We start from the raw sequence: 227,742 nt of genomic DNA on the forward strand, positions 1-227,742 counted from the left end.
ATATGCCTTGAGATTCCAGCCAGTTAACACACACCTCAGTTTGTCAGACATGCTAATGTTGACATGCGCCCTCCCCATTCTTCCATATCCAATTACAATCACAACTTCCTAACTTTTCGCACTACAGCAAGGTGAAAACTATAAAAAAAAAGTTGGTGAAAACAACTCCAAACGAATCTCATTCACCCAATGAAGATATTATGAGCTGCTTGTTGCTTTAAAGACGTTCCACCGATGATTAATCTCGTATATTTAGCATGGGACCCTACATACACGTATACCTGTATTCAAAACTAACCCCCATTCACCTAAATGTAAATGCAGAAGGAATAAAATGGAAATACATACGAATTTACAGCCAGTTACACAGCTATTATTTACTGCTTACTCCTTCTTACACGCGTTTGTTTAACGCAAGGAAATACGCTCTACACTTGTGTGTGACAGTAGTATTAGCCTCTGAGGAACGCAGCGAAAGATGCTGTCAGCTTGTATGTGCCAAGTACTTGAGTGTGACACTAGTACAAGCTTCTGCTTGACGCAACCACATAGGTGATGAGATTGGTTGTGACACCAGTACAAGCCTTTCTTTTTCAAGAGGAAAACTTCGCGTACTTGGATGTGACACCAGTCCAAGCCTTTCTTTTCCAAGAGGAAAACTTCGTTTACTTGGATGTGACACCAGTCCAAGCGTTTCTTTTCCAAGAGGAAAACTTCGTTTACTTGGATGTGACACCAGTCCAAGCCTTTCTTTATCAAGAGGAAAACTTCGTGTACTTGGATGTGACACCAGTCCAAGCGTTTCTTTTCCAAGAGGAAAACTTCGTTTACTTGGATGTGACACCAGTCCAAGCGTTTCTTTTCCAAGAGGAAAACTTCGTTTACTTGGATGTGACACCAGTCCAAGCCTTTCTTTTCCAAGAGGAAAACTTCGTTTACTTGGATGTGACACCAGTCCAAGCCTTTCTTTATCAAGAGGAAAACTTCGTTTACTTGGATGTGACAGCATTACAAGCCTTTCTTCTTTAAGAGAAAAACTTCGTGTACTTGGATGTGACACTAGTACAAGGGTTTACTTCATGCAAGCAAACATTCCACGTATTTTGGATGTGACATGTGTTCAAGCCTACGTTAAACGAAAAGGAATGGCCGCGTGGCTGGATGTGACATGTGTAGCTTACAATCATCTACTTTATCGGAAGAGTATAAGCGAAGTAGTAAAATGTGACAGGGGTAACTTGCACGAATATGCTTGACGGAAGCTGTTCGATATGACACAAGTCTGCTTAACCCATTGGAATATGTAACGTGCTTAGATGTGAAACTAGAACAAGCATTTGCCTAACACATGGAAGGGCGATAAAGTGTTGGCTTCCTGCAATTGACTGTTTTGAGAACGCGGGTTCGAATCCACCTCTAGCCTGACCCGGTTGTGGCTTTAGGTTAGGAGGTTTGTTAGGTACATAGCGAACAGCGATGGTTACATGTTTACTTCGGGTACTGCGGTTTCCTCCACCCATAAATTTGAGCGCTGTCATCTTTAACTACGTGATAAATTAAAATAAATAAATTAACACGAGGAAATAAGTATGTAACCATGGTAACCACGGAAGCAGAGACGCATGACAGATATGTTATCCTTCACGCATCCATGCAAAACCTCTGAAGCGTACAAAACGTTTTTAGCTGATTTGTTTACATCCAGAACGACTGGAGCTATATATGAAGCGTTTTAGAGGATTCATTGTACAATCATAGACATATATACGGCACTTACCTTTAAGTAATCACCCATAGGCTATGCATCCCATCTGTCGCTTTGTCGTCGAGTTGGTACTTATCAGAGATATCTCGTTACTAGTGTCGAACAGATACCCAAGAGGCAGTTGATTTGGAATTTTCAAATCATTTTTTTTGTCTATTAAGTTGCATATGGATCGATCCCTTACCACGACTTACAAGTTCTGCACGTAGCGTATTGACCCCGCGTCTGCTGCAGGTAATGTACCTGACCAGTGCAGACTAAACCTGCCCTCAAAGTTACATGCCTTTACAGGCTGTAAACCTGCCATTCGTATACATCATCATTTGTACAGGTATACAGCGGCGGTCCGGCAGATCTAACCAGCATACCACGTGCTTAGAATAGATAGGATAAATGCTTGTGCATACACCCATGTGTATTAACATAAATGTAGGTATATATAAGTTCTATCCATAGTATAATGTTATGCAGAGGCTTATTCATTGAGCCGAGCAATCCGCATATATATAGAAAGTTACTCAACACGGTATGAAAAAGCTTTTAAAAAAGTGAAAAGGATTGAAGTAATTAAACAAATTATATACAACTTTCATTTCTTTTTTTTTTTTTTTTTGAACTGGGCAGAGGTGAGATGAGGAGGGGTGTTTTTTGTAGCCTTCATTTCTGTTCAAGTTTGCAAAGTCTACAAGCACGAAAGTTCGCTGGATTTCCCCGATGTGTGCGACCATATAGCCAGCTACCTGTATGTTGTACATGTTGTCACGTGATATCGACATACCATACTTGTAGGCTACCACTGGTAAATAAATATACATGTTAATGTCAACGACCTGCAAGTTTTGCGTTCACCACGAATGGCATAAGGATGTGAGACGATGTCAAGCAGGTCACGCGTAAACAGCGCATTAACGGCTTGGCTTTGGGGAAAACTAACATTGCAAGCTTGGCGATCTTACAGCGATGGGCGTACCTCTTACAGTATATGACGCCAGCGCTACAATGGCAAGTTACAACACTACCGTTTGTGTTTGCGGTTTATATTCAGGGCACACCGAATTCTTCATATAATGGAAAGTGGGAATAATGGAAAGAATAACTTTTTGTACCTTTTGCCCGGCAAACTTTTCGCCCGGAAGATTCGCCACTGGGTTTGGATACCTTAGTGTTGGAAGCGAATTCTTAATAAGTTATTCTTTAATCTTAATTTAACGTCATACATTAATTGGTTAATGTCACGACACAATGCCTACCTGTCCCAATGCCAATTAACTGACCCATATTTTGCTGTCTCATTGGAGCGCACATGTACATGTATACCGGTAGGCCCTACATTCCGACGACGTATAAAAATTTCGACTATACGCATAGTGGAAGTATACGAAAATGTGAACCGTGGATAAAGACATTAAATAGGCATTAAAAAATTCGAATTGCGTATGGATAGTCACTATGAAAAAAATTCAAATATTCAGACAAAATACTTTGCAGGCTTATGGGCCTATGAATACACTAGTCGTTTTATATATTACATAGGCGCCGGAGCCAGGGGTGGGGCTTAGAAGAGGTGCTGAGGCGGCTTAGCGGTCTGAATAAAAATGCTTAATAAAGGACAACATGCGGTTCACAACTGATTTATCACAATTCATTTCACCAGAAATCGCCAAAATTGCGTCTCCAGCGATATATATGGCTAGAGCTTTCGGGGCCTAGGCAACCCCTGAACCCTCGCCTGATGAGCTGGGATACTACTTCCACTGCCTCTCAGCCTCCACCCCGCACGCCCACCCGGCCCCTCTGTAAATTTTATAACATTCCACCGCTCCTGTATTAATTTACTCTTTCGAATGTTAATAACATATGATATGTAAGGAAAACATACATGTGCATTTCACATTACAACGCTGCAATTATCTTATCACATCAGAGGTGACACGACGTGGATGAATTCCGTATGTTTTTGCTCCCAGTTTAACTAGTTTTTCCTCCAAATTCACATTTACGTCTATTCCTTCAAGCTGAAAAAAACATGAAGACGCTTGATTTTATTCGCAGCCTGATCCAGCTTTCAGACCTGATATGCTATCTAAGACGTTATGATTGTCTTCATCTCTTAGGCGATTCAGATTGTAGTGCCATACAAACTAACATGGTTTGTGATCCTGGTTCCTTTCATGTCGAAATCGTTCCTCATCTATAGCTTTGACCACGCGTCCTAGTCGACACTGAAGCGGAATATGGGCGGTAATTCAGTCTAACGAATTCTATTTTAACGTCATGAGTTCCTTCCCTTTGCAGTTATTCTCTAACACACTCTATAACATAATTATCATTATAATTTCATTATTTTTGCCAAAATTGCGCTATTAAGAACAGATCGGCGCCTTGGAGATTGTAGATGTAGATGTAGATATACAGTTGGCTTCACGATCTATTAAGCCTTTTCCGTGCTCCTTGGCCTGAATAGTAGGCTGATGTTGTGTTAGTGATGTGTCTATCTGTATGTCTACCAACATGAACACCCACATACCGTCATAATAGCTACTGACATCCGAAGACTACTCATCCTTTCCCACAGCGATGACGCCGATAAAAATATTATCAATCTGTACTATCCTATACCACTCAATAAGACATATCATGTAAACACCGCTTCGAAGTCTACCCATGCATCCAACCACATAATTCTGAAACCTATCCAAGGCTACCCAATCCAGGCGCCATATTGTGATACCGGTCCACAAGCCATCCGGTTATATCACATCCAGTTATAGCCTCACATCGACCTGAGGACACCACGTCCAGACAGCCGCAATATGCTGTCACCGATCCGCACACGGTCATCCAGCCACAATATACTGTCAACGATCCGCACACGCCCATCCAGCCACAATATGCTGTCAACGATCCGCACACGCCCATCCAGACATATTAGGCTGACACCGAACCGCACACTACCCATCCAGCCATATTACGCTGACACCGATCAGCACCTTACCCATCCAGCCATATTACCCTGGCACCGATCTGCACCCTACCGTCCAGAAATATTAGGCTGACACCGAACCGCACACTACCCATCCAGCCATATTACGCTGACACCGATCAGCACTTTACCCATCCAGCCACATTAGGCTGACACCGATCAGCACTTTACCCATCCAGCCATATTAGGCTGACACCGATCAGCACCTTACCCATCCAGCCATATTACCCTGATACCGATCTGCACCCTACCATCCAGACATATTAGGCTGACACCGAACCGCACACTACCCATCCAGCCATATTACGCTGACACCGATCAGCACTTTACCCATCCAGCCATATTAGGCTGACACCGATCAGCACTTTACCCATCCAGCCATATTAGGCTGACACCGATCAGCACCTTACCCATCCAGCCATATTACCCTGGCACCGATCTGCACCCTACCATCCAGACATATTAGGCTGACACCGAACCGCACACTACCCATCCAGCCATATTACGCTGACACCGATCAGCACTTTACCCATCCAGCCATATTAGGCTGACACCGATCAGCACTTTACCCATCCAGCCATATTAGGCTGACACCGATCAGCACCTTACCCATCCAGCCATATTACCCTGGCACCGATCTGCACCCTACCATCCAGACATATTAGGCTGACACCGAACCGCACACTACCCATCCAGCCATATTACGCTGACACCGATCAGCACTTTACCCATCCAGCCACATTAGGCTGACACCGATCAGCACTTTACCCATCCAGCCATATTACGCTGACACCGATCAGCACCTTACCCATCCAGCCATATTACCCTGGCACCGATCTGCACCCTACCATCCAGACATATTAGGCTGACACCGAACCGCACACTACCCATCCAGACATATTACGCTGACACCGATCAGCACTTTACCCATCCAGCCACATTAGGCTGACACCGATCAGCACTTTACCCATCCAGCCATATTAGGCTGACACCGATCAGCACCTTACCCATCCAGCCATATTACCCTGGCACCGATCTGCACCCTACCATCCAGACATATTAGGCTGACACCGAACCGCACACTACCCATCCAGCCATATTACCCTGGCACCGATCTGCACCCTACCATCCAGACATATTAGGCTGACACCGATCCGCACACTACCCATCCAGCCATATTAGGCTGACACCGATCAGCACCTTACCCATCCAGCCATATTACCCTGGCACCGATCTGCACCCTACCATCCAGACATATTAGGCTGACGCCGAACCGCACACTACCCATCCAGACATATTACGCTGACACCGATCAGCACTTTACCCATCCAGCCATATTAGGCTGACACCGATCAGCACTTTACCCATCCAGCCATATTAGGCTGACACCGATCAGCACCTTACCCATCCAGCCATATTACCCTGGCACCGATCTGCACCCTACCATCCAGACATATTAGGCTGACACCGAACCGCACACTACCCATCCAGCCATATTACGCTGACACCGATCTGCACCCTACCATCTAGCTATATTAGGCTGACACCGATCCGCACACTACCCATCCAGCCATATTAGGCTGACACCGACTCAAGATTACCCGTTCCATCCAGTAGTATTATACCGACAAGCGGAGCCTTTTGCTATATTATGCCAATACCTGAAGGTCCAAAGATATCCGATGTCTCTATGCTGTAGCCTTCTGTACATTATGATGACACCGATTCTCGATCTACCCATTCAGCGACACTGTCTTGACACAGGCTCGAAGAAAGATCACGCCGCAGGGCCCGATTCCACATGTGTCAATCCTGACTTAAGCCACAGTGCTTAATTTGGGGTATTGGAACCTAACATTAAAGCAGTGTTGCACCTGGATAACATTTATATATGAGGTGAAAATGGTAATATATATCAGCCAAAAGAATGCTCTAAAATGGTGTATTACATTTTGACATGAGAAATGGCTTGGTGGAATCGGCCTAGGGCATGTTTATATCACCACAAGCCTTAGGTTAGTCATCTCTAAGCCTTTGTTTATTCAAGGCGTCGTGTATCTGAACCCAAAGGCTAATATCTTAGATGATACCAGCCAAACCGGTAGTGCGAATGAATTATATGATCAAACAGACAACAAAAATCGATCAGATATTTGATTGCAACCCGGATATAATTTACCTTGCTGCCGCTGCCATTATAGTACAAAAGGGCCAATGCATGTGTATACACGCGAATGTCAGCCTTGCACTGCCCCTTCTAGTGCAAACACTACTCCAATCATCCATTTAGAATTTTTTGTGTATGAAGCCCGAGAAAATTATTCATCATGGCTGTATTAGCAGCAAACAACGAGCCGTTAGTAGAGGGTTCCTGTAAATTAAAAAGAGATTGGATTCTACTGTGACCAGCTAACCAAGTATCACGCTGTCCCCACTGTTCTGGCGTTGCTCTCCATGATGTAGACCTGTGTTTCTGTATAGCAGGAACACCATCTGCTGTTGGACTAAGCATCCCCTAGGCCTGGTTTGTTTGCATTAGCTGTTTTGTTCATTAAATATAATGGCCATAGGATAACTGTAGAAAAATGATATGAATTAAATTGTCATTAACATCACCGCACTTGTTTTTTACCTGATCCTGGATAAACCTTGATGCTTTAGTTGTTACTATTTAAGCGTTTACGTGATCAATTCGAGTAAAACCCTAACAAGGGTATGCTGACAAGATGATGAATTTCTAAGCAACATAGCTTGAGTAGAATTAAGTAAAATAAATGCAGTGATTTTAAATGTAATTTATTAGATATCACTGGTCTAGACTTATAGTCTAGGAATATTGTGTCGCCATCACATTTAATAAAAATTTACGTGAAAACAATGCAAAGGAACTAAAAGTCCACATTTATGATTTACGAGTGGTATACAAATGCCGGACTTGATGCTTACATTTAGAGTTGCATGTAGGTATAGGGACCCTTTTCGGGAGGAAGTGGAAAAGTCTGTCAGCAACCTGCGGATGGTCATGGGTTTCCTCCCACCATAATGCTGGCCGCAGTCGTATAAGCGAAATATTCTTGAGTGCGGCGTAAAACACCAATCAAATAAAATAGATAAATAAACAGAATGTAATTCTGTGTCTTTGAATGTATAGTATCTAAATTTTGGTTAGGTATGAGTTTTAATGATGAAAGTTTGACTTCTTCGAAAGAGGGTATGCAAGGTGTCAGATAGTGATGAGGCTGAGGGTGAGGTTCCCCTGACGTTGTTACGGATAACGTCATAAAGAATGATCCAGATTTTGACGACCTGTTTTTTCATAGGATGGGCTAGGTATCAGTGCTTATTGACCACGCCATAGTGGAGCTGGGTTACAGCATTTAACGATAATATTGCCTCTTATGGAAAATTGATAAGGGCTGCTTTACTGTATTGCTGCTCGTAGCATGCGTGCTGTTCAGTTTCTGTAGCGTGTATGACTGATCTCCAACTTTTACCTAGCGGCCAGGTAACTGCCTACCTTTGCGCGCGTTAGTATTAGACGGAAGTTGATTATCGATCCGTAAGTGAAGGAATGCCATGAAGTGACATGATTGCAACACAGGCTACCGTTTCACTCAGTATGTGTGCGAGTTCGCGAAGACAATGGGGGGAAAATATTATTGCGACTGCCATATAGCCTTATATCAACTGTACAGTATGTCCACAACAAAGGAGTGGCGCATGCAGATATACCTATACACATGTAGGTTAGAACAGAGTTCCGTGGCGTGAGTTTAACAGCTGTTCTACCTCAACCATTTTAAGTTGATGTTGATCAATATAGTCGAGTAAAGATCGTGTAGTTCACCGTGCACGTATATACGTGGATGTTTGGTATAGCTGCCGGAACAGCTGTTTGTTCAGCAGATACATGAAATTATTTGTGAAGAACACGGTCGACATTAAGACTGTGACAACGGCGTAATTCTAGAGCAAAGACGTCACAAGTGATGGTTTGGTGCAAGCTCCACGAACGGTCCATACTGCGACTGTAAGAACAAGAAACGGCTCTCAGCACACACATGTCGTGCCACTCCTGACGGAATCTTACCAAGATGTCCAGAGAGGAGAAATTGTCCTCTAAGAGACAGGCGATTGTTGCCGGGATCTTTGGCGTCGTGACAGTGATATCAGGTACATTCAATGTCGTATTATTTATACGTGTATATGCTTATATATTATATAGCGAATTTCTTGTTATAGGTACAGACCACACATCGGGTGTTCTCTTTCGTGTGAATGTTCATCATGACGTCAATTCCATGCAGTTTATACTTACATTATTATATTATCCATGCTAGTCACAGGTAAACCATAACGGGTATCTCATGTCATATAAACGTAAACCATAACGGGTATTCAAATACACGTAGACCATAAAAAATATTTCATGCAATATGACGATATTCTCTACCATATACACGTGCGCGTTAAGGCACATTTCATGTTTGGATACGTGCAGCATAACGGGTATTTCGTGTGATACACACCATTTAATGAATATTGCATGTCATATACATGTATAATGGGTATTTCATACAATAGCGATACTTTATATCATTAACACGCACACCGCAACATGTTTTCATGCCATGCAACCATAGGGTGCATTTCATAGTATTCGTATACACGTATTCCGTGAGGGATATTCAATGTCACACGTATCCAGTAATAGTGTTACATGTACATGTGCACTACGTATGCGCTTACAAAATAACACTTGGCAAATCCCATGCCATGCTCACAAAAAACGGGTATTTCCACAGAATGGTCACCTTTATGCATGTAAGACCGCGTGTAATATGTGCTTATATGATAACGGTTGTTTCGTATAAGTGTCTCATACTAGGGTTATTTTTCACCTCCACATAGATCCTACCTTATTGCGGGTTGTTTATACATGATGTAGATATGTATACCATAGCGATCATTCCATGCAAAATTCACGTACATAACATTAGCCACAGCATGCAAGTGTCGTAATTACATGTATAAGCTATTTGTCTGACACGTCTGGCACTTATTGTACATAATATTCTCACTTTTGGACGAAAACAAGAAGTCGACATCATATTCCCCACACGAACCATTGAAAGGCTGCATTTGCTCACGAGTAAAAAAAAGCGACTGCTTATGGTCACTGCCGTGCTTGGTGGACAAATCTCTGTCCGCCAAGTTACTGGTGTTATTTGTGACTACGAGAGAAACAAACCACATCTCTCTTTGTGTGACTGATTGATTGATTGGTGTTTATCGGTTAATAATTTTTCATTTATATGGTGGAGCAACTGGACTCCTTGTGTGATTCTCGCTCTCTGGGCAACAGCTTTTATATATAGGCCGCCTCTAAAGAGGTACAATTGGGTCAGTCGATCCACATGCCAATTAATGCTCCATCAGTGAAGCATATACTTGCCCATAAAGAAGAACGGTTTCTAAATAATACCTCATATATTCATGAAAACCTTTTGGTTTAATTCAAAACAGAATACTGTCATTCTTGTTGAAATGTCATTTTCAAGGTCCTGACCCAATTGAAAATGTTTCCACTAACTTGCCATAGTCGCATTGTATGTATGACATTAGCATTGTTCGCGAGTCAGACTAAATCCGCAACCACGCGCATGCGTCACCATAGACTACTGTATAGCAGCTCAAGCGTTTTTATTACTTGTGTGCAATACGACCGGCATAATAACCGGTCAATTTTGTAAAGAAAATAATTAGGTGGCCGGTGGTGTTTCAGGTATAGGGGAATGAGAGGAATCTAAGGTTAAGATATTGCTCTATAGTATATTGCCAGGATAACGATCAATAGGCTTGTTGTACCTGGTGTGTTACCTGGGTGGCATCAAATGAACGCCGGCGTCTGGGAGCTATACAGCCTACATTATTAACACCTGTCACCATGGCGCACATAGATGATCAAGGTATTTCACCAGCGCCATCGAGCACCGTATTGACGTGTATGAACAACTTAGGCAGCTATAAAAATGGCGGTCATAAATTCACGTTATGTTTGTATAGTGGGTTAGAAAGCGACACGGTTAAGTAGGGCAGTTATATAGCCATTATTTTATATACTTAGATCGAAACTTTATATACACATATAGGAGTGCGTGAGTGAGAGCTTGGGGTTTAATGTCGTGCTCAACAATTTTTCAGTCATATGACCACGAAGGTGCATGTAATGTACTTCCTTGTTGCAGTACGGATTTCAACCCCTCTTTAATCTAGTGCTGCTTCATTAAGACGACTTACCGAAGGCAAGTAAACCGCCCCGCCCGAGCCATTACACTGATACGGGTCAACCAATCGTTGCACTATCCCCTTCATGCTGAACGCCAAGCAAGGAAGTTACAGCTTCCTCTTTTAAAGTCTTAGGTGTGACTGGACCCAGGATTGATCCTGGATCTACCGCTCCCGAAGCGAACGCTCTACCAACTGTGCTATCCGGACCGGTACACATATAGGAAAACCTTCAATTCTGCGCAGCTTTCATCGTATTTAGTATTCGTAATTTACGAGTTTTTAACATCAAAAGGTGTGTTTTTAATATAGCATTAAACAAATACACAACCAAGTAAAAAAATAAAAAATAAATACTCCTCTGTCATTTCCCTCTCAGGTATCGTCTCGACAGTGCTGTATTATTATTTCCTGAAGAACTTCTACGAGAACACCCTTATGCATGATGCACCCCAGTTTGATTTCTGGTGGACTCCTGTTCCGGTAAGTGCAATTAAATAAGATAATAAGAAATTGTTCTCCAAATTTGACAGTGTGTACCACAGTCAAGTCTCGTTCAGATTAAATACATATCTTTTAATAGTCCGCGAGATAATTGTATTCATTCAACTGGTATCCACATAACATAACTGGTACCCTCATAACACAATTCATATCCCCATAATACAATTGGTATCCTCATAACACAACTGCTACCCTCATAACACAATTGGTATCCTCATAACACAATTGGTATTCTCATAACACAATTGTTATCATCATAACACAATCGGTATCCTCATAACAATTGGTATCTTCATAATACACCTGGTATCCTCATAACACAATTGGTATCATCATAATATAGCTGGTATCCTCATAACACAACTGGTATCCTCATAACACAACTGACATCCTCAATACAATTGGTATCCTCATAACACAATTTTTATGTATCCCCATAACACAGCTGGTATCATCATAACACAACTGTTATGCTCATAACACAATTGGTATCCTCATAACACAGTTGTTATCCTCATAACACCATCGGTATCCTTATAACACAACTGGTATACTCATAACACAATTGGTATCCTCATAACACAATTGGTAACCTCATAACACAATTGTTACTTTCACAATATAGCTGGTATCCTCATAATACAGTTGGTATCATCACAGTACATTTGGTATCATCATAAAACATCTGGTGTCATCATAACGCAATCATAAAAACACAGTTGGTAGCATAGTAATACAGTTAGTATCGTCATTATACTAAGGCTTACTGCACTTTCACTCCGATGGATTTTTCAACTTACAGTAGTTTTGGGACATCCATACATAAGAAATAGTTGAATGCTAGTATATCAGCAAATTGTGAACTCTCTATTGTGAACGTGTCAACATTTTATGAATTTTTTCGTTGTCTTACTAAAGCCTGGTGGTCATACCCATTTGCAGCATTAAGGATTTACTATTCTGAACCATTTGGATACGTTAATCTGTTACTTAAAGAGGCTATACCTGAGATTTTTGACAAATAATCTATATTCGCCTATCAAATTAAACATTCTGTATTTACGAAGACTTGTTCACATTATTAGTATCAGACTTACACCTGTACTGTTTATGCGATTAAAATGTGTTAATATCATTCTAAAGTTATAATGAGACCCGATTTATAAAGTTTAGGAACATTATTGCCGATTTTGAATGGTAACACCTATATAGACGAGAATGATACTTTGTGCTATTCTAAAATAATAGTATAACTCGAATGGATTTGAAATGATCGATTTGTTGCGAAAATCTCCGGTATAGCATCTTTAATATTTCATTTATACTTTGATCTGTTAATTTCTTAATCCTAAGGAGATCAAACATTTTTGTTCACTTTCCCTGTGTTTACATATATATTTATATAAAATGCACGAAATAATTTCTCCATACCAGAGGGAATAAACCTCCGTGTCCTCCGTTTCTTGTACAATTTGCTTTCATCCTTAACGAAATCGCACAATTACAGCGTGAATGATGTTTGCTTTTCTGCTCTCTACAGTTCATTGTACCAGGGATTCTTGGTATAGTTGCCGCTGTCCAAAGAAACAAACCTTTGGTAAGTGTGTGTTGTTATATTAACTGACAGTGGTAAGTAACTTATCAATGCCATTTTTTATTATTTATATGCAAGGAAGCGTACTGATTTTTGTATTTTTTTTGTATTTTTTTAAATATACCGCTGTTACTCATTTTTATGTTTTCTTGTTTAACAAATATCAAATATATAAATAAACAGATATATACATTTGGTTGTTTCTTCAAAGCAGATGGTTTGCGTTATTATGGTAAGAGTATCCTTAAGATGATGCCGCAGATGTCAAACTGTTAGCTAAGGGTTTATAGGACTGTATGAAGCATAAAATTGATAATTATAGTAAAAAAGGTATAAGAAAGTCTGTCTCGGCACCTGAATGGCTCTAATATTACCAACAATTTCTTATTTAAATACCGCTACCTTACCTTTGTTGATATTATTATTATGCTCTTCGTGATTTTTTAAAGAAATCGTGGGTAGATAAACTTTATTTTTGAATAAATACATTTTGTAAACATTCTTTCTTGTATTATGGAATGTCTTCATTAAGACCGCTTCGGTGGCCTGGTGGCTGAAGTGTCAGTTTCGAAGAGGGGAGAGGTGGGATCAAAAAGAGGTCAGGTCATACCAAAGACTTTAAAATGGTACTTTTTGCAACCTCGCCTGGTGCTCAGCACTGAGAGATTAGAGTAAGCAAACACGTCTGGTTGGCCCAGTGTCAGTATATTGTGACTTGGTGGGGTCTTATGTCTGGTGTCTTCGGCATGATACTCCAATGACGGCAGCACTTTGGCGGAATATCACAAGAAGGCACAGTATATGTAAACATTATGACCTCATGACTTCTCGTCGTCATATGACGTAAAATCCCAAGCATACATATATGTATACTTAGATAATTGATAAAATGTTCTTTAAAATGTTTGACGTACATTTAATTTTCTTTGAAGTTTGCCCTTTACCTGGCCATGGCGATAATGACCCTGTTAGTGACCGGAATATTCTTCGTCATCATCGTTATGTTTGTAGTCAAAATTCCCTCCGAGTATTCCAGAGCAGAGTGCAGAGACAGCGGCTTGGAGTGCCACTGTATGAGGTACGTCCTCTGAGTTGTCTGGGTGTAAATGTAGAGAAAACGGTTTGGAGTGTCACTGTATGAGGTACGTACTCTGAGTTGTGTTGGTGCGAATGAAGAGAGAACGATTTGGAGTGCCACTGTATGAGGTATGTCCTCTGAGTTGTCTGGGTGTGAATGTAGGGAAAACGGTTTGGAGTGCCATTGTATGAGGTATGTCCTCTGAGTTGTGTTGGTGTGAATGTAGAGAAAACGATTTGGAGTGCCATTGTATGAGGTACGTCCTCTGAGTTGTCTGGGTGTGAATGTAAAGAAAACGATTTGGAGTGCCATTGTATGAGGTACGTCCTCTGAGTTGTCTGGGTGTGAATGTAGAGAAAACGGTTTGGAGTGCCATTGTATGAGGTATGTCCTCTGAATTCTGTTGTTGTGAATGTAGAGAAAACGGTTTGGAGTGCCACTGTATGAGGTACGTCCTCTGAGTGGTCTGGGTGTGAATGTAGAGAGAACGATTTGGAGTGCCATTGTATGAGGTATGTCCTCTGAGTTGTACTGTTGTGAATTTAGAGAAAACGGTTTGGAGTGTCACTGTATGAGGTATGTCCTCTGAGTTGTGTTGGTGTGAATGTAGAGAAAACGGTTTGGAGTGCCATTGTATGAGGTAGGTCCTCTGAGTTGTGTTGGTGTGAATGTAGAGAAAACGGTTTGGAGTGCCATTGTATGAGGTATGTCCTCTGAATTCTGTTGTTGTGAATGTAGAGAAAACGGTTTGGAGTGCCACTGTATGAGGTACGTCCTCTGAGTTGTCTGGGTGTGAATGTAGAGAAATCGATTTGGAGTGCCATTGTATGAGGTACGTCCTCTGAGTTGTCTGGGTGTGAATGTAGAGAAAACGGTTTGGAGTGTCACTGTATGAGGTATGTCCTCTGAGTTGTGTTGTTGTGAATGTGGAGAAAACGGTTTGGAGTGCCATTGTATGAGGTATGTCCTCTGAGTTGTGTTGGTGTGAATATAGAGAAAACGGTTTGGAGTGTCACTGTATGAGGTACGTCCTCTGAGTTGTGTTGGTGTGAATGTAGAGAAAACGGTTTGGAGTGCCATTGTATGAGGTACGTCCTCTGAGTTGTGTTGGTGTGAATGTAGAGAAAACGATTTGGAGTGCCATTGTATGACGTACGTCCTCTGAGTTGTGCTGTTGTGAATGTAGAGAAAACGGTTTGGAGTGTCACTGTATGAGGTACGTCCTCTGAGTTGTGTTGGTGTGAATGTAGAGAAAACGGTTTGGAGTGTCACTGTATGAGGTACGTCCTCTGAGTTATGTTGTTGTGAATGTAGAAAAAACGGTTTGGAGTGCCATTGTATGAGGTACGTCCTCTGAGTTGTGTTGGTGTGAATGTAGAGAAAACGATTTGGAGTGCCATTGTATGAGGTACGTCCTCTGAGTTGTGTTGGTGTGAATGTAGAGAAAACGGTTTGGAGTGTCACTGTATGAGGTACGTCCTCTGAGTTGTGTTGTTGCGAATGTAGAGAGAACGATTTGGAGCGTCACTCTATGAGGTACGTCCTCTGAGTTGTGTTGGCGCGAATGTAGGGAGAACGATTTGGATTGTCACTGGATAAGACACGCCCTCTGGGTTTATTTATTTGATGGTGTTTTACGCCGTACTCAAGAATATTTCACTTATACGACGGCGGCCATCATTATGGTGGGTGGAAACCGGGCAGAGCCCGGGCGAAACCCTCAACCATCTGCAGGTTGCTGTCAGACCTTCCTACGTACCGCCCAGGGTTGTCTAGGTCGGAATGTAGAGAGAACGGTTTGGAAAGTGGCTGTATAAGGTACGTCCTCTGAGTTGTGTTGGTGTGAATGTAGAGAAAGCGGTTTGTAGTGTGACTTTATGAGGTACGTCCTCTGTGGAGTAAGTCCCCTTACAGGCGACTTAGCGTATATGTCATTATGCGAGGTTAATCGCTCACACGCTTTTGGAATGTTTGGCGCTGAGTAACTTAACACATTTTAAGACATTTGGAAAAAAGAAAAGCGTTGAGCGTACAACTAAGTATGGAGCAGTGACTACAGCGTGCTAGCTGCGAAGTGATCAGTTTACCACAGTTAGTGCAGCAACCTGACGATGGTCGTCGGTTTCTACCGGGCTCTACCCGATTTCCTCCCTCCACAATGCTAGCAGCCGTTGTCTAAAAGAAATATAATTTATGTACCGCGTAAAGACAGCAATCAAAGAAAAAAATAAATCGGGCTGATTGATACGACCGGGGTGGAAGCCAGCATGGGTTGAACTTGAACTCACAGAGACAGCAGTGGTCATTTTAATCAGTCAGAATCCTGATGTACTGTACAATATACTTAAAGAACATGAACTGATATTGATTTCACTTCTTATCCTCAGAGACATGACAGACGTGTTCAGTAAAGCCATGGGGTACAGGAATTGTGATAAGATGATGGACATGGCCGTATACGGTCACGTGGCCACAGGAATCTATACGTTAGCCTGGGTGCTGTGTTTTGCCGGCGCCATGCTCAGCTCCTTTACCTGTTGTTATATAGAGGTTAGTTGCTTTGCTCTTTATAATTATAATTTAATATACTGAGTATCATATATCTGATTAGTGACACAGCGTTGTGTTTTGCGAAATTCTTAACAGTTGTCCAGAGACGTTTTCCCAAAATGCATTATTTTAAGGAATGTGTCATGCAAGGCTCGTCCTGTGAATTACTAAACAGCTGACCAAGTAAAGATTTGTGGATTTATTAGACACATTGACGAGTACGTGGTCGGCTAAATTGGCCGAGAACAATATGTTTTAGTTATACAAAACCAGTTAATGCTTAAATCGTCCAAAACTTTGTTGAAGTGAAGTTATTTGGACCATGTAATGCAAAACACATATATCTCATTCCAGTTTTATGAGATAGTATTTATTTATATATTTAATTATTTGCTATTACAGAAGCAACGAGCCAGAGCCATCGTGGCCTTTAAGGATCGTCACTGTCCATCTTTCCGGGTGTCCAACGTGCAGCCCGGGCGGACCGAAAACAGACGGACTGATAACAGGCGGACAGGGGCAGATAACCTAGCCTATGTATACTTCTGAAGCTTGTTCACTGAGTGGATCCGATCTCAGAACCAAAGAGGACAAAAATTTAAACCAACTGTGGTTCACCTGATGCATTAATCCCACAAATATATATGTACATATAGTATTTTCAACAAACTTGGTGCAATTCTATTGAAAGTGTTTTACTGAAATTCGTTTATATATATATGTAATTTTTGAAGAGATGAGTGCGTAATTTATCTTTAATAAATATTTGAATATATTCTTTTACACTTAATCACGCCAACAGTTTAACCCGCCATGGTATATGGGTGTAGCGTTGTATTGCTTGTGACGTGTTAGAAGGAGTTCTTGTTTGTTATTTTACAACATATCGGGTAAAGTAAAATGCAACTTGAAGAAAGTGTTTAACACTTTAACAAGCATAGCAGGTTATTTTGTTTTATTTATTTGTGGCTACTGACTAACCTGAAAGATAAAGTGATGTTGTTTATTTGTTTGTTTAGTTGGTGTGCAACGCCTGACTCAAAATTTTTGCATTCATTTGTCGGCGGGCATATCTATGGGTGGGGTAAGTTGGGCATCAGCAACCCTGTGAAACTCGGTGTGCCTGGGCTAGATTCGAACCCACGATACGCCTGATTGATGAAGGGCTAGGAAACTTTCGGCAGACGTCATTTTTTCCCTCGGTGAGCTACGTTCCGGGCATAGACCTAGTCCAGGAAGTATTTTAGAGACAATCAGTTAAAATGTTGTATACGTATTTTTATTTTGCCTGCACCATTTCCACGGTTTTCAATTAAAGTGATGACAGTACAAGTGTCTTTGACGCAAAAGGGGTATGATGGTCGTTTATTTGTTTATTAAACTGTGGTACATGACAAATTGCTCATATTTTTGTATATAATCAGTGCCTGTCTGTGGTGGAAATATGACACATCTGTCCATTATATATATATATATATATATATATATATATATATATATATATATATATATATATATATATATATATATATATATATATATATATATATATATATATATATATATATATCTATACCGTTTACGGACGAAGTAACTCAAATGAACGTCCGTATGTGCAGTTGCATGCATTTTTTACATTAAATACAGGTAGGCTTACATGTATGTATGTGTACACATGTATACACATATGAAATATATTATGTAATAAATAAAGCTATACATTTTGTAGTAGTTTGTTGCGCTAGCGGTTGTTTTAAATCTCTCGCCTAACAAGTATTTAGTGATAGGTATACTATTTTAATCCTTTATAGGCCATCGCTGGTCTAGGGTTGAAATCCAGATCCCGGCTTTTGTCTACGGCTTTAAGTCCTTTATCTCAACAAAGGGCGGTTGCTTTCTCCGAGGTCTTCCCGATTTCCTCGTGAAAAAGTCAAATCGCATAATCAAATCTTGGAGAAACTCCAAGGGCATAAATTAGGGCGTAAATTGTACGTTTTATATGACAATGTTCTGTGTAGCCTTCATAGGTCATAGGCCTATATGTAGCTCAAAGGTGTTCAGAAGTCAAGGTATAATCCTGTAGGCCTGTGTAAAATGTATTTTGGGTCATTGGATGGAATATGGGCTTATTCTTATATCCAAATACTTTGGATGACCCGATGTAATAGGCCTAATTGACTGAGCCTAGTAAGCATGGCACTTGACCAAGCAGTCTTGGGCCGGTCTTTTCATGAAACTGGATGAAAGTTCCGACGTTTGCTGAAGGCTAAAGTACATAAAACATCAAACATTTAGAATTCCACAGGTATCCTAGACAAGCTATATAAAATACAAGTCTTCAACTACCCATACGGCGGGGATTTAACAATTTACCAAAAAAAAACACAACAGAAATTATTTAAATTAAAGTTAATTTAATTAATTTTGTCGCTCTAATAGCGCATGGGACGCCTAATTGGAATGCAATATTTGTGACAATTCGGAATGATTGGGGTTTACGTCGTATTTATTAATTTTCTAATCGCATGACGACGGGGAGTCATTAGGTGTGGGCATATTAGGTGTCTTCTTGTGGCAAAAATGCTGCTGCCACTGATGTATCATGCCGAAGACACCAGACATGACACCCCACCCATGCAGTTACATTATACTGACACCGCGAGCCAACAAGTCCTGTTTCCTTGCTCTATCCTTTTAGTGCTGAGGCAGAAACAGGTGACAGTCTTTGGTATGACCCGACCCTCTAATCTTAGTCCACCGAAATACTGCATGTCAAAGTAAAACAGGCCGAGTCTAATTCAGACAGTACAATGTTCATTTTGTCTGAAGAATGGTTGTGCCCTTAAAAATATTCTGAAGAAAACATTTTACCAACTGGTCTATCTGACAATTTCTTATAAGGGACACTAAATTAAAGAATTGGGTATAGCTATTCTATGGGCTCTATTTTAGCCCATCTAAGTTACGTTCCAGATCCTAACCCGCTTACCTCCCCTGTCGACCAATCTTTCGTGTCAGGAGGTGTATTTAGACAGTAGCATATGAAAACTGTCAAAGAGGTGGATGAGTTGGTTAATTTGGCTTTCGATTATCGGCGACTTTTGCTGTTGGATAATTTGGTCGACACAACCTTTCAGAGCCGTGACGACTATTTCAGTAATTAGGACGTTTGCATGCCGTGACATCAGCGTCAAATATTTCATTTTGGATGCCAAAAGTTTCCGTATGTTAGGCGTGTTCGGGTCAGTCGCCCATCCATGTCAGTTGATAACAGATGTCGAAAGTAATTCTATGGGCTCTTCTTTTTGTTACTATATTTATGAAATAGACCCAACTAAGATTTTTCTTATTTACAGCGTTGGTGAAGATAATTGTCTATTAAAAAATAAAATAAAATAAAAAACCTGCGTAACACGCATCCACTGGGCTGTGTGTGGTGATAAAAGCATAACGTTATGGCCGAAGATCGAGAAATTTTGCGGGAGATTTGGGAGGGAAGGATCCCTATGTGCTTTGTCCTGGCACCCGAGGAAGTGTTGACAATGGAACAGCCGGAACCTTTTTATGTACGTATGGTGAATTCTGTCTACAAAGGTCGGGTTTTGAAATCACTAGTATTTTGAAAAGGCACATTACGTGTGTTTCACCTTGGATGCATGCCATATCCCAGGTTATATCTGCATGTAATAACTTACGGTGCATTCACACTAGCTAAAATCTTATCAATGAAATGATGGAAAGTACAGCTATTTGTGCAACACCATTTCGGATATGACACTCAGTGCAGCAGAAAGTGAAGTGTGGCTTTTATGTTGTCTGCAATATGCAGTGACATCTTAATGGCGGTAGAAATTAATATTTGGCCTACCCCAGGTCAATAGTCAGACTTAAAAGTGTAAGGGCTTGCACAAAGGCTAGGGAAACAGAAACGTTTAGATTCCAGAAACCCAGGCAGAAATCAAGCCACATGCATAACCACACCCTCTTCCCCCACTTCCTCCAACTATAGGCCAGTCTTGATTACCTTCACAAACTTGAAGAAGTTTCATCACAGTCCAGCCTTCTAGTGAGTGTGATGAATATTGTTGAAATATTATGCCACTCCTCTCAGATAAATGGCAAGTCTCGCTCGGGACATACACAAAGTTAATCTATTTGACTGACAAAGCCTCTCCAACCACTTGATGATTTTAAGAAATTCTAAAATCTGAAGAATTTCTGGAAAGAACACATTTGTTACTTGCAATATACTTTCAAATGAAGGAGGACTCACTAAGAAAAGTATCTTGCTGCGAAAAGATTTGTATGTGACGTAAAGTGATACACATGGTTGACAAGGGTGACAACCAGTTACGATGTCAACAACCAATGTGCTGTGTTGCTTATAATAGTCTTCGGGGATTCCATGGTCAAGATGGCTAGCATGTCAGCGCAGCGCATTGACCCTACAGCCTCTCACCAATGCAGTTACTGTGAGTCCAGCTCATGATGCTTTCCCCTCCAACCATACATGGGAAGGTCTGTCAGCTTCCTGCAGATGGTCGCAGCTTCCCCTTGGGATCTGCCAGGTTTCCTGCCACCGTAATTCTGGGCGCCGTCACATAAGTGAAATATTTTTGACTATGACGTTAAACACCAATCAAATAAATAAATATAAAGAAATAAATATAGTAGTGTTAGTACCAAATGACATGTTTTCATAAAGGACAACCTGTGCAGAGCAGGGTATCTGAGATCTGGTCCATTCTTCCCAACACAAATATTTACCCTTGCAGAAAGCAGATAATATTGTTATGGATGGGACAGGCTCCGATGTACTCATCCATTTGGATTTTGGTGTTGAATTCAAATTGTCATAAATGTCTTTGGAATTTTGTTCATAGATGCACAAAAAGATGTTTCTTATTACACAGGCTGTGACATCATGCTGCGGTTTCTGGAAACTTCTTAAGTTATTTTGCTTAAGCTAAAGTGTTTTGCTCAAGCTAAAGTGTTTTGCTCAAGCAACATAATACTATACCTAGGAAGGGTTTGACTTAAGTTTTGTGGAGAAACACTCCATCCTGAACTTGGGCAAAAAACTCTGACTCTGACTTAAGAAGTTTCGTGAATCCTTGCCCTGGGGTAGGTGTTTTGTATGTCTTCACCATATATTATGATGGACGTATTGACAGGCGTAAGTTACATATGGAGAGACAAAGCTTGATTGTAGGCTTGTGATTCAGTGATTCATCGTTTGAATTACTTTCTGTTTAACAGCTTCTTGTGCCCAGGCAGAGTTACTTCCCTCTAGTCACAGACAAAGTTCGCAGACATTTTAGTAAGTACATTGACACAGAAAATGAGGGAGAATTCTGGCTGGAGTGTGAAGGTCAACCAATCAAATGGTAAGTGACTTGTTCTTGTTTCTTTTTTTGACAGGGATGGAAATATGAGAATGTTGATGTTTTTGCATAATGACATACTGTGCTTTAACAGTGCCTCTCCCAAATTAAGCAAACTGGTAATGCATTTTGCACCTCAAAGAAGAAAAGAAATATCTCTCCTTCACTGCCAAGTCTAAAATGCTTTTTTCATTCATGGACCATTTCAGCCTTAACCTATGACATCGTCAAATCCAGCTGGTTTGATTTTAAAAGCTAGCATATATGAATTATCAGTATATTTATTTATATGCATTTGATTATAGGTTGCCAAGGTTGTTCAGTTATGTGGCAGATAGTGGTGATTTAATGACTACCATTGTAAAAATGAAAAATTTATGAGTACAGCATCCATTGTCAATCCATTATATATATATCAAAGTTTGAACTGTGATTCTTGCCTGCATCTTTTAAACTTCTTTTTGAAAGAGAAAATGTGCACATGAACCTATCAGTTTCATCAGAGGCCTCCGTGGCTGAGGGAGTTTGTACGCCAGTACTGGGCAATGACCCAGGAGCCTCCCACCTATGCAGTCGCTGTGAGTTCAAGTCCCACTCATGTTGGTTTCCTCTCCGGCTGTATGAGAGACGGTCTGGCCGCCACCTGCGGATGGTTATGTGTTTCCTCTGGGCTCTGCCCAGTTTCCTCCCACGATAATGCTGGCCGCTGTCATATAAGTGAAATATCTTTGAGTATGGCATAAAACACCAATGAAATAAATACATATCCGTTTCATCTAGCATCACATTTGTACATAATAATTTCATGAACAGTTTAAATGGGCATTGATGCACAGTTATAAAATTCATTTAAAGTATATCTTTTACATCTTTTCCAGGCATTATCCGGTGGGTTTGCTGTTTGACCTGTATGGGTGTGAAGACAATTTACCTTGGTCTCTTACGGTACATTGTCAGGTAAGGAAATAACTTGCCATAGGTAGATTTAATTCAAGGGCAATAACTCTCTTAAACATAACTGTGTAAAAAGATAAGAGTTGCTATTCTTTGCATCATCAAGTGATCTGCCCGTGCAAAAAGATATAGACAAAGTTTTTCTTATTTTGCAAGACCGGCCCGGATAGCACAGTTGGTAGAGCGTCCGCTTCGGGACCGGTAGATCCAGGATCAATCCTTGGTCGAGTCACACCTAAGACTTTAAAAGAGGAAGTTGTAACTTCCTCGCTTGGCGTTCAGCATGAAGGGGATAGTGCAACGACTGGTTGACCCGTATCAGTATAATGGCTCGGGCGGGGCGGCTTACTTGCCTTCGGTAAGTCGTCTCAGTGATGCAGCACTAAATAAAAGAGCGGTGGAAATCCGTTCTGCAACAAGGAGGCACATTACACGTGCATGCACCCTTATGATTCCTTCGTCGTCATATGACTGAAAAATTGTTGAGTACGACGTTAAACCCAAAGCACGCACTCACTCTTATTTTGCAGCACTTTCCCGATGAAGACCTGTTACATTGTCCAAGTAAGGAAGCTGTCGAGTCTCACTTCATGTCAACCGTGAAAGAGGCAGATTCGTTAAAACACCGAGGACAGGTAATAAACAGTATGCAGAAGAAAGATCACAAACAGTTGTGGATGGGTATTCAGAATGGTAAGTTCACTGAAATCTGTATCCATCTGATTTCTGGTCCATTTGTCTTCAGTGATAACTTCTATGTTCTGTGAAAACCACTTGCCTCTCTCTACTGTGGCATGCAGATCTGTACTTCACACATGGGGAATTTCGTCAGTGATCGTGGTTTACCTCAGGTTCTCGGTTTCCTTCACCTATAAAAATCATATGCCATTGTACAAATAAAAAAAAAACAAATTCTTAATTCTTGCTTTAAACAACCACAAATTAGTCTTTAAAGCTGAAATATGTGTTCTCAGAACTGTTTATTTCAGTGTTAAACATGCATACTAATTATATTGTGTGGAGTGACAATTCACTGACAAGTACTCTTTTATGTATGTGCCATGTTACGCTATTATAATTGTGGTGACAAATATTACAGGACGAGTTGATCTGACCGCAGCTCTGTTAAATATTGCTTTCAGACAAGTTTGAGCAGTTCTGGTCCATTAACAGACGCCTGATGGAATCTTCAGGGGAGGAGATGTTTAAACACATACCCTACAGACTATACCAGGTGAGAGAACATGTTATAGACACACCCTACATGCTGTATCAGGCGAGAGAACATGTTATAGATACACCCTACATGATGTGTGAGGTGAGAGAACATGTTATGGACACACCCTACAGACTTTACCAGGTGAGAGAACATGTTATCGACACACCCTACATGCTGTATCAGGTGAGAGAACATGTTCTAGACATACCCTACAGACTTTACCAGGTGAGAGAACATGTTACAGACACACCCTACATGCTGTATCAGGTGAGAGAACATGTTATAGACATACCCTACAGATTGTATCAGGGGAGAGAACATGTTATAGATACACCCTACATGATGTGTGAGGTGAGAGAACATGTTATAGACATACCCTACTGGATGTATCAGGTGAGACAACATGTTATAGACATATCCTACATGATGTATGAGGTGAGAGAACATGGTATGGACACACCCTACAGATTGTATCAGGTGAGAGAACATGTTATAGACACACCCTACATGATGTGTGAGGTGAGAGAACATGTTATAGACATACCCTACATGATGTGTGAGGTGAGAGAACATGTTATAGATACACCCTACATGATGTATGAGATGAGAGAACATGTTATAGACACACCCTACATGAGGTGAAGTGAGGTGAGAGAACATGTTATAGACATACCCTACAGATTGTATCAGGTGAGAGAACATGTTATAGATACACCCTACATGATGTGTGAGGTGAGAGGACATGTTATAGACATACCCTACTGGATGTATCAGGTGAGAGAACATGTTATAGATACACCCCACATACTGTATGAGGCGAGAGAAGATGTAGACACACTATACGTGTTGTATCAGGTGTGAGAACATGTTATAGACATACCCTACAGATTGTATAAGGTGAGAGAACATGTTATAGTCACGCCCCACATACTATATGAGGCGAGAGAAGATGTTGTATACACACCATACATGTTGTATCTGGTGTGAGAACATGTTATAGACATACCCTACAGATTGTATAAGGTGAGAGAACATGGTATAGTCACACCCTACATGCTATATCAGGTGAGAAAACATGTTATAGACATACCCTACAGATTGTATAAGGTGAGAGAACATGTTATAGTCACACCCTACATGCTATATCAGGTGAGAAAACATGTTATAAACATACCCTACAGATTGTATAAGGTGAGAGAACATGTTATAGTCACACCCCACATACTATATGAGGCGAGAGAAGATGTTGTATACACACCATACATGTTGTATCTGGTGTGAGAACATGTTATAGACACAACTTACGGACTGTATTAGATAAGATCGCTCAGTCCATTGAGAAGTTTTTGTGTTGTTGAGAATGTGACTGGTCCAGATGCCTAAGACTGATGTATTTATTTTCTTTCATTATGCCTCCGTTAAAAGACCTAAACCATTTTTCTTGTGTAATTTAAAGTAAAAGAAAGCTAAAATAGGTAAGGTTCATCAGATAACTGAAAACAATGTGTAAGAATGCTTTCATTTATTTTTTCATATTTTTTTGAGAGTGTTGAAAGGCATTAAAATATTTGAAAAGTATGGTGGGCTTTATGAGCCATACTGACGGTAACTCAGTATGGTAACAGGTGGTACATAATTATGTAGAAGTCTGTAGTAAAGCATTCACGGGACCTCCTTGGCTGAGGTGGTTAGCGTGCCAGCACGTTGCAGTGACCCAGGAGCCTCTCACCAATACGGGTCACCACGAGTTCTGGTTCAGCTCATGCTGGCTCCCTCTGCGGCCATACATGGAAAGCTCTGCCAGCAGCCTGCGGATGGTCAGGGCTTCCCTTGTACTCTGCTCGGTTTCTTTCCACCATAATGCTGGGTGCTATCCTATAAGTGAAACATTCTTGAGTACAGCATAAAATGCCAATCAAATAAATAGGTCATTCATGGTTGTCTTGCAGCCGGATCAACTTGTCATACAGAAACTATTTCGACCCATGGGAGAAAACGGAGAGAAGCATACCCTGAAAGATTTACTGGACTCAGCGTTACCAGAAGTGTTTGAGAAAGAAGGTCAGCAGCAATGAAGTTGTTCATCGTCTCTTCACTGTATTGGTGTATTGTCTTGCAGGTTATGCCTACACATTTGTAGTGCTTTCGTTTATGTTATTCAGAGTTTGCTGTCTAAAACGAATTTTTTTTTAAAGAAACTAAAATAATATATACATGTATATGTATTCATGCTAGCTTGACAGCAGTGCTACATCATGAGATTTGAAGTGACCTCTCTAATATTTGCTTCCTGAGGATTTGCCTACATGCATGCCCAAAAAGGAGGAAGTGAAAAATTTTGACAATTGAATAAAAATATTTTTACATTTCAAAGGGTTCTTTGCTAAAATGGAGAACAAAAGAACACATAAATGAAGGATGTGAATACTTTTTTGCGTTACAGATTGCTTGGAGAAGAAGAAGGTTTTGATTCAGGGGATAGAGGTCCCTGTGTGCACCCCTACTTTGTGGTTAAGTGAACATTTCAGCTACCCAGACAACTTCCTTCATATAGCAGTAACGGACAGGGACAACGGAGAGGAATAAGGCAGGTTGTGGATTAGGATGGGAAGAATAGGGAGAGAAATTTGGTTTGGAATATATGTTAGGAATGGGAGCTGCCAGCAAAAGAAAATAGTTTTAGAAAAAATAGTGCTGATACATATAGGAAATAGTTTTGGAAAGAAATAGGATTGGGAAGAACATGATTAGTATGGATAAAGTGTTTTGAAAAGAAATTGGATAGGGGAAAACAGGGCTGATTGGAAATAGATTTGAAGAGAAGTTGGATGGACGATGAAGTATGTATTCTTACCACCTGGTGACAGCTTGTGTCCTGACTGGAATGTGGATTGGTCTTCATTCTCTATATGCTTCCAGTTACTACAGTTAACTATAGCAGCACTGCGTGAACCTGAGCTATTGCACAGGGGACCCCAGCTATTACTGAATGAATGTTTTGGTGTAATTATGGTTGAAGAAAAGCTGGTTATAGAATGATGAGTGGTGTATAAGATCATTGAAATGGAGATGGACTCAGCTTCACAGAACACAGTAACGTAGTTCCACTGTTTTTTGGGGGGGGGTTTTGTTTGGTTGTTTTTTCCGTAATTACTGAATATCGTCTGTTGAAATAAATGATGAAATAAAAACATATTCTGGAAAGTATCAACTGAAACACATAACTTGATGAATTTAACAGATGATCTTGATTTTCGAACGAAGCGTAAGGCAGTGCTGTTTTTACTACACTTGTTTCCAGCTTTGCTCTTGGACAGAATGACTGAACTATGGATATATTGAATACCAGAACGTGTATTTCGATCCACTTCGTTAAATGTACAATGATAAAGTATCCGAATGATGTAAATATGGTTGGTCGCTGTGTATTCATTCTGGTATTTACATCGTACATTACAAAGTATCTTCCATTGTAACTGAGTATATTGCTCAATAAGAGAAACAGTTTTACAGTTGTATTATATGAATGAACAACATTGTCAGTGTTAGGAAAGCCTCAGGCCGTTAATAGACATGTTACGTATTATTTATCGTACCTTTATATTTGTATATATGTATATATAATGATGATATATACTCGTATATTATGATATATACGTATATTATAATCCAAGTCATTCTTACATATTCACAGAATTGTGTTGTATTACTACTACGTTATGCGGTTTGGCAAATGCGTGTTAGGGCTCATTGACTCTTCCTGGTTTCACCCTGGGACTCTCGCTGTCTCACTAGTCAAAATAGTCGATTTCACAGCAGTCGATCGTTTCTTCACGTCGCATGTTCGAATTGAGCTCGGGCTGGTTTGACTCTAGGCTTAATTCAAGTTGTTTATGTGGAACCTCGAGAAAGGCAATGAATTCTTCGGGAACAGTTAGTTACCTGTACAGTTTCCCGTGCATGTGAACGTTACCACCGTCGAAATTTCCTTGAGTGCGGCGTGAAACCTCAAACGTGTATATGAACAGTTGGTTTCTCTCAGTTTTACAACTGAGCTTTATCACATCAATCAAGTCTCCTTGAGTGCGGCGTAAGGCAACAGCTGAATTTAGCTTCGTTATGTTACTTTTTTCTTTACTGTAATTATACGTTCCATTTCACCTAACAGTAAAATATTAATTAAACTACTTCTCAGAGTATGTATACTATTCATGCATTGTATAGAATGAATTTAACTTCCAGTAATAAATACGAGGAGATTTCTATTCCTTTATACATACGTTATCCATCGTTGCAACAAAGATTCTGTGTCTTCCTGATATGAAAACTTTACTGGCTTAGTCGTTTAAGGTGTCCTCGCCGACAGGCGTCGCCATGTCGGCTATGTACGGTTTTCACGTATATGTATGTAAATGTGGACCCTGCTACCGGATACATATGTATCAGATACAAGTCATAAAGGTGGATATGTACATTGACAATAGCGGTACGTTGGGCAGATCTGTCAGCTACCTGCGGATCGTCGTGGGTTTCCCCCGGACTCTGTCCGTTTCCACCCACCATAACGCTGACCGCCGTCGTATCAGTGAAATATTCTTGAGTACGGCGTAAAACACCAATCAAATAAATAAACACATGGACAATAGTACATACAAATCTTCAATTAAAGTTTGAAAACTGGCTTGTTCGTATAAAGTACAAATTTGACTGGTGTGTCGTGTTGTAAGAACCGTTTTCAGTGATGTCAGAAAGACGCGTCCGATTTCACAGTTCAACGTACATGTATTTATGGTGTATTGATATGTTTTAAATGCAAAATACAAAAATATTAACTTGCACCTAAGGGGCCATCACGTGACCCTCAAAAGGTTCACTAGTGCAATTACGACGAGGTACTCGAGGTGCGGCACTCTTACATGTTACAGAATTTCGTAGACGATCACTGGCCTTCCATCACCTATTATTACATTTGTATACTGCGCATGTGGTAAAGCTTTTTTGACGTCAGTAGATTTCTTAACAACTTACCAAAGGCGGATGGTTTACACCGGCTCTCTGGTGCAGTCATGCGTGAAACAGAAATAAATTATTTCGCTTCTCTGTGAAAGCTTTAAGGTTTTTGGATTGATCAAACCGGACAGAAACATGCGAGAGTAAACCACCGCCTTTATTCACGTACCTGAGAAAGCTCCTGACGCAAAACCACAGCCTTTATCCACTCGCCTGAGGAACCTCCCGACGCAAAACCACAGTCTTTATCCACGTACCCGAGAAACTTCCTTGCGCAAAACCGCAGCCTTTATCCACACACCAGAGAAACCTGACGACGCAAAAGCCACCGCCATTATCCACGCAACTCAGAAACCTCTGGCGCGAAACCACAGTCTTTATCCACATATCTGAGAAACTTCCTTTCGCAAAACCACAGCCTTCATCCACGCACCTGAGAAACCCTCTCGACGCAAAACCACAGCCTCTATCCACGTACCCGAGAAACTTTCTTACGCAAAAGCGCAGCCTTTATCCACATACCTGAGAAACCTGACGCAAAACCACCGCCATTATCCACGCACCTCAGAAACCTCCCGACGCAAAACCACAGCCTTTGTCCACGTACCCGAGAAACTTCAGGACACAAAACCACAGCCGACATGAACAGGATTCGAACACACTACCTTATAGGTCAAGGGACAAAAAAAATTCAGGCAGAAGCGGTGGGCAACTGAACTCTGTTAATAATTTCTGTGCATGCGGTGCGATGTTTTCTCTCCAGCTCTATCAAGTTCCCTTTACTATTTTATGTTTCCTTTTAACTTCCCGGTCTCTCTGCTCTTTCAGTTTTCATTTACTTCCGAGTCGTCGCGATGATTATGTCGATGTATAGCTTGAGAGGGGCAACAAGCAACAGTCAAACAATGCACAAACCAAGTGTTTTGCTTTGATTTATTTATTATTTATTTGATTGGTGTTTTATATATATATATATATATATATATATATATATATATATATATATATATATATATATATATATATATATGCTTGACTTCAAATTACTGTTTTTTTTCGGGGGGGGGGGGTACATAGTATAGGCTTGATTACAAATTACGTTATAGAATTGATTAGAAATTAAGATATATAGATGGTTACAAAGTATACTGCACAGGTGTATGATATGCCTAAATCATGTCAGATGGACGTTAATCTCTATAGTAGTCTGTCTGTTGTCAAGTTATTAACTGAGTGTAACTAACTGGCTTCTAGTATCTGTTCTGTAGAATATACTTTTTAAATAAAAACATGGGTAATCGAAAATGCAAACTCATCCTTTCAGTGTTCAATCAGCCGGACCCTTATAAGACTTAAAGCAATAACTGGGAGACTCAACCGTCGGAACACATCAAAGGTTTTCTGTTTAGCATGGCCTTTGTGCTGTTAGAAGTGTGTGCTGTCAAAATTAATTGCATAGGACCACGAGTGAGTAGCAACAGTTTAATGCTCGGATGAAATTCAGATTGTTGATCTTAGTCCGCGACAGTGTACGATGACCAGATCATCTCTGAAGACTAACCCGCAAGTGTGGGAGCGTTGATTAGAGGCTCACCCCCGGGGATCTTGTAGGCCCCTTCCCCAAAAGACAGGTGTTCCCGGCCCTGGTCACTCGTTCGCTCACCTGACAGGAAATGTGACCTGTAGACAGTTGGAGAACCTTTGGTCTATTAATCACTAATTCAGGTAAGTTAATTTTAACTGTGACCGTATGAATATATGCAGTGACTATGTATGGTTGTAATTAATTCCTGTCCTCAGTTGCTGGTATTACAGTATAAGGTTACGTCGTATATTTTAAAGCTAGTCAATGTACAATATGATATGACGGAGGTGAAATCATAACATCACGGACCATGTTTATATCTATTGAGTGCCACTCTTGTGCGTTGTGTACAAGGACATCCATCCATGCAGGCATCTATGATTCGTTGGTGACGTTAGCCAGACTAGATCTCATCATGGTCTCAACTGTCTATTGAACTATTTCTTGCTTCCCCGCCCCCCCCCCCCCCCCCCCTCAATCCAGCGACACCCTGTAGATACCATGCCAAATTAGAGATCAGTTTCACGACAGACCACGTCGGGAACCTTGCTGTCCTATGTGCGTCCTGTGTATAGTCTGAATTCTTAGCCTACACTAAAAAAAAAATATTCTCTTTAATTTAACAGGAAGTCTGTTATCTGCGTGATGGTAGAATGTATTCCGCTAATAAAGCAGATTATTCTGTTAAATATAACACACATATTCTGTTAATCCAACATAAAGATTCTAGACTAACAGAATATTATGTTGAATATGACAGAATATTGTGTTAGAACGAAATACATCCTAGCATCACTCAAAAAAACTTTCTGTTAAAATTAAGATTAATTGTCTGAGTGTATTTTTCTGCGTATTTGCTACTATTGTACTCTGTCGTAAAATTTCATGTGTATGGGACAATGATTTGTCTTCTCCTGGGTCGTGGAAAATATCCTTTCTGGAAAGTCTTTTTTTTAGTTTTGTATATTGTGTCAGAGGCCCGCATTTTATACATGCGTGATGAGCCAACTTGACACACTTGTATACGTAAATGTATGTATAATTTAAGAAAACAAATGCTAATTGTGAAACATTTATTACGATACAAGTGTTTTGTTGAGTATTTTGTCAAGGTTATATGCCGCATTCGCGCCTTTGAAGCTGTTAATACTTAAATGCTAGAGAGCTGCATGTACTTTACACATATACCTATAAGCGTCTTTACCTGGATATAATCCGGAAGGGCTCGTTGAGGGAATAGCGCTAATCAGTGCATGAGTTGTATTCTTAATACATTTATCGTACAGCTCAATCCATCAGTTCGCCTGTCATAGTCGTGCCACAGAGCGTGTACAAAATACGCTCCCCTTTATAAGAAGGTTTAGCTTTTTACCGGAGTTTGAAGTAACCGGCCAGGTGAAGATCAAAGGCGCCGACAACAATACGTAGAGCGCTTTCTAAGTCTCGCTTGATTGTCTACAACGCCACTACAACAGCTCAAAAGGAATTATTGTTCAGCTAAAGCTTTGGTCTTTTTCCTCAAACATGAAAAATGGACTCACTTAGTACACAGAAATATATTCTTCATCTTAGCCAGGGCCATGCATGTGCTTGACTGTATTTGTAGAGCGTTTGGACAGAAGCTTGAACGTTCTAGCTCGTGTTTTTGATTTGAATCTTGATTGACTATCGGTTACCTGGGGCTCCCTTTGATCCACACCTGTTGGCTTTACCTTCTCCCAAACTTGTTGTGCTGTCGGTCTGAGGACAGAACCAAGTTCTCCGCTCACCTGACTCGCTTGATATAGCGGTCAGATCAAAGGGCCGCGGGAGACCATCTCCAACACCCGTTATCCTACACCTCTGATCTTAACCCGTCAATCTGACGCTTGATTTAAAAATAATAAACCCGATCAGAACATAAACTTTTACCGGAGCCTCATATTGACGCACCTGGGAGCCAGCAGAAACCTCATTCCCAGGTAAGATATTCATGATTAATAATACTCATGATAGCCGACCTCAGACACGGTATACCTGTCCGGACGAATCTGCCTTCAGTATTCCCATGTCTTGCAGGAGAGTCTGCACAACTGGTTGTGGAGTGGAGTAACTGTTATCCAGCAACGCAGTTGCGAGAGATAAGGAGAAAATGTGTCGGACTGACGATAAGGAACATCTATCCTAACTCTCGCAACTGCGTTGCTCCATGAGAGTTACCCCACTCCGCAACTATCTGGTCAACGTAATACATGTAGTTACAGGGCTGTAGTTACCATGTCGTGGTTACACGTTGTACACTGTTGTGCATACACGTATCCTGAATTGTTCTCACGAAAAACCCTTGTAACTGCGAATAATCCGGAGATAGGCATGGTATATACGTATATATCAACAAGTATGGTCGGTATCTGGGCCTTCCATCTATTTGTATACTACCATATCGCCATTGAATATCTGAAATAGTTTTTAAGTGATGTAGGCGTTAAGTATTTATCAAACAAAAATATCAATGTAAATACCAATTCTCTTAAGATTTTAGAAACGTATGAGCGATAACGGTGGTGGTGCTGGTAACAGAATTATTGGCATTCTCTAATTCAGTCTTGAACTGAAATACGCCAAAACATGTATGTATCTGTGCACACAATAAGTTCACCAAAGAAGCACCTGAACCGTATTTAGTGGTAAATTTATAGCTAATTTCACATGCACAATTTTATGTAAGTATTTGAGAAGCTTAACTACGATACCCCTATGTGTGGTGTTCAGTCGCAGACTTAAAGTGTATTTTTGTGCCGGTCGATTGGATACATTTAAGAGGTCATCAAATCGGGATATTCAGTGCATAGAGGGCTGGCCAATAACAAAACACACTTATCGTGAATAGCATAATTTTGCACTTACAGCAATGAATACAAATATTGCTATTATTTGGTTATATGGTGCTCTCTTAATCACATTTTATGTAGCAGTTGCATTGCCCGATTAAGCTCTTGCCCCTGAGGTGCTACAGTCTGAGCCAGTGGATGGCGGTTTAACGCCCATGTATTTTCTCGTCAGGTCAGCCAGTAGCGATCCTATCTCTCCTTGTAGACAGCGTTCATGGTTTTTACAGTAGCATGACGATATAATCCGTCAATTTGTCCGCAATAAAGATGTTTATACGACCAAATCATATCCTCTTTGTTAACATCACAAGTGCCTTCATTAAAGAGGCTGTTGAGCAAAGTTAAATTCAGCCCCAGTGACCCGTTAAATCGTGCCAATCGTAGCGAGCCTGTTTATTGTGGCTTGAATGGAAGCGCTGAGTCTTCATCAGCGCACTAAAACAGGCGTAAACATTAAGGATTAAAGCGGGTCGCCTTGTCCGACGCCACCAAGATGTTTAAGTGTACACTTCTGACGAGACACTTAGCATATAAGTCAACGTCGGCAACTAAAAAATTTATGGCATATGAAAAAGCACCCTACTATCGATTTTTGGAGTTAACATTTAAATAATACATGTGTCCATTAACAGACCAAATTATTAATTGTTAATTCTTCGTTACATTCATGTTTGAACTGACTTTGATTCAAGCGAAATGTGGAAAGGTGTATCGCAGTTAAAAACATCTACGCGTCTTGTATACTATACATACCCTCATGATCCCTTCCTTGCATGTATGAATATATCCTGAACACGGCGTAATTCTATATGTGTAAACTCTTCGTTTGCTAGTATCCCCGGTTTGACAGGTATATTTTTTCCTGTGAACAACACATCACGTTATGAAATCCAGAAGACAATGTGCATGAATAGAAATAATGAAGCTATTATTAAACCATTTAAATAAAGGAACCTGATGTTTGTAAACGTCGCTAAAACCAACCATTACAAATACGTATAGCACACACGTAATAACGCATTTACAATAAATCACAAGAAAATACTGGTTTATTTTGTCACTCAACATAAATTACAGTTAAGCTTACGTCAATAACGCGGGCCTGTCGCTATCCGTTAACGTGCCCATAAACTAGTTCATTAACAGGATTGAGCACTGTAGGAGATCCGATGAACCGAATCCAAGTGTTTGTATATAGCGCCTAATTATCTCTCAAACGCCCCATCAAAGGCTTGTTGAGTGAAGAGCAGTTAATTACAACGGCACTTCAAAGGGCGGATTATCCGTTGCTGGCAGAATGCGTGCCGACCGAGTTCACCTCAATAGTGTATCGGCTAATTGACGCCGGGAAGGCCCGAGCGAGAGGTCATCAGATCACATCACCTCTGCGAGATCGATATCGAAACTGATTTATCGTTAAACCTAAAAGGGAATTACGTAATGTGCCGGTGTAGAATTTCTTTTGAATTGTTTTGTGTTAAATGAGCGCATGTCTTAAAATATGTCCAGTGGATTTGTAAGCCTTTGATCGGAAGAGACAGGTACATCTGGAGTGTGTTATTTTTTTGTAGTTCTAGACAACAAACTCATAACTGTGTTTGACACCGTGGATTGATCATAGCACTTCTTCGGGTTCATATTTGAAAAACCGACTCCAGATTGGTCGACAGACCTCGAAATGTTTCAATTAAGAGATATTTGCATGAAACACCATATCTTCCTTCATATACCACAAAATGCGTCTTAAAATTCACGGTCGGCTCCGTGGCCGCTGGTTAGTGTGCTAGTTCGGCGCAATGACTCTGGAGTCACTCCTTTAACGCGGTCGCTGTGAGTTCAAGTTCAGCTCGTGCTGGCTTCCTCTCCCGAGTGGCAGCAAATTGCGGATTGTCGTGGGTTTCTTCTGGGCCCTGTCTGGTTTCCTCAAACCACAATGCTGACCTTCCTCGTATATGTGAAATATTCTTCACTACGGCGTATTAAATAACACCAATTAAATAAATAAAATCTAGAGTGAAACTATAATTCTCTTGTGAGCTTCTGCTAAATGTGCGTAAGTCCGCTTAATTCGGGACTAAAGGGGCAATATATTCATCGTGCTGGAAAACAAAATCGCCACTTTGCACATGAATATATGAACTGTTCCAATCAAAGCGCAAACGAGATTCATATTTTGATAAATGGCAACTTATAAACCAGCGTGTATAGCACACGGTTAGGATAATGGTTAAAGTTACGTCCCAACAACATTACTTGTGTTTTTCTAGCGCCAATGAAAACTGATAACTCGCCGCTTCTCCTAAGGTGGCTCCAACGTCCTAATTTCTTACTTCATGTATACTTCTTAGTTCTTTGGTGGTTTGAGGTAAATGTTGTTTGGGGAAATTGGTTTTGTGGTTGCTAACTTTAAGTGCCCATGCACTGTGGTTTCCCATGGCTTATAGATTTAAGAATAGGAAGATCATTTCCATGGACTGGGTATATATATGGCCGATGAAAGAAACTCATGAATATAGGACTGTTGGAGTAGCGTTTTAAGACGTCTTTCTCTACACCATGCTTTTTTAAATTTAGATCAAGATCGACACGTTACCTCTAGCTTTAATACCTTTATATATCTCTGCCCATCAGTTATATTAAAGAAATATTCTTGATTGCACGAAGCTAAAACCATCAATCAAGTAAAAATAAAACTGCTTTTTGCACAGAATGGCGCAAAAAGCCATTCCCTCGTGAAAAGCGAAAAGATGTATACAGGTGATAAAACTGCTTGGTCACACCATTTCATGTGCACAAGACATGGCATTTAACATTGTGTGAAATCATGAGGAATCACAGTCTAAAGGGTTATGGATTTGAAGCAATTGTTAGGTATTTTGTACAGCGTGATGATTTCGTTCAACTTCATAAGATATTAAATAACAGTTTCCTAAATTTTACAGTGCGTATAATTTCTTCTTTGTAAACATGGACAGTGACGAGAATCTCTGACACTGTGTTACATCGTGAAGTGTGTCTAATTCTGGGCTAGAGGCTGTCCATGTATCGTGTTGAAAAAACATCTACCCATTATTGGATATATAAACATTTGGAATTAAAGCTGAACTGAAACACATTACATTTAAGTGCCGATAAGTTCTGTGCTTATTTCAGGCATCGTTGAAAACGATGCATAACGATAGATTCCGCTCATATGTCTTACTTTACAAACTTTCCAATGGTTCATTGGTGGTTTATGTTAAACCTTGTCTTGGTCATGTGATGAAGTAGGCTTCCAAACTTCACTTGGAAGACTATTGTTCTTGCTCAGATTATTTTCCTTCTTCTCTGACAACTTTTTTTTCGTTTTGCAAGAAAACTGCGTGTCACAGATGTTGACTTTCTACACATGTTCATGACCAAATCACTTGGGTTACCTGCTGGAGTATAAAACTTTACCCACCTGTAACCCACTTTTCGGCCATATTGCAGCCGTATGGAAATGTTAAAAAACATTCTTCCCAGAGCCGCTGATCCGATTGCGTTTAAAATTGTTATGCGTGTACAAGACTGCTTGGGGTACCGGGATCGAAAATTTATGCAGATCAGTTCTGAAACGTGGAAGCTCGCTATTGGTCGTTTTAGTCACGTGATGACCTGTGGATGAATTTTGAAAACACAAGATAGCAGTTATATGGAGTTTGGCCTGCTGAATACACCCGTGGTTTTAGCTTTTTCCTACGACGTATAGTTTTTTTTTTTTAAAATTACAGTTATAGCTCATTTCAGTGTCATTTTTCAAATGTCACGTGAGCGGACACCGTAATAGCTATGAAGCTGAAAACTGGTCCGTAGACAGACCGATCACAGATCTTCATTTCTGACTGTAGGACCGCACAGCTACGACCGATAGTTTTGCCATTTAAATGCGTTTAAAAACTTGTTATTTTTATTCATAGTCAGCTCGTAAAATTGCGATATCTCCAAAACCGGTAAAGGTAAAAAAAAAAAAAAAAAAATTGATATTTTTAATAGCCAACATATTAAGCAGCTTTTGACGTTTTGTGCTGTTTGACCAGTCACCAGTCGGCTAATGATCTTTGGATGGATTTTCACTTGCAGGTTTTAGGTGGATCGCCGCACCTAAATTGTACAAAAATTTTTTGTTTGGTATATATGCAAGTTGTGTTGTAACTGACCAATGAAATTAGCTTAAAAGTAGGTCAAGTCTAAAAATTGCTTAAAATACTTAAACACACTGTCTAATACTGCTTGACGTCCGGATTACAAATCTGTAAGAATTTTTGTCTTGGTATAGTTTTCAGGTATGTCACAAAACATCAAAAATAGGAAGTATGACGTAAAATCCCCCAGCGTACATACATCAAACATTGACAAGATCGTCCATTTAAATAACATGGGAGCTTCGTGCTAGACTGCAGGAAACCCGTTAACTGTAGAGTGTCGCTACTGGACCGTGCATTCCAATTCTATCTGGCGACAGGAGCAGTAGATCAAAGGAACAATCTCTCTATACGTGTGGCCCACCACTGCTATTGGAGAGCAATGCTCTTTTTTCTTTTCACTGACTTTCACCATGGCCCCCAACAAACATTGCCTCTAGCAGTCACCGTTTCAAATCCAGTTGATTCCTGCCAGTCTTTGTTCTCTTTTTTTTCTTCAATTACCATGAAATTATTAGGCACCAGATTACCAGTTCTAGCAGCCTGGGGTTCAAATCTAGTGTACTCCTTACCATTCTTACCAAATTCATTTCTGATTTAACTACGGACGCTATGGTTCATTTGTGGGAGACCGTGAATCCGGATATTGCTGAAATAGCTTTGTTTTCTTTGAAAATAGATATGTGGTTTCCACAAGGTACATGCAATTCACTTCCTCGGAGATTTTATTGTTTATATGGAGCACGTTTATTTCTTGGATCGTATTAGACAAACCTGGGGTCTTTTCAGAAAAGCATAGAACTAATAGATTTGAACGGTCTGTGGTTCTCAAGTGGAAAGTTGGAAGTTAAAAGCTGTGTGTAGAGACCGCCTGGAAGCTGTATAACTGCATGCAGGTCTAGTTGGTCATGTGATCGTTATAGTTAATGGTTTGGTATTCTACTATCTGTTATGACGCTTTCTTGCAAGGCCTTTCTGCATGTCGAGGACTTACCCTCATGTGAACGAGGCTGCCATTTATCAAGTAGCCAATCAGACAATCCCAAGCGGCTTGGATTGATAGAACCCCAAAGTAACTTCAGCTTAAATGATTCTCGAGACTGGTCAACATTTTACTTACTCTCTCGCGGTATACTTCATCTTGTGCAGCCCAAGCAAGATTGAGCAAGTAGTCAGTAAAAAGAAGTAGGCCTAATGTGATTTGAACGTGATTTCGGACTCGCAAACAGCCTATATAACCTCAAATGCATAACAAAACTCTGAGAGAAACCGTGGAAAAACATAAATACATATTTGATAAAAGAATGGATGTGCTATTCTTTATAGGAAGCTTTATTGATGTTTTTGAAAAACACAGGTGGCAATTGTTGGGTCGGCCACTTAAGATAGACGTCTCGTGGAGCGGAGTGCATTAAGATGCCGTTAGTCCGCAAATCGCACTCGTGATTGTGAACTGAATGACCGCGCGTTGAGATGCGAGTTGGCCGGGGTCAGTGAGAGCACACTTGTTCCCCAGTACACCGTACTTACTACGGCTGGATTCTCTACAAATACACGTATAAGCTCAACAGTACATACATACTTATAGCTGATACATACTAGAAAAACCGGAAGATTTGCATGGAAAACAGAATGCCCCAAGCATGTATGTATTTGGTCGTATAGAACAGGCTTACAAAACATAAAATAGGTGTATAATTTCGTCTTGTTACGACTACTTCCTTAAGTTAAGAAAGCGTGATTGGATAATTCGTTCTTTATTTACATTTTTCTTGGAAATAACAAAATACTAAAAACTCACGGACAGGAAATGACACGCCTTCAACACAGGGATATAGCCATATACTGAGTAAAGTGAGTGGGAAACTATTTGTAATGTTCTATATACATGCCAAATTAATGGGAACATAGATTTTACTTCACGGTATATACCGGTACCTGAAGTCGGGCAGAACCCAAGAGAACCCAAACATTCAGTCGTTGTACGGACTTGCTATTCTGAACATTTATGACAATGGTGAAAAGATACCATATGAAAAAGAAGTAATTATTGTTCACGTCCTGTTATTGCCGTCTTTTATAAACTTATAACGAGAAATGACACTATTGATGGAACGTAAATAGTGTTACCCCCAATCCTCGTTTAAACGACAGGTAACGACAGGTGCATCGGAATCACACCCCGAGGGTAGTTATAAGGGAGCCAGGTGGCAAATTATTCCAATTATGTAATTAATAATATTTCGTAGTTTAATTAATGTCCTCTCGAAAGTCTTCTGAAATATGTGATCCAGTCTTCTTTTCATTATATGAAGTATGACGTATATATCTATGAGAACTCCAAAGACTGTTAGGAGCATGAATGACATTCTGACTACATTACCGGTCCTTGCGTATTTCGGTATTAATATTTATAGAGCACGCCCACACAAAGCGCAACTTTCTGAATGTGTCTACGATAATCGTCAAATCTCCATTCGTGTTATTGACCGTGCGTGTGTCAGACAACGGTGTTGTAACTAGACGGCTTTCATTCATAAATCCTAAGCCAAGAAAAAAAGGATCCAGCTAACAAACATGTTTAGGGCTGTTATACACCTAGAATACTTAAAACTGAAATTAAAACTCCAGGGAAAAGTTTGGGAAACATTTTGTCTGCCCTGTATAAAATAAATATAAATCTTAATTTTAAAAATTTAAAATCCTGTGGTGGTCGGGAATATATCAAGCATACTTAGTTTATTTAGTTGATTGGCGTTTTACGCCGTACCAAGTTATATTACAGCCGTCCTGTTTATGTGTGAAACAATCCGAGGCATCCAGTGTAAATCACCGCACCTTGCCATGAATCTTTCAAGTCTCCTAACATAAGGCAACAGCCGAACCAACGAGAGATGGATTCGAACCTACAATCTCGATAAATGAAGGGTTAGGTAGTCCCGATAGCTGGCCAAGCATTGGTTCCCACTGTATATTATAAACTACTTCCATTTACCATGTACTATTTCATCCAATTTTTTTTTTAAAGAAATCTCGTGAGAAAATCTTTACACATTTCTGCTAGACCTTGAGCTCTAGTTTCTTTCGTACTCATCAAGGCGGCGCAGTATAGAGCTCCCATTGTGTTTTGAATGTGGGAAGCTAATTTGGGTAAATCTGAAGAGGCGGTCCAACTGGTCTAATTTGGCAAAAGGGCGCAATTTTCCAGAGGCACAAGTCAACAGCTAAGCCCGAAATTACATTGCAGTGTTTTCCCGCTAAAATTCCTGGTCGGTCTCTTTGCGATTCTGTGATGAGCGGCAAGTCAGGAATGCCGGCAGTCTGAATGGCGTGTTGTAGTGCCTGGCCACTGGACCCACCTGTAGCTCCGCGCACTGTTGCAATGTGTTAAACATTCGTGTGGTTTAGACCAAATATATAGAGTGGCCGTGATGGCGAGGAGCTGCTCTCTGTCTGCCTCCCAACAGGCCCATGTCAATAAGGCCAGGCTGTAAATAATAAATGTCAATAATTTGTATTTCGTGTAAAAGAATGCTTTGAGTTTAAAATCTTTGAGAGAACCATTCTCATATAGAGCTTCTTTTACAATGTGTCATCGCCATGCGAGCTATGCCTAACACAAAGAGCCAGTAGCGGCCAGCCCCGTCGTGTGTGATACAATGGTACGTGGCTCACGGCTTTGTTCTTTTGCGGTAAACCTCATTGTTACGGATTGTCTAGATTTCTGCCAGAAACCTTATTGCACACTTCAAAATATAAAGTACATGGATATAGGGGAACCTCGCTCAAGGGGCCTGTATCCCAAGAGAGGTTCTGATCCAAACCTTTAAATCTTGTGTCAATTACGGTAGCTGCTGGAAAAACTAAGGCAACTTCAAAGACTCCTAACAGTATTTGTAGCAGGCATGACAACCTGTGAAGTGCTGCGAGAAATATCATGCCGAATTGCTCTGTTTGCCAGACGGACAGCTTAGAGAAAAACGGCACGCTCTCTATAGATCCGGTTCGCCGCGATTCCTCCTTGTCTTAAACCGTTTGTACTTTCCGGAAGCGACACGGTTTGTTTGGCTGGTGTTTCTAGGCTGTCCATTCCTCAGAAGAAAAGATGGAAATCTGAATAGGCATAATTGTGATCATGTTATATTATAGGACCGTGTGAGGCTAAAAATCGAAACTTATTTATCAAGAAGTTTTTTTTTTCTTTTTCATAATATTGAAAGCCTTTTTTTTTACTTGAGCCTGAAAGAAAGTGATTGCTGCCTGCATTACTTTGAACGTCTCCAGCCTGTCAGCACCCTGACTGAGTATAGTCAGTCTTCATACGCCATCAATGACTTCAAAGTGGTTTGTTCGTTTGTAACTTCAAGAGAGTGCAAACGTGAGGTACGAGGGGAGTGTCCCTGTCCGCTTACTCCCCATTCTTCACCTGTCTCACCCGTGGCCCAGCCCCAGAATCCGCCTGGGAAGCGAACCCTGGGAAAATGATCCACCTTCAAGTCGGCATTACCATGGTTCCTCCTTACTAATTCTTACTCTGTATAGCTATCGGGATGTGTATCTAAGCGAATGCGAGACTATTTAACTCTCGCTTTAACACCCCCCTCCCCTGCCCATTTAAAAAGGCGGCCTGTGGGAGAGGGCGTCCCGTAAGCCTGTTTACACGGACCGCTGGTCCCTAGCGCGCTACCGCGGCGACTCCGTCAGGGAGCGCGTGTGCACATGTACATATCTGAGGGCGATGACTGACAGATGGCTGTACACGTGGGTAGGGACTGCGGCTCGCGGTATTGGTCCAGCACAAACCAGTAATCACCACAGTTTATAACCTACAAGCCCAAACATTGCTCCATGATAAAACGGGCCATCCATGCTGGCCGAAGGAGAGGGTTCAATCCACTGGATTACCTGGTCCGATAGCAAACTTTGTCACACATCACAGTCACGTACCACTAAGTGGACCACAGCTTTACTCTTGGAAGTGTGTATCGCAATGTTCGTAAATCTAGACTAATACCTCTGCTCTCTTCCTTATTTTAACTCATCAGCGTTTTGGAGGTTTTTTTTATGATTTCTTCAATTCTCACCTTGGTCGGACTGATCGAAGTTGCGCTGGGTTATACAGAGATTGTAATTAGTTTTGTGATTTCCTTTTTTTGTTGCGACTTTCCAGAACATGCTGATGTGTTATAGCTTGTGCTTCTTGTGGATTTTACTGCTGAAAACTGGAGGATGTAACAGCAGCACAACAAACAATGGAGGAGGCGCTGATATCATGCTAGACATCGCTAAGATGTCCCCACTTGGGGACCCCGAGGAAATCTTAGCAGCTCTCCGTCAGGTCGCCAAAGCAGTTCACAGATGTGGAATTAAAGAATATCCTAATTTGAAACGGGTCTTTTTAACCAACAAAACTGTTACCTGCAACGACGGCACCTCAGCCGGTAAGACCAGTTCCCCTTTTTCTGAATTTCTTTGTTTTGTTTTGTTTGTTTGTTTGTTTTTTTTTTTTCGTTTTTTTTTTTTTTGTTTTTTTTCACATGTTATTTTGTCTGATGGTGTTGTGTGTGCGATAATGCACACTGGTATGAGACGGTGATGACATTTGGGTTTCCCTCCATCATCTATTCATGTCTGTTACTCTTATTCTATCTTTTTAAGCAAACAAGGAAAACTTGGCCCGCACAATTGCGGTTTTCTCTTTATAGATGGTTTATCACCTCTGCTGTGTAATTTAGAAACAATGCCCAGGTAAATACTTTTGATGTGGATACGAGCAAACGAAACATGCTGTTGAGAACGTAAGACAATTAGATAAAGAACAAACATCCCTAAGATAAATGACAACCCGTGTTATCTTTTCAAACTACATGTCGACAACTTAGCAGTAATCTATCCAGCAGCTAAGTAAACCCAACCAGTAGATCTCTTCTCATCTCGACACTCGTGAATTACCAGTTAGTATTTACGTCTGTGGCCAGGACACGCGCCAGGCATTCAACCACCCCTCCCCTCTCTCCTCACTTCAAACTGATCGCCCGCGCCAAACCGACCCTTGCGCTCCATAGTGGCGAACTCTTCCGGGGAGGTTAAGGAATGATCGACTCGCATCTTCGTCCACTTAGGATTCAATCGCATCTTCGCATCGCTTTACTCAAGATATCTTAAGATATGCACTCGCATTTTTCGTTAAGTCGACCCAGCATTAGCGCATTAGCAGTTCTTTCACTTTTGTTGTCGCTGGTATAACACTATACGTCTGGGACAAACAGATGCGTATATTATCCGCGAGGCACATCAAACGAAAAGCTTTTGTTTCATGATCCCTTTAGTCTCTGGCATTACAAATGTCAACATGCAAGGTAAGAGGGTTTAAACGGCCGATCATTCCGCTAAACAGTTTTATATAGAGCCAATGACAGACGATTGGGAATTGGCGGGAAGTACTCTGGTGAAATATGACTGTGTCGCTCTATGTATTTAAACATATAGTTGCTCCTATGTGACGTTTTTTTCTCTTCAAAGAAACAACACAAGCAGATTTATCTGTAAAGAAGGTAGTTATTCTTTAGTGTAGCGCTTACTGCCAAATACCGGCTAATATGGGTCAGAAGAGCTTAGCTAGGGATCACAGAGAGCCGTTTGAAGTGATGCTGTACTAATGACATTAAACGTCTAGGATGCTTCACTACACGTTATATTCATGAAACAAACACTCAGCACTCGCGCTCAAGTCTGACAAAACCCATTTGGCCTGCCCCGGAACTTGAACGATATAGCTTTCAGCCGAGTCTCGACTCCGCGTTTCTCCTGTAGTCAGGAGCGCCGTTTGCTATTCAACCCGATCTGTCTACCCAGGAAGACTAGGCTGGGATGGAGCTATTCCCTGCATGCGCGGAACGCGGCGATTCCTGGCTCTCGAATAATATACACCTGTAGACAATTCTGATGTGAAACCTGAACGGGGATTAAAAATGTCAGATTTCACGCCGATATTGTTAATGTGTAATTGAAAACGGAGAAACCGTCTTCAGAGTTATTTTGCACAATTTGGGCGGGACAGTTCTGCTGCTCGGCTTACTTCTCATCAGATGGCGGCCACACGGCACTCGCTGTTATTTGCTGCTATGCCTTGAAACAAGCAATTCACATGCACGCTTTTTATACACTGATACAGATGCCGAGTCGGTGTTCACGTTTGTACATCCCTGTAAACATTAGAAAAACTCAGCCTGCAAAACATGCGCATAATTGGGATGTTAATTTAAGTGTCTCCCCAAAACTTTGATGTCTGCCTTGAGAATAGTTGCAATAGCTTTGTTGACGGCGCGAAGGAAAGCCAGGTTTTGCCTCTCACCAGAGAAGCTGCCGGTTTCTTCCCTCCTTGATACAAATAGTTAACACTGGTATAAAACCACATCCTTCGCGCTCCACGTATTTACATTTCTCGCCGGAAAACTTGTTTCACTTTATTTATAATGTATATTTTGACAGCATACTTTCCTTGCAATACTTTTGCTATAGCATATGGCTTTACTTAAAACATAAATAAAAGTTTATAAAGTGAATGTATAAGGTGGTTTGGCTGAGGGCAAAAAGTCCTTTCGATTCATTAATGATCTCGTGTAAGTGTGTGTATGTACAAATGTGTTTTTGAGGGAAGTCATGGCTGTGCAGAAAGATTCAACTGGACATAATTTTGGACACACATTACACCTAAAAAGAACTCGTATATAACTGTCGATTTCATGGGACATCTTGTCAGTATTTTATGAACATGCTAACGTTATCAACCTAAATCAACGATATAAAGGTACACTCCAAACTCACCATGATTCAGGAGGTACACGTGCAATATATACCCTAAACGCTCTCAATATAAAATTACATTCAGAATTATGAAAAGAGACACGAATGTATTACGAAGAAAAGGAGCCTAAACGGAAATTCCGAATCAGTTTATGACAAAAACTTTTAAGTTACTACTATGTGCAAGATGCGTTACCTAGGTTTGCGTGGCATGCTGGAGGATAGCAAGTACAGAGTTGAATTTGGGCCGAGTGAATCCTGGAGACTACATACACTAGCTACCCGGTTCAGAAGACTGGCCAGTTTATGACCTCTATCCGTATTCCAGCATTCTGTTAAACCCTGCGACGCTAGTGGATCTACATTGCATCGCTGTTCCCTGAAATCGGTTACACTCCGGCGGTAGTGACTGTATATGCATCGCTGTTCCCATACACTCCAGCGCTTGTGGATGTAGTTGCATCGCTGTTCCTTAGAATCCGTTTCATTCCGACGGTTGTGGATGTATTTGCACCACTGTACCCTAAATTACTCCCTTTTCGGCGATTTCGGATGTATATACACCACTGTACCCCGAGATCCGTTACACCCCGGTGGTTGTGGAAATATATGCCCCATTGTACCCTTACATCCCTGAGATTGTGAAATTATATGCACCACTCTACCCTGAAATCCTTTACATCCTACTTGTTGTGAGTGTGTATGCATCGCTGTTCCCTGAAATCTGTTACACCCCGGCGCTTATGAAGGTATATGCACCACTGACCTCTGAAATCCGTTACACCTTGGCGGTTGTGAGTGTGTATGCATCGTTCTTCCCTGAAATCTGTTACACCTTGTCGGTTGTGGTTTTATATGCACCACCATTCCGGACATTCTGTTAAACCCTGGTCATTGTAGATGTATATATGCATCAATACCCACAGCATTCTGACAAACTCCTGCATTTTTGACTATAAATGAACCATTGTTCTCCACTTTCTGCTTAACTCCCGCGCTGTTAAATATCAGTAATTGTGGAAGTATATGACAATGTACAAGTTACTGTCTACTCTGACACAATCTACATTTTGAAAAAAAAAACACATCCACCCAGGTTCCTTGAACTTTATTGAGATCTATATATTAGAGACCAGCATATAGGGTGAAACCAAAGCAGCTTCAACAGTGTGATAACTGACAAATGGTCACACGTAACCGGTGTTATTCGGCCTATCACCAATTTACCTCAGGGTTTTATTCTAACAGTTCGAATAAGTGCCTTAATAGTAAACAACTTATATGGCATCTGTCACATTGCCTTCATGAACAAACAAACAGACTTGAATGCATATATAACGGTATATGTAACAATGCCAGAGTGGTTCTTACGTCTCTACAGAAGGTTTTTAGGTTATACCAAGGGTGCCTCTTTGTATAGCAGGCGACCCAAATGCCAATATATTTGAAAGTGCTGCCTCACTGGACCGTCATCTAGAAGACACCAGATATGACGCCTCACTCAGTCACAATATACTGTATCATCTGATCGTTTCTCATCTTCCTTTATACTGAGTTTCAGGAGAGGCAGTACCAAGATCGCCTGTTTAAAAGTTTTAGACTTGACCCCCACACGGATTTGAACCTGGATATCCCCTAAAGAGACGCCATATTAGCAATATCTCAGCTACATCGTGAAGAAAACATGCTAATATGTAGAGTAACTATGAGTTTCGATTTTGTAATCGACAACAAAGAGCAACTTTCAGTCTCTACAGCTTAAACGCCCGTATATAAGCAAATGTTTTGAATACAGCATTCGTCAATCAGTTTTATATATGCTGTTAATGAAAATCTTCCCAGAAAACATCTCAAAGTTTTCCAAATGAATACAACGTTTTGGAAATTTAAAATAGCTGTGTTAAATTTGTGTGCAAAGTGATGAGTATACTGGGTATCAGGTGTAAAATATACACAGATATTGATGATTACCCAGGCTTATACTGATCTGTTTTATCTGGATGTAGGCGGAGCATATTACCGCATGGAACCAAATTACCGAGTTGTATATTCGAATAGTTGCAATCAGCAACTGAAATCATACATATTTTGATTATTGCCAACTTATAAACTGGCAATGAGGCCGATTAAGACAATGAACGTAAACGTCTTAATTCGTAAACGAATCGGTCTTAATTTCTCACTTTATATTCACTTTATTAGTTCTTTTATAGTGTGTATTGGACATTGTTTTGTAAAGCGATTACTCTCATACATTTATTAGTATCATTCGGAATGAATAATAGAAAGTTGGAAACATTTATGAAAGCACTTCCTCCTGTACATTAAGCCATCTAAGAAATTGAACATTTTCAAAATATCATTCATTTGTTCATCCTGACTGCATTTTTTCTCTCTCAAGCATCACAAACACTCATGCACAGTAACGTTGACGTCACTAAGCAATGATATAAAATCAACCGTTTACAGTTTATTAACCCCCCACCCCCACCCCCATCCTATGTGTTCTGTGCAAGATGCCGGCAAAACCGTTTACAGTAATGTGTTTGAAGGCTGTGTCCATTGCCTTGTTCTTATACATTCTCTCCCAGGGAAACAAAAGATAATCATTTTCCACAGCGTCGTGCAGAATAGCATGTGTTTCTTTTTCGCTCTTGTTAGCTTATCAAGGCGAACAATTTCGCTACGCTTTGAATGCCTTTTATCAAAAGCAAAGCCAGTCGTTTGTTCGGCAACCCCCGTCAACACCGGCATACTTGCGTTCGTAGCGCCTCCCTGTAACGTGGCGAGTATTTGTTCACATTTGTCTTCTTCAACCGTTAGCCGAGTTGTTGGGTCTATTACACCGGCTTCTTTGGGAGCCTGCCCGCCCCTCAAACAAACCGTTATGTTTGAAGAATAGATCAAATGTACGACAGAAGTGGAGTGAGTGGTGAACTGGGGACGATCCCAGACCTGCACGATTAACCCCGGAACTATAGGATCGTCTGGAGAAGAACAACTTCACTGTGATGTATGACGTGTAGTCTAGCTTAGCACAGTTTCCTAATCACCATGGTAACCGTATTATACATTGTCGCTCTGTAACGTTGTTCTCACTATCGTTACGCGCATCAAAACAATCTGCAACCGCTCAGCTGAATAGCCATGAATACTTGTGGATGGTATATTATGAATTTTGCAGATACACATATGACCTTTGGCTATTTTTACAAATGAACAACACATGGCTATAACGGGATGTTGAAGTACATAGCCGTAACGTGTAAGGCGTCTAAGCGTCACATATGACATTCGTATACCACGTGTATTCTGCAGAAGGGGGCGTTCGGAAAAGATTATCATGACATGAAAGACTTGCAGCATATAGAAAACACACATGTAAAACCAGAACAGCGGCGACAGGTGGCAAATGGTCATACGTAAATGGTGAAATATGACCTCTTCACCTGTAATTCTGACATAATTACACAAATTCTCATGCGCAAAAATATACGTATAAAATAAGACTGGTAATTTTCAAAACAGAAGCAGTTAAAAGTTTTCCTGGTTGCGATGAAGAATCAGCAGAACGATTCCAAACAGAAACAAAACCAAGTTGAAGATGTTGAAATCTGGCGCAAATACACCCGTCAACGTAAACGCATCGATGCTGTACATGTATCACAAAGGATGCTCGTGAAAAGGGTAACCGCTGAAGCCTGCACCTGCTTAACCTTTGGAGCATATATACAGCTTCTTATACATCTATGCGTCGAAGCATACATTCGTATACCAGCGGTCAACCAATAAGGACGTTCTAGGTCAATAATCGCAAGGCCAATTCCCAAACCTATAAACCTCGAAAGCATATTTTCTTAAGCCTAGAATCATTTACACGCTCCTAACCCCGGACACATATATTTCTCAACAGCGAAAGCATTTACTAACCCCCGGATGCATACATTCCTCAACCGTGTAAACATGCAGATACTCGCTACTAACCCCAGATGCATACATTCCTCAACCGCTTAACCATGCATTTAAACGCTACTAAACCCGGGTGCATACATTTCTCAACCGCTTAAACACCCATATACACGCAACTAACCCCGGATTCATACATTCGTCAACCGTGTAAACATCCACATACACGCAACTAACCCCGGATTCATACATTCGTCAACCGCGTAAACATCCATGTACACGCTACTAAGCCCGGATGCATACATTCCTTCAACGGCGTAAACATCCATATACACCCTATTAAACCCGGATGCATACATTCCTCAACCGCGTAAACATATGCACTCTTCTAATCGCGGATATAGATCAGTCACCTCTAACCTTGAAAATATACCTACACAGTCCTCAATCCAATCTTTTTTCATTTATCTATGGACATCAATTTCGGCAGCTGGGTCAGCGTGACATGCACACAGTGAGATATATAAACCAAATAATTAGAAAACAATGTGTTAGCTGATCGACTGGTAAGACATAAACAGTGAAGTATTAAGACGAGGCATTCCTCCCTTAAAACATTTCGAATCATGAGTATCAGTTTTGGAGTGTTCGAAAGCAATGTCAGGCAACACCACGTAAATTGGCGTGAGTGATTACGTTCATGTTCCGCATATATCGCAGATTCAGGGAACAAGCGCATCATTCAGGTATGCATTTGTATTCTTTTAGAATTTGATTGTAGTGGGAAACACTACACTCCTATATTGCATATACGCCTAAAAGAAACGAAAGTTATAAACGGTGTACAGCCGATTTTGCAGGCGTCTGTTGAAATGTGTGGGAAGATGCATGGCCCGTCTTAACAGTGGACAAATTCAAAATTTTAAACAAAATGAAGCTATTAAAGACCCACCGCAGAGTCTGTAATTTTGTGAAAAAGACCAGCCTTTCCAGTTATGACGTTAGTGAACAGAAGATCTAAGGAAAAAGCCTGCGCGTGGGCTGCTTCTAAAACCTAACCAGTAAAAATACCGGAAAGATAAAAGATATCGGCAATTTTATACCGCTTAAAATAGAGTGGAATGTAATTATGTGAGTGTGGGCAAAGGGCGACCACACGCGACTGTAACAAGGGACATTTGTACGCCTCGCCAGAATTAACTGATGAGGGATTAACTGGGGTAATCACCTGTAAATCGTTGAGGGCACTTACAGGTGTGGTGTACATAGCTTTTATTACCTCTGAATACATCTGATTATACTCGGTGTGTTTTGTAAGGGCTGCAAACAAAGCACACCTAGAAACATCAAAGCTCGTTCCCTTCGCCCGCCCATCGATCAAATGTTCCTGGAATTTACAAAATTGGGCGTCCAAGATCACAGACTTCGGCACTAACGGCATCTGATGGAGCTTTGATTTTTTTAAATCAACAATCAAGTCTCGCTCACATATATCTGTTGTTTCGTTACAAAAGCACGAGCCAAACCACAGACAGTAATCAAAGAAGTTTATGTCTCATTTGTTATCTGTAACTTGAAATGACAAAGTATGAAGTCACTAAATTAAACTCTAAAAAACGCTTTGTTGCACATATACATACATAGATACAAGATTTCATTGTATCGAAAGGGTATCGTTAAATGCTTGTCACTAGGAGAATCTAAATGACTCTTAATCAAACCAGATTTTAACAAATTGACAATTCCCTGGCGATTTTATTAACTGCAGTGTACCCGCAACTTTTATTTCTGAGATACTTGTCCCTATCTTTTAGAAGCTCCAGTGGTTTGCGAAAATTACCGACAGCTGCCGAATGAGTCTCCGAGAGCTCACGAAGCAGCTGTAAACACCCGCATGAGGGGCTCTATAGCCTGGATGTACATAGGGCTTGTCAGATCACGAATGTATAACTCTTTGAGATAAACGATATATCGAATGAAAGAATGCCATATGTTGAGATAAATGCTTCTGTAGCTATATAAAAGCCATCGAGGGCCCTTGAACTAGTGTAAATACTGACACCACAAAGCCGTACCTTTGACTGATGTTCCGATGAACACATGCGACTAAGGTAGAGAGGGCAAATCTACAGTGATATAAAGTTACTGGGGTCAATCTTTAAGGCAAACCTTGGGCTCAGAGGCCGCCAGAAGTTGTAACTTGTCACTAATATACACATCAAATACTCCAGTCTCCAAAACACTCTAAGGTTTCAAATGATCCATGCTGGCTGGCTAGCATCAAAGCGACCTCCCTAAAACTGCATAGCGTTCTTCTTACAGAGCTATGACCGGGCTTTTTCTTGACAAGTTGGGAGGAATCAAAGGCTCTCGGAACTAATTGCTCTTACTAGTCCTTCGCGGAGCTTGTTCATTTTTAGACACAAAGAGAGGACTGAAACGAAGTGAAAAAAAAAAACTCTGAGAGTCAACTTTTGGATAGACGTAAAAGAAAATGCAGAAATACACCTCCAACTGTTTGAGATGAGAATATGACCTACTTTTTATACGTTGAACTCAATATTAAAACTGTGTAATAATGATTTACTTTAGGAATAAACCATCTAAATGTACTTTCACTTTTAAGCTCATTTTTAATTGTTGAGAGTGAATTAGTCAGCTGCATTTTTTGTGCCTTAATTGGCAGTAAGACGGGAAACAAAGTTGCCTAAACTTGTTTTAAAGCTAATGTTTTTACACACATCTATTTTGTGCCAAAATTTTCCTTGTGTTTAAAGGAAAACAATGACATTTGTTAAGTCTCCTGTTTTTTTTTATTGTTTTAGATACTATATTCGTAAAGCTTTTGGGAGTTCAAAATGGATTATCTTTTTGGAAGGTAAGCATGATATTTTCTAAGTCATTTCATTTCTGTTCTATAGATGTTGAGCTCAAGTAACGAGGCCGCGTGTCTTCCAACAGACATCAACATTTCAAATTACATTTTTATTTTTTCAAGAAACGTTTGCTAGAAATTAATAATGTGATAAAAATACGCTACCAGACTATCTAGTTCAAAAGTAAGTTTTCTTCTAGTTCCTTTAAATCAAAATTCGTCTCCAGATGTGAGCATTAAAGATGGACGAAGGAGATAATAGAAAGTTATCATTTTATTGACACGGATGTCAATGCCTTGTTCTTATTTCAATCATCAGGAGGCTGGTTCTGTTTTGACCAAACGAGCTGTCGAGAACGATGGTTGAACATGAAGTCCTATATGACGTCACGAATGTGGCCCGAAGTTAAGAAAGGTAAGAAGAACGGCTAAAAGAACAATGTCACGTTAAACACATATATCAGTGTGCATAGTTACTGATGTTTCATTATCCATAATATGTGGCCAAGGTTGTCCTCCAGCTTTATGTGCGCCGACTGATTGGGTCACCAGACGAACTGATTGGGTCACCAAAGCATCATTTCTTGGTCAAAGCCCTCTGTACATAGAATGTTGGATGAATGCAGCTTATGAACTAGCCGCTTTTGTAGTTCTCTTTGCGTCTTAGCTAAGACTTTACCACAATCCGCTTTCCTGTGGAATGTTTCAAAATAAGACACATCAGGTTCCACAGAACTGATTTGTGTGTCATGACAGTACTTTAGTATTGATCTCTCAACACCGTTAGATCGAGCACATCGTCAACATATCGAGCGAACAGTTTCAGTCATGCTTAAGATCCCGAATTTAACCGTTCCCCCCAGCGGCGCTGACCCCTGGAATTCCTACCCACTTGAAGGGTTGGACTTATCAGATCAGGGTTAAGTATCTATGTCCAGTTCCAAGAGACCAAAGTCTTCAAAAGCGTGATAGCGAGATGCCAAAAAAACAGATCAACGGCCTACTAAGGGGCTGACTTGTTTTCATCCGCTTTTCTTCAAAGAGCCAGTGTTAAATATCAAACAGATCTGGACGTATGTATATTCGTTGGAGAGGATGTCATTTTCGATAAGATCACAAATACCCCTGTCTTTGTATTCATTGATTTTCTTAATCCTGAAAGCTGGCGCGCTTGTGGAACTGGCTTAGAGATAGATGGCGCCACTAAGCCTCGGTCAATTACTCAAACAGCCGCCAGGGGGCAGCTTACGCCTTGAAGTGGCAGTGTATCACTTTGTAGCTCTTGATAGTGGAGCTGACGGCAAAGGGTAAAGCATTTAACGAACTAATTCACAGTAGATTAAACAAACGAGATTTGATCGAAAAAGACAATGATAGCATTTCCCATATGACCCACTTCATAACGTTGAAAAGGTATTCATAAACGTTTGTAAAGACATCCTGTCTCTTTGCCAGCTCACGAAGTGGTTCAGTGTAAGACTGTTGTCCTCACCCAGATAATACCCTTTTCGTGGCAACTAACAGATACGTCTTCCAGCGGTGTTACATATAGCAACGTGTGTATGGCCTACATGTGTGTACGTTTGGAACATCTCTGATGAAAGAAACAGCTTGAAAAGCATTCCATTAATTCTTTGTTTTAACATCGACCTTAATGTCACTATTAAAGACATGCTGGGGATTTCTATAAATATTAATCTTGGGTTTCCCCCGGGCTCTGCCTGGTTTCCACCCATCATAATGCTGTCCGCCGTCGTATAAGTGAAATATTCTTGAGTACGGCATAAAACACCAATCAAATAAATAAATAAATACAAATGTTAATCATTGGATTTACTGCTGTAATATATTGTTTTTTCTGAGACAGTTTTTGCTATTAACCTTTCGGACTTAATTATCGGCTTTCGCTGGCCAAGCGCTTTAACGTATTCATTTTTGAGACCACCACGCCTTAATCAGTGCTCGAATCACATTCTCGCAGCCTTGGTTGTAGATATATGTTACAAAGTTTGTCAGGTTCTTGGTAGTTTTCGTGTCTCTTCCATTTATCTGGCCAATGTTATACATATATATATATATATATATATATATATATATATATATATATATATATATATATATATTTTACAGTACGGTGTAAAATTTCAAATATATAAATACTGAGATGGATAAACATATTTAACTTCATTAAACATGCCCATTTGCGTGTACAAACTTTTTATATTCCATTGAAGGAAAGGGGATACTATCATGGGATCCAGAAGAAAATCCGTATTACTTTTACTCAAACATGGTGTAAGTATGATATCAGTGGGAAGTAGTATCTGCGTGCATATACCTATAAACCCGTATATATTCATATGACAGTGTATCAGTATTATGCTAATATGATATACTATTTGATAATTTCACATTCAATGTATGGAATCAAGACATTCAAAAATGTATGACTTAATATAAAGATTTAAAAGAAGTATGGGGTAATATCATTTTAATGCCAGCACAAAACGGTTACGATGTCATTAGCTTATTTCAAGCCTTTGTCCATTTTCGTTCCAGCTATATCCCGTATTGTTCCAGTGACTCCTGGACTGGATCAATAAAGAACCCCAAAGGTAAGACACCCTAAGACTCATTCCATTGGAGAGAATGGAAATGAAAGCTAATGAATTTACATTAAAATTAAAGTTAATTTAACATTACACATTATATGACATTGCTCCATTTCTTAATTGGGGTGCAACGTTAAGACATCGTCCAGTTTTAATGAACGGTTCCTTCACTCTTTAATCTGACAACCGTACAGCCAGCGAAATAATCTTGAGTATTGGGTTGAAAGCCAACCAAATTTTACAAATAAATAAAGTTAATAAAACGTCCTCTCTGATCCGTTGATGGTATGTTGATTGTTCACTCACATTTATGTGTAATGTAGAACATTCATATTCTTGCGCTGGAATATAATATGTAAAGATATACATAAGTTTATTGTTTTCCTGATTTCAGATTCGTTTTCCTTTATGGGATCTCTTATCATTGAGGAGGTCATCAAGGATTTAATTCCTCAGGGTCTAGTCATAGCATCCAAGTTAATATTAGCCGGAAGTAGGTAAGAAACCTGGTTGGCATACTTTCACTTTCGTTTTCCCCAAAAGATGGACACCTTGGAGTTTAGACCTCCTTGTTGTACATTTTATATATAGACCACATTTTTTCCAATGCACAAGGTAGAAAACTTCAATATCTGGGTTTATGTTATTTCGTTGCTTTGGAAATTGACATCGTATTTTCTTACCTAATATATCCCGTTCGCGCTTGACAATTTGTAAGCAACGACTGATTGGAGGCAATAAAGATTTACTGCTTTCTTTCCCTACCAAGATGAATCATTATCATCGGATAGCTGAGTAATGGCGGCTGTTGTTGTTGTTTCAGCGCAGGCGGCACGGGCGTGCTGATGAATCTGGACCGTGTGTCCGACCTTATGGCAAGGTTAGCCCCCTCCGTCAAGGTTCGGGGGCTAGCAGATTCGGGGTGGTTCCTGGACAATGAGCAGTACGAACCCGTACCCTGTGTGAAGGCACATTCCTGTGCTCCTACTGAGGGAATCAGGCGGGGTATCGAGTAAGTAGAAGTTACATTATCCAAGGCTTGTAGCAATCTTGCAGAAAGTATTAAGTTTAGATCACAGTTACTATTCACCTGGCATTTCAGCGCATAGTATGGTATTAGGTATGTCGTCATTGTAGCTAGAGAAAGTCTTTAGCAATGGAGACTATTTGTGAAAGTTGAAACAACTCTGCTTCCATGTAGATGTCTGTACTCACTTAACTGTGGTACGTGATCTTGTTATTATAATTCAGCCCAGTTTTATAAGCCGTATGCATATACCGTTTTGTGTTCAAGTAGCTACAAAGACGGTGATGTGGATATTGCGTTGCACAGATGATGTCGTTGATATTACATTGTAAAAGTGGTGATGTAGGTGCAAATGTGGTATTGCAGGTGCGAAGATGGTGATGTAGATATTATGTAACAAAGATGGTGATGTAGGCATTACGTTGCAAACATGGTAATGTAGGTATTGCGTTGCAAACATGGTATTGTAGGTATTACGTTGCAAACATGGTATTGTAGGTATTACGTTGCAAACATGGTATTGTAGGTATTACGTTGCAAACATGGTATTGTAGGTATTACGTTGCAAAGATGGTAATGTAGGAATGACGTTGCAGACAAGGCAGTGTAGTTATTACGTTGCACGCATGGTGTTATAAGTATTACTTTGCAAGAATGGTTCTGTGGGTATTAAGCTGCAAAGACAGTGTTGTAGGTTTTACGCTGCAAAGATAGTGTTGTAGGTTTTGCGTTGCAAAGATGGTATTGTGGGTATTACGTTGAAAGATGGTGTCCGGCCGCCCGGGGGAAGGCCTTGCAGCAACATGCGGATGGTCGTGGATTCCCCCGCGCTGTGCCCGGTTTCCTCCCACCATAATGCTGGCCACCGTCGTATAAGTGAAATATTCTTGAGTACGGCGTAAATCACCAATGAAGTAAATAAATAAAATAAATAAATATATGAAAGATGGTGTTGCACGTATTACCTTACAAAGATGGTGTTGTAGGTGTTACGTTACAAAGATAGGGTTGTGTGTAATTACGTTGTAAACATGGGGCGGTAGTTATTACGTTGCAAACATGTTGTTGTGAGTATTACGTTTGGTGTCGTATATATTACGTTGCAAAGGTTGTTGTACGTAGTACGTGACAGTGTTGTAGGTATTGCGTTAATAGCCAAGGTCATCACCTGCACATACCTTGTATAGCCAGTACGTATACAGTGGTCTCCAAAAGCCGAGAATTTGTACAGATTGTTAGATACATTATGTTCTTTTAATCTCTCACATATATGGTAGGTTTTAGCAATACAGGTAGAAGGACATTCTCCGCGAGTTATTTTGTGTGCACAATTGCTCCTTATTGACTCATCCCCTTTATCCTTATACGGGGAAATGACGCTATATTACTGCGTAGATTGGAATTAAATAAAGCAATATAACATACTCATATCATGCTGCATGGATCATCCAAGATCCCATCCTATATGCACGTCACCCTTTCTCGTGCACAGCCTGTGGCAGGGACAAGTGCCTGAAGATTGCAGACGCCAGTATAGGGACGAGCCCTGGCGATGTTACTTCGGGTATCGAATGTACCCGACGTTGAGAAGTAAGTATAGATGTCCAGATAACGCAGTAAAAATTACAACGGGATGTTTATGTCCTATAGCTGTTTTTAGTCATGTTTACTTACGCAAAAGAATAAAGAGACAAGAATTCGAGCAAACTGTTCTCACAGGATGGGATTATGCATTTTTTGATGGAGTCAGATTTTTGTATAGCCTCTGATTTAGACCAGATCCAAGAAACGGCCGTTTCAAGATTGCGAATGCTCGTTTTCAGCAGAGGATGAACATGAAGACTGATTAATATTAGAAGTCAACATAAATCAGTATTGATTTAAAGTAGAATATTTTTTGAATGCTTAACATATTTGGTGCGCGAGTTTCATTCGGGCATTCGAGTGTCTCGGTTCGTTCTTCTTCACTTCAGGCTCACTCACAGTATGAACATAACCGCTAACATTATTCCTTCTGATAATTGCTACAGCTCCAGTTTACATTGTCCAATACCTATTCGATGAAGCCCAGATTACTGCCAACAATGTTGGACCTCCTGTGAAGAAAGAACAGTGGCGCTTCATCCATGAAGTAGGCAATGAAATGAAGAAAACTTTGCAAAATGTCTCGTGAGTATTAAAAGTATTCAGTATATAATGCGCTTAGCGAATTGCCCAAAAAATTGCCAGCGTTGAACACTTACGTACACTGTTTCAGTTCGTTTTGTTCACATTTAAGCCCTAAAATCAAATTTCAAATTTGACCGGAGTCAAGGTGAGCTTTGTGTATTCTACACCTTAAACCTGCTAACGTAAGACTGATTAGAACACGGACCCCCTTGGTCAAAGGCCGGCTCGTCTCTCGTACTTTGATGAACTTCCGCTCATTTGAATTGCTCAAAACTATAAGAGTATATCTGTCCATACCTATCCAGTCCATTACTGGGGCTAATACATGAACATAGGTTGGACTGAGTCTTAACCTTATATATGCATGGAGTTTTTTTGCGCTGTGATTTCTTTGTTTCTTTTTCACAGAGCAGTGTTTGCACCAGCCTGTCTCTCCCATATACTGTTAACGAAAAGGTAAGCTATAAAAATCTGTTTCTGTTCATCGATTGCTATTGAATTCTTTTGCTTTATACGACGCGTGATGTTAATCTTTTTACTGGAATGTTTTTAATTGGAGAATTATCACTTCCCAAAGCAGTTTTGAAAGGTTCCAAAACAACAGCAAGAAAAATACATAAGAAGAAGCGATTGTGCTGCTACCATTTATCTCTAACTGAGCTTTAGTTATGGCATTCGATGTTGATCGGTTTGTAATAATCATATATATTAAGGTATTCCAACTTCTCTACTAAATATTTGGCTTCGTGCTAAAAGTAATGAAATCAATATTGGAGGAACGACTCACACATTTGGCTCTCGGTGGTCATATGTATGGATCATTATTAAGGTAAAAACTGCTGCCCTATTGAATGAGCGGCAAATCTAAGTGAGGTGTAACCATCCTTTGGTATCCTCCTATTGAGTGATTGGCAGACCTAATTGAGGTGTAACCATATTTTCATATCCTCCTATTGAGTGAGTAGCAAACTTAAGTGAGGTGTAACCATCTTTTGATATCCTATTGAGTTAGCGGCAAACTTAAGTGAGGTGTAACCATATTTTGATATCCTCCTATTGAGTTAGTGGCAAACTTAAGTGAGGTGTAACCATATTTTGATATCCTCCTAATGAGTGAGTGGCAAACTTTGGTGAGGTGTAGCCATATTTTGATATCTTCCTATTGAGTTAGCGGCAAACTTAAGTGAGGTGTAACCATCTTTTGATATCCTCCTATTGAGTTAGTGGCAAACTTAAGTGAGGTGTAACCATATTTTGATATTCTCCTAATGAGTGAGTGGCAAACTTAAGTGAGCTGTAACCATCTTTTGATGTCCTCCTATTGAGTGAGTGGCAAACTTTCGTGAGACGTAACCATCTTTTGATATCCTCATATTGAGTGAGTGGCAAACTTAAGTGAGGTGTAACTATCTTTTGATATCCTCCTATTGAGTGAGTGGCAAACTTAAGTGAGGTGTAACCATATTTTGATTCACTACTATTGAGTGAGTGGCAAACTTAAGTGAGGTGTAGCCATATTTTGATATCCTCCTATTGAGTTAGTGGCAAACTTAAGTGAGGTGTAACCATATTTTGATATCCTCCTATTGAGTGAGTGGCAGACTAAAGTGAGGCGTAACCATCTTTTGATATCCTGCGGTTGAGTGAGTGGCAAAGTTAAGTGACACCAGTGTAAGGTGTCTCCTCCTGCAGACATCTAAGTGAGATGTAACCATGCATTTTGTGGTTTCCTAATGAATGAGTGATGCAACTAAATGAGGCGTAATAATATATTGGTGTTTTCTTGTTCAGTGAGTGGCAGTCGGCCAAACTACTCAGTGGTTTTGACGATTTTCTGTAAAGTGAGTTACACAACTAAGTGAATTGCAACCATATATTTAGGTTCTCTTGTTCAGTGAGATGCAATGATATTTTGATGACCTTCTATAGAGTGAGTGGTATAATTAATTGGGATGTAACTATATATAGATATTTTCCTGTTTAGTGAGTGGCAGAAGACTGCCGTGAATGGCGTCACTTTGGCGCAGTCAATCTACTGCTGGGAGCGCGGCTCGGACGAGGAACTCCAGTGTCCGCTCGTCCGTCAACGTCTAAAGAAAATTTCTAAAGCTGTAAGGAAATCATCCGGGTGAGTGTCCATGTCAGCTTTATCTCATTCTAGCAGTAAATGAACTGAGCAGTAAATCAGATAAACAGTGTGCCAGTTTAGCAGTATTTAAATTGAGCCGTATATCAACGAGCAGTATACCTGTTTAGTAGTAGTGCGTGAATCGAACAGTATATCACCAAAGCAATATTCCACCTTAGCAATACCCGTATGTGAATATATCACCCGAGCAGTATTCATGTTCTTGCAGTATGTGAGTGGACTAGTATATCAGCTGAGCAGTGTGTCAGTTTATGTGAATGGACTAGTATGTCAGCTGAGCAGTGTGTCAGTTTATGTGAATGGACTAGTATGTCAGCTGAGCAGTGTGTCAGTTTATGTGAATGGACTAGTATATCAGCTGAGCAGTGTGTCAGTTTATGTGAATGGACTAGTATGTCAGCTGAGCAGTGTGTCAGTTTATGTGAGTGGACTAGTATATCAGCTGAGCAGTGTGTCAGTTCATGTGAATGGACTAGTATGTCAGCTGAGCAGTGTGTCAGTTTATGTGAATGGACTAGTATGTCAGCTGAGCAGTGTGTCAGTTTATGTGAATGGACTAGTATGTCAGCTGAGTAGTGTGTCAGTTTATGTGTGAATGGACTAGTATGTCAGCTGAGCAGTGTGTCTGTTTATGTGAATGGACTAGTATGTCAGCTGAGTAGTGTGTCAGTTTATGTGAATGGACTAGTATGTCAGCTGAGCAGTGTGTCAGTTTATGTGAATGGACTAGTATGTCAGCTGAGCAGTGTGTCAGTTTATGTGAATGGACTAGTATGTCAGCTGAGTAGTATGTCAGTTTATGTGTGAATGGACTAGTATGTCAGCTGAGCAGTGTGTCAGTTTATGTGAATGGACCAGTATGTCAGCTGAGCAGTGTGTCAGTTTATGTGAATGGACTAGTATGTCAGCTGAGCAGTGTGTCAGTTTATGTGAATTGACCAGTATATCAGCTGAGTAGTAGGCCCCTATGTCACTTTAGTAATGTGAGAATTGACCAGTATATCATCCAAACAGTATTCCGGTTTATCATGATTGGACGTGTGACTGGATTAGCGTGTATCAGCTGAGCAGCATGTCAGTTTAGCAGTTCGTGAATTGAGCAGTATATCACCTGAGCAGTATGTCAGTTTAGCAGTACGTCAATTGAGCAGTTTATCAGCTGAATAGTATGTCAGTTTAGCAGTACGTGAATTGAACAATATATCAGCTGAGCAGTATGTCAGTTTAGCAGTACGTGAATTGAACAATATATCAGCTGAGCAGTATGTCAGTTTAGCAGTACGTGAATTGAGCAGTTTATCAGCTGAATAGTATGTCAGTTTAGCAGTACGTGAATTGAACAATATATCAGCTGAGCAGTATGTCAGTTTAGCAGTACGTGAATTGAACAATATATCACCTGAGCAGTATGTCAGTTTAGCAGTACGTGAATTGAGCAGCTTATCAGCTGAATAGTATGTCAGTTTAGCAGTACGTGAATTGAGCAGTTTATCAGCTGAGCAGTATGTCAGTTTAGCAGTACGTGAATTGAGCAGCTTATCAGCTGAATAGTATGTCAGTTTAGCTGTACGTGAATTGAGCAGTTTACCAGCTGAGCAGTATGTCAGTTTAGCAGTACGTGAATTGAGCAGTTTATCACCTGAGCAGTATGTCAGTTTAGCTGTACATGAATTGAGCAGTTTATCACCTGAGCAGTATGTCAGTTTAGCAGTACGTGAATTGAGCAGTTTATCAGCTGAGCAGTATGTCAGTTTAGCAGTACGTGAATTGAGCAGCTTATCAGCTGAATAGTATGTCAGTTTAGCTGTACGTGAATTGAGCAGTTTATCAGCTGAGCAGTATGTCAGTTTAGCAGTACGTGAATTGAGCAGTTTATCACCTGAGCAGTATGTCAGTTTAGCAGTACATGAATTGAGCAGTTTATCACCTGAGCAGTATGTCAGTTTAGCTGTACGTGAATTGAGCAGTTTATCAGCTGAGCAGTATGTCAGTTTAGCTGTACGTGAATTGAGCAGTTTATCAGCTGAGCAGTATGCCAGTTTAGCAGTATGTGAATGGGTCATTATATCACCTGAGCAATATGTCAGTTTAGCAGTACGTGAATTGAGCAGTATATCACCTAAGAAGTATATCAGTTTGGCAATACGTCAATTGAGCAGTATATCAGCTGAGCAGTATGTCAGTTTAGCAATACGTCAGTTGAGCAGTATATCACCTGAGCAGTATGTCAGTCTAGCAGTACGTGAATTGAGCAGTGTATGAGCTGAGCAGTATGTCAGTTTAGCAGTACGTGAATTGAGCAGTATATAAGCTGAGCAGTGTGTCAGTTTAGCAGTATTTGAATGGATCATTATATCAGCTGAGCAGTATGTCAGTTTGGCAATACGTGAATTGAGCAGTATATGAGCTGAGCAGTGTGTCAGTTTAGCTGTACGTGAATTGAACAGTATATCAGCTGAGCAGTATGTCTGTTTAGCAGTATTTGAATTGACCAGTAGACCGATCACCTTATCAGTATGCTAGATTATCAGTATGTGAATAGACCAGGATATCAGCTGAGCCTTATGTCAGTTAAGCAGAGTATAAATTGAGCAGTATATCAGCTAAGCCGCATGTCAGTTTAGCTGTATTTCAGTACTTAACTGTATGTGAGGTTTACATTGTGTCAGCTGTTTGTTGGCTGAGAGGTATATCAGCTCAGGGGTATTTCAGCTTTGTGGTATGTCAACTTTCCATTTAAATCAACTAAGTCGTATGTCAGATTAGCAGTAGCAGAACAATATATCATTTTAGCACCAAAATTGTATATGCAGTTTCCACCTTTAATCTTTATAATCTCAACAGTTAAGTGTGGCTGACTTCAGTTTAGTGTGGCACAAGAAGCGTCATAAGAACCCATATACTTTTATCATAAGATAATATTTACAGACCCGCGCTGCTTCCTAATTTCCCCCAAAAGTTCTGCGAAAAATGCATTTGCTTCTTCTTCTCACATATAAGGAATGTGGCAGGAAAAGTGGAAATGCCCCTGGGAGATGATCCAGTGGGAACAAAGGCAGCTAAACGTCTGAAGAATAAAAAACGAAGACGGAGAAAGAAAAACAAAAGAAGACGGAGGCGCAAAAATAAAGGTGTGTAGGGAAAGTTTTGAATGGGTAAGGTAACACATTATTGCTGAACTCTTATTCGGCGGTCAGATTTAAGTTTGGAGAAAACCGCAGACCCAACAAAGCACAGCCTCTCGCCAGTTAACTGAACCAGCCAGCTCTGGATTCGAACTACGGCCGTGCAGTACTGGAAGCTGACTTTACCTCATGTGACTATTTTCAAAGGATTACATATGATAAGGAAAATTTGTAACAGTATTTCAACCAGTCTGAATTACTGTATTTACTATAGAGCGTTGTGTAGCGTTATACTGAGTTTAGTTTGAAAATCAACAAAATTCATCCTAAACATTTGCAGTACGCTTCCACGTGGTCTGTAACTGGGTTCATGGCTGCTATATTGGTACACGTGTAAGATAGCCTACTTTTCCTTGCTTTGAAATAGCTGAAAGAAAAATTGGTTATCCTTCACAAATAGACAGGTGAAAAAAAAAATTCCCAAAGTAAGCTGCGCGAGTTTTGATGTGCAAAACGTCCAGACTCCTGTGGACTGAGAAAAACAGGTAAGCGTAAGGGAGTACCTCATCTGGTTTGACGGTGATGGAAATTGCGTTAGTTGATGTGGTTAGAGGGGCGAGTGTGGTTATCTGGTTATGGTTTGCAGGAGTACTACCACCTGCTGATTACCCCAACCATCTGGTCTACGGCCATCTGGTGCCAGGGAATCCAGCAGTAGCCTCCCTGGAGGGACAACACTGCTGGTTCAAACCGAAGAGCTTTCCTTCCCACTTTGCCTCCAGCCGGTGTTTATTTTCTTGGGCCGCTAAGGGACGCCCACACGAGTAACGATACACTCAGCAGCTATCTGAAATCAGGCCTCTCCATTGAAATCTCATCGCTGGTAATAACCTCCGTTGCCTTTGTGCTTTGGTAAAGGTTTCTTTTTGTCTACGTTACAGGGAAGAGAGGTAAACGTTCCCTTGGGAAGAACTCGAAACGTTTGTGCAAACATCATCTGATAGACAGCTGCGCATGGCCGCAGTGTAACTTCTCCTGTCCAAAGCTGAGGAACCCGTTCACCGATGAAGAGATGGACTTCATCGACTTGTTGATGCAGTTCGGCTTGGACGTCTCCAGCATTGCCAACGCTTTGGGTATGGATATGGAGACTCTGCAATCAATGGACCACGACGTTCTGATGCAAATGCTGACTCAGCAAACATAGTGACGGCGCTAGCAAAAGCACCGTTAGTTATAATTGCACAAGGGGTATATCAGGGTACGCGCTTCTTGGGATATAAGGGATAGGGCCGTTGTGAGACTACCGTACTTCATCTCTGTCTCCTTTGTTTCCCCTAAGACAAACTGTGGATCCATACTGTGAGACACGAGATTTCAAAAGAATGACAGTTGGTGTTTTTGTTTAAATCTTTATGTAATACAGGTCGAATTTTCACTTTTCTCGGAATATGATTTCAAGACAAGCTGTAATAATAATAGAAGAAAAATAATATGGTTCCTTATTCTGAAATAAAGAAACAAAGAATATGCATGTGCATATTCCAGCAATTTGTCCCCCGCTTTACATGAGGACTTCACGAGCCAATCTCTAAGAGCTTGAAAAACAAAACTGCATCGGAACATTTGAGCATATTCTTGATGAACAACTTACCTATAGATACAAACTTTCAAGAGAGCTTTTATCAGCAGGTAATCCCAATCGTACTTCTTAAGATTTGAGAAATTATTGATGATTATGTATGATCTTAAAATGTCATGTGTGAAAACATCGCCTGGGATTTGATCGACTCTTGGTGGTAGACTGCGAAAATAAGTTCATATCATCCCTTATCGTGCATAAAGTTTTGAACTAGAAAAGTAAGGATTTCCTTTAAGTGGAAAAAAATCGGCCAGAACACTCAACCTTAAGCTTTTTACAGAGTATAACAGTGACACGAGTTCTTGAATTACTCACAGACCGGTTTGATACCACGGGTGCTATACGAATGCCAATCCAATAGAGGCAGCGAATGTCCTGAAGTGTAAGGGCATTCTGTACCACAGGGATACTTATGTTTTAAGACAGCATCACTTGCATGTGTGTCATATGTCACGTGATTGCTGACGATCCGCTACGTTAACCAGGGTAAAACAATGTAACTTCTTCATTGTCTTTATGGTATTATGGTGTTGTTACTATGTTTGACAAAATGTGCTAAATATTTCTCCACGGAAACGGGTCAAATGTTTTTTATGTCTTTGATTGTTGTGCTACATTGTTATATAAGTTATTAAATCGTTTAGTTTAGAATGTTGTAGAGTCGACATGGTTGTTCTTGTTTTGGGCATAATATGTTGACCTTTTGTGTGAATAGGACTGATGCTGACGAATGACAAACTCTATTAGATGATATGAATATCATGTCATAACACAGGTCAAAGAACTGTTGGGGGTCAATTTGTATATAAGATTGTATGAAGTCTTACTCTCAGCAGTCAGTCCATGGTGTCTGTTAACATTTGTGTAAGGAAAATCATGTCAGAAAAGGCTTGAAATCAATCTTGTTGGCAGAACAATAAGCAACAGATCACTAGCAGTGGGAAAGAATTATTCTAAAACTGTTCAGGTAACATTTAAGTAGTGTTTTCATTCACTGTTGTACGGTCTCAGTTTATAGTTTATTTTATTCACGAAAACTTGCTTGCGACTTTTTTTGGTTATCATATCGGATATGTACAATACGGATTATCCAGGGATTGCTTATTGCGAAGGACAAGCTTAAAATGTTAAGTGTGAAAAATGTGACTGGGTTTTCAGTTGAATATGGAACATTTGCGACTGGATGGATTGAATTGAGTCCTTGTCTTTTTAATCTTTATAAATCGCACTATTTACAGAAAACAAGATATACCTCAAACCCTTCAGCAAGTGGTTAAATAATAATTATATCATCATACAAAATGTCATCCTAGTTTTTGTACAGGTTGTTTGATACTCACGTGGCGCCTTTGAGGAGTTTACCTGTTTCGTATGTTTATACTGTTGTATAGCGGTATTAAAATCGTTTCACGACAGTTATTTACTACCTCTTTGGTGAGGTTTGTAGTGCGGCGATGATTGTACGTATGCCAGTCGGTAGACGGACACAGGGGTAATTTGGCAAAAACAGCCGCCTTGTTTTGGTACATCAAGGTAACGGATACGACGATGTACTGTTAAGAAAACAACCGATGCGGCATCAAACAAGCCTGGTCTTCAGAACCCGAGACGAGCGATTCGGACCAGAACTTGTCTGTTTTCGTCCAAAGAGGCAAGGGTGAAAAGGATTCCATGGGTCTTAGCAAGGATATAAGATCACGCTTTACCCCTCAAAGTTGTTTCCTTTCCGATATACATTGTCAAGACCTTTAAGCTTTTGGGCTATGCCTTTCATTTAGCAAAGGGGAGCAGACGAGGAATCCTTTTCCCTAACACCGTGTTTCTTGTGCCAAGTGTTTATGTCTCCAGCTGGGGGAAATGGCTTGCTATAGTGGAAGACTGGCTAGTCACTTAGCAACATATGCCCTGGACGTCAGCTTTCTTAAGCATGCCATGTCATTTACTCACACTACAAAGAGTGAGAAAAATGCCAACAGAGTCTAAAATAAGCATAGACTTGTTTCATATTCCATATGTACATATATTCTCTGGGTAAATATAATAGAGTACCAAACAAATGATGAAATCAAGGCCTTTGCGTTTGTTCTTTAATGCTGTTGTTGTTTATTGTACATGAATGTAAACAGGTCGTCTGTGATCACTACGGCGTGCATTTGATCCATCTGCTAGCTCATTGTCAACGGTTCTTGCTATCTATAAGGCAAATCTGGTCGACTCTCTGTCATCTGGCAGCAGGCCGTCAATTCCAGGCGTACCTCGGGAAGACAGCTCACAATGTTTATCTAGTTATTTGAGCAGCGTCCTTTGTGAAAAAATCAAATGGTAAATAAAACAAGTGATTATAAGTGGAGATGAATGCTGAAAAAAGAAAGAAACAATAGGAAAAGGAGTTACACAAAAGCATCGATACTGACTATTAAAAGTGTGTTTGCGCAGAAAGCCATGTTCACACAAAGTGATACGTTGTATCAATTTGTCGAATGCGACTATAACGGAATGAAACAAAGGCGATGCTGTTAAATTTATTTATTTATCTGATTGGTGTTTTTACGCCATATAGAAGAATGTTTCACTTATACAACGACGGCCAGCATTATGGTGGGAGGAAACCGGGCGCCGCCCGGGGGAAACCCACGCCCATCCGCAGGTTGCCACCAGACCTTCTTACGACCGAAGAAGAGGCCAACTTGAGCTGGACTTGAACTCACAGCAACCGCATTGGTGAGAGGCTCCTTTGTCATTGCGCCGTGATGGCGTGCTAGTCCCCTCGGTTACGGAGGACCCCGGAATAGTTGATTGGTTTGTGTCTCTCACTTAAGAAAGCCATATTCCACATCGAGTTGGTACAGGTGTGCATAGTATGTGATTTTGATGTATACATCATTGCTTGATGCTCCGTCTACAGGCGAATATGACATATGCTGGTGTCTTCAGCATGGCGTTCCAGTGACAGCTCGCTATAAAACATTCGAAAGAAATCCTAAATTAAACAAAGCAACAAATTTACACAGTGCACAGTCATCACAGATTGCTGACACGAACCCGTTGATTGCAAAGGCTTGCCTTTGCTGAAGTCAAGTTGAGAAATGTATTGTTCTATATATATACTGCTGTCATTCTGCCGGGGCTAACTTGCATCCATGTATAGTCAAGGTTACAAAAATTGGGAACAATAACTTCAGAAGTCACGCATGTCAAATCAGGGCTATATTAATTAGATCTGGGGTGTGCTCTTTACTAACCACACGGACAACCATTGATAGAATGATTTTTTTATAGTAACGTCAACGCGGAATTATCTTTTTCTTGTCCAGTTTAGGAGACAGTAAAATAGCTCATAAATCGCTAGGCTCTGCAACAGTTATATCCCCTGGGGCTTTAGGGGTTGTCTAAACATTGTGTAAAATCGCCCTAATGGATAAGTGAAAAGTTGCAATTAAACATATTTTATTACATTTTAATGGTATAGTATACACTACTTGAATACTGGTAACATTTATGCGCCAAGAACATCTGGCAGATGAAACTCTGCCCTGGCTAATACTTATATGCTGAAACTCCATGAATGGCTCTACCTACAGGTCTTAATAAAGCTTGTTTAACGTAGAAAGGTAAGACCTCAAGTAGGGTCCTATACAGAATTGCCTTGAAAGGCAAAACAGAGATTTCAGACTCCCACTGATGTTTGTACAATCGCGATGGCTTTCTCACAAATAATTCAGTTGAATGGGATCGGGGCTATAATCTCAGCAACCCACCTATAACTGCACACAGGTGTAATATATATACACTGTTTGAGTAACAAATATGGAAAGGCTTGACCCCAAACGCCTTTTAAACAAACTTCATGATTCTGATAATCCTCGCTGTATTTGAGAATGTCGTCAGGATGCAGAAGAAAAAAAGTTATCGCATTTATACTAATTCATTTATCAGTTAAGACGCCTTAGGTGGAGCCGAACACGTGTTCTATAATTCTTCAGGTAAGGTATTGAAACTCTGTCTTCTTAAACTCTGGATTCTGTGATTTTTTGTAGTTAAGGTGTGAGTAATCTATTTTGAGCTGGGATTCCAACAACTTTACCTACGTCTATTTACGTCTCACTTGTGTGCTAATTCCTCAAGCCTTAAAATAGCTTGCATCTGGAAAACGTCTTACTATATATGTGTGAAATACGACTTGAAAATCTGAAGAAAGATTATATGGTTGGTTTGTGATGGCTAGGCTTCAGGTCGTCAACTGACAGCATTTCGCACGGATATCAACTAATGAAACAAGTGGGGAATTAACCAATATGGAGATGGTGCGCCTTGATATGTATATATGTGTGTGTGTGTGTGTGTGTGTGTGTGTGTGTCTGTCTGTCTGTCTGTCTGTCTGTCCCAAACTTCTGTCTTTTCAACTTTGTACGTGATGGATATGGAAATGTGGCCAAAAATTGCAGTTAATGAAGCCTGGGCAGGTGTAAGGAAAAGAAAAGAGAAAAGAAAAAATTGCCAAGACAAAGTTTACACAAAATGGAAAGCATAGGCGTATTACCAATGAACATGCCATCTGAATAATATAAGCCTTCGAGCTGATGTGTACCATGTATTCAACAGTAGTGTAGCAATTCATGAATTGTAAGAGATTTATCGCCGAATTAACCCAGATAAATTGAGTAGACTGATATAATAAAGACACAAATCGAGTTTATTCCATGACATACCAATGATTGAAGTTTCTGCGTTCAACCAAAAGAGCAGAGATTTTTGGGGAAAATTCCACATTCGCTAATGAAATCACGTTTGTTTTATTTATATTCCAAGAATAGCCCAAATCATTGCGCTTTAGTAAATATTGCACTCGTATATCTGTGTTATTAATTTGTTGAAATGATATTAAAGTTTGAAATAAGTTACAATGCGACCTGTTTTATAACGGTAACACGTACCCAGACGAGGGTGATATTTTGTGAAAGGTAATTTTTGGGCTGTTCTGAAATAATAGCAAATATTCGATTGGATTTGCGCTCATCGATTTTTATCTCAAAAATCTTCGTTAGCAGACAACATTGAATTTGAAATTTCAATGAATTCTACAAAACTATTTCGTACTCATTTACATAAGACTCGATTTCTGTAGTCTTAGTGTTAAATGGTCCACTGTATACTTAGGAGATGTCTTAGATGAAACTTCAATATCGCCTAACTCTTATCAAAGTGCGGTCGCCAGAACGGCATTTCCCGGCATTTCTTAGTCCACTTTTGCAAACAGTCCGTACATCGGGCCAAATTTTTGGGTGACTAATAGACATGAAATTACTGTCACACATTTATTTACGTAACATCAAAATGTGAACACATTTGAAACAGTGCGGAGAGATTCTCATCAGGCCTTACTTCCTGAATATGAAAACAGTGCTAAGCGTTGTTTGATTCCACGAGACAGTTAATGAAAGTTACATGAGGTGGACGTCGTGACAGTTCTGCTGGAATAGTTGTACAGACTCTGTGGTTACACGATTGCATTTTCAGGTAAATTAGGTAGTATGCACAGTTGTTGTGACAAGTTGCGGTTTGTTCTTTTGGCTGCCAAGTGCCATGGTATTTTATAACAAAATGGCGCCCAGACGAGCACATGCTGTTTACAAAAAAGTCTAATGCTTTCACTCAAGAGGCCTAAATTAGAAAAGTAGCTCGCCTATGATTTTTTAATAGCTAACTGTTGAGAGGGTGGTTGTGTGGTGGATGGCGATTCTATATCTACATGGTAAGTAATCGCAATGATACTTTTTCGGCCCAGTGTTGATATATTTTATATTCATAGTGGATGAGGCAGCGAGAGGTATAGGTAAGTGTGATCTGGTTCCTTTTATTTTTCTGTTTCAGACCCCTCTCGAAAGGGGAGGGCTGGACGATTGATGCACTTTACCATATCCGTAAGTCTTGAGGTATTTGCACTTTTGATGATTTATTGATTGATTGACCAATTGATTGATTTACTTCAATTGGTTTTAACACCGTAGGCCTACTCGAGAATATCTCACTTATATATGACAGCGATAAATATATGTGAGGAGTTGAAAACACCGGAGTGCCTGAGGCGAACCTTAGTTATAAATAAGTGCAACGAACTTCGAAACAGAGGCAAATTATTCGCCGAGTGAGATCAAATTCAATACCATATGGTGAAAGGCAAGAGATTTCTAACGATTTAATGCTAGATGCCTGCTAATTACCTTCAAGGCACCAGTAGCACAGTATATTCGCGGCAATTTGGAGCGTCTTCGGTGCAATGTTAATTTATTTATGACATTGGTGTTTAACGCCCTACTCAGCCATTTTTCATACGTATATACAAACGATTGTGGTTAGTTTTATGGGTGGAGGAAACCGGAGTTCCGGTGGAAAACCACCAACCAATAACGTGTGATATTTTGGTCTTATCGGTGGAAGGCGAGGGATCTCCAGCGACCGTCATGTAAGCCCACATAGAAGAGCACATAGGTTATATACATGTTTAACTAACAAAGGTTGATACCGACTTACTGGCTCCAGTATCGCACAACTCACTAATTTATTTTGTTTGTTTGATTGGTGCTTTACATCGGAATCAAGAATATTTCGCTTTTAAACGACGGCAGCCAGCATCATGGTGGGAGGAAACAGGACAGAGCCTGGGGGAAACCCACGATCATCCACAAGTTGCTGGAGGAACCATGATGTGGGCTTAAACTGTCTTAGACTTAAGTTAGACTTAGTTCCAGGTGCAAAACAGTTTACTGCATTAAAATTGTGACTTACCTCATATGAAATATTATTTTAATAGGAGGAGTTGCCTTGTATTTTCATAACAAAATTGAAATAAAAGCGTTTAAGATCAGAAATAATATCTCACGTTAAGACTAAATGTGACCAACGGAAGCTTCGTGATCTTGGGGTCATGAACAACACCCAGCGATAGCCGGATCCGGATTCAGGGAAATATATGTAGGCTTATACACGACGACAATTGCTTGCCGTTCTCTAGAACTCGTTATATCTCCCGTCCAGCGAGTGTCGAATCCAAAAATGACTCAAGAATGTCTACTGTACTATCGACAATTGCTATAAACGACAGAAGTCTTTGACGATGCCTTGCACTACAGAGGAATGGACAGATATGTTAAGCCTCAAACGACTTGCGCCTTGCCGTACTTTTGTCATGTAGGCGAGCCGCGATATGACAATAAGCATGTCTGGGATAGCAACATCAAGAGCCTGGCTTCTGCTCAACTGTAAAATATGGAATGTTATAGAAGTCTGCTTGGGTCTGAGTGATACCACATCCTCTACTATACACACAACTGGACCGCTACCATCAACAAAAAACTTGCTAACTAAAGCCATAGGGCGCTGATTGCTAGTTATTGCCACCTGCACGCCTTTGATCTCGCCGCGCCTGCATGGTTATTATTGAGAACAATGAAAAAGCTGCAATTTATACCATCCTCTTCTAAAGTAAAACCAACTTAGTGTTCTGCGAGGTCTGCACTAGGCGAACCTCCAGTTTATTACAACGAATATTAGTAAAGGACTTATGTTTTCCATACAACGGTCCATCTTGAAGATGAAAGCAATCCAACCAGACATAAATATAACTCATGTTGAACTATTTGTACTCGAGCGCCAAATTATACACAGTATATGGAAACCAGACAGCTGTGAGACAGCCAACATTATGATTAACATTATAAACCTGTTTATTGTTTTAGCGTCTATTGTTTAGCAATATAACGTACATAAATGACAATAAGACATATGGTACAAGAGAAAAGTCGTGAGAGCAGGTAACTGTATCTCGGAAGATTTAAACTCTTGTGACCGCACAGGATACAAATTTAAAATTTTCACAAACACATTTCCTAACACATTCTGGCATCTCTTAAGGTATTTCTTTAAGATTCTGTCCTATTTTCGTATACTTTCAGACACTTTCTTGGTTCTTTTGTCGTTTTGGGAATTGGTCTTGTGATTATTGCCCTGGAACATCCTTATTGGTTGATGGCTGGTATACAGACGTCTGTTTCGACGCATAGATTTACACATCTACATTACATATGAGATATTTACGACATATGAGATGATACATTGCCCTGTATATTGTATGATGACTCGGATTAGTGATTTTATAACGGTGACAACTTGTACATATAAGAGATCGGAAACGATGTTAAGTCACACTTAACCGCACAATGTATATTTGGTGCTCCAGGAGAAGACGGCGTGTAGTCAGCCCACGTGAAATTTGCCTATATTTGGACACTAAAATGAAATATTCTTGTTATAAATATTAACGTATTGGACGATATATTGTATAAAGCGAACTTTTGACATGTCTGTGGAGTAAAAAAAGTGGTTACGTAAATAAATTTGTCTGTACTATATTATACTCCGCTATGTACTTGTTACTTACTGTAAACGCTTCACTTGACCTATATATGTGATATCACTACGCGGTTAGACGTTGGCGCAGTTTCCGAAAAGTTTAAATCGTAAAGATTTTTTCCGCTATTTTTACATAAGGCATTTATGGGATAAATATGATATGAAATTCGTGATAGGATAGGATATGAAACTCGAGTAGTAGTTTTCATTTCTTCCTCACCAGACGCTCGGAACAAATGAAAACTACTACTCTCGTTTAATAAATTTGATATCTTCGGGTCACTCATTACATATCCTCTGTTTTGTATATTAACAAAACTCACTCTTTACGCTTGTATATTTAACATTACTCACTGTTTACGTTTGTATCTTTTGCTGTTAATATTATTTTGTTTACGCCTGTAAAACAATTTGTAACCAGACATGTATAAAAAAAATGTGTATATATTTAGAAGGGCGTGTAAGCTGCAAGGACTTGTCTATCCCTACTGACGACTATCAGTTAATATAAGCGTAAAACAAACAAAACAAAAGTTTCAAGAAAGATGTCTAATAGTCATCAAACTCTTCTGTTTTGCACATTTAGAATAATCGTGTGCTTATGAATCTTGTGTTCTTTTCTGGCTCACCGGACGTACATTTGCTCGGTTTTTTTTTTAATATATTATTTAATCACCGCTTACGGATCCGGGTCCAAATCTCATCATGCGCTTGGCTTTGTCTAAACTTAACGAGGAAACAATGACGGTGGGCAAGAGGCAAAATCCAACTATGGCAAGTCATAATTAAACCAAACGCCATTTTTTTTAGTAACAAAGTAAGTAAAAGAAAATGTGGTTTTATTATCGGAACATGGATGTGGGAGGAATGTGAACATGCTGAAAGCATCAGTCGATTTCGGGGAAAATGGCATATAAATGAAGCGACCTATATGCTAATATTGATTCCATATTTATTAGTCGTGGATTTTCCTATACGTGAAAGATTCTTGAGTACTGCGAAAACACCAATCAAACAAATAATGATATATCACTTAATATTTATCATTTTATTTAAAGTTCTTGTTAATTCATCGTCAGACACAGGCCTATAAATTCTCTAAAATAACCCGGAAACGATTCTGGTTGGGTACAGTCCGAAGATGTTTACTTAATAGACTCAAGTCGTTAAGACGCCATCTCCCATCATTGGCCACTTTGCGCTACAGAGAATTTGGTTTTAATTTGTGTTTGCTCCGTTGCGTAATAAATCAAGTCGTAATAAATTGAATTAAACCGGAGACCTGAAAAATTACGCTATTTCGAGACTGCCTTTTTGAGATGTGAAGATGCCAGGAATGCCGCAGAGAGTTTTGTGGTTATCGCACAAGATGTAATCGGCAAGGCGCTCTGTGGTCGCTCGGGTCGTTTAGATTAAATCATCTGTCTAACAAGACGAGGATGAAACTCTAGTGGCGATGAGCGCAGAGGGCTTTGATAGTTCGATTCACTTCTCTTTGATATAAACAGGTTCAAACGGATGACCCTACTGTCAAGACAAATAAGCTTGGAGGACTTCGCTAATTGATGGATTGTTTAGACGGATAAATAATGTTATTTTAAAGACGCTCGCGCCGGGTTAGCGCTGAGGGGATGGGTCGCCAGGGTATCGCGTTCCCGTCTCTACACACACGCCCCTAGTAAACCCAGGGGTTGACGGCAGGTTGAAATTCTTGTTTAAGCTTTTGGGAACCCTATCAACTACTCCTCCACCCACGCTCTATTGCCTTTAGTTTGCGTTTGAGTGCCCTTTCATGTTGTAAATACCGCGCCGTTAGCTTGATGCTAAATCCAGTTAGACCGAGAACATCACGGTTTTTGGCTGTCATGGATACCGTTGTGGGCTGGACGCTAATTTATCTTATGGGCTAAGTAATTCATGAAAAGATCGAAATTTTCTATCAAGGGTATACGCTATTCCCATATTGCTATATCTGTTAAATTGCATTTGCTGTGAATTTTTCGGCCCGATATCATTTAAGTCAAAGTGCAGTGTATAAGTTTCGCTGATTAAAGGGCGCCTATGTATATGGCATTTTACATTGCTCTGTCAATCTTACTTTTAAGAAGAACTCTCCTTAGCAAAATTAGCTTAGACATTCTCGCCTGACCGATTTGGGGCCTGACCACTGAGGCCCCAGGATCGAATCCAGCTCACAACTGCACCATGAAGTGAGGAGGTTTGTCAGGTTCCTGGCAGAATGCGAATAAATAAATAAATAAATAAATAAATTTAAGTTGTTAATCTGTACTATGGAAATTTTTTCCATCTCTCTTCAGACTCGTGGCGTGTTTTTGCGATATATGCATATACACTACCCATCTTTTCCACTTCACGTTGCACGTACTCTCTCGTAGATTCCTTTTCCAGACTGCACCTGTATAAGGTCCGGGTCCACTAACCACCCTTTGACTCATACGTACATAGAACTCTTATGCATGCAAGCTTTTATCTGCTTTACCGAGTCATGGTCTCCCCTCTCCGCTGTGCGAACTTTCATATTTGTTTTCCTTATTTTCCGTGTCATCTTAACTCCGGCTTTTTAATCCCTTTTATCGCCTATCTTCCATTTTCGCTTCAATGAAGCTGAACCTCGTACCTCATCCTCCTTTTCTATAGCTTGATTGTACTTTATGATCATTTTCCACTTCACTAAGTCTATGGTACCTCATACTCCTTTTCCTCTTCACGGTATACCTTATGTACCCCTTTTTCAGCTTCACGGTACTGTAAACTCCTTTCACGCTTCACGGTACCTCACGCTCCTTTTCCAGCTTTATGGTACCGGTACATGTACCTTATGTTCATTATTCGCTTCACCCTACCTAAGGCTCCTCCCCCTCTTCGCGCTACCTCATGATGCTTTTCCGTTCAGTATACCTGGTACCTTAGTGTCTTATTTCGCATCCAGTATATGTTAAGCTCCTTTGGCGCTTCACGGTTCACCTCATGCTCCTTTTCAACATCACGGCACATCTTAGGTTACCTTTGTTATCTGACGGTGCGTCTAGGGTTATCTTTCACCTCACAATATCCTGTTGTCTTTTTAATCTATGAAAGTAAAAAGTTTTCAGTTTAGTGTTACCCAGTGAATAGGTAAATTGAGAACAACTGCATAAGGTGCATAATACCTATAGGCCTATATATTGAGTATACTTATAATTAGCCTGTATATACACACATTTCATGCTTCAGTGTCGTCGTAAGACTGAAAAAATATTAAGCACGACGTAAAACCCCAACTAGACATACATACATACATGGATACATATAATTTGAAAGCAGATGTATAGAGGACTTTGACACATGGTGGAATCTGGACCCCCAATAGGGTACTAGGCACATGATTATGCATGCGGGGATAAATATTTATGTACGACAGATCTAATTTCCTTGCCTTCGTTTTTCTAATACGTTCAAACATTTCCGTTATTGTTGGTTTCTTTCTACTCTTGTTAACTAAGTATGCCTTTAAAAAAAGAATAGCATGATTGTAACATTGATGCCTTGGCTGTTTTAAATACCCACATGCCACATGCCGGATTTGAGGGAATGGTTAACATCAGTTATTTGGCTCAGAGACAAGCCACAAAAAAAACTTGCACGTGGATCACTTTTTGATAGAAATAATTAGCTCTCACAGTTTGATATCTCAGATCTTGAGCCGATGTGTGAACATATGTACCTCTCATATTAAACCCAGCGGTATCCCTGTCTAAACTGATTTTATCCTTTGAGACGAGTGTGTATTATCCAAGTCTTGAGGAAATGCCTGTCATTCAAGGGACGTAACTCTATAGTTGATTACACAATCAGCTGATATCAGATACTCAGGATGAATGCCTTTCGATGAGAGTTGTGTCACTCAAAGAGTTAGATATAAGGGCTATATTGTCAGAGAGGAATGTATATGATATCCTGCCGTTTCTCATTTTCTGTGGACATATATCACTGTTAATTGTTGTACATGTAAGACATTCCATTATCGTCTGAAGTAGGCCTAGGCCTAAAGATAAGGCCCTACTCAGTATATAACATTTGTTTGAGGTACAGGTACATTGAATTGTTATTGATTACTTTATTAAACTTTGATTTTATTTCATTGCTGTTTTTGCTTCTTTTATTTATTTATTTGATTGGTGTTTTACGCCGTACTCAAGAATATTTCACTTATACGACGGCCAACGTTATGGTGAGAGGAAACCGGACAGACCTCTGGTAAAATCCACGACCATATTTCTTATAGACAACGATGGCCGGTTTTGTAGATGCCAAAAAGGAACAGAGCCATGGAGAACCCACCAGACTTCGCCAGTTTTTTTTACACACTTCCTAACGTAAACCTAAACGTGAAGAGTTTTGTGTCTTCGGGACGTCTTATACCCCTGAACCATCCAGAACATACAATTACTTTCAGCAATATACTTATCATTTGTGACCCATTGTACATATATGCCTATAAACAATGCATGTACTTGTATACGTGACAGCATATGTTTTTCTTTTATATTTGCAATTGAGTTATGTTATAGGCCTACACTAAGCGCACATTTTCATATCTGTTTATTCTAGAACGCAATTTACTATGCATTCATCGCTTAGGGGTGCATGTTGATTTCTGACAGAATTTAAAATCTTTCCTAAACCCTCAATTTTTGGTACTGAAAGTTGAAATTTGGATACATTTGGCTAAAGATAATACTTATGAGGTAGACAAAATTTCAAACTTAAAAAAAAAGCTTCAATATCGTATTTCAAATTTTGACTTAAGTCAGAAATGTCTTTATGGAATCAGTGCTATGCAGGGAGCTTCCTATGATGCTTTCCGCCGTGACACGCTTTATAAACGTAAACGAAGTTACAAAATTTTCGAGCCCCATTTATCATGTAAACTACGAGAAGTTTTCACTTTTTAGTATTTAAAGGTACCGAATCACGGTCCCTCGGACTAGTGCAATTTATGAAGCCCACTTGGGTGTTTTCTTGCCGACTCAAGACATTACCAAAAGCGGGATATTGGTGATCTGGCGTTTCGCCGAATTTTGACACTAAGCCTTAACGGAGTATGGAAACCGATAGAGGACATCTCGCTACTTCGCTACCTCGGCCTTTCTTAAAGAGGGCGAGGTAGCGAGGCAACGAGGTAACGAATCGAGGTATCGAGGTAACGAGATGGCGAGGTGGCAAGCCAACGAAGCCAGGTAGCGAAGTGAAACAGTGAGGTAACCAAGGGAAGTGGCGAAGTGAGGTAGCGAGATGTGGTAACACTGTGCCAAAAGTGAACGGAATTGAACATCAATGTTTTTAAGTTATAGTGCCGGCTTGTAAATGTTGCGTGCTGTCTGTGGAATTACAGGATATTTTAGTTCTGAGATATGCCGACGTAATTGAATATTTTACCGGTGGTCTACAATGGGCTGACTGACCAGCCGTGCCATATGGTACTGAAAGCAACATATATTCAGGTGGAGCGAAACTGAAGGCATCATATTCAGGAGGACTGGTACAAAGACTGCCAATATATGCTATATGTTCCTGTAGGCAGTGCAATTTTATTTCAGTTATTTCATTTTTTAATTACATTGTTTACATGGAAGCATCTGATTTGGTTTGATCAATTGTTCAAAATTCACCCGACTTAGCCATTGATTTAATGAAAAAACAAATCAGCATCTGAGAATCGTTTATATATTTATTTAATGCTTATTACGGCGTCGCACGTAATAAGGAGTATATACATGTACGCACGTGTGTTTCTGCGTATGTACCACATACCTGTAATCTGGCTGTAAATTTATGTGTGTATATGTGTCAAAATGCAGACGTGTGTGCGTATGTACGTATGTATAGCATGGTACAGACACGCTTCAAAAACTCGCTCAGCAATATCGTAAAACACATGTTAACTACGAGCATTCCACGCCAGCTTCAAATCTCTGCGCTTTTCTTTGTGCATTGCAGTCTGTCTTTTCCAATCAGTATTTTAATACATCTCGCTATAGGTGGCCACATTTACAGAAGCGTAAAGAGGGCCTGTCCGAACTTCAAAGGTTCTGTCATATAGGCAGGCCCCAGCACTCAAAACTCTCCAAATATCTCTTGGAATGTCGACCCTCCGTAAACCATTAGTTAAAGGTTGTCGATGTTTTTGTATGATTCTGCGATGCATGGGTACTATCAATCGGCGGCTGCTGTGTTTTACGGCGTAGAGGGTTTAAATGCGCATCACTAGTCCATACAGCCATTGTCAACATAATGGTCAAAACTGATCAGTTTTATATTCTCCACAGAAATTATCAACATTTTGATCCACAATGATGATCTGCATTAGCGTCATAAAAATGTATATTAACATTGTACTCCACGCTACTCTACATGTACTTGATCAACACTGTATATACTCCCAACAAAACATCATATTGTAATCCACAAAGAAGTTGATCAACATTATTGTAATCCACAAAGAGTTGGTCAGCATTATAATAATCAACAAATAATGTATCAACATTATAATGCACACAATGTTGATCAACATCATAATGGACGATTAATGGTCTAATTTATGTTCCTCTTGGAATAATGTTTCACGTGATTTCTTCTTGATGATTTTTGATGAAATTTTTGCAGTATTTCTCCTGCATTAATCTTAAAAGTCAAAATTTACTCCCTCATGAAAATTCAGTTGCTGTGGGCCAAGGAGTCCAATGTTCTACAAAGTGGTAGATAGGCAAACATTTTTGTCGACTAATACATAAAAATCCTGGAAAATCCTGGAGTTCTGGAAAAGTGATCAAAACTATTACGATGACCAAAGTGATCAAACTCTGTTTTCGAAAAGTGATTAGCATTGTTGAAAAGTATGTGTGAAGATGCAGTTAAAAATGACCAATATCGATATAAGGTGTATATGAACATTACGAAACCGAGTAACTATGGAAAAAAGAGGGGCGATTAATTTGGGGATCCGAGTGAAATTGTTAGAGCAACACATTCATTTGTAAATATGTGATCTATATATTGGTGTTTTATTCAGTACTCAAGAACATTTCACTTATATTTATTTATCTGATTGGTGTTTAATGCCGTACTCAAGAATATTTCACTTTTAGGATGGCGGTGCAGATATATGCATTGATCTGTAAAATACGTGTATATAAATCACTATCTTTGAATAAATAAGTATATACATAAGGTTTATATTTATTTCCAGGACAGTCTTTAGTTTCGAGTCGCCGTTCGATCTCCGAGAATCTTGACATACCGCCAGTTGTCATCCACGATTACTGATTTATTCGCTGTCACTTAGAGTCTATAACAGTTTACTGAGCGCCTGTTTAACCAGGCAAAGGTGTGTATGAAAACAACTTTGCCATCGTAAAACGGGATCTGTGTGTGCTGTGTGCTTTTAGTTAGAATTAATGAAGGCAGAATGAGCTCTGGGTGGGAGGAGTATGGGGGGGGGGGGGCGGAGAGAAGGGGATAAACAGATCGGAGCTTCCATCACTCATGGCCTGGTTATTTCAGCAGCTCAGCGTTTGAAGGCTGCCCAGACCCAGTGTCATTCAGGTGGCCAGCGCTTTGAACTTCTCGGCTCGCTGTAGTGCATCACATCGCTCAAAACTAAATCATCCTCAGTACACTACAGCCATCAACCGGGGGGGATAAGCGACACGTGTCACGGTCAATTAAGATAGAATTACCACATGAAAGGGGCTTATTTACCATGAATGACAAATCTGTTATTCTATAGTATTGCTACGAAAACTTCAAATTCTCTTTGACGTATAGCGATGCCGGTCTATAAGGATGGATAGAAAACACATTGCGGTTTTTCAGTTTCCAGGCCTTGTGATTTTTTCCCCGAACACTAATTGGTTCCCGTAGTGAAACAACAACATCGCTTGTATTATCATTTCATTCCTTCTTCTCTGTCCTGGCTGATTATTTGGACCTCTAAGTAATCAAACAGCACCTTGATTCCCAGGAAAGCGCCCCAGAAAGTTCGCATTACACTTCAAAGGAATTTCGAGTGCTGAGACTGGTGCAAATCCATCAGCCTTTATAATGGGTTCCGTTTACAGCGCTGATCGAGTCAGCAAATCCGTTATTTGTGCATCCTCCCAAACCATCTATATATCGAGGTGGCGAGGTCCCAGACACAGTTCAAAACAAGTGTATAACGAAAACACCCGGTTTAATCCCAAGTCAAGTCTTGTCTAAAACTTCAAAACAGGTAATCTTGGCCCTACCTGACGAGGTCAAGACAAGCATATGTCAAGTGTATACGGCCTACATGTGCTTGGCAGGCATGGAGTCCATGTCTTTGTACACTCTTGAGTGCATTTCTGTGCCGTATTTTCACATCAAGTTGTCAGGCAATGTTAATGTTGTTTGACTGTAATTTAACGTCGTTTTCTACAGTTTTTCAAGGTTATGTTATAGGAGGGTGTTTTTTTTTCCCCAATCAGGCCGAACATATACAGGTCTATTTATAGTGCTGCCTAACTGAAACGCCAAGCAAAGGACACTGGACACGACGCCTAACCCAGTCATATCATTCTGACACCATGCAATACGACCAGTAGACTCACTTTGCATAGCTTATGTTATGACACAAGCAAGTGGCGGGTTTCATGAAGCGCACTTAATTACGTAAGCACTTAACTACTATGACAACTTATGTCGTAGAGGTATAAAGTGCATGTACACTTAGCTAAGGGCTACTTAACACTAAATACGGTTCATGAAACCGACTCCAGGTAACAATAATACCAACGTTACAGATTTTTAAGTCTCAGTTTTAAATGGACTCGGGAATGAGCCCCGCATCTACTGAATTTCGCTCTGTACACAATGCTTCTGTACACTAAACCGTTATACCGTGGCATTGAGACTGTTCTCGGTTAAGCAGACCTCGTGGTATAATCGATACAATGTAGAAAGCGATTGCCAACACGGAAGTAAGCAGATAACCAAACAAACTAATATCTATAGCCTATTATTAGTGAGCAACAAATTTATGGCCGTAGAGAAACAAACAGTATAACTATATACAGCTGCATTATTTATTTATTTATTTCATCGGTATTTTACGCCGTACTCAAGAATATTTCATACGACGGCGGTCAGCATTATGGTGGGAGTAAACCTTCAACAAGGTGCAATGGAAAATCTTTGAAAATATACTTTATTCACAGTAAAAACTTACAAAATGTACACTACGAGCTTACATTATCAAGCGACCATGCAATAGCTGAAATAAACGTGAAATATTCGTCTCTATTTAATTGACTACGGGGTTTAATTCCATACTTGAGATTTTGTTCACTCACATAGCGACGATCCAATAGTAGTGGAATCAGTGTCGAGTCTGTGGCCTTACTGATTAGTAGGCGGTCTGCTACAGGCGAGAGTAACACTTACGCGAATGAGCCATCCAACCCTTTTTCCAAGCCCTGACCATAAAGAGAGCGCAATGTATTTACACATATAACCAGATTATTTCAACTGCAAAACAGATTATAATATATTTCATTATAAGCATTACCGGTAATGAAATGATCAGAAAAGTAAGCGTTTCATTCATGCTCCCAAAAGTTTGGCACCTAGCCCATGATTGATGAATATCTTTAAATGGCGTCAACCTCTGCCGCTAAAAACTTGGAAAAAATCTTCCCAAGAAATGTACTGGTAATGAAAAAACATCCAAACGCAGAGTTATAGAGGACAGAACAAATATGGCTTGGGTTGATTAACTCAGTTAAAAAACAATGTGAACTTTCCATAAATACAACAAAAATGGAAAAAAGCACATCCTAGATTTCATCTTGTGGCCATTCCTAAATTTAATTGATCGGCTTTTTGTGCGTATCGTTCATATATATCATTTGACTGGTTTCGTTTAGGAGTGGACAGCTGACACAGTATAGTAGAAACCACAGCACGTCGTCCGGTATGCCTGACAAACCTCCTGATGTAAGCCCGCTACCGAGCCAGCCGATGACGGAATAAAACAAGAGTACCTAAGGGATATCTAGGTCTCTTGACAGTTTCCAACAGTCTGTCTATAGACTTCGTGGACAGCCACAAAACTTTTATCTTTAACCACGTGATCATGAGGCTATACAGTTTTTAACTACCATCATATCATAGTAATAAGGGGGAAATCAGAGACCATTAAACAAAAAGCAATCATGACACTTAAAATTTTTGTAAAAACGTATTTTTATATTGATTGTGTCATATGTCATGCTGAGACCATGGTGAGATTTTGATGACTGCATGTGGTCAACACACAAAAGTTATTTAAGAAGGAAACGACCTCCTATAAATGCATACCCTCGTGCCAACAATTTATAAAAAAGGTAAAAAAAGGTTTATTTTATTTGTAATTTCACATCAATAGGTAATTGAAAACTTAACATCCTAGCAACCAAAACAATCTTGCACTACATACAGCCATCAATTTATTTTCAGATATTATAATTTTGAGTACTACTTCATCCACTTCATTAATTAATACCCCAAACAACAATATTTGATTTTAAGCATGATTACTAAGACCATGTTAACCAGTTCCCAGTTAAATTACAAAAATATAACAAAACAAAATTTAACAAATACAAATAACAAAAATATATTTCTAACACCATTATGGTTAATACAGTATTATTATCAGTACAGCATGAACAACAACATTTTTCTAAACAAAGTGGAATATATATGTGTTAGTCGTAACATAAAGTTGTCACTTTGATTGTCTTACCACTTCACAGTACATGTTTAACTGTCAAAACATTCTCAGTCTAAATCTGTAAGAAGGGTGGGAAGTTGGGGTCACGTGACCATCCTATTGCATCTAAAAAAAAAAATGGCCGCCCAATGCCAAAGCATTCTGTAAGACGGATCCAAAGTTAGAGACCACGTGATCTCCTTAGTGACAAACGGCGTGGGTGAAGAAAACGGTTCTTCCAACGTTATTGCATAGGAAAATGCCTATTTTTGAACCGCTGTCAGCAACCTTGAATCCGTTGGATTTGTATAATTTTCAGCTTTAACACTTTGCCAGCGACCAGTAAGGCCTAGGTGTACGTCAAAATAACGTCACGAAAGCTCTACAGAAATACCGGTACTCAGACTAGCTGGAAAGTTATATAAATCCAACGGATACATGATCGCTGACAGCGATTCAAAAGTAAGCATTTGCCAATGCAATAACGTTGGGACGACCGTTTTCTTCACTCACGCCGTTTGTTACTAAGGAGGTCACGTGGTCTCTAGCTTCCGATCCATCTTACAGGAATATGCAATATGGACACAGAGCCCCATTACAACTACCGTTTTCCGAATAAAGCCTTTTTTTGCTTGCCAGCCTGCCGTTTTTGGTCAACAGGTTTATGCTTAGTATCAAAATGATGGAAATTGTTTAAGCTTTGGGCACGTATGGGATTTAATGATGAAAGTTTGTAATTCTGGGCGAAAGGACACAAGGAGACAGGTGGTAAGGAGACAGGTGGTGATGAGGCTGCGAGTGACGTCCGCTTGGCTTTGCTAGGTACCTCTCCCTGCTTGCCGGCATAGAAATGTCCAGATTTTGACAGTCAACCTACGTCAAGATTTTTATGGCTTCTTTTTCATAGGCTGGGCCAGGTATGCACCAAAGCTTATTAGCCAAGGAATCTTTGAGGCTGAACTACAGCGTTTAAACGTTAACACTGTCGCTTATGGAAAGTTAAAGAGGGTATGTGGCCATCTGTGACTCTGGCACAGAAGAGGGGAGGGCTACTTTTGTATCACAGGGGAAATAAACCTAACAGCATCAACCAGAACGCCTGTTTACACACTGACCCCCCCCCCCCCCGCGATGTATTTTATCTTTGAAGAATGTTTACAAACTATAGCATGTGTCTATAAAACTTTTAATTTGCATCTCTCTTCTTACCTAATCTGCAGCAATCACCATAATATATTTCTGCCAAGATCAATCGCATAATTTTAATTTTAAAAAAATGAAATATAAAAAACACTTTCAAAAAAAAGACAAATTTTACGTTACGACACATGAATAATCACAAAATTCTAAATAACAAAACTATTTATCTGAATGAAACAATTCATAGGTTTCTCATAAAAAGCCACAAAAAACGTCACTGTGACAAGCAGTATAGAGATCTATTCACTCAGACAACAACAACTGAAAACGTCTAGTTATTCTGCATTAGCCTTAGGTTAAATCATAGCGATATCGTACAAGATATCTTGTATTTACAAGAAATCGTTCTACTATTCACAATAACAGATCACTTGTGTAGAAAATTTAAGCAGCAAGTGTACAATTCCATTACAAGTAAGAGTTGACAAACATACTTCAAAAGATTATGAAAGAGGAAATAATTCAGATTTCATGTAAATACTCCGGGTCAAATTTTTAGGGGTATGTCAATGGTTCAAGGTAATTTCTTGATCCCACATATTGTAAATAATATCTTGACTATGAAAGACATAATGCCTCGTAGCTTCAATTACCATAAAAACCCCCTAAAATCTCCCCAATTCTGAGAGAAAGTAGTACTCCTAAAATGAAAATGACTGGATGATCTTGTCAGTGTCATGATGCCATGTCATATCTGGTGTCACACCCAGTCCCGGGGGTTTTTCAGGACATCCACCATGGCAGCCTCTCTAGATCCACGAGGTGGGTTGTGACAGTATTCCCATCTCTGTGAAAGAAATGAAACAAATCTACATGTGAACAATCTAAGTATGAAATGTCCTACAGTGTTATAGTTTTCCATTTGACAAGAACTTACTTAATAATAATGAAGTCAAGGCATCACCATGTAAATGTAAAAGGTTGTACAAACTTTCGATCCACATGCCGGGATTATTATCAAGTGAGTAACCACTTGATAATGACTAGTCGCTTGATAATGACCCTGGCACGTGGATCGAAAGCTTGTGAAATCTTCTACATTTACGTTGTGATGCCTAGATTTCATTACTATTACTGAACCCATATATAACTATTAGCTTTAGTATATAAGAACTTACATGCTCTTCAAAATATAAAACAATGAAAAGTAATGCTCCAAAATGCTTTGCATGTCTGTATAAAAATTTTAACATAGCTTCAAGTTTGATGTCATAAAACAAAATGAATCTTTTTTTTTGACACCATGGCATCTGGGTGTGAAATATCAAAATGTAATAACTAAAAGTGATATCTAACTGACTGAAGTATCACTTTTATCTGTGAAGGAACGGAAGGACACTTCACCTTTATATAAATAATGAGCTGATTTATTTAATTATACACGAAAAGCTTGTTTTATGTTTCCTAATATACAGTCTAGGATGTGTTTGAATGTATGAAATTGGAAAAGATGGTTAGTGTGCCAGTGCGATGCAGTGAGCCAGGAGCCTCTCACCAACGTTGCTGGTGTGAGTTCAAGTATAGGTCATGTTGGCTTCCTCTGCTGCCAAACGTGGGAAGGTCTGTCAGCAAAATGCGAATGGTTGTGAGTTTGAAGGACCCTGCCCGGTTTCCTCCCACAATAATGCTGGATGCCATAGGCTTTGCCAGTGGGGTGTCTCAGTGTCTTTGAGATGCCCCATTCCGACAAAATTAACATAGGAGAGATAGGGGAAATCGGAAATGAGACAGCCTGATCTCAAATTCACCATCTTATAAGTCTTAAAACCACAGTTTTCCTAAGGCCCAAGTGGTCAGACTAGTTCATTAAGTAACCAGCAGTTGTGACTCCAACAGTGATAGCTGTGAAAACAGCTTTGTTTCATTTGAAAAAGAGGCCGAATGGGGAAAGGGAGATAGAGGTGAGGGAGTTAATATGAGATACAAAATATGCCTCAAAAATGATTTCCGTTTTTTTATCCAACTTTTTTAATTGGTCTTAAAACCATACTCTGCATTTTACAATCCCTTTTTGATTCATCCCTTAATGTTTTACATCCTAAAGCTGAATATTTTACCCATCCACAAGCTGTTAAGTTTATTAGAAAAGGAAACCAAAAAAGCATGAAGGAAACAAAGACATCTTGACAATAGTAATGTCCCGACATAAAGACTTACAGCAGTGAGAGGCAATGACATCAGTATACTTTCATATCTAGCTCCTGGAGTCTGTAACCCGAATTTGGTCCCTCTGTCGTAGATCAGGTTAAACTCTACATAGCGTCCACGCCGTAATAATTGCCACTGTCTGAATACAAATCAGCAACATGTTAGATTAAAACTGAAACAGAAAAAAAAAAAAGATAATATTTGGTACCTTGACCTTGAAGTGTCACTGAATTTGCCAGGCAATAATCAAATTTGACTAACAAGCTGAACCTTAAAGCCTTCTTATTGAATAAAATAAAAACTGAAGGAAAAACTGGGAAAACTGCGACATTCTAGAACACTGGCTAACCATACACAGGGCACAATCAACAAATTTGGGGAGAGGATTTGTGGGATCACAATCAGCGCAGTTTTAATCCAAAAGCGCATATTTTGGGACAAAAGTGTACCAGGGAGCAATGGCTTTTAATTAGTGTAAATTGTCACCCTTTCAAACCACTAAAACACTTTCTTCAGTGCAATTTAAGCACACAATTATGATCAAAATGATGCTAAATTGATTTGTTTGTGTCACTAAAGATGCAAGCTTCATGAGACTGTGCAAATTAGTTCTCTACACCCTATAGCTCCCAATGAATGTTTCAAAATATTGGCTACGGAGGCAGATGAAGGATGAAAAATTGGAGTGTGGTGTAACAGTTAAAAAAAATTTCACCTTATTATTGTAACATTATTACCAAAATACCGGTATACAAACCATCGCTTCTCATAATATTTTCTCCACTCACTCTTCAATCAATAGAAAATGAAGTGTGTATATTTGAAAGGTGTACATTGTGGGAAATCATTCCCCAATAGGGGTATTTGTGTCTACAAATTGGCAAACTGATGATTGGGAATGGGGCCAAATATAGCCTTTGAAGCATAGGTAGACTATGTCTTTGGAACATAGGTAGATTACGTCCTTAGTTATATAATACAGATGAAATAATAATAAATAGCACAGGAATATGAAATGCTACAGGAGAATGGTGCATTTAATGAGGATGTGATATATATTCCCTTCATGTATCAATGACGGCATAAGAAATACTACTGTAGAAGACTGGCTTGTAACTACAGTGCAGGACTGATTACCTGTCAGCATAGGAATATGGATCATTTTTGTGTTTTCGCACAATAGGCACATAGGAAGGCACCACTGATTCAGCACAGGTCTGAAAAATAAGTAGGAAAATTACAGTACTACTGGCTATGTCAAGTGTACAAACAATAGTTTATTTTGATCATTGGAGGCTCAAATTCAGCTCTGGTCAGCATGAACAACAACCAAGTAAATAAATATTGCTGAGTTTTAAGTTCTTGTGTGCATAAACAGTATTTTATTTTGTTTATTTGGGGCCTCCATGGCTCAGTTGGTTAGCGCGCTAGCACAGCGTAATGACCCAGAAGCCTCTCACCAATGTGGTCGCTGTGAGTTCAAGTCCAGCTCATGCTGGCTTCCTCTCCGGCCATACGTGGGAAGGTCTATCAGCAATCTGCAGATTGTCGTGGGTTTCTCCCGGGCTCTGCCCTGTTTCCACCCACCATAATGCTAGCCGCCATTGTATAAGTGAAATATTCTTGAGCACGGCGTAAAACACCAATCAAATAAATAAATTTTGTTCATTTTAGGTTCAAATTCAGCTCCGTCTAGCATAAAAAACAACCAAGTAAATAAATAAATCTTGTTGAGTTTTCAGTTTGAATATTACATGCGGTACAGAAAACAGTGCAATTCTAAGCAGGTTTCTGGCTCAGCAGTTTGTGTGTACATCAACATTTTGAGCACAATCACTAGAGCTGATATACTGACTGATTCCTGAGCTAAAAGAAGCCTGATAAAAGTCTGAAAAATTCCTGAGTATTTACTGCACAAATTGAATCCAGTATCAATGCAAAAGAAATGTTTACCTTGACAAATTTGAAGACCTCTTCTTGATTTGGACTATCTAAGTCATCAAAGAAAATACCTCCTACACCTCTTCTCTCACCTGAAATGAAGTATAACACTAGACTAAAAAAACATATTTTTCATGAAAGGATTTACAACAATAATTAATGGACATAGAAACCTCAAAAGCTGAAAATATTGCATTTCCATAATCTTTCTATCCAATCATGACAGCATACATTTGCAAGAGGTGATATATTGAGATTAGATCAGAAAAATTCCAGAAAAGAGTAAAAATCGGCGAAGTGGTATATTAAAATGTTGGGGCCAGTTAAAATGACTGTATTTCCCCTAAAGTCTGGCATGTATCACCGCACTGGCATGTATCACTGCACTTTCACAAGAACACAAAGGCCTTAAAATGACACTCTTGATGCCACAACTTAAGTTTTTCAGATTAAAAAAAAATAAATAAATCTGACTTCTTAAACCATAGGGTTGCTTATAGGATAATAGGATAATTTTCCCCCCAAAATTTACAAAAACGTCTAATGAAAATAAAAACCTTGAAAATGGAAAATATTCCTTTTTCATAATCTTATTACCATCCAAATGTTATAGCATATATTCACAAACGGTGAAAAATACCAGAAAACGGCAAAAAATATGCAAAGTAGTGCATGTATTAAAATGTTGGGACTAGTAAGGATTATTGTAATGTATTTCACCTAAAGGCTGGCCTGTTAGAAAAGTACTTCCAGAAGCACGTAAAGGCATTTAAATGGCACTCTACATGTCAACACTCAATTGTTTTTAAAAAATTAATCAAACTTAAAAAAGGTGAATGAATCCATCAGAATAAAGCAAATTGTGTCACATGAAAAAACCCAAACTTTAGGTGGAATACTGTAATTCTGTCACAGTAATTCCATAGCCATCTACAAATAGATTTACTCAAAGTTGATGGTCATAACCAGATGATAGACAGGGCCTAACAAAGCTGGCTGCCATCCCAGGAAACAGCACTGAAAACTCATCAAGTCCAGCTCATGCTGGCTTCCTCTGATCCGGTAATAAGTGCAAAGGTCTGCCAGCACCCTGCACATGGTCATAGGCTTCTAGTTCCCACCATAATGCTAGGTGGCATCATATAAGAGAAATATTCTTGAGTACAGTGTAAAACACAAATCAAACAAATGAATAAATGAGAACTCATCAATATGGCGTGTCTTACCTCTGTGCTCTACTGTGAAGTAATTGTCACACCATTTCTTGAAGTCTGGATAGTAAGATTTACTGTGCTTGTCACAGGCTGTCTTCAGTGTCTTGTGAAAGTGTTTCACATCCTGAAGACAGAAAATATTGATACAGGTATTACTAAATATAAGTAAATGGAGAACATTAACACAAGCATCCGTGAAGTACATTAACTTTGTCCTTGTGGCCACAGTTCACTGCTTGTCTTATAGTCACAGATGTTATGGCGGGAAATTTAGCAGTCAGAGTTAGCACTGCAGATTACAGTAGGATGCTTCATCTATCCATGGCTTTATACAGGGAAATTTGATATGTTTAAGCTTGTAAATGGTTACAATATTTACAAAGCTAGATATAATCATATAGTGCCATGCAACTGTATAATAAATATTAATAATTTGGATTTCAAAACAAAAGTCAAGGAAGGAACAGCAATCAGTTTGAAATGTACGTGTATAAAAATAGCAGTTTACAAATTAGTTTCCAACAACACACACACATGTTGAAATGCATGTATTTAGCAATCTGAACACCGTTATGGGCTGGATGTCAAATACCCTATGAATAACATAGATTGCGACTCCCCCAATGAGGTAATACTATCAAAAGCAGCTTTATTCTAAACATTTAAATTTGACTGAAATATGCGACTGAACTTGGAAACTTACATCGAGGAAAACAATAATCACTATTAAAATAAGCACACCTGCACAGCTATTAAAGCAAATTTCTGTCAGTCGAGTCTACATGTAACTGAATCCTATTTTAAAGTTGTATGTACTAAACTGACATATAATATACAGAACTTACAATGGTTTAGTTAATTTCAGGGTTTTTGTTATTTGACTATACCTCTTCTACCAGAAATGTTGGTGTTAAGTCTGTACCCCCTCCAAACCACCAGTGAGTGGTTCCATCGCTTTCTTGCACTTCAAAATATCGGTAATTAAAATGTGCTGTTGGGCAGTTGGGGTTTCTCTGAAAAAAGGAAAAAAACACCACCAATATACATAAATTGAAGTACCTTGTGATTCATATTCATTGAGTTAGACATTCCCACATGTAGAAAAAGCAGCAGGCAACCAGGTGAGACAACTAGCCAGTGGATTATAAAATCTCAAACTCTTACTGTACAATCTGAGCAAGTTTAAAGACTAACGTGTAATTTTTCTCAGTTGAGCATAATGTTAAATACCAGCACAGGAGTAAAATATAAATGCTTACAGGATGTATTACAGAACTGATCCCAGCTGCAAAAAATGGCAGTTTACCATCTGTCTTGAAGTCTTTGCCTCTGTAAGATAAAAGGGAAAACTACAACTACACATGAAATCAGATAAAATATCATGTGCTGCTGATGGACATCATAGACAATTTTGCATAAAATTTCCAACGTTAAAGCTAAAACATAGTTGACAGAAGCAAGTCTGGCAAAGAGATCACTTGCTTTGCTTTCCCTGTTATATTTATTTCTTTATTTCACTGGTGTTTTACGCCGTACTCAAAAATATATCACTTATCTGAAGGCAGCCAGCATTATAGTGGGAGGAAACTGGACAGGGCCTAGAAAAAATTTCCTTGTTTTAGGACACTGACTTTGTTCTATGTAATCTTATTTCTTACAATGTAAGACATTTACTTTTGCTATTAGCTACAAGACATTGTAGTCACAAATTTTTATCGATGTGTCTGCTATGTGTGAACAACTTGCGTAGCTCACCTTGCTCTCATCTGCTTGACAGCTGCAGGACTAAGTTCTCCGTGAACCACTGAGATGTTCACCCCAGCCTTCTCAAACACAGAGCCGTCCTGTATCACACAGGTTACACCTCCACCTCCCTGGGGACCATATCATATCTAGTTATTCATTTCACTGGTGTTTAATGCTGAGACCTTAACACGCTTTTATTTTATTCATTTAATTTTTTGGACAGATATTAGTCATTCTGAAGGCCAAAAATTATATTTAAACATACATGTTGTCCATTTATAGATGAACTAACCATGTGAGGAAAGAGAAAATCTGTATTCCTGTTACAGCATTTAAAGTAGGCATAAAGGGCAGACCAGATGTCCCAAACATTAGAAGAATTAGAATATACAACGACTTTAAGGGTGTAGGAACGCAGAGTGCTCATTCAATTCAATAAGTACATTGTACATAGTCATGTTTTGCCAGAACTGGTCAAACCCCTCCTGACACAAAACCACAGCTGAAGTAGAGAGATTGGGTTGACGACGGTTAATCCACTGGTCAAGGCCTGAATGCCAGCAGTGAGTATAACACCATTAAAATGAGAGCCTCAAGGACGAGCCACACAAAAGGTCCACATCATGATAGAACACATCGTTTTCTCTGTGACATTGCAGTATGTGTGTACTTTTTTTGCATAATAAATAATAAAGCAAAGAACAAATGAGTTCACAGCTTTGGATCGTCTTGATACAGGAGGGAAGGAGTTGTGCCAGTGTTGTTACAACATACAGAATGACTGTTACACAACTGCATGTAGGGCTCAAGCAGGTTATCATTGCCACCTTTCACAAGAAAACTATTTACACTATTCAGTCTTTAGTGAACAATATCATGTTTATTATTTATGTTTTGACAATATGTTTCTTTTTATGAACAAGTCAGGCAAAGTTTTTAGCTGTAGGTCTTCACAGACTTAATTGAACATATAGCTTAATGTCATAGATGATGTTTCCAGTGACATTGTTTCTTCCTACTTGATGTGCAAATGTTAGACTAAACTTGTGAGCTTGGAGTGGAATGTTATGAAACAAATTTGTTTTTTTGTTTTTTTGACACCATGGTGTCTGGGTGTGAAATATCAAAATGTAACACAAAAGTGATATCTGAGACAGTGAAATCCTGCCATTTCACCTTTATATAAATGATAAATGATTTCATTCTCCTTTACAAACAGGAGTTCAGAATAACCCTCACCTCTTTTCTTAGCCATCTGTCCACTTGGAACTTCTGTCCATCTTCAAGCTCTTCAAGGGACTTCACCACAGTTGCCTGACAAACACATAGGCATGAAAGGCTGTATAACTAGGCAAATGTATCAAGGGGGAAAAACTCTTACACATGCAAAAGTTGTCTCCCTTAATTTATGTAGCAACAACTGAGAAACCAGGCCTCCATTCACTTCTTCAGTGAGAAGAATGCCAAAAAAGAGAAGAAAAAAAAGACACAGGAAAATGATATATTCCTATTAAATATGAATAAATGTAATACAACAGCAGAGGAATATAGAATTTACCTGTATTCCCATGATCATCATCTCCATCCTGCTCTTCATATCATTGGCATTCTGAAGCAAAAGTTAATATACAGATCACAGGAAAAGTAGAGCGGTAGAAAGTGCTTGTTTCCACAAGACCTGATGCTTGCCTTTTAAACACAACATGAGCCATTAAAACAAATCTAACCCACTGATGTACCTCTTGTTTGATTGTCATTTTTTAAAAATATTGGTACATTATTATATGTTATTATTTGCCCATTACAAAGTAAATTTACTCTTGAATTCATATAAATGAAAAACAACTCCCCATAAAAGTTTCCAGAAAAATTAAAATGTAAATCGCATTGTATAAAAGACAACTATTCTGAAAATTTATTCCAACTTGGATCATTACACCCATATATGAGCACATGCAAATTGTAGCTATATTTAGCCGACGAAAACTATTACCTCTTCAAGTTGTTTGACATCTGTTATAGGCTCTGCCAACCAAGATCCTTTGGAGATCTTTGATTTGGTAGCCATTAGGGCCTGTAAACAAAAATTACACTGATTTGACAAAAATCTTCAAATATGCAAGCCAACCTTTTCATTATATATCAGACTGTTCTTTCTTGAAGTTTATCAAACACATACACTTTCTAATTCAAAGGCCTGCTAACACTAATTATATGCATTTAACTTGTAAATAGAGTACAAGTACATGTAACATGTATAACAGAAGCTGAACTTCATTTACATGCATGTATGCCTTTGAATATTTAATATTCGTCAATAACTAATGCTGCATTCCCTGCAGAGCTTAAGATTACACCTTTCCCACAACAGTTTATGGCATTACACCTTTCCAATGATGGTAAAGGGCATTACACCTTTCCCATGACGGTAAAAGGAATTACACCTTTCCCATGACGGTAAAGGGCATTACACCTTTCCCATGACGGTAAAGGGCATTACACCTTTCCCATGACGGTTAAGGAAATTACACCTTTCCCATGACGATAAAGAGCATTACACCTTTCCCATGACAGTTAACGGCATTACACCTTTCCCATAACCATTAAGGGCATTATACCTTTCCCATGACGGTAAGAGCATTACATCTTCCCCATGATGGTTAAGGGCATTGCGCCTTTCCCATAACCATTAAGGGCATTAAACCTTTCCCATGATGGTTAAGGGCATTATACCTTTCCCATGACCGTAAGGGCATTACATCTTTCCCATGATGGTTAAAAGCATTGCACCCAAAACGTGAAGCACTCAAAATATGAAGTGCCCAAAATACGCACCTCAAAGACGTAACATTTTACCCTAATGCAGTGGTGGCATAATGGCAAAATCAGCACAACCTAGTGTTTAATAACCTCTAAATTATCAGAAATGTGTTTGCAACTTATAAACTCATACAAATTAAAACCACATTAGTGTGGTCTAAAGCCCCACCTTAACTCATTTACATATTTCATTAAGTTATCTATGTATTTACAGGCAGATAGCACCATATAATTATACCACAGTCACATGTATGACTACAAAACAAATTTCAGTCTATGCGAAAGTCAGGGTACAATCTGAAATGTTGACAACTAATTTTAAATAATTCAACACCAGGAGCAAAGTCTATTTTACACACATGCCAAATTGCTTGTAAATAAATGTCACCCCATACCTTATGTTTACCACTGAGAGAGTACAAGGCCAAACCAGTACCAAGTCCAAAGGCTACAACTCTGTAAAACCATGTCAATAATCAAAAAAAAAAAGAATATTTATGTGCACATTAATATTTGCAAAAGATCATGTTTTAAACCTCCTTTTTAGAACATTATAAAATGAAAACAAAGCTACAGACACAATTTCCTGCAAAATTTTCTCTCTTTAGAAAAATATATGAATCTGTTTTCTGACATTTGCAATAATTCATGTTATTTCTACACACCTGATACACAACAAAACAATGCAGCACTTGTGTCATAAATTTTACTTTCAAACATGTATAGACTTTATCCCAGAAAATTCAAGTCTCCTGGCCCCCTCTGTTGCTAACAAGATCAGAAGAAATTGTAACTGGCTAAGAGATTACACCTTATTGTTCACTCAAAGGGGGTATCTTCATTTCCCAAAAGACAGTAGGCCTTCTGTTTATTTATTTATTTATTTATTTTTCAAGTGATAGAGAGCAAGTGACGGGTCAATAGAGAGAGATCAGCAGAGTTCTACTAGATCTAACTTTTGTGAGACTGAACCTCACCTGCCATACCTGCCATGAAATCCTTTTGATTTCATCAGTGTTCTGTTGGCAGCCACTGTACTCATAGTGCGACAAGTCAGAAGAAAGTGACGCACCAGGCTCATTTTGAAGTTTGGAAGCTGTACAATCAAACTCTGAAAGTTTCAAAAATGTCTGTGTTTATATGGCGTACCTGCAGTAGTTTACTGTATTCAAAGTTTCATTTGTCTTTTTCAGTATAAAGTTTTACACAATATACAGGAAAAAAATGTTAAAATTTTAAGTCATACGTGACAAAAAAGGGTCAAGTTACATAATGAATGAACTTGTGATCATTATACTGACATGACTGATACTTGTGGAAACACTATCTACTTACTAGCTGGAATGTCCCACACGTGCAGACCAAAATATATACTTTTATCTCTGGAGGAATGCCTAGTTATTACCATACAACGTCATTGAGACGGCCTATTAACCCGGATTCGTGATGTCCAGTCATATACGTGTGTCGTCTGTTCGACTATTTGTGGTCAAAATCTCTGCCACACACGAAAACGTGAAAGCTGTCACGTCCTACATATCTCTCTCGGGTAGGCCTACACTACAGACCGAAACTTTGTAACTTTCAGTATAAAGTAAGGTATATAATGTCCAAATTTAAGAGAAAATGAGGCACACTGTAACACAGATATTTAAACATATTTAAAGCGAAAAACAAGAATAAATACGTCTGAAGACTACATCTCATTCTTTTCCGCAGCAAGAGTTGCTACTAACCGGACTCGAGGCGTGAAGTTTGGTCTCAATTACATGCTTCATGCCGTTCGCTTAGTGAGTACCAATCGTACTGTTTTCGTCGATCACCATCAACACAATGAATCTGAGATAATCAGACATTAACAATATCACCATTAGAGCGTTACGAAGCAAACACTTACGTTAAACTCGCTCACTATCGGCGCTGTTGAAATCTACAACCGCAGCCTGACATGCCGGCTGAACGACCTTGATGTCCCCGGTGACCCCAAGGTCAAGGTCACGATTACGGGCTTATGGGATTATATCCGGGCTCTTGCCTCGGCCAGTAGTACTATTTTTTGCAGCCAGTGGCTAAGGGAGGTTGACTTGACGGTGGAAATATGGATAAATTACGCGCGATGGTTGTTAATGGTTGTAGGAGATAACAGTGAAAATGAAGAAATTTAGGACAGTGCTGGACGGTTTACGATCGTCCGTCGCAGCACCGACGAAATCGGAGATGGAGATCGAGGAAACGTTGCGGACGGAGCATTTCCAAGTGTGTAAGGTAAGATGTCAAATGACGGCTTGTTGCGAAGCTGGCGCTTAGGCTTGCGAATTATCGTTTAGCTCGTTGCTATCCTCATTCGTTTAATCGTGCATAACTGCATAAGAATTGTTTTTGGTTTGCAGACTGTTCGACATGGGTTTCCATATCAACCAACGTCTGTTGCCTTCGATCCAGTTCAACGCATTCTAGCTATTGGTACCAAATCGGGCTCACTGCGGATGTATCCTTTCGTTCTCGCGCATACTACCACTGCTGATCTGCATAATTTTTGATATGCCTGACAGATACAGCTTACTGTACTTCATTGTTTATTATTTGTCATTCTCAGAAGTAAAAAAAATTAAGTGTGATACGTTCCAGATTTTATGATTGATTTATATATGTATTTGTAAAGATTGCACGCAACACATAAACCCACATGTTTATTTATTAATTGTTTTTTTCCCTCATGATTGAAAAAAAGAAACATATCATGTCAGTGTCACTCAAAAATACAGGCATCACATGGATTGCAGCTCAATCTTACCTGTGAAATGCTTTTAAATTTTGATGTGATTAGCTAGAAATAATTGCAGTTATAGGTGTTTCAGACTTTAGCTTCAATATAAAAACAAGAGCTTGTTGAAAAGTTTTATGTGATATTTATATGCATAATTTTAACACACTCCATTTTGATGTGACTGATTTGTGAGCTGCAGTAGTTGACAACATGCACACTACTTAGAAATGGAAATGAATGACAGCACTATAGTGAACCAAAATGTATTGTGGATACTGAGCCTAGTCTGTACTTCAGGTCACATGACTAGCGGAGCCCTGTCACAAGCAGAGTACTATTTGGCCTCATTTGACAGATGACTTCCTCTTCATCTCCATTAGCCTGTCCAGTGTCCATGCATGTTAATAAGGTTTATGGTGGACATAAATGCAAAGGGTATTATGGACATATTTGCATAAACATGTACTTACAGTTACCTTTGTTTATTTTCTCTGTATCTTGATATCTTTTCCACCTCCCTACGTGTTCATTTTCATTACTGTTATATACTGACATATTCCAGTCTCTCAATGGTGTCAGCCTAGATCAAAAATTGGGGTTAAAAAATTGGCATAATCACTTTAGGAGCAAAAGGATTTTTTCCCCTATGATTTGTAAGCTTTCAGAACTGAGTGGCCTCAAATGTATTTCAAACTCAAATACACCAAGTAAGGAGAGAAGTCATAGAAAATTGTTTTGTCCCCCAGGATTTGCACAAATATTTCTACCCTTGCTGCTACAGTAACATAAGGAGACATGCTTCTATGTGAGTGTGAAAAATTCTGGCAGTTTTCACAGATATACACTGTAACACTTGTTCATGTACATTATGCACATGAATTAGGTCTGGATTCATGTAGCCTCATTCCTGACAGGCTAGTGGCCAAGTATACATTTATATGACATAACCATGTGAGGATACCCAGCAGCATATGCCTTTTCTTAATTATAGCCATTCACTGAATGAATTCCCAGTGCCCATTCTCGACTACCAATCAGAATTTTGTTAACAGTCATAATTACCTCATATACTCTGGGGCTGCTTGGTCACTTGCCAAATGAATGCTCAGGAGAGGTGATAAAGTGCAAGAACATTGGAATCAACCAGAATTATATAGGAAAATAAATTGCTGGAAGGTAATCACATGGCTGATGTTAGAGCTAGGGAATTAAGCATGTGTATGTAGGCAGGTGGCATCCTGAGGCTTGAATACCTCTGTTTATATCTGTACTTCTACATTTCGATATTTAACTTTACACGTAAGGGTGTGTTGAAAGGATGACACCAGTACTGCTCTTTTCATCATTAGTTCGTGGTTCCAGAGGGTGTAGGTATATGAACTTATGCATTACATTCGCTTCGGGAGCGGTACATCCAGGTCAATCCTGGGTCGGGTCACACATAAGACTTTAAAAGAGGAAGTTATAGCTTCCTCGCGTGGCAATCAGCATTAAGGGGATAGTGCAAGGACTGATTGACCCATATCAGTGTAATGGCGGGGCGACTTACTTGCCTTCAGTAAGTTGTCTCAGTGAAGCAGCACTAGATGAAGGAGCGGAAATCTGTCCTCTGACAAGGAGGCACATTACCCGTACATGCACTCTAAGGACTCATTCGTCGTCATATGACTGAAAAATTATTAAGTACGACGTTGAACTCCAAGCACTCACTCACTTTGCATTATATAATATCAGTAGTGATCAGAAAAATTAGGTTAAGTTGATTCTGACTACCTTGAAGACACATGTTAACAACATGTGTTGCCATAGTAGTCACAGTCAACTATGATCTCTTTGTGCAAGTGGCCCCTGACGCATGCGAGAAATGTATTTCATAATTAACATCACAGTAAGTGATTTCCGTGGCACGTGAATTATCATACCTTTTGAATTCTTGGATCTGCGTTTAATAATGTTTATCTGGTGTACATGAAGAGTTTGTATGTGGCATGATAAGCGTGGTAGAGCAATAGGTTATCTGCCATGTTGGTGATCTACATGTGTTAACTTGGGATTGGAACATTACTCCAGCATGGCTGATAAAAGTAGGTCAGACAAACCCTGGGACATTTGCTGGGTAGAGTTGTTGTTGACATTGCTGTCAACACTGTCTGTGTGAGAAGGGACGGCTCAGTTAGTCTCTAGCCATAAGGGACACGAAATGCCAATTCAGTCTGATTCTTAAACAACGAATTTGTAAATTCAGGTGCTGTCATTGTTTGTCAAGGCCTTGGTGACATTAAGTGGTCAATGGCACTCACTGTTCCTTTTTGAAAACTTGCGTTCGGTGAACACCACTTTTTTCACCAATACGTCTTTCATGTAGCCAAGTTTATCAGCCACTTTCCAGAGGTCGATGGATTACCCTGAAAACTGCAGTTTCCTCCCTGTTAAAGTGATCAACATCATATGAGTGTATAATTCGTCGTCGTGACGTTAACAACAATGACTCTTTCTGATTACTATGGGCTTACACATAGATGCACGTCTGTACTTGTACATGTATGTGGGAAAGTTTGTCAGTAACTTCCCAAAGGCAGGTTGGCTTGGATGACATTAAAACAATGATCAAATAAACTAAATTAGACAACGATCAAATCAAATCAACACTGCCAGCGTAATAACATGTCAGCACTGACAAGTTTTCTCAGTAGTTTATGAATTAAACTACATGTACATGTAACATGTTAATTTGAACTGTTCAATGTGATATTAAATTTAGTAGAGTGGAACCATGTTCCCATCGACACACTGAATATTAAAGCGCACAAAATAGAATCAAATGGAATTTTTGAAACCACATATATACACATTTGGATTTCAGTTTGTGGATTCTGTTTGGTGTGTCGACGGTATAATATTTATAAAAGGTGTACTATTTTCGCACCATCTTGAAAACTACATGTATTATGCTGCTTTCATGACACAAGACTGCTACACTTCTTTTGATATTATTATGAGATGAAGAACAGATAATTATGTCAATTATACCTTCAAAGTGTCCCTCAAAATGTGTTCACTGCTCATGTTGAATGATGGACATGTGTAAAGCTGTCTTGATAGACGGTCAGTACATGAATTTTGGCCTGATATGAACTACTGTACTTCAGGTTGTTTACCCTGTGTATGGCAATATATTATCAGATATGACGGGATGCAAACCGCATTCTGATGGGCGAGCAGTGTCTCTAACTAATGATGCATGTACACAGCAGAGCAGAATCACTGGCTTATTTGTTAAATTACTCAAGTCACATGTATGTGTGTGTGTTTTGTGATGACACAGATGGACACTTTGATACCATTGTCTGACATGGACACGCCCACTTTGCTTGTCCCTTAGGATGTATATCTGCATCTGATAGTCCCCATGTCTGGACCCCTAGTCTGCCTGCCACTGTGCTTCCAGCAACTTGCTTACTGTACATGTGTGTACTTGTAAGTGTCCTGACCAGCTTATAGCAGCCTAATTAGCTCTCCCCAGGGCTTAATTGTCCAGTTGAAGGGTTAATTGATATGGAAAAATGCTGTTCTGGTTGTCATTAATGTTTGGTCATGTCCTTTAACTGTTGTATGGACATAGAGAAGTATGCACAATACTGGCTACATAAACTGAAAATTTGTTTCCATTTGATCACGGTGGAATATTTTGGCGTGTCATTAGGCCGTCTTTTGTGGATATGTTGGAAAACTTACTTGACATTTAAGACATTTCAGTAATAAGTGTCACTGGGTGTTATCTGTCTGCATGTACATGTACATATTATATGTATGTGTAGTTTGTAATTTTTGCATAAGCATGTTCTCTGTTGACACACACTCTGTTATCCACCAAAATAAGTGGGTCACATACTTCAATTAAATGTGATTTATGTGCTCTTTGTTTTGTGGAAATGAGGCGTGACTTTATTTGACATGTACCTGTACATCTCTGAATCTGTCCAGGATTTGTGTGATACATGTATTTAATATGTATTGTTATTAGAGAACATTAATATATTATATATACATATACTTCTACATCTGAGGTTTTAAAACATATCTACACTTACCTGTTGTGCATATACATGTACATGTAATTCTACATATACAGTAACTAGATAATATTTAAGTCTACATGCACCTTAAGACGTTGGTGGATGATACATATGCTTGTATGCAAGTATATGTATCTACCTGTAGGTACCAGTATGCTAGTATATATAGTCGAATCATTTTGCTCCGACCTGCTGTCACATACATGCATATAGATTTGCCAGAATACTGATTTTCTGTGCAACATCTTGAAAGGAGATCATGAATCCAATAATAATCCACTCAGTCTGTAGGTATATAGCTATCGAGCTTCTCTGTCAGTAGGAGGGGATTTTAGGATACATGCTGGTGTCTTCATTGATGATTGGGTCTGTCAGATGTGCAATGTCTACAGCACGTAGCCCCAAGATTTCATTATTATTTTTTTTTTTAAGGGGGCCATGTTCTCACGAGGAAACTTGACAGTAGTTGCAATATTGGTTTTGATCAGATATCATATCTCGTAGTGCATTTTGTGTATATAGCATATGCTGATTAATGGCACGTTTTAATCTGTGTGTAACAGATGTAAGTGTAGATATGTTTGATAAGTCATGCCCTTAACAGTGGAGTTGAATAGAGTCCACCTTGCTTAAACACTGAGGCTGCCCATCTTGCTCATATGATACTAAAGATGTTTTAGAAACACTGAAACGCCCGCTTTGCAGTTTGGTGTGAGAAATATACACTTTTTATATTTTGGTAGGTATAACATGTAGATTGTTTTAGTCTCTGATATTGCGGTACAGCCTGAGCATCTTCATAGTGTACATGTGTCATAATATAAAGGATGTACTTGTATGAAATCAGAATTCATATCTGCGGCCATAAATGAATGTGAAAGAGTTGGAATTGAAAGTCAGCAGCTCATCCATCATCACTTTACGAATAAATAGGACTTGATCTGCTGGAGATTATAATTTTTTCATAGAGACCGGCTTCTAATATGTATGTGGCTAACACTTGAATTTGCGACCAATGTGTTTTTATCTTGGGCAGATTGTCAAGTGTTGCCTTCATTAGGCTTTATTGCCACCTGGTCCTATCTCTGACAGGGAAACTCAGGGGGGCAGTCTGCAGTCAGACCCATGTGTAAGCAATCAGGGTGTTGATGTAGGTGTTGTGGTGCTTTGCCCACTGAGCATGTCAATATTGGGTTGTTATGCAGACTTAGCTGGACAAACACTGCCCCTCTGTTCATATTGATTAGGCAGAGGTGTGTATGGCGGGTCCGGGCTTCAACGGTTTAACAAACCTATTAAGACGGCTGGTGTTTTGAATGACTTTTTTCCTAGCTTGACTTCATTAATTCCCTGTTTGGATTAGCGTGTTACATAATCGAAGGCAAACTAGGTGTATAGGGTGCTGGGCTGAAGGTAATGACAGAAAGAAATGGGATGGATTGACATTTTCTGCTAGTGTGATGGATATCAACAAAATGCATATACAATGTATGTACAAATCCAGAAATATACATATAGTACATGTACATGCTTACATACATGTAAATGTATTTTTACTCATCTGGAACCAAATATGCACATGTGTACTTGTTTAATAGTTGTGTATTTATTTTATCCTATCTAAATGTAGAACATGCACATATGTTATCAACATGTATATGATGACTCCTAATGAATAAAACAAAAGTGACATTAATTTGGTGGTGCATTCAGGTGGGCTTATTTGTTACCATGTACTGGTTGACACTGTTGATTGCATACATGTACACATACCAGGATGGATTAGCTTAGTTTATACATGGTATGAGCTGCACTTATTGTGCTATTATGTGCCAGTACAGGTACATATGCACTTGATAGTGGCATGGGAGTGGGACATGCATGTATGGCTTTAATTGTGGTGATGTGTGCTACTCCCAAACACAAAGCAAGAGCTTCATGTTCAGATCCAAGCCAGTCGGACAGGGCTTTGCCTCGCTCTTGTTCATTTAGTATTGGTGTAGTGTGAAGTGGGCAGTGATACTTGTGGAACAACTTGCACAGTCTTAATAAATAGATAAAAGAAATGCACAAGAGACATTTGTCATAGTTCTAATTCTGAAATCCTCTGAACTACTGGTGTTCCTAATGAGGAGTTTATTGGTTCAAAAATGATTTTTGGTGTCTTCTACATGCTGTACATGGCCATATCTTTTCTCTTTCACATACACATTCGCCCATGGATAATGTGATTATGATTGTTGTACTAGATTGGGAAGTAATGAAATTCCAACCAGTCTTACACATTTACATCAACGTGATGGTTAAATTGACATATCCATGGAGTGACTGTACATTGTTTACATGTACACCTGCCTAAGCACCGGTGAAACTTAGGTGTTAACTGATGAGCTAACAGATGGATAAAATCTGTTTAGTTGATAGATCGTCAGATTGCTATATTTATTAGTGACATCGTTGAGTTCCACTGTACAAAGGTACACATTTTTAAGCCCTTCATGTTATTGTCAATAGAGTATCTCAGATTTAGATGTTAATTCGTGTTTCTCTCATACATGCTGGCATTCATGTGAATTGTAGTCTGCGTGAAATAATACCAGATGGTTAAATCAGTACTGTATTAAAGTGTTTTTGACTTACTTGTATTTTGTTTGTATCACCGTGGAGGTGATTTACCTTTAGCAATAGGCTGCAGTCAGCTTGTATTGATACATGCCTTGACATCGTTCAGATGAGATGCAAAGCATGTAAGGTGCTACCTTATTCACGTACATGTACATGTATATTTTTGTGTTTCAAAAAATGTGTGTTGATATATCCCTTCTGTAAGATTTCTGAAGGCACACATTTTTGTGATGATAGACTAGAGAGCTGAAAGCATATTAACATACAGTCCATTTTAATTACTCCATATTTGGAGATACATTTAAGTTATTTTGCTTTAACTATTTTGCTTTCCTTGGAACAGTATGTATTGTAATTTTTTTTTTCTGAAGGTATTATTCTTTGTAGACAGATGAAAAAATACTTTCCAGCCAGCCCAGGTAATGTAGATACTGTCTCCAAAATCAAATTTGAAAGATGCATAAACGGCCCTGAAATTTAATCTTTCATACAGTATATGTGTATATATATATATGTGAAAAGCTGGAAGAATCATGGGACATACATGTACATTGGATACGTGCATGTACAGTGTATTTATTACCTGTAAAGCCGAGGACAATGCTCTGTGCTGGTAATGATTATTGCCTGATGATTGTGACCTTGTTTATCCTGAAGTTGTTAGATACAGTGTAGTTGGCATCCTTTTGCAGTGATCATTGGATGATGATTGGACACCAAGCTTGTTGATGTATATTTAAACACAACACACATGTCTGCATGGTTTGCCTGGCCTGTCACGCTTGAATGAAGCCTGCCCAATGCATAGATTGTCTTTGATGAATATTGGAGGAGACATTTATATATGTACAGTAGTTATTGATTAACATTCATTTAGATGGTGTTTTTCATCATAGCTTTGCAATAAGCATTGCTTACGGATTACTTAACAACCTGTGTCATTAATTGAGTTCATGCTGCGTAGGAGCGGTGCATAGTATTAGTTATAAAGACATGGTCTGTTGCTGGAGGATGTTCTTGGAGATATGCCATATCTTGTGCTGATATGTACAGTAGTCGTACATAATACATATTTAATGTATATATAGCCAGCTAACCTCCATGTGATATAACCCTGATTTAAAAAGATACTACCAGAGGTATTTTGCTGGAACCTCTGACCCACTGTGGTAATTTTAAAAGTATTCTTTTTCTTGAATGAAGATTACATGTATATTATTGCATGAGGTTATGCAAATGTAATCCAAACCCAGTTTAGACTTCAAAGAATTACACCATGTAGATTGCCATTCATTGTACAAAAATACACAGACCTACCAGCACGATTCTTTAGGTTTAAATGTATGTAAATATATAATTTTTCGTCAGTCGTTGGTGATGTTGCGAAAGAGACCTTTTTAATCCTGTCAGTCAAGATTAGTGGTGTGACAAATCGTAAACAGTCCTCCTGCAGATAGATCCACCAAATATCCACACAGGATGACATACATGCACACATGTGTGAAATTTCTCTCATCCTGGTACATGTATTTGAAATGCCCGCAAGAAGAGTTGATGAAATTCTGACATTGGACATACAAGTAAGTGGTTGGAAACTGTCATGCCGTTGTGCTGAATAGGACATTTGCATATACATGTACACTGTATAATGTATGTATGCCAGATGTGTGCATGTACATGTACCATTGCTGTATCTGCCTGAATATGTAATATGGCTAACCTGGCTTCCACAGCTTGTAATTATGTTCCCCAGCAACAGACAGGATTCTAATCATGGACAGGTGCAACATCCTGGTTTTAACTGGCCATTAAACATTGCGTTTGATTTGTCTTCATAACCATTATGAGAATGGCCTGTTCTCCAGCCCATGTACACGTACATTTATTGTTCCCGATGATAAACTGGCATCACTACTGTTACACTGAAAATTCATTCATGACTTTGATTTCCAAACCTTCTGCTGCGTGAACTATGGAGCTGTTCGGTACATATATTTCGTTAGGTCATGAATATGCATGAGCTAAACAGCTGTACCCACAGGTCTATAGGCATGATGATAATGACACTAGCTCCTCTTGCTATATATGTAGTAAAAGAATGTACAGGTTGCCCAGTGACAAGAGCATCTCCATTTTGGTGTTATTGTAGATATACATGAACAGTGTATATATATATATACATGCATGTACAATGTACGTTCAAATGTACTGTGGGGCCTCCGTGGCCGAGGGGGTTAGCCATGAGCCAGGAGACTCCGACCAATGCGGTGCAATGCAGTTGTAGTAGTACTGCAAAACATTACAAAGCATAATATGAGCAAAACTTGTGCCTTCATGCAATATTTTTTGTTATAGGCTAGAGGTATGGAGTAATGTCCCTTTGTGATTCTTACATGTACGATGTCATGACAGTTATGTCATGCTATTGACATTATCAGATAATGAGAAGGTTTTCGCGTCATTTCTTTCTGTTCACAGAAATAACAATTACATGATGGTTTTATGATTTTGTTTCGTCACATGACAAAAGGAAGATTACTCTGTTGTTGTAAGATCATAACTGTTTATCTATTTATTCCTTTCCTTGTATTTGTAATCATAGCAGTCCATTGTGTATATTGCTGTCGTTGCCGTTTGCTCTTTTAAGTGTACGTAACATAATTCATCTGCTGGACTGATGTATTCTGTTGCCTGATCTTGCCACATGGTCATACTGTTGTCAACAATGCTAAATACCAGGGCTCTTTGTGAATTCTGGAACTTGGTGAAACAAAGCTAAGCTACATGGAATGTATGCACACTGTTCAAAGAGGTGGTCTGTCAGTTCTCTGGTTATGTTCCAGGAAAAAGTGTGTCTGACTTACGTCCAAATTCAGTATAAGAGCTTGGAAACATTTTTCTGTAAGATGTACGCAGTAAAGTACTGGCTACAGTTCAGTGAGTAATGGTGCTCTGGGCATGTCTGTCTACGGGTGGGTGCCAGTCTGATCAGTTCTGAGATGTGTTGAAGTGGAATGTGCTTGTCGCCTATATGCCGCCTCAAAGACCTTTGTCCGTCTGACCATTACCTGACCAGTGTGCTGAATATGCGCACCACGACCACGACTAAAACACAGGGCCTGCCATATGGTTGAAATACCACGTTAAACATCATTCCGCCAACCAATCATCAAAGTGCCGATGATCGATGAGGGCCTTAGCCATGTCTTTGGCACAATCTCAGCCTTATTGTGAATATTTAATTGAGCAGGTATTAGGAGAGTGGTTTGCTGTATACTGTTGAATGGTCACAATTTAAATCTGCACAGAATCCTTCTGGGCCAAGTTCTGTCTCTTTAAAATCATCTAACCCTTTACCTGTCAAACTTAGTTTTTGCAATTGCAATGAAGTCAGAAGATCAGCCATAGCGATACATAGTCTTGTGTACATGTCGATGTTTTGCAAGCATGTGGTATTCCTTGTGTCTTGGTACTTTTGTTTCTTCCTGAATACTTTATGCTTTAACCGTTGCATTGTACTTGTCATGGAATTTATGACCTGGGGGTATGGGTTTGTTATACATGTACCTGTACATGTAGAACACCACGGTTGAGGACTTCTTCTCTTGGACTACATCAACCTAATACATATTTTCACATGTACATATGTGGTATAGGTACCTGTAAGTGCTTGTATGTTTGTAGGTAAATGTACAAGTGATTGATATATGCAACTTGGTGATACACTTTACAGTTTTAACTGCTTATATGCACATGCTGTTAAATTTCAAAAGAGTACATATTGTACAAGCAGTGATGCTTGCATCACAATACATTAAGAGGCAGATCACATGCTATATGTAATTCTCAATTCCCAACCCTCAAATGTACATTCATTAAATGGAAAGAAAGAATATGTGTGTGTACATGTCTACTTTACAAAGCTTTCGTAAGCTCTGTGGTGTGTGCAGTGTACATTTATATGTAGATATAATCAAAATATCGTACATACACCTTAATACCGTGTCTACATACACTGTATACATTTAGTATACAGTTTACATACATACATGTATGCTTTATTTGTAGCTTGTAGGTAAAGTTTAGTGTGTTCAGAAATTTGTTGAGCTATGATCATGTTGGTCTTGTGCTGCTCTAAATGATGATTGGGTGCATGTGCGTCTGTAGTCTGGTATAAATTGAAAGATTTAAAAAGTGAAGTAAACGTTAATTGATATACATGCACCAGTGGAAACAACTGACAAAACTGCTTTGAGTTTCATCTGTATACCTAGAGTTTTTCATCTGTGTAATTGCATTCAGATGTTTGAATTATATGATGGGCTTTTTTCCTTAAGCACATTTATGGTCAAATATGTCACTACATTATTATAAGTGTGTAAAAGTTCAAGCATTTAAGTTAACTGCATTTTATTCTGTTCAAATATATATATATATATATATATATATATATATATATAAAGTAAATCAAGGTGCATACAAGGTGTGAATCAGTAATATATCTGTATATGTAGTTTCCAGTGGTATTTTCCCAAGATGCTTGTATGCATGAACATGCATATGAATTTGTTTCTTTGGGGTTTTTTTTCTTTCACTTGAATTGAATTAACAAAAAACAGGAACGTTGACATTGAGTGGCTAAAGAAAAAGGCAGAAGTGGTGAGGAGGTCATTGACCATCTATTGGACACAATACCAGTTCACACAACTACACACAGTGGTACATGGTGTGATGGAGATAGGCTCCTGATAAAGCTGCTGTAGTCCAAATCAATCAACAAATCAATACCATCATGCTTTCTCATGTCTCTCTGTGTTGCAGGGATGCGATTTTGTATGGCAGCAAGATGCAGGAGGGTGCTTATCTGATCATGTCATTTACACAAATGCTGACACTGATATCATGATTATGTACTTGTATGTATATATTATACATGTAGATAGCTGTGTACTTGTTAGTGTCACTTTGTGTGTACATGATGTACATGTACATTATGATGCCTTAAACAGCACAATACAATATGTGAATATCCCTGATTCTGTCCAGTGCTTGGAAAGACTACGCATACACATACCTGTAGTGTCAACATGTAAGCTCTCAGTGTTTCTAAGACATCACCTGGACAGGTCATGTTTATGGGCTTTATGATGCTTTAGTTGGGCAGCATTGTGGATCTGACTGGCATGCAGTCATTTTGCATCAAATCATTCTGTGACCAATAAACAATGGAGTTGTCCGGATCAAATAACCGGAATATCTATAATGCTGCATAGATACATACGCTTGAGGTAAATTTTTTTTTAAACAAGTGTTAATTTATTCTTCCCAATGGAGAGGTTTAAGCTAATGGTTAGTTCAATTAGGTCGCAACTTATCAACTTAGCAGGTGACACTGAGGTCTTGAAGACATCATAAAGTAAATATTGTGCTTGTGAGAAATCCTGCTAAATCATAATTTGCAGAAGATCACACTGCCTAGCTCTTTTCCAATAACGTGACAAGAAACTTGTGTGGTATGATAATGTCTTATCAGGCACATTGTTGGCATTTCTCCAGCATCATGCAGTTGAACATGTACCTTGGAACTTGTGGTTGCAGGTGCATAACTTGCACAATACGTACATGTACATGTATATTATTAGTACATGTACATGCACTTGAATGTACAAAGGAATCCAGGTTCCAGAAACCTTGCTTAGCTGTGCTGAAGATAATGCCAGTTAGATAGATTGCATCATGCAGATTGCAGACATAAATTGTTTTGTTACGTGACATTTAAAATAAATGCAAACATTGGCTCTGAGTTTGAGATGTACATGTATGCAGATTGACCAGGGCTGGTTTTGTCCTTAGGTTGGGTGAATCTGTGCCTTGAGCAAGGCAGCAAACTGGAGCCCTGCCCAGACAATGTGCCTTGTTTTCCCTAGGTGGTGGCCTTTTTAGTTAAGGTTTTAGCTGGATATTGATTTTGTGCTTTGGAGTACAAAGGCAGAGTTGGAGCACAGAATTGCTGTACGGGACATTTGGATGGTTGGGTACATGTTGTTAAAACGGTATAGCACTAGTTGTTTGTCGGTACTATCAAGCTGAAAGTGCTCTGGCCTTGCTCCATGGTATATGTGAACCGTGCATGTTGTCAACATGGCAGATTATATTGAACTAACATAATTAGTTTTGGGCAGGCAAATGAACATTAAATACAACATGCACACAGTAGCTAGCTAGGGTACCATTCAGGAAGATGTTGAAGAGTATACACATGTACATGTAAGGCCTGAAAAGAAAGCTTGCCTCAGCTGGACGGTGTGAGAGCGGAACTTTGGGGGTGTGATCGTGGTGATTGATCACACTAGCTTAATGCCAGGTGGCACAAGCCCTGTGTCGGAAGCATTGAGAGATAAGTTCAATAAGACTAAACAGTCAAACCTTAAAAGCTGCTGCGTGTGAGTAGATCTAGAAAAGATGCACACGGCTACTGAGTGCTTTGGCCCAGCCTTGAAATGGCTCCTGATAGGATGAATCCACATGTGCCTTGTATTGATTGGCCATACTGAACTTGTTAAATGATTAAGCTATAGCTTTATCTCTTGTCTACATTCCCTCCCACGCCTACTGTACATGTATACATGTATATGCATATATACGTCTGTGGAATAGGGTGGAAGGGGACTGAAAACCATTTGCTCATTTGATTGCACTTGCATTTGTTGCCTAATTGATGAATGCAAATAGGTTATTTTTGGCAGTTCAGGCAATTATACATAATCGTTCAGTTGGCCCTCCTATACATGATGATGTTGATGACTATAATGGGTACAGACTGTTGATCAGTGTTCAGAAACATTAACATCTGTATGATTATAAAACCAGTGCTTTGCAAGGTTGTCGCCTTATGGACAAGTTCTTAATTTTGAAGAAGGTTCCCATGCAGAAGAAAGGCAAACTTCACAGAGAAAATGTTACTGAATTAAGATAACTGAATATGTCCATGAGTATAGTGTTGTCTACAATCTGCAATATGATCGTCTGACATTCTATTGGGAACTGTTTCAGATAAAACAAGAAGACTTCTCTCCAAGTTGGCACATATTCAGCTTCTTTGAGTCACAGTTTTGTTTCCTTAGAAGAGATGACTAGATATTTTCAGTTTCCGTCTGGAAAGGCTGACAAGTCTCATTTACATCAAAGTCTTACTTCACCTTGCTAAAACCTTAAATAAGTAGAGGAGAACAAAGCACAAGAAGAAGACAATGATTTCTAAATGCAATAAGAAACAATGACCAAAACTTGAAATGAATCATCATTATGAATACTTTAAAATGGTTTGACACATCTGATACAATAAACAGACTTTTCAACATTCGAATCACAGTCTCTGGCATTAGGATGATTTGAGGCTTTCACAAGTGTCTTGTGAGTCAACTACGCCAAATGTAATAGCCGCCCACTTTTGTTGAAGTCAACCTGTAAATACAGAGGTCTTAACACGTAAATAATGTCTACACGGATAAACATGGATGATTAGAATTATTAGGAAAGCGGGTACTCATATTATCTTTGGGTATATCTGAGTGTTGCTTGCAGTTCAGCGTACTTACTTTCACATGTTGAAATTGATCTTGCATTGATTCCTAAAATTATTGTGTTGAGCCAAAAAGAGACAGAAATTTCACACCTAAATACCTAGCTAGGATTTTTGGTTCTGTGCACTGGCTCTGTACTATAGTGATGCTACATTTTAGTACTTGTATACATGTAAGTCTTAAATCTTATATGTTATAATCTGGCTAAGGGAGTTAGCACACAGTACGGCAGAATGACACAGGAGCCTCCCTCCAAAACGGTCACTGTGCATTCAAGTCCATCTCATTGTGGCTTCCTCTTTGGCTATACATTTCCTCTGCCCAGTTTCCTCCCACCATAATGCTGGCCTCTGTCATACAAGTAAAATACTCTTGAGTACGGCGTAGAACACCAATCAAATAAATAAATGTTATAGACAAATGTATGGAATTTATACTTCACATCTAAGTTTATAGCATTAATGATGTCTAAATGTCCTTTATTTGGAAATACAGTTAACACCCACCCTGACATGTACATGTATGGTTATAATGCTTGTGTTTGTAGAACTTCGTGAATTCTGGGCATACATGTCGATATTTGTGTTTGTAAATTATTAGGAAAGCACATGTACTTGTACTGTGTGTAATGCCAGTTTGTTCACATGTATGTAAGGCACTTTCTTTCTCAGATTAATCGTATTATTCTCATGGTTGCAAATGGAATTCGTCTTTTGAAACCATCTATATTGTACGTATGTGTATATAGATATACCTATGGGCTAAAGAAACCTCTGAAGTTAAAACAGTGTTCGTGTACATATAAATCTCGCCAAAACTTGATAACTTGCTTGATCTGTGGAATTACTTTTTCTGAATACTGTCCAATGAAAACACTAACACTAAAAGTAAGTGTTAGTGGTTCAGGCCAGGTCTGAACTTAAAATTTTTGAGGAGGCAGCTGTGTTTTTTTGAAATCTTGAGTGAAATTCATACATTCAAGTGCACCTGAGTTAATGAAGCAGATGATTATATGACATTGAATCTTGGATGTTTGATGGATAGGCTTCATAGTTCGAAGCACATTCTCCATAATTTGTAAGTTTTGCCTCGAAGCTGGATTGCAGAAGTAATTTCCTAAGATTTAATTTAGCTGTTATTGGATGGGGGAAAGGGGACGAAAGGAACACTTACGCAATCCCATCCTAATATGTGGAGACTGTTGGCAAGTGTCCTGAATGGAATTGAAAAAGACGGCCACTGTAAGATGAGCATAAATTGACCAGTTATAGAGTTTGATCAAAGTCTGTACGGAATTGGAGAAGGACTGAACTTTGGTGAAGTGTGATGGGGAGCAGGAATGTTATAAAGAAGATAGGCACGTAAAGAGGCACCATTGCCAGCTATTACTGTATTGATTTCCCCGTTATTAGTATGGGAGTGTTGGGATGAGCCATGGCTTCACAACAGCCCAGGTTAATAAGCACACCAGCACAGTCCATGCAACATGCAGTCAGTTTTCAGATGAAGTAAAGACACAGCAAACCATGACCTTGTTCCATCTCCAAGAGACTGGTCTAAAGTTGGCATCATTTCCTTCTGGTCATGGTTTCTCTGGTGCGAAATCCGTCATGTGGAAGTGACAGGGCCAGCGGGTGCTTGCCTTATCTTATGGCCATTATTTTTTTTTCCCTTCCTAGCTACATGTAACCCTGGCCCAGTCCTAAGAACAGTGCATGTATGGCATAGTTACTACTTCAAATCTCATTCTACAGATGTACATGTGTTTTTAATTTCAACCATGTGCTCCCGAGTACAAACTTTTTGTTTAGGCAACTTTTTTTTGTTCTTTTTATGTTTTCCAATAATGTTTAAAATGCAGTAGATTGTATAGCACAGATTACATGATCATGGACATATAGCATTATTCATGATGGTTATTGTGGCATTATTGGCACTACTGCTAGTGTACATAAGTGTACATGTATGTTAATGTATTTAAAAAGTTTCTGTTTTTTGAAACATCCAGTTTAACAGGGTTATACAATGGAAGTTTCAAAGGATTTTTTGTTTCTGTCGAAACATCTGACAAAAATAGAAGAGTACACATGAAAACAGAATCAGCTTATTTATTTTGTGTCCAACTGAAATTCCTCAACAAATATCTATACAAATATTTATTATGGCTCATACAACAAAAGGCATGTATATATGATCTGAAACAGTGGTGTACATGCATTGTACATGTATGTACATGTATGGATTTTCCTGTGGCACTTATGAAGTAAATCTGCAATTTCTATATACCTGAAGGCACATTTGTATGTTTATTGGAGAAGTTAACTCCGTCAGGAGAAATAATGGGCACACAAATGATGAACATTGCTAACTCTCAATACATACAGGGATGTGTGCATACATGTAGTACATGTACATGCATGACAGATATGGCAGCCTTAGTACAATACATACATGTATGTAATTAGATCATGTACACGCATGACAGATATGGCAGCCTTAGTACAATACATACATGTATGGAATTAGATCATGTACATGCATGACAGATATGGCAGGCTTAGTACAGTACATACATGTAGTACATGTACATTCATGACAGATATGGCAGGCTTAGTACAATACATACATGTATGTAATTAGATCGTGTACACGCATGACAGATATGGCAGCCTTAGTACAGTACATACATGTAGTACATGTACATTCATGACAGATATGGCAGGCTTAGTACAATACATACATATATCTAATTAGATCATGTACATGCATGACAGATATGGCAGGCTTAGTACAATACATACATGTATGCAATTAGATCATGTACACGCATGACAGATATGGCAGCCTTAGTACAGTACATACATATAGTACATGTACATTCATGACAGATATGGCAGGCTTAGTACAATACATACATGTATGTAATTAGATCATGTACATGCATGACAGATATGGCAGGCTTAATACAGTACATACATGTAGTACATGTACATTCATGACAGATATGGCAGGCTTAGTACAATACATACATGTAAGTAGTTAGATCATGTGCATGCATGACAGATATGGCAGGCTTAGTACAATACATACATGTAATACATGTACATTCATGACAGATATGGCAGGCTTAGTACAATACATACATGTAAGAAGTTAGATCATGTGCATGCATGACAGATATGGCAGGCTTAGTACAGTACATACATGTAGTACATGTACATTCATGACAGATATGGCAGGCTTAGTACAATACATGTAGTATGTGGACATGCACGACAGATATGGCAGGCTTAGTACAATACATGTAGTATGTGGACATGCACGGCAGATATGGCAGGCTTAGTACAATACATGTAGTATGTGGACATGCACGACAGATATGGCAGGCTTAGTACAATACATGTAGTATGTGGACATGCACGACAGATATGGCAGGCTTAGTACAATACATGTAGTATGTGGACATGCACGACAGATATGGCAGGCCTAATACAATACATACATGTAGATAGTTAGATCATGTACATGCATACTTGGTGTTAATTGCTGCAGTCACTACAAATATATATATATATATATATATATATATATATATATATATATATATATATATATATATATATATATATATATATTTATATATATACACACACACACACTGGGTCTGTGTTTGCATACAGTACATAGCAGTCTGGAAGGTCAACCTGGGAAATTGTTATTATTACTTGAATGTCAACAAGAAATTTTGTCAATACCTAGGCATTTATTCATTCTGAAACCTTCAGATTGTGATGTTCATAGTTCCATAATCAAAGGCTTTTAACAACAAAGGATGTGTGTAGGCAGTTTGTGTCGATCGTACATCTATTTAATTCATAGATGTACATATTATGCACATTTGCATATATTATCATATTCACATGCATGGACAGTGTACATTAATACATGTATTGCAACCCATTCTGTGTAAACATGATCTAACCTGGTGATAAACAAAAATTTTTTGATATGAGTTTGTTGACAGGTCAAGCATTTCTGCAAGAATGAAAAGGCTATTGAAATTTCTGCATGAAAGCTATATGTGTATATATCATGGTAACTCAATGTTCAGTGAAGTGTTTGTTTAGTACAGTGTTTTTGTTTGCAGTGACCCATGCAAGGTATAACAATTACATGTACATGCAGTATATTATGGCAGATTATCATTGTGATATACATTTGTGTACATGTAACATATGTTTGTTTGACTGCCATAAGCAAACATGAATTATTGCAGCTGCATTTAAATTTAGATTTCATGTCACTTTATTAATTTGTGACTCATATTTGACTCCTGGTAACGTAAACTTGGTCATTTAATTTCCACCATTTCCCCCGGACTCTGCCCGGTTTGCTCCCACCATAATGCTGGCCGCCGTCGTATAAGTGAAATATTCTTGAGTGCGGCGTAAAACACCAATCAAATAAATAAATAAATAATTTCCATGATACATCATGATTGTTGGGTTAACTGACAACATTGCATAACAACTGTTTAGGTTGACCCAAATTTGAAATGTTCTGAAACAGATGTATACACATATATGTATGCAAGCTTACTGTATATCTTGTAGATAGCCATTGAAGCAAAATCAAATTTGTATAATGTTTATGCGCGGGAGTGCGTGTGCTCATAGCAAAACAAGTGTAGGTACAGGTACTTGCAGTTTGCTCTGAATGTATCGTGTCAAAGAGTGACCATGTAACGTGAACAGTATTAAAGACATTTACTTTCAGTGTGCATGTGTATTAAAGCCTTCTCAGTCTGACAAGCACATTTATTAAATCTCTACAAAATGTATTAATTAACATTTGGTTGCTAAAATGTACCTGTGTATTACTTATAAATACATGTACATGTACGTGATTAAAAGTACAGTGAAACTATATGGATGTAATGAGTTGATTTTTTGTTAAATTACAGCCTATAGATGATGAACATGTACATATAGATGTAGAAGACTTTAAAATACATTAAAAACATACTTAGCTCTAATATCATTGAAGGCCAAGTGTGATTTTCATAACTTTACAGCTAAATTTGTGTGTACGATGTTTGAATGAATGATGGAGTTTTGTATTAGGACTGTTGAGCTACATGTACCTGTACATGCATGAAGAACTACTGTATGATGAGCCTTAACACCTGTCAGATTAGGGCGTCCTGGGGTGGACTGTCACTGTCGTCATGATGGAGATGTCGCTGTCATCCAGATTCTATTTCTCATCAATGAGGTGAGTGATTTTACCACAAATAACAGCTGCTAACAGTACATAACACCATTGGATATAATACCCATTATAAATGCATTTTGCCTTATTCTGAGAGTTGTATTGATTTCAGAAGAATGTTTTGAGGTGTGTTTGGAGGATAGAATGATACTTTATTGGAAAAATTTAAGTTTCAGCATCAAAGGTAATGTTTTGTGACATTTACTTACTTCTAAAAATGCACACTATGAACACTATTCCGGGTCATGTACTGTACTACACTTCTGAACACACATCAGGGGTTTAACACAGCATATGTCTGCCTATTGACATAAATGTACATATGCATGGAAAGGTACAGTCATCAGTTCTAACAGTAAATGCCATCCAGTACTTTGCAACCATACTCTGTAACCATTCATGTCATGGTGCATGAAGGACTACAGGGTCAGAATTCAAAGTGGTGAAATCAATCTTCTTGTCCTAAAATGGCACCTAAGTGTTAACAAATAATGGTACAATTAGTTGAAAGGCAGTAGCTGGTGCTGTTTCTGATGGGATTCAACATTCATTGGAGGTCAACTGTTTGAAGTTAGTTGTTACTGGGTGCAGGAGAACGAGATGGATTATAAAGATTTGTAAAGGCTTTGGCTTGTCTTTGAATTGACCAACCACTTAATAGCATTGTGGGGGTCTCTTGGAGAGAGACTGAAAATTAATCTGATATTTCATTCAGTGTAAATGTAACTTGAGGTATTACACTGGGAACACTGAAGCCAATCAGAGAACACGATAAATTGCTTTTAAGATTGATTTTATCGCGTGGGATTGTATTGATTTGAGATGGAAAAATCACAAAGAGCTGGCCTGAATAAGTGACAGTGTCGAAGGCGAGCTTGTTTTCAGAGAGATCATATTTTCTGACTCCCATAAATGCAGGGCGCTAGCTTTCACAGGTTTGGGTTCTACTCAAGGCTGAACGGGCCTTTATGACAAATTGAGGCAAGGGGTAAAAGTGAAATACATTTGAAGATTCATATGGTTGAGCTGATGGCCCGGCATGTGTAGGCCCCTGTGTTTTATCAGCCTGTTTTTATTGATCCTGGGCCAGAGTTATGTTATTACGGGCACACATGTACACTCTCTCATGTTGTGCTATGGACAGACACCGCTGGGCTGGTGCTGACGCTTTAAGTGCTCCTCCACAGACGTCAGTGGCCCACGTCAGAATATTTAGGCTCGTCAGTGCGCCTGTGACAATGATGGAGCGGGGATGTCCCTGCCCAGCTCTATTACCACCACTGACCATGTCATCCTGTTGCGATTGCACTTCAGCCGGTGGGAATTGCAACACTTACAGAATCAGTCCCATCCATCCAATTGAATCTATGCTACATCTGTCAGGCTGACATGTAACAGATGAAACCATTTTCTTGGCAGTAGAGAGTAATGGGGTAATAAAGCAAGGCTTCAGGAAATTAAAACATTACCTTTCATGTTCGGAGTGTAATAGATGGAAGAATATATTGTACAACGTAAATACTGGATTGCAGAGACAGAAGATCTTGATTTCCATTAGTCCAGGTATACATTCATGCAAATTGACACTTAAACGTGAAGATCAATTTTCGTTTTCTTAGAAGCATGATTTTTTTTTTATTTGTTACAAATATAAATCTGTTAAATATACATATAAAACATGCAAAACAGACATGTTAAATACACGTAGAGTTTAGTATATTAGTATTTCTGGCCTTTCACACGTATCATTCCGTTGTTTTCAGAAGTCAGTTAACCTCCAGTGTACCCATATCTGTGCTTAACAATATGTAATGCTACATCTCATGTACATTTATGTGAATAAAAGAACAATACTTTGATATAGCTAGGAGACTAGAATTTTTGATTCTCCCGAAGCCATAGGATTTGCTCAAGTTATATCAAGATAGTATCAAATGTCATATACGTGTACAAGTAAGTATATCTTTAATAACAGTTGTGTTCAATGAAATAAGTGATTGCAGCCATGCTAATTTTGCCATTGGTCACAGTGCATATTTGTGTAGCATGTCTTCTTGTCACTGGTGTAGTACATTTTAGTCCAGATGAATTAGTAATTCATGAAATACATAACGATGCATACATGCAGTCCTTCTTTGTACCATGAAATTTGGTTGTGGTGAACTGTTTTGAAAGTTTTCAGAATTGTGAATAAAAATTAAAGAAACAGAAACAACCAACCAACCAAAAACCAATTTAATCTGAAGCTGGTATAATTAAAAAATGTGCTTTTACGTGTAAATATTGAGCTTAGCCTTACAAGCATGTGTATACATGTACATGTATGTAAATGTTATGATAATCTTGCCATGTGTTGTTTGGGGCATGATGATGGTAATTAAGCTGCTGGTGCCCCTAGTGTGCTGCTGCTACTGCTGCTGGTGACTGATCCCTATACATGTAGCTCTGGCCATGTCCTCCTTTGCATAGCTGGGTCAGGACACAGTGTGTAGAGAGGGAACTGGAGGCATGGTCTCCAGACACCAAAGAGCCTTATCTTTGCCAGCATGTTTACACAAGGCCACAAATTGTAGCCAGTTAGCAACATCTCCTGGTTCAAGATGCCTGTTGTCTAATTACATTAGGTGGCAAAACACACACTCCTGGCCACCTTGACTGTTGACCAAGCGGCCAGATTTCACTGGTACGCAAAGGGTCAGTCAGTGTAAAAGGGGATCTAATGTCTTGACTTGTCTGAAACCTATACAGACCTGGCTCTTCAGAAAAAGGTTCATTCATGTACATATATGTTTGTACAGTGTTTATTTCATGTTTTGGAAAACAAAAAAAGTATATAGTACAGTATATAGGCTTGATATTAAATAATAAAAGAAGGAGTAACAGCCTTAGTATACATTTTGAATGCATTTTACATTGATATTTGATGTGCCTTTAGATCCATGAACATATTTGTTGCCAGGATTGCTGGCAGCGCCAAATGGCCATGGATTAAGCAGCGTCATTATGAACCTCAGTCAATCTCTCCCAAACATTGATTTATATCTGAACACGTGATTAACCTATTTCCAGCAGTCATATGTGTATAGCACTTGTTGTTTTCCCTTCCAGGGTGCTCTTGTCACAGTCTGTTCAGATGACACTCTTCACCTGTGGAATTTCCGACAGAAACGACCGGAGATTGTCAACACTCTCAAGTTTCAAAGAGAAAGGTAAGTGACTTTCATAACTATATGGATTAGTTTTCAATAAACCTTCCGCATTAGTTTTACATAATACAAACATTGTCCTAGACCAAAAAATTGTGAATGTTAAGTTCTAATCATGAATTAAAATTAGCATCACCTATATGTGAATGGCATTGTTTGCTGCAGACAAAGTGTGTATCATTTTGTGGAAGACATGCAAACTTTGTTGGAATTTCAGTTTATAACTAAAAAAATTGATCAAAACAAAATGTTTCGATATTACTGCTTCAAAATCTTGACTGCCGAAAAGGTTTGCTGCAGCTGGTGACAGTTTTGTCTGACACGCATCGTCATAGTCTTTGAATCATTTGGCTATAACATTTTTTTTTATTTATTTTTTTATTTTAGGTTATGTTACTAAATAAAGGTGTCATTCATTTATTCATTACTCAGTATAAAGATTTTAATCCATGTGTCTTAAGTTTTCTACACATGTACTACACAAAAGAATATCTGTTTGAAGTGATACAGTAATATAAATACAGGTAATTTTAGTTCCCATGTCCTTGTGAAATGTCATTCTGAAACAAAGCAAAGTTGACAAATTAGCACTGTCAGAGGATTGATGAATTACTGTACCTTCATTAAGACTGTGTTCATATACTCAGTGGAGTGAAGAAAAATCAGTGTGTTTAAAATGAGGTATTGCACATTTGGGAGGTAAATGCATATCATTTGAGTTTTACTTATTTAAATAACACTTGGTTCTTTTAATCTCGGAAGAGTTTTTGTGACTACTGTGACATTTTACTGTACCCTTATGTCTATTTTCTGTCCTTTTCTGACACCAGATTGGATGCAGTTAACACCGTCCAAGGCCTGCATTAAGATTGTTTACAATAGACATATATGTAATGATCAGGTTTTTACAATATTCTGTGGCATGTCATGATTTATCTGTTTGATCATCGACCACCGTTTCATCTTTGTGTCATCAATCTGAGACCTGAAGTATCATTGGAATTTTGCAAAGGATCTTCTTACAACTTGTGTAATCTACTAGATCTATTTCTTCTTGGAAAGCTGGCTATATTGGATTCTGATGCTATGTAAAGGTCACGGACTGACTAGACAACAGCTAAATTCTTGTCTAATGCTCAGAATGATTTTGCAACCTACACAATTTCTGTCTCGACACTGTGCCTTAAACTATTTATTTCCGTGCTTAGAATTTGGTGAAGAGAAGAGCCTTGATAACCATAGGTACTACATATGTACATATTTATGTATGTATGTATGTATGTATGTATGTATGTATGTATGTATGTATGTATGTATGTGTACATGTATTGTGCTATGTTCTGTTGATTTGATTTTAACACAGCAAAGTTTGTACTGAAAACTGAAATTTGCTTTCAAGCACATGTATACGTGTATACATGTACGTTTTTCCAACAAGAGAATTTTTTAAAAAAATTCATGAAAAGGTATTATAAAATAAAAGCATGGTTTTAAGCAAATGAAGAAAGATGTGCCGAAAAAATGAGAAAAGAAATTTCTTTGAGGTATATTTTATATTTTTTTAACATACTGGTAATATATTAACATACTGGTAATATATTTTCTTAATTTCTTACCCCTCTGTTTTTTGGGGTATTTCAGTCGGTGTACAGAAGTTTCATTTTTGAGGAATATTTTATATTAATATAATTCATTTTCTTAATTTCTAAGCTCTCTTTTCGTTGGTAAGCGGAAATATTTGAAAATGACATCATCAGTGAACATACTGGGATCGCAGGATCAGCTTAGTGCCCCCAGTTTTGACTCTCCTCCAACGAAGTTGTTTTGACAGGAATCACTGTTGATGTTACCATAGTAGGCTACTTATTTTCCGGACTGACCTGAGACAAGGGGGCCTTAGGAAAACTGTAGTGTAAAGCCATTTATAAGCCCGAAGAAGAAAGTTGAAGCTTTTTGTTCATCAGGCCACATCATAAACTCCATATTAAAAAATACAAACCAAGCATTGCATGTATCCTGTGAGAAGCATTCAGTTATCCCTGTATCATTTCACAGTGCGGATTTCACTGAAGAGAAAAAACTGAAAACTTTGCTAGTGTATAAATGTACCTGTTGTTCACACCCCTTTGTCAAGGAGAAGTTTAAAAATCAAGTATTCAAGCACTCTTGCATAGTGCTGTTTCATCGTCTTCATTACTACCCTGAGTCTGAAGTCTGTAAATGCATGTCTTTCAATGATCCAACAAGAAAGGTGTTGATTCAGTTGATGCCTTGGACAGGAGTTTACAAAAGTTCTTCTGCCTCAGTGTTTTCATGGTTTTATTGTGAATGTTAATCCATCAACGGGGTGTTCAAAAAGGGCCAGTACATGTTGCAGGTTGCAGAAGGCTATCTACTGCTGCTCCCGTATCCGCCTACTTTGAATATTCTTACTGTTTAAATCAATAGTAATTGTGGACAATTACTTTCAATTCAGCCGCCTGCTTTTGAACTGTGACCTCCTTCTCTAATTCTAAGTGAAAACCATGCATCAACAGAGCTTTTAGGGCCATTTATGTATTCTTACATGAAGTTAATGGGAGATTACTTGCCTTTCACTAATATCTCATATTCTTCTTAGTCTGCAATTATAATTTGTTACATGTGATGGCAATTCAAGCCAGTGATGTTCTCTTAGGTTTCATACTGAGGCATGGCCCAGCTAAGAAACTGATGTAATATACATGTAAGTGAAATATTCTTGAGTGCAACATCCATCAGATCAGTGTCTAAATCTTACATGCGGAGTAACTATAATGCTATTATCGTATATATGTGAATGACTTTGCGCATCCCATTTCTTCCTGTTTCAGTTCATCTGCCATGCCTTCATGCTGTAAAAGTTAACTATTGTAATGACACAGGTTATTAACTGTTTAATATATGTAGATGTGCATGTACCATTATTATATAACTCGGAAAAAGTAATATTTTATGACATTACTTTGCCTCTTAAAAGCATTTTTTGGGGCCAGAGTTTAGGTCATTTACCATGCCTTATATTTCAGGTTTTACTCAATTTCTGCGTGGATCCTTTCCAGAAATCATTCTGCAAAGACTGAAATTGTTACTAATATGCTAAATTTGACTTGTCTTTCTAGGATAACACATTGTCAGCTTCCCTTCCAAAGCAAGTGGTTGTATATAGGAACTGAGCGTGGCAATGTCCATGTGGTTAACATTGAATCTTTCCAGCTGTCAGGTTACGTTATCAACTGGAACAAAGCCATTGAGCTGTGAGTATCCTTCCTTATGTGCATTGTTAGCGGTAATGAAGTTTCTACCGTCTTCCTGAATAATGGATCATTTAATTAGCCCTCACATTGAAATCCTCATGTAGTGAAATCTGCTCCTCCAGAGGACTGCATCACAATCCAGTGCTGTTGTGTTGCTAATGACCCTATTCCAAATCCGCAATGCTTACATGTTGCTTGCGTCATCGCTGATATGGCTTAGGCATGCAAGTCTGGAATCTGTCACCTGAAACTCTGGGTTAAGTGTACCTGTACTTTTTTCCAAACCTTCCTGCCAAGGAGGTCTGCCTCTTGCAGGTCTGTGTACATGTACATGTGTGTTATATATAGCCTTCTATGGAGAGGAAGGCCAGCTTCAAGATATACATACCATTATAATGATCATCGGCTCTCAACACTTCCAGCGAGTGTCAACACGTCTGAGCATATTGCTTTTCACGTGGCACTTGAACCATTATTACAAGGATGAGATCAAGGCCTTTCTAATGAGCTAATGCAATTTAAGTCTTTCTTGTAATGGGTGTTTGTATGCCTGGTACACTAGCACTTAGTTTACCAGGCTATACTATAGTGCCTTAAATGGTCAATATGTGTACATAGTCATGCATTTTACCGACCACTGTTAGATGTACATTACATCCTTGCAATACTGTTCTGACCTTTTTCATAATTAGATCACTATACAGTGAGGTTGCAATTTAGTACAAACACATGTACATTTATATAGATAACACGTTTATCTAATACAGTAGAAACTTATAAAAAAAAGTTACAAATTTACTTGGCTTAGAATGGAAGGAAGAAATCACAAAGGGTATTCTGAATAACAAAGCATGGCATTGAGATTGGCTCTAGGGGGAGGTGTAGTGCTGTAGTTCATTAAGTGTCTGAATGGGGCAGTTACATGGGCCTGCTCTGAAAGATGAAGAGGTAAAATTTTGAAGTTGACTAGATGTTGGCTGTTACTCTTACAATATAGCCTTGCTTAGTGTTAATTCCAGGAATGCCTGGATGTCTAGCAACTGTAAAGGTGCTAAGTGAATGGCTGTACAACTCTGCAATTTGTGTGTTTAGATGCCGGCGCACTCACCCGGGCCCAGTGGTTCACCTCAGCGATAACCCCATGGACCCTAATAAAGTAAGTGATCTGCCATTAACACCAGGCCGAACACCACTTACTCAGTGCATTTTGAGGTTTATGCCTGCTCCAGGGTCAAAGTATGAAACAGTGTTGTGATTCGAAGTCCTCTTTAGAGGGTGATGAGTTCTTGTATGACATTTGGCTGGTCTTTGTTTTTTGATAGAGTGATTACTTTAGGTATGAAAGGTTGGTACATGTAAGATATACCTCTCTGCGGAAAGCTGATATCCCTGTGTCTGTCATCATAATACACTTTCAGTCATACAATATACAGCTTGTAACAGTTGAAATAAATCTGATATTATATGAGTATGTGAATGTTCTCAAATAAAGCACCATACCAACCACAACTTGTAACGCATATATCTATGAACATTACACCTAAAATCAATGGGTTCCATTCATTCCCTATTTAGTATTCCAGCACTTATGTGGTAAAACTTTTCACAATTGTTTTAGTTCGTATTATTATACATTTTCCTTCATCTTTTCAGTTATTAATAGGTTTTGAATCAGGAACTGTTGTAATGTGGGACTTACGACACAAAACAGCTGAATTTAGATATAACTCTCCAGAGGTAAGTTCATTTTGTATATTACACATTAGTTACATGTAAAAGTCTGTGTTGAAGTGCTGCGAAAGACATAACCGTATAAGACATTTTCATATGATATTTTGTATCGTATAAATATCAATGTTCAGTCATTTTTGTCTAAGGCACATTCACATACATGTATTATGGTATGAATATACTATATTTCACCTGAAGTTTGAAATGCACTTTCGGAAGCATTACAGGGCTTAAAATGATATTTTGATGTCATAACTGTGATATTTCTCATAAAAAATGAACTCATCTCCAAAAAAAAAAAAAAAGTGAAAGCGATACATATAAGGTTGAATAAATCAGAATGAGTCACTAAAGCTATGCTCTAGGTGAAATACTGCAGTGTGCACATGTGCAGGCGTTTATGCATATTCCATGCGTGTGAAGAAAGGTTTTTTTGTTTTTTTTGTCTTCTCGACTCATTTTATGTTGGTAAATTCTTTATCAGTATCCAGCATTATTTAGATGCATGTTTGATTTATATAAAATTTTGTATCAAATGCTGAAGTCAGTAGTTACATGTAGTGCACATTCACATACTGTGTATCAAGGAACTGGATTCAAGGATATGAATGACCCCGGAGCCTCTCACCAATGCGGTCGCCATGAGTTCAAGTCCAGCTCATGCTGGCTTCCTCTCCGGCCGTAAGTGGGAAGGCCCGTCAGCAACCTGCGGATGGTCATGGGTTTCCCCCAGGCTGTGCCCGGTTTCCTCCCACCATAATGCTGGCTGCCGTCGTATAAGTGAAATATTCTTGAGAACGGCATAAAACACCAATCAATTAAATAAATAAATAAAAAAATCAAGGATATGAAATACATGCAGGCTTTAATAAAAGATTCCCACAAAGACAGTACAACTGTACAATCAACTATGTTTGAAAGCCAAGCCTCCAGCAATGTGTTCATCAGTTGTGCATAGCACAAGAAGAAAAAAAAAGAAAAAAAAAGAAATGATTCATGATCATGCAGGTCTGAAGTTTTGAAGTTCTGCAGCCGCAGGTCTCTCTCTGAAGAGTTGTGTTGAAATAACGAATCCAAACATGCAACACTGTGATCATGGACGAATGACTTTTCAGCTTATCTCTCCATGTAATATTCATAAATTAGGCAAGTCCTCCATGGGCTGTGTTATCGCCACTTTACAGCAATAGATCTGTGGAGATCAGTATTGATTGGCCGGGGGTCACATGGTGCAGACTAGGCTACCCAAGTTTCTGATTTCTCATCCCTTTACTCATCAGACCGCTAGCTTTAAGCCAGGTATCTTGCATTTTATAAAGTCTCTGGTCATTGTGTTGATTGGCATCTTTATATTGGATGAATCACTCCACTCTTGAAGACTCTATGCATCTACATGTCAAGTGAGCTTCAGTGGTGCAGCCATTTTGTGTCACTCTTAGTTTTTCAGTTAACAATACAGAATAGAGCAGTTTCGAGTGCAAACCCCGCGAAAGGTAAAAGTAGTCCTACTGTATGATGTGACCTATCAAAAATGTTAAGCAACTATTGCAGGATCACATTTACTGTAACATAGGTGCCTGAAAAAAAGTTTCCCAAAAAGGTATTTTAAACCAAACAAAGGATGGAAGAAATTGAAGAGCTGAATGTTTGTGAACTTGAGAAGTTTCTAAAGGAAAGAGGTGTCATTTGTGCACAGTTAGACAAGTGATCATTAATTGATAAAGTTTCTACATCACTTTTGAAAACAATTTTAAGCTTGCATTGAACTTTTCAAAGTTATGATGATTGTATAATCAGCACAGCTAACACCTACCTGCTGTGATAGGCAGTGGGTTATGGATTTCCTGTCACTATTAAAAGACAGGTATGAAAGCTAGCTTGTTATCCTCAATCAGAATTGTTGTTGTAAAAATGTGTTACATGAAATGAAAAGCTGACTTTGCAAAATACTGAAGCAAGAGTTAGATTGAACGATCAGTGGATGGGCTGAGAATGGAGTGTACCTTCAGATCTGCATGTAGTAAGTAAAAAGTCTATAGAAAGAACTCCAACAACATCTTGTTGTAGTGAGATTGCATACAGTCCTTAAAGTATTTCTTATCATCGGGGCTGTTGGCAAAGTTATAGTGCCTGAGACATGCATGAATTTTATTTTCATGTACGGATTTCATTTTCATGCACACTGTTTCAGTGTAGGAATTCAAAAGAAATGTACAGTTTGCACACCTCTGGAATGTAGCATGATGATGACCAGTGGCACATTGTACAGATTAAACTGTATACACAGTCCTAATGTGGGAAACAGCTTCACAAGCATTATACTCTGCATGTAGTGTTGCATCCAAATTATGTGTACATGCTGAGCTTTTGTCAAGCATACGCTTATTCTAAAATTAGGTCATTATAAAGCTTATTCTAAAAGGTGGGTTGGATAACCTGAACATTGTTGATGTCACTGTAGAATTTTCCATAACGGCCAATCATTGTTATACATTAGCATTGCAATTGCCTGCCCAACTCACTCCTAAATTTGATAATAAATGGGCGTATTTGTATGGTGTCATGATGTGTTTGTTTGTCTGTGTCTGTGTATACATGTACATGCATGCAGACGGTAGTGCCCACAGATCTGCTAACATTATAACACATGCAACATTGTAGCTGTAGAGAATAGCTAGGGTAGAAGACGTATGGTTAACGACGTCCTACAACCTACACTATAAAGACGGTTTATTGATTAGGACATGCAACAGCCATTTTCATATCAGCCAGCAGTTTGATTTATCCCTGTTTGTCAGCTTTCTCCAGATATAGACAGTGAGGAGAATAATGGTGGTCTAGTAGCCTCTATAAAATTTGGAATAATCTGTCTGCTATATTATGATGCTATCCTCATTGATTATAAATCTGCCTGATCCGTGTATGTTTTTATGTTTGGCTGCTAGGCTTTATTGCAGCAGAATTCTCCCTGTCTCCGTGTCACATTATCTGAGTCAGTCAGCTGTAAGAGACACCAGAATCCAGTTGGAGATCACGGCAGTAGAAATACATTTGCGCAACTTTGCTCCCAACCCACTCAGTATAAAAGACCCTCCGCAATTTATGCTGCATGTATCGTATTCTTCACAAAGGAAAGCACACAGAGCAGATTATAACCTCAGGCATTCAAGGCTAAAATGAGGTACACACATGTGTGTGTTTATATAATATATACCATTATAATTAAACAAAGTAGAACAGCAGATGTTCCACATTTATTAAGAGCTATAAAATGAGATATATTTTAATAAAAAGCTCTTCTCTGCACAGAACTGACTGCTCTTTCAAATGTACCTCACTTTAGTTTTGAATATCTGTGAAACATTTGCTCTCTGTGTTTTCCTTTAAGATGAGGATACATACTGTATAGACACATATTTACATGTATATCTCATTTACGATTTGAATGTGCGTGGAACATTTGTCTCCTGTGCTTTACTGTGTTAACATGAAGTATATGCACGCTACAGGAACAACCAAAAAAAAAAAGATAAATGTGTTGAGGACTGTGATGGTGGTATATGACTGAATGATCTGACTTAGATTCCCAAAGTTTGAAACAGCATGTGTGCATGTATGTGCAAAGTGTATCACAATACATGTAGATGTATTTCATGTAATAAAAATAATTCAGGTTGTAGACGGCTCAGTACAGCAGAGATAGGAACAAACATGACACACATTTTTGTCAAAATTTATGTAGAAATTAGGCTTTATACCTGTACATGTAGTTTTTTTATGTGACCCAGGAGCCTCGCACCAATGTGACTGCTATGGGTTCAAGTCCAGCTCATGCTGGTTTCCTCTCCGGACAGATATGTGAAGGTCTCAGGTTGACCTGCAAAGGGCTGTGGGTTTTCGCCTTAAAGCTGGCTGCTGTTGCTTGTGAAATATTCTTTAGTTTCGTGTTTAACTCAAATCAAAAACATTTATTGATAACACTTTCTGTGGTGAAAGTGCCTGGAGGTTTGATATGACCTTGTGGTAAGATGAAATAAATGGGGAAACTAACTCTGCTCTGTACATTTAACTTAACGGTGGATTTCAGTACTGAAAGTAGTGTCCTCTTTACAGCAAGGTTAACTGACATGTCTCTGAATTATGCCTTATAACAACAAAACTGTCACCAATTTTGTAAGTCTGAACAGTTTGTAAATACAACATCTTTTCCTTATGTAATTCACATGCATTGACTAGAATGAACAAAAGCAGTGTTTTTGATTGTCCCCATTTATTTCTTTACAGCCCACCAGTGTCAAGCGTCCCAGAAACTAATTAGCTCTCTTTATATCCTGCATAACAGAATACCCTGATACTAAAACCGATGATGTGTTTCTAGCAGCGTGGAGTATGCTGTGAAATGCTTTTAGTTAAATTGCCCTGGAAGCAGTGTGTCTTGTCTCAGTCTGGTGATGACAGAGAGAAGCAGGGAGGGGAGAGGGGGACACCTGTTTAGATGAGCCACTTGGCCTGTATGTTCACAATGACAGGATGGAATGTATTACATACCTCTACAGACAAGACCTGGCTCCGTTCCATTGCCAAAGTACTTCCCATTGTGAGGGACAGACATCAAGCAATTCCCTATCAATAAATAATACGCTCCGTGTTTAGTGAATTGTCTACATCAGCTGCGCTATCGGAAATATACAAAATCTGTTTGAATAGCCACAGGTTATTGAGTCATGTAAAAGTTGGGTAGTATATATACATGTATATTTGTGTTTGTGTGATAGAATTATTTAAAGACGTAGTCAAGCAAACTTTGCTGTCTGTCTTTGTGGACATGAACATGGCTATGAATATCCCAAGCTCGTTCCGCACCTAATAAATACACTTCATAAAGGCTTGTTTCAAAGATTAATCAATGATAATTAGACCTTGGGAACAGTCACATTGGCATTAATAAGTGAAAGAAAAAACATCATCAGGCTAATGTTATCCAATTTGACATTTCTCTGAAGTTAAAGTAATTATAGAGTGAATCACACATGTACATATAATTAATAGGCCAGCAAGTAAATTGTACATGTGCTCTTTCGTTTATGTACTGCTAAAGCTGTTACGAACGTAAACACATGTATACAGAAGTGTCAAATTATTTTGAATTAGATTATTAGGCAGTCCCATAAAATGGAGGTAAATTTGTCTGTAGTTTTAGAGCTGGTCATCACTTCATTTCGGGTTAGGACACTTATCTGTCATTTGCAAGGACACATGAGGTGTGGCCTCTATCCTGGATTGTGGATTCCCCTGCTCTGGTGACAATATTTGGATTACAACCTGGGGCTTGCACTTCTAACCGCTGTTGAAAACCAGCCCCAGGCACTCCGGTTTCCTTCACACTCAAAACAAGTGCCATAATATAAGGCACAAATTCAGTGTGTGGTGAAAAAAAAAAAACCCAATCAAATAACTCAGTGGAACTGTCATTTTATGTCCATCTTTGCTTCATGGTCACCATCATGCCACTTCTGTAATTGAAAAGAAGTATTTTGTAATGTTGTGCATGGATGAGATACTGGCTTTTAATTTCATGGGCATTGTTTGTTATCTTACATGCTTAATGATAGTGCTAGATTCTTATACACATACATGTATATATGCCCTTGTATTGCCCATATTTTTTGCATTTGAATGTTTGACATTACATTGGATAAAAAAATGATTTGTTCCTGGCTTAATGAACACTGTTGGAAACATTATATAATTCACCAGTTTACCTTTTAATTAAAGTATGTGGGGGTAATGCTGCTGTTGTTCCAGAATAATTATTCCGTTGGATCATTCTCAGCTCTGTCGGAGTAATTTATGGATCAGTTTTCTTTCTTTCTTCCCGTCAGCACAGGACTACAAGCATGACCTTTTCTTTGACTGACAGGATCAGTCCATTAGTGTGCTGCCCAACAGTTAGGAATGTTTTCATAGCATTGGCACAGGAACAATATCATTTGTATGATATGTTTCTTTTTCTCTTTGTCCACCCAACACTGCCTTTGTTTCAAACAATGAATGGTTATTTTTCAGGCTTTACGGTCGATATGCTGGCATCATGATGGCAAACAGTTCATGTGCAGTCACTCAGATGGCAGTCTGACAACATGGAATATTAAACAGTTTCAGAAACCAGTCAGTGTCATGATGCCACATGGTAAGGAGTCACTAATCCATTCTACTTCCAGCTAACCAGTTTAACCAACTAGAAAAAAAAGGGAAACCACTGGCCATTACTCATAGCCAGTGATTGCACATGTAATTATCCTGGTGACTGCCTTAGGGTAGAGTTTGACTAGATTCTACCCACAACATTGTAGGTGGATAATATACTTGGCTGGTATTTGTCTGCTGGCTAATATTTTAATGTCATTAGCGAGTGTCTCTTTGTGTTTTGATTTGGGAGTTTCCTGTTACAGACCCATTATACAGGAGGCTTACTCTGACAAGTGGTATCCCGCATTTTATGTTTAATTTTTCTGCTTATTATCATGGTGACCTGATAATGCATGCACGCGTTAGATCAGGCCATCCATAAACAGTTAATACAAAGGAAATAGTACATTTATCAGTGGTTTTCATTTTTATCTAAATAAAAGAGTTTTAAACTGTAATGGTCATTCCTGCCATATAACAATTCATTATTCTGCAAAATAAAATTAAAAAACACCAGAAACACATATCTTAAATTATTTGTTATTGCAAGTGTTTCTGTGCAAAGCTTCTTTTTCGATAGAAGAAAAGAGGAACTGTCAAATATCGGGTATTGTATATGTATTTATTTGAAAACTTTTTTTCTTACACCACCATTGAGAATATTTATGTGATGAGAGACAAATTTAAAGAGTGGTGAAACTGAACAGCTGATGCTTAGTAGAAGCATGTCTTGTTAAAACCTCAAAAATTTGAAATTACGGTTTATCAGTGGAATCTGGATTCAAACCTGCCACCACGTCGGTGATGCGTTAGTGGATTTTGACAGCTATGGCTGAAGATGCATATCCATGTCTTCATGGAGGTTTTACCAAATTACGGTGCATCCCAGGTCACTTTTTGCATGAATATTTAACCGTATTGACTCTTCTTCTTTGTTCTGTCTATCAGCAAAAATAGGGAAAGATGGAAAACCAGACCCTTGCAAACCAATCACCAAAGTGGAATGGAGGTCAGTCAGGAATGGGTGAGTTTCTGTGGAAGCTCTGTACAAGAATTCTGCGAGTGTGTCTGTGTGTGATAAAGCTTCTGCTTGCATTTCATTTACATGTATATTTGTGCACACCATGAGTTTCTGTGAGAGCTGGGCACATAGGTGTCAACTTGCCAGTGGGTGAGAAAGCTTTTGTCTTGGTTCATGCATGCTTGCATTTCATAGTATCTGTGCATTACATGAGTGTGTGTGTGTGTGTGTGTGTGTGTGTGTGATCTACATGTAGAAAGCTTCTGTCGTGCTGAGTGTACTATTGTCATTTACATGAACAGGTTTTGTGCTCCGGCCATATTGTGTCTTTTCTTTTTATGTCACTGGAATATAACTGTCTTGGGTTTCCCCTTGGCTCTGTTCAGTTTCCTCCGGCCACAATGCTGGGTGCCATCATTTTACTGAAATATTGTTGAGTATGGTGTAAAACTTCAATCAGATAAATGAATTGAAATAACTGTCCTGTTTGATATTTTTGGACACCCAGGGGAGGGAACAATTCAGATCATCTGGCCTATAGAAAACACAAGTAATTGTCATGTGATTTGAGGTCTTTTTACATACCATCTCTCAAGTGGAAGGTCACTCGATCCATAAAATGTCCTGTTTCTGAATAAAAAATGTTTGTTGTCTGCGCGGAAGATAGCTGAGGAGGAAATAGTTTCATGAGGCCAGTGGGTAAACTGTATAGCTTTTGTATGCTCCAGACTTTCAGGAGAGAACCTAATACCAATTGGATGACTTTACTTCCAGTTGTGTGCCAAGTTGCATTCTCATTGGTTGAATCTGCCAGCAGTTTTTGTTGTTCATCAGACAAGGCATCTAGTGCATGTGTCAACATTGTGAAGATGCACAACTGACTGTACTTCAGATTTCACTTACTTTACCCATACTAACAATCTGTGCAATAAGGCCTTAAAAACGAGCTGTTCACGCCTTTTCTTCAACACTTGTATAACCTTGGGACTAAAAGTGTCAGTTTGATCAAGAAAGGCGTTACACACTAATTGCTGAAATTGAATTACCTGAGTGGAGAATAGATTAAGTTAATGATGTTTGATGGACTTGTGTCCAAACTTGTCCTGCTGCATATCCAGGTTGTCTAAAATCAGTGGTCATTACTCCATTACACAGGTGCCGTGAATTTTATACTGTATGATGTAGGTATTGATTGCAGTGATGTGTAAGTTGTGGCTGTGGTTTTATGGATTCTGAGCAGAGAACATTTAGACAAACTGGTCCACTGCCTCGCCATGTATTTATGGCTGCTGGGCTCTGTGCCAAGTGCTTGTTTTGCACCAGCACAGAGAACTTGTGAAGATTACTTTAAAGGTGTGGGCAGAGTTGTGAAAGGGTTTAAAGGGTTAGATTTAATGAACCACCTACTAACCACAAAACGGCCTCGTTGTGCAAGACTTTTTTTTTTGGTGGTATTTGATTATTCCCAATGCGGTTAGATCTTTGATAGGTTCTTTGTTAGGTTAAAGGAAGTGTTCTACCTTGTAATGCCTACAAGGAATGGTGTTGACCTGTGTCCATACATTTTAACACTTATGCGGGTGACAAAATCATAATTAGTTTGGATGCCAGAGTCAAAAATAGTAGAAGATTAACTGTAAGTGGAGTGTGTAAAATGTTTATAAATACAATGTGTATAAATTGACTAAGAAACCAACTATCACCAGCAATTAAAGTATAAGTGAATTTAGTCTCTGAATGTGGCATAATGTGACCAATTTAACAAAGATGTTGTGACAAAAGGTGACAAATTTAGCAAAGGTGCTGTTACAGAATGTGGCAAATTTGAAAAAGGTGTTATGACGTAATTTGACAAATTTAACAAAGGTGTTGACACGAAAATTTGGCATGAAAATGAAACAAGTGTGCCAAAGTATATAATATAGCAACATGTGTCAAAATCTGACAAACTTACACTCAGTAGTTTGATACTTGGTGTTGGAATTTGTGTTGGAATTTCTGTATTTATGGAAAACATATTTGTGCCTGTATTAAGCGTCATCTCCTATTTTCCTGTTCTCAGAGAACCCTTAGTGATATTTTCTGGAGGAATGTCATACGACAAAGCAGGAAGGACACCTAGTGTGACTGTGATGAACGGCAAGAGTACGACTGTTCTGGAGATGGAGCACAATGTGGTGGACTTTGTGGTGCTGTGTGAGACACCATGGCAGAACGGTGAGTCACACAACGGCTGCTGCTCTTAAGGTGCAACTGACAAGGTGTTTCGAATATTAAATGCATAGTATCTGGCAAATGTTAAAACCAACATAATGCATATTTACTGTATGGTTCTTGCTTTAAATGGTCGTCTTGTTAAAGAATATACATGTATTTCAGTCAGGTAATGCGACTTTCGCCACACCCAAGACTGCCATCGTGGTTAGGCGTGTGTAGTCAGGAGTATGGTCAGATTAAAAAGATAAAATATTGTAAGTCTTCAACCTTTTCAACATTTAAAGGTTTTTTTTCAGTAAAGTACAATAATTCTAAAAATGACCTTGAATATAATTTGTTTGTGTCACTAAAGATGTGAGCTTCATAAAACTGTGCAAATTATTTTTACGTCCCATTGTTCTCTCAGAATGTTTTGAAATATAGGTCGCAGAGGTGGTTGTAAAGGTTTAAGAATTCGGGTGTTTATGATCTCTATATAGACTGAGAATGGATTATTATGGGATATGTTTATTTTGTAACCTTGTTTTAAACTTAAAATGCAAATGTTGTGTGAAGTGTAAAAATCTCATTAAGATCAGTTAAAGGAAAGACAACCTAGAATCATCTATATATATTGTTCAAAAATAACATTTTATTTGTTACATGTGGAAAACAGGGTCTTCATACAACAACTAATACAATCTATTATTTTTTAACATAACATCTGTATACATTTATGTGAGGATTTTTTTTTTCTCGGCAACCATGTCTCAGTCAATCTTTCAGTTTTGGCCATAATTTTCAATGTTCTGGACTAAGCCCAATTTGGCTATTTCCTATTTTGAGTGTAGGCAGCACCCATTTGATTTTCCTGAGAATTAGAGATTCACCAGAACGGCTGCTCCAGTACCTTTCTGATAGCTGTAATTTGGATGTGTTTGTCTCACTTTTGATAGGAATTTTGAGGAGGGGGAGAGGGGGGGAGTTGAGGGATTATAAACATCATTCTTATTTTATTTATTTATTTATTTATTTATTTGATTAGTGCTTGCTGTCGTACTGAAGAATATTTCACTTGATTCTTATTTGAAGCCCTGAAATTTTGCATACAGCCATACATGTATGTGTAACTTTTGTGTTGTTTTTCTTCTAGTCAGCTTCTAGTCCTGCATTTGTTGTTGTCGTCATTATAAATGAAGCTAAAGAACTATCAATTTGGGGACTTTGACATACATTTGATACAGAGATGGAATCAACCCTAAGCTATATTTCTTTGGTACCTAATTGTGAAGAATACCTCCGGATGAAATTGACAGTTTGTTTATTTCTGTATTTGGCTGGAGATCTACATCTCCTAGTGTATAAATCAAGTGGTCATAGATACTGATGGATAGTCTCCACTATAAATTGTCCTGTTGTATAACGAGGAGAGATTTGATTCCACTTATTCTGCGTACATGTACATCTTACTTGATTCATTGTGTTACATAGACCAGTTGTTGAAACATAATGGTCTGATGGCTTGCCCTAACTTTATGATGGATATGAGAGCTGTTTGTTCAGCTTTGAGAGCCTCAGGTGTGCTAATGCTTCTTTCTGCTATTGGTTGGGCCGTCCACCCAGTAAACGGCATAGGAATCATACTCTTGCCAATGTACATGCATATATGATATCCTGTCTATCCTCTGTACTGCTGATTTCAAGTGTGCAGCAAAGTACCAACAGAAAATAATAACAAGGGCTGTTATGACATGCCTATGGTACACCTGTGCAAAAATAAAAATAAAAAGCTCATACCTGATCTGCTGTAAATGTTTAACATTTTCAACCCTTAAAGCATTGTTTTGACTGAATGTATGCATACAATTATTATGAAAATGATACTAAAAATTATTGTTTATGTCACTAAAGATGTAGGCTTCATAAATCTGTGCAAATTATTTGTCTACACCCCATAATTTTCCCAGAATGATTTCAAAATATATTTTGAAGAGGCGGTTAAAAAGGTTAACGCATTAGGGTATAAATGAAATTTTGTGTGATATCATCCGTATTCAGAAGGGTTTTTTGTGATTTGACGGCCAAACAAATTGCTGGGGGTACATTGCATGTTAAATTGGGGTACAGTGTTGTGACGGACAATGCTGTCCGTCCAAGAAAACTTGCCTGCTAGCAATCATTAATACAGTTTATTTGAGCTGCGGAGAAAACTTGAGGAAACCACTGATTTTCACCCGGTACAATGTACATATACATGACAAGCTTTTTGATTTAAAGCCTCAGAGCTAACCTTAGCTGGATTTGACCTTCGAGTATTAGCAAGAACGACAATTTAACCGAATGAACTTTGGAAAATAAATAAGAAAAGTGTGGAGAGAAAACCTTAAACCTTCAGTATGAATGTGTTCAGGTGGTAACACTACTTGTTGATGCAGTGTAATTGTGGATTTATTTGTTACAAATCAGGTACTTGTACAGGTATCCTGCTCTCTACTTTGGAATCTATAGCTAATTTAAACTGTTCTGTTGGGAATTTTACAGATCAGGCTCTTGGTGGTGAACAACCATCAGCAGTGAAGTAAAGGAGAGCCATGTAGGTTTACATGTTAGACAACAAGTCAGGCAAGTGAGGAACAGTGAGGAACTAAATGCTCTCGTCACCACCTCCTCAATACTATGCTCATCTTAAAAGAGCTAAGATTTCGTGCATATGTCTGACAATCCGCAGCTGCTGTATAAAATATCAAACGGTCTTGCAGCAACGTTCCCATGACGATACCAGGAAAGTTTTAACAATTGGCTGAGCCGCGAGAAGACCAGCTGCAATGCGCCATAACAAATGATCGGTATAAATAATAGAAGAGATGGTGTTGGGATTCACATAGAAGCCTAGCGGAGGACAAAACCCAGTTCTCCTGACGCAACATCCATTATAGAGCTTACGTCACAGCCGCATTGTCATCATAGCCCTTCGCACGGACACATGATTGATCTAAGAAAGGTGATGAAAAAAAAGAAAAGAAAAAATAACAACTCCCGTTACAAGGAATCAATGTTTTGTTCACCTCATTTTCCTATTGGCTATTGATCAACTCAACCGTGATTGACTGATAGTTTAATTACACCGATGTTATTTGCCAATGAAAGACAAAACGAAAACACACATAGAAGTGCTGGGACTGACCTTCCTGCCAGCAATCGGCAGCAGCCAGAGGAAGTGAAGAAATAAGAGATTAGAGCCTGTGGAGAAGTGCTAATTTAAACAGGGGAAATTGAACATGACAATACATAAATTCTCTTGCCTGCTCATATTTGCCCTGAAGATGGGAGAGACAAGAATGGGTAATTTGATAGTCTCCCCAAAGATGCAATCAGATGCAATCAAGTACGTGTCTGTGTTTTCACTGACATTTCCTAGGCGAGCTCCAGCTGGCCGTGCCCAAGGTGCCCGGCTGCAGTGTTGTTGATCCTTGTACACACGATAGTGTTGGTTGTCACAACAGGTTGTTCCTATCATGTGGGACCAGCACTACAGCACAGTTTCACTCTAAACCTTACCATCACTTGTCATTACTCTCAGCCATTTAAAAGTATGCAGCCAGGGATTTAGGACCTGTGAATGCAAAATAAAACACATGTATCCATTAGCGAGCTACACAGTCGCTTAATCAGGGCAAAAAGCACATGTGCCAAATAACGTTTTTTTTTTTTTCAGCAGCTTTTTTTTTTTTAAGCAGGAGAATGTTTACCAAAGGGTAACGAAAAGGTCTTAAATCTGAAAGCAAACCTCATAGTATTCCTGCAATGTTGGAGAATGTGCATTCATTATTGCCATTGCAAGTCTTTCACTGGTTCAATTGACAAAAGTGTTATTCTAACTTCAAGGGTTAGAGTCAGCATAAATTTCATCACCCTTAAACCTTATTACATAAAATTAGCTAGATGTGTTTAATTGCTATGTTAATATTAAAACAGGAATGAAATATAGCCAATCAGGTACTCACTGGCGCAATTTTGTGTTTATATTTTTAGTTATTGAAACATTAAAGAGTTAAAAACACTGTTAATCACTGACTTGCCACCTACAAGTTAACTACATCCTAGTAGTAGTGGTATTCAGATATCATGGCAGCTAGGACAGGTAGTGGACGTACTTCTGAATAATTCATTGGTTTTGAATAATCTGGAAGCTGCATGTAAGACAGCTGTTCAGCAAGTATTTATTTGTATGTATGTGTAGATATGGATGCTCTCCATGCTGAATGAATGTCCATGACTAATTTGCTCATTTTTCCTGCTTCCGAGAGTTCTATTGATTTTTGAAATATGCTTTGAAGTTTGCATAGAACATGGAATGATATTTCACTGGAAAATTATAAGTCTCAACACCAAAAATAATAATTTGTGACGTTTATTTGCCTCCTAAAATGCACTTTTGTGGACAAAATTTCAGGTTATTTAGGATATCTGTTCATTTTATGATACTCGCCCACAATAGAAAGTCAATTCCTTCAGGTGTCCTGAAAGGTGTCTTATAGTGGTAAATTTTACAGTTATATTATATGATGCTAGACAGCCTGGATAACATCTGCTGAATATCTGTGTTAATATTCTGTCCTCGATGTATTGTTTTCAGAATTCCAAGAGCCCTATGCTATAGTGGTACTGCTGCAGAATGACCTGGTGGTTGTGGACCTCACTTCACCAGGGTAAGTCAATCAGCTGTGTGTTTTTTTTTTTTGATTCTGAGAGTTTAGAAAAGTGTTTTGTTTTGAGGTTTGCTTAGAACATAGGATGATGTTCTACTGAAAAATTGTAAGTTTCATTATCGAAAATAATATTTTGTGACATGCAGTTTTTATTTTTGATGTGGCATGCCAAACAGTCAGTGTATACTATATACTCAGGACTAACCCGTCTTATTTAATTATCAGCCTTGTTGATTTTTAAAGTCTTACATGTTATTATTAAACCTGACTTATGAGCTTGAACCAGGTGTCTTGATAAAATGTGTGTTTAAATAGATTGCAGAATTAATACATGTATTGGTGTTAAAATCCCAATGGGGCTTTTCTCAACAGTGCCCAAAAAGTCAACACCTTGTTTTAAGTTTTACATGGTTTTTTGCTTACAAACTTGCCTTGATCCTTAATTTTAAACATACATGTACATGTACATGTGCAGAGACTTGGCTCTAAAGATATTCCTCGTAGTGTAGATTATTTTTGATGGTATAGATTATTCCAGCGTTCATATAGAAACCTTGATAGCGCGCTTTGTTATGAAAAAATATACAGAAGTGTTACTGTTATACATGTATAAGTTATTTCTATCCATTTAACACTCCTTATGACTGAAATACTGAGTTCAAAACAGTTTGAGTTTTCACAATAATGCTGCTTGTACATGTACAGTAAGCTAAGGATAAACTGTGCTATTTACTTGTACATGTAGCAAACTGTACGCTCAAAAAACTTGAAATCATTAAATGATGGCAGAAACTAGTTTGGTATGATCTATGTAATGTGAAGAAATGTGTCATTCATTTATTATTAAAAGTCACTGAGTGCTAGTACCAGGAAAGTATTAAATTCCCAGAAGGATTAACTGCCCATTTTATGAGCTGGAAAAAATGTTGATCTCCAGTGAGGACAACATTTCTGGCCTTTTTCTGTTCTTTTTATAGTAAAACTGTTGCATCGATTATATTTGTGAAGCGAAACTTCACGGCTGAGTATTTCTAAATAATTGGCTTTCAAATAGTTTAATGAATATTGATGCTTGACCTTTAAGTTTTTGCTGATCCAAACCGTCATGGGCACTAATTTGTTTGGAAAATTGCTCTATAAATATGCAACTAGGATATGTTTAAACAAGGTAATCCCGTAATTTTTTTTCAGTTTTTCAGACCAAAATCTTATTTATGCCAATGGTGGCATATGGATTCACCCATGTGCCCTAGTTGATTATTTCGCAAATAAATTTACAAATTTTAATGTGGTTATCTGTTGGTCATGAAGGTGAAGATTGCCCCATCTATACTGTTTTGGTTAATTGTTATATTTTGACAGGGGCATAAAGTTAATATTGAAATATTGATTTTGCAGTTTAAAGTTAATGTTATACACTGAATGTTGGAGATCGAATGAATGAATGATTATGGCTGGACTCCACTTAGGATGCGAGTCAACTAGAAAATAAAAGTGGGCGCACTAGTTTCACTAAATGGTTGCACAGGTAAAAATTTCGAGGTGCACTGGCTAAAAGGTTGGTGCATATGTGTGCACCCATGTTTTGTGAATTGGAAATCCTGGAATAATAATTTGCAAAGTATATATGCTACATGTACATGTGTAATTGCCCCTAACATTCAGATGTGTGACTGTGTCTGATGTTTTCTGTCCCCAGTTACCCTTGCTTTGAAAACCCTTACCCAATGGATATTCATGAGTCCCCTGTGACTGCATGCCAGTACTACGCAGACTGCCCACCTGATCTAATACCTGCATTTTACTCGGTTGGCTCCAAACAAAAACGAAGTGGTTTTAGTGAAAAGGTAGGCCTTACAGTTTGTTGTAGTAATATTTGGTGTTGATAACAAGGTTGATTTCTTCACTGGTTTCATTTTTGCACTCTCATCCATTTCAAGAAGTTTGCTTATACCAATTTATTCATGACAACATACAGTACAGCTCTGGCTAAAAGTCAATGGTTTACTGCTCCTATGGCACTACGAGATACTGATTACACTCTGCTGAAGCGTGATAAACACTCAACTGAGCTGTGTCAAAGACCTACTGTGGTGCGTAGGATTATCTTCGGAAGGTGTGAATATAGTTCGGCATAGCGAAGGTGTGGTCATAGTCTATTTAGTTATGTGAAAATGTACTAGCCGTGAAGGCGTAAAATTTATCTTGCATTGTATAACCCACCTGAGCACAACAAAATCAGTTCATCAACTTGATTGAAGGAGTACAAATATGTGATCGAAGACCTCTGTAGGTGTCGATGGTCTGCATAGGCCTACTAATTGTGATACACATTCATATTATGAAATACAGAACCTTGCGACAGAGAGTTTACAGTAAACTCGCCAAATCTTTGCATAAACTTCACAAACCACACAACTTTCTCGTGAATCAAGCATGTGCAATACTGCGCACTTCCCGCCTAGAGCATCACTGTAACAGAGGCAGACAGCTGTCTCGTGTGACCGTGCCTTTGCGTGATCCTTCATTCTCATGTCTTATTATTTGTCGCGTTTGTATAAAGGTGACATCTAATTAACATCATGCATTTATGTTACCTCAAGGATTGTGTTAGCCCCATATCAAAAGAACTAAAAGAAAACAACTCAAAACACATTCAGAACAGAATCGGGCGTCACCAAGCTGCAGACCTTTCAGCCTTTGCAGGCTACTTCCAGTTAACGGCCTTGTCACAGCTATAGGTGTTTTCAACAAGTAACCTGAAATGGCTGGTGTTATTTTTTTTAATTTTGACTGGTGTGTGTGCGACTTTCAAGTTAGCCTTCATCATTGGTTGTCTACAGACTTGCTAACCGAATTGCCACCCAGCAAGCCATAGAGAAGAGGGATTTGTGCAGAAACAGTGAAACCAGCACCAGCAGTTTTGAGTGATTAATTTATTCCTTTTGTTTAAGATTTTCAAAGCCATACAGTGTGTGTCAGTTAAAAAAGTTTGACACTTGTGAGTATTATTTACTCCACAATTTACTTCCAGGTCTATGCATGACACTTCTGAGTAGTTTAATTAAGCCTACAATAATCTGCTTTGCTGTCGATGCCTAACACCAACACAAGTACAGTAAACTCCAAAACATTACTGTCCAAAGAGAAAAAAACAACAACAGGTAAACATATGTTTACTGATAGGCGTATGAGCTAATCACATACATTTGCTTCGCCTTTTGTTCAAGTTCACACATAAAATGTGATTTCTGAATTCATCCGATTGATTCAAATCATGTATTCTATTGGACGGATCAGAAGGTAGAGACCATGTGATCTCCTTAGTAACAAGGGGCGGGGGCAAAGAAAACGTTCCTCTCAAAATTATTGCATAAGAAAATGCCTATTTTTGAATGTCAGTCAGCAGGGTTGGATTTGTATAATGTTCAGCTTTCCAGATAGTCTGAATATTTCTGCAGAGCTTAATTTTGTACAACTAGGCCTTACTGGTCACTAGTGAAGTGGCAGGAAGTGACCTTTTCCTCAGTGCTTTAACATTGGCGGCCATTTTGTTTTAAACACGAAACGGTGGTCACATTAGCCCTTCAAAAATCTTTTAAATCATTCTTACAAAGAACTAGATTTTCTGCCGTCAGCTTTCCACAGCTAGTGCATACATGTAGGCATAACAGTGCTCAGCCACATGTGTGTGATCAGTCACAGTGGACGTATCACTGGCTCTGCAGGTGACTGTCTGTCCCAGAGCTTTCTACAGGTGCTCAACAAACACTCTACAAACTCTCTAGGAACGCACTAATGTCCTGTCTGGTATTGACTTTTAGCCTGAGCTGTACTGTACATACTGTATTGATTGCTGTGAAAAATAAAAATGTGAATAAAATTGTTCTGTACCAGTATACTCAGAAATTGAACTTGAAATCTGGTTCTTGTACATAGATATGCATGCATGTAAGTTTAGAATACACTCATTTTTAGAGAAATCTTTAAATTTAAGGTATCCTAAGAGAAGAACACTTATGACTAATTCATACTTCAACACTAATATTTAATAGTTTGTTTACGTCTTTTTGTTCATTTCTGGAAATTGAAAAGTGGGATATTGATGTTGGTATTATATGAACAGTGTAATAATTCACTCATGCGCTTATGTGAACTGCCATTGTTTTCCATATCTGTCATCATATGGTTGAAATACTGCCAGTGTGGTGTTAAACCCTAATTATTCATTCCTTGTTTTGCAGGGCTGGCCTGTAAAAGGAGGGGAGTGGGGAACTACAACTTGCAGTTACCCAGAAATCATTATCACAGGGTAAGCTCTGTTGATTTTCAATACTAAACATAAAACTGTTGTCAGATAGATAAATTGTATTCATGCACGCAGGTGGAGAGCGCTCTTCATAACAGAGATTAAGGTGATAGGAGCCGTTGAAAAACTACTTTCTGATGCCAAAGTTAGAACAATCTTAGTTTGCCAGATGTAGAATAGCTGTGACAGCAACATGGCTTGCGGTGGTGGTTGCATGCTGACACCACCAAAAATTTCCTGTGTGATATATAGTGTTTCTGGATTTGATGAAGCATTTCATTAAAAAGAAATGTTTGGCCAAATTTGCTTGAAGGGCTCAATTTCACAGACATTTCTAAACCAATTTTTGTCAGTTTCTTCGTAAATCCTATGGCATTTTTACCCTATAACACCCTAAAGTTTTGTGACCGTGGTCCCTTACCTGTTGGTAAAGATTGTCCATCGAAGTGATGGAAAAATTTGTAAAAATGAATCTTTACCTGTGGGTATTTATTGAGCAAGTTATCACATTGAATCATCATTTCCAACGTAATCACTTAAATTGAGGTAAAATGTTTCCTTTTTAAAATTGCACGTTATTTTGCTGATTTAATTAATCGCATTCACTTCTTTTTAAATGATATGTTTGTAGTAAACATGCCGTAGGAAAATTTGGGGAATATGAATGTCCTTTATTGGCGTCAGTTATCTATATGAGAGTACAGAAGTTGTTTTTGTTTTGTTTTTCTTTAACAGTTTCTAGTCCTGCATTTGCTGTCTTCAGTATAAATTAACACCATACTGTGTTTCTTCAACCTTTTTGCATGTTTGCAAGGTGTTATTCAAACTTATTCTGAAGGCAGATTGAACTATACTTTTTGTGAAGCCCTGAAATTGGCTAATAATTTTCTACAGTTTAGGCAGTTGGTAATAAAGCATATGTGGCCTGTCTCAAAACTGTCTACTGGCATGACTAGAAAGATTCAGTCTTTTCTTGCTTCATGTAATCCCTTGGCTGGTCCTTTTTATGCAGCAGATTTACAGAACCTATTTCACCTAAAATTTTGTCCACAACTCGGTTACTTATTTTACCTGATTACGAGAGCTGTATTAATATTAGATGGTTTGAGGGTTGTCTGGTAGATAGGATGCTTTCCTGTTGGAAATATTAACTTTCAGCGCCAAAGTACTTTTTTATTACCTTTTTTGTCTCTAGAAATACTCTTTCATGAGCAAAGTTTTAATACCATATCCATAAATGTGATTATAGAAAACTTTCTGGCATATGCACTAGGGGACATCATTGAATTTGGTCTTTAGAGTTCAGCAATAATTGGGGGAAACTGGCTCTGCATTTCATCTCGCTCTGTGTCACTGTATATGGTAAAACTGCACTCCATGGCATGATGTACTTTCTGATCTTCCAGAATTAAAAATACAAAAAAAAAAAAATATTATGGCTAGGCAATGGAGATGGATGTGCATTGCCTTATTTACCGTAAATCCTCAGCAAATTCAACAGCTGAAGTATAATTTCTGATACAGTTTTAAATCATCCTATAAGAATTTGAAGACTAAAATATGTTTCTCAGGCAGGGCACACATGAACCTCATAGAAAATAGAAAAAAATAACTTGTCCAGATCAAATAACATTTTTCTAATGTGCCAAAACATGCACTACAGTAATTCTTCGACCTTTTTGCATGTTAACATGTTTGCAATATGGTTATTCAAGGATATTCTGAAGGCATTATTCTCTGTAGACTGACCAAATTATACGTTTTAATTGTGAAGCCCTGAAATTGGCCAATCCAACCAATGTGGTTTTGTCTTTAAAATTGAATTAAAAGTGTGTATAAATTACACTGATAGTTGCTCTTTCATATGCGAAAAGGTTGAGGAATTAGAGTATGTCTATGGTTGAATTTGTGGAGGAATTGGGTAGTACTTTTGTAGTATGCATGCTGTACATGTATATAATTATTGCTCAAGTCTTCATTTGGCTGTTTGCCATATCAAGTTTTTTTCCGTACGTCGAAGGCGCCCTCTGAGTATCTTGTCAGTAATTGACAGTACTTGTTATGTACCCGCTTTCCAGACACCAGTCTAATATTTGGATACAGCACAACTGTAGGAAACTCTCACATGGAAGCTGATTTATTTGCCGAAAAAAATATATCTTGACTTCAAGAAATTTTTATATCCTGAGGCTACTGCATGGTTCAAGTCTCAATGTGGCCAGAGCAAAGTGTTAGCACTAGAATCCATTCTCTGATCTGAACGTGAAATTACAATATATATATATATATATATATATATATATATATATATATATATAAGTATATAATCAAACTGTCTCGAATGCCAGTTACTAAAAGACATAAGATACTGTAATACCATAGACACGTTTATATTTATGTGTAGATGTAACTAAAGCTACTTTTACATTTTTTTGAAGATGTTAGCATTTAGTACCAAAAGCAATAGCACTGAGAATTAAGGATCTACCTTTAGACCACCATTGTTCAAAATATTGACTTTGATCAAATATGATAAGAAAATGTGAAAGAAACTGACAAAAAGTGATTGATCTGGTTTATTTCTTGTACAAGTATAAGCAGATTATTGCACCTGGTAATGCAGCTAGTTTACCTTCAGGTTTTATACGGCATCAATAATATATCTGCGTGTAGTTATCTCCCTTTTGGAAGCTCTCCTTCAGATCAGAGTTATGTAACAATTCGATTAGAATATTTCTGTTTACTTGGAACAGTCAGAGCTGGGTTTTTTTGCATGTATGTTGGTATCATGTATATCCAGTACCTGTACTTACTCTTCACTGGTACTTTTCACAGAGGATAGTATTGAAAAGTTTCATGAAATATTTAGCTGTGCTGTTTTGTCAGAGTTTTTCTCACACAAGACAAATTGAGATGCAATTATTGTGACCAAATAAGTTTGTATGGACTTAGACATAGAATTTCTTTATTGATGAACTTTACAAAACGCATCCTCATTCATGTGGAAAATATGTATGTTTAATGCAAGTTTCTATTGAGTACTTAATTTGGATGACAAGATAAATTTGTAAAATATTTTGCCTGTGGTAGTTAAAGCTTCAAGTTTTCTGATAGAATCTTTTCATATACACATATCTCCTGGTTGTATCTAAATACTGTATGGTTAATTGTTTGGACAGTTAGAGTCAAAGCTGAAATGAACAGTATCAAAACAAGGCTTGGTTTATAGACAAGTCTATGAGAGATGTGATAAATCAGGCTTGTCGAAATGACAGATTCCATGGGGTGGGGGTGGGGGAGACAGGTGCCCCGCTCCTCACAGGCTCATCTTGGATGGCTTAGACACACAGCCCATTCCCACACTTTGAAGTATTGTAATGACACGTTCAAAGCAAGAGTGATGGCCCATAAATTAACCCAGTGGCTGTAATTGTGTTGATAAAAGGAAGGTGTAGGGACGGGTAGGGTGGTAATCCAGCCCCAGTACCATCTCAGGCCCAATTCAACTCTCTGCTGCATTTGTTTTCTCTTCTCGTATGGGACTAATGAGTTTGAGTAATCACATGGTGTCTGATCCAATCCTGTGTGCCCAAATCACTGGTTTAGCTCAAGTGTAATTCACTCCGTTTTTCTCCTTGGTTAAATTGGAATCTTTCCGTGCACAAAGCAATTGCCATGTTGGCAGCGAGCACTGACAAGGCCGTGTCTGAATAATAAATGCAATTTCCATTTAATTCACATTCCACTCTTTTTTTTTTGTATTTGATTAGTCCCACTTTGTATGGAAATGTCCAAGCTGGTATTGGAGAATTTTCAAGCACTTTTAGCCAGAACATATTGCATTTTTTTTTATTTCTTTTTTTTTTTTGTACTAAAGTGGACACTCTTCATAGATATTACCATTTATGGTTTCATTCTAATCTCTTTACTTCAATAATTTATCAGCATTACTCTGAGGCTTTCCCTTGAAGTATAGCTCTGGTATACGCTATGTCAGTTAAGGGTTTACCCCAGGTGCTTAAAGTTATCGATCTATTTCCCCTCCATACGCCACCAGTAAGTTAGACCTTTTAACTGTGCTTAACTCCTCTCTCTCCCCTCCCCCAATCTGTAAAAGGGAATCACTTTAGATAAGATTATCCTATTATTTCGAACCTTCCATTTAGCTGGCATGGTTTTTAGATTATCATTAATTAGTTCAGTGATATGAAACACAAATTGACAGCGTGGCAGTTTGCCTTAGTAGCCATGATACATTCACATGTAAAATGTGTCTGCTATAGGAGATTAGTCAGGCTTTATATGTACTTCATATTTTATCACCAGTTCTGAAATTCATAATAAATGCGAAGTGCTATAAACCTTATAGGTTGCCAGTGATAACCCTGAGACAGTCTGAATCAGATTGATTTTAAATCTTTTTAATATGCAAATATTTTTCTGATTTGATATTGAGCAGGTGTACTGTATGTTGTTGTATATATATAGTATGTACATATGTTGATAAAGGCTAATATTGTATTAATGGAAAATACGAACCCCAGCCTAGGGATTTAAGTATCAAGGCACCAGAGGTTATTAGCAGGCCTACCCTCAATCCAGTCCACCTGACACAGTTTTACCATATACATGAACATATCACTTGCATAATGGCCGTAAAACATCAATGAATTGATTGTTCGTCCCATGAAAGCCTTGACATTTGCAGGGGAATGACTTTGTCAAGTCCCGTCACATTTGCATATACACAGAGATAAATATGGTTTAATGGAGTGCGGTGTTACGCTGTGGAGCTCAGGTAGAAAGCCGATATGCGGCTATCTGTATCTGTTAATGCATGTGTGGTCATAGAGATGCGCAAACTAAGCTGCGGCTGCTGGCGATTGCTCCTATGTGAGTTAGCACAACAGTTTACTTTGTTCCGGTTCCATTATTGATTTCCCAGCTTATGACTGATCAAACGTGTGGACCGAGTCAACAAATGTGTCTAAATTTGATCGTGATATAAGACGACAAAGTCCGCTTCTGGCATTAAAGAAATGTTTTTGAGAGTGGACGGTTGTCTTCGAACAGAATGTTGCTGCGCACAGATTCAGTCTTCTGTCTTTTGAAGTGGAACGTCTATACGTTCAATCCCCCCTCCATGCTGTGATAGAATCTAATTTTCATCCGGCACACTTCATTTAATGTGAATCACTGCCTGTTTAGTTGGGTATGTCACATTGTCCTGTATGAACACTTATTTATGACTGCTTTCGAACAAGAGACCGGTTGGCTGCTGAGATATGCCTAGAGCTAGAGCACAAGTAGGAACAATTGTCTGGAGGGGCTTAGGTAATCTGGGCAGGCTGCTAATTGCATTTCTGGTCCAGTTCAGGACGTAGTATAGCCAGACTATAGTGAGTCATGGGAGCCTGTGGGCTTAGCACTGCTGGAGGTCACTTCAGAAATGACTGTAAATCTGATTTGACAGGAACTGACCAGTATTCTTCTTAATTCCACACCACAATCTTCAGGTCTTCATGGAGCAAACCAGAAGCCAATTTCCACCAGAAACCTTCTTATGGCTAAATATTTGATTGGACCTTCCTAGATCCAGAATTCTGATTGGTCATCTCGGTCCACTCATCTGATTGGTGAAGTTAAATTGTGTGCATGTGGACAGTTGACTGTTCTCTTACTACCATTGTAAATATAACGTATTTCTGAGAAAAAACATAATGCATAATTCATCTCAGTTGATTTGGAGTGTCTGTACTTTTGCATCCTTCTAAGCTTATTGGTGGATCAGCAATATTCTTGAGGAGATGCAGCAGAATTGTTTTGTGGTCTATATTATGTTTCAGTTAGGTGCAAATTTTGGGTTTTAGTGGACCAATCAGATAGGATTCCATGTTTTATATAACTGTTCTTATTGCAAACTGCATCCATTCATGACTTATGTCACATAGTATGATCCATTGACTCTTTGCTCATGATATATTTAGGAATTATCAGATATTATAGAAGAGCAATAAATTACATGCACATGAAACACTGGACCAGCTTGCATGCACTGTGTTGCAGAAAATGCAGATCGCAGTTTCTCAAATGAACTGATCCAATGCAGGTGCCTGTTGAGCAGCTGTGGTCATGTTTTTTTGATTTTGTGAGGCAGCCAGCCCTGTGTTATTTCGCCCGATCTGCTGACTTTCATCATGCTACCAAGTAATTTCATGGGTTTGTCCCCCTGTCTTACCCGTGAGTGACCAGCCGATGGAAGGGAAGGCTGACAGCCTGTTACTATAATGAACTAAGAGAGCATCGGTCAATATCTGCGAATGGGCTAGGTTGGAGTTGGTGGTCAAGAGGCAATTGGCTTTGAGTAGACTTACAGTACAACTGTGTGACTCTGCTCAATGCGAGCTCCTTTTGCTGGGTCCAAGGGGCTTACATGATACATTTAGGTTTTGGAAGTACCAATGCCATTCCAGTACATTCCATGTCCTCAATAAACAACAGTGCATGGGTACTGGGTTTTGACTGTATTGAGTACTAGCATTGGTTTGATATCATACTTCCATACTGGCAGCCTGGTAGGAACATGCACACTGTTAGCCTCTTTACACGAAATCTATTGATAACTGAAGGGTTACACTGTACTCGTTTAAACCCATTTTAAGTTGACCTATTTTCATTTTCTCATGAAACTGCTCAAAGTATTAAAACCTCTTACATGTCTTATTAATCTGTGTTATATTTCTGGGACCAGTTGTTCAAAAGTACATGAGAACTTAAGCCCGGTATTAACTTTAGTCCAGACTAAAGTGTCATTTACTTTGTATTACGATGAGACTGGTATGAAGATTTAAGCCTGGCTTAACTTTAATACACTTTTGAACAACTGGCTGAAAGTTCCCAATGGCAAGTGAAGGGTTGAAGAAACCACTTCAAAATTCTTTGTGCAAAGACCAGTTTAAATGAAGACATTTTTGCGATGTTATTTTGGTAAATATTTCTGCTAATAACGCTACCTCACATCACATCACATCGCCAGGATTTGGTTCAAGAAATCTGAGTGTGTTTTCTTCAGCCTGGCAGCCATGTGGGATTTCTGGATGTCTCACCTATGTATCAGATTTCTGACAAGTATTGTCATATATATAGTATCTGGCAGGAACAGTATAGGATTTTCTCAGACTCCAAGTCATCTGCCTCCAGCTGGGGCCAGGTGTCTGTCGTCGTTCACAGTCTACTGAAATATAAATGTCTGTGAGAGATGAAGAGAGGGTGTTATCTCGACTGCACGCATGGTCAGCTTGAACAGTTTAACCTGACATCGCATGTCTATTAATCAACATTGCTTTAGGTGACACAATACAGACCATTTCACCATTGCTCTCGTCTTCACATCGTCATTGTTCTTGCTATCCTAAATTTTACAGTTAATCATGTCATCATGAGAAGGCCCTGCTGTACTGTGAACTGTGTAATTCTTCAAAAGTTTGGTCATTTATATTGTGCTTGATTGTGATTATTCTGTTAACCCTAGTTTGCCAACCCAGTATACTGTTAATCTTCAACATTTTCTACCTATTAAGCATATTTTTCAGTGGAATTTATGCATACAATTATTGTGAAAATGATGCTAAAATGGTTTGTTTGTGTTTGTGAAGATGCAAGATTCAAAATTAAGGCTGCACATATTATTCCTCTACACCCCATAATTTTCTCAGAGTGTGTAAAATATTTGTTGCAGCCCTGGTTGTGAAGAATTAGGGTTGTTCTCTCTGCAAAGAGAAATACTGTGACTTAAAGTCTGATTTAAGATAATTTTTTGAATGATAATAAATCTGAACTGTGGATTGACTGTCATTCTTGGGAGCATCTTATATTGATGTGACGTCATGGTATGATAATTGGTCTACCAAAGCTTTGTATGCGGGTGGTGAGAACCATACAGCAGTATTGTTTGGACATTTTCTTCAATTTTGTACATCTAAAGACATAAGGAGCTTTCTGTCGAAAGTTCCCTTAATTGACCAATTTAGAGAAATCTATGTTTTGCATTCATTTTTTCATTAAAATTATGTAATGTGTTGCGGTTGTCCTTATGATGTCTTTACTTGTATCAAAATCTCCTAAAGCTTCATGGGCAAGTTGATCCAGGACAATTACCCTGGCATCCAGGAATTCTGCACCCAGAAAGTTGGACTTCCTGTCTCCAGCCAGGCACAGAATCCTACAGCCTGTGCCAAGAAAGCTCCTTGATTTGGCAATTCTCAAAATGTCTGGCAGCTCTAGCTGAGTTATAAAGTGAAGTCACCAGCGGAAAGAGATAATCTTCGAATTGACTGCCTCAAAAGAGGGCCATGACAAAACCCTCATAATTACTGACTGCAGACATTATTGAAATTTCTCCAACAAAAGAATACTTGAACTAGAAAAGCAGTCATATATACAGTCCATGAGAACCATATTATTATGTATTTTATTCCTGTAGAAACTTGGCTACTTTGTGAGAATTGTAGGAACGGTTGACCATCGGGTTTACAACCTGGAACAGCAGTCTCTGTCAGAAATGATTACTCTATTTTAATGGTGAACTAGCCAAGGGCTGCGGGGAATCTTTCAAGTGTTCACAAGGACACTATAATGGCTGGCCTGGCTGAAATCATTCCTGACTGCTGTCACACGTTTGGCCTCTTTTAACTCTAATACCTTTCATTAAACCCTCAGAATGTTGGACATGTTAAATCTCTGTCTGAAAGAAGTCTTCCAGAATTCTCTAATCACACATGTAACTTTTAAAGATGTGAAAGTGGATTTCAGTTTCCATTACTGTGTACTAGTTTTGTTGGTGTGCACTTAATTTGACCCAGAAAGAGAAAGCGTTTGTTTTGTTTTTTTTTGTTTTTTTTTTTGTTTTTTTCCTTTGAGCCATACCTTGAATAATAATAGATATGTGTCAAGGAACTGTCCACCGGGCTGGCAGAGACCTGGGCAAGACTAAGTACCATGTAGTTACCCACTGTTTTCCAGGTGCTTCAGCTTTGGTGAAATGTTGTTCCCATTGTGAGCCAGGCTGCCATGCGTGATTTGGCAGTATTGATTTTCCCCAGTATTCCTGGAAGTCATTTCTCGAGCTGCTCGTGTGATACATTATTGTTTTGACGTATTGTTGTATCATTTCTAGCTGGAGCACCTGCTACTCTGCATACATCAAACTGCTTTATTATAGAGCTGACAGGCGATCTGCCGACTGGAGGGATTGTTGACTAAGACCAGAGTATCAACATGAGACCAGTGTGGAGATAAACAGTCTCTGACAATAACATACTACCCCTAGTCTTAGGCAGGCCTCCACCAGATTGAATTTATCATCCCTTACCCACAGATTTACGGGGGAAAAAATTCACTTCTCTGAACTTTTCAGGTTGACACCTTAATGCTGAAGGAATCGACTAAGCTGCAAATTGTCTGAGCATTTCTTGTACAACTAATTAGACCTTAATTTAAAGTGACATCTCCGTCAATTCCTCTGTCGGCTCATCCTGTGTCAACTTCAACATCGTCTATTAAATGTTACCCAAAGTTTAACACACAAACTGCATTAAAAGCTGCAGTAAATCTGCAGTCCTGTTCAGATAACTTGTCCACGACCAGATTGGATCATGATAGATGTTGTCTTTGTGAGTGAAGTTTGCCTGTGATAAAACAGTTTTATACACGTCTGCTCAAACAGTTCGCCACTTTGCTCATCAAAGTGGCTTTATAACTGGACTGGGGGTGTAGATTATTTACTAAACATAAAAGCAAGGGAAATGTGTTTGTAACTCATGTGGCATATATGTACATGAATGTAATACCATACACGGTGGGGATACATGTGGGCTTTATTAATGTACATTGATCTCTGTCAGTACAAGAAACATACAATCAGTAGAAGAAACATATATATATATGTAGTGATGCAGTTGTTTGACTGCATTTATTTTGTACATGTACATACACTGAGGTACATGTACACTGTTTTTTTCACCATCAACATTGTTTGCACAAACAAGTAGCAAAAATTGCAAAAGAATTATGCCAGATTTTCAGAATACAAAATGGAAAGCTATCACTTTTCTTTTGCAGCTTCAGCATACGTCTAATTAACACAGAAAACCCTTTAACTGGAAGAGAAAATGAATTTAATGATATGGACCAGGGGGAAAAAAGATAACACATTTCTCTAGGGGAAAAGGGAAAAGGCCAAACATGCAAGCATATTTGAAAGGATACGTGTTACTTAATGATCTTGTTATTGCGGTAGAGTTCAGAAAAACAAAAGATGAATTGAAAAGTGAAATTGTGTGTGTAAGCAGGGGCATTCTGGTAGGCTATCCACCATGGCTGACCATTCATCACTGCCTTATTCTTTTCGTTTCTTCTCATTGCAGACATGCCGATGGATCAATCAAGTTCTGGGATGCTTCAGCGGGTATTGTTTCTGACATTTTCTCCTTACAATCGCTTCCTCTCCCCATTGGCAATGTGGAAATAACATAGTCCCTTTAGGCTCCAGGATCTTACATTGCCCATCTCAGACCGCGTTTTCCCCAGCATTTAAGCTGCAGACAGAGCTCCATTTGGCAAAAAAAGGAAAAATAAAATAAAATGGAAGTGGAAAAGGAAGAATTGATTCTGGCTCGGTGGCAGTTGCCCCGAGTCCTTTTGGCTGAATATCAGAAGAACAGATTCTAACTTGGGAAATATAATAAGTCCCAGTCTTTAATGTTATTAAACTTTTTTGTGAGTATGTCCAGAGTATTGGTTGTCAGCTTGGCTAACGGCTAAGGCATGATATAAGAGAATATAGAGATGGGATATGGGAATCTGGCATCCGTGTTGTGATGGACCCGCCTCAATTTGTTCCCTTCCCCCTACTTTACCATTGATTGAAAAATTCTTGAACAAACAATGATATCGGTACTCTCAACATTTAGGTGTTGTGTTTTGTTGTAATATTAGTCAGTATTTGGGCTTTCAAAAAGATATATTTCGCAAGTTTGGGTTTTTTTTTTTTGGTTATCTAAACTGTCAGGATTGCGAACAGAAGGTTTGCCTTAATAATACATTTGGATTTGATTGATCTTGGTAGATCAGTGAAGTAACTTTTAGTTAGCTCACTGAAGCTTTGAAGGTAGCCATTTTGAACTGACTACTAAATAGTAGCAGTTGATAACATGTCTTGTAAGCAAAGCATTGTTTACAGTAGTAATTAAGATTCAAAGAAGTTAAAGATGAAGTGAAGTGAATGTACAGATTGAACTGAAGTTCTGACTAATTCCATTAATGTCTTCAAATTTTAGAACTTGATTGAAGAATAACTTTGATATCACCTCAATAGTTAAATAGAATGAATGTTTTTAAATTTTATAGACACCCTGCATTACGCTTCTTGGTAAGCTCAGCTGAATTTGGTTTTATAAGGATGGTTATTTCCATGTGGTTTCCAAGGAGTTCTGTAGTTGTTTTCGTTGACCTTTCGAACGCTATATAAACTGTCATGGTGGACATGTAATGTTGAATTTCATTCATAATTACGTGCATGTATGATAATCTCTGTGGAGTTTTCATTGAGTTGTATACTTGTTTTCCAGTGACCTTGCAAGTCCTATATAAACTGAAAACTGCCAAAACCTTCGAGAAACCAAAAAGTCGTAGTGCTGATGGCCAGGATGATGACCCGTTTGCCATCCAGATGATCCACCTCTGTGCGGAGAGTCGCATCCTGCTGGTGGCTGGCGCCACCCACGTCATCCTCTACAGGTTCAGTAAGCAGGAGATCAACGCAGAAGTCCCAGTAAGTACACACTACAGTAACGATTAGCTTGGCTCCGTTTGTGGTCAAAGATAGTCTGATCACAAACAGGACAAGGGCTTTACATACATGTGTCAGTGGATAAGGTTGTATCATCTTGTCATTGAATTTCATGCCTTAGAAACAAAAGACAGTACCGGTAATGCGCTTTCACAAAACTTTGAATGTCATATTTCTCATAACCTTTTAGGTAAAAAACAGTGTTTCAGTTGTAATGCTACATGTACCTTAAATGACCTAAAATTTGACCACAAATGGGAGCATTTTTTGGGCAAGTAGGTGTCATGAGATGAATCTTCTGGTGCTAAAATTTACATTTTCCCAGTAGAATATCATCCTACCTTTCAAAAAACCTCTCAATGCACCTTTTTAAAATCAGTAAAAGTCACAGAATCTTGAAAAATGAGCAGCTTAGTCATGGAGGAAAGTTTAGGTCATTTAGAGTATGCCATGATTTATCTGAAGAGTTATGAAAACTACAGCTTTGGTTAGGTGGCCACCTGATCCTTAACTTTTGAAGGAGGCATGATGACATTGTGTTCCGTTACATATTTTTTATAAAATGCAAATCAGAGTGGTACTAAAAACTTTGAGAAGAGGTTTTTTATGAAATCCAAACTGTTTTTTTTTCTTTAGTAAAACTGGCATAGTTTCATTTCAAATTACTTGTCAGTTGATGTGAATACAGCTTGATTGATTAGTTTAGGCAAACGTCTTCAGCCAGTGAAACAGATGAAGGTAATGCCATGCACTGGAAAGAAATATCACACCGTTTTGTACTTTGATAGAATTTTTCTCCTCCTAATAAAGTTGTGTCCTGATGTGTTGCCTTTTTTTCTGTGGTATAAACTTATATCCTTTGTTATAATTATTGTCACAGTATATAATGAAGGAGAGTATTCCTAAGTGTCTTGTGATGAATATACATGAAGTTTACCCTGCTCTGCTCGTGGTGTGTTGCAGTGTTTAGAAGTTACCATATTGTACGATGTATACGACGACCTAGACTCTCCAGAGTTTGAGTACCCAAAGCCAAGTCTGGGTGCTGTCACTCAACAGAGCGGAAGTCTAGGCTCCTGCTCACAGTCCAGTAATACATCGGATTGTCCAAAGGTAAATAATTTGGAACATGTCCTTTTTATTTTTGCCTGTGATACAAATTGTATAGCAGTCTGTGACATCGCTGCTTTTAACATATACATGCAAATTGTAATATGTTTTGAGGTTAAAAGCTTCATTACCAGAAAGAAGAACTAGAGTAGGCATAAAGGAAGGCATGAATACTGCTGGATAAAACGGTTCAACAAATGTGCTTAAGGTTTTATTAAATAAAACTTACTATTATAACTGAGAAAATTCATCAGCATCAATTTTTTTTAGGGTATGGCTCTTTAATCCTCTCATAGATTAAGTTGACTATATTTACATGTACATGTACCTTTGTAACCTATGTTACAATACCAACAGTATGTCACAACTTAAGCTAATTGTAACTTGCATGACTCGAAAAAAATTTTGAACCATGCCCAGTTAATACATGAAGTTTAACTCTGAAAACAAAGGCTTCATGGTGATTGATGATGAAAAAGTCAGAAGTATACACTGTATTACAAGGAAAATTTATCACGGACACAGCTTGGTTTTGAATGCCCAGCTGTTTCAGTTATATAGATTACAGCCTCCCTCAGGCTTGTAGCAAAATACTGTACATATGAAAAAAATTAATCAAAGTTTTCAACTGGAATCTCTGTCTCTGTTCATTGCAGCATGAACCTAGCCACAGGGCAGTGGTAATGCATTACAATTGTCGTTTTGAGACATTTTTCATTTTTCTCACGATTTAATAGTCAGCAGTGTTATTCAGTTAGCTGTACCTACATGTATCTGTATAATGTTATGCGTTTGTCCAGTATCATAGCAGAGTGTTATTTGTAGCTCCCTACACATCTATTAAAGTACAGTTTATACATGTAGATAGCACATGGTATATGCAGTTGTATAGATATGCTAGAAGCAATTTATTTTGATCAGCTCTCTGCACACGTACTGAAGCCTAGTTCATTGGACGCTGGGCTAAGTGTTTATTCTACGAGACATGCACCTTATAAAGTATTCATTGTTTCCACTTCACTCCAGATTTTTTTTTATCTTCACACTGTGCTGTGTTAGCTGTATAAAACTAGGCTAAGCATTTTATCTACAAGCAGTTTTCCTGTTTTGGGCTTTTTTTTAACCTACACAATTTATAGTCTTCTTCAATACTGAAACATGGAACATAAACTAGCATATGATGGAGAGGTTTTAGTTTATTTATTTTTTATCTGTACTGCATCTATGCAGTTAACATACTTTTTAATAGTTACTGGCTGTGTGTTAGAATGGGTAGTGTCAGCCAGGACTGACACTACCCAGAATTTAACTATGTACAGAAATGTGTTCAGAAATCATATCAGTTGCTTCTTCTAAAGAGAGCCATGAATCTCGGTGACCATTATTACAGTTTTATTTGGCTCAGTCCAATCCAATTTCCCAGCAGGATTTCTAAAAAACAGAGCACAGTAAATAAAGTGCAAAAATATTCATGTCACATCATTGCATGATTTTTTACATGCACTATTTTTATTCCTTAGTTGCAGTAGACTATTAAGTGTCATCAGAACACATTGGGTACTTTATTGCCTCGTTATATTTGTTCAGAAGCCTTGCTGTTTGCTTTGCCTGTTATAGCTCCAGATTTGCCTGGTTGGTTCAGGTGGCAGAAGCTATATACAGTGAAAGTTAAGCAAGATATATGGATTATTCTACATCTGCATATTAGGGGCCTGGAGACAGTTGATATCAATAGTATATGTGACATATTAACTTCTGTTTGGGTTAATTCCTGGCAGTGAGTACTAGCTATACGAAGTGTAACACATGTAATTGTATGTTTTGGTCACCTATTCTTGATATATTGTATAATCCAGCATTTATTTTAAGCCCTTTGTTGTACATATTGAGGTTCATTATTGATTTTCTCAAGACAAGTGGCTTATATAGAAGTACCAGTACTAATACAGTATAAGCACGTGTAATTTGGCTGCGAAACGTAGTCATATCTACATGTGGAGTCTTAGAAGTTATAATAAGTTACAGTTGAGTTTCAGGAGAACCAGTATTTTGATGGAAAAATTGACTAGATTTTGGGGTGCTTGTGTTTTGGGTGGGGAAAGGAGGGAATATTAGACCTCATCATCATGCGTGGGTACATTCACCTGGATAACTTGTACATGTGTGTATTCAAGTCCTGATGGTTAATATCTGTTGGTCCTTGTATGTTAGCAGGACAATGTCACCAGTGTGAAGGTAAGGACTGGCGCCCGGAAGTGGGGGCCTGGGTACCAGCCGTGCCTGGCCAGCGTCCTTACCTGGGTAGACGGAGAACCCCCGGGGAACGTCACAAGTATCTCCCTCAACTCTTCCTATGGACTGTGAGTTGCTAATGTCAACACCTTAATAATTCAGACCTTTCTCCTACAGCCACTTTTATCATAATCACTCTCAGTAAGTTAGTCTTCCGTTTTCATGGAGAAATGTTATAACAGGGTCGGTGGAAACTGAATATGGAATTGCTGATATTTCAATTATCATGATTTTATTTGTTTTTCTTGTTTTTTTTTTTTGTTTTGTTTTTTTTTTTTGTTTTTTTTTTATCATTTGGTTTGACCATAAAGACTTTAGGTTGTCTTACTGCTGGTAAAAGTAATATGTTATTTTAAAAATGTATATTAATCATTTAAATAATGAAGTATAAAAATTCATAATAGTATTTTGCTCAGATAACCTTAGGCCCTGATGTTGTTGTTTTTCATTATCATTGTTCTTGATCTTCATCAGCATGGCATATGGAAATGAGTCTGGCTTGGCAATTATAGACTTTCTGCAAAAGACATGTTTGCTAAACCTGGGCACCCCAGATTTATATGGTAAGGTGTTTGTCCTATATATTTTTGATTATTACCCATAATTTCTGCCCAGAATGTAATGAAATGAAATCAAGGGAAACAGATGCTATCCATATTTCATTTTATTACACTATGCAATGTCTGCAACCTTTTGTTAATTGTTTCCTCCATAATTGTTGATTTTAATGCAGTGTTTGGGTTGCTAAAAATAATTGTTTTTAGTGTTGTATCCTGGGGAGTGGGTTGCGGCTTAGTAGCTAAGACGCCTGTCAGTCAGTAGAATAAACCCAGGCATTGGTTCAATCATATCCTTGTATGCCACTCATGCGAAAGTTTGTCAATAAGTTATGTGAGAACTGACCGCCTGGGTCAGGGCCTATAGTTAGTGTCATAAAGCACATTTAGCACATGAGCAAGTGTCACAACATGTCCTATGGCTGATGGTACTGAAGACATTGGTTTGCTGTTGTAGATACAGTGTGCCTATTTTGTAATTATACGAGCTTTGAGACCAGGTTCCTAGTATATTAGTGTATTTCACCGGAGTTTGGCCAGAAAAATGCACTTTCAAAAGCACACACTGCCCAAAAACAAAACCCCTCTAGAGTAGCCATAAATGTTGGATGAATCAGTGAGAATTAAATAAAATTTGTCCCTTGAAGAAAGCTAAATTTCAGGTGAAATACACTATACTGGATTACAAAGATAACTGTCATGCCATTTTCTGTAGGCTCCATGGACCCTTATCAGAGGGCACCCAGGTCCCCAAAGGGCAAACGACCTGTGAATCTTGAGTGTGTTAGTCAAACCCCTGCCTTCAACGAGGAAGTGAAGTCCCCTACAAATGATCAAGTAGGTAGAAAACATTGGCTTGTGCTTCCCCAGGGCGGTAACTGTAATATTTCTATTAAAATGAACACAAGTTCTGCTTTGATCAGAGCTATAATTATTGCCTTTTTATGATATAATTATTATATCACCTGTCTCTTACACATATTTATTGATTTGAAGCAAACTTTAATGTGAAATTTCGTGTTAAATGCCGTGATAGAACGTTATAAATTCCGTGGAGAATATGAAAGCTGCTGCTTGTAGATGCTTATGTAAGAGAACATGGCATGTTACGTACTTGTATCTATTTGGACCTGTTTTACTGAAGCCAATTTCCCGTCATGGTCTCCTGGGTATTGTGACTGTTGAGTTTTATGATGATGTACATGTTTGTCACCCTGTTTAATACATTCTTTATCGGTATATCAAATTGCTTCCCCTATGTCAAAGTACCCTGTGTGTTTTATATTATACATGTAAAGCTGTGTTGATTGATTGAATAAATTTGCATGGTTAAAATCGATTTGCTCATGATAAATGAAAAGGTGTAATTGAAACATATACCAAAGAAAACACCTACCACTGAACACCTCCCCCCTCCCCCTTCACCTATCCTACCCACAATCCCCAAGACAAAAGAAATGAAATTAAAGACAAATTTATGAACAACAGTTAAGCATTGTAATTAATGCTTGGAATATTAAGCATTGAAATTGCTGCTTGAAGCATTCAGCATTGTTATTGCTGCTTGAGATGTTATGCATTGAAATGGCTGCTTGAACATCAGCCTCCTTATCCTGAAGAAAGTGGTATAGAGTGGAGGAGGACACATAGTTCTGATGAGCCATTGGTTGAGTGAACGGTGAACGGGTTTCAGCTTCCTTGTATATAAGCACATCAGGCTTTTTTTTATGCAATCCCCATGTGCACTAAGGACTGTACAGCGATATTGATTCTGGCACTCACTACACAACAGCCTATACATTGACATGAGGTACACTGTCAGGTGTTTGGATATTACTTGTGGTGATTTACTGGAGACACATTCTGAATGAGATTAGGCTCTGAGCATGGTGGAGGGGTACTAAGAAGACACAACAACAATGTACGTGTATCCACAACAACAATTTACGTCTATCCCACAACAACAATGTACGTGTATTCACAACAACGATTTACATGTATCCCACAACAACGATGTACGTGTGCCCCACAACAACAATGTACGTGTGCCCCACAACAGCAGTGTATGTGCATCCACAACAACGTACATGTGTCACTCTGTGGGTCATAGTCTGTCCCAGCACAGAACATGCACATTCCCTTCATCCAGGGTGCGCACAGTCCTTGAAACTTTTTGAAAGTGCCTAAAAAATACAATTTCATTTTCAAGTATTTAAAAGTCCTTAAAAAAGACAAATACTCCTGGAAACTCCTTGAAAATCTTAGTTTGTCCCGAACATTGTCTGCTGACCGCCGAGTCTGTATATCGAGAGCTCACTGATAATTTTCCCATAATCAGGGCTTCCGCTTGCATTCGCCATTGAAAAAATGCTAATATTTTTGGCGACAAATTTATATACTTAAGAAAAAATTATGTTATACAAATTCTACCATGAGAGTTTTCTGGGGTTTTTAGCAGATTTTCGCAATTTTTCTAATTAAAATAATCCACTTTATTTCATTTCAAACGGCCTCATGTCAGCAAAAACAACAACAACACAGTTGTATGGCGATTACTTCTACGATCTACAAAGCGCGTTCAGCATTGTTGCAAATTGACTTACATTAAATAATGAGAATCATGGCATTTTGGGGGATGCCTTTCATGGCCAATTGTTTAAAAAAAAAAAAAAAATATATCAAGGGAAATAAATCAAGGTAGAGCTACACCTGTAAATGAAGTTACCTCCCATGAAAAATTTAAACTTTTCCACTTAATAAACTATTTTTTTTTTTTTGGATCCAAAGTAAATGAAATGTTCCGTTACATAAATAACAGAACATGAATATGTGCCATTACATAAATGTGTACAACGTCTGGTTTTCTCTTGTCAGACTGTGTTACTCCAATGTACTGATCATAATGTTGTATTTAAATAAACTGAATTTACAAATTAATTATGTAACAAATTTTTCTGATAGAGGAAATTTTTTACTAGAATCTTACAAAAAGGTTGAAAAAAGGTTTGATTTTTATTTTTTTCAAAAAACAATAACATGCTGCCAAGCATTGGTCCATTATTTTGAGGGCAGTTGTTCTAAATGTAACATTTGATAAACTCCAGATATAGCTGGAAGAGACCAAGCTGATTCTAGCAGCTACACCTTGGCACATAAAAGCGAATTACAGAAGGAGACCTACAGAGTCATCGCCACTAAGGAAGTATGGCTAAAGAAAAATAGTATTTACTACAAAATCTGATGAGTGACTAAACTGACTGGCTAAAAAAAATACTGACCCAGAGGAAGCACTGCATAATGATATGTGGCATTCCTTGTCTTTTGACTAAGCCAATGCCGGGTCAAAGAATGTGTCTCATTAGAGGGGTGAAGGGCAGATATTTCTTGCAAAAGCAAGCGTACTATTCAATATACATGCATGCAAATTAAAGCATCTATAATTCAGACTTAAAATATGGTCAATGATTTGCACCATGGTATGTTTAAACTAGCCTGGAAAATGACAAAAACCTCTTGGGAAACTCATTGAAAACTCCTTGAATTTCATTTTCATATACCTGTACAATTCCTGTCATCACAAACTTTAGCCAGTTTAGCCCTACTTTATTTGGTGCATGAAGCAAATATGTTTTGGTCTTAATGCTTACAGTATGGGCTTTAAATATTTGTATGTAAAAATATCTCGACTTTTCAGATTTGTTTGTTCAGTTTCTGATTTGTAAACTGTTTATTTTATGTTGTAATCAACATCTTGGGGTTATTCTTAATTTTATTTTCTCAATCTAATGTAGAAATTTACTTTTTAACATATTTCGCTATTTCGCTTTTCTTTATATACATAAATTTTTTTCATCTTTCGCTATTTTTTTTTATTTTCATAGAAGAAACGATTGGGTAAGAGTGGGAAATTTTACTTTTTCATTAATAATGTGGCTGGCTTCACTTCACTAGTTTACTCAAACTGCTGTGTTTGATCATGCTTTTTTTTTAATTTGGGTGAGTTTTCTGGTTGATAGAAACAGTTTGGTTTTTGTTTTATGTTATATTTCAGTTCACCCCTTCCCCCTTTTTGAACGGCTCCCCTAGTCAGCCAGTGTCTTCCCCCATCACTAAATTCCGTTTTCAAGAACAGGGATTGTCAACAATTTCTGAGAAGCCTAAGGGATCACCCCATAATGCAAAAGGGCATGAGAAGCTGAAAAAAAGGCGTTCAAAACTTTCTGTAACTGTACCTGGAGACTCGCCTGATACAAAACTTGCCGCCAGTGACTCTGAGGCTCTAGAAAGCCCAGACAAAGATCCTCTCAGTCAGACATGGCATTTTGTTAAGTCAGAGCATCGCCCCCGCACAAGTAGCCCAGTCTCACAGCAGGTCTTCAAGATGCCTGCCCACAAAACAGTGTCGGATCCTTTCGGGAGAAGTCATGTCCCTCACCAGATACCACAGATTCCTCCAAAAGTGTCGGAGGACTTGTATAAAAACTCCACTTTGCGGCGGTCATCCTCTAATCCTGAACTGTCCGTTCTGGACACATGTAAACCTGAAGGCGAAGAGCCAAAACTGAAGTCAAAGAAATCCTTAAAACACCGAATTAGTAAGAAACTGAAACACTTCAGAAAAGATCATGATAAGCATTCACCTGAAGTTATGATATCTCCTCATCAGCCAGAGCATACCTTGACATGCTCTCCAGCGACGACGGAGACCGAAGAAGTTACGTGCTCGGAAAACAACAACATCAAGTTTGAGTTTGAGCAGAGTGACGGTAGTGGTGTGGTGGAGGAAGGTGTGGAGGCCACAGAGAGCCTGACAGAGGCTGGTGAGGAGGGCGAGACTGACCCCAGGGGCAGCACCAGCAGTGACAAAATCAACCCTGCAGATGCACCAAAGGGCTTCTTGCGTCGTGTCAGTACAAAGATGAGTGTCAAGCTCAAGTCACTGAGTACCAAGAATGAGCTGGAGGAGGAAGGGCAGGGTGGGGAAGGTGGCCGCAGTAAGTCTAAACACAAGCGGCCTAAGGATCCATTCAAAGTGGAGGTTGTAGACCTTAGTGAAGACAGTGTCAAGGAAGTACCAAATGTACGGCTAGTCAGCCTCACTCAGATCATGCACGGAAAGTTCAATGGTACGTCCTAGTTTTGGATAAAAGTCCTGTCTTAAAGCTGTAACGCACCTTGGGGGCCATTGCTTGTATCCCCTCCAGTTTGTCATTGAGCACAACCTATAACATCACAATCATTATGCTCTCTCGACTCATCTACATCCATATATACTCCCTCCTTCTTCCAGTGATACATCACCCTGGTCAGTTGCCATCGCCTCTACCATGTTATTCTCCCAGACTGCCTTTTTTGCCATAAACAGTCTACCATCCTCTCTCTCTGCCCAGGCCTAAGAGAAAATCCCGCCAGCTTTTCTGAATATGACCTACATGTACATATGCTCTCCAGCAAGTCAGCATGTAGGTGGAATTCAGTCACCTTGTGCCTCAAATATACCATTTTATACATCGACCCCAAGATCGCAGTGACTGCAGCTGCGTGAAACACAAGACATTATATTCCACTTGACCACACCTTAACAGTCTTCTCTAACCAAACCTGAAGGAGAGTGTGTGCTGTGAAGTGAGTGTGCTGTGACGTGTGTGTGTGTTTGTGCCAGCCTATGAACTAACCACTCCTTTGTGTTATCCTTTTTCAGGGTGAGACTAACCACCATGTTAGCATGCTACAGGAGTTCACCAACATTTTCCTTCTTGCAGCCAAGATAAGACTTAGACTTAGAATTTTAGTGTGTCTAGCCTCTGTCCAGAGCTAGCTCTGCCACTGCATGCGTTAGTGGTGCGTCTGGCCCCTCCTCACAGAGGGACCCACCTCGGCGGCCCGGTGCTAGCCAGCATGTTGGCCCGGCCACCTTTGTGTCTGTCTGTTTTTTTTTTCCTTTTGTACTATTAGCATGGTGTTTAGGTCTAGGTTGCAGCCAGATCCACCTGCGTTTGGGTTTGCCGATATGAATTTTTTTTTTTTTTTTTTTTTTTAATGTTTTGCGCCCTGGATTCCCTTCACGATAGTGAGCAGCATTGGGCCTCCTGACAGGGTGGCCCCAACAGGCATGTTCTCTCAATATTAACAAATCTGCATGGTGTTTTCTTCATTTTGATTTATTTCTAGATTAATGGGGTCTGTCTTAGCCCTACCAGTGCTAAGCAAAAGAAACAGCACCCTCCTGAATTGAGGCGAACAAAGTCCCAAGGTACCCGCAAAATTCAGAAGGCTCAAAGCAGTGCCTCCATGGAGGATACAAATGGTGGAGGTGCCCAAATTTTTAAAACCCGCCTCCTGCACATGTTTCACAATGCCCTTATCTCTGCCGGTGGAGAAGCTGCTTGATGGAACCTTGTAAACATCTTGCGTGAAAAGTTGATTTGCCTGCTCTGTCCAATAGTATGCATTGTTAATACCTGTTTTTCCAGTGATCAGTCAGTTGTTACAGGAGATAAATGCTGAAGCCGCCCAGAAGGTTCCATCTGGCTCAGTGTGTAGGGTAATGGCATTCTGAACTGTGTGCCAGAGGGTGGTACCATTTTATTGTTCTTTTATTCCCTTTTATCATACATTCTCCTTGTATTGTTGAAGTAACCCTATATGTGGATTGACTATGTCTCCCTCATTTGTGCTGCTGGTGACTTGTTCACCGAGGCTCCAATCTGTGACCCCCGTGGCCCCAGTCTGCCCCACTTGGACCCCAGCCTTAACCACCTAGGGGCCGCACCCTGGCATGTGGGCCTCTGTATAAGCTCGCATACAGGCCCTAAGGCTGTCTGGCAAGTCCTCCAGGAAGCAGATGCATGCTGTTCACTAGTTATTTACTGTTTTAATCTTAATTTTGATGTTTTCCCCCGGATGTATGGAAGTAGATAGATATCAGATGTTGTACACCAATGATAGTATGCTACATGTACTATTTTTCTTCTCTTACATGAATGAATGCCAATGAACAAATGTAAAAATATTGGTGCCATTTTCAAAATCTGAGTGAAATTTGAAAGTGGTACCTATATTCCTTGTTTTTCAATGGATGTTACAAAGGTACAAAAGAAAATGAGTAATGAAATTTTTACGTGCTCCGAATTTGAAAAAAATCAGTTCTTCAAAGTCCTCAAATAATCATGAAAATTTATACAGTGGGAAAAAAATTGAATGAGTAAAGTTGAGCAATGTGCAGTTCAATGGTATGATTTTTATTACTCTATATTTCACTAGAAATTTGAGTTTCGGTGTTTACGTTTTATGATTTGAACCAAATTTGCTTAATTTCACGTTGATGAATGTGTAGACAGTAGTTATTAATCCTCCTCATTTCCATTATGTATGTGACAGTAGATTTGCATGCCTTAATTAACGTGACAGGTGTAGACAGTGGTTAGAGGAGTAGCGCAGAGAATAACCATACCAACGTTTAACTGTATCTTAACTGTTAACTTTATATGTATACATTTTAAATGGTTTAAAGGTAGTTGGCATTAATAAAACAAAATTATGGTTAAAGGTGATTGTAATTTTTAATGAAATTTTGCTGTCAGTGTTGATGATTTCTCTTTCAAGTTCTTATTAAAACTACAGACTAAGCATTTTCATATATCTTTTACAAGATATGCTCACATACCTGATTTGCTGAAGATTGGATTGAATATTTTAAATATATTGAATTACATATGAATAATGTCATATTGTATGTTTGTTTGAATGGAAATTCTGCAGATATGATTATATGTAACTATATATTGTTATACATATTGTAACATATGCTAATTAACCTGTATGTACATGTTTGTCAGCGGTACATTGTGTGAATTTCTGCCTGCACTTCATGTATACAGTGTCCAACTCCACCCTCATAACCTGTACAGCACTCACATCTCTCACCTTGAATCTTTATGTTTACATGTAACTTCTTCTCTCCTGGAGAAAAATATATCTGATTTTACATTATATCATGGAATACTTTAGCTTGACTACATGTACTGGACAACTTAATTTGTTAAAAAAAGAATTTTTAATTTATTTTTATTTTGTTTCAAACTTCAAAGATTGAATGATCGTAAAAGAATATAGGCTAAGAGATAATGTTGCTATATTTACTTTGGAAATGGAAGTTATTACTTTGTTAACCCATGTTTTTGTGGTTGTTTGCTATCAGATAAAACAGATGGCTCATCGTTTTCTCGGTCAAGAAGCTCGAGCATGTCAAGCTTGGAAAACGTCACAAAGGAAGCGATCCAATGCCTGGTGTTTGCTGACTCTTATACCAGGAAAACTGGTACTGTCTTAGCATGTGTTACATAATTTTTACCTGTAGTACAGTCTTCTCTTACCATGTAAGTCTTGTTGGAGTACTGTTTTTAATTGCAAGAATTTGTGTGTTTAACAGACATGTAAATCTACGAAATTAAGAGGTTACTAACAAACATATTTCATTATTCTTAAGGAATATTACCACACTGCCTTTGATGAGGAATCCTTGATATATATAAATTTATCCCATTGAAGTCTTTTTTTGTGTGGGTTACATTTCACCTTGCATTTAAACGTTGTGCTTTGGTCTGAGCATGTACGACTGATGCCACATAATTAAATTCCTCCGCACCGCTTCACGGGCTTGTGCAAGCAGAGAAACAAGACAAAATATTCTCGCTGATTTGAGGCATAATTTTGTACATTTTTTATTTTCAATTTTCCATTTATGAGACAAACAGAATCTCCAAACTCGTAACTCTCGTACAAAATGTGTAGCAAATGTAGAACAAAGGGTCACATATTGGAGATCCTCTATATATAAATCTTTATTATTGTGTGACATTTTTCTGCTGATTTTATAGACAATTTCACAGCGCCATGTTTGTGGGTAGGCACCAGTTTGGGATCTGTTCTAGTCATTGTTTTGAACCTCCCACCACCTGGCGAGCAAAGATTGACACAACCAGTGATCGTCTCCCCAAGCGGTAAGTCTTCATGGAAGTCAAGTGAAGTGGAATGTGATGGTTTTTTTGTTTTTTGGAAGCTATTTTCATCAACAAATACTTACGAAACTGTGTGAAATTTCTTAAAACATTACTGATATCTTCCGACTTACATCATCATATATTTACATGGGTATCATCCTATAAGTGCATCTCCAGACAAATCTCAGAACATCTTTCTAAACCTAGTAAGATGAATGGGCATCCGAGGAATCTCTCAAGCTCATGCAGCTGTAAGGGCGATAAGGAGGGGGCTTTGACAAACTAACGCAGCAGTCTAATAACTACTGTAAATTCATGCATTATAGCCTTGTTTGTTTGGGAGAATCCCACTCTGTTTCTTCCAACCTGTGTGAACTTGTGAGACTCTAGAAATGTCAATCAGGCTTAGTATAGAACCGTCAGAATGTGACAAAATGTAGAACTTAGTCGTGGGTGAAGTTTTAGGTCAATTCCGTATATCCAGTATGTCTGGTTGATGCAAACTTCATTGGCTGACACACTCATTGTCTCCCCCTCATTCCCTTCCAGGTACAATATTTCGGCTGAAGGGCTCCATACTGACCATGTCCTTCCTGGACTGTAATGGGGTGCTGATTCCAACAATGACAGACCAGTGGAAAGACATCCACAGGGAACCCTCCAAAGATGAGAAGAAAGATAAAGACAAGTCAAGTCGTAAGTTAGAGATCATTAGTAAGTTCAAACGCCTTATTGACAACTTCTCAGTGTTGGACGTTCACTGCACTCTGTAGGTAGACACTTTTTTTTATTCCATTTTGGTGTTTCTGCAGTTTTTATGTACAATTTGATATTTGTGTGTCATATACCTAGCTGCATACAGGTGGTAAATAGAGAGTAATATAGGAATGGGGATTGTCAGCAGATATAAATATTGTTCAGAAGTTAAGTACATACATGGACAACTTGAGACCATGCTTACCTTTTTTTATTGGTTATTCATAAGGACTTTAGTTTTCTCTTTGATTTTTAGCATACAAAAGAAAATATTTTATCTGCGAATTGTATGCTTTCTTCAGTTTTTGTAATGATTGAACTTTTGTTTTCTTGCATATGAAAATATATCCTTGTGCATCACATTTTGACCAAGTTATTTTTTACATTTTTGCTTTGATATGATTGTTTTGCACGAAATCATAATTATACACCTAAGCAACTGTATCACTTTACCTTTTTAATGGGATGTCATTTCAGGTTTACATTATTGGATAGCTTTTCTTCTTTTTTAAATTTTTAAAAAAAAATTTTTTTATATTGAAAAGAGAGCTAGGTTTTGAAATATGTTATTGAATTACATGTAAGTGAAATTGTGTTTATGTATAGGTATTCCTTGTTCTTGTACATATAGCTTGACATTTTGTCAGTATTTGCCAGATCTATTATAGTATTGTATATATTGTATGATATATGTAACAGCACGAAAGCACAAATCCTTCAAAGTCACTTACTGGTAAAAACTGTGCATTTACGTCTTGGAGTAAATTTTTGCACTTCTTGTAAAATGTAGTGAAAGTAAATGTACTTGAAGATGGCATCTGTACCCCAGTACAGTTAGTTGATGATGTTGATGTTGTTACAGTGTACCCCTTTTTTTTATCGCACCCTGCGCATCATTTCAGACTGCTAGCGACATGTCTTATACATTATTCCTTTAGTTGTTGGCCATCTTTGTGTAAGTGAAAATTTCCAGAGTATATGTCATTAAGCGTCAGTCAAATCAGGTAAATTTTAATTGCCTGAATTTAAATCGAAATAGTGAGGTATAGTTGCCATAGTTGACCATGAAGTGTGCGAGGAGCATCTTACTTTCTATACATCCAGACTTGCTGATTAATTTGTGATATTTGGACATGCAGTTGTGATATATGTAACTTTTTTATGAACATGTGTACTTGAAGGTGTTTTTCATACACTAGTGCTAAACACTTGAATTCTTTAATCAATGTAAAAATATGTCTTAAGACCCTGTGAAATATATGTGGAATTTTGATTGCTTTTACATCTAATTGTATCAGATTTACTGATAATGGCACCAAATATGTTTAATACATACATGTACCATGACACTGATTGGCCGTATTCCTGTGTTGTGTTAATGGGTTTTATAACAATGTTCTTGTTTCCTGTTCCAGGACAACAATCTGTGTGTAGTAAACCGAAGATTTCCCCATCTCCCTCAACAGATGTCCTGGACAGGCAGTTTGCTATCATAGTGTCAGAAAAACAAGCCCGGGTAAGTTGATGTACCTTGCTTCCTGAGGAACCCCATAGAAAAACTGGTAGTTTATAAGACTATCTCAGCAGATATCCGTTTATGCAGGATTGATTGGAATTCGGGATCAGAAATGGAAAAGATGTCTGCAATTGTATTCTTTGTCTTGTATTTCATTGTGCTATGGACCTTAGCGTGGGGGGGGGGGGGGGGGGGGGGACAACTGTTAACTTAACCAGCTACACTGTCAAAGAAATAGATCAAGATGTATGTGTAGCTGAGTGAGTAAGGTCCAACTCCGTACCATGAGAAAGCTGTAGATCCCACCACACTTAGTCTTTATAGGGGCCTTAGTGTCAATTAGACAGAAGCAGTTGACCGAATGGTAGTCATTTGCACAGACTTCCATCCACTGAAGAACAAATGAATCATCTTCCATGAATAAGATTTGTACCCTATATGAACATTAATTTCACCCATTTGTCCATGCCCATTTTTCCTGATTCTGACGGTTCCATTGATTTTAGAAAGGTGTTTTGAGGTTTGCTGGAAACATGGGATGATATCTTACTGGTAAATTGTGAGTTTCAGCTCTGAAAATAATATTTTGTGACATTTATTTGCCTCAAAAAGTGCACTTTTGTGGCCAAACTTTTAGATCATTTAGGGTAAGTCTGACTGCAAAGGTTCTGGAGTATACCATTAAACAACAACAACAATGCAGCTTCATGACTTGAAGGGTCTTCACTGGCCAAGTGGAGATGTGGGTGCTCGTGGGAAGTCCACTAGCCTTAAACCAATGAGGTTATGTGTTCAATTTTTTGCTCTTTGGCGGACTGTCGAAGTGTGGTGGTTTTGTTTGGTGTCTGACTCTTTAAAAGGTGAATGTGAATTAAAAAATACAAGTATAAGGATTTGAACGTTTTGTCTTCCACAGGTTATGTCATTACCTTCCCAAACCTGTGCTTACAAAGTCAAAGTGACAGATACCTCTTTTGTAGTCAAGGCTGAAGTCGTTGGAATACGAGGTACATCATCTCTTAACATTTATGTGCAAAGTGTTAAGCACCAACAAGTTTTGGCTTTATATGTTAAAATTTACTGAAAAAAAAGATGCATGTTCTTTGTTACTACAAGGAAATAAGGTATTTAAATGGTTGCAGAAAAACTTAAGTGGTGGCATAAAAAGTATCATTTTTAGGCTTTTTTTTTTACGTGCTTATGAAAGTGCATTTTTACATACCATACCAAACTTCAGATGGAATACAGTACATGCCAGTACTTACCAGATAGGTTCCAAAAATTCGCTGCACACATGCGTTTGAGTTATTAAATTGTTATCAGAATGGAAGCCTCTGTGTTGTGTACACAATTTGCCTGATTCTCCTTTTAAATAGTTAAGATTTGTTGTTCAGTCTGACAGATCTCTCCCAAAGGTAGGGAGTTTAGCTGAAATAATGTCATGGTGTTTGCATAGTGTGTCACTTTGTGGCAGAAATGTTAAAAACCATTTCAATAAATAAATGAAGTAGTCTGTTTGTGATTTTGTCACAGTTACCCTTGTGTTTATTTACAGACAGCGTGTGCCTATGCTGCTACGTAGGCAACGGGCGATTGATGGCATTTAGTTTACCAAGCCTTAAACTTCTCCTTGATAAAAATTATCTCCCTTTAACAGACCTAAGGTAAGTTATTGTTTTATATATATATTGAAACTAAATATTTGCAGACCCTGGTATAATAACCCAGTAGATGAACTCCTGGCCAGTAAGGTAACTTGCTCACAGTTCATGCTTCTTCAGCTGCAGCTTTCCAGTCAGAGCAGTTTTTGATGTACCTGGTGAAGGGTGTTGATTTATTACTGCTATTCTGTTTGTTTTCAGTTGTTTCAGGTTGAAAATCCTTGAGCAAGGTGTTTAACTACAAATAAAGGAAATGAATAATTATACAGGTGCTGTAGTAATCTGTGTCTCTCACCTTGTGTTTTTCAGAGTGGCCCGGACATTTAGCTTCAGTAGTAATGGTCATGCCCTATACCTCTGCTCACCCACGGAGGTTCAGAAAATGACTATATCATCTGATATCAGGTAACATATGTATCAGACACACCCATGATATGTCCACTCAGCTAATTTTCATTGTATGATTTGTATAAAATCATGTGGTTTACCTGATTACAACTTCAAGCAAGATATCTTTTTTGCAGATTATCCAAGCAAGTTTGCTTTTTTGCAGATTCTTAAATCAGTTTACATTTACTCAGTTCAACTTTACCACTATAATAAACACAACTTAAACAAGCTTTATTCAGCTTAATGAAAAAAAAAATGATACAACTTTAATAAACATTTGATACAGCTGAAACCTACACTTGGGGAGCGTATAGAAACACCAAGGTCGCCGGCCCAAATGAAACCAATTACGTAATGGTTTGACAGAAACACCAGGGTCGCCAGCCCAAATGGGACCAATTACGTAATGGTTTGACAGAAACACCAGGGTCGCCAGCCCAAATGGACCAATTACGTAATGGTTTGACAGAAACACCAGGGTCGCCAGTCCAAATGGACCAATTACGTAATGTTTGACAGAAACACCAGGGTCGCCGGCCCAAATGAACCAATTACGTAATGGTTTGACAGAAACACCAGGGTCGCCAGTCCAAATGGACCAATTACGTAATGGTTTGACAGAAACACCAGGGTCGCCAGCCAAATGAACCAATTACGTAATGGTTTGACAGAAACACCAGGGTCGCCAGCCCAAATGGACCAATTATGTAATGGTTTGACAGAAACACCAGGGTCGCCGGCCCAAATGGACCAATTACGTAATGATAACCCTGAATAATGTTACACGAGTGGCTGTGCTGGGCTGACAACGGCGGTGTTAGGCACATTGTAAGTTACCTTAACATGTAAACTTTAATGTACGCCATCTGAGAAAAGAAAAGAGAACAGTGTGAATCATGAGCCACATTTATTGTTTTTATTTTTCTTTGCACAGTGTCAGCCTGAATGAGATGTTAGAGACCTGTTCCTTCCATGCGAGACCCCAGAAGCTCCTAAACTAGGCTTCTTCAAGAATTTCTTTGGTGCAACAGGGTCAACCCTGGACCGTGAAGAGCTCTGTAAGTGACTGGTTTTCAGTATATCAAGATATTGTACATTTCACTGCTTGTGTGGAGTGCGTAGCTATACATGCTACCTTGAAGATGGTAGAGCAGTTTAATTTATTTGATTTTATTTATTTGATTGGTGTTACTCAAGAATATTCCACTTATATGACGGCGACCAGCAATTATGGTGGGAAGAAACCGGGTAGAGCCCGCGGAAACCCAGGACCATTCGCAGGTTGCTGGCAGACCTTCCCATGTATGGTAGAGCAGTTTAAGTAAGTTATTTTATGTCCATGTACATGAAAGAGTTCTTGACAGTACAGTCATGTACTGTACATGTATGCAAGATACACTGTATACTTCACTTATGCCAACTACCTGACTTTGTGTTTATGTATGTGTAGGATACTCGTCTATGGCCAGCGACCTGTGGATGGTTGTGGGTTTCCGCCGGGCTCTGCCTGGTTTCCTCCCACCATAATGCTGGCTGCCGTCATATAAGTGAAATATTCTTGAGCACGGCGTAAAACACCAATCAAATAAATAAATAAATAAATAAATAAATACTCGTCTATGTGCTTGAAATATAGCTATGACAGCTCATTATCTGTGTCTTGTATATATGCAGGATACATGTTTTTGTCGATGTGTCTGTGACTGCTCACTGCCTGTTGCCTGTGACTGCTCACAGTCTGTGTGTTTTACATGTATGCTGGATACATGTTCTTGTCGATGCTGCCTGTGACTGCTCACTGCCTGTGTGTTTTACATGTATGCTGGATACATGTTCTTGTCGATGCTGCCTGTGACTGCTCACTGCCTGTGTGTTTTAACGTGTATGCTGGATAGATGTTCTTATCGATGCTGCCTGTGAAAGCTCACTGCCTGTGTGCTTTAACGTGTATGCTGGATACATGTTCTTGTCGATGTTGCCTGTGACTGCTCACTGCCTGTGTGTTTTACATGTATGCAGGGCACATGTTCTTGTCGATGTTGCCTGTGACTGCTCACTGGCTGTGTGTTTTACATGTATGCTGGATACATGTTCTTGTCGATGTGCCTGTGACTGCTCACTGCCTGTGTGTTTTAACGTGTATGCTGGATACATGTTCTTGTCGATGTTGCCTGTGACTGCTCACTGTCTGTGTGTTTTTAACGTGTATGCTGGATAGATGTTCTTATCGATGTTGCCTGTGACTGCTCACTGCCTGTGTGTTTTAACGTGTATGCTGGATAGATGTTCTTATCGATGTTGCCTGTGACTGCTCACTGCCTGTGTGTTTTAACGTGTATGCGGGATACATGTTCTTGTCGATGTTGCCTGTGACTGCTCACTGCCTGTGTGTTTTACATGTATCTGGATACATGTTCTTGTCGATGTTGCCTGTGACTGCTCACTGCCTGTGTGTTTTACATGTATACTGGATACATGTTCTTGTCGATGTTGCCTGTGACTGCTCACTGCCTGTGTGTTTTAACGTGTATCTGGATAGATGTTCTTATCGATGTTGCCTGTGACTGCTCACTGCCTGTGTGTTTTAACGTGTATGCTGGATAGATGTTCTTGTCGATGTTGCCTGTGACTGCTCACAGTCTGTGTGTTTTAACATGTATGCTGGATAGATGTTCTTGTCGATGTTGCCTGTGACTGCTCACTGCCTGTGTGTTTTAACATGTATACTGGATACATGTTCTTGTCGATGTTGCCTGTGACTGCTCACAGTCTGTGTGTTTTAACATGTATGCTGGATAGATGTTCTTGTTGATGTTGCCTGTGACTGCTCACTGGCTGTGTGTTTTACATGTATCTGGTTACATGTACATGTACTTCTCCATGTACTTGAGTCATACCTATGACTGCTCACTGCCTGTGTGTTATCCGTTTTACAGTTGGCGAGGCAAGTGGGAAGGCATCTAAAGGGCTAGCTAAATTAATCCCAGGCTCAGGAGGCATGCAGCACCTACAGGCTCAGTCTGGCTCCGTCATGGGAGAGGTGGCCAGAACCAGACAGGTATGCTTATACGCTTAGTTCTGACAGAACGCTCTGCTCACAGGTACAAGTAGGCTACGTACCTAGGGATTTGGGATTTTAAGCTTTTAAGTGTTTCTTGATGCTTAGTATCAACTGCATTTGTGTCTTGTTGAAGGCGTAAGTGGGGTGTACATGTATTGTGTACTACAAAAGAACCAGTTGTTCTAGAATGCCACATTGCGAACATTGTCTGAGAATATATAGAATACATTAAAGTTTCATTTGTAGGCCTTGGATGTATTTTATAGATTATGATTTTACAACAGTCAGTTAGCTTGAGACAAAGAAAATACAATGCTTCGCCCCGCTCATGTGGTGGTCAGCCAACTAGATAGTGCTGTTAATGCATCCTAACCATTGCACAGGCTGGCCACCAGTAGGCTAGAGGCTCTCTACTGGATTACAAGTGCTCAGACATTGATGTGCGTGTACATGTATTTTTATGCAATTTAACAGGCGCTGTCAGAGAGAGGGGAGAAATTAGGAGAACTAGATGAGAAGACAGCTCAGATGATGGCTCAGGCTGAGAGTTTTCATAATGCGGCTCACCAAATCATGCAAAAATACAAGGATAAGAAATGGTACCAGTTCTGAAGGAGTCCTTAATGCCCTTTCCTGGATACTGTTCATTATACCAAGGTGCACGTAGACTGCTGCAGTCAGTATGTTTCCCTATACAGGATAGACTTGTGTCAGGCCAACGTGCCATGTGCGCTGACTGTCTACCCTGGACACTACTGAACTGTTAGGACTGTCCCAAAATTTGACTGATACGGGAAGCTTTGGTGTGGATGTAGGTGGGAGTTAACAAGGGGTTGCGCCTACTCGCTTGCACGCACATGAATTGAGGAGAAGAGATTGAGGGATTTATGGCTCCCATGTGATAGCCCAGGCCCCAGACACTGATATTATAGTACAGAACAAATGACCAGAAGAAATCGCCAGATAGACGTTGTTGTTTTTATGAGGTTAAAAGTTTGGAGTAATCCACTAGGCATTGGTTTCTAAACGCTCTTACTACAAAGTCAGCCAGTGGAACTGCATCTGCATTTTTCTTACAAACTCATAATATCTGTTCCCGGAGTTTTATTGTTAAGATTCTGTTAATAATACATTGGCAAAGTATGCTGTAGTACTGCTGTTTTATAGAGATTAAGTAAGATCATATCGAAGCCCATTTGACTGAAATTATGGGTCACATAGAATAAAACTTTGACCTCTGGCATGTTTAAACAAGTGAACTTCCATTCAGCATCAATATGTGTTACTTCTCAAGTCAGGGCACTGTAATGTTGTGTACAAATTAATTATAGATAATATATATCTATTTCTACTTGGCAGTTTTTACCTTTCGTTAAATGTTACCATTTCAAATAATATCGTGGGAGGCTTTTAACAAATTTTAACAGCCTGTATATAATTATTTATTTTTATCCTTTTACTTCATTTTGTGTGATAATGAGACTAGGGCAGTTACCATGTGGAGAATTTTATAGCTCCTACATCTATTTGTGACTGAGCTGATATCAGGGAATTATCTGAAGGCACTTCTGTTTTGATTAGCTGCAATTAGAAGAACAATTTACATGTAGAGCTAAGCCGGTATTTAATACTTAAGAAACTGAAGTAACATCAACATCAATCATGAATTTGTGACCCAGTTTAATAAGTAGAGGGCATTGTGGAACTTGGTTTCATTGGCTCAAGAATGGGAGTTGACCAAAAGAAGTCACTAATTTGATATGGCATCATTCGAGGACTTAACAATTGTCACCTCAATAAATTTGTATTTGGTTTATGAGATGGGTTTCTGCAGAGGGTTTAATCTGCGCTCCAGTTTTGTGTTCCTTGTTGTCCAGTTTTTTGGTAAGAAATGCCTATTATTGGAACTCGGCTGAGTTGAAATGAGCAGTTCTGGGCAAGACAGTCATGTAAGATGACACAAATTACTTCCATGTTGAATTGTAGGTATGCTGGAGAGGTGGACATGGTACTACATTTGTTGACCACTGTGTGTATATATATTATACTAATGACTGCTCCTTGTAAACTAATCTGTTGAGATGTGTACAATGTCTAGGGGTATACTCAATTTTACCCCCTTTGTCTGTACATACATATAGGGTATGGCTTGTCACAGTGTTACGATAATGCACCCATTTCTTTTATTTACGAATTTGATGATATGTATAGAGCTTTTGGTTGTATGCCCCTTTTAAACAGGTGGAGGATGATGGCATACACACACACACACATGCACACACACACACACACACACACACACATATATATATACATACATACATACATGTAAATTGTATATTAGCTGTTAATACTTGACGATTTGTTACAGTGTTGATGGGGGGGACCAGAACTGTGTTTGCATGGAGCTATGTGCCCAGTATCTCATTCCTCTAGACCAGGTGGTACAGAGTTGTGACTTCTGCTACTTGCATAATTTGTATAGATTGATTGAGTTCTCTGCCCTTGTCTTGCAACCTCGCACCCCCACCACCACCCCCTTCCCTTCCATTGTGGGATAATACATGTAGCTGCCCCACAGATGTTGGACTGTATTATTAGTTGGTATAAAGGGTGTTGGGAGGTGACTGGCTTCGTGCAATATTTTCTATATACGTACAGCACCGGTATCAGTCAGTTTGGTGAAGTATAGTACAAACATTAGGGGACTGATGGGCGGAGTCTGCAGTGCTAGACAGGCGTATCTTTTACTGGGTTTATTTAATATTTATTTGTACTATAGCTGAGTGATAATTGCGTTTTAATGATGTTATTAGCACCCACAAACCAGTCTTATATATCCTGTTTTATGTCCTTCTGTCCAGTGATATTTTCTTAATTATTTCACAATGAGTGAATTAGTCCACAATTGAAACATCATTTTTAAGACATAAATTAAATATTTCTTATTGTTTATTCCTCAACATTCACAACATTCTTGAGTTTATACGCTGTTGTGTTATTGGAATGTGAATTTTTGAAGATTCGTTTTTAAAGGAAGTTATTTGTTAAATGCAAAATCCTTGCTTTGCCAGTCATAATTTTGCCATCATTTTACATTGTGGCATTGTTGAAGAAAATCGGTTACTATGGACTCCTGTTACTTATCAGAATTATTTCTTTGAGTTCCTTTACAAACTTTATCTTGGATGTAAATTGGAGGCTTTGATTTGGTCATGATATCTTTGATAACATGGCAAAGATAACTGGACACACCAATGCATATTATGAAGTAACCATTTCGGAATTACTCAGCTTTGAAATACACCGTATATAGAATGAAGTGAACATGTTCATTTTTGACACTTTTTCTTGACGTTAAAGTAGACATGTTGATAAGCATGTACAGTTTGAATTTAGGACTTAAAAGGTTGAATTAAAAGTGCAAAGGTGTCCCTGGAAAACTCTAGTCTTTCACAAACTACCTAGATTTCACCAGTATTATGGCTAGTTTGCGTCCAGAATAGTAGTATGCCTAATAAGTAACACAGCCTAGTAAGATAAATCTCCTGTAATATAACAACAGTTTAACTGATAACACAACAGTGAAAGATGCTGGCATGGTGTGCGCAGAAATTTAACTGAACCTTTTTTTTTCAGGGAGGTAATTCTTTTATCTGTTTTCCTTTTTAATTTTGAATTATTGCTGCATGTATATTGTATAGGTCATTCATTTGGAGCACGCCAAATGGGTTGTGTCTTCGTGTACTGATGTATGTCTGATGTTTTGTCTTTCCTTTCTCTTTTTCCCTGCCAACATCAGTAAATAGAAATATGAAGTTGGGTATGAGATGATTTTAGTTAGGTCGTTGGGTGAAGAAAGTTGATTTTGTACGACTCAACAACATTAATTATATCAAAATCTACAACAATAAACCTTTTTGTGAGAGCTGAAGTGATCATACTAGAGGTAATACCTCCCTGTACTAAATGCAACATTTAGAGGCCATTTGTGTAGAAAAGCCATGAATTGTCCAGGGGGAATGTCTCCCGACATAAGCAAATCTAACTGTATCATTGGTATACACCCCAACATTCATTTACATTCTACCTGTAGCTTAATCAGATATGCTTGAAATATCCTCAGAAAAGTGGACTGCAGCAAGCGAAAGAAAACAAGTTAGATTTGATTTGGGCTGGTGTAATATAGAACAGCACCCAGATTTGGAACTTTAAAATCCCTCAGATTGTAGTTTGACCACAGATGTAATGGATATTGGCTCTATAAAATGTTGACATATTGTTATTTCGGTTACATTGACTCTTTCTTTGTCATCTAGAGCAAGTTTCTGATTTAAATGTAGATGTATTAGTGCTAGGAGTTTTACGTGTTTTATGACATAGGTTAGACATCCAGGGATGGACTCTCCTGTCATATTTGGTCAAAGCAAGAGATTTTGAGATTTAAAATGAAAGATTTTGACTTCATTTTTGGGTCAAACTTTGTTTAAACTACTAGCTGATGGAGAGAAAACTTAGTTTGTGTTTTTCGCTTTCGTAAACTGTATGGTACAAGGTACTAATTAAAACTTCTCTATTGATAAACATTTCCACTTTGTCTCATGGTAAGAAAATGTAATCCAAACATTCCCCAAAGCAAAACAAGCTTTTGTCTGGTTCAGTGTGGTAAATGTTATATTCCGATCTCCCTGAAAGATGTTTCCATTTTCCTCGTTTTGTTGTTTTTGTTTTTTTTTTGGGGTGGTGGGGGTAAAATCTTGTCCACCATTTGGCTGTTGTTTCTGAATAAATCTTGAGATCTCCACTCTACATCAAAGTACATTTTTTGTGATAGGCTAAGATATGAACAAACTAATTGCAATATCCTCTGTAAATTAATTGCATATTATACACACCCATATATATAATATAATATATATATATATAAATATCTATATGAAACATTAAATTGTGATCCATATTTTGTTGATGGGCTCGCAGACTTTGCCCTACTCACTCATGTGTGGACAGGTGACTATTTTTAACCATTCCATTTCTGTTACTTTGTGATGAAGTTGGAGCACGTGCATTCTGCTGATATTGTAATTATTCTCGTCCTCAGACTTTTGATTGGCTAAGGTCCTTAAATACTAGTGATCAGCTCCATCTAGTGGTGACCTAATTAGAGCTAAAGAATACTACTGTCCGTGATGTCTAGAATTCTCACTTTATCTGTACAGGCCTGTAGAAAATTCTCACCTATTTACAGGTAATAAACATGTTAATTCAAACATAATTTAAACTCTTTATTTTCTATGCTTTATGTGGATGTTGAATTGGTATTGAAGGCCTGAATTAAGCCAGTTGTGCCTGGTTGGTGCCGAAGGTCTTAGTGAACAAAGTTTGATTGATTGTTTGGCTCTCAGGCCATACGTGAGAAGGTCTTCCAGCAACCTGTGGATGGTCGTGGGCTTCCTCTGGACTCGGCACAGTTTACTCCCACACAAAATGCTGACTGTCATCGTATGAGTGAAATATTCTCAAGTACAACATAAAACACCAATCAAATAAATAAATAAATTGGATTGTGCTGAAGGGCTTTGTGGCAAATTTAAATAAGGTATGCAAAGAGTAATGCTGCAGCCCTTGTGCCCTGCGTAACTGCCATACACCTGCGACCATTGGAAGATCATACTAGTCCCAGCATTCATGCGCTTACAAGTGTGACACACTTCACCAGAGAACCAAGGAGTAAGCTACATAGCTTTGAACTGCTTTGTTATAGGCAGGAAGGAGTTTTACAAATTCACCATTAGAGGAATTGTTGGTTATGTTGAAGGTCTTTAACAAACTCTGAACATTTGGTACTCAATGCATTGAAGAACAGACTGGTTTATTGGTGTTGATGGCCAAAAAATCAGCCAACCAAGTGTTTGGATGGTAATGAAGACATTAATCAACGCCTTACGCCCAGTTGATGACCACTTTGGTGGCCTAGTGGTTAAAATAGTTACCAACGATTGGCTGTCTGAGTTCTGTGGGTAGCCACTGCAGCCCTACTATTGGCCAAAAACCTTAACCAAACTGGACACCGAACCCGACAGCATCTGATCCCCGTCTCACAATATCTCTCCTTACCTTGTACAGGCAAGCTTAAAATGGTACTTACTGCTACCTTGCTTGACACGTCAGCATAATGGGGTGAACTGCGTGGTGTCTTCAGCATAAAACTTCAAAGGCATACACTCGGCCTGCCACAAGAAGACAGTATATACACAGGCCGAATGACTTCTCGTCATGTGATGTAAAACCCCACCACACATACGATTAATTGATGGTTAATGCTTTACACAGCTGACTGCATAGTTCCTGTTGAACACTGAACTGTACATGTATGAATTAAAACCAACCGGATACTAAACGCTGTGGATGGAAACGACCCCATGAAGTACACGTACATGTACCAGTTAATCATCACTACCCTAGCTGCACAAGACCAGCAGAAGAAAACCGCTACAGGAACATGTCAAATGATGTGGACCTCAACAGCACGAGAAAAAGGTATAGTTCATGTAATGCAAATTCCAGATTCTCCTTTTGAATTTTCACTGATAAGACAGATGTTGGACATCAGCTAATGTGATCACAAGTCTGTAATAACATAAATCTCACTGTAATTTCAAATTACATGAATTTCATGCCTATAGAAAATAAAAAATGGACTGGCCCCTTACTGTCCTCCATGCAGGAAACCAATCTTCCATATTTCTAGAAATAGAAATATTTATAATGCCAAATGAATAAATGTCAACAAACACATATTTTGGATATATTGATTTTTTAGATGTATGCATGTCAAAATTACATACACAGAATCATCAGATTGAATCATTCCACAGTTAAACAATCATTACTGGGTTGAGCCAAAATATAGCCACAAAATAGCACGATATAAGTCATTGTATTTCTTACTGTAAGCAGACATGTACCACATCACTTGGAATGATCACTTAAAACTCTTTGACTAATCTACAGTTATTTGTTGAATACACAGCTCTCACATTACACTACATTACATGGTTAAGTAAGCCTACATTTAATGCATAAGTAAAAAAAAAATTGTGTTTTAAAAACACTCAAAAAGCAAAACATCACATTAAAACTGCAGGGATCCATAAAAGAGATACCTGTGGATCATTGTTCAGTATTCTGCATATTCAATATAAAAGTCTCGTCATCATGAACATTCCTTTGCCATTTAAGGTCTAGAATAAATGGATTTCTATATTTAAATAAATATGGCCAGTACATTTGTAACAAAAAAAGTAAACTACAACATACCACAAACAGCATACAGTTGCAAAAATATATCCCACATGTATACATCAAAACCTAACTCTCTTAAGACCTAACACACATACATGTACAGCTGTAGATGCTCTTCACAAAAGATTTTCCCATTGACTTGAGACCAAGGATAGACTAAACACATCACTTCATTACAGAAATTTGAGCACTGATACAGTAAAATGCGATCATAGACTGGTATGCAAAATACTGAGCAAAACCGTTTACTACACAAGCAAACCGTACTAGTGGTCTTAAAAAAAGCTTGGAAAAGTAAATGTCCAGGAAAGGGAGTTCACTACATTTATAACAACAAACATGATTGTATCTGTTCAGTAAGAAAATACTTCCAAATATCTCTTTCCCATGTTTACTCATGGAACATTTCTCAGAGGTACAGGTATTCTAAAACTGGACTATGCACGACACGCAATCAGCAAACAATAGTGGGAAAAGATTCAAGGGGGTTAATCCTGTGGCCTTTGCGGGCAAAGGGAGATGACTCTCAGGCCATTCCATACCCTTGGCTTCCACACTGAATGGCGATTGTCAATCTGTCCAAAAGTTCTTCTTTAGTGGGATAATCTGGCAACTTTAGTAAATTAATGCTGTGAAAAAAAATAAATAAATACAACAAATGGTAAAGAGTATAGTAAACAGGTATATGAGAAATACAGATATTAAAGCCAGCTTTTTTTAAAGGATTTACAATGATTTTAAAGTAAGGAAAGCTGTAAAAATAATATCTGAAGAGGGAATCTTTCTTGGAGGTGCAAGACAGTCAAGACTTAAATCTAAAGAGTACACTTGTATTAAACCTAAATCTGAAATTTGCTTGTCTGAATTTTTTAAAACTTTCTAGTAAAGGTCGCGACTCGAATCTGTAAAATGTTCTGCAGTATGAAGACCTACATCTTCCAAATACATGTAAGTCACAAAAGAAAACCACAAAGGATTGCTCCTCACCAAGTGCTGGCTGTAGGCAGCAGTTTCTGTGTGTAGGCCACATGACTAATGGTGAACTTCTGAGTGTTACCACTGCCACTCAGGTTGGCAAATCCACCATGAGGTACACGTGAGCTACAAAGACAACCATAGATTTTAAATAAAGCAAACAATTTTATTTTATTCCACTGATGTTTAGAGCCAGTTCACCATTGACCTACACTGTCTGGAGTAAACAACCACCTTTCCCAGGTACATCAAAAGTCACAGTCTGAACTAGCCAGTTCTAAACTGTTACCTTATTGACCATGGGTTGATTGAATCCTATAGTGGAAAGTATTGACATATAACGTAAAAAACATTTTCTTTATATGTTACATTTAATAATTTCTGGACCCAAAAAAACTTTAAACTTTTAGTTTTTCATCTTTGGTTGTACTCTGTAATATGCAATTCTTAGAAAAATCCAGGAGAGCAGCAAGAAATATGCTTCATTTATTCAATTCAATAATTGAAGGATCGGACAACCCAGAGGATTATGCCCTGCTGCTGTTGTCAGGACTATTAACCACAATTCTGTGACAGAGCTGCAAAGAAATGCAGGAGATGAAAACTCCTCTGTTTACTACAATAATGTAGTAACCTTGCTCACATGATACACATGTAGCAAAGAATCGATAGATTCAATAGTCTGTTGTGGAGAAAGTAACAACATTTTCAGCTAGCTGCATCTACTAACCATTCATGATTCCTACATTCATGGCTGAGGGTCTTCATGAACTTCTGCAGTGCTCAGATACAGGTATTTTTACACAAATACATAAATGACAGATAATGACAGGAATACTGACCTCCCTGTGACAAACTGAAGCAAAAGAACTCTTTCTTGTTGTGTAAATTGTCCAACAATATCCCAAAACCACTGAAAAACACAAAATTAGACCTGGAGTTAAGGTGATGTACAAGAATCCCAAATGACATTACCAAGAAATCACTGCATGTAATCCAACAATTCTCATTAAGACGCTGTTATGGGTGTGATCCCTCAACATTCCCTGCCTACACAAGTCAATTCTAAGCCGTCTAAAAACACACCATTGTCTGCTGATGAACTACCTCTTTTCTTTACAAGCACAAACTGTATGAAAAGAGTGATTTATAACAGAAAAGAACAAAGAATAGAATTTTATTTGAAGAGCTTCTATTTGTTAAAAGCTGACACCTACAAGTTAAAACCTGACATCTTCAAGTTCCATATTACACAAAGTGTGCAGACTGTAAAATGAGGATGACTCACAGACACTTAAAAAATTATTTTTTCAAAGAAAACCAGTCCAGGGGTGTAGGGGAAAAAAAGTCAAGTGTCAAGTGGTGGCCACAATGCAAATCTAATATGACGAGTGAGGCAAGCAATAAGGGGAGTTTTGATAATGCTTGTGACAGATTTTTTTATCAACAAGAACATGTTTGCCTGGAGTAACCTGGCTGACCACGCAAATGGGCCCTTACATAAAATCAGTAATAGATTGTTGATAAAATTCTTTTTTTTTTTTAGATTTTTCTTAACAATTTAATAATTTTAATTTCTTTAATATTTCTATTTAAAAAAGAAAGAAAAAAGAAACAAATGATCTTAAATTGCTGAGCACTGTAATTTTTCAACCTTTCAACATGTTTTCAAGGTGTTTATTAAATCGTATTCTGAAAACATTATTCTGTGTAGACTTGCAAAATTATACTTTTTTGTGGAGTTCTGAAATTGGTCAACCCAACCAAGGTAATTTTAATTCCAAAATCAAATTAAAAACGTGCATAAACTGCACTGAAAGCTGCTGTTTCATATGCGAAAATGTTGAGGAATAAGGGTAACATTTACGTTGTCCAGACAGACCTTTATGATGGGGTAGTCATCTGAATATCCACTGTAGTCGGTGTGCTTCCTCCAGTCTACAGCATCTATCTCGGGTAACCCAGACAGCATCACCTCCTGTAGGTACAAATATGTACCGGAATGTACATTGTTACTCAAGCTTTCTATACACATACAATCTATTATCATATCACTGATTTAAACATAAAATTTCTATCGCAAATGCAGATGAAAAATCAAGAGTTAACCAGTTGTGGATTTGATATCAGACTCCCTGCATGAAAAAACATTCAATGAATTTTTACTCCTTCTCTTGGTCAATATTTCCTATGCACGATCAGTAAACATCATATAGAACAATCTTCACATTCAGTAGACTTGAATGTACATTAACACGTACAAACTGGCGCATGAAGAGGATAGTGCAATGACTGGTTGACCCGTATCAGTATAATGGCTCGGGCGCGATGGCTTACTTGCCTTCCGTAACTCGTCTCAGTAAAGCACTAGATAAAAGAGCGATGGAAATCCATCCTGCGACAAGGAGGTACATGACATACACCCTAAGGATTCCTTCGTCGTCGTATGACTGAAAAATTAGTGAGTACGACGTTAAACCCCAAGCACTCACTCACTCACTTGCTCACAAACTGGCGACTGGAAAAACAATCACTCAAATCCGAAACGTACGTCTGTCTTTAAAATTCTTATTATTTGCAAAATGAAAGACAAGACTCAAGACACCAAAGAATTTTCCAGCTACGATACAACTGGATCTGTTGGACGTTTGGGACAACTTGATCTGGTAACTGACAAACTTTGCCACAACTAATGCACAGGTATTCACCAGCTGGATCTGGTACCTAACAAACTTTGCAACAGCTAATGCACAGGTATTTACCAGCTGGATCTGATAACTGACAAACTTTGCCACAACTAATGCACAGGTATTCATCAGCTGGATCTGGTAACTGACAAACTTTGCCACAACTAATGCGCAGGTATTCACCAGCTGGTTTTGGTAACTGACAAACTTCGCCACAACTAATGCGCAGAAATTCACCAGCTGGATCTGGTAACTGACAAACTTTGCCACAACTAATGCACAGGTATTCACCAGCTGGTTTTGGTAACTGACAAACTTTGCCACAACTAATGCGCAGAAATTCACCAGCTGGATCTGGTAACTGACAAACTTTGCCACAACTAATGCACAGGTATTCACCAGCTGGATCTGGTAACTGACAAACTTTGCCACAACTAATGCACAGGTATTCACCAGCTGGATCTGATAACTGACAAACTTTGCCACAACTAATGCACAGGTGTTCACCAGCTCGATCTGGTAACTGAGTGAGTGAGTGAGTGCTTGAGGTTTAACGTCGTACTCAACAATTTTTCAGTCATATGACGACGAAGGAATCCTTAGGGCGCATGTACGTGTAATATGCCTCCTTGTTGCAGGACGGATTTCCACCTCTCTTTTATTTAGTGCTGCTTCACTGAGATGACCTACCGAAGGCAAGTAAGCCGCACCGCCCGAGCCATTATACTGATAGGGGTCAACCAGTCATTGCACTATCCCCTTCATGGTGAACACCAAGAGAGGAAGTTATAACCTCCTCTTTTAAAGTCTGGTAACTGACAAACTTTGCCACAACTAATGCACAGGTATTCTCGAGCTGGATCTGGTACCTGACAAACTTTGACACAACTAATGCGCAGGTATTCACCAGCTGGATCTGGTAACTGACAAACTTTGCCACAACTAATGCATAGGTATTCACCAGCTGGTTTTGGTAACTGACAAACTTTGCCACAACTAATGCGCAGGTATTCACCAGCTGGATCTGGTAACTGACAAACTTTGCCACAGCTAATGCATAGGTATTCATCAGCTAGCTTTGGTAACTGACAAACTTTGCCACAACTAATGCGCACCAGTTTTATTTTGTGTTTTAAGGGTGAGCAGACTCCAAAAGTCCAAAAATGGAAAAAAAATCATAAAATAAAACTGAAAATGCATCCCTTTATTTTTTCCAATCTTGATATTTTTATGATTTTCCTGTCTTTATACAAGCCTTTCTTGTCATGTAAATCTTCCACAGGAAAAAATGCAGTAGGCACTCCACATTTCCTGCATATTATACAACGTTTCAGTTAATTTTTATTTCACTCTTTCTGTAAAACAAAAACATAAATTGGCGTGGCCTTAGTATGTCACGTTGATGTTGCACGTACATCTGAAGAACTTAAAAGAAGGCTATCTAAAAAGCCCTTCTGGCTCCATGCAATGTTCATTATTTCCTGCCACCAAGGCTCCAGAAACAGTGTGTACCCTAATTTTTCTAAGTTTTGGGATGCCTGCTCTGCTCTTTTCAGCAAATATAATGTAATTCTAGCACATTTTTTCCATATGGTTAGTCCATCTAATGCACAACATATTCATATCTTTACTTTTTACAAAAAACTAGCAGAGAAATGTAATTCTTTGCTTTCAGCACTACTAATATCTGTCCTAAAAATTAGAAGAAATAATGTAGATCTCACTAGGGAAATCTCACCATATTTCCTCCGCAAAAGAATGAAATGGTGTTGATCAAATAGGCCAATCTAATACACACATTTATAAACAGACTTAGTTAATACAAACCAGCTCAAATTCGTCAAACATCTGCACCAAGGATTGAGGTATAAAGTCATGGAATCCTGAGAGAAAGCTGTCAATTTGAGGCTGGATAGCTCGACTCATTCGTAACTCTGTTACTAGCTGAACATACTCATTCTGAAACAAGAGAGAAAGCTGTCAATTTGAGGCTGGACAGCTCGACTCATTCGTAACTCTGTTACTAGCTGAACATACTCATTCTGAAACAAGAGAGAAAGCTGTCAATTTGAGGCTGGATAGCTCGACTCATCCGTAACTCTGCCACTAGCTGAACATACTCATTCTGAAACAAGAGAGAAAGCTGTCAATTTGAGGCTGGACAGCTCGACTCATTCGTAACTCTGTTACTAGCTGAACATACTCATTCTGAAACAAGAGAGAAAGCTGTCAATTTGAGGCTGGATAGCATGAATCATCTGTAACTCTGCCACTAGCTGAACATACTCATTCTGAAACAAGAGAGAAAGCTGTCAATTTGAGGCTGGATAGCATGAATCATCCGTAACTCTGTCACTAGCTGAACATACTCATTCTGAAACAAGAGAGAAAGCTGTCAATTTGAGGCTGGACAGCTTGAATCATCCGTAACTCTGTCACTAGCTGAACATACTCATTCTGAAACAAGAGAGAAAGCTGTCAATTTGAGGCTGGATAGCTCGACTCATCCGTAACTCTGTTACTAGCTGAACATACTCATTCTGAAACAAGAGAGAAAGCTGTCAATTTGAGGCTGGACAGCTTGAATCACCCGTAACTCTGCCACTAGCTGAACACTCATTCTGAAACAAGAGAGAAAGTTGTCAATTTGAGGCTGGATAGCTCGAATCATCCGTAACGCTGTCACTAGCTGAACATACTCATTCTGAAACAAGAAAGACAACTGTCACTCTTGGCTTCAGTTCTGATTTCTGCTTTGCCCTAAAGCTTAATACCTTTTTGGGTTGTAAGACAGGCAGATAACAGCCGCTTAGTTTCAGATTTACAGGTATTTCCACCATTAAGCTTTCAGCAAGTTTTCTGCAAATTTCATACCTTGTTACATGTAGCCTCTGTGCTGGAAAGTTTACAGGTGTTTAGCTTCAGCTCTATTTCCTGCATCACCCCAAAGTTTAATACCTTGTTAGCCTCTGTGACAGAAAGCTTACAGGTGTTTGGCTTCAGCTCTATTTCCTGCATCACCCCAAAGTTTAATACCTTTTTAGCCTTTGAGACAGAAAGTTTACAGGTAACCACTTCAGCTCTATTTCCTGCATCACCCTAAAGCTTAATACCTTGCTAGCCTCTGAGACAGAAAGTTTACAGGTGCTTGGCTTCACCTATATTTCCTGCATCACCCCAAAGTTTTATACCTTGTTAGCCTCTGTGACAGAAAGTTTACAGGTGCTTGGCTTCAGCTCTACTTTCTGCATCACCCCAAAGTTTAATACCTTGTTAGCCTCTGTGACAGAAAGTTTACAGGTGTCTGGCTCTATTTCCTGCATCACCCTAAAATTCAATACCTTGTTAGCCTCTGTGACAGAAAGTTTACAGGTGTTTGGCTTCATCCCAACTTCCTGCATTACGCCAAACTTTAATACCTTGTTAGCCTCTGTGACAGAAAGTTTACAGGTGTTTGGCTTCATCCCAACTGCCTCCATCACCCCAAAGTTTTATACCTTGTTAGCCTCTGTGACAGAAAGTTTACAGGTGTCTGGCTTCAGCTCTATTCCTGCTTCATCACAAAGTTTAATACCTTGTTAGCCTCTGTGACAGAAAGTTTACAGGTGTTTGGCTTCACCTATATTTCCTGCATCACCCCCAAAGATTAATACCTTGTTAGCCTCTGTGACAGAAAGTTTACAGGTGTTTGGCTTCACCTATATTTCCTGCATCACCCCAAAGTTTAATACCTTGTTAGCCCTTGTGACAGAAAGTTTACAGGTGTTTGGCTTCATCCCAACTGCCTGCATCACCCCAAAGTTTAATACCTTGTTAGCCTCTGTGACAGGCAGTTTACAGCCATTTGGCTTCAACTCAATTTCCTGCATCACCCCAAACACGTCCGTCTCCACAGAGAAAGTCAGATCCAGGCCCAAGTTGGATATGTCATGGTCGAGTATCCACTGTTAAGAGAAAACAAACATTTGTTGTGACGCTCATTTTGTTACATCAGTGAGAGTACGACACAAACAATGAAAAGAATGCAGCATTTTCTTGATCAAGACAGTCATTATTGCAAAGCATCGGAACAATATATTTATTTCTTTGAACTTTATTTGAAGCAATACTCAACAATTTTTCACTCATACAATGGAAGTTAATTTTATGAGGGAGAGCTGATCTCCACGGGCCCAGGTGTCATCACTTGATTCCCTTTAATAACAGATGTTTCATAACCTAAGTGTGATCGTAGTAAAACCTTACATAAGGCCACACCAAGGTGAATGTTTTCTTTTTTTTTTTCCCCCCGAGCCGATACTAACAATTCTGAAAATCCAGCATTTTATTTTGTCTGATCTTTATGATTTCTTATAATTCTACTGTTTTTCAAGGCTTTCCAACTGTGTAAATAACAGTCTTTAACAGGAATCCACATTTCACACAAAATTAGACAATTTATCTCCTCCGGCACTGACAAAAATATTCACTCTGCTCGTAAAACAAAACTGTTAATTGGTGTAGCCTAATGCACCAGATAAAAGTGGGTGCGAGAATGCTGAAGGCCTTACCTGCAAATTTTTGGCATATTCTGGGTCTATGGATGCCACATCCCGATAGTTGACTGGGATTCCTGTGGACCAGAAGTTATCACTATAATCAAGTGACATGCAAATGACATATTATTAGCAAGGATAAAGATAATTTCCAGCTCTCTGATGACTACTGCAGGACTAAACTATACATACATGTAAATAGGAAAATAAATTTCATTTCAGTATTAATATTTTATTTATCCGATTAGTATTTTACGGCATACCCAAGAATATCTCACTTATACCACAGCGGTCAGCATTATGGTGGGAGAAACCGGTCAGAGCCCGGGTGAAACCCACAACCATCCGCAAACTGCTTGCAGATATTCCAACGTATGGCCAGAGAGGAAGCCAGCATGAGTTGGACTTGAACTCACAGCGACTGCATTGGTGAGATGCTCCTTGGTCACTGCACCATGCTGGCGTGCTAATCCCCATCAGCCAAGGATTCCCCTGTTATGATGCTTAGTAATTTGGAAAATAATACCAATTTTCAAGCTAAGCTCAGACTTTCTGATAAATGAAAAGATCAATCAGGATCCCCACTAACAAGTATCCCATGCTTACTCCAACTTGATGTTCACAAAAATCAGGACCCAGGACCACATAGCTATCTTTAGACTCAAGTTTAATTTTAATCCTTAAATTTGGCATGTTCACTTCCATTATTTTAGCTAAATATGCTGTACGATAACTTATTCAGAATTAACTTTGTCAAGCAATATTTGGACCTTGTTACGTCACAATTTGCAATTTTAAAATGACTTAGGTCTAAGATCTCGAGTCCAGTTTTCTACACGGTATTTTATACAACCAGTTCAAATAATTGTGTCAGTATTGATAACCATTCCTTTGTTTAAATCTCTCAAAACTACTTACCTAGGATATGTTTGTAGAAAGAGCGCGTGAAGTAGACAGACAGCAGCTGGCCGTGGTACAGAGCCATGCCCATAGACTGACCAGCAAACCTGAAGTAGTTCAAGTGGTCTGGGTTGATTGAGGAGTTACTGTTAGGCTGGAAAGTCGTGCCTGAAACCAATACCATCTCAGATAAACATAATTTATTTATTGATCTCATTGGACTGTTACCCATAATCAGGAATATTTCACTTACACAACAGTGGCCAGCATTATGGTGTAAGGAAACCAGGCAGAGCCCGGAAAAACTCACAGCCACCTGCAGGTTGCTGACAGACATTTCCACATACTCATCTAAATATAAATAATGCTACATTATCCAGTCTTAAGGAGACACTGTAATCTTTAATCAAACTGTTTCATTAAATCATTGGGTCAAGCCTTTTGCAACAAAGTTTGCCCAAAATATTTGGCCAGAACAAATAAATAAAAAACATCCTTTACTTTATACTGAATTGAAGCTATTTATTAGCAACAAAGTAATAAACAAAACAACCCATCAAGCATTAACGTGTGACACTGCTAGATTATCACATTATAACACACTACAAATCAAGAAATGAAATGTTGCGCTGCATCAGTGGGCAATAAACAATTCATATTCAAATAAATTCATGTGTGCCTTTTAACTAGATGAAGCAGATATTAATACCATCAGCTGACTGGGTGAAGAGAGCGTAGTCTGGGTTGAGGATTTCTTTGGAGAGGACATCAAACCATTCTCGTACAACCCCCTGACCCTGCGTTAAACAAAATAAATAAACCTCATTGACAAAAGTGTTATCAACATCCCAGATGGCTTGAATCAATGGCACTATTGTACCAGCCAGGGTAAGGTTCTCAGTGGCATGCCACAAGCTCACTACTAGCATACGTGTAACAAGCTTCTGGCAATCTACTGACACTTGCCTTCATACAACTTAATGGAAAAGAACACACTTACACAAACTATACCTTATATGATAGAGCTCTACAAACTGCATGGAATTCTGTCTTTTTTTAAATTTTTTTTTTAAAAATGGGTTTTGAACAGTCATTTTTTTAAAAAATCTGCCGATTCAAAGAATATTGAAAGTCCCACCATGTTTTAGGCTTTGATTGAAAAAGCCTACTTCTTATCTCTTAAGTACTCATTGTGATGTCACTGTGCTTAAGGTTTTACTCCTACCATACGATAAATATGCATTTCTAGTCAACTAAATGCCTACACTGTACGTATATTGCAATAATAGTGGGCTTCAACGTCTGTGAAAGCCGACTCTAAAAGGGAAGAGTTTGCAATGTACTACAGCGCCACATCATGCTTACATGCATGGCTGTAGACTGCTAAAATGTGTCTGGAATGTCATGACCTGAAGAGATACTGCATAAGGCTAAGTGCGATTATGTATGTAATCTGTTAAAATGGTGGTCTAAAGGAGATTTCTAAGTCTTTAATGTTTAACCATTACTTACCCAAATAACTACTTCTGTTGGCAGAAAATTGAGATATTTTATTTAACCTACTGAGAAAATGTGCATTTTAGCACCAGAAGTAATATCTCATGACATTTATTTGCTTCCAAAAATGCTCTTTTGTGGTCAAATTTTAGGTCATTTAGGGTAACTTGTAGGGTATCACAATAATTACTTGGGAGACTCCTCAGTTGTCCAAACCCTCAGGCCAAACAAAAACCTACCATGCCTTCTTCACCCTGGAACCTCACTGCTAAGCCCTGCTTCAATCGGTCAGGGTTGGTCTTTGAGATCTCTTTACAGCTGGTCTCAAACAGTTTATCTGAAAAAAAAAAACACAAAAAAACAAGACAACAGAATTTCAGTTCAGAAACTGGCTCACTGGCAACTTAATTCATTCATATCCTACAATAAGTACTTCATGGCTCTAAATTTCCCTGAAAATGTGGTGTAATAATAATCAGTGCCAGTATATACCAGTACAAGGCACTAAGTCCAGACTTTACCATGCATACGACAGCAAACTTTGTAAACAATAGTTGAGAGCTAAAACTCAAGAATAAGCAATTTTATCTGGAGATATCTTCCAGTTTCCAAGCCTTACTCCACTAGTTACTTCTTAAAGTTTGTGAAATTTCAGCATCTTAATATCTATGGGGTCAATAACAGAAGCACATGTATGTTTTTGTCTGTTTAAGATGTCCAGGGTAAAAATTCACTTTCATGATGCAAGCAAGTTTCTACACTTTGAACATTAAACTTTATATTAATTTGAGTGCCTACTTTTAAGTAACAAGTCTTTTTCAGCAAGAAAATGACCTGGGACCCTTTTTAAAAACAATCTGTAGTGCTCAGCAAACGTTGCACCCTCTTGTAAAAATGGGCTCCTGGATGCTGACAGAAGCCTGCCCTGGTTATTGCTTACCTCTGTGAACGATGAGAACATCTTGATCACTTGGGGGCGTGTGGATCATGTCATTATCATTATCAGAGGGGCGCAGGTTTTCATAGAACCACTGACGACGTGCCTCAAATGGCTGCAACAGAAACAAACACAGACTAAAAATGGTGAGACTACACCCTGTGACAATATGGACTGTGCATCCACAGGATGTTATGTTCATCTGAATGTAAACTTTTACAAATCTAATTTCCACAACAATATGAGCTAAAAATTCAACTGGGGATAATTTCAGTGAAAGGAACCAAAATTAAAATGGTAAGAAATTCATTTAAAAAATAAAATGCAATGTACTTTCAAATTTTACATAAATGACTCTCTGCCCTATTATATAACCTTGTATTACAAACACTCTTCCTCGTAAAACACTAAAATGCACCCTTGACATTCATGTCATTATATGTATTTCAATTACCTGTGATTTGATTATGTGTAAAAATTGTGACATCAGTTCTGGGCATTCCAACAAAAAATGGAAATGATCAAAAATGACCTTTGGATTTCTGGAAATAAAAAAACAAAATAAAAAAGTCAATCATGATGCATTCAGAAACAAAGGCTGTAGTTGATACATATACCAATTTAATCTGAGTTCTCCATATATGCAGTTTCAAAGTATAAACAAAAAGACTTTTTTATAATAATAGCTTTGAACTTTATATGTACTTACCTGTTGACTAAAGATTTGAGGACCTTGTTGTGTCTGCAGACAAAATCAATAAATCTGGGAGAGGTCATCCTACAAAACAATGGAATACGCAAGGTATAAATTTCTACAGGTAAAATTACGGGAAGCACTATCCACCACAAGGACTAGAAGTTATGACTCTTTGATTCGTCTGTCAAAGTTCTTTTCCTGATAGGAGTATCTGATCAAAAATAAATCTTAAGGATCACACACAGATGCCATTCTTTCGACCATTCCTGCAAACATGTTATATCCCTGATACTTAGTATGTTGTGAAAAAATCATAGCCGTGATACTTGTTGACACAATGTTATAACTCTGACACTTCAAACCATGTAATGATCCTCTCACTCAATTAGCTGGTATAAAGTTACGCCCCTGAAATTCACTTCCCTGACCACATATTATAACCAGGGTGATAAGCAGGTTTACCCGGATATCTATTTCTTCTAATTTTTGGGACACCTGGTTTGCTCACCATGCTTTAACCCTGATACTACCTACTATGTTGCCATATTAACCATCACTGTTGTGTGCAACAATTTAACCATTGCACATACTACAAAATTACCACCTTGATACTCACAACCTTGACACTACACTACATGTATAACCCTTATACTCACTACCTTGGCACTACACTACATACATGTATAACCCTGATAGTCACTACCTTGACACTACACTACCCTACATGTATAACCCTGATACTCACTACCTTGACACTACACTACATGTATAACCCTGATACTCACTACCTTGGCACTACACTACATACATGTATAACCCTGATAGTCACTACCTTGACACTACACTACACTACATGTATAACCCTGATACTCACTACCTTGACACTACACTACATGTATAACCTTTATACTCACTACCTTGGCACTACACTACATACATGTATAACCCTGATAGTCACTACCTTGACACTACACTACCCTACATGTATAACCCTGATACTCACTACCTTGACACTACACTACATGTATAACCCTGATACTCACTACCTTGGCACTACACTACATACATGTATAACCCTGATAGTCACTACCTTGACACTACACTACACTACATGTATAACCCTGATACTCACTACCTTGACACTACACTACATGTATAACCCTTATACTCACTACCTTGGCACTACACTACATACATGTATAACCCTGATAGTCACTACCTTGACACTACACTACACTACATGTATAACCCTGATACTCACTACCTTGACACTACACTACATGTATAACCCTGATACTCACTACCTTGACACTACACTAAATGTATAACCCTGATAGTCACTACCTTGACACTACACTACATGTATAAGCCTGATACTCACTACCTTGACACTACACTACATATATAACCCTGATACTCACTACCTTGACACTACACTAAATTTATAACCCTGATACTCACTACCTTGACACTACACTACATGTATAAGCCTGATACTCACTACCTTGACACTACACTACATGTATAACCCTGATAGTCACTACCTTGACACTACGCTACACTACATGTATAACCCTGGTACTCACTATCTTGACACTACACTACACTACATGCATAACCCTGATACTCACTCTCCAGACTGGGAGGCACAGGACATATAGAAGGCCTGAATGACAGCACATATTCTAGGGACAGTAGCACCGATAATATCCTGGTCGTCAGGGTCTATCCTTAGCTTCTGGATATCAGCACTGATCTCATCCAGGAAACCATTTGGAGGGTTACTTCCCTTGAGGCACTCTTCACTAGCTGTCTGGAGGAAGGTTTTTGGGGACTCGGGAGTGCTGGTGGATTTGGACCTGTTTGTACTTCCCAACATAAAGCAGGTTGTTAAGTTCTTGGCCTCGTCCGGAGTTTTAACCACGTGTTTACCGGAATCTTCATCACTATCCACCGGGCAAGCAGCTCCATTTTCCTCTTTCCAGATCTCTTTGTCATTGTCAAGCATGTCTTTGTCATTTTCACCATCTCTGCAGTTTTCAAATTCAATTTTTAACAAATTCAACCACTCTTCCAGCAGTCTCCACAGAAACTCAAGTGGCTGAAAAAAAAAAAAAAAACAAACAGATGACCATAAGTGTATGTATTACGTGATCAAATTCTGGTTTCAAAAAATGACAAACCAGAATAAAATAAAAACCGTTCAGGTGCCTGACAAACCTCTTGACTTAAAGATTAAAGAAATAAGTTTATTTATCTACTAATATACTAATTTGATTCGTGTTGTTCAATATTTCACTAATACGAGGTAGCCAGCATTATGGAGGGAGGAAGCTGTCTCTGGGAAAACCCACAACCAAGAACTAAGTATCTGATTAAAGGGCCACAACAGTTTCTGTTAAAACCAAGTATTGCTATACCATGATGTTCTACATTGCTAACAGAACTATGGGTCAATTTAAAAGCTGTGTAACATTTACAACAATGTAACAATTCAAGCTCACTCTGAAAATCTGTGAGGTCCTGGGAGAGATCTTCAGGACACCATTAATACTCGGGAGCCCTTCAGCCTGGGCAACTGTCAGCTTGTACAGTCTGCATAAAAACTTGACACATCTCAAGAGACTTCGCACCTGTGATTCCATCACACTAGAAACACTGTAACGAGACCTACAGATTAAAAGACAGGTAAACACTGTAACAAGACCTACGGATTAAAAGACAGGTAAACACTGTAATGAGGCCTTTAGATTGAAAGGCAGTTAAACACTGTAACTAGTCCTACAGATTAATAGGCAAATATTGTAACAAGACACAGATTAAAAGGTAGCTAGCACTGCAAAATTAGTAGATGATTACAGATTCAAAAGTATCAAGTAGTGTAAGGTATTAAAAGGCAGGTAGCGATGAGGCATTCATATTAAAAAGCCGTTTAAGGAAGAGTGGAAAAATAACTGTTAGCAACACTGAAACAATGCTTTAATGCTGACAAAGTTATAAGAAAATCTAATAAGAGGAAGAAAGTTAAACACAACAACTGTAATGATTTTTAAGGATTAAAAGATAGGTATTAGGTTGTAGAAAAATGGTTACATCAAAAGATTTGCAGGTATTAACCAAATAAACTGGAAGAATGAATACCTGAACATGCAGGTCGGTCCCACATAAATCATAAGCCTGCCACCATGAACTACATGTTTAGAACACCTTCTACATGTGTTCCAATATTAGAACTAGTATAAGCTCATCCATAGTTGTCAGGAATAAGTTTAATGCATTGAAGGGCAGGCAAATGATTAACATTTAGTATATTCAGTGTGATTAAATGTGATTGATTCAGTGTTTCCACAATCATGTATGATAGTGCAACTAATGTGTTAATCAAAATTAAGTTGTTAATTATAAAGCACTATTGACAAAGCGATAGATGTGAGTACAGAACTAGTGATTTGCGCCATGCAATGGGCCCAACCTAAGGAGCCTGTGGCCTATATATGATATACACTAAATGTGAGTACAGTGTTAAATGCTGTGCTATAGGACGTACCTAAGGAGTTTGTGGCCTATATGAGCTAAACACAAGATGCGAGTATAGTGTTAAGTGTCATGCTATAGGACCTACCTGATGAATTTGGGGCCCATATAAACTAAACACTAGATGTGAATATAGTGTTAGGTGCCGTGCTATAGGGCCTGCCTGAGGCGTATGGGGCCCATATGAGCTAATTTGTGCTGACTTACCTTAGCAGTTTGGGGTCCATATGAGCTAAACACTAGATGTGAGTATAGTGTTAAGTGTCATGCCATAGGACCTACCTGAGGAGCTTGGGGCCTACATGAGCTAAACACAAGATGTGAGTATAGTGTTGTGTTGTGCTAAGGGGCTTACCTGAGGAGTTTGGGGTCCATATGAGCTAAACACTAGATGTGAGTACAGTGATAAGTTTTGTGCTAACCTTAGCAGTTTGGGGCCTCTATGAGATAAACACAAGATGTGAGTATAGTGTTAAGTGCCGTGCTATAGGGCCTACCTGATGAGTTGGGGGCCTATATGAGCTTAACACAAGATGTGAGTACAGTGATAAGTGTTGTGTTAAGGGACTTACCTAAGCAGTTTGGGGCCTACATGAACTAAACACTTAATGTGAGTACAGTGTTAAGTGCCATGCTATAGGACCTACCTGAGGAGTTTGTGACCTATATGAGTGGCTTGTTCTGACAAACCACACAACACCTTGTCAGACTGAGATTCCCCCTGAGCACAGAGGTGATACAGCACTTTGTACAGCTGAAAATAACCACATGTACATGTCACAACAAATGCATACTCTTTTTACAGCACAGAGGTGATACAGCACTTTGTACAGCTGAAAATAACCACATGTACATGTCACAACAAATGCATACTCTTTTTAGCAGTACATGAGATGAATAGTCCCAGCTAAAATCAAACAAGGAACTCATCAGATCTGAAAATGATTCCATTAACAGACATTTCATTAAATCTAATAAACCAAAATTTGATGCAGATATTCTGTTTTGTTCACATTCTAATCTATTCTGCAATATTTGAGGATGATCCAATTATGACATGTCTTCCATCCAATTCAAGAATATTTTACATTTACAAAGTGCTCACCAGTACCCGAGAAACCATCTAATACATCTAATAAGTCACGCCTACACCAATGGGACGCCAAACGCATGTACCCATTCAACAAAAATAAGTTGAAAATTTAGTTATTTGAACCTCTAACCTTTGGCAGGTAAGTGAGGAACTTTCCCACATGGGATTAACAGATGTACATGTTACTGGTGGAAAACACGTTACACTGTATCTATAACAAACTTCACGCAAGACCACATAAATACGAGCCCATTACTGCTATCAAAACCTTGAGAACAGTTCAACTGGGGAGCTTCAGTTAATCCCTGGCCACAGTGGGAATTGAACCAACACCTCCCATGTAACAGTAATGGAAAGTCAAGCATTTTAGCAAACTTGGCCATGATCAGCCCTTTAGAGAAATACTGTATTCCATGTCACTTGTTCAACAAACAGCTCTACTCACCATGCTCTCTTTTATTGTTTCACGCTGCACCATGTAAATTAGTTGTTCAAATAGCTTGGGCATGCTGTCAAGTAACACATCACAGGTTTCACTGTAGCCACCCTAAAAACCAAGAATTAAAAAAACTAGGACAGATTTAGGTAAATATACACAAGCATAAATTAATTCACCATTAAAATTTTAATGCTACAAGACCTGAATCAGATCATACTTCTAAATGCCTGCTGACAATATCCAAGGTCATTCTGAATAGGGCAGTTCATCCTAAAATCCAGGACTCCGGCTTTCACAAGTATTTAAGAAAAGGGAGAAGTACAATTGCTGTACCTCTACACATAAGTCCAGAGGTGTCTTCCCATTCCTGTCTGGTATAAACTTTGCTCCTCTCTGCAACAGGATATGGGCAGTGTCCCTCTGTCCATGACTGCAATATTTAATGACATATATATGTGTATATATATTTTTTCCAACCAGTAATTATTTATTTCATTGGTGTTTTATGTTGTACTTAAAAATATTTCACAAATATGATGGCAGTCAGCATTACGGTGGAAGGAAACCAGACAAGGGGAAACCCACGACCATTCACTGGTAAGGCCCTTACAGACTTAAAAGCTACACAAACATGATTAATACACTTTTCATAACTGCTTGTTTTGTTACACGTTGTGTTAACTAAAAAAATGCTCCAGCAACTTAATACTAAACTGGACACACTTTTCAACCAAATAAACCTTTAATAATTGCTGATGTTTTTGTCAAACTGACTTCATCTTGTATGTCTAAATTCGGTTTTTCTTCATTTAATTTCTTAAGGAAGCAGTTTAATTTCTGATCCTGTTGGGACAACCAGAAGCACAGACCTGCAGGCAAAGTGTAAAGGTGTGCTCCTGTTGTGATTCCCTCTGTTAACATCAGCCCCATTCTCCAAGAGACACAGGACAGTCTGCAATTCAACAACACAGCAATAAGTAACAATCTACGGCAGAGATACATCATGTACACGGCGATAAACCCTTCCATGTAAACTTTTAGCATTACTACCACCACAAGTGACACATGACTGTATACTTGACCTACATGTACTTAGCCAATGAAGAGGACTTAACATCACCTTCATCACATACACATGTGTATAAGCACATCCTTTCCTCAACAGACAGACTGATGGAAACCTAAATGAACTGATTTTAACATAGATGGCTATAACAGTAACGAGCACAAAGGATTTTCCAACAAAGTAATTTAAATGTTCAAAATATACTCACAGACTTATGGCCATTCTGGCAAGCCACATGTAAAGCAGTTTGACCCTGGGCATCCTAGAGTGAGGAAAACAAAGCATAAAACACGAAATAAACATTCAGTGATACACATTATCAATCATCTTGTGATATCATACAACAATACTCTCCCTGGAATTTAACTTCAGTATAAATGAATTAATTAATGAATGTTATAATTAATAGTTTACTACAAGTAACTAGAGCCATTCAGTTTATCCAGGTATAGATAGTTGTCTCTCTTAAGAAGAGAAGGCCTGCAAATCCTCACCTTAAACTTTCTACGTATGTGCAAAGGTCTGACAGCAACCTGCGGATGGTCATGGGTTTCCACTGGGCTCTGGCCGGTTTCCTCCCAACATAATGCTGGCCGCCGTAGTATAAGTGAAATACTCTTGAGTGCGCCGTAAAACACCAATCAAATAAATAAATAAACTTTCTAGATGCAAGGTTATAAATCAAGGAAGTTTTCTACTCATACAATTTATGTGTATGTCATCTGCAATGAAGTATTTACAGAATTTATTTTGTTATTTCGCAAATCTACTCACAAGTCTTACATGTACATTAGCCATAAAGAATGCTGTTCAGTTGTTTTCTGTCTTTTCTCAACAATCCACTTACTTCAACATCTACATCTTTGACATGCATCAAGAGATCATGCAACAGTTCTGTTCTGCCATTCACAGCCAACCAGTGGAGCTGAAATGAGGCACAGTCATGTACGGTGAATACAATCTGTGCACAATAATATAACATAACAGAATAATATATGGTGCAATAAGGTGCACAATCAAGAAAGTTTAGTGCACATCAAGTCTTGAAACTATGAGCACCCATATCAGCATTATTCAGAAAGGACATTTCAAAGGCAGAGATGATTTTAAGATTTAAATGGAATGCTTTGACCTTTTCGCTCATGTAAATGCATTCACAAATAATAACATAGCATCGTCACGACATTAATCATAGATTCAGTTATTAAACACTTTAAAACATGGTCATAGATTCAGCTATTAAACACTTTATAACATGGTCACAGATTCAGCTATTAAACACTCTATAACATGGTCACAGATTCAGCTATTAAACACTTTATAACATGGTCATAGATTCAGCTATTAAACACTTTATAACATGGTCACAGATTCAGCTATTAAACACTCTATAACATGGTCACAGATTCAGCTATTAAACACTCTATAACATGGTCACAGATTCAGCTATTAAACACTCTATAACATGGTCACAGATTCAGCTATTAAACACTCTATAACATGGTCATGGGTTTCCGACAAGCTCTGCCAGGTTTCTTCCCATCATAATGCTGGCCACCATTGTATAAGTGAAATCTTGTAAAGTACAGCGTAAAAACCAATCAAATAGATAAAATAAATAAACTACTCTATTATGAGTATGGAGAATTCAATGAACAATTGCTTTGTCTAGGTAATTAAAAGACATAGTAGAAGAAAGCAGGCAATGATTCGTCCAAGACATAAAACAAACACTGACTATAGAGTAACAAAGATTCTTTCCACACTGTTTTTCAACCGTGTTCAGTCCTAAATATTTGCTTATTTCACAACCACAAACAATAAAATACATATTATGTCGAGGAAAATCTTTCATATCTCTCTTATCTTCTTTGCAAATATTTATGCTTTTCCATTATTCACTGATTAACTAGGTTTATTTGATCCTCATTGTTTTCTTCAATGTAGACTAACAGCTTTATGCTCTCTGAATGTGCAATTTTACATGCCAAAGTATACATGTAGGTGAAACACAATATACCATACTGACTGTATTTTAGAACCTTGAAAATTTTGTTATGACCATATACATAATCATTAAAAAATAACTTGCCATGCTGACATATTGAACTAAATAAATCTGGAGACTGCTAGTGTTGTACTTACCGTGGTCAGTCCCTCATTGTTGCGAATGTTCACATCAGCTTTGTACTCCACCAGTTTGCTCAAGCATTTTCTTTGTCTGAAGAAAACAGCTTAATCTCAAGCGAACTTTGATGATGCATGTTTCTATGGCTTGATTTTAAACTTTTATTATTAGCCACAGAGAGCCAAAAGGTTAATGTCAGTGCTAAAGTTTTATGCTCTGTTCGCCATCATTCGGAAATTACAGGATTAGTGTCCAGATTTAACTCCTGGCCTTAATTATAAAGATTATAACCTATTTGAACAGTATATTAACGAGTGGGCTTTCGAGAAACGTAATGCCTTAAAATCCCCCAAAACAATCTACTGTACTAGCCGATCTCTAGCCTGCTGCCCAGTGCGGCTCAGTGGGCGACGTTATAGATGTCCAACCCAGGTCTAGCTGGTATCAAAACAAATATACTGGCCTATATAACCTCAGGATTCAAATCAAAACGATGTCATTTTCCAGAGTTCAGACTTACGCCACTGACATCTCCAGCAAGACTTCAGATTCTGAGTTTTCGACCTTGAATTTGATCTTTGTCTGGTCAATTCCAACAGCATTGACAATTACATGTAATACGGATGGGTACGCTGTGTTACACTATACATGTCATGTGTTTATCATAAGATTTAATATTTATTTACTATTCTTTCTTTCTATCCATTTCACAATAAATATCATTCTATTCCCCAAGGAATTGACAAACACATGCGATGACAGCTACCAGTATATGTTATTGTCGGCATTCCGAACAGCCTATGCATGTAGGGGCCTATAGCTGTGTACAATAAAAATACATGTACAATGTGGACGTCGGCGTTCCAGTACAGAGATTTGCCATCTATCAGTTCTCAGTTCCGTCAATAGTAATTTATAACCACTGTGTGCAGGTGCCGTGGTGGAAATCTTTCAAGTTCAGCTTTATTCGTCTTGCTTTCAACGGTAAAATAGCCAGACCAGGTATGGCTGTTTTGGTCCTTCTGTCTTTTGCTGTAAATCCACGCCATCCTGAGGGCCAAATCATTTTAAAACTTGGAAAAATAACCCCAGGGTTATTCGATGACCTGTTTTTACAACCCTATGCAGAATAGCAAACCATTTCGTGAAGAAACAGATATGCTTGTTGTCACTCAGCTGTTTTTAACACTGAACTAAATGGCAAAGCTCTGACAGCTCATAAAGGTTGGACTTGTGTGGTGTAATTCAGCAGACTGCCGATTGCTGGTGGCAAAAATGCATAAAATCAGCCTCATTATCAAGTGATTACAAGTGTCATAGTACTCAGATTACTATACATTTTTAAGCAGTTTTTGGCACTCAATTTGACAATATATATAGGGGCAGCTGATTATGAATAAATTATGAATCTGGACACTAATCCTTTAAGATCCCAGTAAATACACCTTTATCGGTACAAGGGGGACTACTCTCGTGATCTTGCCACAAGGATTCACCCAAAATGATGGGGGACAGAATAAAAAGTTACTGCGGGCATTAATGTTCTGCTTTGATTCTCCATATTTCGGGAAGAGTCAAGGCGAGGCATGCATCAAGGTTAGTGCGAGATGAAAATATTATTGACTTGAAGCGAAAAAGTATGTGTGATTTGAATGAAGTCAACAGTGTCTCTGTGGTTAATAATAAAAGGAAGAGTCGAGCCAAGTCCATATGCAGGGTCCACGAACATATAAAAACAAGCCGCACTTTCTGCCATACTTTGAAAGTCTCTCCTAATTTTCTGATCATTTCCATCAAAAGTTATCACTCCCAAAGAATTTATCTACTGAAACAACCATAACTACCTAACATTTCATTTAATCATGATTTTTACATGCACAGAAATATGTAGTTGAATGTTAAAGCAAGACTAACAGTACTTGACAAAAGTAAAGAGAGAAATCATCAAAAATTAATAGACACAGGTGGATAGCAATTCAATTCCAAGAAAAAACAAAGCAGTTTGGGACACTGAAATCATAAAATGATGCTTTTTAAGTTCTAAAATCCTCAAATCATGGAGGACTGTAACCTGCAACATAAAAGTGTCTGTTTGTGCAACCTATAAATGACTATAAGGAGGACTCACCCATTCCTGGCCGCCAGGTGTAAGGGGGTACAGCCAGACATATCCTGACAGTTTACTTTGGCCCCCTTCTTCAGCAGTAAACTCAGGCATTCATAGGCACCGCAGCTGAAAATAAAATAAATACACGCTGAATGAGAAATCGTAAGGATGCCACTTATCAGAATATATACATGCAGGTCACTCTTCACCATGGCTAATATGATCAAACATTCAGAGTATCAGCTAGATTCAGTACTGCAGCTCCTCTATTTTACATAATGATGGACGGAGAGCTGCAGAATGACAGCTCACGAAATTGGCTGGTTAACATAGCTGTTTAGACACTGATCCTTGGCTAACCATTACAAAAAGAAAGTAAGGGGTTACTGTTTCAATAAAAACACTTGTTTTAAACAAAGCTATGACTTGCAGAGTTGTGCTACCTATTTACACTCATCACTGATTCCATACACTATATGATAATTATTATTTATGCTTCACACAAAGGTAATACCTCCCCCATCGCCCACACCCTCTATCTCTGCCTGAAATCAACTACACTGCAATGGGATGGTGGTGGGGGGGGGGGGGGGAATAAGCCAAGAGCTGTACATGTCTGCTGCTTCCCCTCAGTAACTCTCTGTCCACCAGCATGTACTAATGGGAGAGCTACAATGTGGTATCTGCAATGTAAGTATCAGTCTCAGGCTTCACCGGCTGTTCCATCAATCACACTGATTCACTCTTACAGAGGAGGAAATTAATGTGAGCCAAATAGGGAAAAATACGAACACAGAGATTTAAAAACTAGCCAGCCAAAAAACTGATTTTATCAGTTTACATCCATGCTAAATAACTAGATCTGGCCTGTTCAAAATGCCCATCAAAATATAGCTATTTTATAAAATGCATCACAAATGAGTTTCCAACCATTCAAAACAATAAACTAAGGTCAAACATCAGTAAGTTACATACTTTGCAGCAATATGAAGTAGATTTCGCTGAGCTCTTCCACAAGTGTAGTTGACATCAAACTTGGAGTTTGCCAGTAACTCAGCCACTGACCTGCAAAAACAGAAACCAAACTTATATTTTTGTACATATGTGTCAAAATATTCACTGTCAGTTCACAAAAACAGAAGAGGAAGTTGGCAACAGTTCTATTCACAGTTCATATAAATTAAACGTTGAGGTCCATTTTCAACAATTTCTGATAGTCACCTGCCTCAACATTTAATTGTTGAATTCAAAAACACAGTATGTCAACAACATTACGACTCTGATTGACACTTGCAAGGAGTGGTAATAAAGGTCCTATTCTCATTCATGCACACCAGAAATCGGAGTGTGCCGCCCTTTGGTAGCGGAATAAATGACCAACTTCGTTCCACAGAGTGCCTTGCAGAACAGACCTACCATGTTTTTTGAATTCAACAATTAAATGTTGAGGCAGGTAAATAACACAAATTGTTGAAAATAGACCTCGACATTTAATTGAACTATCATATTCACTGTGCCAACATATAAAATTCACCACTTTTTTATTTTATTTTTTTGGTTTGTTTGGCATTAAAATTTCGTATCAAGTCAATCAGCTGAAAACTAAATAAATCCAATAAAAAAGAAATAAATACAGATATAGGCCTACCATCTTTGTTGCAAGCTAAGCATGCTAAACGCTTACCTATGTTGGTTTGCAATTACCATGGACATCAACATGTAAAACGCTGATCGATTATCTGAAAAGACATGGAAGTTTGTCAACAACATTTTTTACTGAGTTTTAATTTTCACTAGAATCAAAGGTTAACCAACACAAATAAGTACTGTATTTCACATTTCAACATTTTCACAAGCACATAATTGCCTTAAAATGATACTTTAGAGCCAGTTTTTCTGATAAGAAATTAGTCATACTACACAAAAAAACCTCCGAATTGGCTTTATCAGGTTTATGTGACATGCAGTAAATAAAGAAATAAATAAATGAATAAAAAAAAAATAAATAAAACGCCATTGTCTTACTTTCTGTGTATGATCTGTTGTATGTAGCTTTAAATATAACATTTGTTTAATGTCGCTTATTCACCTATCACTGTGAAATCATGAGTTCATCTGAGACACAAAATTTACCATACTAATTGCAGTAAATTCGCGTACGTGCATGTCCTCAACATCAAATTTAGGACATGAAGTGAATAAAAGAGCTTTGTTAAAATACTAAAACAAACGAACAAAAAAAAAAAAAAAACAAAGACAACCTGACATGAGTTCATGACTCGATCAATTGAGACTGTCAAAACAGTTAGACCTCCTACTCTCGCAATCTTGCATTATTTGACACTGACATTGTGACAGTATCAAATGTCGTAATCTCAATTCTTATTTCACCTAGCGGAAGCTCGACTGTTCGAGCACTTTTCAGCGAGTGTGCTAGATGCTGAAGAAACTCCATCTCGATCCCAGTGTGAACACTTCTTTTTCCCGTCAACCCGGTAACATCATCACCGTCTTTGTCCTCTAAAGCTCCCCATTGTCTCTCTCATCACTGACAGGTGTGACCGACATACAGTTCGAGTGAGCAATACCGCGCCATTTTGTTTGTTTGTTCTCGCCCAACACGAGATCTCGTGAGTATCATATAACATGGCGGTAAATTTGAAGGACTTTGTGGGAAATGCGGAGGTAAATTCGTTGCTGTTCAAAATTAATGAGCTGTTGGGGTTGAAGGCGACTAATTTTTCTTACATCTGTGGGTGATTAGTTAAAGCAGCACAACTACTTTTATGAATGCACAATTTCACAAAAGAATCAAACACGAAAATTCACAATAAGCTTTAAAAGCCAGTTGAGTTGCACTAGGCTAGCCTCTGACTCAGCCTCAGCGGACTACTACAAGAAAACATAAAAATGATGAAAGGGCGCGGAAACTTTTTTGCAAATGTAGTCTTGAACATATTTTTCGATATTTTATTATATCATTATAAAGAGTATTTCAAAATATTTTTGTATTGTGTGTTTGTGGAACATAGACTTTCGGCATAGATTTAGGCAGAGATCAGGTTGTCTCATTTCCAATTTTCTCTTATTTTCATATCTCTATCTCCCATACTAAATTTGTCAGAATAGGGCGTCTCAAAAAGAGACTGAGACTCCCTCGCCCTCCTCTGTATAAACCTATACCTCTTGGTATACATCGTCCGGGCATAATAATGTTCTAAATAAATATGTGATGCATAGGTCTTTCTAATAAATTTTTTTGAAGTAAATTTGTTACTTATATCCGAAAATATGCACTTAATCTGAATTATGATAATATTTATGAATATATTAAAAATACAAATATAATCAAAATCCCGGTTGAACACATAACTGATAGCTGAAAAACCGAATGCAAATATATTTATTTTAATTTTTTTTATGTGTTACATCATCATTTATAACATTGTAAGTGCAAATTAACAAACCGACAACTCTTCCCAAGTTGTGTAACCTACCGTAGCGCGAAAATCCATTGTAGACTGGGTAGAGTATCGGATCTATATCACTTGGCTGGCAAAGATGGCGTTAATCAGACTGCATTTTCAGTAAGGATTTGATGAAGACATGGTGAGCTGGTGAAATGAAGGATGGAGAGACAGACGAAGTGGAAAATCAAAGCGGTAACTGCGTGACTATTTTTACCCCTAAAATATTTGGTAAACTTCAACGTAGGTTTAGCATAAAACAATGAAAGCATCAAAAGGTTATTAGATCGAATTAAACTCACGATCTTATATTCGACTTTGTGTTAAGGAGCCCATAGTTGTAAGCCAATGTTTTATTTATAACCCTGATTTAGGCTTATAAATGTCTGTCATCTGCCATATTGCCGTGTTAAACGGGGTGAATAAATATATCGTTCTACCAAAAGGATAATTATTATGGGACAATTTAATATGTTACCGTATATTTGAAATAAAACTTCGTTCATGATCAAGATCATTTTGGTTGATTCTGAGAGTTATAAAAGATATTCTGAGGTTTGTTTGGAAGGCAGGATGGAAATATATAAGTTTCAGAACAAAAGGTAATATTTTATAACCTTAGTTATTTACTACTAAAATTCGCTTTTGGGAGGCGAATTTTTAGGGCACAAACTAATACTATAATAGTAATGATGCTACAATCTTTTGTTTTCATGCACCATTTATCTTTTACGTTATAACAAATAGTATAAAGTAATGATACTACATGTAGTGCTAGCAGTCTTTGATCTTCATGCACCTCTTATTCTGTTGCTACTTACATGTCAAAGTGAGTCTGAATGTTGTCTTATCTTGAAGCCCACTTGGCATCCATGCTAAAGATAGCAGTGGCTACAGCGATAGTGAAAACCAAACCCAGACACTTAACGGCGGAAGACTACGCTCGAGATCTTTGTAGCAAGTTTGCCGTTTCTCAGCTGAGCTGGAGGAGTAAGTACGAGAGCGTGGAGACGGAGCTTCTTCGCGCCAAACAGGAACTGGCTCTCAGGGAGATCCACACGCAGTCTACACAAGATTCCCCGTCTGATGGTAAGCAAACATTTGACATGTACTTAACATTCTTTGCTGAATTCAAGTGAAAACAAGTGAAAACAAGTGAAAACCCCGAAGACAAAGCAGAAGCTTTCTGGTCGAAATGTCATTGTTTGGTCTGGTCAAGTAGATGACCATTTGCTTTAGTTTAGACACTCTACTGTTTAACAGCACAATGTTTAGTTTGATCAGCTATATACATGTATAACTAGGTGTAGTTATTACTTTCCAGTAAGTGGCCATTATTTGGTTCCTGTTTCTGACTTTTGTCAAAATAAAGTGTACATTGGAGGATTTTTAGGCTTGAATGTCGACTCGCAAAAGACCTTTCATAAGTAGGACAGTTAAATGACTGCCCAGAATATTATATGTAGACTACGATTAATCGATAGTATGCAGTTTTTGAAAAGGAATCACGCGTTTAATAGTCGTTTTTCACTTCAAAATAATAACAACCTCTACTTCGTTGTCCATTTAAGGAAAGTTTCATTATTTGGGGTTTTGTTTATTTGCATGTTTATTAACAATGAAATATTTGGGAATACGGCATTCAATACCAATGGAATAAAACATATATATAAATAAATACCACATCGATAAAGGACTCAAAATTAATACAGAAAGGATCTATAAGGGTTTCATTTTAGTCTTTCAAACCACCTTCTGCTTCATTTCCAGCCCCAACTGTTTTTCTGACGCCTCCCCCATCTTTAGAAGAAACACCCTCCAGTGAGCAGGAACCTAACGGACCGCAGAAAGACCTGGAGCTTCACACCAAATTCTTACAAGGCGTGGCACAGTTGAAATCCTTACCCCTAGTGACAGCTGGAGGGTCAGAAATCAGTCATATCATGAAGGCCACTATTTTTAAATCTGTTAAGACGATACAAGATGCGATTTACCAGAGTAATAAAACGATTTCATATAAATGCTTAGCCCACGCCATTTCCACTGTGGCCAAAGTGTGCTCCTGGCTTCCAGATTCTACTTGGGCCGATGTCAGGGACTGTGTCGAGGACCTCCTGAATGTCATACTCAAGGAGTTATGTCTTCAAGATTCAATTAATAAGGTATGTACAAAACTACTCAGGAAGGCTTTTCCAGCTTACTATCATATATGAGGTTGTGAATCCGGTGTAAAATGTCTTCACATATGCTCAGCAGTCATGCTTGTCTTTTGAGGAATCACGCAGGCATCAAATAAGCCGATAACTAGTGAGGTCGCGTGCTCTATTCCAGTTCTGTCCAATTTAGCTGCTACTTCACACCTAATTCATTCAGAAGCATTGTTAGGTGACTGACGTAGGACATGGTGGGGTTATGTTCACCTATAAACTTGGAATACGGCGAAAATCACAATCACATGTAGATCAAACAATATGTCATTTAGAGGACCAGTATGAAGTCAGTACATATATTGTATACCCTATTTTTATTGTTAGTACATTTACTGTTGTATACCCCGTTTCTGTTAGCAGTACACCGCCCACGAGCAGCTAACGGACATGTTCCTTTGTCTGGCAAGCCAAGTAAGGCTACAGAAGAAAGGCATGGACATATTGCTTTCCCAGATTGAGGACTTTTCAGGACACCTGAAGAATGTGTCTGAGGACAAGGGCGACTTGGATCCCGTTGTGTTTGAGAACATGTTTTACGTGCTGAAAGCCACCGAAGTGTTGCTCAGCAAGGCGAAAATTACGAACTCGAATTTTAAAGATTCGCACTATCAACGGTTGTCTGACCGCCTGGACGACGCCTTTCTGTATTTTACGGATCAATTTCCGCTGTTTGGGCAATTGCTGTGGAAGATTGGCTTAAATCACATGAGCCAATCCGAAAGAAAACAGATCATGTAATACATTGTTTGACATCATGTATAGTTTGTAGGGGAATGACTTTTACTGAAAACAGCAACTCTGTAAAACAAAATGTACCCTTGCGTTTTATATCCGTATGTATAAGACTGAGATACATGATGGAAATCCTTTATAAGTTATTTCACTAACCCAAACTCAATCCGACGGATGCAAACCGATCAGGGGATACAAACATTAGCATGTAAGCCTAGATGTCTATGATCTAACTTTTACGCCTTGGTCAGTAAAATTTTTGGCGGTTTCTCATTGCGCAATTTTATTGGCTTCTAGCGTATAGCATGAGGGTATACATAATACTCTGTGGATGTTATATTAATGCTGTTCCAATATAACAGTTAGACCCATATGTTGAATCATTTGTTAGACTTCTGATTTACAAGAAACCGAATAAATAAATCCTTATTAGTTCCATGCGGCATAAAATTGTCTACATTACTATTAGCATTATTGCATATTTCTACAAATGCCCACTCGATCGCTTCTTCCTATGGTTGAAATATTAACTCACTGCTGAGTTTACTATCCCATCCTCCCATTACAGCTTCATCCTGATTGTAAAGTCAGGTATTTTAATACTCACATAATTAATCTTTCATTGTTCCTGATATCCTAATAAAAAGATTTAAATATTGCATGGTGTAAGGGCTTATGTTGTTGATGTTTGTCCTATGTTGTCCAGTTCACATGATATAATTTAATAGCCACATGCATAAAGCAACTGCTTTTGGATTCAAGCTCTCATTGTTTTTTAAATGATTTTAGTGCTTAAGTAAGAGCTTTCTAAAATGTTTATAGGAGAAAAAAGTTTCTGATTCCCGCTTTTTATTTTTCTACTGGTAATCGCGTAACTTGTTTTCGTTATTCCCATATATGTTGCGGTTGCTCTCCCAATTATTTCGTTTTCATGAATACGTAAATAAAACACATTGCTGCATAATTTTGATGAGAAATATGATTAGAAGAGTAAGATTTTAACATTGGATTATATTTTGATAGGATGATCAGGCAATACAAAGTGAACATGGTGAAACGAAGATCACACACAATGTTTTTTTGTGGTATCTCATTGTTGCATGCAAATAATTGAATGATCATAAAGCTTGCTCAGTTTCATTCTGAAGTAAACTTACCGTGTGAATAAAACAATTTCCAGAGATTTCTTTAGGATTAGTTTCATTTTCCAAAAAAAGAAACATTGCTTAATTGCTTTATCTGGATTTACAAATAGTCTGTGTGATAGATTCTAATGTTGTGATAGGAGTGCGTGTGTGTGTGTGATGTTAATGAGATTGTGTATTTCGGTTGCTGCATTGTCAAAACAGCTAAGAGACCTCGCTACGTATTCGATTTCATGCCGCTCACGCTGGGACTCAGCCGTTGTTTTCCAGGTTCCTGACGAAACGCGATGGTTTCCTTCACCTATAAACTACAACGCTCGCTCTCATGTCAGTGAGTACGGCGTAAAACATCAATAAAATATCAATATACGTATGCATATTTACATGTATACTGGGAATAGAGACAGTCAATGGCAATTCAGACATACCCTTCAGGAACTATTATTGTCTATGCACGTGTTTGACATTCTATACCACACCTCTTAAATATATTCTTTCAACAGATTTTGCAGGTATAATGCTTGATTGTTTTAAAGAAAAGGGCTGAAAATCTTGCGAAACACTAAAATGTTCACTCTTACTCTATGTATAGTGTGTGGCATTTGGTGACAGTTTGCCGTCTGTTCTTGTCAGGCTTTTTTATCCATACATGTTATAAATGTATGCTCTGTAACGACCCACTTGCGTTTGTTTGGTGATGTTGATTGCTAAAATATGTTTCACAAGAGTCACATTTTTTGAACTTAGCTCGTATCTGTTAAAGACGTGCCGTTAATTCAACTGGCTTATCGAATTTTCGGGTTCTGGGATTAATAGCTTAATGTAAGTCGTCGCAAGACATTCAAATCACGAACGAGTGTGAGAATATAAATAGATTTATTGCCTGAATTATCGTCTGCAAATAAACTATTTCAAACGGTACTCTAAAAATGTTGATTGCTTTGTCTCATTGACACACGTTGGTTCAAAGGGCGCATTTTACCATTATGACGTAAATCGTAGGAAATTGTCAGAAAACTTGTGGCTGCTGACAAAAGAAAAATCAATACAAAAACACAATGCGTGCCGCCGTAGTAAGACAATAGGTTCCGCCGTAGTAGGCCAAAATGTTATAAAAGAACGGCACACTAATTAATTTACACTCCATTACAATGCAAGTAGTTTTTATGCAATGAACCTAACCCCTGGGGATTGGTAGGGGGTCGGGGGTGGGGGAGGGGGGGTAAGTGGAGGCACCGTTGATATATGAAGGCTTGGAGAAAGCTACCTAGTCATGCCAAATGGCACATCGGCGACCGATAAAGTTTCAGAACTCTCATTTTATTGATTAACTGCATGATTGATACTGGTTTATTTGTGTGTGCTCGTGCCGCTTGTGTGTTTGCTCATGCCATTGTGATTGTGATCGTGCCATTTGCCAGCTTTCACACTGTCGTCGCTGCTCTGTTTTTTCTGCTGCACGTCTTAATTATATTGCATATAGCACAGTGCAATGAGGCAAATATTGATATAACGGTGTCGTTCAGATTAACTTTGGCACTTTGTGGATGAATTATACGTCTTATGATAATTGCGCTATTCTCACCAGTTATCCGAAACCCAATACCATTTTGAATAAACCTTAGGAAGTTCGACACTTTTACATTTGGCCTATGACTTGAAGAGGCCCATGGATTTCCGGCCGTCTTTGTCTGCTATCTTCCACCTATACATGTAATCTGGCAACTGTTTTCTGTGACACATTCTTTAGGACGAAATTATACACTAATCAGCCGAACAAACAATGGGTTATGACTTCGTAAACGGATTTTAGCAATGCTGTAAATTTCCTGTGATTCCTAAAGAGATGTCGCCTGTTTCACCCGCGTGCAAAAGGTGTTTAGGTCACAGAGCAATTACCAGTTCAGTTTACTCATTTCCTCGATTGCTTGGAAATATGTGGTTCTTTCACTTTGACTTTAACTGTGTTGATTTCAGCATGAAATTATTAGCGTGTGAGGGTTGCATATAATAATGAAGGCAGACTCATCTTGGATACTTCATAAAGTACAACTCTGGATGTAAACTGCTTGTGTTACTTTAAGGATGTATTTGATTTTTAAGCAATTTTCTGCCTGGATATAGTGTAATAGTTCACAATAAAGAAAACATCACATAACTAATTGTTAGTTCTTTTTCATAGCACCTTGTAAGAGTACCTTTATCACCTTCATCTAATGAGAGTGTTCCCGTAATAATTTAAAGTGCTAATGTCATCTATTTAAGTAATTGACAATACTCACGCTGCTCCGCAATTGTTTAAAAATTTGTTGTTACTAGTATTTGACTCAACAAATCATTTATTTTTAATGAATTTCGCTTCCAACAGTATTTCCGAACATGGTGTGACTGGATGCATGGATAAATAACGTGCTGTATTATGCAATGTTAACCAGCTGAACACGGACCGAAGGACTAAGGTTGTATCAGTCAATATCCGTGTATAGGATATCAGAAGTTAATTCAGCCGCATGCAGTACTCGCGAGGATGTGCCTGGTGATTTTTCATAATAAAAATAGATTTTTCATTTCCTTTTCATAGAATTTTATATTTGCCCAAGACAATGGTGTGTCCATTGATCACCGGGTTGTAAGCAATAACATGTTACGTCGAATCACAAATTACACAATTCACTGTTTTCATTCCATCAATAGTTTACGAACATAAAACAAAGGGTCTGACGTTCGTGGAGATTTTTGAGCCTTTTATATCGCGGACAAAAGGGATAGTTAGTCGTTAGCTATAGAGTGCACGCGATTTGATTTAATTTCAGTGGCGCTATAGAATTGTAAGAAAGCTTCTGTTGGCAGAAATCGATAAAATCATCACCGATAAGAGAAGGTTGTCAAGAATCTTTGCTTAGTCCTTCGTTAAACAAAGATTTGATTAGGCTCCACTTATTGATGGCGGTATAAATTACGTTAATCCTTGCGTTATAAGACGCCTTGGGCTTTTAGATCATTGCCCAGATCTAAAAACCACTTGGAGAGCTTCAGGCTGCATACTTCTAATGGCTAGGGTTATCTGGACGGTTTCTACATGAAACAATACTCATTTACTCAATACTGGAGCAGTCATGAACAAAATTGGCCTTCCAGGTTTAGACGTCATCGGCTACATCCTGATGGTATTTGCCAGCGGCTTCTGGACACTGAAACCAAGCAGTGACCAATTCCAGTTAACGTCAATAGGCAGTTGTCTCACGGAGATACGACTTTCAATCTACACTCTAAAGCCTGAGGTAGCCATCAGCGCGTCACATTGTGCTCTTACATGTGAAAGTCACAATGGCTGTTCTCAATTCTTGTATTGTGAACATTCGGGTAAAAATTGCTTCCCCATCAGAGCTCTGGGTGTGTTGGATTCTGACAGGCGAAAGTATTGCTTTTGTTATGTCAAGGTAAGTTTACGACGCTAAACCCCAGGCATTCATTTATCCATTCAGTCAAGGTAAGTTATTTACAGTTGTGGCTATATATTTATAGGGGCCTTCTCACAGCACAATGAACCCGTGAGCCTGTCAACAATGCGATCGCTGTGATTTTAAGCCCAGCTCTTGCTGACTTCTTCCCCGGTCGTACGTGGGAAGCCCTTTCAGCATCCTGCGGATAGCCTTGGGTTTCCTCCGGGCTCTGCCTGGTTTTCTTCCTCCATAATACTGGCCCCCGTCGTATAGGTGAAATACTCTTGATTTCGGCGTAAAATCTCAATCAAATAAATAAATAAATAAATATATACATATCTACGTTGAAGAATCTCGTTCCACAAAGCGATCGCATAGTGTAAGTTGATTGTACTTATCACGAATATACTTGCTAAAGGAATACATTACCACGGTAGTTACAATGAACAAAACAAATTTATTTGATTTGAAGTAGTGCACGTTGGGAAGGGTGCCCTAACCGCAAAAATCGTTCAGATGGCAAGTTATTTTACAAACGCGTTCGGATGCTGTTACAATAGTGAGGAATTTAGTTTCGCTTTACATCATTTGGCCCAATTTGGGGAACTAGTCTGAATAGTTGCACACCAGTGTCGTCGAATTAGTATATAATATTAAAAAAGAGGGCCCGGTCTAATTCATCTAAATCACCGATTAGGTTGTATAACTCATCTTTACCTGAACAAGGAGGTCGCGTTATGTCCAGCTCTCGTTGGTTCGGCTGCGTTTTAATTTATTTATTTGATTGGTGTTTTACGCCGTATTCAAGAATATTTCACTTATACGACGGCGGCCAGCATTATGGTGGGAGGAAACAGGGCAGAGACCGGGGGAAACCCACGACCATCCACAGGTTGCTAGCAGACCTTCCCATTTACGGCCAGAGAGGAAGCCAGCATGAGCTGGATTTGAACTCACAGCGACCGCATTGGTGAGAGACTCCTGGATCATTACGCTACGCTAGCGCGCTAACCGACTGAGCCACGGAGGCCCCCGCTGCGTTTTAAGTCAGGAAGTTTAATTTGTGATGTATTTATTTATTTAATTGGTGTTTTATGCCGTACTCAAGAATATTTCTCTTATACGACGGCGGCCAGCATTATCGTGGGAGGAAACCAGACAGAGCACGAGGGAAACCCACGACCATCTGTGGGGCTTCCCACGTACAGCCGGACAGGAAGACAGCATGATCTGGACTTGAATTCTTAGCGACCGCATTGGCGAGAGGCTTCTGGATCATCGCCTCGGCTATGTTTAATATGTGAGGTACAATAAATAAATAGTTAGTTGATCAAGGTTTCCTGATACAAGTCTGGCACAAAATGTTAATGTTATTAAATGAAGGGTGATAATTATATGAAGGGATTATCACTTATCAGTATATAATTTGCATTTTTTCCATTTTAGCGAATGATTTCTGCATTGCACTTTTTGCTTGTTTGAACAGTTAAACCCTAAATGTGAAAATGGCGGAGAATGGAAGAGTGACAAGTGTGAATGTATACCGGGATTTCATGGGAACAGGTGTGAGTTCATCGCTGGAGGTAGGCACAGTGTATGCATTATATCTGAGCGCATGCATCACGTGCATCGCTCAGAAAGGGTGATACAAAACTGTGTTCTTATGATTTATTTATTTATGCGCAGTACTCAAAAATATTTCACTTACACAACGTCGGCCAGCTGTATGGTGGAAGAAAACCGCACAGAGCCCGGGGGAAACCGATGACCATCCACAGGTGTTCTGATGAAGACCGCCATAATAACCAATTTATGAGTTCAGTAAGCTGGTAACACATGAAATATTTTCATTTAGCCTTTCCACCTTTAGGCTAATTTGATCCATTTGAATGGATTCATTATAAAACCACCGATTACTAAACTAGAAGAAAACAAAGCATTCAATCAAGGTTTCATCGGTAATAATTTACCGCTAATCAATAAATACCGCTGGGGTAACATAAACAGATTTTTCCGGGATGAAAGGTGATCTTAATGTAAAGCCCCCTGTCTACCTGACATTTCTTGTGTCTTTCACGTTGCCAAGATGTGATACCATCTCCATCAGCCCAGTACTGGCGTCTCAAAGAGCAGGCATGCAGGTGCTCCTCAACAAACCGACGTGTTTAGGTATGGAATAAAACTTGTAATAGATCCGTCCCCTGGAAGGAAATTGATTTCACACCGAAAAAACAGAACAGGTGGCGTGGTTAATCCTGCAGCCGTGCTATCCTGGCCGAAGTTGCCACGGACGTAATTTCATATTATTGTTGTCCAGGTGAATGCACACTGAGTGAAGAAAAACGTGGAATTCAAACCGTGCTGTTCATCTTAAAGTCTCGTTGCAGCCTGCTCCTCTGACGCACAGATATGGCCGAATGCTGTGATGCGTTCGCCTCACTAACTGCTGTTCTTTCGACTTTTTCTTTAATTTTGATATTTTTTTTAAATTTGTTTTTCTTTCTTGCATGAATTCAGTCATCTATAGTCGTTTATAAATTTAAATTTTGGATTTTTCAATTTTAGGTTGCAGTCAAGCTATGAGCCATGGTAACCACAGAAACGGAGCATATTTGGTCAAACCTAAACACGCCATCGGCACATTTCCAGTCCTCTGTGAGAAAGTTGGGAGCAATTTCTACACTTTCATTCAGCGCCGAGTGAGCGGCAAGACGAATTTCGATCTCAGTTGGAAATCTTACAACAAAGGTTTCGGATCTGTCAAATGGAACTTCTGGCTAGGCTTTGATCAGATTTTGTCGTTGATGGAAAATCAGACTGTCGAGCTTGAGATCGGGCTTACGTGTGACCTTGACACCAAGGGATCTTTTACCCTGGAGACTTTTCAGTTAGATGACTTTTCCCTTGCTGGAGAAGACCATCAGTACCAAATCCAACTACCGAATCAAGGCACCACGCAAGGTTCTCAGAGTGAAGAAGAAATCCACAACTCTCTGTTGTCTCTGGCTGGCCAGCCGTTCAGCACGTATGACCATGACTCGAGCAGCCCTAACTGCAGGAACACAACCAGCGGTGGATGGTGGTTCGGCACGCAGTGCGCCTTCGGCAACCTTAACGCACCGTTCACAGACTACGGACTTGATGCCAATAACAAAAGCATTCTGTGGATAACATGGCGCTCTGCGGGCTTCGAAATCAACATCAAAGAAACTTATATGAAAATCAAAACCTAACTGACGTGTTTCTGTACCGTTTGCCTTTCTGAACTGCATATTGTTCCAAAGCGATCCACGCAGTTTGCTGGGAAAAAACAGATGTCGGCTGTATAAACGTAAGGATTAGACTAAATGCAATTTTAATTGTCACGTCTGATTACTAAATACGGAACCTTCTTGGCGTGTGAACTAAAGTTTACGATGTGTTCAATTGTTTATGTATCCAGTGGTTTTAACGATTGGTCTGCATGTTCTGCGCTGAGGCTTGGACGGGTTTAAACCCTAAAATTATACTCGATGTAAAATCGAAATTGATGTTCTTTCATTCCACAGTCAAATACTATGGCCTATTACTCTAACTGTTATGTCAAATTGTCATAGGTTTATTCATTAAACTACTTAATGGTTAAAAAAAAAGTATGATTTTTTTGTCTTATGACTAGAAAATGCCATATGATTTTGTCAAGAAAAGAATAGAAATCTTGACAGAAAACGCCTGAAAGGCTTGATTGATTTCTAGCTCCTTTCTAACTCAAGTGCTAACCGGCTGCAGGGAGAACAGTTCTTTAACTGTAAGCTTGCAAGTGCTCATCCCTAAGCTACAGTCTGTTTCTTTTAGTCAGTCGTCAGTTGTTTGTAAAATCAGTCACACTCACTACCAAAATTGCCTTTAATCACTGAAAAGTAACAACATGGATATGCTGAAAGTTCATATTCTTGCAAAGAAACTGAAGTTAGGACACTTTTTCTAATTGATAATGTTAAGGTGATTAAGCTGGGTTTCGATGACAAGAACTCATTGCCTCGGATGACGTAATAATTATTTAGAAAGAAGTTGTTTGGCAAGTATGACTGATGTCACAGATAGCTGAATATAGGCGACCGGTTAAAAGAAACATTCTAGAGTTAAGTCTTCTATACTATAAGGTGGTGTAAGTTAGTATTGAATTTTAAACTTATTCTTAGGTCTCTTCGTTATTTCTGGATCATAACACCAGCGCAATGTGACAATAACCATAAAAAGGAGTCACAATATGTATGTATGTTTGTATGATGTATGCGTGCGTGTGTGCGTGTATGCGGGGAGGGGGGGGGGCGTCTATGCGTCTGTATGTCCTCCGATTGTCTCAAAATCCATTCATTCCATCAACTTCATACTAGACGGGTGTATCACTGAGGACCAAAGTGAACATGTCGTCACAAATCATTTCCATGGGTGCTGCGTTTCTCATGCCGGGTTTGTTATAGCAAGCCTGCATGCATTCCTCAGACCTCCAGAAGGGCTCAGGGACTGTTCGTTTACTTTCTGAATTGAATGTATGCATGTCATTTACACCGAGTAGCAGATATGAATTATTTTCAATGGATACTGCACCGGTAATAGCAAGGAGGTTAATTAAACGAAGAGACAAAACTAGACCAAATGTATGTATGCATCGATAAAGTATCCCACAAGCAGCTTAAAGGCATGTTGTTTTTGTGATACAGCATATCTGAGATATCGTAGTTTAAGGTAAGCGAAATCGCACACATTGACACAATCGCTAGGTTATCAGTTTTATCCCTTCTATAACCCCAGGACGCAGTTGCTTTACTTAAGTCGTCCGAATCCAGTTTTAGCCTTTTAGCCAGATGAGCAGTGATGCGACATCGGGTTTCCTGTTGCTCTAACATTACGTGAAAGGTGATTAAATAAAAGTTGATTATCAGGGAAAAAAACTACATGTGGCCATTTAGATTTGTTTCCAGCACTCTGCCGAAAAATTGGAGTTATATTATTTATTGTCTCTCTTTTAATGTCATCAGAGAGGATTAATGGGAAGACTAAAAGAGAAGGGTGAGTAAGTCATGTATTGTGACACAACGTGGTTTACGGAGAAAACAGTCCACTTTTAAATGGGCTGGGGGCGTTTCGATCCAACTGAACAACATGTACACGCACCTGTTTGTAGAGTACCATATATTTCCATTAACAGGTGTTTACATGTACATACAATTGCTGATTTGTAGCAGCGGGATAAAAGTGTAGGTATGGAAGCCGATAGAGGACCTCTCGGTATAGAGGTCAAGGCAGCATGGCAACGAAAGATCCTATATCAGCCTTTCCTTGCTCCATCAGCTCATGTGTAGTGTGTACATTGTTACAAAAAGGCTTAATTGCGTTCTCAAGTACAATTTAATAGTTCACCAACAGCTGTCCTATTTTATATTAAGCTATTGTTATTCACGAGTGGGGATCTGTTTAATTCTTCCCAGTTTAACGCTCAGCAATACAGATCTATACTCTCCCATTCAATGATCTGAAATTCCGTCCTTCTCCGCTGTTCTGAACATGTCAAGTAATTCTGATTTCATATCATGTGGTTATTTGCGAATAATAGACATTATAACATCACATGAATGTACCTTCGCTGGCAAACATTTTCGAATTTTGTCGGCTGCACTCGGTATCGCCTGGAGGAAGACAAATTCATGGAACGGGTGAATTAATATCTTGGAGATGTAGACCATTTAAAGCGCTAGATACAATGTGTTCGGCAGTCATTAAATTATTCATTATCCAATCTAGTAGATCCACTAATATTTATTTATTTGATTGGTATTTTACGCCGTATTCGAGAATATTTCACTTAAACGACGGCGACCAGCATTATGGTGGGAGGAAACAGGGCAGAGCCCGGAGAAAACCTACGACCATCCGCAGGTTGCTGAGAGCCATTCCCACTTACGGCCGGAAAGGAAGCCAGCATGGGCTCGACTTGAACTCACAGCGACTGCATTGATGAGAGGCTCCTAGATCATTATGTTGCGATAGCGCGCTAATCAACTGAGCCACGGAGGTTGCCATTGTCGTGTATAAGTTGCATTCACCAACAGTGTATGTGGATGCCTACTCTACTGCGAGAAGTATAGAAATGTGTCAGAAAATTACAGGTGTAGACACTGGACAGTGACCGAATTCAAGAATATTTCATTTACACGACGGCGCCCAGCATTAAAGTAGGGGTAAACCGGGCAGAACCCTGTGGGAAACGAGATAGTATGACAGAAAGTATGAAGATTTAATCAGATGTTACGGCATGTTAGGCAAAAAGACATTTCTCCATGTCATTTAATGTGCCAACTGGGAGCTTCACATCCATCAATCGATAAGCGACCACGCGGGATTCTATAAATAATGACGATGTGGTTATTTGTGTCTTAGTGCACTTCGAAGTGGAGGGTAAAGCACCGCCAGTGGATATGAAAAGTGGTGTGTACTAAACGAAGTCGTCGTCAAACGCAGCGAACTTTTCAAGATTAATTTGAAAGGCAAACAAGATGAAATGTCTAAATGTTCGAAACTCAAGTAGAGTTGTATTTTCTAAAAATCTTCTCGTACTAGTTACATTCTTTTTCATCGCTTTTGACTCTTGTCGGTGTCAAGATATTCGGGATGCATTATTCTTGAAAAGCCTGAAAACAGAAGAATGTTTAGTGAATGTTGGAGTTACATTTGCGCTCGATCCTACACTAGGGCGGGTTCGGACAAGAGCTCAGTGTGCCTCACGATGTTTGGAAGATGAAGAATGTACCAAGTTTTTGTATTGCCCTCACAGAGGCAATAACTGCATCAGGATTAAGGCGTTTGGTGTTCTTGATTCACGAGAAACCCGCCAAAACTGTGACTGTTACACTCGGGTAAGGATACTGTTCATTGCCATTCGCACTTCACGTGTGCCGTATTCTGGTTCAAAAGCCCCTTATACAGACGTTTCACGGTTGTTATTTTTTATACGTGTAGATCAAAGTTAACACCAGCTGTAGTTAAAAGGAGAAAGGACCTGCTCATTAGTTAGTGTTCAAAGTCGTAACTCGACATTAGTTTTACAACTCATTACAAGTGAATTTTGAGTTTCCATATACATGAAATTGATAGCCGGGTGTGGCTTGATGAGTAATATGTTCAGTCCCAGTATTGGATGGGAAATGTATAAATTCACTGCTCTCATTATTCGAGGGACCTTGGTGACCAATAAACGGTTCACGTCTTGGTTGTTTCCTCCACCAATGCGACGTGCAAGTCTAGCTGCACGACTTGTTGAGAATGTTCGCCAGTAAGTTGCCAGAGGTTTCCTCTAAAAAAAAATTCTGGGTGGAGGAAACCTGAGTAGCTGGATGGCCATCGTATAACTGAATAATTTTTTAATTCAACGTTAAACGACAATAAAATGAACAAATAAGTATACCTGGACGTTTATAGGAAATAAGTTATGTCAGATTTTCATCCGTCTTTGATGTTGAGAATTGTTGTGTTATTTAAATGCGTCCACACTCATTCCTACTGGGACTGCTCGTCTATTTTTCTGACATCTATGTATCTCTTTTCAGAATCAACCGTTGCCGTGTAAAAATGGTGGAATTCTCCGGAATAGATCGTGTGAATGTCTTAATGGATTTTATGGCAGTGAATGTCAAAATGTTATTAAAGGTAATTATAAAGCTTTTTTTACAAAACTTCTGTAATCTGACAATATTATGCTATACTTTCAAACCAATAAGCCTTCTCTGTCAAATGACAGTAGCCCGGACATAATCCAAGATTAGTTTCTGAGCCGTGAAACTACGACGAAATCTATTCAAGTAGCCAGTATATAACTATTTTCTAAGAAAGTGTAAAAAGAAAAAGGTAACATCAGCCATGCAGAGTCGCCTTCTAAATCACTATATAAATTTAAAAAGCCAAGATCGATCTTCAACTTACTTAGCTCCAGCTTACTCCAAAACCGCACCATTCAATTAAATAGGAGGTAATTTGGTTCGGCCCTATTTAATATGATATTGACCTTTATGGTGGTATAGTCTTTCATATTTATACTTTCATCAGATGTAATACTCAGCGAGTTTACAGACTTTTCATGGTGAATGTACAGGCTATTTACAAAGTTAGCCAGTTAGCTTTGACGGTGAAGAATAAATTACAGCATTTACAAGTTCAACACATTGCAGAATTTACTTGTAATCAACAAGTTCTTTGAAGCCTTGGTACTATGGTTGGACTTAAAGCTTCAATGTTTTATAGCAAAGTTTTTTTTTTACATAAAATATCATTCCAGTATTTGACATGAAAGCTTTAAGTTTAGATTTAAAAAATCAGATAAAATGATGTTTGGGGTTAGGACCAAAAAAATGATATCCACAAACAATTTGAACATTTATCACCATTCAATCTGGTCGGGAAGCCAGTTCTGCCCGGTTTAATCCCATCTTAATGCTGGCCCCGTCGTATAAATGAAATATTCTTTAGTACATTATAAAACAAAAATCAAATAAATAAGTAAATACTTATTATGACCTGTTGGTTAGCGCGCGACCGCAGCACATAGACCCAGGGTCCTCTTACCAATGTGATCAGTATGCCAATGCTGGACTCCTCTCGGTCGTGCGTGGGAATGTCTAGTGCAAACCTGCAAATGTCGTGGGTTTCAGCAGGGTACATAATGCTGGCCTCCGTTGTATAAGTGATACATTCTTGAGGATAAACACCACTGAAATAAATAAACAAATCAATAAATAAATAAATATTACCTAGGAAAGAATCTTCTTGTATCACTACTTAATTCTCTGATTAGCTTTTCAACAGGGATGAGTCATTATTTTGGATAAAATGTATCTCAATTAACACTGCACCTACGGACTTATTAATGACACTTAATTGATACTTCATTCCTTAAGCAAATTCAACGCACTCTCGAAGCATTGGTCCACAGTAACAGTGCAAATTGCCTAAACCTGAAAATTGAAAATGACAACGCAATATTTAGGCAGTCTTGACATAATGGTCTTTATGTTCATTATCTTCGCTTTGAACCGTGTCTTCGCCAGATTGCCAAAGTCGTGGACAAGTACAAAACACACGTAAAAGTACGGTTACATTTGAACCTGGGCCTGGTTTCACAAAGATGTCGTACATGTACGATAATCCTGTGGGAGAATGGCACCGTGATATTGGTTTACAAGATAGCCTACGACAAATGTACGATAAAAAAAAATGTCGTACACCACTTTGTGAAACTGGGCCCTGCCCCTTGATCAAATAAAACAGTTCGTGAAATGGAGGGATTTCACAAACCTGTCTGCAAAGTGTAAATTAAAGAAATCCAAATCTCCATATGAAAAAAATGTCTACAAGATAAATAACTGCGATAATGGTATATGTAAAGCATGTTTACGGGTCCCATACCGAGGTAAATAAGGACGATAAGGTTGTAAATACATGCTGATGAGTAAAGAAAACTAGAAGATTTTTTTCAAATGCTGTTAAGTTTGTGATTCTGTACAGCACAATGAAAATGTCACCTTTCGTACAAACAAGTTATCTTTACTTGTCAAACAAAGCGTTTTGTTTTATTTGAGTATGTCTGTCCAATATATGTGGCTAACTATATAACTAAAAAATTGGCGATGTTTGTTTGTTACGTAAAAGGCGCATGCCTGCAACAATAATAAAATTCATTCCCACGTTTTTACAATGAACATATTGGATAATTTCCATAGTTCTTTTGTTTCTTGGCCCCGTGTTGTGTCCTGACATTAAAACCGAAGCATATCCCAAACCAAGGAACGGACTTTTCGTTAAAAACGCAATAGCCTCAGGGTCCTGAATTTTATGAGATATCAAGACGTCAAGAAACTTCAGGTGAAGTGTGCAATGTGTTCAACTTGTAAACATTACAATTTAATCTTCGTAAATCAAAGCTGATTGGCTTAATTATGTACAATATCCAATGTTTAACAATATAAAGCCTGATGTGTATTCGTTGTAAAAATTACATGATGATAAATTATGACAAGGTGCAAAGCCCTGCACCACCATGTACACAATATTTGGAGCTTGTACTGGTTTACATCAAACTGATTTACGTTAAGCCTATATTGCACTCACTATTTTGGATATTACTTCTTATTAACTCTTTTTGAGTTATGGTCCTC

General features: G+C 38.7%; 8 protein-coding genes across 11 annotated transcripts; 6 read left to right on the forward strand and 2 right to left on the reverse strand.

The window, feature by feature from the left end:
* Nucleotides 1-8,253: 8,253 nt before the first annotated feature.
* LOC135482276 (uncharacterized) lies at nt 8,254-18,207 on the forward strand. The gene is made up of 6 exons (XM_064762183.1): nt 8,254-8,921; nt 11,416-11,519; nt 13,081-13,137; nt 14,067-14,212; nt 16,600-16,762; nt 17,165-18,207. The coding sequence occupies exons 1-6, from the start codon at nt 8,843-8,845 to the stop codon at nt 17,309-17,311; spliced, it is 696 nt and encodes a 231-aa protein (XP_064618253.1). The 5' UTR covers nt 8,254-8,842; the 3' UTR covers nt 17,312-18,207.
* Nucleotides 18,208-19,811: 1,604 nt separating this feature from the next.
* On the forward strand, nt 19,812-27,431 carry LOC135468636 (autophagy protein 5-like). The gene is made up of 7 exons (XM_064747004.1): nt 19,812-20,328; nt 22,022-22,149; nt 23,025-23,103; nt 23,631-23,793; nt 24,243-24,334; nt 26,269-26,380; nt 26,763-27,431. Exons 1-7 carry the CDS (start codon nt 20,218-20,220, stop codon nt 26,903-26,905), a joined length of 828 nt encoding a protein of 275 aa, XP_064603074.1. The 5' UTR covers nt 19,812-20,217; the 3' UTR covers nt 26,906-27,431.
* Nucleotides 27,432-43,120: 15,689 nt separating this feature from the next.
* On the forward strand, nt 43,121-64,823 carry LOC135463471 (palmitoleoyl-protein carboxylesterase notum1'-like). Its single transcript, XM_064740732.1, has 13 exons — nt 43,121-43,388; nt 52,484-52,537; nt 52,854-52,949; nt 54,769-54,829; nt 55,094-55,149; nt 55,541-55,643; nt 55,970-56,158; nt 57,666-57,763; nt 58,204-58,342; nt 58,751-58,798; nt 60,327-60,470; nt 63,492-63,622; nt 64,558-64,823. Exons 1-13 carry the CDS (start codon nt 43,121-43,123, stop codon nt 64,821-64,823), a joined length of 1,653 nt encoding a protein of 550 aa, XP_064596802.1.
* A 20,391-nt stretch (nt 64,824-85,214) lies between these two features.
* On the reverse strand, nt 85,215-97,461 carry LOC135468677 (oxygen-dependent coproporphyrinogen-III oxidase-like). Of its 2 annotated transcripts, none has more exons than XM_064747069.1 (14): nt 97,405-97,461; nt 96,494-96,618; nt 95,903-95,963; nt 94,681-94,761; nt 94,246-94,296; nt 93,927-94,001; nt 92,697-92,815; nt 92,201-92,270; nt 91,829-91,954; nt 90,954-91,065; nt 89,740-89,819; nt 88,924-89,003; nt 87,796-87,925; nt 85,215-86,425 (listed from the first exon to the last, which is right to left on the reverse strand). In XM_064747069.1, exons 2-14 carry the CDS (start codon nt 96,586-96,588, stop codon nt 86,339-86,341), a joined length of 1,167 nt encoding a protein of 388 aa, XP_064603139.1. In that variant the 5' UTR covers nt 96,589-96,618; nt 97,405-97,461; the 3' UTR covers nt 85,215-86,338. The 2 variants fall into 2 exon arrangements, with proteins under 2 accessions (XP_064603139.1, XP_064603131.1); XM_064747061.1 differs by having other exon boundaries at nt 96,485-96,618.
* Nucleotides 97,462-97,585: 124 nt separating this feature from the next.
* LOC135482084 (syntaxin-binding protein 5-like) lies at nt 97,586-178,940 on the forward strand. The gene is given in 31 exon segments (XM_064761920.1): nt 97,586-97,772; nt 97,898-97,995; nt 117,751-117,832; nt 120,938-121,038; nt 124,176-124,310; nt 125,403-125,466; nt 125,964-126,047; nt 132,108-132,231; nt 133,179-133,254; nt 135,314-135,468; nt 140,084-140,156; nt 141,856-142,003; nt 144,401-144,468; nt 154,890-154,930; nt 156,093-156,295; nt 157,277-157,426; nt 159,638-159,783; nt 160,190-160,278; nt 160,988-161,109; nt 164,324-165,398; nt 168,473-168,592; nt 169,152-169,274; nt 169,824-169,988; nt 171,446-171,546; nt 172,463-172,553; nt 173,102-173,210; nt 173,517-173,612; nt 174,532-174,551; nt 174,554-174,655; nt 176,534-176,655; nt 177,133-178,940. Coding segments are annotated over 31 exon segments (4,335 nt in total). The 5' UTR covers nt 97,586-97,658; the 3' UTR covers nt 177,271-178,940.
* A 4,438-nt stretch (nt 178,941-183,378) lies between these two features.
* On the reverse strand, nt 183,379-209,138 carry LOC135468873 (E3 ubiquitin-protein ligase HACE1-like). The gene is made up of 26 exons (XM_064747335.1): nt 208,950-209,138; nt 208,243-208,297; nt 207,534-207,623; nt 206,580-206,684; nt 204,469-204,544; nt 203,171-203,248; nt 202,532-202,585; nt 202,127-202,209; nt 201,591-201,687; nt 201,264-201,365; nt 200,373-200,479; nt 198,696-198,849; nt 197,823-198,292; nt 196,204-196,272; nt 195,949-196,036; nt 195,498-195,609; nt 194,797-194,894; nt 193,770-193,857; nt 193,079-193,228; nt 192,176-192,237; nt 191,435-191,569; nt 189,453-189,584; nt 186,821-186,916; nt 185,781-185,851; nt 184,951-185,064; nt 183,379-184,592 (listed from the first exon to the last, which is right to left on the reverse strand). Exons 1-26 carry the CDS (start codon nt 209,011-209,013, stop codon nt 184,490-184,492), a joined length of 2,853 nt encoding a protein of 950 aa, XP_064603405.1. The 5' UTR covers nt 209,014-209,138; the 3' UTR covers nt 183,379-184,489.
* Nucleotides 209,139-209,199: 61 nt separating this feature from the next.
* Nucleotides 209,200-213,878, forward strand: LOC135482337 (meiosis-specific protein MEI4-like). 3 transcript variants are annotated; one of them, XM_064762266.1, is made up of 5 exons: nt 209,200-209,243; nt 210,079-210,220; nt 210,884-211,114; nt 211,796-212,187; nt 212,593-213,878. In XM_064762266.1, exons 2-5 carry the CDS (start codon nt 210,181-210,183, stop codon nt 212,971-212,973), a joined length of 1,044 nt encoding a protein of 347 aa, XP_064618336.1. In that variant the 5' UTR covers nt 209,200-209,243; nt 210,079-210,180; the 3' UTR covers nt 212,974-213,878. The 3 variants fall into 3 exon arrangements, with proteins under 3 accessions (XP_064618336.1, XP_064618338.1, XP_064618337.1); XM_064762268.1 differs by having other exon boundaries at nt 212,596-213,876; XM_064762267.1 differs by lacking the exon at nt 209,200-209,243 and having other exon boundaries at nt 209,577-210,220.
* Nucleotides 213,879-217,238: 3,360 nt separating this feature from the next.
* Nucleotides 217,239-221,093, forward strand: LOC135461992 (angiopoietin-related protein 4-like). The gene is made up of 3 exons (XM_064739312.1): nt 217,239-217,552; nt 219,042-219,138; nt 220,121-221,093. Exons 1-3 carry the CDS (start codon nt 217,277-217,279, stop codon nt 220,786-220,788), a joined length of 1,041 nt encoding a protein of 346 aa, XP_064595382.1. The 5' UTR covers nt 217,239-217,276; the 3' UTR covers nt 220,789-221,093.
* Nucleotides 221,094-227,742: the final 6,649 nt, after the last annotated feature.

This window comes from Liolophura sinensis, chromosome 1, assembly GCF_032854445.1.
Source record: "Liolophura sinensis isolate JHLJ2023 chromosome 1, CUHK_Ljap_v2, whole genome shotgun sequence".
Classification (NCBI taxonomy): Eukaryota; Metazoa; Mollusca; class Polyplacophora; order Chitonida; family Chitonidae; genus Liolophura; species Liolophura sinensis.

Excerpts from the sequence above, each read along its gene's own strand:
- LOC135461992 (XM_064739312.1), top strand. The coding sequence starts at position 217,277 with ATGGTATTTGCCAGCGGCTTCTGGACACTGAAACCAAGCAGTGACCAA. Across the intron at positions 217,553-219,041 it reads ATTGCTTTTGTTATGTCAAG|TTAAACCCTAAATGTGAAAA; the intron begins GTAAGTTTACGA and ends TTGTTTGAACAG. Across the intron at positions 219,139-220,120 it reads GTGTGAGTTCATCGCTGGAG|GTTGCAGTCAAGCTATGAGC; the intron begins GTAGGCACAGTG and ends TTTCAATTTTAG.
- LOC135482337 (XM_064762266.1), top strand. The coding sequence starts at position 210,181 with ATGAAGGATGGAGAGACAGACGAAGTGGAAAATCAAAGCG. Across the intron at positions 210,221-210,883 it reads CGAAGTGGAAAATCAAAGCG|CCCACTTGGCATCCATGCTA; the intron begins GTAACTGCGTGA and ends CTTATCTTGAAG. Across the intron at positions 211,115-211,795 it reads ACAAGATTCCCCGTCTGATG|CCCCAACTGTTTTTCTGACG; the intron begins GTAAGCAAACAT and ends CTTCATTTCCAG.
- LOC135468677 (XM_064747061.1), bottom strand. The coding sequence starts at position 96,588 with ATGAGCCTGGTGCGTCACTTTCTTCTGACTTGTCGCACTATGAGTACA. Across the intron at positions 89,820-90,953 it reads CTTCACAGTAGAGCACAGAG|GTGAGAGAAGAGGTGTAGGA; the intron begins GTAAGACACGCC and ends ACTTCATTTCAG. Across the intron at positions 86,426-87,795 it reads TGTCATTGCCTCTCACTGCT|AGATGGGAATACTGTCACAA; the intron begins GTAAGTCTTTAT and ends TTTCTTTCACAG.
- LOC135468636 (XM_064747004.1), top strand. The coding sequence starts at position 20,218 with ATGGCCGAAGATCGAGAAATTTTGCGGGAGATTTGGGAGGGAAGGATC. Across the intron at positions 20,329-22,021 it reads AACAGCCGGAACCTTTTTAT|CTTCTTGTGCCCAGGCAGAG; the intron begins GTACGTATGGTG and ends TCTGTTTAACAG. Across the intron at positions 23,794-24,242 it reads GTGGATGGGTATTCAGAATG|ACAAGTTTGAGCAGTTCTGG; the intron begins GTAAGTTCACTG and ends TATTGCTTTCAG.
- LOC135482276 (XM_064762183.1), top strand. The coding sequence starts at position 8,843 with ATGTCCAGAGAGGAGAAATTGTCCTCTAAGAGACAGGCGATTGTTGCC. Across the intron at positions 8,922-11,415 it reads CGTCGTGACAGTGATATCAG|GTATCGTCTCGACAGTGCTG; the intron begins GTACATTCAATG and ends TTTCCCTCTCAG. Across the intron at positions 13,138-14,066 it reads TCCAAAGAAACAAACCTTTG|TTTGCCCTTTACCTGGCCAT; the intron begins GTAAGTGTGTGT and ends TTTTCTTTGAAG.
- LOC135463471 (XM_064740732.1), top strand. The coding sequence starts at position 43,121 with ATGCTGATGTGTTATAGCTTGTGCTTCTTGTGGATTTTACTGCTGAAA. Across the intron at positions 52,538-52,853 it reads ATGGATTATCTTTTTGGAAG|GAGGCTGGTTCTGTTTTGAC; the intron begins GTAAGCATGATA and ends TTCAATCATCAG. Across the intron at positions 58,799-60,326 it reads CATATACTGTTAACGAAAAG|TGAGTGGCAGAAGACTGCCG; the intron begins GTAAGCTATAAA and ends TTTCCTGTTTAG.
- LOC135468873 (XM_064747335.1), bottom strand. The coding sequence starts at position 209,013 with ATGGAGTTTCTTCAGCATCTAGCACACTCGCTGAAAAGTGCTCGAACA. Across the intron at positions 196,273-197,822 it reads TGTGCCTCCCAGTCTGGAGA|GATGACCTCTCCCAGATTTA; the intron begins GTGAGTATCAGG and ends ATTGTTTTGTAG. Across the intron at positions 195,610-195,948 it reads TACACATAATCAAATCACAG|CCATTTGAGGCACGTCGTCA; the intron begins GTAATTGAAATA and ends TTTCTGTTGCAG.